At 42.8% G+C, this 288,358-nt stretch overlaps 1 protein-coding gene and 2 long non-coding RNA genes across 8 annotated transcripts; all 3 read right to left on the bottom strand.

The window, feature by feature from the left end:
- Positions 1-58,791: 58,791 nt before the first annotated feature.
- On the bottom strand, positions 58,792-60,521 carry LOC115148598 (uncharacterized). The gene is made up of 3 exons (XR_003866700.1): positions 59,698-60,521; positions 59,428-59,581; positions 58,792-59,186 (listed from the first exon to the last, which is right to left on the bottom strand). It is a non-coding gene; the product is annotated as an uncharacterized LOC115148598 (long non-coding RNA).
- A 110,256-nt stretch (positions 60,522-170,777) lies between these two features.
- Positions 170,778-285,851, bottom strand: LOC115162870 (fibroblast growth factor receptor 2). Of its 6 annotated transcripts, none has more exons than XM_029714369.1 (18): positions 285,114-285,851; positions 279,606-279,882; positions 255,381-255,650; positions 247,367-247,441; positions 243,782-243,951; positions 234,238-234,361; positions 220,931-221,121; positions 220,352-220,490; positions 214,689-214,888; positions 213,510-213,652; positions 208,583-208,704; positions 202,725-202,835; positions 200,593-200,783; positions 197,427-197,549; positions 185,417-185,487; positions 175,512-175,649; positions 174,777-174,882; positions 170,778-172,442 (listed from the first exon to the last, which is right to left on the bottom strand). In XM_029714369.1, the coding sequence occupies exons 2-18, from the start codon at positions 279,793-279,795 to the stop codon at positions 172,278-172,280; spliced, it is 2,529 nt and encodes an 842-aa protein (XP_029570229.1). In that variant the 5' UTR covers positions 279,796-279,882; positions 285,114-285,851; the 3' UTR covers positions 170,778-172,277. The 6 variants fall into 6 exon arrangements, with proteins under 6 accessions (XP_029570229.1, XP_029570210.1, XP_029570219.1 ...); XM_029714350.1 differs by having other exon boundaries at positions 214,683-214,888; positions 285,114-285,850; XM_029714359.1 differs by lacking the exon at positions 220,352-220,490 and adding an exon at positions 219,216-219,360 and having other exon boundaries at positions 285,114-285,850.
- Positions 237,764-238,912, bottom strand: LOC115162892 (uncharacterized). Its single transcript, XR_003869662.1, has 2 exons — positions 238,223-238,912; positions 237,764-237,936 (listed from the first exon to the last, which is right to left on the bottom strand). It is a non-coding gene; the product is annotated as an uncharacterized LOC115162892 (long non-coding RNA).
- Positions 285,852-288,358: the final 2,507 nt, after the last annotated feature.

The following is a 288,358-nucleotide window of genomic DNA, read 5'->3' as shown; positions in this document are numbered from 1 at the left end:
ACTCAACTACTTTTCTCCTTCCCCCATTCTGGTGGTGAAATGCATCTCTGCATGCCTGGTAGATATCTCATTTTGTATGTCGGTCCACCGCCTCAACCTCAACCTCAACAATGAGCTGCTCTTCCTCCCGGGAAAGGCCTGGCTGCTCAAAGACCTCTTCATCACGGTTGACAACTCCACATTGTCAACCTCCCAAAGTGCAAAGAACCTTGGAGGGACCCTGGACAACACCCTGTCGTTCTCTGCAAACATCAAAGCAGTGACTCGTTCATGCTCTACAACATCCGTAGAGTACGACCCTACCTCACACAGGAAGCGGTGCAGGTCCTAATCCAGGCACTTGTCCTCTCCCGTCTGGACTACTGCAACTCTCTATTGGCTGGGTTCCCCGCTTGTGTCATCAAACCCCTTCAACTTATCCAGAACGCTGCAGCCAGCCTGGTTTTCAACCTTCCCAAGTTCTCCCATGTCACCCCGCTCCTCTGCACACTCCACTGGTTTCCAGTCGAAGCTCTCATCCACGTCAATACCATGATGCTTGCATACGGAGCAGCAAGAAGAACTGCCCCTCCCTCCCTTCCTTCAGGCTATGCTCAAACCCTACATCCCAACCTCAGCACTCTGTTCTGCCACCTCTGGTCTCGTGGCCCCCCCACTCAGCCCAGTCCAAGGTCTTCTCTGTCCTGGCACCCCAATGGTGGAACCAGCTTCCCCCTGAAGCTAGGAAAGCAGAGTCCCTGCCCAAATTCCAAAAGCATCTTAAATAATCCCCCTCCTCACCTCGAACTGAACCAAAACTTGCACTTGACTCTCTCCCCCTAACCCCCCCCTCCACCAGCTTGGATTTTGCTGATAGCAGACACTTTATTGAAAAGTGTACGTACTGTGCTAGTGATATGTGGTTGACCTCCCACCTAGCTATCTTAAGTGTCTGCTAAATGAGAAAAATTGTAATATTGGGATGAGCGAGATGCAAGACTACACTCTCACACAGTCACACAGATTATCTGTGCATGTGCACGGGTTCGCTTCATGCTCTTACAGCATGGGATTCACAAGACCAAAACAGTGGAGTAGTTGAGCCTCGCGCTTCAACGCTCTTGGTTATTGCGTAAATTGACCTACTATGCTGTTTACTTTCTGCCTTGAGTCTGTGTCTCTTTCTGAACACATGAGGGCACTGTTGCACTATAAGAGAGACAAACTGAGTGGAAAAGCATTGTATCAAACTGCCATGGACAGACTGGATAGCATACTTTTTGGAAGCTCTTTAAATCTTAATTATAGACCAGGTACATCAAAACAAATGTTAATTCATTTATTAAATGATCTTGCTGTAGTTGAGTTGATTGACCCCCCCCCACATACACATTTAGAAATAATTAGTGTTCCTCTCTCCTGACAAGAGCAGAGCTGAACACAATGTCAAGTTTGTACTGTTTCCTTCTCTATCTCTCTCTCTCCCTTTTTCTATTTCCCTCTCCTTACCTAAATGTATTCAGTCACGCGCATTCTGTTGCCTCTTTCTTGTGAAATGTAACGAAGAAGAAAAACAATCCAAAACAAAAGGTCTTTGGCCAACACAAACAGCCTAATTGTGTGCTATTGTTTAATGCTTTAATGAATGAGTGTCTGGGTATGGTCCCATCCGTTACACCTGGGCTTAGTCCCAAATGGTACCTTATTCCCTATATAGTGCACTATATAAATGGCACCCTATTCCCTTCAAAGTAGTACAATTCGTAGGGAATAGGGTGCCATTTGGGATACACTCCTGGAACATCAGTATGCTGTAGGGCCAAACAGGTAGGTGCCTGAGCCACAGCTAATCTATTCTCTCCTCTGTTCCTCTGTACCCCCAGACAACCAGACAGGTACTGTATTTACCTCGACATCCACGGTACACCATCCCACCGCCATTATTCAGTACTGCTTAGATCCATCTCGCATCCCTCTACCACCCTGGATGTGGTCCTTCTTTCACTTTCTTTCTTTCTTTCTCTCTCTTTCCTTCTTTCTCACTTTCTCTCCCTTTATGCTGTCCCCCTCTGCCTGAGGACAACTGTAAGTCACAGAGCCCGCTCCTGCACCAAACAACACCTTGAATTGGTTTTGTGTTTTTCTAAGAATATCACACCCTTCCTCTCTCTCCTCTTCTTTTCCTCCTCTCCCATTTCACCTGTCCATGCCTCTATCTTTCTACAAAGGCTAGCAGATCCAATAATTCAAGTATAATTTGCTCAGCTTTATACAGTCATTGTGCCAGACATCATGTATTTACAGTATTTTTTCAATACTTTCTCAGACAAATCAAAGCAATTGTAACGCCCTGGCCATAGAGAGGGGTTTTTGTTCTTTATTTTGGTTAGGCCAGGGTGTTACATTGGGTGGGCGTTCTATGTTCCTTTTTCTATGTTTTTGTATTTCTTTGTTTTGGGCCGTGTGTGTGTGGCTCCCAATCAGGCACAGCTGAAGCTCGTTGCTGCTGATTGGGAGTCACACATAAGGAGCATGTTTTTCCTTTGGGTTTGTGGGTAATTGTTTCTGTCAGTGTTTTGTACCAGACAGGACTGTTTGCTGTCGGTTTACTCGTTTCTTGTTTTGTATAGTGTTCATGTGGTTTATATTAAATTCTGATAATGAACACTAACTCCGCTGCACCTTGGTCCACTTCTTCAGACGACAGCCGTTACAGAATTACCCACCACCAAGGGACCAAGCAGCGGAAGAGGGAGGTCCGGTTAATGGAGGAGACGCCGGCCAGCAGACGGGGTCGCTGGCGTCGGTCGAGGAAGCCCGGAAGACACCCCCAAGAAAATTTTGGGGGGGGGCTAATGGGGTGGTCCGGAAGGGCAGAGGAGGAGCCCAGACCACTGCTCTCGTGGGGGATGACGGCAGAGGAGGAGACGCAGATGAGGTGGTTTATTGAGGACCTGCTGAAGGAAGATCTGGAGGAGGAGCCATGGGAGGCGGAGTTGCGCGCTGTGTCGCCAGTGCGTCCGCACAGCCCGGTGCGTCCGGTGGACATGCCCAGCACATGCCGTGCTAGGAAGGGCATCCAGCCAGGACGAGTGGCAAAACCGGCTCCACGCTTCAGTTCACCAGTGCGTGTTCACAGTCCTGTCTGGCCCGTCCCTGCTCCCCGCACCAAGTCCACAGTGCATGTCCCCAGTCCTGTCCGGCCCGTCCCTGCTCCCCGCACCAAGCCCAAGGTGCGTGTCCCCAGCCCTGCCAGTCAGCAGTCGTCAGAGCTGCCCGCCAGTCAACAGTCGTCGGAGCTGCCCGCCAGTCAACAGTCGTCGGAGCTGCCCGCCAGTCAACAGTCGTCGGAGCTGCCCGCCAGTCAACAGTCGTCAGAGCTGCCAGCCAGTCAACCATCACCAGAGCTGCCCGCCAGTCAACCATCACCAGAGCTGCCCGCCAGTCAACAGTCGTCAGAGCTGCCCGCCAGTCAACAGTCGTCAGAGCTGCCCGCCAGTCAACAGTCGTCAGAGCTGCCCGCCAGTCAACAGTCGTCAGAGCTGCCCGCCAGTCAACAGTCGTCAGAGCTGCCCGCCAGTCAACAGTCGTCAGAGCTGCCCGCCAGTCAACAGTCGTCAGAGCTGCCCGCCAGTCAACAGTCGTCAGAGCTGCCCGCCAGTCAACAGTCGTCAGAGCTGCCCGCCAGTCAACAGTCGCCAGAGAGGTCAGACTGCGCTGAACTGCCGGAGTGGCCAGACTGCGCTGAACTGCCGGAGTGGCCAGACTGCGCTGAACTGCCGGAGTGGCCAGACTGCGCTGAACTGCCGGAGTGGCCAGACTGCGCTGAACTGCCGGAGTGGCCAGACTGCGCTGAACTGCCGGAGTGGCCAGACTGCGCTGAACTGCCGGAGTGGCCAGACTGCGCTGAACTGCCGGAGTGGCCAGACTGCGCTGAACTGCCGGAGTGGCCAGACTGCGCTGACCTGCCGGAGTGGCCAGACTGCGCTGACCTGCCGGAGTGGCCAGACTGCGCTGACCTGCCGGAGTGGCCAGACTGCGCTGACCTGCCGGAGTGGCCAGACTGCGCTGACCTGCCGGAGTGGCCAGACTGCCCTGACCTGCCGGAGTGGCCAGACTGCCCTGACCTGCCGGAGTGGCCAGACTGCGCCGAACTGCCAGAGTGGCCAGACTGCCCCGAACTGCCAGAGTGGCCAGGGACGCCCGCCAGCCCGGTGAGTCCTGTGCCTACGCCTAGGGCCAGGCCTCTGTCATGTCTCCCCAGCCTGGTGAATCCTGGGTCAGTGCCGTCAGAGCAGCCAGGGTCGCCCGCCATCCAGGCGCAACCATCGCCGCCCGCCAGCCGGGCGCAGCCAGGGTCGCCCGCCAGCCGGGCGCAACCATCGCCGCCCGCCAGCCGGGCGCAACCATCGCCGGCCGCCAGCCGGGCGCAGTCAGTGTCGCCCACCAGACCTTCGGCGCGGCCAGGTGCGCCACCGAAGAGGGCGACGTCAAGGGTGGAGCAGAGGCCACGTCCCGCACCTGAGCCGCCGCCGTAAGAAGGCCCACCCGGACCCTCCCCTTCAGAGTCAGGTTTTGCGGCCGGAGTCCGCACCTTTGGGGGGGGGTACTGTAACGCCCTGGCCATAGAGAGGGGTTTTTGTTCTTTATTTTGGTTAGGCCAGGGTGTTACATTGGGTGGGCGTTCTATGTTCCTTTTTCTATGTTTTTGTATTTCTTTGTTTTGGGCCGTGTGTGTGGCTCCCAATCAGGCACAGCTGAAGCTCGTTGCTGCTGATTGGGAGTCACACATAAGGAGCATGTTTTTCCTTTGGGTTTGTGGGTAATTGTTTCTGTCAGTGTTTTGTACCAGACAGGACTGTTTGCTGTCGGTTTACTCGTTTCTTGTTTTGTATAGTGTTCATGTGGTTTATATTAAATTCTGATAATGAACACTAACTCCGCTGCACCTTGGTCCACTTCTTCAGACGACAGCCGTTACAGCAATTGAATGTCTGCCATGACCATTACCATGGTGAATGCAGTGTTACAAAGATGATTAATCAACAACCATAATTGATACCCTAGCGTTAAAGCATGTTCAATCATCTATACAAGTGGTGATTGATCCAATAGTCCCTCAGGCGGTGACTTGCTGATGTATATAAAAGTAGCTCTATGCAACTGAGGTGTACTCTGTACTGCAGTAAAAATATAGTTTGACCCTCTCTTAAGGGGAGATTATCTCACTACTGGTGGTGACAGACAGTTTTATTCAGGTAACACAGGTCTAAGACTGCTCCCCCTGTAAAAAAATGGATTATTCCAGAGTTTTTTTTATATTTCTTGTATTTTTCATTTTCTTTCCTTCTGCAGCTCGGGGTGTCATTTTGGCATCCTCACCCCTTCTACAATATATATATATATAGAAATGTATGTGGACACCCCTTTCAAATTAGTGGATTAGGCTACTTCAGTCACACCCGTTGCTGACAGGTGTATAACATTGAGCACAGAGCCATGCATTCTCCATACAAAAAACATTGGCAGTAGAATGGCCTTACTGAAGAGCTCAGTGACTTTAAACGTGGCACTGTCATAAAATGCCACCTTTCCAACAAGTCAGTTCGTCAAATTTCTGCCTTGCTAGAGCTGCCCTGGTCAACTGTAAGTGCTGTTATTGTGAAGCACATCAGCACAAGAACTGTTAGTCGGGAGCTTCATGAAATGGGTTTCCATGGCCGAGCATCCACACACAAGCCTAAGATCACCATGTGCAATGCCAAGCGTCGGTTGGAATGGTGTAAAGCTCGTCGCCTTTGGACTCCGGAGCAGTGGAAACGTGTTCTCTGGAGTAATAAATCACACTTCATCATCTGGCAGTCCCACAGACAAATCTGGGTTTAGCAGATGCCAGGAGGACGCTACCTACCCCACTGCATAGTGCACACTGTAAAGTTTGGTCGAGGAGGAATAATAGTCTGGGACTGTTTTTCATGGTTCAGGCTAGGCCCCTTAGTTCTAGTGAAGGAAAATCTTAACACTACAGCATACAATGAATTTCTAGACGACTCTGTGCTTCCAACTTTGTGGCAACAGTTGGGGAAGGCCCTTTTCTGTTTCAGCATGACAATGCCCTCGAGCACAAAGCGAGGTCCATACAGAAATGGTTTGTCGAGATTGGTGAGGAAGAACTTGACTGGCCTGCACAGAGCCCTGACTTCAACCCCATCGAACACCTCTGGGATGAATTGGAATGTTGACTGCGAGCCGTCGCCCAACATTAGTGCCCAACCTCACTAATGCTCTTGTGGCTGAATGTAAGTAAGTCCCTGCAGCAATGTTCCAACATCTAGTAGAAACCATCCCAGAAGAGTGGTGGATGTAATAGCAGCAAAGGGGGACCATCTCCATATTATTATATTTTTTATTTAACTAGGCAAGTCAGTTAAGAACAAATTCTGATTTACAATGACGGCTTACCCCGGCCAAACCCTGATGACGCTGGGCCAATTGTGTGCCGCCCTATGGTACTCCCAATCACGGCCGGATGTGATTCAGCCTGGATTCGAATCAGGGACTGTAGTGACAGCTCTTGCACTAAGATGCAGTGCCTTTGACCGCTGCGCCACTCGGGAGCTCATATTAATGCCCATCATTTTGTATTTCATTTTCAATAAATTGGCAAAAATATATTTTTTTGCTTTGTCATTATGGGGTATTGTGTGTAGATGGGTGAGAATTTATATTTATTTAATCCATTTTTATTTCAGGCTGGGGTGGGGGGGCACTGCAGACGGCTGTACTGGTCCGCTAATACAGTGTGGGCCCAGTGCCCAATTTTTTGTTGTTGACATTCTTATTTTTTAGGTTGTGCACCCTCAGCACCCCTACTTTCCATGGCTATGGATGCCCCTGACTTTTCTCCTCTGAATGACTGTTCCACAGCTGCTTCTTCTATTCATCTACTCTGGTAGGCTGCGGCCGGTGGTTGGCAGTGCTGGTGGCTGCAGGTAATGTTTATGTTGGAGCTGTTCAGGCCCCAGTCTTATCTTATCTAGATTCGGAATGTCACAGTGCTCGGCGGACCATAGCCTCCCCTTACCACCACACTATCCTCCTTCCTGACTTGCTGTAAAAAAAAAGGAAAATAGAGTGGGATGAGGAGAAAAGAGAGAGAGCGAGGCAAAGCATAGGGGAGCAAGCTACAGGATTTCTGGAACAATACCATGTGACGACATACTGTTATCGACAACCCGTAATGACTTGCGAACAAGATAATCTTTTAAAAAGCTTGAGCCGTCTTTAAAACAACTCCTTTGTGTCTTCCACGCTTGTATACTGCGGTGGAGACCGTTATTTACAAAAGCATCGGGAATCAATGGGGACATTGTAGTGGGAGTGTGGTACTGCCTGTGTCGATTACTGTAGCGTATAGTCTCTTGCCCCAGTATAAGGCTCTTGTTTCTACCGTGTTAATCCCCTGAGAATGGTCTGTGTGTGGCGTTGACACAGGGTTAGTAGCTAACAAGGATATACAAACAGACAAGAGCAGACCATAGGCTCTTTGACTAGAAACACTAGAGGAAAGTAAACCAGACAGAGGAGATGCTATACTTTTATTGTCTTGTCCTTACTGTTACTGAATGGTAGATTTGTCATGTAATAGCTTGTTTTGAGTGTTTCGCACTCTTCATGTGATTATGCGGTCTGTGCTGTGCCATGGCAGAGGACGCCCCCAAGAGCTAATTGTCACTATCCTTGAGTAGAGGAGGGGAGAACATGGATGATTATGAAGGAAATAGCCTCTTATGGACTCTGCGGTAAGCTGTGCTGGGCACACGACCGAAGAGATGGGGGTATTGGATATTCCCTTTTAGGGTAGAATGGAGGGAAAAGGGGGATGGAGGCCATTCTGCAGTAGACATATTTCCTGTGCGTCTGTGTACTTGTTTTCCTGCCTTTTCAGGTCCCCAATGTCCTAACAATTCATTTGGTGTTAGGGTTTGGTTGAGGGTTTTTGGGGTTAAAGTTAGGTTAAGGGGTAGGGTTAACATTTCATAAAAATAAATAAAGGTGTGTGTACGTGCAACCAAGCACTTGTGGATGTGTGTGCGTATCTGAGCCCCACTCTCATTACATTGGCCTCTTTCTGGTGTTGGTGCCGAGTAGATCTCCTACAATGAGGGGGGACTCTAGCAGAGTAGTGTGTTTGTTTCTAGTCAAACGGAGTGTTTCCTCTCTGTACAGCAGGGCAGACACATCATCGCTGTGTGGAGAGAGGAGGCTGGAGGCACATGAATGGTGGGCTGGTCTATGTACACACCACTGGAGGTTGGTGGCATCTTAATTGCGGAGGAAGGGCATGTGGTAATGGCTGGAGCAGAATAAATGGAAAGTTATCAACAACAAACACATGGCTTCCTGTTTTCATGTGCATGTGTGTCTACGTGTGTGAATGCGAGTGTGTGTGTACGTGCCGGTACGTGTGTGTGGATTTAAGTCCCTAGTCAAAATCCTGCATGATTAATGAACGGGGAACCAAAAAAAAATGTCCCTCTTGTTTAGCTGCAAGGGCAGGCCTACAAAGAGAGGAAAGAGGGATGGGTCTTCTCTGCACTTCTCTGCACTTCTCTGCACTTCTCTGCACTTCTCTGCAATTGGCCAGTCAACCTCTTGACGCACCTTAAGGCCAGGGGGCCCTATTGAGAATTTTGAAAAAAATACATGCCCATATTAAACTGCCTCCTACACAAACTCAGAAGCTAGGATATGCATATTATTAGATTTGGATAGAAAACACTCTAAAGTTTCTAAAACTGTTTGAATGGTGTCTGTAAGTATAACAGAACTCATATGGCAGGCAGTAACCTGAGAGAAATCTAAACAGGAAGTGGAGATCTGAAGTGTGGAATCACTTTCAAGCCTTTGCCTATGAAACACACAGTGAGTTAGGATTCATGTAGCACTTCCGACGGCTTCCACTAGATGTCAACAGTCTTTACAAAGTGGTTTGAGTCTTCTCCTGTAAAAACTGACCGAACGAGAGGCCTGGAAAGTTTGTCATAGGGGGAGGGCCATTACTACTATGATGCGCATGCCCGTGGGTACTCTCTCGTTCCGAAACGTTTTGTAAGACAATGCAATCGTCCGCCTTGAATATTATTGAAGTTCTGATTGAAAAAGGCCCTAAAGATTTATGCTATACAACGTTTGACATGTTTGAACGAACGTAAATTTAAAAAATGCACTTTCGTGACGAAAAGTCCCGCGCGCTTTGTACATATTGAGTAGCCTTCGGAACACGCTAACAAGAAGGAGCTATGGGACGTAAATTATTAACCTGTTATGGATAGGGGGCAGTATTTTCACGGCCGGATAAAAAACTTACCCGATTTAATCTGTTTATTACTCCTGCCCACAAACTAGAATATGCATATAATTGTTTGATTTGGATAGAAAATACCCTAAAGTTTCTAAAACTGTTTGAATGGTGTCTGTGAGTATAACAGAACTCATATGGCAGGCCAAAACCTGAGAAGATTCCGAACAGGAAGTGCCCTCTCTGACCATTTCTTGGCCTTCTTTAGCCTCTATTGAAAACAGAGGATCTCTGCTGTAACGTGACACTTTCTAAGGTTCCCATAGGCTCTCAGAAGGCGCCAGAACGTTGAATGATGACTCTGCCGTCCCTGGCTGAAAAACAGTAGTGCATTTGGATAGTGGTCGATCTGAGAACAATGAGACGGGCGTGTGCATGCACGTGTGAAGAGTCCATTTTACATTTTCAGTCTTTGAACGAAAACGATGTCTCCCGGTCGGAATATTATCGCTATTTTACGAGAAAAATCGCATAAAAATCACCAAATCGTCCCACCTACGTAACAGCCAGTTGAATCCTGTGGCGCGATTTTCAAATACCTTAGAAATGCTATTACTTCAATTTCTCAAACATATGACTATTTTACAGCTTTTTAAAGACAAGACTCTCATTATTCTAACCACACTGTCCGATTTCAAAAAGGATTTACAACTAAAGCAAAACATTAGATTATGTCAGCAGAGTACCCAGCCAGAAATAATCAGACACCCATTTTTCAAGCTAGCATATAATGTCGCAAAAACCCAGAAGACAGCTAAATGCAGCACTAACCTTTGATGATCTTCATCAGATGACACACCTAGGACATTATGTTATACAATACATGCATGTTTTGTTCAATCAAGTTCATATTTATATCAAAAACCAGCTTTTTACATTAGCATGTGACGTTCAGAACTAGCATACCCCCCGCAAACTTCCGATGAATTTACTAACAATTTACTAAATTACTCACGATAAACGTTCACAAAAGCATAACAATTATTTTAAGAATTATAGATACAGAACTCCTCTATGCACTCGATATGTCCGATTTTAAAATAGCTTTTCGGATGAAGCACATTTTGCAATATTCTAAGTAGATAGCCCGGCATCACAGGGCTAGCCATTTAGACACCCACCAAGTTTAGCCTTCACCAAACTCCGATTTACTATTAGAAAAGTTTGATTACCTTTCCTGTTCTTCGTCAGAATGCACTCCCAGAAATTCTACTTCAATAACAAATGTAGGTTTGGTCCAAAATAATCCATAGTTATGTTCCAACAGCAACGTTTTGTTCGTGCGTTCAAGACACTATCCCAATGGTAAATAAGGGTCACGCGCACGGCGCATTTCGTGACAAAAGATTTCTAAATATTTCATTACCGTACTTCGAAGCATGTCAACCGCTGTTTAAAATCAATTTTAATGCCATTTTTCTCGTAAAAAAGTGATAATATTCCGACCGGGAATCTGCAATTAGGTAAACAGCCGAAAGAAAATACAGCACGGGATCGACTCGGGCAAGCGCCTAATTCCTTTGTCCTCTTATCGGCCACTTGGCAAAGGCGATAATGTGTTTCAGCCTGGGGCTGCCTCGTCATCGTTCAGCTTTTTCCCAGGCTGATCCAACTTTGATGTACTGAAGCCACTTCCAGGAATCCCAGGTCCAGAACAAATGTAGTTTCTTTTGACAAAGTTCATAATTTATGTCCAAATAACACCAAGTAGTTAGCGTTCAGTAGGGTCCCACAAAACGTAGGGCGGGGGTGTAAAGTCACGCCGAAAAGCTAAAAAAAACCTAGTAAATAATCTATTTACGTTCGTTCAAACATGTGAAACGTTGTTTAGCATCAATCTTTTGGTCGTGAAACATCAGCAAAATTTCACACGACCTCTCCTGTGTCTAGAAAAACGTTTATGAAAAAATTCTCTCTTCTCACATTTATGCGCAGGCGCGAAAAATGAAGTGACGACATGTCAACTTCCCTGCATTCTAATTCGATCTCTGTTCATCATAGACGCTTCAAACAACTTTATAAAGATCGTTGACATCTAGTGGAAGCCGTAGGAGTTGCGAAATTAATCCTTTCTCACTGTGGTATATATTAAACAATGACTCTAAATAGTACAGCCACAAAATTCTCATTTTTTTAAATCTATTTTTCTCAGGTTTTTGCCTGCAATATGAGTTTTGTTATACTTACAGACACCATTCAAACTGTTTTAGAAAATTCAGAGTGTTTTCTATCCGAATGTGTTAATAATATGCATATCCTAGCTTCTGAGTTGGTGTAGGAGGCAGTTAAAAATGGGCACATATTTTTTTTAAAATTTCTCAATACTGCCCCCTAGCCCCAACAGGTTAAAACAAGTCAAAATGAGGCTCAGTAGTGTGTGTGGCCTCCACGTGCCTGTATGACCTCCCTACAACGCCTGGGCATGCTCCTGATGAGGTGGCGGATGGTCTCCTGAGGGACCTCCTCCCAGACCTGGACTAAAGCATCCGCCAACTCCTGGACAGTCTGTGGTGCAACGTGGCATTGGTGGATGGAGCAAGACATGATGTCCCAGATGTGCTCAATTGGATTCAGGTCTGGGGAACGGGCGGGCAAGTCCATAGCATCAATGCCTTCCTCTTGCAGGAACTGCTGACACACTCCAGCCACATGAGGTCTAGCATTGTCTTGCATTAGGAGGAACCCAGGGCCAACCGCACCAGCATATGGTCTCAAGGGGTCTGAGGATCTCATCTCGGTACCTAATGGCAGTCAGGCTACCTCTGGCGAGCACATGGAGGGCTGTGCGGCCCCCCAAAGAAATGCCACCCCACACCATGACTGACCCACCGCCAAACCGGTCATGCTGGAGGATGTTGCAGGCAGCAGAACGTTCTCATCGGCGTCTCCAGACTCTGTCACGTCTGTCACGTGCTCAGTGTGAACCTGCTTTCATCTGTGAAGAGCACAGGGCGCCAGTGGTGAATTTGCCAATCTTGGTGTTCTCTGGCAAATGCCAAACGTCCTGCACGGTGTTGGGCTGTAAGCACAACCCCCACCTGTGGACGTCGGGCCCTCATACCACCCTCATGGAGTCTGTTTCTGACCGTTTGAGCAGACACATGCACATTTGTGGCCTGCTGGAGGTAATTTTGCAGGGCTCTGGCAGTGCTTCTCCTGCTCCTCCTTGCACAAAGGCGGAGGTAGCGGTCCTGCTGCTGGGTTGTTGCCCTACTACGGCCTCCTCCACGTCTCCTGATGTACTGGCCTGTCTCCTGGTAGCGCCTCCATGCTCTGGACACTACGCTGACAGACACAGCAAACCTTCTTGTCACAGCTCGCATTGATGTGCCATCCTGGATGAGCTGCACTACCTGAGCCACTTGTGTGGGTTGTAGACTCCGTCTCATGCTACCACTAGAGTGAAAGCACCGCCAGCATTCAAAAGTGACCAAAACATCAGCCAGGAAGCATAGGAACTGAGAAGTGGTCTGTGGTCCCCACCTGCAGAACCACTCCTTTATTGGGGGTGTCTTGCTAATTGCCTATAGATTCCACCTGTTGTCTATTCCATTTGCACAACAGCATGTGACATTTATTGTCAATCAGTGTTGCTTCCTAAGTGGACAGTTTGATTTCACAGAAGTGTGATTGACTTGGAGTTACATTGTGTTGTTTAAGTGTTCCCTTTATTTTTTTGAGCAATATATTTCACCAATGTTTTCGAATAGTAATTTTGTAAATTGTAGCGCTGATTGACCGGAAGCATTTGAGGGAAAATATTTTCTGAACATCACGCGCCAATGTAAAATGCTGTTTTTATATATAAATATGAACTTTATCGAACAAAAGAATGCATGTATTGTGTAACATGATGTCCTAGGAGTGTCATCTGATGAAGATTGTCAAAGGTTAGTGCTTCATTTAGCTGTGTTTTGGTTATTTGTGATGCATGTTGTTGGTCGGAAAATGGCGGTGTGGCTATTGTGTCGATGTACTCTCCTAACATAATGTAATGTTTTGCTTTTGCTGTAAAGCCTTTTTGAAATCGGACAACGTGGTTCGATTCAGGAGATGTGTATCTATAAAACGGTGTAAGATAGTCCTATGTTTGAGAAGTAGAAATTATTAGATTTGTGGTTATGAATACGGCGCTCTGATTTCTAACAAAAATGATCCCGCTAACGGGATTGTAGCGTCAAGAGGTTTTAACTAGTTTCGATTTTTCATTGTAAAATGCATAGTATTTATTCAGCAGTTAAAATAACTCTGTAAAGAGTTAAATTAACCTCTTGCGAGTACCCTACCCATGGGGGCGCCACAGCGCATTTTGGAAAAAATTCGTTCCCATTTTCAACGGCCTACTAATCAAACTCAGAAGCTAGGACATGCATATACTTATTTTATATGGATAGAAAACACCCTAAAGTTTCTGAAACTGTTTGAATGGTGTCTGTGAGTATAACAGAACTCGTATGGCAGTCAAAACCCCGAGACCGATTGAACCAGGAAGTGGGATTCTGAATTGTGGACTCGACTTCACAGCCTTCCCTATAATTTACAAGGTGAAAAAATGATATTTGAGCACTTTCCAGTGCTTCCACTAGATGTCCCCAGTCTTTACAAAGTGTTTTGAGGCTTCTGCGGTCGAAACTCAGTGAAGGAGACGATGTGGCAATTGGTCACAGTAGTAGGGCCATCAGCATTGTGACGTCAGCGACCGTGTCCGCCCCCACCTTTGGAAACCTTTTGAAACACAATGAAATCGTCCCACTCGAATCTGATTGGCTCTCTTGTTGAAACAGGCCCTGAAGATTAATGTTATACAACGTTTGACATGTTTGAACGAACCTACAGCAGTCAAAAAAGTCATTTTTCGTTAGGCAGGTCCCGCGCCCGTATCAACATTTGATTACAGCCTTAGGACGCGCTAACAACAGCAAGCTAATGGAACATAAAGGATGGACTTTTTCGACCGAAAATACATTTGTCGTGGACCTGGAACCCGGGAAGTGCTTTCTGATGAAGACAACTAAAGGTGAGGGATTATTGGCAATATTATACAAGATCAGATGTGATGTGCGATTTTTCCAAGATGGCGACGAGCTAGGCTTTCTAGCTCATTTTCTGGGTATCGCATCCCCTTTTATCTCAAAGTGTGATTACCCTGTAAAGTTAATTTAAAATCTGTTATGACGGGTGTTTTCAAGAGATATTCTTCTATAAATCTTAGATTTACAATATAAAAAAAAAAAATCGTTTTCGAATAGTAATTTATAAAATTGTAGCACTGTTTCCCGGGACGCATTTTATGGGAAAATAGTTAGTCAACGTCAGGTGCCGATGTAAAATGCTGTTTTTATATAGAAATATGACCTTTATTGAACAAAAGATTGCATGCTGTGTGTAACATGATGTCCTAGGTGTGTCATCTGATGAAGTTTGTAAAAGGTTAGTGCTGCATTTAGCTGTTTTTTGGTTATATGTGATGCGTGTGCTTGGTCGGAAAATTCATATGATGCTACTTTTACCATGTACTCCTCTAACATAATCTAATATTGTGCTTTTCCTGTAAAACCTTTTTGAAATCGGACAACGAGGGTCGAGGGAGACAGTCCTATATTTGAAAAAATAAAATATTGAATTTCGTTATGCTAATGTCGCTAGGAGTTTTCGCTGGAAAATGATCCAGCTAACGGGATGATATGCGCAAGAAGTTAACACTCCGTGGTGGAAAAGAACCACAGTGTTGGTGTTAATAACCAGAGTTGAGTCAAAACCATGGCCATCATTATCATATTCCTTTTTAGACTGATTTGTTTCAATATCTCTGTATTTGCATGTACCTTGATTGAATCATTAATCGTATGCTATTCAAATAGAAATAACATATATTTTTCAAAACTACTCCAATCTCTTACTTGGACTTATTGAACATGTTACTATTTCCCCTCAGGAGACTGAAAAGATTTGTCTTGGGTCCTCAGATCCTCCAAAAATTAAACAGCTGCACCATCAATGACTGGTTGAATCACTGCCTGGTATGGCAACTGCTCGGCCTTCGACAGTAAGGCACTACAGAGGGTAGTGCGTATGGCCCAGTACATCACTGGGGCCAAGTTTCATGCCATCCAGGACCTCTATACCAGGCGGTGTCAGAGGAAGGCCCTATAAATTGTCAAAGACTCCAACCACCCTAGTCATAGACTGTTCTCTCTGCTACCGCATGGAAATCTAAGTCTAGGTCCAAAAGGCTTCTTAACAGATTCTACCCCCAAGCCATAAGACTGCTGAACAGCTAATCAAATGGCTACCTGGGCTATTTGCATTGACCCCCTTTATTCTTTTTTACTAAGATATATATATATATATATATATATATATATATACACTAACGTTCAAAAGTTTGGGGTCACTTGGTATTTTCTTTCAAAAACAAGAACATTTCAATTTTTTGTACATTAAAATAATATTAAATTGATTAGAAATACAGTGTTAATGTTGTACATGATTATTATAGCTGGAACAGCAGATTTTTTTATGGAATATCTACATAGGCGTATAGAGCCCCGTTATCAGCAACCATCACTCCTGTGTACCAATGGCACATTGTGTTAGCTTATCCAAGTGTATCATTATAAAAGGCTAATTGATCATTAGAAAACCCTTTTGCAATTATGTTAGCACAACTGAAAACTATTGTCCTGATTAAAAAAGAAAAAACAGACGCCTCACAAGTCCTCAACTGGCAGCTTCATTTAAAGAGTACCCCAGTCTTGACGTCAACAGTGAAGAGGCGACTCCGGGATCCTGGCCTTCCAGGCAGAGTTGCAAAGAAAAAGCCATCTCTCAGACAGGCCAACAAAAAAAACAGATTAAAGATGGGCAAAAGAACACAGTCACTGGACAGAGGAACTCTGCCTAGAAGGCCAGCATCCCGGAGTCGCCTCTTCACTGTTGACTGATGTTTTGCAGGTACTATTTAACCTCTATAGGACCGGCGGGACGAATTCGTCCCACCTACGTAACAGCCAGTTGAATCCTGTGGCACGATTTTCAAAACCTTTGAAATGCTATTACTTCAATTTCTCAAACATATGACTATTTTACAGCTATTTAAAGACAAGACTCTCGTTAATCTAACCACACTGTCCGATTTCAAAAAGGCTTTACAACGAAAGCAAAACATTAGATTATGTCAGCAGAGTACACAGCCAGAAATAATAAGACACCCATTTTTCAAGCTAGCATATAATGTCACAAAAACCCAGAAGACAAGTAAATGCAGCACTAACCTTTGATGATCTTCATCAGATGACACACCTAGGACATTATGATATACAATACATGCATGTTTTGTTCAATCAAGTTCATATTTATATCAAAAACAGCTTTTTACATTAGCATGTGACGTTCAGAAAAAGCATACCCCCCGCAAACTTCCGGGGAATTTACTAACAATTTACTAAATTACTCACGATAAACGTTCACAAAAAGCATAACAATTATTTTAAGAATTATAGATACATTACTCCTCTATGCACTCGATATGTCCGATTTTAAAATAGCTTTTCGGATGAAGCACATTTTGCAATATTCTGAGTAGATAGCCCGGCATCACAGGGCTAGCTATTTAGACACCCGGCAAGTTTAGCCTTCACCAAAATCACATTTACTATAACAAAAATGGTCTTACCTTTCCTGTTCTTCATCAGAATGCACTCCCAGGACTCCTACTTCAATAACAAATGTAGGTTTGGTCCCAAATAATCCATCGTTATGTTCCATCAGCGACGTTTTGTTTATGCGTTCTAGACACTAGCCCAATGGTAAATAACGGTCACGCGCACGGCGCATTTCGTGACAAAAGATTTCTAAATATTTCATTACCGTACTTTGAAGCATGTCAACCGCTGTTTAAAATCTATTTTTATGCCATTATTCTCATAAAAAAGCGATAATATTCCGACCGGGAATCTGCAATTAGCTAAACAGCCGAAGGAAAATACTGCACAGGGTCGAATCAGGCACGTGCCTAATTACATTGTCCTCTGATGGGCCCCTTGGAAAAGGCGATAATGTGTTTCAGCCTGAGGCTGCCTCGTCATTGTTCAGGTTTTCCCGAGCTCTGAGAGCCTATTGGAGCCGTAGGAAGTGTCACGTTACAGCTAAGATCCTGACTCTTCAATAAACAGAAGCAAGAACAACAACACCTTGTCAGACAGGCCACTTCCTGCATGAAATCTTCTCAGGTTTTTGCCTGCCATAGGAGTTCTGTTATACTCACAGACACCATTCAAACAGTTTTAGAAACTTTAGGGTGTTTTCTATCCAAAGCCAATAATTATATGCATATTCTAGTTACTGGGCAGGAGTCGTAACCAGATTAAATCGGGTACGTTTTTTATCCGGATGTGAAAATACTGCCCCCTAGCCCAAAGAAGTTAATGAAGCTGCCAGTTGATGACTTGTGAAGCGTCTGTTTCTCAAACTAGACACTCTAATGTACTTGTTCTCTTGCTCAGTTGTGCACCGGGGCCTCCTACTCCTCTTTCTATTCTGGTTAGAGACAGTTTGCGCTGTTCTGTGAATGAAGTAGTACACAGTGTTGTACGAGATTTTCAGTTTCTTGGCAATTTCTTGCACGAAATAGCCTTCATTTCTCAGAACAAGAATAGACTGACGAGTTTCAGAAGAAAGGTCTTTGTTTCTGATCATTTTGAGCCTGTAATCAAACCACAAATGCTGATGCTCCAGATACTCAACGAGTCTAAAGAAGGCCAGTTTTATTGCTTCTATAAACTTGGATTAGCTAACACATTGTGCCATTGGAACATAGAAGTGATGGTTGCTGATAATGGGCCTCGGTACGCCTATGTAGATACTCCATTAAAAAGCAGCCGTTTCCAGCTCCAATAGTCATTGACAGCATTAACAATGGCTACACTGTATTTCTGATCAAGTTGTTATTTTAACTTTTTAGGGTGTAGGGGGCAGTATTTTCAATTTTGGATGAAAAGCGTGCCCAAAGTAAACTGCCTAATACTCGGGCCCAGAGTCATATATTTGTGGATTTGGATAGGAAACACTCTGATGTTTCTAAAACTGTTTGAATGATGTCTGTGAGTATAACACAACTCATATGGAGGGCAAAAACCTGAGAAAAATCCAACCAGGAAGTGGGAAGTCTGAGAATTGTAGTCTTTCAGACCATTTTCTATTGAAGTGTCTGTCTGTCTGTCAACTTGCACTTCCTAAGGCTTCCACTAGATGTCAACAGTCTTTACACTGTTGTTTGAGTGTTCTATGGTGAATTTCGACCGAATAACAGCCGGTTCAAGCAGTGTACTGTCTGAGGTCATGTAGTTACTTCATGTGCATTCACGCATGGATAGCATTTATTTTTTTTCTTCTGTAATGAATACGCTATTGTCCGGTTGGAATATTATCGATTTTTTATGTTAAAAATACCCTAAGGTTTGATTGGAAACAGCGTTTGACATGTTTCTACAAACGGTAATGGAACTTTTGAGCTTTTTGTCTACTGATTTGCGCCCCCATCTCGTGCCTTTTGGAATAGTGTTCTGGACGCGCCAACAAAACGAAGGTATTTGGACAGAAATTATGGACTTTATCAAACAAATGAACACTTCTTGTGGAAGTGGGAGTCCTTCCGAGTGCATTCCGCCGAAGATCAGCAAAGGTAAGAAAATATTTATAACAGTATTTTAGAGTTTTGACGACGCCATGGCTTGACGGCTAACTGTATAGCTTGCATTGATGGTTGAGCTATGTACTCAGAATATTGAACAATGTGCTTTCTCCGTAAAGTTATTTAGAAATCTGACACAGCGGTTGCATTAAGAGGAAGGAAATCTATAATTCTTTAAATAATTGTTATATATTTTGTCAACGTTTATGATGAGTATTTCTGTAAATTAATGTGCACATTGTGGTCATTCACCGGAGGTTTTGGAGGCTAATCATTTTCTGACCATCATGCGCCAATGTAAAATGCTGTTTTTGGATATAAATATGAACTTGATCGAACAAAACATACATCTATTGTGTAACATGATGTCCTAAGAGTGTCATCTGATGAAGATCGTCAAAGGTTAGTGCTACATTGTAGCTGGATTTTGGGTTTTTGTGCCACATCTCCTTGATAGGAAAATGGCTGTGTGGCTTTTCTTGTTTAGGTGGTGTCCTAACATAATCTAATGTTTTGCTTTCGCTGTAAAGCCTTTTGAAATCGGACAACATGGTTGGATTCAGGAGAAGTGTATCTTTAAAATGGTGTAAAATAGTCATATGTTTGAGAAATTGAAATTATTAGATTTTTGATGTTTTGAATTTCGCGCCCTGCTGTTCCATTGGCTGTTGGCTAGACGTTCCGCTGGTGGAACGGGGTTCCGCTAGCGGAACGCCTAGATGCAAGAAGTTAATCCTAGTAAAAATTCATTTTCTTAGGTCAGTTAGGATGAACACTTTATTTTAAGAATGTGACATCTCAGAATAATAGTAGAGAGAATGATTTATTTCAGATTTTATATCTTTCATCACATTCCCAGTGGGTCAAAAGTTTACAAACACTCAATGAGTATTTGGTAGCATTGCCTTTAAATTGTTTAATTTGGGACAAATATTTTGGGTAGCCTTCCACAAGCTTCCCACAATACGTTGGGTGAATTTTGGCCCATTTCTCCTGACAGAGCTGGTGTAACAGTCAGGTTTGTAGGCCTCCTTGCTTGCACACGCATTTTCAATTCTGCCCACACATTTTCTATAGGATTGAAGTCAGGGCTTTGTGATGGCCACTCCAATACATTGACTTTGTTGTCCGTAAGCCATTTGGCCACAACTTTGGAAGTATGCTTGGGGTCATTGTCCATTTGGAAGACCCATTTGCGACCAAGCTTTAACTTCCTGACTGATGTCCTGAGATTTTGCTTCAAAATATCCACCTCATTTTCCACACTCATGGAGCCATCTATTTTGTGAAGTGCACCAGTCCCTCCTGCAGCAAAGCACCCCCACAACATGATGCTGCCACCCCCGTGCTTCACGGTTGGGATGGTGGTCTTCAGCTTGCAAGCCTCCCCCTTTTTCCTCCAAACATAACCATGGTCATTATGGCCAAACAGTTCTATTTTTGTTTCATCAGACCAGAGGACATTTCCCCAAAAAGTACGATCTTTGTCTTCATGTGCAGTTGCAAACCGTAGTCTGGCTTTTTTATGGCGGTTTTGGAGCAGTGGCTTCTTCCTTGCTGAGCGGCCTTTCAGGTTATGTTGATATAGGACTCCTTATACTGTGGATATAGATACTTCTGTACCTGTTTCCTACTGGCATCTTCATAAGTCCTTTGCGGTTGTTCTGGGATTGATTTGCACTTTTCGCACCAAAGTACGTTCATCTCTAGGACACAGAACACGTCTCCTTCCTGAGCGGTATGAAGGCTGCATGGTCCCATGGTGTTTATACCTGCGTACTATTGTTTGTACAGATGAACGTGGTACCTTCAGGCGTTTGGAAATTGCTCCCAAGGATGAACCAGACTTGTGGAGGTCTACAATGTTTTTTCTGATGTCTTGGCTGATTTCTTTTGATTTTTCCCATGGTGTCAATCGAAGAGGCACTGAGTTTGAAGGCAGACTTTAAAATACATCCACAGGTACGCCTCCAATTGACTCAAATTATCAATTAGCCTATCAGAAGCTTCTAAAGCCGTGACATCATTTTCTGGAATTTTCCAAGCTGTTTGAAGCACAGTCAACTTAGTGTATGTAAACTTCTGACCAACTGGAATTGTGATACAGTGAATTAATCTGTCTGGAAACAATTGTTGTAAAAATGACTTGTGTCATGCACAAAGTAGATGTCCTAACCAACTTGCCAAAACTATAGTTTGTTAACAAGAAATTTGTGGAGTGGTTGAAAAATGAGTTTTAATGACTCCAACATAAATGTATGTAAACTTCTGACTTCAACTGTATATATAGGGAAGGTAAAAAGACAGGTGATTGAGTCCAGCAGAGTCTGATGAGGCGCTGATACGTGTAAAAATGGTGACAGGTGTGTGTAATAATGAGCAGCCTGATGACTTTGAGTGCCTGAGAAGGAGTATACGTATCCCATGGGGATTTAATCAGACGCTCAGAAAAAGACAACGTTTCGATCCGAGTTGGATCTTCATCAGGTCAACATGTCTGTACAGCCAGTGAGGCTTCAGCCCTGTACTCTGTAGTGTAATTATGGGAGCTTAGCTAACAATTTCTCAATATTTGCTTTTTGCTCCTTGGCATCTTTTACAGTGCCAATGTGTCTGTGGATCCTTGGCTTTGAAGGAGGCATGCATCAACGAAGGAAAGTGTTCTAACCCTGATTCTATCGCCATTTTCCTGGTTCCCACAAACTGGAAGCAATCACTTGGCAGTGGGTTACACGGTCAACAGTTGCAGTGTACATTGAATCTACTGTAACATACCATATAGATGATATATGCGAAAATTAGAAATACAGAATGTGATTCAGCCGTGTAGGGTATATTTTCTACATTGCTGTTTGTGTCTTTGTATGGGCATGCATGTACATTCCAGTACATAATGTACTTGTCTGATAATCATGTCACCCCAGTCTCACTCCTAGCAAGTCAGATAAACCCCATTTGTAAAGAAAAAACAGATGCACTGGAGAATACTGCTTCTAACTTACTAGCAACCTTGGTTTGGTCACACCAATTTAACAGCCCACTCCTCCAGAATGTGTCTTTGTATGGGCATGTGCAGTATGGAATGTACATGCAGTACAGATTTGATTTGACTCCCAGGCTGGACTCCAGTAGGTGTCTGGCCTGATAACCCCTCTCCATCATTCCAGACTGGGGCAAAAGGAGAACACACTGCAGGACCATCTTGAAATAACCTCAGCACAGCGGTCACCTCTCTCCGACTGGGGGGGAGAAGGAGGGGGAGGCTAGGGAAGAGGGTGTGCATGCGTATGGGAGAGAGAGATGTAGTGAGAGTCCGGATGAATGATAGAGGTTGAGGAGGAGGGAGGTGGAGTAATCTGTTTAGTTGAGGATGTTTGACAGTCACTCTCTCCCGCCCGCTCCGCCACATAATGTCAGTGGTCCTGTGGCGCCAAGATGATATCAGGTCTGCAGGGGCCAGTCCTTCTGGGTCTGTGTGTGTCTGTGTAAATTGGGTTGTCAGAGAAGAGCAGTACTGCATTCTTTTAGGCTGGGCTGTGGTCAGAGAAGAGTGCAAGAGTATTATACCTCATACTGTATGGTAATTTTTCAGTTAGGTTTGCAAGTACAATTACTAGGGGTCAAATGTCATTGTTTTTCATTACCTTGTGGTTGTTTAACATAATTGTTTTTATTCAAGTTGGGAAGGGTCTTTACGTAGTTCTTATTTTATGCACAAAAATCAATATAATGATTTTTACTGAATAGCCCTTCCCTCCCCAACACCCCCATCCCTCTAATGACACAGCACCCTGACCTGGCATGGGACTATAGTCATGTAGCTAGTTACTTAAGCCTTCATAACAACATTCGCCTGCCCAAACAACCATCCACAGATCCAACCCCACAGCACCCCCACATGGGACTTGCCGGCGAGGAATGACAGCCTCATGCTGGTCCCAGCCCTGCACAAATAAACAGAGGCCAAGGGCTGAGCATGGAGAAACACTATCTATCATTCCCCCAGATCCGCCCTGTCAGGGAGAAGGAGGGATGGAGGAGGAGGTGTGAGCTCTGATGGAACCCAGGCTAGTCACATGATAGATTTCACTGTAGGGAATGAGGAAATACCGTAATGAGTAGCAGCCATGCCGGGGCCTCTGTGCTTGCACAGCTGCACTGACCGCCTCAGCCTCAGCTTTACAAAGGCTCCCACCGTGGCCAGAGGCAGGGCTACTTCTTCCATATGCTGAGAGTTGGGGTGCGCTAGAGGGCCAGTAGATGAGCACAGTGCCTTGGATTCTGCTCTTATGTAGTGTTTGATATTTAGAACCTGAGTAAGAACTCGATGGACACTATGAAAGCTTAAACCAAGTTTATTCATCCCAAAGGATCGAACAGCTGAACCGACAAAGACATATTCACACAAGCACTAATATTTAACCCTTTCTCCTATGCTGTCTCCTCCTAAACATCTGAACAGCCAATGCATCTCTGTTGCTAGACAGAACCTTAGTGATATCTGTTATTCCTCACTTCATCTGACCTCTGCCCCAAAGTGCTCACTCAAACTCACGGCTGTCATGGTGACTGGTACCAGACTGTCTCTTCTCCTCCCAGAGGATCCCTCCCATAGGATCCCTGATGGCTAACAATAACATATACTGACATAATGTTAACGTTATACATTACCCTCTCTCCCTCAGTGACATGAATAAGTATATTTCATATTCTCCGAACCCAACAGTAGCGAAATGATTGCGTGATGGATGTCACACTGCTTGTTTAATAGTATGTCTTTCTTGCTCACGAGCCGACTACTGGGATTGATCTCGCATCCTCTGCCTTGGAAAAACACGTGACCACAACAAAGCCAGCTCCACCACCTAGAAACTAGCAATTCGATGGCATGGGTGGAGGCATTTTAAGCTTAGGAGTGGGGTCTCCAATTGAACTCACCAACTAGACACACGCTGGTTGAATCAACATTGTTTCCACATAATTTCAATTCAATTTTGTTTGACCAATGTGGAATAGAAGTTGAATTGACATCTGTGCCCAGTGGTCAGTTACACTTGGAGTTGTACCATGTTGTAACATAAATAATTCATACGTATGATGTGGCATTATCTATCTATCTATAAAGCATCTTCACATATGAATCTTTATTATTGAGTGCTTATTGGTGTACTGTAAACCTTTGGTACCACAATGTGCTGCTGTCTTATTTATTGCAACCCAAGCGACAAGTAGAGTGCCACATCCTCATAATCAAATCCCAAGAGCAGCTCTTCAAGCTGAGACTAGTAAACCCATCCATCATAGTGAAATGTACTTGTCTTCTGTAGTACAACGTTTACACAAGGAGTTGAGCAAGGTTCCTGAAAATGAAAGGTCTTGAAATTATCTGGCTGCTTTAAGAGCTAACTGATTTCACACTTTGTTTCATGATGTGTCTGTAATCCTTCCCCTATAGAGCTTGGACCTATAAGGAGGAAATCCCATTCTCCCATTCTGTGCATATTTTGTACAACCTCCATTGCGCAAGAGGAATGAACAATATACTTTTGACAATTGTGCGTACAGTAGAGAGTGTGTGTGTGCGATGTGTTTGTGTGCACTTGCATGTGAGTGTCTATTGTGTGAGTGTGTATGCACACAAAGACGTGTGAATATGAAAAGACAGGTCTGTCGATTGACAAGCTGGTTGCGTTTGTTTGCAGATGTATACTGCATCGCATGCACTGCCATATCTCTCCCTGTCCATGTGGCTGACAACGGAAAAGTCTCAAGTCATGACGAACGGGAACTGATTCAATGCAATTTTAGATTAAACAATTATTATTTTTTTCTCAGACTGAATGTGCTTCTCCTTGCAAATACACAGCCTATTAATCACAAATGAAGTAAATAGGACATGACGGGCACTGTAATGGTCTCCTAGCATCGGGCTCAGTCACTGAGCGAGATAAAGATAAACACACACACACACAGAGATGCTTTAAGATTGTTTGGATCACGTTGACTGGGATATGTTCCGGGTCGCATCTGAGAATAGTATTGACGTATACATTGACTCGGTGACTGAGATAATCAGGAAGTGCATAGAGGATGTTGTTCCCACTGACTATTAGAACTTATCCAATCCAAAAACCGTAGATAGATGGCAGCATTTGTGCAAAACTGAAAGCGCAAACCATTGCATTTAACCAATGTAAGGTGACTGGGAACATGGATGTGTACAAACAGACCAGCTGTGTAAACAGGCAAAACGACAGAACAGGGACAAAGTGGAGTCGCAATTGAACGGCTCAGACACGAGACGTATGTGGCATGGACTCCAACATTGGTCAATAACATGAGGAAATTACAACCATCATAGTACAGGACTGATAGGATATATGATTTGGAGAATTTCAACCATGAGAGATCTTTTTAAATAATAGGAGACAAGAATTTGTCTCTTTTTTAACAGCCAACAATTTTTTTAAATCGTTTTCAACTGACATGGTCTAAAATCTTGGTGAGGCATTTTCCACCATTTGGCACATTCCAGACAGTCACGGAAGGGATTCAGAAAGCCAGCCACCGATATCTCAAATCAAATCCAATCAATCCAATCAAATGTTATTGGTCACATACACGTATTTAGCAGATGTTATTGCTCAGATGTTGCTCAGATTTTATTGATCTTGCTCCCAGGCAAGCTAAAATTCTTCTTTGCCACAGGAGTTTGGTGGCACCTTAAAGTCAGAAATAGCAATATAATATATGCCTTACCTTTGAAGATCTTCTGTTGGCACTCCAAAATGTCCCAATTACATTACAAATGGTCCTTTTGTTCGATAAAATCCTTCTTTATATCCATATTTCCCTAAATAGCACCAAAAGTGTTTTTGTCCTTTTTTTATATTACCACTGTTCTTAGGACGAAACTGAAAAATAACAACTTGTGTAGAAAGTAAACATTCTCACCTAAATGGTGCCAAGTGTGCTTACAGTATGTCTGCATAGCGAGGAAGTAGGAAGAAAATGGCAAATTCGGACTATTTCTGCTTCCCAACCTTTTCTCATTAGAAAGAGAAGATTATCCTGTTAATTGGTGAAATATACCGGCATGCCTCTCCATAGGAACACAATGGAACAATGGGGGGAGCTCAGAGTACCAAGGGCAAAAAGTGTTTCGGTGCTAACGTATTCAGACCCCTTGACTTTTTCTACATTTTCTTAAGCTACAGACTTATTCTGAAATTGTTTTTTTGCCCTCATCAATCTCCACAGAGGAACTCTGGAGCTCTGTCAGAGTGACCATCAGGTTCTTAGGTTCTTAGACCTCCCCGACCAAGGCTCTTCTCCCCCGATTGCTCAGTTTGACCGGGCGGCCAGCTCTAGGAAGAGTCTTGGTGGTTCCAAACTTCTTCCATTTGAGAATATTGGAGACCACTGTGTTCTTGGAGACCTTCAATGCTGCAGAAATTGTTGGTACCCTTCCCCAGATCTGTGCCTCGACACAGTCCTGTCTTGGTGCTCTACGGACAATTCCTTCGACTGGCTTGGTTTTCGCTCTGACATGCACTGTCAACTGTGGGTCCTTATCATCTTATGGCTTGGGGGCAGTATTTCGACGTCTGGATGAGAAGCGTGACCAAAGTAAACTGCCTGTTACAAAGGTCCAGAAGCTAGGATATGCATATAATTGGTAGATTTGGTTAGAAAACACTCTAACGTTTCTAAAACTGATAGAAGAATGTCTGTGAGTATAACAGAACTGATATGGCAGGTGAAAACCTGAGGAAAATCCATCCAGGAAGTGGGACATTTTTAGATGTGGGTTGTTTTCAATTGAATGCCTATAGAAATCTAATGGGTTAGGACATAGATTGCATTCCTATGCCTTCCACTAGATGTCAACAGTCTTTAGACATTGTTCCAGACTTGTTTTCTGAAAAATGAAGAAGAATGAGACCTTTCTGTCAGTGGACTGTAGAATTATGCAGTGCTGGTTTGCGCTCGTGCAGTGCGCGCCCTTCGTTGTTTTTCCATTCTACTGAATACGCTATTGTCCGGTTGAAATATTATCAATTGTTTAGAGAATTGACAACCTGAGGATTAATTATAAACATTGTTTGACATGTTTCAACGAACTTTACCGGTACTGTTAGGATGTATTCGTCTGCATGTTTTGACCGCCTTTGAGCCAGTGGATTACTGAACAAAACGCGCCAACAAAACTGAGTGTTTGGGATATAAAGAGGGACTTTATTGAACAAAACAAACATATATTGTGTAGCTGGGACTCTTGTGACTGCAACCAGATGAAGATCTTCAAAGGTAAGTGATTCATTTTATCGCTATTTCTGACTTTCGTGACTCCTCTACTTGGTTGTAAAATGTTTGTATGCTTTTGTAAGCGGGGCGCTGTCCTCAGATAATTGCATGGTATGCTTTCGCCATAAAGCCTTTTTGAAATCTGACAAAGCGGCTGGATTAACATAAAGTTAATCTTAAACCGATGTATAACACTTGTATTTTTATGAATGTTTATTATGACATTCTGTATTTTGAATTTGGCGCTCTGCAATTTCACCGGATGTTATCGAGGTGGGTCGCTAGCGCAATGCTTGCGCCAGAGAGGTTAAATAGATGTGTGTGTGCCTTTCCAAATCATGTCCAATCAATTTAATTTACCACGGGTGGACTCCAAGTTTTAGAAACATCTCAAGGATGATCAATTGAAACAAGATGCACCTGATACCAGAACTCAGGATTAGACCCATATGCAGGCAGTTCGAATCACAGAAGTTTATTAACAAAACAGGGGCAAACAGAGGTCGGTAATCCAGGGCAGAGTCAGTAAGGTACAGAACGGCAGGCAGTCAGGCTTCAGGGCATGCAGAGTGGTCAAAACCATAAAAACTAGAAAGATGGGCAAGAGAGAAACAGGTGTACGTGAAAACATGCTGGTAGGCTTGACGATACAAGACGAACTGGCAACAGACAAACAGAATACACAGGAATAAATGCACAGGGGATAATAGGGAAAATGGGTGACACCTGGATGGGGGTGGAGAAAAGCACAAGAAAGGTGAAACAGATTAGGGTGGACACCTGAGCTCAATTTCGAGTCTCATAGCAAAGGGTCTGAATAATTATGTAAATAAGGTATTTGTGTTTTAATTTTTTTATAAATGAGCAAATGTATCTCAAAAACATGTTTTTTCGCTTTGTCATCATGGGGTATTGTTTGTAGATTGATGAGGATTTTTCTTTATTTAATCCATTTTAGAATAAGGCGGTAATACAAGAAAATGTGAAAAATTCCTTCCCGAATGCACTGTATAAGAAACAATGGGACAACCTTAGAGTTCCATGAGTACATTTTTATTTTTGACATTTTAATCACAAGCAATTGGTCACAGCATTGTACGCTGCCCAAACGTACATAATTAGAAATAATAAATAGAACTGTTTGGCCATAATGACTATCGTTATGTTTGGAGGAAAAAGGGAGACGCTTGTAAGCTGAAGAATACCATCCCAACTGTGAAGCACGGGGGTGGCAGCATCATGTTGTGGGGTGCTTTGCTGCAGGAGGGACTGGGGGACTTCATAAAATAGATGGCATCATGATAGAGGAAAATTATTTGAATATATTGAAGCAACATCTCAAGACATTGTTCAGGAAGTAAAAGCTTGGTCGCAAATGGGTCTTCCAAATGGACAATGACTCCAAGCATACTTCCAAAGATGTGGCAAAATGGCTTAAGGACAACAAGGTCAAGGTATTGGATTGGCCATCACAAAGCCCTGACCTCAATCCCAAAGAAAATTTGTGGGCAGAACTGAAAAAGCGTGTGCGAGCAAGGAAGCCTACCAACCTGACTCAGTTACATCAGCTCTGTCAGGAGGAATAGGCCAAAATTCACCCAGCTTATTGTGGGAAGCTTGTGGAAGGCTACCCGAAACGTTTGACCTAATACCCTGACTATATCGCTCGCATGCACGAGCATGGCAAATTACATTTTAGAAATCTATGTTATTCCTTTATTGCACCCACACGCGCGTGTCAACAAACGTCTGCGTTGCCAAGGGCTAAAATAGAAGTCCTTTCTATTTCTGACGCAGATCGCGCGGCAAGTCCTGCCTCTTCCATCTCCTCATTGGTTTATAGAAGCAGGTACCCATGTGCCATCTCCTCATTGGTTATACCCACATGGGTGACTGAAAGACGAACTGTGTTACTGGTTGTCGTGGTAATACTATGAACATTTAGATGCCAATCACCATATAACTTCAAAGATGAAAAAGCCTGGAAGGAGGAGAGATGACTAGAAACGATTCGGTTGACCGTTTTATGTGTGGATTAATTGTCGGAGTAGAGGACCTTGTACATTTCAGGTAAAATAACAACTCAATGTTTATATCCCAGGACAAATTAGCTAGCAACAGCAAGCTAGCTAAATAGGACAAATTAGCTAGCAAGTGCAAGCTATCTAGCTAAATTGCCATAAATGTTTAATGCTTTTCGACCTGTCCCCAAATTAATGTAATGGGTTCAGAGTTTGTTTTGATATTTTAACCTGCGTGTTGTGATCGCGTTTGGTGTATGGGGACAAAATAAATGTATGCACGATGGCGCACGTGCGCAGCCGGTTTGGGTTCTGTGTAAGTTAACAATTTAAAGGCAATGCTACCAAATACTAATTGAGTGTATGTAAACGTCTGACCCACAGGGAATGTAATGAAAGAAATACAAGCTGAAATAAATAATTCTCTCTACTATTATTCTGAAATTTCATATTCTTAAAATAAAGTGGTGATCCTAACTGACCTAAGACAGGGAACTTTTACAAGGATTAAATGTCAGGAATTGTGAAACTGAGTTTAAATGTATTTGGCTAATGTAAATATAAATATATTTTTCTTATATTTAACAAAATGGACAACTATTTGGTGTTTTGGGTTTATGTCAGTTTCATTGTTTATTGTTATGCTAATAATGGTTATTTTAGGGTTGTGATGAACAAGAACATTTAATATTTTGCAATTCTGAGTAATTACTACTTTAGTAAGGATATACACTTCATTCAGTACTACTGCAATTGCTAAATAATTCCAATAGATTGCAGCATTAAACCGCTAATTACATTTCAGAGTATTAGTTTAGTTTTCTCCCTGGATACACCACTCCTCCTCACATGAATACCCCTGTGTGAGCTTTTTTCTGTCCCTGTCCACACTGCTAACACAAGAGGAAGGACTGAAAAGCATTTAACTGATTACTGTGAAGTAACATAATGATTCATGTTATTTATTACCTTTTTTATGCTCATGATTTGAAATTATACTTGACTACTATAATGATTATCAATAATCCTGAACATTAATTCAGTCACTTCTGGTCGACCAAAAATGTATTTTAATGGGTACATTCATTGTCAAATTCATCAACCAGCATCAAGTCGCTCTGCTTTCTCGTACAAGTAGCCAACTCAACAAGCTTGTTCTCTCAGTGGCAGCGAGCACTTTACCTTCTTGCACACGCGATGGGCATGTTGGGGTAAATTGACATGATGAAATCTCTTGCCGGGCTATGGAAGATGCACTCTTTGTCTTTTCTATTCTAAGGCTGTTCACTCATATAAGATATTAAGATGGTTTTGTAAGGCGTGTATGCTAGGGTTGAGGTCAGTGCATCTGACTAGTAATAATTTGGCCAGGGTTCAATACCTGCTACAGTAAATGTTTTGCTCTCCCAAAAGCAACACAGCCCTAATACGAGATAGAGATTATCTATCTATCTATAGCTAACTAAAGTAATGAGTGACCATTTTAGAAAATCATGGGACATATAGTCTTTGGTTGCTATCAATCATATTGCTACTTGTAGCCTATAACTGATGCTTCGTGGTCTTATGCTGCCAACTATTGGAAATATTTAGCAATTGAAAGATATTAATACACATAAAGACATTGGTGAGGCAGCTGAGAAAGTGTATTTTTCATATAAATTCCTGAGATCAGTCTCAAACCTGCCCCACGTATCCCACACCAATTGCTGTACTTTCACAGAGGTTACTAGGTCACAACCAGTTCAAACCACATAAAAAAATAAATAAAATATGTGGCTTGTTTATCAAGTGTTCTGTCTTGCAGAAATGAACATCATAAAATAACTAATAACAATAAAAGCTAAATGCTTACATGGGTTTTGATTTAATACAATGAAAATGCTATTTAGTAATATAATAGTATTTACTAATATAACACTATTACTAAAATCGTTTCTAAAAGTGTTCCAGGCTACCCTACTCTAGAAGTAGGGTTAAAATAGGTTATACCTAGGGTTAGGGGTTAAGGCTAAAATAGGTTATTCCTAGGGTTAGGGCTAAAATAAGTTACACCTAGGGTTAGCTCTCTTGCTCCTCCCTGTGGCCTTCTGCGGGTACTACATACCTCATTCTGAGGTAGCAACTGCGTCAGATCTACAAATCAATGAGCTCGACCTATCCATTTGGTTTGCAACTCAGTGAACCTGTGCAGCATTCGCTCAATTCAATGCCTAACAACGAATAGATTTCGACGCATATCAAATTACCCAGCAGCCATTTAGAAACAAATCGTCAAAAAAAGATTTTCTTAATTAAAAAATCTATTCTGGCTGTTTTAAATCGGCCACATCTTGAAAAAGAGGACAGGGACATGGGTTTTGTTTAGGTTTTACACATTTTTCTGAAAAAAAATATGGTTATCCAAGACCAGAAAATGTTTACCGTTTTATGGCTAGGCACCAGCCATCTCTAGCACTGTGGATCACCACAATGTGTACACAGGAGATTGGTCACCAAGTAGCTGTAACCTTGTTAATAGTAAGTTACCTGAGGTAAGCCTACAGGGTTAATATGGGCAGGTCTCATTGCCAGCAACAGCAAAGCTGGCATTATGATGCAGAACAATGATTTGGGAATAGAACGTGCCATTGGACTCTGGAGCAGTGAAAACGTGTTCTCGAGTGATGAATCACGTTTCACCATCTGGCAGTCCGATAAACGAATCTGGGTTTGGTGGATGCCAGGAGAACGCTACCTGCCCCAATGCATAGTGTCAACTGTAAAGTTTGGGGGTGGAGGAATAATGGTCTGGGGCTGTTCTTCATGGTTCGGGCTAGGCCCCATAGTTCCCGTGAAGGGAAATCTTAACGCTACACAGCATACAATGACATTGTGGGAATAATGCAAATGCAACGTTCCATTGGAAATGAATGTACTTCTGGTACACCAAAATGCAATGACTCTGTCGGTGTGATCGAGGCATGAAGCAGGCTGGAATGCGTGCAGGAGGGAGCAAAGGAGGCCGAGAGAGTAAGCAAGCAGAGAGAGAGGTTAGTACAGTGGTTGCCAAACTTAGGGTCAGGGTCCCATGTGGGGTCCCCTGAGAAAATCTGTACTAATCAAAACAAAAGTTTCAATATGTTGGGTTGTTGAGATTTCCCAAACATGGGTTAATTTACCTATCAGTTTAACTATCAGTTTAATTTAACTATCAGGTATTTTTTAATTTCATACTGGTTTGACCTAGCAGCTGGGTCTTTTTTAATATAATCCTTAGGTTATTTACAATTGGAGGTGCTGCTTTCAGATATATTTTATTGGCCAACCGTGAGAGTAAATGACATTCCTGTTCATCATGTCAAATGTACATAGTGCAAATTACAATTTTCCAAAACAAACAAAATTCTTAATTTAATAATACGATTATATTTTGCATATTATATTAAGGTGGTATCTATCCCAACACTGGGATCTGCATAGGCTTTTAAGGAACTCATGCACTTCTGTAAACCTAATTGAAGCTACAAAAATGTCAACCTTAGCAGAACAGATAAACAGGGATGACATTTAATCCCGGTGGGTGGTTACAAAGAACTATCTGAAAGCCACGCCCCTCATATCTCAAAAACCCAGCACCAATAACCCACAATCAACAACCCAACCCTGCTCTTTTAAAGAAAACAACCTGACTAAGTTACCCGACGCCTGCAACCCAGCAGTTGGGTCATCCAAACAACACAGCATTTTTTTATGTAGGAAAATAAATATAGTGGCGATATTGATGGTGCTCTCAATGGGTCTGAATGGGGGTCAGAAGAAAACGTGTAAAAGGAGCAGTCATCATATTTAGCTAGCCATAATAACTATGACTACACTGTCATGTCCTGACCAGTATAAGGGTTATTTGTTATTGTAGTTTGGTCAGGACGTGGCAGAGGGTATTTTGTTTATGTGGTTCGGGGTGGTGTTTTATGTAGTAGGGTGTTTGATTTATTATTTCTGGGTTTTTGGGGTTATGTTCTAGGTTTGTATTTCTATGTGGTCTCTAGTCTTTTGTATTTCTTTGTCTAGATTATTGGGGTTGGACTCTCAATTGAAGGCAGGTGTTTTCTAGTTGCCTCTGATTGAGAGTCCTATATATGGGTATTTGTTTGGTTAAGTGTTTGTTTCTTGTTTTGCGTGTGTGAGCATGACAAGACTGTTTTGTTGTTTGTGAGTTATTCATTTTTGTTATTTTGGTGTTCACTTTATTTTAAAATAAATACAAGATGAGCATCCACATTCCTGCTGCATTTTAGTCCTCCATTCCCGACGACAACCGTTACACACACTACATTCTGTTGGACTAAAAGCCTTCAAGAAACATTTACATTTTACTTTTCTCAGTGACAAAAACAGAGAAAAAGACAATGGAGTGCCCTATTTTCCTCTGATAGGTGTTAACACATAGCACCATGAACTGTGAGTACTGTAATCTCTGTGCACCAGATGTTGACCTAGAAGTGGTGGTGCTATTGTCCGCTGCTAATAGAGATGCACTGCATGTCTCTTTTAGAGAACAGTGGTGAAAGAGAGAGAGGGAAAAGGAGGAGGCAGAGAAAAGAGGTATACTGGATGGAGGGAGTAGTGGACATGGAAGATACCAGGGAAGGCTCCTCAAGGGAGAAAGAAGAGGATGGTCTACCTCATGAATTTCAGGAAACAACAAAAACAATGACAAATATTCAAACATCCTCTTTGTTAATAAATATGTCATCCCATTGGCATAATTAAAAAGTCCATATAACTTTTAATTCACCAGCCACTACTAGAGATTAAAGTGTGTTTCACTGCCAGGGACTGAGTAAGTTAACTACAGCGCAATAAAGAAAAGAAAAATGAAAGCTATGGTGGTAGCACAGTATAAGGATTATAATGGTTTTGACTTATTGACTTATTCTTCCAAACATCTGGTCCTACATATAGCCGCCCTACATACCACAGGAAAATACACTATTGTGGACGCCCAGAACAAAGCTATTGAATTTGTGTCTGTACTTTGTACTGTACGTTGCCTTTCCCTGCAGTGAAAGCTCAGGATTTAGAGCACAGAGGGAGAGAAAAGTACACGACATGCTTCCCTCTGTGGAAAGATTTAGTGATCCCTGCCTACAATAAAAACCAAGCAGCAGTTTGCTGTCTGTGCATGAAAGTGTTTCTGGGCTGGTGTGGTGGAATAGCGAGGGAGTAGTGGTGAGGAGAAAGGGGATACTGTAAAAGGAGCACGGCAGAGGAGAGTGGAGGTGTTATAAGCCAGGGCCCAACACAAAGGGCCCACTGTGCAGGGTTGGTCAGCAGGTCACACACTCGCTCACACAGTTCAGAAATCCTCCTGGGCCCCGCCATTCTGAAATAGTCCGGCATGAATATGCATTCATATAAGACAAATAAGGAAAAAGTGAGTGCAGAAAAAGGGGTGAATGAGAGAGAAGGAGAAGATTAATGAAATGAGAGGAAGAAAAAAAGAAGGCAGTAACACATTCAACAAGGCTTTTCTTTTCTCTGGTGACAATGTCCCATTGTTTTTGAGTCTGAGAGCAAGCAGGGGAAAAAACACTGGATTTGTGGAATGTATGAGTATTATTCATTACTCTCTCTCCCCCCTAATTTAAACGCAGGTTGACGTTTATTGTCATGAGTGTTGCCCTGGAGGCAGAACTGAGTGATTTCCCCTTAGATAGGCCAGCTGCAAAGTCAAAATTTGATTAAAAAAATAGCTTTTTAATAATAGCTATGCTAACATTACATAAATACAGCAGTTGTTTCCCTAATCATGGGGAGTGTCTTGGCAGACAGCCGCACTCACGACATCATACCCCCAACAGATGGGGGTGGGAGACAGAGAAAGAGAGGAGTCAGAGAGAGTGAAGAGAGAGGTATGAGCTTATAAGACACATTACCCCCAGAATGTAGAACCTGTGCCTGCTCACCTCTACCATGCCCCCACAGTGCAGCCTGCAAATAAAAAGCACAAGGTGCTGAACAAACACTGTGAAATTAAATAATCAAATAAAAGAAACAAGGCATTCAATAGAAATTCTTCCCACTGTTCATTCGTCCCTCAATGACAACATTAAATCAAAGTTTATTGGTCACGTACACAGATTTTCAGATGTTATTGCAGGTGCAGCGAAACGCTTGTGTTTCTAGTGCAGTAATACCTAGCAATAACAAAAAACACCATTTGCCTCATGTGCATATAGTTGATCAGGTTGTTGATTGTGGCCTGTGGTATTTTGTCCCACTCCGCTTCAATGGCGTGCGAAGTTGCTGGATATTGGCAGGAACTGGAATACGCTGTTGTACATGTCGACCCAGAGCATCCCCAACATGCTCAATCGGTGACATGTTTGGTGAATATGCAGGCCATGGAAGAACTGGGACATTTTCAGCTTTCAGGAATTGTGTACAGATCCTTGTGACACGGGGCTGTGCATTATCATGCTGAAACATGAGGTGATGGCGTTAGGATCTCGTCATGGTATCTCTGTGCATTCAAATTGCCATCGATAAAATGCAATTGTGTTTGTTTTCCATAGCTTATGCCTGCTCATACTAAAACCTCAACGCCACCATGGGGCACTCTGTTCACAACATTGACATAAGCAAATCGCTCACCCAGACAATGATATACATGCGGTATAGTTGAAACCGGGATTCATCCACAAAGAGCACACTTCTCCAGCTAGCCAGTGGCCATCGAAGGTGAGCATTTGCCCACTGAAGACGGTTACGACGCCGAACTGCAGTCTGGTCAAGAACCCTGGTATGGACAACAAGCATGCAGATTAGCTTCCCTGAGATGGTTTCTGACAGTTTGTGTCGAAATTCTTTGCTTGTGCAAACCCACAGTTTCATCAGCTGTCTGGGTGGCTGGTCTCAGACAATCCCGCAAGTGAAGAAGCCGAATGTGGAGGACTTGGGTGCAATGGAGGCTCCTCAGAGGAGGAAGGGGGTGACGATTCTCTTCAGTGAATTTCATAAAAATAAAAATGGTAAAACATTGAAAAAGTAATCAGTTTTAGATAAAACTATACTAAATATATTCAAGTCACCACATAATTGATTAAAACACACGGTCTACAGTAGCCTCAACAGCACTCTGTAGGGTAGCACCATGGTTTAGCCAGAGGACAGCTAGCTTCCATCCTCCTCTTGGTATATTGAATTCAACACAAAACCTAGGAGGCTCTTGGTTCTCACCCCCTTCCATAGACTTACACAGTAATTATGACAACTTCCAGAGGACATCCTCCATACTATCAGAGCTCTTGCAGTATGAACTGATATGTTGTCCACCCATTCAAAGGATCAAATAATTAATCTAGTACTGAAAGCCTAAGCTACAGCTAGCTAGCACTGCAGTGCATAAAATGTGGTGAGTAGCTGACTCAAAGTGAAAGAAATACCATAGTTGAACAGTTTTCAACAAATTCATTTCTTTAAAAATGAAGGAGAAGCAAGAGAGAGATTCTTTTTTTCACTTTCAGTTTCACTTAGCTAGCAAATGCAGCTGGCTAGTTTAGTTGCTCAAACAGAGGGATGCTATGTTAGCTAGCTGGCTATGATTATCCAACACAACACTGGAACTCTTCCAAGTCAAGGTATGCTTTTGGTTTTATTAATGTATTGCCACTGGGGCCCGCCAGTGTAACTGCTTACTGACTATACACTGTAATGTTACTGCATGACTGTAGCAGGTTTACTAATGCATTAGTTATATTAGCTATGTTGACTAGGACGTTACTTTAGCTAATCTGGGGACAACGACATAGGCTGTGTGTTAGCGGTTATGACCTGCCTTGGAAAGTTTTTTTTGCCTGTTCACGTACAGCTAATGTGTTATTCATTGAAGTTCACAAACGAAGGGAAAAGGTGAGAGGAGGAGAGTGCATAGAGGCTAGAATGAAAACAACATGGCTGCTATGAAAGTGAACTGTGGTCAGGGGTGTATTCATTCCGCCAATTCTTTTGAAAAACTTTTCTTAAACGGAAGCAAATGAAACAGGGATACAAATGCCTGAATTTGTCCAATAGAAACTCTCGTTTGCAACTGTTGGACTAACGATTACACCCTAGATAAGCTAGATGCAGGCAAGAATGTGCAAGGCGGCATTGAATTTGTCACTGTCTGTCCGTATGTCATCTCAAATGTTTCTCTCAACCTGTGTGCACCTACGTTGTAAACTTTCATTCATAGGCTAGGTTGTAGCACCCTCATGATGGGTATAGAGAATCATGTAGTGGCCTAAACCTATTGATGTTACATTGAACTCTGTGAATGGAATCCAACTTGCTGTAATAGAAATAAGGCCATGCTCATAAAATAAAAATCGGCCTTCCTCCTCATAAACGGCAATGACCGCCACTGCTGGGCTGGCGTGGTTACACATGGTCTGTAGTTGTGAGGCTGGTTGGAGGCGGCTTATAGTAGAGAAATGAACATTAAATTCTCTGGCAACAGCTCTGGTGGACAATCCTGTAGTCATCATGCCAGGGATCATACACTGTTTACCAGGGGGCAGGGCTACTGACGTTAAGGCTAATCTAAAGACGGTGCTGGCTAAAGCTAAAACTGGCGAGTGTAGAGAGTATGGAGATATTGTTATCCACGTCGGCACCAACTATGTTATGATGAAACAGTCAGAGGTCACCAAGCGCAACATAGCTTCAGTGTGTAAATCAGCTAGAAAGATGTTTCGGCATCGAGGAATTGTCTCTGGCCCCCTCCCAGTTAGGGGGAGTGATGAGCTCTACAGCAGTCTCACAACTCAATCGCTGGTTGAAAACAGTTTTCTGCCCCTCCCAAAAGATAGAATTTGTAGATAATTGGCCCTCTTTCTGGGACTCACCCACAAACAGGACCAAGCCTGGCCTGTTGAGGAGTGACGGACTCCATCCTAGCTGGAGGGGTGCTCTCATCTTATCTACGAACATAGACAGGGCTCTAACTCCTCCAGCTCCACAATGAAACAGGGTGTAGGTCAGGCAGCAGGCTGTTAGCCAGCCTGCCAGCTTAGTGGAGTCTGCCACTTGCACAGCCAGTGTAGTCAGCTCAGCTATCCCCATTGAGACCGTGTCTGTGCCTCGACCTAGGTTGGGCAAAATTAAAGATGGCGGTGTTCGCCTTAGCAATCTCACTAGAATCCTCCATTCCTGTCATTATTGAAAGAGATCGTGATACCTCACATCTCAAAATAGGGCTACTTAATGTTAGATCCCTCACTCAAAAGGCAGTTATAGTCAATGAACTAATCACTGATCATAATTTTGATGTGAATGGCCTGACTGAAACATGGCTTAAGCCTGATTAATTTACTGTGTTAAATGAGGCCTCACCCCCTGGTTACACAAGTGACCATATCCCCCGCTCATCCCGCAAAGGCGGAGGTGTTGCTAACATTTACGATAGCAAATTTCAATTTACCCCCAAAAACCAACGATGTTTTCGTCTTTTGAGCTTCTAGTCATGAAATCTATGCAGCCTACTCAATCACTTTATATAGCTACTGTTTACAGGCCTCCTGGGCCATATGCCGTGTTCCTCACTGAGTGCCCTGAATTCCTATCGGACCTTGTAGTCATCACAGATAATATTCAAATTTTTGGTGACTTTAATATTCACATGGAAAAGTCCACAGACCCACTCCAAAAGGCTTTCGGAGCCATCATTGACTCAGTGGGTTATGTCCAACATGTCTCTGGACCTACTCACTGCCACAGTCATACTCTGGACCTAGTTTTGTCCCATGGAATAAATGTTGTGGATCTTAAGTCTTTACTGAAGACACATCTCTTCAGTTGGTCCTATGATTAAGTGTAGTCTGGCCCAGGGGTGTGAAGGTGAACGGAAAGGCTGGAGCAACGAACCGCCCTTGCTGTCTCTGTCTGGCCGGTTTCCCCTCTTTCCACTGGGATTCTCTGCCTCTACCCCTATTACAGGGGCTGAGTCACTGGCTTACTGGTGTTCTTCCATGCCGTCCCTGGGAGGGGTGCGTCACTTGAGTGGGTTGAGTCACTGACGTGGTCTTCCTGTCTGGGTTGGCGCCCCCCCTTGGGTTGTGCCGTGGCGGAGATCTTTGTGGGCTATACTCTGCCTTGTCCCGGGATGGTATGTTGGTGGTTGGAGATTTCCCTCCAGTGGTGTGGGGGCTGTGCTTTGGCAAAGTGGGTGGGGTTATATCCTACCTGTTTGGCCCTGTCCGGGGGTTTCATCGGATGGGGCCACAGTGTCTCCTGACCCCTCCTGTCTCAGCCTCCAGTATTTATGCTGCAGTAGTTTATGTGTCGGGGGCCTTGGGTCAGTCTGTCACATCTGGGGTATTTCTCTTGTCTTTTCCGGTGTCCTGTGTGAAATTAAATATGCTCTCTCTAATTCTCTCTTTCTTTCTTTCTCTCTCTCGGAGGACCTGAGCCCTAGGACCATGCCTCAGGACTACCTAGCTTGATGGCTCCTTGCTGTCCCCAGTTCACCTGGCCGTGCTGCTGCTCCAGTTCCAACTGTTCTGCCTGTAGCTATGGAACCCTGACCTGTTCACCAGACGTGCACCTGTCCCAGATCTGCTGTCCCAGACCTGCTGGAACCCTGACCTGTTCACCGGACGTACTACCTGTCCCAGACCTGCTGTTTTCAACTCTCTAGAGACAGCAGGAGTGGTAGAGATACTCTCAAAGATCGACTATGAAAAAGCCAAGTGACACTTACTCTTGTGTTACTGACTTGTTGCACCCTCGACAACTACTATGATTATTATTATTTGACCATGCTGGTCATTTATGAACATTTGAACATCTTGGCCATGTGCTGTTATAATCTCCACCCGGCACAGCCAGAAGAAGACTGGCCACCCCTCATAGCCTGGTTCCATTCTAGGTTTCTTCCTAGGTTTTGGCCTTTCTAGGGAGTTTTTCCTAGCCACCGTGCTTCTACACCTGCATTGCTTGCTGTTTGGGGTTTTAGGCTGGGTTTCTGTACAGCACTTTGAGATATCAGCTGATGTAAGAAGGGCTAGATAAATACATTTGATTTGATTTGAACACTCCCTCAAAACTTGAGACATTTGTGGCATTATGTTGTGTGACAAAACTGCACATTTTAAAGTGGCCTTTTATTGTCCCCAACACAAGGTGCACCTGTATAATGATCATGCTGTTTAATAACTCTACAGTCTACACCCCATCTAGATCATTTAGCTTTTTGATGTAGAATTTTAAGACAGCCTGAATTTTTAAATATATATACTAAATGTACTGTATATTTGATTACAAGCCCATACAAGCGCATTGAATAACTGTACCCCCCAAAAAGGAAGGAAGTTTGTTCTATAGTGTCTGTCCTCTATCTGAGCGATATAAGAAAGATCAGGAAACATTTATATATGTTTTTACATGTACAGTACCAGTCAAAGGTTTAGACACACCTAGTCATTCAAGGGTTTTTCGTCATTAATTGTGACGACATCAAAACTATGAAATAACACATATGGAATCATGTAGCAACCAAAAGAGTGTTAAACAAATCAATATAAACTCAGCAAAAAAGAAACGTCCTCTCACTGTCAACTGCGTTTATTTTCAGCAAACTTAACGTTTAAATATTTGTATGAACAACAAGATGTAACAGACATAAACTGAACAAGTTCCACAGACATGTGACTAACAGAAATTAAATAATGTGTCCCTGAACAAAGGGGGGTCAAAATCAAAAGTAACAGTCAGTATCTGGTCTGGCCACAAGCTGCATTAATTACTGCAGTGCATCTCCTCCTCATGGACTGCAACAGATTTGCCAGATGTTACCCCACTCTTCCACCAAGGCACCTTCAAGTTCCCGGACATTCCTGGGGGGAATGGCCCTAGCCCTCACCTTCCGATCCAACAGGTCCCAGACGTGCTCAATGGGATTGAGATCCGGGCTCTTCGCTGGCCATGGAAGAACACTAAAATTCCTGTCTTGCAGGAAATCACGCACAGAATGAGCAGTATGGCTGGTGGCATTGTCATGCTGGAGTGTCATGTCAGGCAGGATGAGCCTGCAGGAAGGGTACCACATGAGGGAGGAAGATTTCTTCCCTGAAACGCACAGCGTTGAGATTTCCTGCAATGACACCAAGTTCAGTACGATGATGCTGTGACACACCACCCCAGACTATGTCAGACCCTCCACCTCCAAATCGATGCCGCTCCAGAGTACAGGCCTCGATGTATTGCTCATTCCTTCGACAATAAACGTGAATCTGACCATCACCCCTGGTGAGACAAAACCACGACTGGTCACTGAAGAGCAATTTTTGCCAGTCCTGTCTGGTCCAGCGACGGTGGGTTTGTGCTCATAGGCGACGTTGTTGCTGGTGGTGTCTGGTGAGGACCTGCCTTACAACAGGCTTACAAGCCCTCAGTCCAGCCTCTCTCAGGCTATTGCGGACAGTCTGAGCAGTAATGGAGGGATTGTGCATTCCTGGTGTAACTCAGGCAGTTGTTGTTGCCATCCTGTACCTGTCCCGCAGGTGTGATTTTCGTGTACCGATCCTGTGCAGGTGTTGTTACACGTGGTCTGCCACTGCGAGGACAATCAGCTGTCCGTCCTGTCTCCCTGTAGCACTGTCTTAGGCATCTCACAGCCCCTGACATTGCAATGTATTGCCCTGGCCACATCTGCAGTCCTCATACCTCCTTACAGCATGCCTAAGGCATGGTGTTTTTCAGAGTCCGTAGAAAGGCCTCTTTAGTGTCCTAAGTTTTCATAACTGTGACCTTAATTCCCTACCGTCTGTAAGCTGTTAGTGTCTTAACAACCATTCCACAGGTGCATGTTCATTAATTGTTTATGGTTCATTGAACATGCATGGGAAACAGTGTTTAAACCCTTTACAATGAAGATATGTGAAGTTATTTGGATTTTTACGAATTATCTTTGAAAGACAGGGTCCTGAAAAAGGGATGTATCTTTTTTTGCGGAGTTAATATTTTATATTCTAAGTAAACAACCTTTGCCAAGATGACAGCTTTGCATTAGCATTCTCTCAACCAGCTTCACCTGGAATAGTTTTCCAACAGTCTTGAAGAAGTTCTCACATATGCTGAGCACTTGTTGGCTGCTTTTCCTTACTCTGCGGTCCAACTCATCCCAAACCATCTCAATTGGGTTGAGGAAGGGTGATTGTGGAGGCCAAGTCATCTGATGCAGCACTCCATCACTCTCCTTCTTGGTCAAATATCCCTTACACAGCCTGGAGGTGTGTTGGGTCATTGTTGTTTAGTCAGCCAGGCTCTTTTACGCCTCTACCAAATGGTAGCTATAAATTAAGTGTCAATATTTCTGCCACCCCCACACAGGAAAACAGTTCCAAATAAATGATATCATTACGTGTACCACCACCCATATTATTTACATTATTAAATGTCCATGTGGGTTCTGCTATGTCGGTAAGACCTCCAGCTTTCTCAAACAGAGAATTAGTGAACATAAAAGTTCAATCAGGCGAAACGACAGGGATTATCCAGTCGCAGTACATTTTAATGACCTAAAACATGACATAGCTACCTTTTAGATTTTGTGGCATAGAGAAAGTCAAGATATCAGACAGGGGAGGTGATATTAATAATACTCTGAGCAAAAGAGAATGTTTTGGGATTTTCACCCCCCAGACACCATTTCCGAAAGAACTTAATGATGAAATGCCTATGTATGTTATGTTGTGAATTTGAACATGAATTATGTGCCTATTTAAGATCACTCTGATGTTTTTCGTACGATGTACCCAATGATTTATGAAAACTTGCTATGTCCTTATTGTGGTTTTATGGACGTGTTTAATGCGTCTTATTTATACACTTTTGTAGTGTTTGTGAAATGCATATTGTTATGTTTGGTAGCACTTAATTTTTTTCCTTTGCCTCCAACCCCTTTCTGTGCGTAGAACGGATGTGGGTGGGGCTAGGTCTACATAGGGGTGCTGATTTTTTTAAAAATCACGAAAGCTCTGACGAAGGCCGTGAGGCCGATACGTAAGGTTATTAAATATCAGTGATACTATCAAGAGCAGTGTGCGGTTTCCTTTTTCCTTCATCCTGTTTCAACTGTTGCCATGCACCTGCAAAAAGATTGCTCAGATGTGCGAGTGCCTTTTGAATTTTGGGTCATTGTTGTTTGAAAAACAAATGATAGTCCCACTAAGCGCAAACCAGATGGGATGGTGTATTGCTGCAGAATGTTGTGGTAGCCATGCTGGTTAAGTGTGCCTTGAATTCTATTTAAATCACTGACAGTCTCATCAGCAACGCACCCCCACACCATCACACCTCTTCCTCCATGCTTCACGGTGGGAATCACACATGCAGAGATCACCCGTTCACCTACTCTGTCTCACAAAGACACGCTGTTTGTAACCAAAAATTTAAAATGTGTACTCATCAGACCAAGGGACAGATTTCCACAGGTCTAATGTCCATTGCTCGTGTTTCTTGGCCCAAGCAAGTCTCTTCTTCTTATTGGTGTCCTTTACTAGTGGTTTCTTTGCAGCAATTCGACCATGAAGGCCTGATTCACGCAGTCTCCTCTGAACAGTTGATGTTGAGATGTGTCTGAACGCTGCAAAGCATTTTTTGGGGCTGCAATCTGAGGTGCAGTTAACTCTGATGCAGAATATAAGTTCATTAGAGGTAACTCTGGGTCTTCCTTTCCCTTGGCGGTCCTCATGAGAGCCAGTTTCATCATAACGCTTGATGGTTTTTGCGACTGCACTTGAAGAAACTTTCAAAGTTTTTGAAAATGTTCGTATTGACTGACCTTCATGTCTTAAAGTAACACCTGTTAATTGAAATGCATTCCAGGTGACCACCTCATGAAACTGGTTGAGAGAATGCCAAGAGTGTGCAAAGCTGTCATCACGGCAAAGGGTGCCTACTGAAGAATCTGAAATATAAAATATATTTTGATATGTTTAACACTTTTTTGGTTACTACATGATTCAATATGTTTTATTCCATAGTGTTGATGTCTTCACTATTATTCTACTATGTAGAAAATAGCATAAATAAGTCCCACATGTAAGAGTCCCACATGCAAAATGGAGAACACTATCGTGTTCGTGAGAGTCTCATCTTTCCATGTAGGCTAAACCGTTCTGACGCTGCAGACGATTTTGTGAGAAGACCGATTTTTGGGATGTCTTATGGTCTGACAAACATAGCTTTAGCTCTGTCTCCTTTCACCACAGATGCGCAAGTGCGACCTCTGTGGATGCGGTGAATTGAAATCTCTAGCTTAAACTGACAGATTTTTATGGGGATATGTTAATTATACTAATTTGATTTCAGAGGGGCCACAGAAATCAACTCTAGGGTTTTCTTTATCAGCTTCTTGATATGCCACACCTTTCAGGTGGATGGATTATCTTGGCAGAAAGGTGAAATGCTCAATAACAGGGATGTAAACAAATTTGTGCCCCACATTTGAGAGAAATTGGACATATATATATATATATATATATATACACACACACACACACAGTTGAAGTCAGAAGTTTACATACACTTACGTTGGAGTCATTAACTCGTTTTTCAACCACTCCACAAATTTCTTGTTAACAAACTATAGTTTTGGCAAGTCTGTTTGGACACCTACTTTGTGCATGACACAAGTCATTTTTTCAACAATTGTTTACAGACACATTATTTCACTTATAATACACTAAATCACAATTCCAGTGGGTCAGAAGTTTACATACACTAAGTTGACTGTGCCTTTAAACAGCTTGGAAAATTCCCGAAAATGTCATGGCTTTAGAAGCTCCTGATAGGCTAACTGACATCCTTTGAGTCAATTGGAGGTGTACCTGTGGATGTATTTCAAGACCTACCTTCAAACTCAGTGCCTCTTTGCTTGACATCATAGGAAAATCAAAAGAAATCAGCCAAGACCTCAGAAAACAATATTATAGACCTCCACAAGTCTGGTTCATCCTTGGGAGCAATTTCCAAATGCCTGAAGGTACCACGTTCATCTGTACAAACAATAGTACACAAGTATAAACATGGGCCCACGCATGGGTCATCCCACTCAGGAAGGAGACACGTTCTGTCTCTTAGAGATGAACGCACTTTGGTGAGAAAAGTGCAAATCAATCCCAGAACAGCAAAGGACCTTGTGAAGATGCTGGAGGAAACAGGTACAGAAGTATCTATATCCACAGTATAACGAGTCCTATATCGACATAACCTGAAAGGCCGCTCAGCAAGGAAGAAGCCACTGCTCCAAACCATCATAATAAAGCCAGACTAAGGTTTGCAACTGCACATGGGGACAAAGATTGTACTTTTTGCAGAAATGTCCTCTGGTCTTTTGAAACAAAATAGAACTGTTTGGCCATAATGACCATCGTTATGTTTGGAGGAAAAAGGGGGAGGCTTGCAAGCCGAAGAACACTATCCCAACCGTGAAGCACAGGGGTGGCAGCATGATGTTGTGGGGTGCTTTGCTAAAGGAGGGACTGGTGCACTTCACAAAATAGATGGCATCATGAGACAGGAAAATTATGTGGAAATTAAAGCTTGGTCGCAAATGGGTCTTACAAATTGACATTGACCCCAAGCATACTTCCAAAGTTGTGGCAAAATGGCTAAAGGACAACAAAGTGAAGGTATTGGAGTGGCCATCAGAATGCCTTGACCTCAAACCTATAGGAAATGTGTGGGCAAAACTGAAAAAGCACGTGGGAGCAAGGAGGCCTTCAAACCTGACTCAGTTACACCAGCTCTGTCAGGAGGAATGGGCCAAAATTCACCCAACCTATTGTGGGAAGCTTGTGGAAGGCTACCCGTAACGTTTGACCCAAGTTAAACAATTTAAAGGCAATGCTACCAAATACTAATTGAGTGTATGTAAACTTCTGACCCATTGGGAATGTGATGAAAGAAATAAAAGCTGAAATAAATAATTCTCTATACTTTTATTCTGACATTTCACAATCTTAAAATAAAGTGGTGATCCTAACTGACCTAAAGCAGGGAATTTTTACTGGGATTAAATGTCAGGAATTGTGACAAACTGAGTTTAAATGTATTTGACTAAAGTGGATATAGACACTTTTGTACATGTTTTCTCCAGGCCTTGAAATACATCCACAGGTACACCTCCAATTGACTCAAAGGATGTCAGTTAGCCTATCAGAAGCTTCTAAAGCCATGACATCATTTTCTGGAATTTTCCAAGCTGTATAAAGGCACAGTCAACTTAGTGTATGTAAACTTCTGACCAACTGGAATTGTGATACAGTGAAATAATCTGTCTGTAAACAATTGTTGGAGAAATGACTTGTGTCATGCAAAGTAGATGCCCTAACCGACTTGCCAAAACTATAGTTTATTATCAAGTTTTAATGACTCCATCCTAAGTGTATGTAAACTTCCGACTTCAACTGTGTAAATATATATATATATATATATACACAGTGCCTTCAGAAAGTATTCATAACCTGTGACTTATTCCACATTTTGTTGTGTTAGAGTGAAAACATGTTTTTAGAATTGTTTGTATACTTATTTAAAATTAAATACAGATCTCATTTAAAATAAGTATTTACACCCCTGATTCAATACTTTGTAGAATAACCTTTGGCATCGATTACAGCTGTGAGTCTTTATGGGTAAGTTTCTAAGAGCTTTCCACACCTGAATTGTGCAACATTTGCCCATCATAATTTTTTAGAATTCTTCAAGCACTGTCAAATGTGTTTTTTATCATTGCTAAGCAACCACTTTCAGGTCTAGCGATAGTTTTTCAAGTAGATTGATGTTAAAACTGTAACTCTGCCACTCAAACATTCACTGTCTTTTTGGTAAACAACTCCAGTGTAGATTTGGCCCTGTATTTTAGATTATTGTCCTGCTGAAAGGTGAATTAATCTCCCAGTGTCTGGTGGAAAGCAGACTGAACCAGGTTTCCTCTAGAATTTCCTTTTCTTTTGTCCTGAAAAACTCCGCAGTCCATAACGATTGCAAGCATACCCGTAACATGAGGCAGCCACCACTATGCTTGAAAATATGGAGAATGGTACTCAGTCATGAGTTGTATTGGATTTGACCCCAACATAAGACTTTGTATTCAGGACAAGAAGTGAATTGTTTTGACACATTATTTATTAGAAACACGGGGCAGGCAAAGGGCAGGTCGAGGGCAAGCAGAGGTTCGTAATCAGGTCAGAGTCAGACAGGTACAGGACGGCAGGCAGGCTCGTGGTCAGGGCAGGCAAAATGGTCAAAACCGGCAAAAACTAGGAAACACAACTAGAGAAACAGGAAGGCGGTAAGACCTGACATGACAAGACAAACTGGTGACAGACAAACAGAGAACCCAGGTATGTATTCAGGACAGGGGATAATGGGGAAGATGGGTGACACCTGGAGGGGGGTGGAGACAAGCACAAAGACAGGTGAAACAGATCAGGGTGTGACTTATGTAACTTGTTGAGCAATTTTTTACTCCTGAACGTATTTAGGCTTGTCATAACAAAGGGGTTGAATACTTTTTGACTCAAAACATGAATAAAAAATCTCTTAAAACACAATTCCACGTAGACATTATGGGGTATTGTGCATAGGCCAGAGACAGTAAATCTAAATTTAATCAATTTAAAATTCAGGCTGTGACATAACAAAATATGGGAAAAATTCTGTGTGAATACTCTCTGAAGGCACTGTATATGATGTTTATAGACAGTATGGACAGTATATGAATAGAAAAGCTGTGTTATATAGGATGAGCCATGACTAGAATTCAGTATATACATATAAAGTGGGTAAAAGTATGCACACATTATTAAAGTGAACAGTGTTCAACGACTATGTATATAGAGCATTAGTCTTTAAGGTGCAGTTGGTAGCCGGCTAGTAACATTGTTGCACTGTTGGCGGTAGGTGCACTTGAATCAGGAGCCCTGCACACAGGCATTGCAAAATAAATGTTGAAATCTATATTGTTCAATTATTGCACCCACACTGCTCACACGCGCCAACGAGTGTCTGCGTTGCCAAGGGCAAAAATAGAAGTCAGTTCTATTTCTGACGCAGATCGCGCTGCAAGTCCTGCCTCTCCCATCTGCTCATTGGTTTATAGAAGCAGGTACCCACGTGCCATCTCCTCATTGGTTATACCCACGTGGGTGACTGAAAGACGAACGAGGCCAGTGGCAGTAATGCACCTAATTTATGAAAGTTGCCAATCGCAATATAAAGTCAAGAGATGAAAAAGTCTGGAAGGAGGAGAGATGACTAGAAACAATTCAGTTGACCGTTTTATATGTGGATTAATTGGTGGAGTAGAGGACCTTGTGCATTTCAAGTAAAATAACAACTCAATGTTTATATCCCTAGCTAAATAGGACAAATTAGCTAGCAAGTGAAAGCTAGCTAGCTAAATTGCCATAAATGTTTAATGCTTTTCGACCTGTCCCCAAATTAATATAATTCGTTCAGAGTTTGTTTTGATATTTTAACCTGCCTTGAACAACCGTAGCTTCGGGGCCCAACAACCCTATTTCTCTGCATTTTGGAAGAGAGGATTTTCCTGGACTAATCATATTCAGTTAACTTGACTTGACAGACTGCTCCTAAATCCAGAGAAAGCAGGTACATGATATACCATGGGGTGTTCTCCATTAATTTGAGCACCAGATAAATCCACTTGTCTTTCCACACAGTTATGGAGAACCTCTCAATCACCCCATAAAAGTTATACAGCTGCACCATCGAGAGTATCCTGACCGGTTGCATCACCGCTTGGTATGGCAACAGCTCGGCATCTGACCATAAGGCACTACAGAGGGTAGTGCGTACGACCCAGTACATCACTGGGACCAAGATTCCTGCCATCCAGGACCTATATACTAGGTGGTGTCAGAGGAAGGCCCAAAATATTGTCAAGGACTCGAGTCACCCTCAGACTGTTTTCTCTGCTACCGCATGGCAAGCAGTACCGGAGCACCAAGTCTAGGACCAAAACGCTCCTTAAAACAGCTTCTACCCCCAAGCCATAAGACTGCTGAACAATTAATAAAATGGCCACCCGGACTATTTACACTGCTACGCGCAATTTATCATCTATGCATAGTCACTTCACCCCTACCTACGTGTACAAATGACCTTGACTAACCTGTACCCTCGCACATTGACTCGGTACCGGTATCCCCTGTATATAGCCTTGTTATTGTTACTTTATTATGCTACTTTTTATTTTATTTTGTACTTTGTACTTTTCTTAACTCTTTCTTGAACTGCATTGTCAGTTAAGGGCTTGTGACAAATAAAATGTGATTAGATTTGGCTGGGCTGTCTCCGTCCTCTCCCTCCCCCAGACATTGGCTCCTAATCTGGGCCTCATCGTGTGGGAGCTTTGCCTCTGTCACACACACCTGGTCCAGCTCCAGGGCCTATGGCTTAAAAAGCTGTCAGTCAAACTCCGCCCAGCTTAAGCTTCTATGTGCTGGTGCCTGGGGCGGCACTTCACCCCCCTCCACACCCCTCCTCCTCCAGCCCTCCGCTAGAGCCTGTGCAGGGATATCACCCCCCTCAGGCACAAAAACACTGGGTACTGTGCACTGATTCACCTTAAGCAGCAGGGCAGGTATGTACCAGCCAAATTCTCTGTCAGGGCAACACCTTGGAGAGAGGGAGGGAGAGTAGGGGAGAGGTGTGGACTAGAGAGTAGAGGTGAGGAGGTAGGTAGAAGGAGAGAGAGACGGAATAATTACATTTGCATACTAAGTAGTAACATTTATTATTATTATTTTTGTCGTTATTATTATTCCGAGTAGTAGTTATAAGGGTAGTAGGTGTGACAGTAACGGCAGTAGTTTAATTATGATAGAGGTGGTGGTAGTAGTAGTAGTAGTAATGATGACGGTAGTTGTAGTGATATAATGGTGATGATAACAATGGCTGTGTCCGAATACTCACACTTGCGTGCTAAATAGTAGGCCGTTTGAGTATGCAAAAAAATGTAGTTTAATCATAAGTGACATACTCCGAAAATAGTATGTACTTTAAATGCCCGGATGTCATATTCATTTCGGCTTTTCATCTAGTAGAATTCACTGTACACACACATTTCACAGCCACAATGTATTGGAAGAGGGGACAGTGAGTTTTGATCAGTGGTGTAAAGTACTTCAAAGTAAAAATACTTTGAAGTACTACTTATCTGTACTTTACTATTTATATTTTTGACAACTTACTTTTATTCCACTACATTCCAAAAGAAAATAATGTACTTTCTACTCCTTACATTTTCCATGACACCCAAAAGTACTTGTTACATTTTCAATGCTTAGTAGGACAGGAAAATTGTCTAATTCACGCACTTATCAAGAGAACATCCCTGGTTATCCCTACTGCCTCTGATCTGGCAGACTCATTAAACACAAATGCTTCATTGTGAATTTTGTGTGTTGAACTGTGCCCTATATCCATAAATTTAAAAAACAAGAACATTGTGTTGTCTGGTTTGCTTAATATAATACATTTTAAATGATTTATACTTCTACTTTTGATACTAAACTACATCTAAAATCCAATACTTTTAGACTTACTCAAGTAGTATTTATTGGGTGACTTTTACTTGAGTCATTTTCTTTTAAATTGTCTTTACTTTTACTCAAGTATGAAAATTTGATACTTTTTCCACCACTGGTTTTGATAGCTAGATCTCTAAACAACAAAACAACTTGAAAGATGGCAAATAGCAAAGCTTTTGCGGTGGTGTTCAAATGTAAGTGTCACGCCTGCTCCCACTCTCTCTCTCTCTCTGGCGCTCAAGGGCGCCAGGCTACCCTTCATTACGCACACCTGTCACCATCATTACTCGCAGTTGCGCAATATTGGACTCACCTGGACTCCATTACTTTGTTGATTACCCCTCTATATTTGTCTGCTCCTCAGTTTGTTCCCTGTGTCAGCATTGATGTCATTATTTTCCCTGTCCAGATGCTGTTCCCTCCCTGTACCTGCTTCTTGTCTCCAACGGCGATCCACACAGTAAGTCGTTTTTGTTCTCCTTAAAATGATCACGACTATTCAGACTAAGTGCAGTCGCAAAAAACATCAAGTGCTATGATGAAACTGGCTCTCATGAGGACCGCCACAGGAAAGGGAGACTCAGAGTACATCTGCTGCAGAGGATAAGTTCATTCGAGTTAACTGCACCTCAGATTGCAGCCCAAATAAATGCTTCACAGAGTTCAAATAACAGACATCTCAACATAAACTGTTCAGAGGAGACTGCGTGAATCAGACCTTCATGGTCAAATTGCTTCAAAGAAATTACTACTAAAGGACACCAATAAGAAGAGACTTGCTTGGGCCAAGAAACACAAACAATGGACATTAAACCTGTGGAAATCTGTCCCTTGGTCTGAGTCTAAATTTTAGATTTTCGGTTCCAACCGCTGTGTCTTTGTGAGACGCAGAGTAGGTGAACGGATGATCTCCGCATGTGTGGTTCCCACCGTGAAGCATGCAGGAGGAGGTGTGATGGAGTGGGCGTGCTTTTCTGGTGACACTGTCTGTGATTTATTTCGAATTCGAGAAACATTTAACCAGTATGTCTACCACAGCATTCTGCAGGGATATGCCATCCCACCTGGTTTAGAGTTAGTCCCACTATTTGTTTTTCAACTGGACAATGACCCAACACACCTCCAGGCTGTGTAAGGGATATTTGACCAAGAAGGAAAGTGATGGAGTGCTGCATCAGATGACTTGGCCTCCACAATCACCCTACCTCAACCCAATTTAGATGGTTTGGGATAAGTTGGACCGCAGTGTGAAGGAAAAGCAGCAAACAAATGCTCAGCAAATATTTTTTTTTTCAATGAAGAAGTATTCGTATTCTTTTAATGAAGAAGTATTTGTATTCTTTCTAAGTGTCACTCAGAAGGACTCTAGTCTATTGGTGCAAAGTCAATGAGTGCGCGCTCCTCGTTGTTTTTCTCCGGTATTGAAAGCAGTTTATTCTGTCTTAAATTTTATCGATTATTTACATATTGGGGTACCTGAGGTTGGATTAGAAACATTGTTTGAAATGTTTGGACCAAGTTTACAGGTAACTTTTTAGATCCTTTGTTGGCATGTTGGGCGAGTTGGAACAGGTGTATTTCTGAATCAAACGCGCCAAATAAACAGACATTTTTGGGATATAAATAAGGACTTTATCAAACAAAACCACCGTTCATTGTGTAACTGGGACCCTTGGGATTGCAAAAAGATGAAGATCTTCAAAGGTAAGCGATTTATTTTATCGCTATTTCTGACTTTCGTGATGCATCTGCTTGGTTGGAAAATGTTTGACGCGCTCCAGTGAGGGTGCTTATTTAGTGAGGGTGGTTATTTATCTCTGGTATTGAATATACTATTTTCCGTCTTAAATTGTATTGTTTATTTACATATTAGGGTACCTGAGGATTGATTAGGAAAGTTGTTTGACATGTTTGGACCAAGTTTATTGGTAACGTTTGGCATTCATTTTGTATGCATTTTGAACGAGGGGAAACAGGTGGATTATTGAATGAAGCGCGCCAAATAAACATACTTTTTGGGGATATAAAGAAGGAGGGTTAGAGAGGAAGTTAGCAGAAAGAAACGCCTAGTAGATATCTGTATGCCATCCCTCCGCCCTCGTAGATCTTGGCACCAGGCTGTGGTGAGATTGAGAGGAGATACAGTATGTAAATAACTCATAGCTCGATTGCACTGGGCCTCAGCGCCACACACACACATGCATACACAGTCACTGCTTGAGGCTGCCAGAGCAAACAGGGCGGCAGATATTGTAGAGGACAATTACATACTGTTAAAAATAATACACTAGGTCTGCGGAGGGCCTGTTTCTGAACCCCATGGGGAATAGGAGAACAAACATTAGTGAGATCACACACACAATACACACCTAGTCAAAACATGCCACTGCAAATGTGTGTGTGCACATTTAAAGTCAGCCATCCGTGACCTCCCAGGCATCCATTTTCACCCCATCCTGGCTGCCTGTCTGCTGATTTCACTGTCCCAACAACCCAACGTCCAAATGGAACAATTATCCCCAATTTAGCACTCCGACAAAATGGATCACTCCCATCAAATGACATCTAGCATTAAGAAAAGCAACAAGATGGAGGAGATAAGAGTGGTGAATAGTCTGCACCTTAGCTGAAAACAATTAATTATACAGTATTATTTTTATATTATCAACAGTAAAATACTGTGAAATGTTTTACTGAGGCATACTGTAAATTATGATGCATTGTGGAAAAAAGTGGGTGGGTACAGAATTGCTGTATTTCGAATGGTATTGTAATTCCACCCCAGAGAATACAGCACCGCAACTTCGGAGTGCCAAAAACCTTTTTCCCACTAGTGGGTGCATGGTATTATTGTTTCTGGTGCATTAATATATTTTGAGGCGTGCCTTGTAAGAGGCCATATTTGTTGCACCCGTAAGTGAGAATGATGTACAAATGTAACTCTTATGTGGTTATAGTGACTCCTCAGTTAAGTATGTATTGAAGACAGTATTGAGTGGCAGCAATTCCTAAACCTTTTATGGTTGAGCATTTTGCCATGTCCTTTTGGCCTGTTTTGCCCTGTAATCTCAGCCAGTGTTGAAGCCTTTATTAAGTTCTCTAGAGACGGAAGTGATATAAAATACCAAATGTGAATTAATATGTTGTATCACTTTACCTAACAGCCAACCTGCCTGATCTTATCCCGATCTTATCCCGGTATTGGGATTCATTGTCATGTGACCATGGCGGGGAATTCAAAACTGCAAGAGTAATCATTTCAAAAAATCAAATAATCAACTATTTTCCTCCATTTGAAAGATATATCTCCTAAATCTAACCACGCTGTCCGATTTTCAGAGGCATTACGGAGAATGCATAAAGTTAGGTTATGTGAGGAGAGTACATTGACAATAGCTGCGTGTAATGTTTAGCCAATTCAAAGAAGGGCATCAACAGACAGAAAACTAGCTAGAATTATGCACTTACCTTTGACAATCTGCATCAGATGACACTCATAGGACATTATGTTATACAATACATGCATTTTTAGTTCCATCAAGTTCATATTTATATCCAAAAACAGCATTTACAGTCGCGGTGAAATTCAGAATTTTTTTCGGCTCGAATGCACCCAGTGAATCCAGCATTACAAATCACGGAATTACTATTCGAAAACATTGGTAAATTATAATATTGTCATTCAAAGAATAATATATTATCATCTCGTAATTGCTACCGAATGGCCAGATCTCAAAATAACTTTACTGGGAAATCACATTTTGCATAAACTGGGTACTATGCTAACAACAATAAGCTATATGCTAAGCTAAGCTAAGCTATACCGTTAGCATTAGCATCATCTAATATCGATAATAACATTCTAAATATCCCCTTACCTTTGATTATCTCCATCAGAAGGCGCTGCCAGAGATCCCAGGTCCAGAACAAATGTGGTTTCTTTTGACAAAGTTCATAATTTATGTCCAAATAGTTAGCGTTCAGTAGGCTCCCACAAAATGAGGTGGGCAGTGTAAAGTCACGTCGAAAAGCTAAAGAAAACCTAGTAAATAATCTATTTACGTTTGTTTAAACATGTCAAACGTTGTTTAGCACTAATCTTTTGTTCCATTTTTAACGTGAAACATCAGTAAACATCAGTAATATTTTCACACAACCTATCAAGTGTCTAGAATAAACGATAATGACAAAGGCACTCTTCTCAGATTCATGCGCAGGCGCAAAAAATGAAGTGATGACGTGTCAACTTGTAAGCTTTCTAATTCGGTCTGTATTCATGACAGATGCTTCCAACAACTTTCTAAAGATCGTTGACATCTAGTGGAAGCAGTAGGAGTTGCGAACTGAATCCTTTCTCACTGTGGTATCTTTAAAACAATGACACTAAATAGTACAGTCACAAAATTCTCATTTTTTTTAATCTATTTTTCACAGGTTTTTGCCTGCAATATGAGTTTTGTTATACTTACAGACACCATTCAAACTGTTTTAGAAAATTCAGAGTGTTTTCTATCCGAATGTGTTAATAATATGCATATCCTAGCTTCTGAGTTGGTGTAGGAGGCAGTTAAAAATGGGCACATATTTCTTTCAAAATTCTCAATACTGCCCCCGTGGCCCGTAGAGGTTAATCAAAACACGAGAAAAGCATCCACAGGGAAAAAAACCATAAACATTACTCATGACGGCAACAGTGTAGCAGGCTAACAAACGCAGTGCTCACAAACAATTACCCACAAACACACAGACAAACACACCCTACTAATATAGGACTCCAAATCAAAGGCAACTCAACACACCTGCCTTCAATTGGGAGTCCCACCCCAATTAACTATACATAGAAAACCAAAGCTAGACAGAACGTAGACACACATACCAAAACACAAAAACCTCTGCCACGCCCTGACCAAAACTAATACAATTACTCCCTCTGCTGGTCAGGACGTGACAATTTCGGTAAAATAACTATTAAACCATATGTTGCTGTTAATAGGCATACTATGTTATTGTCCTTCATCAGCCAGTAAGCTTTAACAGGACACATGTCCTACCATTTGAAATGATGTTGTAGGGTACAATGCACTGCTGAAATATATGGGTTGGGCACCAGTACATTCCACTCAATATCTGATTAGAAAGATGATGTTGTACTTACAATGTTGCAAGGTGCAGCAATGGCTTACAGCATCAAATCAAATGTTATTTGTCACATACAGGTGTTTATCAGATGTTATTGCGGGTGTAGTGAAATGCTTGTGTTTCTAGCTATAACAGTGCAGTAATATCTAACAATTTCACAACAATACACACAAATCTAAGGTAAAGGAATTAAGAATATATAAATATTGGCCGAGCAATGTCAGGGATGAGTAATGCAAAATATGTAAACATTATTAAAGTGACTAGTGTTCCATTATTAAAGTGGTCAGTGATTCCAAGTCTAGGGCAGCAGCCTCTAATGTGCTAGTTATGGTTATTTAACAGAAATGAACATTCTGAGGGCCTTGAGATAGAAGCTGCTTGTCAGTCTCTCGGTCCCAGCTTTGATGCACATGTACTGACCTCGCCTTCTGGATGATAGTGGGGTGAACAGGCAGTGGCTCGGGTGGTTGTTGTCCTTGATGATCTGTTTGCCCTTCCTGTGACATCGGGTGCTGTAGGTGCCCTGAAAGGCAGGTAGTTTGCCCCTGGTGATGCGCTGGCAGACTGCACCACCCTCTGGAGAGCCCTGCGGTTAAGGGTGGTGCAGTTGCTGTACCAGGCGGTGATACAGCCCGACAGGATGCTTTCAATTGTGCATCTGTAAAAGTTTGTGAGGGTTTTAGGTGCCAAGACAAATTTCTTCAGCCTCCTGATGTTGAAGAGGCAGTGTTGCGCCTTCTTCACCACACTGTCTGTGAGGGTGGACCATTTCAGATCGTCAGTGATGTGTATGCCGAGGAACTTGAAGCTTTCCACCTGCTCCACTGTGGTCCCGTCGATGTAGATAGGGGGTGTCCCTCTGCTGTTTCTTAAAGTCCAAGATCAACTCCTTTGTTTTGTTGACATTGGGTTTTGGTCTTTTTTTCTATTTTATTAGGATCCCCATTAGCTGTTGCAGAAGCAGCAGCTACTCTTCCTGGGATCCAGACAAAACATGAAACATAATACAGAATGACATAATACAGAACATCAATAGACAAGAACAGCTTAAAGACAGAACTACATACATTTTTTTAAATGCACACATAGCCTACATGTCAGTGCATACACACAAACTCTCTAGGTCAAATAGGGGAGAGGCGTTGTGCTGCGAGGTGTTGCTTTATGTTTTTTGAAACCAGGTTTGCTGTTTATTTGATCAATATGAGATGGAAGTTCCATGCAATTAGGGCTCTATATAATACTGTACTCTTTCTTGAATTTGTTCTGGATTTGGGGACTGTGAAAAGACCCCTGGTGAGAGGCTATTTTCCTGGCACCACACTCCCAGGGCCCTCACCTTCTCCCCATCATTGTTGGTATTCAGGCCTACTACTATTGTGTCATCTGCAAACTTGATTGAGTTGGAGGTGTGCAAGGCCACACAGTCATGGGTGAACAGGGAGTACAGGAGGGGGCTGAGCACGCATCCTTGTGGGGCCCCAGTGTTGAGTATCAGCGAAGTGGTGTTTTTTTCTACCTTCACCGCCTGGGGGCAGTCCGTCAGTCCGTTGCGCAGGGCGGTTTTCAGACCCAGGGCCTCAAGCTTAATGATAAGCTTGGAGGTTACTATGGTGTTGAAGTGGTGTTTTTTTCTACCTTCACTGCCTGGGGGCAGTCCGTCAGTCCGTTGCGCAGGGCGGGGTTCAGACCCAGGGCCTCAAGCTTAATGATAAGCTTGGAGGTTACTATGGTGTTGAATGCTGAGCTATAGTCAATGAACAGCATTCTTACGTAAGTATTCCTCTTGTCCAGATGGGATAGGGCAGTGTGCAGTGCAATGGCGATTACATCGTCTGTGGATCTGTTGGGGCGGTAAGAAAATTGAAGTGGGTCTAAGGTGTCAGGTAAGGTGATATAATGCTTGACTAGTCTCAAAGCACTTCATGACAGAAGTGAGTGCTACGGGGCGATAGCCATTTAGTTCAGTTACCTTTGCTTTCTTGGGTACAGGAACAATAGTGGACATCTTGAAGCATGTGGGGACAGTAGACTGAGATAGGGAGAGACTGAATATGTCCGTAAACACCCCAGCCAGCTGGTCTGCGCATGCTCTGCAGCTAGGGATGTCGTCTGAGCCGGCAGCCTTGTGAGGGTTAACATGTTTAAATGTCTTAGGTCAGCCACGGAGAAGGAGAACCCACAGTCCTTGATAGCGGGCCACGTCAACGGCGCTGTATTATCCTCAGAGTGGGCAAAGATGTTTAACTTTCCGGAAAGAAAGATGTCTGTGTCCGTGACTTGGCTGGTTTTCCCTTTGTAGTCCGTGATTGTCTGTAGACCCTGCCACATACGTTTTGTGTCTGAGCCGTTGAATTGAAACTCCACTTTGTCTCTGACGTTTTGGCTGTTTCATTGCCTTACGGCGGGAACTACACTTTTTGTATTCGGCCATATATATTTGTGCGAATGCTGCCATTTTAATAGTCACAGCGGGTACAACATCTCCTATACACTTCCTGATAAACTCAGTCACCGTATATACGTCGATATTATTCTCGGAGGCTACCCGGAACATATTCCAGTCTGCGTGATCAAAACAATCTTGAAGCGTGGATTCCGATAGCTCAGATCAACGTTGAATAATCCTTAGCACGGGTACTTCCTGAAGTGGGTCTGCACCAACACTTTATTACATCAAAATAACTTCATACTATGTAATTGAAACACACACACGGTGCTTAATGCATTTATTTATTTAGACCTTATTTTAGCAGGCCCATTTAGACCAAGGACTCTTTTGCAACTCACAATTACAAAAAACCCAATCATGGCAGCATAGAAAATACTTGAAGAAAATACAAATAAACAATAATGAAGAACCACATTCCTTAGTAAAGAGGTCCTCAACTAACAGTATGAGTTGCCATAGTCTAGGACCGGAAGAGAGATGGTGAGTAGAAGAAACATGGCAACAAATACGCTGAAATGACACATTCCTTCTCCACTAGATCATCAGGCAAATTACATTTCCCTGGATGAGTTCATTAGGTGAGGGGTCAATGTCAGGAGACCAGGCTGCTCCCAAGGGAGGTGGTGGCGGCCTTCTCCCTCTCCTGCAGAAGAAAGAGGCAGGGGTGGTGTATGATTTCAGAAAGTATAGCAGTTGTCATCTGAGCTCTCAGCAATGATGTGATGCTATCACCTCTTAGCATCCGACTGCTGTTATGCCTCATTTAGCTCGATTAGATGTCACCACCTCTTCGCTTGAAGTCAATGGGTGCAATAATATTAACAACCAGGGTTTTTATATTCTTTTGTTTTCTATAGGACTTCTATCTTCATCGGAATTCTCACCTACATTAGTCATAAAAAATATCCCCTTTTCCCAGAATCAGCTTGTGGTAGGTATTCCTGGTGTTGACTTGGTCTTGTGTCAGTTCACTCAATCTTCTCTTCAGGTGGCAGAGAAGGCCATTCTTCCCTCCCTCTGAAAACTCCACTGCATTGCCTAAAAGTCACATGTAAAGCAGTACATTTACAATTCCATTACATTAAATAGTGTGGAGGGTATTTGTAAAGCAAGACAAAAAGTTCAGTCCAAAAATAGTATAAACCTCAACTTACTCTGATCTTGCAGCTGCTGGGACAGTTCCCGCTGCTCTTTGTAGGCTCCCCAGTGCCTCTTCATCTCCTGCACCAGGATCCTCTCTTCCTCCTGCAGTCTGTTCACTAACATCAGTCTGTTGAAGATTGCCTTTTGATGGCAAGATGGCTGTTGCCTGTGAGCAGTAAACAACAGTATATAACAGAACAGCAATGATTGCAGCCTACACTGAAGGTAAACATTCAATCAGAATAGATATCTTTTGCAATATATATTTACTGGTGCCAAGTCTCTCCCATGGCCACACAAAGTTATCAGTATTGAGCAGCTCATCCACTGTGGGGAGCTTAAACTTTGCCTGCTGCTCGTGAAGTTGAACAACGGAAGCTATCAGGGCTGCTTTGTCCTCAATTTCTCAGAATCTGATGCCGCCTCTTGTTGCCGTTTAAATAAAAAGGGTGATTAGATGGACTGTATATTCAGATATATTACATGACTATAAGTTAGAGCTACTATAGAGGCACAAACAAAGAGTACAAAGCAAGCAAACTCATTTCGAAAGCATTTGTCGTCATGTAGTTAACATTATACAAGCCATGCAGAGTTGTGGCTCACAAGATACTCTGTTGTTTATGGTCACGTAATTTCTCAGTTTAATGAAATGTCTTGCGTTAGATCAATTAATAACATAAGTCATGCCTACATTTGATCATAAACATGGTCTGATGTGTAAGACTAATGCATTTTTTTTCACAAATCACTTTTACTGCTTGATTAATAATGTGTTTGAGGTCATATTGTTGTTGGGACTTACCTGTAAAATGGTAGAAGTAGTTTTCTCTTTCACACTGAGGTAAAGCCCTTCAAGCTTCTTCTGGAGATGCCCTGTCTGACTATCCTGAAGTGTGTGTCAAACATGACTCCACTGACATCAAATCAATTATGAAGTTGAGAGACAGAAACATTCATTTTTCTACCTGTTGGATTCTGTCTTGAAACATACATTACATTTACATTTTAGTCATTTAGCAGTCACTCTTATCCAGAGCGACTTACAGTAGTAAAGGCATACATTTCATACATATTTTTCTCCGGTCTGGTCCCCCGTGGGAATCGAACCCACAACCCTGGCATTGCAAACACCATGCTCTACCAACTGAGCCACACGGGACCATACTTATTCCTCTCATCATATTAGAATGTATTGATTACTTTACATGTTAGGTGTCAATGAAGGGTGAATAGGAACTTTGGGTACGGAAAGTTACTGAGTGAGACGAGGGGAAGTGCAGAAAGTTCATATTCTGTTCAAACATGTTATTGCTGAATATTTATATTTCTAAGTAAGGAGGCAAAGGGTAGCAGTTTGGTTTCAGTTCCTGATAAGGCAGGCCAGTTGCTGTGGAATTAGGACAATGAGGGATGTGGAACTCAACTCGAGATAAGGTCAGCAGTTGGAGAGAAGACACTGCTGGGAGGGGGGCCATAGGGGCCCACCCCGAAAACCATCTGACTACAGTCCTATCCCATACACACACCTATCCCATACACACACACACTTCCACGTCCATGTGGGTCCTAGACTTAGGCAGGCCATGACAATACCAGTGAGAGGAACCTATTGTGTTTCTGCCTAACAGAGAAGGAGTGTTTCATAGAAATGTAAGGTGGCAACTCCCGCCTAGTCGGTGGTATAAATATATGCTTGTGGGTAGAATAAACTTGGTTTGAGATTTTTCTGGTTGTCCGTTTCAGTTTTTGCACTATTTGTTCAGAACCTAACATACCTTCAGGCCATTGCTGGACCTCAGCAACCCACTCATGAAGCACAGCATTGTCTAGCTCTGCCCACTTTTCTTCAAGGCTGGTCTCCTCCAGTCTTTTGACATTCTGAAAAAAATACAATTCAATTAATGAACAAGATAGGTGAAGGTTCTAATTTTTCAAGTGAATGACACTAAAAGATTTGACTTGTATACAGTCATCTTGATGTTTTCCTACATCAAGTTGACTAATAAAATAAAAAACTGAGCCAGGATTGCAGACATGTAATAGATAAAGAATGAGAAAGCAAAAAAGTGTGATCATACAGTGGTTCCTCCTTTAAAAGTTGTGTGATGCTGCTGCATTCTGTGGCACGTCATTTAATTCTCAGACATTCTTTCTGTTACTGCAAGTTATTGCTAGTTTGACCACCAGAGGGCATCTTTGAGAAGCATTTGACAGTATTCCGTATTGGCAATACCAGAGAATTTAAAACATTTTTTGTAATAACATAGTATATGGGATTGATTTTAAGAAATTTGGCTTAACCTGTTAGGGCTGGGGGCAGTATTTACACGGCCGGATAAAAAACGTACCCGATTTAATCTGGTTACTACTCCTACCCAGTAACTAGAATATGCATATAATTATTGGCTTTGTATAGAAACCACCCTAAAGTTTCTAAAACTGTTTGAATGGTGTCTGTGAGTATAACAGAACTCATATGGCAGGCAAAAACCTGAGAAGATTCCTTAAAGGAAGTGCCCTCTCTGACAAGATCTTGTTCTTCTTGTCTCTGTTTATTGAAGACTGAGGATCTTTGCTGTAACGTGACACTTCCTACGGCTCCCATAGGCTCTCAGAGCCCGGGAAAAAGCTGAATGATGTCACATTTGCGCTTTTGGCAAGTGGCCGATAAGAGGATAATGGGCTTAGGCGCGTGCACGAGTCGATCCCGTGCTTTATTTTCTTTCGTCTATTTACCTAAACGCAGATTCCCGGTCGGAATATTATCGCTTTTTTACGAGAAAAATGGCATAAAAATTGATTTTAAACAGCGGTTGACATGCTTCGAAGTACGGTAATGGAATATTTAGAATTTTTTTGTCACGAAATGCGCCGTGCTCGTAACCCTTATTTACCATTCGGATAGTGTCTTGAACGCACGAACAAAACGCTGCTGTTTGAACATAACTATGGATTATTTGGGACCAAGCCAACATTTGTTATTGAAGTAGAAGTCCTGGGAGTGCATTCTGATGAAGAACACCAAAGGTAATCAAACTTTTCTAATAGTAAATCGGAGTTTGGTGAAGGCTAAACTTGCTGGGTGTCTAAATAGCTAGCCCTGTGATGCCGGGCTATCTACTTAGAATATTGCAAAATGTGCTTTCACCGAAAAGCTATTTTAAAATCGGACATATCGAGTGCATAGAGGAGTTCTGTATCTATAATTCTTAAAATAATTGTTATGTTTTTTGTGAACGTTTATCGTGAGTAATTTAGTAAATTGTTAGTAAATTTGCCGGAAGTTTGCGGGGGGTATGCTAGTTCTGAACGTCACATGCTAATGTAAAAAGCTGGTTTTTGATATAAATATGAACTTGATTGAACAAAACATGCATGTATTGTATAACATAATGTCCTAGGTGTGTCATCTGATGAAGATCATCAAAGGTTAGTGCTGCATTTAGCTGTCTTCTGGGTTTTTGTGACATTAGCTAGCTTAGCTAGCTTGAAAAATTAGCTAGCTTGAAAAATGGGTGTCTGATTATTTCTGGCTGGGACGATTTGGTGCCACCTTTTTTCCAGTTTCATCCGATGAACAGATTGTAGTGGTAAAATAAAAAGGGATACATTTTTTAAATGGAATTCTAAGCATCACTCCAGTCAAAACAGGCTCTGCGAATGTTTGATTCCATTAATTTGCTATGGGCTCGCGCTAGTGTTCCAGTTTAGCCAATGTTCTTAAGACGTTTTCCAGCCTTGGGTGAATTTTGACTCTTTCTATTGTCCAGCCTATAGATAGCCAGAGTGAATTTACGAAAGCACCCGAATGTCCATTGAGAAAGCACAACGACTATACCATTTAGCTAAGCTAAGAATGACGGGAATTATCAAGTCAATAAACATTGGGTAGTTAGATAGCCTATAGTTAATATACTGGCAAGTTTGATATATAACTACTAACGTTAGGTAGCTAGCTAACATACCGGCACATACTGTTGTTGTCACACCCTGACCCTAGTAAGATGTCATTTTCTATAGTAGAGTAGGTCAGGGCGTGACAGGGGGTGTTTTGTGTTTTTCTATGTTTTCTATTTGTATGTTTGTGTTCTAGGTTTTCTATTTCTATATTTTTTGGGGGGGGTTGCTCTCCAATTGGAGGCAGCTGGTCCTCGTTGCCTCTGATTGGAGATCACATTTAAGTAGGGGTTTTTCTTCCTGGGTTTTGTGGGTAGTTGTTTTCCGTTTTGTATGTGTTACCTGACGGAACTGTTGGTGGTCGTTTTTTTGTTTAGTGTTTCATTAAAAGTAAATATGAGCACTCAACACGCTGCGTCTTGGTCCCCTTTAGACGACCCACGTTACAGTTGTAATGATATGCTATGTGGTTCGTAAGGACAGCGTAGCTAACAAATTGTCAGCCAACATGACGTAAGGTAACTTATTTGAAAAGTCATTTGTTTATTACATTGAGTAGCAAGCTACCCCTTGGTCGTTAGGGCAAATCTGGTCTGTGATAGGAGGGGGATTTTTCACACCTAGCTCGGCTCTTAGACAATTTTTTAGTAAAGGTTGAATAGTCTATTGTTCAGCTATTAGCCCCCATTCCCAACTTGCAACAAATTATTGTTCCCATCTTATTCCTTTCCCTCTTCCACGTGTCATCATTCTGCTCCTGAGTGGCTCGCTTGTGGGCGTGCTGACAGGATATGGCAGCATCTTCGGCTGTGCATCAAGAATTCTGCATACAGTAGCACGTTTGTATGAAGGTGTGGTTATTCACAGGCAAATTGTTTTGCTATGGAGGTACATTTCTGTATTTTTGTCAAGAGCAAAACCTTTTTTTTATTTTCAATCAAAAAGAATTGTTCTGAAAGCAACTTTTTTCCGACGCAAAGGAATTCAAAGCGCACACCTACGAAGATGGGGCACTGGGCTGTATTGACGTATCCTGACAATGAGATCTGCTGCTTTAGATTGAACGGTCACATCTCACGTATTTGTTTTCATATCTATAAAAAAATAAGCTTTTTTCTTTACTTTCAGAGAGCGAGCTGATCAAGGGGTCGAAAATGTAGATATTGCCAGATGTTCACTGTCCGAGGAACAGGCCGTGGAAGCTTTATTGCTGGCAAGTGTCCATAACCAGAGTTAATTAAACTGTTCTGTGTACTTTTTCTCCATCTCTGCCTATTGTTGTATATGGAACCTGTCTCACATGCATTAATTAAAAAACCCTTAAGATGTTAGCTGCTAATTTTCAGATTAACACCACATAAACACAGCCATTTTCACTGGACTATCTGTTGCTGCCAAGTCATGATTTCCCTGGGGGTTAGCCTTGCAATAATCAAGTGGTGAGGCACATAGCCCTCTATATTTAAATGTTTCAGGTACACTCCGATGGGTGTCTGCTTCACATATAGTATCTTCTATTGTTTGTCATCATGTGTCTGTTTTTCAGCATAAAGTACTTTATAGCCTTAGTGTGGACACCAGGTGAGACCTCACACACACACAATAACGGTCTCTCTTCTTCAATTCATCCCTCTCCCCCTTCTCCCTAAATCCTCTAGGTTATATCAGCTGTTTTGGTGAACCACTCCCGCATCTGAACTGGCTGACAGAGGGCACAGCATGATCATAGGTGAGATGTCACTTGGTCAGGTCAACAGGAAGTATTATTAAAGAGATGCATTGAAATACAGACAGAGATGTAGTAGTTCCAGAGTTAATGATCCAAGGTCAGTTTTGCATTTGACCTCCTGATTATGATGACTGACCGTGTTAGAATGAAAACAATGAGGCTTAATTATGCTCTCTCTCTATCCATCTGTCTCTCAGCTGCAGGTATGTTTGGATGTGAGAGAGGAAGCCAGTCCCGTAATTAAGGTCACAGTTATGAAAACTTAGGACACTAAAGAGGCCTTTCTACTGACTCTGAAAATACCAAAAGAAAGATGCCCAGGGTCCCTGCTCATCTGCGTGAACGTGCCTTAGGCATGCTGCAAGGAGGCATGAGGACTGCAGATGTGTCCAGGGCAATACATTGCAATGTCTATACTGTGAGACGCCTAAGACAGCGCTACAGGGAGACAGGATGGACGTGGTCAGCCTAGCTGTGGCAGACCACGTGTAACAACACCTGCACAGGATCGGTACATCCAAACATCACACCTGCGGGACAGGTACAGGGTGGCAACAACAACTGCCCAAGTTACACCAGGAACACAATCCCTCCATCAGTGCTCAGACTGTCCATGAGAGGCTGGACTGAGGGCTTGTAGACCTGTTGTAAGGCAGCTCCTCACCGGCAACAACGTCGCCTATGGGCACAAACCCACCGTCGCTGGACCAGACAGGACTGGCAAAAAGTGCTCTTCACTGACAAGTCGCGGTTTTGTCTCACCAGGGGTGATGGTCGGATTTGTGTTTATTTGTCGAAGGAATGAGCATTACTCCGAGGCCTGTTCCCTGGAGCAGGATCGATTTGGAGGTGGAGGGTCCGCCATGGTCTGGGGCGGTGTGTCACAGGATCATTGGACTGAGCTTGTTGTCATTGCAGGCAATCTCAATGCTGTTCGTTACTGGGAAAACATCCTCCTCCCTGGTACCCTTCCTGCAGGCTCATCTTGACATGACCCTCCAGCATGACAATGCCACCAGCCATACTGCTCGTTCTGTGCGTGATTTCCTGCAAGACAGGAATGTCAGTGTTCTGCCATGGCCAGCGAAGAGCCTGGATCTCAATCCCATTGAGCACGTCTGGGACCTGTTGGATCGGAGGGTGAGGGCTAGGGCCATTCCCCCCAGAAATGTCTGGGAACTTGCAGGTGCCTTGGTGGAAGAGTGGGGTAACATCTCACATCAAGAACTGGTAAATCTGGTGCAGTCCATGAGGAGGAGATGCACTGCAGTACTTAATAATGCAACTTAGATCATACAAATAGGATATGTTTTTTCAACATTCTGTGATGATTTCAGAGGTGGCACAACAGGTCCCAGAGTGGAGGGGGGGAAATGTTTTCCTGGGGCCCAGTCTTTCCTGATCTGGTAGTAGTCTAACATAACCTACTCCAGAATCTAGTTGTAGCATATGACATAGTAATAAATCAGCTGTAAAAATGTTTTATATGGGCTATGATGGGACAAGATACATTTCTAATCAGTTCATATGGTTTAAAAAAACTATTGGAATAGCTCCTGGTCTAGGGAGGATGAATACTCTTTACACAGACAAAGAGACAACTGCAATTGGACAAAAATGAACTCGCTCTATACAGAGTTGCATCGTGTAGGCCTTTGCATCCACAATAAAAAATATACTCATACAGTATGTCATCACTATTGTCGTGATTATTTCCAGTCAATAATTTTTTATTAAAAAGTTCTAGGTAGCCTAGACACCCAAGTGTGAATATAAACCAAATTTGATCACATTCACATTTTCTCTGTACACAAATAAATGGGTGCATTTCAGCCTATAACTACATAGTGTAGGTTTTAAAAACCTGATGTTAAATTTCCCCTGGCTCAGAGCGAAATGGCTTCCTGCAGCTGTGGTTGTTATTAGTAGGCTACAGTTGATCAGACTGTTTGTGCATGTTAACAAATATTGAAACATTTTATAAAAAACGGCTATGGGCTTCCATATAAAACAGCGTGTTGCGATGAATTCCCTTATACCCATGATTTCAGTCAAACATTTTTTTTAACCACATGTAATGATTTGCATGGTATTCATTTGAAATGAATCCTGGTTTGTTGTAAAGTTGTAAGGTGGACCTACTGTACTTTTATATTCGTATGAGAGGGTTAATTGTTCATTTTTGATAGACTAACATTACTTGATGAAGACATGATGTTCTAGCAACCTATGTGTAACCTATGCATACAGGGCTCCTGAGTGGCGCAGCAGTGTAATGACACTGCATCTCAGTGCTAAAGGCGTCACTATAGACCCTGGTTCGATTCCAGGCTGTATCACCATCGGCCGTGATTGGGAGTCTCATAGGGCGGCACACAATTGGTCCAGCGTCGTTAGGGTTTGGCTGGGTTTAGGCCATCATTGTAAATAAGAATTTGTCCTTAACTGACTTGCCTGGTTAAATAAAGGTTAAATAAAATAAAAATGTATACAGATGACTAAATAAACCCTTAAATTGTCTGCACATACATGCTTATGAATTGTTCCATTATTGAGGAGTGTAATATGTTTTGGTTGCATTATTCAATAGCATAATATGTTTTAGAAGAAACGTTTCTGTCATTGTTGAATAGTTTGTGCTTACTGGCTGATGGCTCCTGTCAATTTGAGCTGCGGACCAAGAATGTAGCATTGCCAGCCACCATGAAAGGTAAGGTAAAGATGTAATGTCAATTGAAAAGTAGAATTCTCTTTTGCCACCCTGCTCCTCAGACTCTCCTTCATATCTAGAATGGGAATAGGGCCTAAGTTAAAACTGATCTTCTCGATCTTGATAAGGGATATGGCTGGATTGGGTTAAATTAAACTAACAATAGCCTGATCGGAGTGAAGCTTAGTTCACTTCACTTCCCTGCCTCCTCAGTCTCTTGAAAATACCCTCTATTCATAAAACCTTTGTTCAATGAATGGCCTTTTACTTACCAAGCCATGTTTTTGTTGTGACTTTTTCATAATTCAGCTTTCTGTGTCTTCCACTAACCAGCACACAAACTGTTTTTTTGTTAGCTCTGAGTGGAAGTCTCTCATTTGATAACAAGCGTTGCCACAGGAACTTTAGAGAATGAAAGGGGAGGCCTATAGTGAAAGCAGGACCTAGGTTCAAATAATATTTGAAATCATTTAAAATTATGTATCTGGGCTTAATTGAGCTTGCCTGATGTAATATAACTAATGGAAGAGTTGCAAAGTGCAAACCCTGCACATCTGGCACTCCATGCAGACTAAAGCAACTGCTAAAAGTATTTGAAAAACATTTGAATTTTATTTAAACCCAGGTCTGCTCAAAGCCAAGAAACTTTTATTGATCCCACAAAACACATGCATCCTTTCTCACATATTCAAGCTGTGATTTATGCCTAAGGGGTCTGTCAGTATGACTCCACCAACTAAATGAATTGACAACAGCATTATTTATAAGCATGGATGATCTTCAGGCTTTCTGCAAATGTTGCCGTTCAGTGTGTTGTCATTTCATCCTGTTTAACACATAGCTTTGAATGTTTAGAATTTTGGGGGGGTTTGTTTGTTGTGCATTGTTTTATGTGGAGACATTGTGCAATATAACTGCAATTTAGTGTGGCCCTGGGTGGTCAGGATCAAAATTCCCCAATGCTTTCTCTCTCTGGGTCAAATCCAAAATTTGGGAAATGTGTGTGAACCTCACATGCATAGATGTCGATGCGAGAATGTTTCTAAACTTTGTTAGAGTTACACATAATGCATCTCAAGGATTTTAAGTTTTATCCCTGTGTGACCCTCCAAAAAGAGACAGTACACTTTTGAGAGAGAGAGAGAGAATGATCAGAGCCTGCGTACCATTAGCACATATAGCTGCAGGCAGGGCTCAGACACATACAGTGCCTTGCAAAAGTATTCATCCCCCTTGGTGTTTTTCCTATTTTGTTGCATTTCAACCTTTAATTTAAATAGATTTTTATTTGGATTTCATGTAATGGACATAAACAAAATCTTCCAAATTGGTGAAGTGAAATTTAAAAATAACTTGTTTCAAAAAATGTAAAACGGAAAAGTGGTGCGTGCATACAGTTGAAGTCGGAAGTTTACATACACATGTCAGTTTTTCACCATTCCTGACATTTAACCCTAGTACAAAATCCCTGTCTTAGGTCAGTTAGGATCACCACTTTATTTTAAGAATGTGAACTGTCAGAATAATAGAAGAGGCACAGAGTTTGAAGGTAGGCCTTGAAATGCATCCACAGGTACACCTCCAATTGACTCAAATTCTGTCCATTAGCCTATCAGAAGATTCTAAAGCCATGACATCATTTTCTGGAATTTTCCAAGCTGTTTATGTCAGAAGTTTACATACATTTAGGTTGGAGTAATTAAAACTTGTTTTTCAATGAACTCCACAAATTTGTTGTTAACAAACTATAGATTTGGCAAGTCGGTTACGACATCTACTTTCTGCATGACACAAGTAATTTTTCCAACAATTGTTTAAAGACAGATTATTTCGCTTATAATTCACTGTATCACAATTCCAGTGGGTCAGAAGTTTACATACACTAAGTTGACTGTGCCTTTAAACAGCTTGGAAAATTCCAGAAAATTATGTTTAGAAGCTTCTGATAGGCTAATTGACATCATTTGAGTCAATTGGAGGTGTACCTGTGGATGTATTTCTTTGCTTGACATCATGGGAAAATCTCAGAAACAAAATTGTAGACCTCCACAAGTCTGGTTCATCATTTGGAGCAATTTCCAAACGCCACGTTCATGTACAAACACCATGGGACTGCGCAGCCGTCATACCCCTCAGGAAGGAGACTCATTCTGTCTCCTAGAGATGAACGTACTTTGGTGCGAAAAGTGCAAATCAATCCCAGAACAAAAGCAAAGGACCTTGTGAATATTCTGGAGGAAACAGGTACAAAGGTATCTATATCCACAGTAAAACGAGTCCTATATTGACATAACCTGAAAGGCCACTCAGCAAGGAAGAAACCACCGCTCCAAAAACGCCATAAAAAAAGCCAGACTACGGTTTGCAACTGCACATGGGGACAAAGATCGTACTTTTTGGAGAAATGTCCTCTGGTCTGATGAAACAAACATGGAACTGTTTGGACATAATGACCATCGTTATGTTGGGAGGAAAAAGGGGGAGGCTTGCAAGCCGAAGAACACCATCCCAACCGTGAAGCATCATGGTGGTGGCAGCATCATGTTGTGGGGGCAAGACGCAGGAGAGCAGAACTAGGAAGTAGCTGGAGCAGTTTAATCCAAAAACCAACAGCATAAAAATACAACAGAATATGGGTACAACAACCTGACATGCACCAGTAAACAATTGCACAAGCACTTACAACAAACAATCCCACACAAAGACATAGGGGGAACAGAGGGTTAAATACACAACAAATAATGAGGGAAATAGAAACCAGGTGTGAAGGAAAAAAAAAACTGGAAAATGAAAAGTGGATCGACGATGGCTTGAAGACCAGTGATGCCAACCACCGGGCGCCGCCCGAACAAGGAGAGGAAACAACTTTGGTGGAAGTTGTGACAGTACCCCCCCCCGACGCACGGCTTCAGCAGTGCGCCGACACCGGCCTCGGGGACGACCCGGAGGGAGAGGTGCAGGGCGATCCGGATGGAGACGGTGGAACTCCTGCAGCATTGAAGGGTCCAACATGTCCTCCACCGGAACCCAGCATCTCTCCTCCGGCCCGTACCCCTCCCACTCCACGAGGTACTGAAGGCCCCTCGCCCGACGTCTCGAATCCAGTATGGATCAAACGGAGTACGCCTGGGCCCCCTCGATGTCCAGAGGGGGCAGAGGAACCTCCCGCACCTCAGACTCCTGGAGCGGGCCAGCCACCACCGGCCTGAGGAGAGACACATGGAACAAAGGGTTAATACGGTAATCGGGGGGAAGCTATAACCTGTAATTCACCTCGTTTACTCTCCTCAGGACTTTAACCTGTTTAGGATAGGGGGCAGTATTTTCACGGCCGGATAAAAAACGTACCCGATTTAATCTGGTTATTACTCCTGCCCAGAAACTAGAATATGCATATAATTGTTTGATTTGGATAGAAAACACAAAAGTTTCTAAAACTGTTTGAATGGTGTCTGTGAGTATAACAGAACTCATATGGCAGGCCAAAACCTGAGAAGATTCCATACAGGAAGTGCCCTCTCTGACCATTTCTTGGCCTTCTATAGCCTCTTTATCAAAAACAGAGGATCTCTGCAGTAACGTGACATTTTCTAAGGCTCCCATAGGCTCTCAGAAGGCGCCAGAACGGGGAATGATGACTCTGCAGTCCCTGGGTGAAAAACAGTAGGGTTTTTGGAAAGTGGTCGTTCTGAGAACAATGACACGGGTGCGCGCGTGCATGTGAAGACTCCATTTTCTTTTTTCAGTGTTTGAACGAAAACAAGGTCTCCCGGTCGGAATATTATCGCTATTTAACGAGAAAAATCGCATAAAAATTTATTTTAAACAGTGTTTGACATGCTTCGAAGTACGGTAATGGAATATTTTGAATTTTTTTGTCACGATAAGCGCCGGCGCGTCACCCTTCAGATAGTGTCTTGAACGCAAGAACAAAACTGAGCTATTTGGATATAACTATGGATTATTTGGAACCAAAACAACATTGGGTGTTGAAGTAGAAGTCCCGGGAGTGCATTCTGATGAAGAACAGCAAAGGTAATCCAATTTTTCTTATAGTAAATCTGAGTTTGGTGAGTGCCAAACTTGGTGGGTGTCAAAATAGCTAGCCATGATGGCCGGGCTATCTACTCAGAATATTGCAAAATGTGCTTTCACCGAAAAGCTATTTTAAAATCGGACACCGCGATTTCATAAAGGAGTTCTGTATCTATAATTCTTAAAATAATTGTTATGTTTTTTTGTCAACATTTATCGTGAGTAATTTAGTAAATTCACCGGAAGTTTTCGGTGGGTATGCTAGTTCTGAACAAAACATGCTAATGTAAAAAGCTGGTTTTTGATATAGATATGAACTTGATTGAACAAAACATGCATGTATTGTATAACATAATGTCCTAGGAGTGTCATCTGATGAAGATCATCAAAGGTTAGTGCTGCATTTATCTGTGGTTTTGGTTTTTGTGACATTATATGCTAGCTTGAAAAATGTGTGTGTGATTATTTCTGGCTGGGCACTCTCCTGACATAATCTAATGTTTTGCTTTCGTTGTAAAGCTTTTTAGAAATCGGATAATGTGTTTAGAAAAACGAGAGTCTTGTCTTTAAAATAGTGTAAAATAGTGATATGTTTGAAAAATTGAAGTTTTGGGATTTTTGAGGAGTTTGTAATTCGCGCCACACTCTATCATTGGATATTGGCGAACACCGGGGCCTCACTGCGGTGACGGTCTGCGCTGGCTTTCTGGCGCAGCACAGCGCGCTGAAGGTGAACATGAGCAGCGTCCCATGTCTCCTCCGCGCACCGAAACCAGTCATCCACCGCAGGAGTCTCAGTCTGACTCTGCTGCCTCGGCTGATACCTCAGTATGCACTGGAAGGGGGAGAGGTTAGTGGAGGAGTGGCGGAGAAAGTTCTGGGTCATTTCTGCCCAGGGCACGAACGCCGCCCACTCCCCCGGCCGGTCCTGGCAATAAGACCTCAGAAACCTACCCACATCCTGGTTTACTCTCGGGTGAAAACCTGAGGTAAGGCTGATCGAGACCCCCAGACATTCCATGAACACCCTCCAGACCCTCGAAGGGAACTGGGGACCCCGATCAGACACTATGTCCTCAGGCACCCCATAGTGCCGGAAGACGTGTGTAAACAAGGCCTCCGTAGTCTGTAGGGCCGTAGGGAGACCGGGCAGAGGGAGGAGATGACAGGACTTAGAAAAACTGTCCACAATGACCAGGATCGTGGTGTTACCCTGTGAGGGAGGAAGATCAGTAAGGAAATCCACCGACAGGTGCGAGCCCGGCCGTTGTGGAATGGGTAAGGGGTGTAACTTACCTCTGGGCAGGTGCCTAGGAGCCTTACACTGGGCGCACACCGAGCAGGAGGAAACATAAACCCTCACGTCCTTAGCCAAAGTGGGCAACCAGTACTTCCAACTCAGACAGCGCACCGTCCGACTGATGCCTGGATGACCAGAGGAGGGTGACGTGTGGGCCCAATAGATTAACCTGTCACGGACAGCAGACGGAACATACAGACGCCCAGCAGGACACTGGAGGGGAATGGGCTCTGCACGCAATGCCTGCTCAATGTCCGCGTCCAGCTCCCACATGACCAGCGCCACCAGGCAGGAGGCCGGGAGTATGGGGGCGGGATCCACGGGCCGCTCCTCTGTGTCATACAGCCGGGACAGTGCGTCTGCCTTGTCGTTCTGGGAACCTGGTCTGTAAGAGAGGGTGAAAACAAAACGGGTGAAAAACATGGCCCACCTTGTCTGGTGAGGGTTCAGTCTCCTCGCCGCCCGGGTGTACTCCAGATTGCGGTGGTCAGTCCAGATGAGAAAAAGGTGTTTAGCCCCCTCAAGCCAATGTCTCCACGCCTTCAGAGCCTTGATGACAGCCAACAGCTCCCGGTCCCCCACGTCATAGTTTCGCTCCGCCATGCTGAGCTTCCTCGAGAAGAAGGCACAGGGGCGGAGCTTTGGTGGCGTAGCCGAGCGCTGAGAGAGCACGGCTCCTATCCCAGCCTCGGACGCATCCACCTCCACTATGAACGCCAAAGAGGGATCAGGATGAGCCAGCACGGGAGCCGAGGTAAACAGAGCCCTCAGGTGACCAAAAGCCCTGTCCGCCTCAGCCGACCACTGCAAATGCACCGGTCCCCCCTTCAGCAGTGAGGTAATGGGAGCCGCCAACTGACCAAAACCCCGGATAAACCCCCGGTAGTAATTGGCAAACCCAAGAAACCGCTGCACCTCCTTTACCGTGGTGGGAGTCGGCCAATTACGCACGGCTGAAATGCGGTCACTCTCTACCCCTGAGGTGGAAATGCGGTAACCTAGGAAGGAGACGGACTGTTGGAAGAACAGGCATTTCTCAGCCTTGACGTACAGGTTGTGTACCAACAGACGACCAAGCACCCTGCGCACCAGGGACACATGCTCAGCGAGTGCAGCGGAGTGTATCAGAATGTCATCAATATACACCACTACACCCTGCCCGTGCAGGTCCATGAAAATCTCGTCTACAAAGGCTTGGAAGACTGATGGAGCATTCATCAACCCGTACGGCATGATGAGGTACTCATAATGCCCTGAGGAAGTACTGAAAGCCATCTTCCACTCGTCTCCGTCCCGGATACGCACCAGGTTGTAAGTGCTCCTGAGATCTAGTTTGGGGAAGAGGTGTGCCCCGTGCATTGACTCAATTGCTGTGGCTATGAGAGGTAGCAGATAACTGTACCTCACAGTGATCTGGTTTAGACCTCGATAGTCAATACACGGCCGCAGACCTCCCTCCTTCTTCTTCACAAAAAATAAACTTGAGGAGGCGGGTGAAGTGGAGTACCGAATATACCCCTGACGCAGGGATTCGGAGACATATGTTTCCATAGCCTCCGTCTCCGCCTGTGACAGGGGATACACATGACTCCTGGGAAGTGTGGCGTCTGCCAGGAGATTTATTGCACAATCCCCCATCCATGAGCCAAATCGGCATATTCAGGGGGGATGCGCACAGTGGAAACCTGGTCTGGACTCTCCAACGTAGATGCACCAACGGAAACCCCTAAACATCTACCCGAGCACTCTCGCGACCACCCCGTGAGAGCCATTTGTTGCCACGAGACAGTGGGTGCTGGGGGATGTGGTGCTGGGGGATGGAACCGACAGACCCCAGTCTGGACTTCTGCGGGTAGCCAGCAGGTTATCCAACCGAATAGACAGGTCCACCAGCTGGTTGAAGGTGAGGGTGGTGTCCCTGCAGGCCAACTCCCGACGGACGTCCTCGCGCAAACTGCAGCGATAGTGGTCGATCAGGGCCCTGTCGCTCCATCCCGCGCCGGCGACCAGGGTCCGAAAGTCCATAGCGAACTCCTGAACGCTCCTCATCCCCTGCCTCAGGTGGTAGAAACATTCACCCGCCGTTCTACCCTCGGGCAGCTGGTCAAAGACTGCCCGGAAACGTTGGGTGAAATCCTTGGAATGGTCCAGCTCCGTGTCTCCTTCTCCCCACACGGCATTGGCCCACTCCAGGGCTTTCCCTGAGAGGCACAAGACGAGGGCGGACACCCTCTCACGGCCCGAACGAGCCGGGTGGACGGTTGCCAGGTAGAGCTCTAGCTGCAATAGGAAACACTGGCAGCTTGCAGCCGTCCCATCGTACTCCCGGGGAAGGGCGAGACGAATCCCACTTGGACCGGGTGAAGGGGAGGCGAGTAGTGGAGGCCCTGGTTGTGCTGGAGGAACTCCCGGTCTATCCCAGCGGTCCATGGTTTGGACAACACGGTCCATGGCGGTGCCGAGATGGTGGATCATCGCCGCTTGCTCCTGGATGCTCTCCTCGACCTGCTCCTGCTGACTCCATATGGTGGTGTGGGATTCTGTAAAGGGGTGCGTAACTGGTGGCAGTGAGGTCAGATGCAGGAGAGCAGAACTAGGTAGTAGCCAGAGCAGTTTAACCTGTTAGGGACAGACGTTCCGCTAGCGGAATGCCTCACCAATATCCAATGGTATAGAGTGGCGCGAATTACAAATACCTAAAAAATGCAAAAACTTCAATTTTTCAAACATATGACTATTTTACACCATTTTAAAGACAAGACTCTCCTTTATCTAACCACATTGTCAGATTTCAAAAAGGCTTTACAACTAAAGCAAAACATTAGATTATGTCAGGGGAGTACCCAGCCAGAAATAATCACACACCCATTTTTCAAGCTAGCATATATGTCACAAAAACCAAAACCACAGCTAAATGCAGCACTAACCTTTGATGATCTTCATCAGATGACACTCCTAGGACATTATGTTATACAATACATGCATGTTTTGTTCAATCACGTTCATATTTATATCCCTCACTGTAAGCGTGGGGTTCTTGAAATGAATGGAAGAAAACCTGTGGAGATGTCCCACCCTGATCTGTATCACCAGTCTTTGTGATTGTCTCCACCCCCTCCAGGTGTCACCAATCTTTCCCATTATCCCCTGTGTATTTAGACCTGTGTTCTCTGTTTGTCTGTTGCCAGTTCGTCTTGTTTGTTCAAGCCTACCTGCGTTTTGTGTCTCAGCTCCTGCTTTTTCCAGTTTCTCTTTTCTCACCCTCCTGGTTTTGACCCTTGCCTGTCCTGACTCCGAGCCCGCCTGACTGACCACTCTGCCTGCCCCTGAGCCTGCCTGCCAACCTGTTCCTTTGCCCCCCTCTGGATTACCAACCTCTACCTTACCCTGACTCTGCCTGCCACCCGGTACTGTTGCCCCAGCTCTGGTTTACTGACCCCTGACTGCCTTGACCTGTCTATTGCCTACCCCTGTTGGGATATTAAGCTATTGTTTATTCGACGTGGTCTGCATCTGGGTCTGTCCTTCATACCTTATAGGAGATGTCTCTTTCATAACACGCAGCAAATTGGTCAGTGTTAACTAGTGTTGATTTTATTGTTAAACATTTCTAGTGTTGATTCAAGAGGTAAAGTAACACTCAGTGGCATAAAAGAACCGATGTTGGTGTTAATACCAGAGTTGAACCAAAACCACGGCCGTCACGATCATATTTCCCAGCATGCTCTATTGCAGGTTGGTTTTTAGAATTGTTTGTTTCAATATCTATGTTTTTGCATGTACATTGATTGATTAATTAATATTATGTTACACAAATATAAATTATATACATTTTTATAAACCGTTCCAATCTGTTACTTGGACTTGTTCCACCCGTTACTGAAATGGTTGTTAGATGGTGAAGGTAGTCTCATAACTTACTCTTTCCATCACTTTGCAAGCCTATGAGTTTCAGGGTATAAGTAAAAAAAGAAAGCCTTAAGAAATATGTTACATTTTAGTAATTTAGTAGACCCTTTTATCCAGAATGACTTAGTGTAATGAGTAGAAACATTATCTCGTACTGGTCCCCATGGGAATCAAACCCTCAACCCTGGCACCATGCTCTACCAATTGAGCCACACAGGAACATTTTGTATTGTCATGGCTTAAATAATTACATTTGAATGACATCATATCCACTCAATTACTGAAGGTCACAGTACTAACAACGAATGAATGCAACAACAATGTCACTAGCAAACACAGTCATGGGTGGTACTGTTAACTCTAAAATTCACTCGAAAGGCACCCTGGGAAATATGCAAATAACACCCGACAACAGAACTCTTATTTTTAAGTGTATAGTAAATAGGCTGCCATTTGGCATGCACTTTAAAGTTGTTTTCATCCTGTTCCCATCTATTCTCAGTCTCTATTTAGCAACTATTTAATTGCTTTCTCACTCTCTGCCTTGCAAACCTGATGACCTGTAGCAGTACTTGGCTGGCCTAGTTCACTCAGCGATGGCACCGATTCAACCACTGTTTACTGTTTACTATCACGAAAAATAAGAGATCAGGAGAGAAAGGGAACAACAGACAGAGAGAGAGAGAATGATTGCCTAAAGGTGGGAGGGAGGGCTTCTATAAAGAACTGTCACTTTTCTTGGTGTCAGTCTGTGGAAATAAGAGGGAGAGAGGGGGGTAGTTAGGGAGGGAGAGAGAGGGGAAAGAGGGAGGGGAGAGAGAGAGAGGTATGGCGAGAGATAGATTGAGAGAGAATACATGCAGGCTAAAACATTCACTCAGATCAAATTTCTTATGTTCATATTCATATGCATTTTTGTTACTCTGAAAACGCCACAGTTGTAATTTCTGGCCTTTTTTCCTGGCTTTTGTTGACATTTCATATTTGAGAAGGAATTTATAATCGCCTCGTAAACAACAGTCCAAGGCTGCGTGGACCCAGGGAGGAAAAGGAGGGCAGAGAAGAAACAGAAATAAAAATAGTCTAAGGAGGAAAAGGGGGATTTGGAGTACGGTGCTAAAAGAAGATATTTGTTCCGTCAGCGCTTCACCCCCTCCCGGCACACCTCCACCTCAAGATGTTCCTCTTGAGATATGTTCTGTCCCATCCTGCCTCTGCTTCTCCCTCCCAGGGGGGCACGCCCTCTACACACAGAGTGGGTATTGTTCTCTCCCTCTTCCCACTCTACCTGTGCAGAGTGCCTATCACTCATATCCAACATACCATGATGGAGGGGGAGAGAGAGAGAGCATTCAAACTGAGAAGAGAGAGAGGTAGAGTCCCCACCACTTTTAATAACTGCTGTCAATCTCCCCACTCTCACATTCCTCCCCTCTTTGCTTATTAGCAATTTGTTAGCTTTTTCATTTCTCTCTGTTCAGCCCTGACTGGCTGGCTGTGGCTGCATGTCGAGCTGTGTGTTGTGGTACATGCTACAGGCAACACTGAGGTCCGGACTATAATATAAAAATATATACATATTTTGTACACAATAAAGAAAATCAATTACGGGTCAACATCTAAATATTTCTCCCAGCGTAGATCAAAGTTCAGAATGCTTATATTCTTGATCTGACTGAGTTCTAATCATGCTTGCCTCTTTGTGAACGAGTGGAATCATGAGCAGTGATTTTATATTTATGCTCACCTGTGTCCCCCGATTTGCCTTTTTAGCAGCACATTCACCTCTCTCTCAAACGGCTAACTCCGCCCTCTTGCGGCACGGAGTCGGCTCAAGTAGGTAGCTAAAGGGAAAGGAAAGGGGGATACCAGTTGTACAACTGAATGCCTTCAACTGAAATGTGTCTTCCGCATTTAACCCAACCCCTCTGAATCAGAGACGCTACTTACAGTGTGTGTGTGAGGTGCCGGACAAAAGGCAATTTTAAAACGTCCCGCGACTCCTGCCATGTCTACAGACATCCCCCAAACAAACAAAAACTGACTGTCGGAGAATGACTGAACAACTGGTAAATAGTTAAGTGATAATCCCGAGAAGCCGGTGTTTGGAGGAGATATTGGTACGGGTGTTAGGCATTGTTGGACTATTAGTTTATTCAAATAATGATTGACATATTTTCATATTTTTTTTTATTTTGATACATTTATTCAGAATATTTCATCCATCCACAAGATATAGTCCCGACACAAATCTAGAGTTGCTACCCAAGCCGGCTGGTCATTCATACTTTTTGATCTGTATCTATGGACGCGACCCAGTCGTTCGTTCTAAATGTTGGCTGGCAACGTTCTTATACCTTGCTTGCTAGCTAGCCAACTATGGCTAACTTACTGCCAAAATAAAAGGAAAGTAGCTGCATTTGTTTAAGCTATTTTCTAGTGACATTTATTTGGATAGATACTTAACAATGACCTAATGAGGTGCAATTTTGAATATTGAAACAATGCTGGAAATGTCAGAGACACAGACAGCAAGGTTTATGCAAATCTCTGCTGTTGAAAAGTAAATCTTAGTCTAAAATAAATGTGAGATAATGTCTAGATGCTTTTATAGTGGAGATCAAGTTTATAAAGTGCCTGGCTGAGCAGATGAGAAAGTGGATTGCGCAGTCAGATGGAACGGAGTTAATAGGTATTTTAATGTCTTAGATTTAGCCGGTGGTAAGTTGTGGAATAGACACCGGCTGGAATGTGGTTTTAATCAATCATCATTCAGGATTAGACCCACCCGTTGTATAATAAGCTGATAGATTCTGTATTTCAGTTAGCCAGGTGGCTAGGTGCCGGCAGAGACTTCTATTGCAGTAACGTTGAAGGGTTCTGGCTAGTATTATCCAGTTAGAAGGATGAAGTAAGAAGCTAACGTTAAATGGAGTCTATCTCAGCAATTAATAAGTTCTCATGACAACTTTGCTTTACAGAGAGTAGGCTGCTGAGATAGACAGTGATGTGGTGGTTAGTGGTGAGGCTGACGCCTTGATCATACCCACAGCGTCTTTGCGCAAAATGTTACGCAGTCTCATCTGAATATGTGTTCAACAAAAGTTCAACTACCATTTCTGTCAAGCCGTCTATGCATACAGTTTGACACATATGTTCGATAAATCCAACGTAATCACCGCACAGAACGCACTGCCTCTGCAATGCGGGGGAAAGCCCTTTCCTGTTTCAGCATCACAATGTCCTCGTGCACAAAGCAATGTCCATTCAGAAATGGTTTGTCGAGACCGGTGTGGAAAAACTTGACTGGCCTTTGGGATGAATTGGAACGCGACTGCGAGCCAGGCCTAATCACCCAACATCAGCACCCGACCTCACTAAAATGCTCTTTTGGCTGAATGGAAGCAAGTCCCCGTAGCAATGTTCCATCTAGTCAAAAGCCTTCCCAGAAGAGTGGAGGCTGTTATAACAGTCTCTACATATTATATTTTTACATAGATTAAACCCCTTATTTTTGTCACTAAACAGTCTCCATATTTACAGTACTAGTAAAAAGCTTGGACACACCTACCCATTTCAGTCCATCATTACTTTAAGATATGAAGGTCAGTCAATACGGAAAATTTGTGTTCCAACCACTGTGTCTTTTTGAGACGCAGAGCAGGTGAAAGGATCTCCGCATTTCTGGTTCCCACCGTGAAGCATGGAGGAGGAGGTGTGATGATGTGGGGGTGCTTTGCAGGTGACACTGTCTGTGATTAATTTACAATTCAAGGCACACTTAACCAGCATGGCTACCACACCATTCTGCAGCGATACTCCATCCCATCTGGTTTGCGTTTAGTGGAACAGACTATATGGGATGGATTTTTAGAAATGTAGCTTAAACCTGTTAGGGACAGACGTGCCGCTAGCGGAACGCCTCACCAATATCCAATGGTATAACGTGGCGCGAATTACATATACCTAAAAAAGGCAAAAACTTCAATTTTTCAAACATATGACTATTTTACACCATTTTAAAGACAAGACTCTCCTTTACCTAACCACATTGTCCGATTTCAAAAAGGCTTTACAACGAAAGCAAAACATTAGATTATATCAGGAGAGTACCCAGCCAGAAATAATCACACACCCATTTTTCAAGCTAGCATATAATGTCACAAAAACCAAAACCACAGCTAAATGCAGCACTAACCTTTGACAATCTTCATCAGATGACACTCCTAGGACATCATGTTACGCAATACATGCATTTTTTGTTCGCTAAAGTTCATATTTATATATAAAAACAGCATTTTACATCGGCGCGTGACGTTCAGAAAATATTAAGCATCCCACCTTGCCCAGTGAGGTTAAATCAACCATGAAGGCCTGATGCACGCAGTCTTCTCTGAACAATTCATGTTGATATGTGTCTGTTCCTTGAACTCTGTGAAGTATTTATTTGAGCTGCAACATCCAGTGAAATTGCAGAGTGCCAAATTCAAAAACAGAAATATTCATTATAAAAATTCATAAAACATACAAGTGTTATACATTGGTTTAAAGATGAACTTCTTATTAATCCAACCACGGTGTCAGATTTCAAAAAGGCTTTACGGCAAAAGCATACCATGCGATTATCTGAGAACAGCACCAAGCAGACAAATCATTACAAACAGTTACCAGGCAAGTAGAGGAGTTACACAAGTCAGAAATAGTGATAGAATTAATCACTTACCTTTGATCTTCATATGGTTACACTCACAAGACTCCCATTTACTCAATAAATGTTCGTTTTGTTTGATAAAGTCCCTCTTAATATCCTAAAACCTCCATTTTGTTTGCGCATTTTGTTCAGTAATCCACAACAGACAGACGAAAAATCCGAAAGGTATCAGTAAAGTTCGTAGAAACATGTCAAACGATGTTAATAATCAATCCGCCGGTTGTTTTTAGTCATAAAAATCGATAATATTTCAACCGGACAAAAGCTTCGTCAATATAAAAGGAAAACAAGAAAGGCGTGCTCTTGGTCGTGCGCATGAAAAACCTCTGGGACACTGAATGGTCCACTCATTCAAAGGGGTCTTACTCCCTCATTTTTCAGAATACAAGCCTGAAACAATTTCTAAAGACTGTTGACATCTAGTGGAAGACATAGGAAGTGCAATTTGAGTCCTAAGTCAATGGATACTGTAATGGCATCCACTTCCTGGATGGATCTTTCTCAGGTTTTCGCCTGCCATATCAGTTCTGTTATACTCACAGACATTATTTTAACAGTTTTGGAAACTTTTTTGAGTGTTTTTTTTGTATCCAAATCTACCAATTATATGCATATCCTAGCTTCTGGGCCTGAGTAGCAGACAGTTTATTTTGGGCACGCTTTTCATCCGGAGGTGAAAATAGTGCCCCTACCATAGTGAAGTTAACTTCTCTGGGCTAGGTGGGACCGTCCCACACTATTCAACAGCCAGTGAAATAGCATGGCGCGAAATACAAAACATAAATAACCACACAGCCATTTTCCAAGCAAGGAGATGTGTCAATAAAACCCAAAACACAGCTAAATGAAGCACTAGCCTTTGACGATCTTCATCAGATGACACTTCTAGGACATTATGTTACACAATACATGTATGTTTTGTTCGATGAAGTTCATATTTATATCCAAAAACAGCATTTTACATTGGCGCGTGATGTTCAGAAAATGTATTCCCACCAAAAACTTCCGGTGAATGAGCACATCAATTTACAAAAATACTCATCATAAACGTTGACAAAATACATAACAATTATTTTAAGAATTATAGATACAGTACTCCTTGATGCAACCGCTGTGTCAGATTTTAAAATAGCTTTTCGGCGAAAGCACATTTTCCAATATTCTGAGTACATAGCTCGCCATCAAAGCAAGCTATACAGACACCCGCCAAGTTCTGGGGTCACCTAAACTCAGAATTAGTATTATTAATATTCTCTTACCTTTGCTGATCTTCGTCAGAATGCACTCCCAGGACTGTTACTTCCACAAGAAATGTTGTTTTTGTTCAAAATAATCCATATTTATGTCCAAATACCTCCGTTTTGTTCCTGCGTTCAGGTCACTATCCAAAGCATAATGCGCAAGCGTAATTCGAGACACGAAAAGTCAAAATGTTCTATTACCGTTCATAGAAGCATGTCAAACGTTGTGTACAATCAATCTTAATGGTATTTTTAATGTAAAAATGTGATAATATTCCAACCGGACAATAGCGTATTCATTCCAGAAGAAAAAGAAGGAGGGGCGCGCTATCGGGTTCGCCCATCTCCAAGTCCTTTGTCCATAGGCAGTCCACTCATTGACTGAGCTCCTATTCTCTGCCCAGTTACAGGAGAATGATGAAAAAACTTTCTGAAGGCTTTTGACAGCCAATGGAAGCCTTAGGACGTGACCCCACAGACACTGTTGTTTCAATGGAAGCCTTACTATGTGACCCCACAGACACTGTAGTTTCGATAGGGATTCAAAAGAAGAACTACAATTCTCAGTTCTTCCACTTCCTGGTTGGATTCTTCTCAGGTTTTTGCCTTGACAGTTCATGCGGTTTACTATTCTGATCATGGATTTCCAAATGCCAAGTGTCAAAAACACCTACATTTAAATGTGTCTACCGTGTCCACAGTGTGTCAGGATTGCCTTTTCCCACGCTATTTTCAAATGCCAGTATGCATTCTACAAATGGTGGAATAGGCAAAATATGATAATAACACAACAACTGATGACAGTAGTTAACTAGCCAGCTAACCTCTGTAGCTAGCCAGAAAGCAATGCTAAAAGAATTGCAAACGGGTTTGCATAACTCTAGCCAAACAAAAAACTTTTTCTAAATATTAGCTAACTGGCTAGTATTTATGGGGCCAGCAAACACGTTCCTCACACGCTAGGAACGTATTTCCTCCAACGTTATCATGAAAAGGTGCCTCTCTGTCCCAAAACACACGTTTTCTGGAGAGTGCTGATGATGTCGCCCACTGTATGTGCTTTCGGTCGCCTGATTGAGTCCAGACACAATGCATCTCTGACAACCTCCTGTAGTGGTCAGCCAGATCTGAACACAATCAGACCACAAAGCAACTTTTGTGCCTCTAGACTCGTCTTTTCAATGCGATCTTCGTATTCTGATAGCAGAAGTATCAAGTGTAGACACAACCCAAGACCCAATACCAGACGCTAACACACATCCACATCATACCACAAAACTACTGCTGCAGGAAAAAAATAACTTCTATCTTCACCAGGTCTCTCACAAAATAGATTTTATTACTGAGGCCTCTGTGGCCAGTCATCCCTCTGGCTAGTGTCACTGGTTAGTGTCCTGGTTTTCCAGGATTCTTCTGCAACGCTCCTTGTTCCCGGGCCTGTCAGGGAATGATGCTCCACAGTGCTGGGGGAGATGAGGTGGAGTGTGACACACACACACACAAGTGAGATGAATTCGCTTCCTCTTCATTAACACCTCTCTGATTTATATGGCACCTACAGTAATCTCCATCCCTCGGACACACCCTTTCCTCTCTCACTCACATGTTACATCAAGGGAAGACTGTTATTTCTCAATTCCTTTGTTAAAAACCCTTATGAGATCGAATATTGTCTTGGATGAATGAAGTCCGTAACTCTGTAATGCTCCCTAGTGATTAATTCAAGATGCACAAAACAGACAACATTTTGATCCCACTGCATAGGATCTTTGTTAGGTAAACTTGAGACACACCTGTTTAAATACTGAAAATAACTTTTTCCACCAAAAAAAAGCAAGTCTGCACCATTCAAGTGACTTTTTAAAACAAAAAATGTCTCACTTTTCTTTCTTTCTCTCGCTTCCTCTCAGGTGGGAATGGAATAAGGAAAAGGTCATACAAAGTTGAGTAGGGTACAGTGCTCTCAAACTGGCATTGAGCGAAATTTTAGCAATTAATAGATCAATGCAACTGTTTGAGAAATTGAAAATAAGTGGTTTCAGATGGAATGTGTGTTTAGGTAACCCTGGACAGGGCCATGTCTTGGTTTATCAAGGTTTCAAGTGGCGACGGTAATGCCTGGACTGTGCTTCGTCACGATGGTGAAGCCCTGGTGCGCAGTGAACCCATCCAAGGGAAACACATTGGTGTGTGTGTGTGTGTGTGTGTGTGCATGCGCAGGTGTACGCACACACAGGGCCTTCTCTCACCCACAATAGTAAGCCTCAGTGGGGCTAGAGTTGATCCATGGCAGGGCCCACTGTGGCAAACAGGGCCAGGCTGCCTCTCCTCTGAAAAATGTGCTTACACAGGATGGGTATTGGTGATGTAGGCAGTGTGCAGGTCTCTTATAAAACTATAACAATATACTGTATGAAAATAACTGTTTTGTAATTGGCACTGCAGTCATAGTGTGAGGATCGATGCTGGAGACAGGAATAACAGACATGAAACAGGACAGGAACAACGTCTGGATGGGAAATATAACGGCATCAATGCAGACACAGGGAACAACCGGGGGAGCAGACAATTATAGATGGGGCAATCAACAATGGGAAGGAGTCCAGGTGCGTCCAATGAGCGCTGCTGTGCGTAATGAAGGGCAGGCTGGCGAACTCGAGCGACAGAGAGCAGGAGCAGGCGTGACACAGTGAGAATTTACATATTCACTATCATCATATCACAGTTATGTATTGTAATACAGTCTGTATCAACATTGCATTTTTTTAGGTCACATTATGACATGTCCAACAATACCACCCCCCCCCTCCCCAACACACACACACCATCCAACCAGCCATGTGTGGGAATGAGACCACAGCACAACATGCCTCGTGATATTTGCTGAACTCTTAACTCACCTGCTGGCCTCCCTGCCTGAACATCACAGAAACCGGAGCAGCTGTTCAGTGGCCTGCTGCTGCCGAGCAGGAACCGCACACTCCGAGATGGAAAGAATTCGTAATTGGCCCAAATGGGTGCAGTCAGAGCCAATAACAGATAAGGACTGGGAATTTTTGCCAGGGTAGCGATAGCATTGTGCCTGTAAAGGAGAAACATGGCACTATTGACCAAACAGAGAGCAGGTGTGCAAGCACTCTGAATTATTCTCCTTTACCCAGATGTATGTACTTCTCATGACATGAACCTACGGTCCTCTCCACTTCAGGGCTGGCCTAGCCTCACCCTGAGCAAACACACGCCTGGATGGCTGTACTCTTTGTGCTTCCTTAAGCTTTTATATACCTGAGGAAACAATCTGTCTATCTGTGGTTGGTTAAAGTGTATATATAGGGGAATACATTAAAGCTACAGTCTGGGATATGGGAATCTAACCCATCTAACCCATCCCAAAATTGTACACAAAATAAGTGGCAGGGCAGTCATTTTGCTTTAATGAATGTTTTAAATGTATACATTTAAAAACATAAATTGTAAATTGATGATGTATACATAAATTGTACACATCAATGATGTCACTCTCGCTGCAGGTGATTCTTTGATCCACCTCTACGCAGACGACACCATTCTGTATACTTCTGGCCCTTCTTTGGACACTGTGTTAACTAACCTCCAGATGAGCTTCAATGCCAAACAACTCTCCTTCCGTGGCCTCCAACTGCTAAATACAAGTAAAACTAAATGCACGCTCTTCAACCGTTCGCTGCCCGCACCTGCCCGCCCGTCCAGCATCACTACTCTGGACGGTTCTGACTTAGAATATGTGGATAACTACAAATACCTAGGTGTCTGGTTAGAATGTAAACTCTCCTTCAAGACTCACATTAAACATCTCCAATCCAAAATTAAATCTATAATCGGCTTCCTATTTTGTCACAAAGCATCCTTCACTCATGCTGCCAAACATACCCTCGTAAAACTGACCATCCTATCGATCCTCGACTTCGGCGATGTCATTTACAAAATAGCCTCCAACACTCTACTCAAAAAATTGGATGCAGTCTATCACAGTGCCATCCGTTATGTCACCAAAGCCCCATATACTACCCACCACTGGATGCTCTCGTTGGCTGGCCCTCGCTTCATACTCGTCGCCAAACCCACCGGCTCCAGGTCATCTACAAGTCTCTGCTAGGTAAAGCCCGCCTTATCTCAGCTCACTGGTCACCATAGCAGCACCCACCCGTAGCACGTGCTCCAGCAGGTATATCTCACTGGTCACCCCCAAAGCCAATTCCTCCTTTGGCCACCTCTCCTTCCAGTTCTCTGCTGCCAATGACTGGAACAAACTACAAAAATCTCTGAAGCTCCCTCACTAGCTTTAAGCACCAGCTGTCAGAGCAGCTCACAGATCACTGCACCTGTACATAGCTCATCTGTAAATAGCCCATCCAATCTACCTCATCCCCATACTGTATTTATTTATTTATCTTGCTCCTTTGCACCCCAGTATCTCTACCTGCACATTCATCTTCTGCACACCCCACCATTCCAGTGTTGAATTGCTATATTGTAATTACTTCGCCACCATAGCCTATTTATTGCCTTACCTCTCTTATCCTACCTCATTTGCACATGCTGTTTATAGATTTTTCTACTGTATTATTGATTGTATGTTTGTTTATTCCATGTGTAACTCTGTTGTTGTATGTGTCGAATTGCTTTGCTTTATCTTGGCCAGGTCGCAGTTGCAAATGAGAACTTGTTCTCAACTAGCCTACCTGGTTAAGTAAAGGTAAAAAAAAAAGTGGCACGTCAGAACACTTAACGTACACTACCATTCAAAAGTTTGGGATCACTTAGAAATGTCCTTGTTTTTGAAAGAAAAGCCAATTTTTTGGTCCATTAGACTAACATCAAATTGATCACAAATACAGTGTAGACCTTGTTAATGTTGTAAATTACTATTGTAGCTGGAAACGGCTGATTTTTTTATGGAATATATATATAGGCGTACAGAGACCCATTATCAGCAACCATCACTCCTGTGTTAGCAAATCCAAGTTTATCCTTTTAAAAGGCTAATTTATCATTGGAAAACCCTTTTGCACAGCTGAAAACTGTTGTGCTGATTAACCTTACCAATAAATGGGTGTGATCCTTCTATAGTGTTCCCTGTTGCGTACGATCAAACCGGTGTGATTAGAACGCTTATTTAGAACGTACATTTTGATTGATGCAACAATCAGCCTTTGAGCTGGCCACATTTTTTTTTTTTGCACAAACATTTTGCACAAACACAGTCCTTACAAAGTTATGTCCAGAATGTGACCAGTTTATTTTTGGATGCAATGTTCAGACATTCACAGAAGTAGCTACAGCATAACACAATCATCCAAACCGGAAAATGTAGGCTACATTTGTCCTAGCGCTAAGTGAAGAAAGATTGATGTAACACAAGCGGTCATATTTTTATAAGTCTCAGCTGACAGAACCTACAATATGAATTAGCTAATAGCAATTATTTTTTATAATTAATCACATCACGGGTGAGCTCACCATTGATCGAAATAATTAAGTAAAACACTTTCTAGAAATCGAAAGTAATCCGACGATGGGTAGTTTGTGCATGCTGGAATGTTTATTGTTTCGCATCAACCAAAGATAATAAGAGGAGACAAGATGAGTTTGGTCTGTTTATTGTATGCATGTTGTAGAGGGTGTGTAGTCTACGATTATCCACTTTCCTTCATTCACTCCTGGAAGTTCACCCAAATGGTGAGTGAACCATTCCTTCACCTCATTATAACATATTTGGTCTGACAGTACCTGCAAAACACCAGTCTCAACGTCAACAGTGAAGAGGCGACTTCGGGATGCTGGCCTTCTAGGCAGCGTTGCAAAGAAAAAGCCATATCTCAGACTGGCCAATAAAAGATTAAGATTGATGAAAGAACACAGCCAGGACAGAGGAACTCTGCCTAGAAGGCCAACATCCCGGAGTTGCCTCTTCACTGTTGATGTTGAGACTGGTGTTTTGCGGGTACTATTTAATGAAGCTGCCTGTTGAGGACTTGTGAGGCGTCTGTTTCTCAAACTAGACACTCTAATGTACTTGTCTTCTTGCTCAGTTGTGTACCGGGGCCTCCCACTCTTCTTTCTATTCTGGTTAGAGCCAGTTTGCGCTGTTCTGTGAAGGGAGTAGTACACAGCGTTCTACAAGGTCTTCACTTTCTTGGCAATTTCTAGTCTTAATATCTCAGAACAAGAATAGACTGACAAGTTTCAGAAGAAAGTGCTTTGTTTCTGGCCATTGTGAGCCTGTAATCAAACCCACAAATGCTGATGCTCCAGATACTCAACTAGTCTAAAGAAGGCCAGTTTTGTTGCTTCTTTAATCAGGACAACAGCTTTCAGCTGTGCTAACATAATTGCGAAAGGGTTTTCTAATGATCAATTAGCCTTTTAAAATGATAAACCTGGATTAGCTAACACATTGTGCCATTGGAACACAGGAGTGATGGTTGCTGATAATGGGCCTCTGAACGCTTATATAGATATTCCATTAAAAAATCTGTCGTATCCAGCTACAATAGTAATTTACAACATTAACTATGTCTACACTGTATTTCTGATCAATTTGATGTTATTTTAATGGACAAAAAAAGGTGCTATTCTTTCAAAAACAAGAAAATGTCTAAGTGACCCCAAACTTTTGAACGGTAGTGTACATAGGAATGCAAGCAAGGCATGGATTTTAGTGATATGAGGCTTGTGGTGGATAGAGGTAGTTTGTTGTTGGTAAGATAATCGGTTATACTGTACTGTACTCTACTAATTGGGTAAATCGCAATACGGTGGGTGGCTTACTGCCTTGCCTACCCCCTGAGACTGTGCTGGACACTAATTGCACTCCCTTTGCAGCCTGCCCCGTATCTGAGACAAATATTTTTATTTCACAAACAACATACTGTTAATGTTTGGCTCCGGACGGCCTACTTTGTTTTGATAAAGAGCCATACGTGTTTATGCCTATAACCCTCTTGGCAAATAGCGGCTCACATTAATACTTTCCAGAAGGCAGAGAACCAATAAAATTATGTTCACAAATTCACATCTAGCATTGTACACAAAGAAAATTAAATACAAAATTAAATAAAAAGCACGAAAGTATTGGTACATTCATTATATTCTCTCTTTGTATAATTATTTAAACTTTTTGTTGCACCACATAATGTCTTTGCCATGAATCTACAGCTTGTGTACCTAACCATGTAAATGCTGAATGAATGATTGATTTTGAGATTGTGGTTCTACAGAGACAGAATGACTATTGCTCATAAAAGTGTGGGAAAAGCATACATGGAGTAAAACTGAAGAGGACATAGACTGTGAAACAGAATGTGTGTGTGTGGGGTGGGGGGGTGCATTTACGCATGCGCATGTACAATACCCTTACACCCTGTACACCCCTGTATGTGTCTCCATGCATGCCTGCACCTTGTATTTATGTCCACAATTCACAGTAGAGGTGAGTGATTGTTACATTTTTAAAGCTTTTCAAACACCACAATAAATAGACAGTCAATCTCAACAAACAGAAAATACATCCCTCCCTACCTTCTACGCTTACCCAGTATAGAAGGTTTAGCTTGACAATCTCTGAATTTCATTAAACTTGTTGGTGTTTTGAAACATGTCTCTTTCCATTCATCAATTGGCCGTGCACAGTTTGGATTGATTGATTTTAATTTGTCAGTAAAAAAAACTAACATATACACAAATATTTTTTGAAGTGACCGGGATTGCACAATAAATTCAGGGACTTATTTCCATTGTGGTCCCTATTTTCTTACATAAATACACTTACAATTACATAGATACAGATGCATTACAGAGATAGAGATGAAAAAAAGTACCATTCTTACAAGCTTACTTACTGACTTTATTGTCCCCATGGGGAAATTTTGTTGCAGTGTCATGAACATGTTTAAAGTGGTGTTTAACCTCTACGGGCCACGGGGGCAGTATTGAGAATTTTGAAAAAAATATGTGCCCATTTTTAACTGCCTCCTACACCAACTCAGAAGCTAGGATATGCATATTATTAACACATTCGGATAGAAAACACTCTGAATTTTCTAAAACAGTTTGAATGGTGTCTGTAAGTATAACAAAACTCATATTGCAGGCAAAAACCTGTGAAAAATAGATTTAAAAAAATGAGAATTTTGTGACTGTACTATTTAGTGTCATTGTTTTAAAGATACCACAGTGAGAAAGGATTCAGTTCGCAACTCCTAAGGCTTCCACTAGATGTCAACGATCTTTAGAAAGTTGTTGGAAGCATCTGTCATGAATACAGACCGAATTAGAATGCTTACAAGTTGACACGTCATCACTTCATTTTTTGCGCCTGCGCATGAATCTGAGAAGAGTGTCTTTGTCATAATCGTTTATTCTAGACACTTGATAGGTTGTGTGAAAATATTACTGATGTTTACTGATGTTTCACATTAAAAATGGACCAAAAGATTAATGCTAAACAACGTTTGACATGTTTGAACAAACATAAATAGATTATTTACTAGGTTTTTTTTAGCTTTTCGGCGTGACTTTACACTGCCCACCTCATTTTGTGGGAGCCTACTGAACGCTAACTATTTGGACATAAATTATGAACTTTATCAAAAGAAACCACATTTGTTCTGGACCTGGGATCGCTGGCAGCGCCTTCTGATGGAGATAATCAAAGGTAAGGGGATATTTAGAATGTTATTATCGATATTAGATGATGCTAATGCTAACGGTATAGCTTAGCTTAGCTTATAGCTTAGCTTATGTTGTTAGCATAGTACCCAGTTTATAGCAAAATGTGATTTCCCAGTAAAGTTATTTTGAGATCTGGCCATTCGGTAGCAATTACGAGATGATAATATATTATTCTTTGAATGACAATATTATAATTTACCAATGTTTTCGAATAGTAATTCCGTGATTTGTAATGCTGGATTCACTGGGAGCATTCGAGCCGAAAAAAATTCTGAATTTCACCGTGACTGTAAATGCTGTTTTTGGATATAAATATGAACTTGATGGAACTAAAAATGCATGTATTGTCTAACATAATGTCCTATGAGTGTCATCTGATGCAGATTGTCAAAGGTAAGTGCATAATTCTAGCTAGTTTTCTGTCTGTTGATGCCCTTCTTTGAATTGGCTAAACATTACACGCAGCTATTGTCAATGTACTCTCCTAACATAACCTAACTATGCATTCTCCGTAAAGCCTCTGAAAATCGGACAGCGTGGTTAGATTTAGGAGATATATCTTTCAAATGGAGGAAAATAGTTGATTATTTGATTATTTGAAATGATTACTCTTGCAGTTTTGAATTCCCCGCCATGGTCACATGACAATGAATCCCAATACCGGGATAAGATCCTGCCCCCTGGCCTCAACAGGTTTTAAATACTAAACAAAATTGACAATACAACTTTCATAAGTTACATACCAATAAAAAAAATGTTTTAAAGACTAGCATGCTGGCCTTACTGAGTCAGTAGGAACATTAGCCCAAGCTATTTAGGAGGGATATCACACCTGGCACAAATTATTGTCTAGTTCTGTTTTTCCTGCTGAGGGGTGCCCTATACCTGCGCCCAGAGGGTAGTAGTTCAAAGTTAGGGTACAGGGGGTGGCTTGGGTCTAAAATTATTTTGTGAGCCTTGCGGAGGGCCCTGACCTTAAAGATCTCATCCAGGCCTGTCTGTTTGACTCCAAGTACCTTGCTTGCTGTGGTGATAATCATTCTCAGCATATTTCTCTGGCTGACAGTGACATTGCCAAACCAACAAACAATACAAAAAGTTAAAATACTCTCAATGAAAGATTTGTAAAACAGTCAGCATAGTACAGTCTACATTAAAAGATCCCAGCTTTTTGAGAAAGTACAGTCTCTGTTGGCTCTTTTTGTAGATCAGGTCTATACATTTACTCCACTGAAGCTTAATGTCCAAGAGGACACCCAGCAATTTGTATTCCTCTACAATCTCTATATTCTGACCTCTGATAGATGTTGCAGAGGTAGGTGTTGTACACTTCCTGAAGTCTATGCACATCTCTTTGGTCTTGTTGGTATTGAGGACCAAGTGTGATTCCTCACACCACTCTACAAAGTCATCTAGGACCGGGCCATGATGTTCCTTGTCTTCATGCAACAGGCTGATCAAGGCTTGTTTGGCTGGTAGCTTATTCTTTAGATGTTTGGGGCTGCTGTTGAACCATGATGTGCAGGCATAATCAAAGTGACACTGGACTACTGCACTAGCGAAGTTTCCATCCAATTGGCGACAGATTTTCATGAATATATTTCATGAATATATTCCTCATGAAATCCTCATGAAAACAATTTACCAATTCAGAGTTTCCTTTAGGAAAGTTTGGCACAGGACCAGATGACAAGGAAGATTTTAATTTACCAGACATTTGAGAAATTTACCAAACATCCGTATGCATTCAGATATGACCTGGCACAGCCAGCCATCAATAAACAGCCTATAAAAATTAAACAGCCTATAACAAATTACAAAAACACTATTCCTTGTGTTTTGATGTGTAGCATAGCCTATTTTATTTAGAGTTTACAGTCTAACCAGACACCTATGTATTTGTAGTTATCCACAGATTCTAAGTCAGAGCTGTCCAGAGTAGTAATGCTGGACGGGCGGGCAGGTGCGGGCAGTGATCAGTTGAAGAGCATGCATTTAGTTTTACTTGCATTTAAGAGCAGTTGGAGGCCACGGAAGGAGAGTTGTATGGCATTGAAGCTAATCTGGAGGTTAGTTAACACAGTGTCCAACGAAGGGCCAGAAGTATTCAGAATGGTGTCGTCTGTGTAGAGGTGGATCAGAGAATCACCAGCAGCAAGAGCGACATCATTGATGTATACAGAGAAGAGAGTCGGCCCGAGAATTGAACCCTGTGGCACCCCCATAGAGACTGCCAGAGGTCCGGACAACAGGCCCTCCGATTTGACACACTGAACTCTATCAGAGAAGTAGTTGGTGAACCAGGCAAGGCAATCATTTGAGAAACCAAGGCTGTTGAGTCTGCCAATAAGAATGTGGTGATTGACAGAGTCGAAAGCCTTGGCCAGGTCGATGAATACGGCTGCACAGTAATGTCTCTTATCGATGACGGTTATGATATCATTTAGGACCTTGAGCGTGGCTGAGGTGCACCCATGACCAGCTCTGAAACCAGATTGCATTGCGAAGAAAGGTACGGTGGGATTGGAAATGGTCGGTAATCTGTTTGTTAACTTGGCTTTGGAAGACTTTAGAAAGGCAGGGTAGGATAGATATAGGTCTGTAGCAGTTTGGATCTAGAGGGTCTCCCCCTTTGAAGAGGGGGATGACCGCGGCAGCTTTCCAATCTTTGGGAATCTCAGACGATACGAAAGAGAGTTTGAACAGGCTAGTGATAGGGGTTGCAACAATTTCGGCAGATAATTTTAGAAAGAGAGGGTCCAGATTGTCTAGCCCGGCTAATTTGTTGGGGTCCAGATTTTGCAGCTCTTTCAGAACATCAGCTCTCTGGATTTGGGTGAAAGAGAAATGGGGGAAGCTTGGGCGAGTTGCTGTGGGGAGTGCAGGGCAGTTGACCGGTGTAGAGATTGCCAGGTGGAAAGCATGGCCAGCCGTAGAGAAATGCTTATTGAAATTCTCAATTATAGTGGATTTATCGGTGGTGACAGTGTTTCCTAGCCTCAGTGCAGTGGGCAGCTGGGAGGAGGTGCTCTTATTCTCCATGGACTTTAATGTCCCAGAACTTTTTGGAGTTTGTGCTACAGGATGCAAATTTCTGCTTGAAAAAGCTAGCCTTAGCTTTCCTAACTGCCTGTGTATATTGGTTCCTAACTTCCCTGAAAAGTTGCATATCACGGGGGCTATTCGATGCTAATGCAGAATGCCACAGGATGTTTTTGTGCTGGTCAAGGGCAGTCAGGTCTGGAGAGAACCAAGGGCTATATCTGTTCCTGGTTCAAATTATTTTGAACGGGGCATGCTTATTTAAGATGGTGAGGAAGGCACTTTTAAAGAATGACCAGGCATCCTCTACTGACGGAATGAGGTCAATATCCTTCCAGGATACCCGGGCCAGGTCGATTAGAAAGGCCTGCTCACTGAAGTGTTTTAGGCAGCGTTTGACTGTGATGAGGGGTGGTCATTTGATCGTGGACCCATTACGGATGCAGGCAATGAGGCAGTGATCGTTGAGATCTTGGTTGAAAACAGCAGAGGTGTATTTGGAGGGCAAGTTGGTTAGGATGATATCTATGAAGGTGCCCGTGTTTATAGATTTGGCGTTGTACCTGGTAGGTTCATTGATAATTTGTGTGAGATTGAGGGCATCAAGCTTAGATTGTAGGATGGCCAGGGTGTTAAGCATGTCCCAGTTTAGGTCACCTAGCAGCACGAGCTCTGAAGATAGATGGGGGGCAATCAGTTCACATATGGTGTCCAGGGCACAGCTGGGGGTAGAGGGTGGTCTATAGCAAGCGGCAACGGTGAGAGACTTGTTTCTGGAATGGTGGGTTTTTAAAAGTAGAAGCTCGAATTGTTTGGGTACAGACCTGGATAGTAAAACAGAACTCTGCAGGCTATCACTGCGGTAGATTACAACTCTGCCCCCTTTCGCAGTTCTATCTTCTTGGGAAAATGTTATCGTCAGGGATGGAAATTTCAGGGTTTTTGGTAGTCTTCCTGAGCCAGGATTCAGACACGGCTAGGACATCCGGGTTGGGAGAGTGTGCTAGGGCAGTGAATAAAACAAACTTGGGAGGAGGCTTCTAATGTTAACATGCATGAAACCATGGCTTTTACTGTTACAGAAGTCAACAAATGATAGCGCCTGGGAAATGGGGTTGAAGCTAGGCACTGCAGGGCCTGGGTTACCCTCCACATCACCAGAAGAGGAGTAGGATTAGGGTACGGCTAAAGGCTAAAAGAACTGGACCTCTAGTATGTTCAGAACAGAGAGTAAAAGGAACAGATTCCTGGGCGCGGTAGAAAAGATTCAAGGCATAATGTACAGACAATGGTAAGGTAGGATGTGCATACAGTGGGGGTAAACCTGTGCATAGAGTGACGATGAAAGAGATATTGTCTCTAGGAATATCATTTAAGCCAGGTGATGTCACCGAATGTGTTGGAGGTGGAATTAACGTGTTCACTAAGGCATATTGAGCAGGGCTAGAGGCTCTACAGTGAAATAATGCAATAAATACTAACCAAAACAGCAATGGACAAGGCATATTGACGTTAGGGAGAGGCATGCATAGCTGAGTAATCATGGGAGTCCAGTGAGTGGCTTCAGGCAGCTAGAGGCCAGGGGCTAGCAGCTAGCAGAAGGGCCTTAGAAGGACGAATGGAAGAAAGTCTGTTGTGGCCCCCTTGTGATGAATATGTCGGCAGACAGATCAGCAGGGCTCCGTGTGGTAAACCAGGCCAAATTGGCAAAATAGGTATAGTGGCCGAAGAATTTGTCCGATGGGCCTCTTAACCTGTTAGGGTATAGGGGGCAGTATTTTCACGGCTGGATAAAAAAATGTACCCAATTTAATCTGGTTACTAATCCTACCCAGTAACTACAATATGCATATACTTATTATATATGGATAGAAAACACCCTAAAGTTTCAAAAACTGTTTGAATGGTGTCTGTGAGTATAACAGAACTCATTTGGCAGGCAAAACCCTGAGACAGATTCTGACAGGAAGTGGATACCTGATGTGTTGAATTGACAAAAAATTCTCAATACTGCCCCCTAGCCCCAACAGGTTAAGCTAACAGTCCAGTGTGCTCTAGAGAGCTAACATTAGCGGGCCAGTTTGAGTACCCCCTCGAGCAGACTTCGTCGGTAGTCCTGGAGATGGAGAAAGCTGATCCGAGAGTAGCACTCCCTTTATTTTGATCTGCACATTGTCCAACGATGCAATTAAAGCCGCTTTATGGTCATTCTGGCATCTGCATTGGCCATATAGCATTTCTTGTGATGCCGCCTCTGCAGAAGTTAAGGCATTCATTCTTCTTGCACTTCATGGAAGTGAGTTTGTGTTTATACAGGATGTACAGCCCCCACCTACCATCAACAAATAATGTCAATGCGGAGCTATATGGAGCCCTCTGCATTAAAACATTTGGGAGACGCACAGCGATGCCGTACGGAGCTTGATTTGGCTTCCGCAAGCCTCCAGACCTCATTTTCGTATCAAGCATAAATTGGCTTTTAGCGAATGTTCTCTCTGCGTGGTGTTTTGGGAAACACATGTTACATCTTCGGATGTAGGAAAGATGCATCGTTAAAACACTCCTAAGCAGACGCTCTTATCCAGAGCGACTTACAAATTGGTGAATTCACCTTATGATATCCAGTGGAACAAACACTTTACAATAGTACATCTATATCTTTTGGGGGGGGGAGGGTTAGAAGGATTACTTTATCCTATCCCAGGTATTCCTTAAAGAGGTGGGGTTTCAGGTGTCTCCGGAAGGTGGTGATTGACTCCGCTGTCCTGGCGTCGTGAAAGCGCTTGTTCCACCATTGGGGTGCCAGAGCAGCGAACAGTTTTGACTGGGCTGAGCGGGAACTGTGCTTCCGCAGAGGTAGGGAGGTGAGCAGGCCACGAAAGGCCCGTTCTTGGAATTGGGAGCATATTAGCTCAAGCTTTGTTATTTCTTGTCTTTTGTTATTTTTTTCCCCTCAGGTTAACGCTGAGCTATTTTGATGGGTGTCGCTCATATGAAACACTTAAGGTTATACTCACTTAAGACAGATGATATCAGGGAATATATTTTTTGCTTCGCTATAAACAAGATAATTTATTTTGAATGTTTGCTCAAGGCATTAATGTTTAAGTAGCCCTTTCCTGTAGTCAATGACCAAATGTGTCCTCTTTGACCTCATGGGTGGAATGTTACCAATATTTATCATAATTTTGTAATTGATAAAACATTTTTTGGGGAAAATATAGTGTTTCTATGCCAAACAGTTAGTTCAGTCATCTGTGATGTATATTAAGTGCAATATTGGGATGCAAATTCAAAATTGAATACATTTCAGCTCCATATCAGACAGGTGTTTTCTTTTTTTAAGCCCATGACCATGTGTGTGAGGTGTAAACTTTTGTTTCAAAGTAGAATTGTTTAACACCACCTAGAAGCACTCCGTGTGACTTGATTTAGCCCACTGCGGTATTAATATCGCTGTTCAGAACTGATAGAAATGCCCTTATACCCGTTTCATATTTTCTTTATGTAGGCCGAACAGAAATATGAACGCAACATGTAAAGTATTGGTCCCATGTTTCATGAGCTGAAAGAAAATATCCCAGAAATGATCCATATGCACAAAAAGCAAATTTCTCTCATTTTCTTAGTGAGAATTTCTCCTTTCTCCTTTTACTGCTAACCTACAAAGCATTACATGAGGTTGCTCCTACCTATCTTGGTCCGATAGGTCCAGGATTATGAGGAAAAACATTAAGATCCACAACATTTATTCCATGGGACAAACCTAGGTCCAGAGTATGACTGTGGCAGTGAGTAGGTCCGGAGACATGTTGGACAAAACCCACTGAGTCGGTGATGGCTCCGAAAGCCTTTTGGAGTGGGTCTGTGGACTTTTCCATGTGAATATTAAAGTCACCAAAAATTTGAATATTATCTGCTATGACTACAAGGTCCGATGGGAACTCAGTGAGGAACACTGTATATGGCCCAGGAGGCCTGTAAACAGTAGCTATAAAAAGTGATTGAGTAGTCTGCATAGATTTCATGACTAGAAGCTCAAAAGACAAAAACTTCATTTTTTTATTTGTAAATTGAAATTTGCTATCGTAAATGTTAGCAACACCTCCGCCTTTGCGGGATGCGCGGGGGATATGGTCACTAGTGTAATCAGGAGGTGAGGCCTCATTTAACACAATAAATTCATCAGGCTTAAGCCATGTTTCAGTCAGGCCAATCACATCAAGATTATGATCAGTGATTAGTTCATTGACTATAACTGCCTTGGAATTGAGGGATCTAACATTAAGTAGCCCTATTTTGAGATGTGAGGTATCACGATCTCTTTCAATAATGGCAGGAATGGAGGTCTTTATTCTAGTGAGATTGCTAAGGCGAACACCGCCATGTTTAGTTTTGCCCAACCTAGGTCGAGGCACAGACACGGTCTCAATGGGGATAGCTGAGCTGATTACACTAACTGTGCTAGTGGCAGACTCCACTAAGCTGGCAGGCTGGCTAACAGCCTGCTGCCTGGCCTGCACCCTATTTCATTGTGGAGCTAGGGGAGTTAGAGCCTTGTCTATGTTCGTAGATAAGATTAGAGCACCCCTCCAGCTAGGATGGAGTCCGTCACTCCTCAACAGGCCAGGCTTGGTCCTCCATAATCTTCCTGAATATTCCTATATCTGTCACTCTCCTGGGTTCTTTCCTCAGGCGTTGACGCTGTTTCTGTTTTGTGTCTGTACGCTTTTCGTGTTTCTTGTTTTGGTCCATGTTCTTTTATTTATTAAATTATTCACTCCGTGTACTTGCTTCCCAACTCCCAGTGTACACGTTACAGCCTTGCAAACTCTTGCCTACATCTAGCTGATCTAGGGTGTAATGACTTGTTTTATTATATTATTTTACATTTTTAGACATATGTTTTATGACTGGCGCAAGATGAATTGCCTCTGAGGACATTAATGACGTAAATGTAAAATTAAAGTTTTCTGAATCATTAGTCCAAACAGTTGTTTTGCAACTAAAACTAAAGTTTATATTGGACAAATTCAGGTAGGTCCATCCCCATTTCATTCCATTTGCTTCTGTTTAAGGAACATTTCGCAACAGAATTGGCAGAATGAATAAAACCCTGATCACACACAATTAATTTTAATGGCAGACATACAAACCGCATCATAACATCTACGCACTCTCCTCCTTTCACATGTTCCCTGCACAACACAACAGCTGTCTGTGATCAGGTGAAAAAACCTCTCCTAGCAAAACCTTCATGCCACAACCACTACACACAGCCTACATCATTGTTACCATATTAGCTAACTTCATAGTCGTAGCTACTAGAACTAACGCGTTAGTAAACCCACAATCCAATCCATGTGTACAATCATACAGCAACCAGTTACACCGGCGGGTCCCAGTGGCAAAATGAAACAAAACTGAAAATGTACCTTCACTTGGACGAGTTGAAGTGTTGGATTGCCTTAGCAGCTAGCTAACATAGAAGTCGCAAGTTTACATACATCTTAGACAAATATATTTCACCTCAGTTTTTCACAATTCCTGACATTTAATCCTAGTAAAAATTCCCTGTCTTAGGTCAGTTAGGATCACCACTTTATTTTAAGAATGTGAAATGTCAGAATAATGATAGAGAAAAATATTTATTTCAGCTTTTATTTATTTCATCACATTCCCAGTGGGTCAGAAGTTTACATACACTCATTTAGTATTTGGTAGCATTGCATTCAATTTGTTTAACTTGGGTAAAACGTTTCGGGTAGCCTTCCACAAGCTTCCCACAATAAGTTGGGTGAATTTTGGCCTATTCCTCCTGACAGAGCTGGTGTAACTGAGTCAGGTTTGTAGGCCTCCTTGCTCGCACACTCTTTTTCAGTTCTGCCCACACATTTTCTATAGTATTGAGGTCAGGGCTTTGTGATGGCCACTCCAATATCTTGCCTTTGTTGTCCTTAAGCCATTTTGCCACAACTTTGGAAGTATGCTTGGGGTCAATGTCCATTTGGAAGACCCATTTGCGACCGAGCTTTAACTTCCTGACTGATGTCTTGAGATGTTGCTTAAATATATCCACATAATTTTCCTCCCTCATGATGCCATCTATTTTGTGAAGTGCACCAGTCCCTCCTGCAGCAAAGCACCCCCACAACATGATGCTGCCACCCCCGTGCTTCACGGTTGGGATGGTGTTCTTCGGCTTGCAAGCCTCCCCCTTTTTCCTCCAAACATAACGATGGTCATTATGGCCAAACAGTTATATTTGTTTCATCAGACCAGAGGACATTCCTCCAAAAAGTACGATCTTTGTCCCCGTGTGCAGTTGCAAACCGTATTCTGGCTTTTTTATGGAGGTTTTGGAGCAGAAATTGCACAAAGGATTTGGTGCAGAAACTGCACAGATTTTGTGGATATATTTAAGCAACATCTCAAGACATCAGTCAGGTACATTTTCCTTGCTGAGCGGTCTTTCAGGTTATGTCAATATAGGACTTGTTTTACTGTGGATATAGATACTTTGGTACCTGTTTCCTCCAGCATCTTCACAAGGTCCTTTGCTGTTGTTCTGGGATTGATTTGCACTTTTCGCACCAAAGTACGTTCATCTCTAGGAAACAGACCACGTATTCCTCCTGAGCGGTATGACGGCTGTGTGGTCCCATGGTGTTTATACTTGCGTACTATTGTTTGTACAGATGAACGTGGTACCTTCAGGCGCTTGGAAATTGCTCCCAAGGATGAACCAGACTTGTGGAGGTCTACAACGTTTTTTCTGATATCTTGGCTGATTTCATTGGCGGCACTGAGTTTGAAGGTAGGCCTTGAAATACATCCACAGGTACACCTCCAATTGACTCAAATGATATAAATTAGCCTATCAGAACCTTCTAAGCCATTACATAATTTTCTGGAATTTTTCAAGCTGTTTAAAGGCACAGTCAACTTAGTGTATGTAAACTTCTGACCCACTGGAATTGTGATGTGAATGTGAAGTGAATTATAAGTGAAATAATCTGTCTGTAAACAATTGTTGGAAAAACTACTTGTCATGTACAAAGTAGATGTCATAACCGACTTGTCAAATCTCTAGTTTGTGAACAAGGAATTTGTGGAGTGGTTGAAAAATGAGTTTTAATGACTCCAACCTAAATGTATATAAACTTCCAACTTCAACTGTAATTCCTCTGTTGAAATCAGGTTGTTGAGTAGTCTAAAATAGCTGAATTAGCTACTGAAACTGGAAAAAAAACACTGCTTCTCCTTAATTAAAGAAATACATTTGTTCATAACTGATAACTGTTCAACTATTGTCTTTCTCTCCCTTTGAGTCAATTACCTGCTCCATGTTATGCACTGCATTGCTAGCTAGCTGTAGGTTATGCTTTCAGTGCTAGATTCATTCTCTGATCCTTTGATTGGATGGACAACATGTCAGTTCATTCTGCAAGAGCTGTGATAGGCTGGAGGACGTCCTCTGGAAGTCATAATTACTGTGTAAGTCCATTGAAGGGGGTGAGAACCCTGAGCCTCTTAGGTTTTGTAGTGACGTCAATGTACTGAGTGAAACCATACAGAGTGCTGTTGAGGTTACTATAGACAGTGTGTTTTAAATTTGTTATTTGGTGATGTGAATACATTTAGTATAGATTTATCTAAAAAGGATAACTTTCACTATTTTTATGAAATTCACTGAGTAGGATGGTCCTCCCCTTCCTCCTCTGAGGAGCCTCCACTGGCACACACACTCATGGGGGTGGTGGAGGTGAAGAATTATTAGAGGAAGGGGATGGACGGAAAAAGCATGGTGAGTTATAGACGGGAAATGAAGAAGTCTAAACTAAACACTTTCAGCATCTGTGTTCCTGGGGTTTTCCTGAGCAGAATCCGTCTGTCACTGTGTCATGGAGCCTGTCTCCGAGGTGACATTAGAGGATCTGGCTCTTGTCTTTGGCTGTGTCCAATGGGCCCTGGTCAGAAGTAGTGCACTATATAGGGAGTAGGGTGCCATGTGGGATGCAGCCTTGGGTTCTCTGGTCCTGGCTTTGGCTCAGTCGGGGGGGGGGGGGGGGGGGGGGGGGGGTTGGCGTGCACACTAACAAGCATGCACAGACGCATGCAAACGAACACACAGAAAGTAAGATGTCCCATGATCCAGAATCAACCCAGTGAATGGGCCCTTATCTCAACACAGTTTAATTAAAGGTTTTGAGATGACACCTGTGACCTGAGTAAAGACTCTTCCCTTACCTGGTCTTGTGGGACACCTGTTAAGTTACAGGGGCTGTGTGTGTGTGCACGCATGAATAGTGTGTACATAGCGTGGAGGCCATGCACAGTCTCCCCTTTCAGAAAACCACATGATGTCACTTGTGGAAAATTACATGGTTTTTCTGTAAGGGTCTCCAGACCAGACAGAACGAGAGCAGAGAGTGCTGCTTCCCTTTGGCAGACCCAGGCAACTTAATGGACAGTGATGACAGATAAACTATGAGAACTGGACATGCTATTAATTTATTAAACCTCTTAATTCTGTCTTTGAGAGAAAGGTGACCTTCAGAGTGTGTGGACAGTGACACGTGCACAGAGCGTGTGAAAAAGAGAGGACAAATGTAAATCAACATGATTAAAGCTGCACTATGCAGAAATCGTGCCGCCATTTCCTGGTTGCTAAAATTCTAACAGTAATCCTAATTTCTGTTTATATGAAAAAACAAGCCGTATAGTGTAGAGAATCATTGTACCATCCAAACCGCTGCATGCTACAACCTCTGACGAGACATCAAACATGCAATAGGAGGAAGGTGGAATCCTATTACATCGGCACCAAAGCTCGTCGTATGTGGCAGGGCTTGCAGACGATAACGGATTACAAAGGGAAACTCAAGATGGCCGCCTCGCTTCTAGTCCCTAGGAAACTAAGCAGTTTTTAGATTTTTTTATGTGTTATTTCTTACATTTTTAGCCCAGAAACTCTCAAGTGTTATTACATTCAGCCGGGAAGTACTATTGGATATCAGAGCGACCAGGAATACGACTTTCCCGAAGTGGATGCTTTGTTCGCACCACCATCCAGGACATTGGATCTAATTCCATAGGCCGACCCAAAACAACGTCGCCACAGAAGAGACGGAGCGGCCTCCTGGTCAGACTTCGAAGGCGTGCACACCACCCACCGCTTCAGAGTATATTACCCGTCAATGTCCAGTCTCTAGACAATAAGGTAGACACAATTAGGACAAGGGTTGCTTTCCAGAGAGGCATCAGAGATTGAAACATTCTCTGTTTCATGGTAACATAGCTCTCTCGGGATATGTTGTCGGAGTCGATACAGCCACCTGGAATTCTTCATGCGACAGAAATAAGCATCTCATCTCTCTGGGAAGAAGAAGGGCGGGGGTGTATGCGTCATGATTAACGACTCATGGTGTAATCAAAAACATACAGGAACTCAAGTCCTTTTGTTGACCTAGCATTCCTTACAATCAAATGCCAACCATATTAGTTCCCAAGAGAATGCTTGTCAGACATCGTCACAGCCGTGTACAGTTGTACAAGTCGGAAGTTTACATACATTTAAACTCAGTTTCACATTTCCTGACATTTAATCCTAGTAAAAATCCCTGTCTTAGTTCAGTTAGAATCCCCACTTTATTTTAAGAATGTGAAATGTTAGAATGATTTATTTCAGCTTTTATTTCTTACATCACAGTCCCAGTGGGTCAGAAGTTTACATACACTCAATTAGTATTTGGTAGCATTGCCTTTAACTTGTTTAACTTGGGTCAAACGTTTCGGGTAGCCTTCCACAAGCTTCCACAGTAAGTTGAGAGAATTTTGGCCAATTACTCCTGACAGAGATGATGTAACTGAGTCATGTTTGTAGGCCTCCTAGCTCGCACAAGCTTTTTCAGTTCTGCCAACAAATTTTCTATAGGTTTGAGGTCAGGGCTTTGTGATGGCCACTCCAATACCTTGACTTTGTCCTTAAGCCATTTTGCCACAACTTTGGAAGAACGCTTGGGGTCATTGTCCATTTGGAAGACCCATTGCGACCGAGCTTTACCTTCCTGACTGATGTCTTGAGATGTTGCTTCAGTATATCCACATTATTTTCCTTCATGATGCCATCTACTTTGTGAAGTGCACCAGTCCCTCCTGCAGCAAAGCACCCCCACAACATGATGCTGACACTTCCGTTCTTCACGGTTGGGATGGTGTTCTTCGGCTTGCAAGCCTCCCACTTTTTCCTCCAAACTGTTCTATTTTTGTTTCAGACCAGAGGATATTTCTCCAAAAAGTGTGATCTTTGTCCCCATGTGCAAACTATAGTCTGGCTTTTTTATGGCGGTTTTGGAGCAGTGGCTTCTTCCTTGCTGTGCGGCCATTCAAGTTGTGTCGATATAGGACTCGTTTGACTGTGGATATAGATACTTTTGTACCCGTTTCCTCCAGAATCTTCACAAGGTCCTTTACTGTTGATCTGGGATTGATTTTCACTTTTCGAACAAAAGTATGTTCATCTCTAGGAGACAGAACACGTCTCCTTCCTGAGCGGTATGACGGCTGCGTGGTCCCATGGTGTTTATACTTGCGTACTTTTGTTTGTACAGATGAACGTGGTATGTTCAGGCATTTTGAAATTGCTCCCAAGGATGAACCAGAATTGGGGGAGGTCCACAATATTTTTCTGAGGTCTTAGCTGATTTCCCCATGATGTCAATCGAAGAGGCGCTGAGTTTGAAGGTAGGCCTTGAAATACATCCACAGGTACACCTCCAATTGACTCAAATTATGTCCAGAAGCTTCAAAAGTCATGACATCATTTTCTGCAATTTTCCAAGCTGTTTAAAGGCACAGTTAGCTGAGTGTATGTAAACTTCTGACCTACTGGAATTGTGATACAGTGAACTATAAGTGAAATAATCTGTCTGTAAACAATCGTTGGAAAAATTACTTGTGTTATGGACAAAGAAGGTGTCCTAACCAACTCACCAAAACTACAGTTTGTTAACAAGACATTTGTGGAGTGGTTGAAAACGAGTTTTAATGAATCCAAACTAATTGAATGTAAAATTCCGACTTCAACTGTATATCCCCCCACAAGCCAATACCACGACGGTCCTCAAGGAACTTCACTGGACTCTAAGCAAACTGGAAACCATTTATCCTGAGGCTGCATTTATTTTAGCTGGGGATTTTATCAAAGCAAATTTGAGAACAAAGCGTCCTAAATTCTATCAGCATATTGATTGTAGCACTCGTGTGGGCAATGCACTGGATCACTGCTACTCTAACTTCCGCAATGCATACAAGGCCCTCCTTTCGGCAAATCCGACCACGATGCTTACCACCCCAATAGGTTCACTGACGATGCAATCGCCATCACACTGCCCTATCCCATCTGGACAAGAGGAATACCTATGTAAGAATGCTGTTCATTCACTACAGCTCAGCATTCAACACCATAGTTCCCTCCAAGCTCATCATTAAGCTTGAGGCCCTGTGTTTCAACCACGCCCTGTGCAGTTGGGTCCTGGACTTTCATGGTCCGCCCCCAGGTGGTGAAGGTAGGAAACAACCCCTCCACTTCGCTGATCCTCAACACTGTGGCCCCACAAGGGTGCGTGCTGAGCCTCCTTCCTGAGTGGTATGACGGCTGCATGGTCCCATGGTGTTTAAACTTACGTACCATTGTTTGTACAGATGAACTTGGTACCTTCAGGCATTTGAAAATTGCTCGCAAGGATGAACTAGATGTGTGGAGGTCTACAATTTTTTTCTGAGGTCTTGGCTGATTTCTTTTGATTTTCCCATGATGTCAAGCAAAGAGGCACTGAGTTTGAAGGTAGGCCTTGAAATACATTCACAGGTACACCTCCAATGATTCAAATGATGTCAAGTAGTCTATCAGAAGCTTCTAAAGCCATGACATCATTTCCTGGAACTTTCCAAGCTGTTTAAAGGCACAGTCAACTTATTTTATGTAGTCGTTTGACTCTGGAATTGTGATACAGTGAAATAATCTGTCTGGAAACAACTGTTGGAAAAATGACTTGTCATGCACAAAGTAGATGTCCTACCCGACTTGCCAAACTAGTTTTAATGACTCCAACCTAAGTGTATGTAAACTTCCGACTTCAACTGTATATGCATACCAAGTGCAGCTGTAGAATTTGATGATCCGAGGGTCCCATGACAAATCTTTTCAGCCTTCTGAGTGGGAAGACACGCTGTCTGCCCTCTTTACGACTATGCGGGTGTGTATGGACCATGTTAAGTCCTTAGTGATGTGGATGCCAATGAACCTGAAGCTCTCAACCCCTCCACTACAGCCCTGTCGATGTGAATGGGGGCGCGCTCTCCTCTCTTCTGTAGACCATGATCAGCTCCTTAGTCTTACTGACGTTGAGGGAGAGGTTGTTGTCCTGGCACCACACTGCTAAGTCTCTGACCTCCTTGTAGGCTGTCTCATCACCATCGGTGATCAGGCCTTCCACCATCACATCTTCAGCAAACTTGATGGTGTTGGAGTTGTACGTGGGCATGCAGTCATGGGTGAACTAAGAGTACAATGAGGGTACTAAGCACACACCCCTGAGGGGCCCCATGATGAGGGTCAGCTTGGTGCAGGTGTTGTTGCTTACCTTCATCACCCAGGGCCAGTCCCAGGGTCCCAAGCTTGGTGATGAGATTGGAGTGGACTGTGGTGTTGAACACTATGCTGTAGTCTATGAACAGCATTCTCACATAGTTATTTCCCCTCTTGTCCAGGTGGGAAAGGGCAGTGTGAAGTGCAACTGAGATTGCGTCGTCTGTTGGGGCGATGTGCGAATTGCAGTGGGTCCAGGATGATGGTTTGATGTGTATAATGGCCAGCCGTTCAAAGCACTTCATAATTACAGATGTGAGTGCTACAGGGCCGATAGTCATTTAGGCAGGTTACATTTTAGTTCTTGGAAACATGTTGGGCTTACAGACTGGGACAAGGAGAGATTGAATATGTCTTTGAAGACATTTGCCAGCTGGTCTGTACATGCTTTGAGAACGCGCTCTGGTATTCCTTCTGGCCTGGGAGCCTTGCGAGTATTAACCTATTTCAAAGTTTTACTCACATCGGCCATGGAGCGCGAGATCACAGACACCTGGAACAACAGGGGCTTTCATGCAAGACTCAGTATTGTTTTCCTCGAAGATAGCATAAACGGCATTTAGCTCGTTTAGGATTTCTGCATCACTGGCCATCCCATGGTTGGGATCAAATCAAATAAAATGTTATTGGTCACATACACATGATTAGCAGATGATAATGTGAATGTAGAGAAATGCTTGTGCTTCTAGTTCTGTCAGTGCAGTACTATCTAACAACTGATCTAACAATTCCATAACTACCTAATACACACAAATCTAAAGGGATGGAATAAGAATAGGTACATAGAAATATATGGATGAGCAATGACCGAGCGGCATAGGCAAGATGCAATAGATGGTCTAAAATACAGTGTATATACATATCTTACATTACTCATCTCATATGTAAACACTATTAAAGTGGCATTATTAGAGTGACTAGTGATCCATTTATTCAAGTTGCCAATGATTTTGAGTCTGTAGGCACTCCATATATGGACATAGTCGTGACCATGCCAATTTGCTCACCTGCATCCAATCTTCATTAGCCACAAGCCTGCCTCACTCCCCTGAATCCAATTGCTTCATCAACCACCCTCCTATTATTTAAATGGTATCTTTCGTCATGCCTTTGTACTACTAGCTACTATAACAGTCTGATGGCCTTGAGATAGAAAAACAGCTTCTGTCTCTCGTTCCCAGCTTTGACACATCTGTACTAACTTCACCTTCTGGATGGTAGCGAGGTGAACAGGAAGTGGCTCGGGTAGTTGTTGTCCTTGATGATCTTTTTGGCCATCCAGTGACATCGGATGCTGTAGGTGTCCTGGAGGGCAGGTAGTTTACCCCCGGTGATGCGTTGTGCATTTCTTCAGCCTCCTGAGGTTGAAGAGGCACTGTTGCGCCTTCTTCACCACACTGTCTGTGTGGGTGGACCATTTTAGTTTGTCCGTGATGTATATGCCAAGGAACTTAACTTTCCACCTTCTCCACTGCTGTCCCCGTCGATGTGCTCCCTCTGCTGTTTCCTGAAGTCCATGATCATCTCTTGTTTTTTTGAGTAAGAGGTTTTTTTCATGACACCACACTCTTGAGTGCCCTCACATCCTCCCTGTAGGCTGTCTCATTGTTGGTAATCAAGCCCACTACTGTTGTGTCGTCTGCAAACTTGATTGACTTGGAGGCGTGCATGGCCACGCAGTCATGGGTGAACAGGGAGTACAGGAGGGAAAGTGCAAATCAATCTTTTGAGGAAAAAGGGGGAGGCTTACAAGCTGAAGAACACCATCCTAACCATGAAGTACGGGGGTAGCAGCATCATGTTGTGGGGGTTCTTTGCTGCAGGAGGGACCGGTGCACTTCACAAAATAGATGGCATCATGAATTAGGAAAATTATGTGGATATATTGAAGCAACATCTCAATCACAAAGTTAAAGCTTGGTCACAGATGGGTCTTCCAAATGGACAATGATCCCAAGCATTCTTCCAAAGTTGTGGAAAAATGGCTTAAGGACAACACAGACAAGGTATTGGAGTGGCCATCACTAAGCCCTGACCTCAATCCCAGAGCTGGACCCAAGGAAATAACTAATAAATATCAACAAAAAAACTAAGCTAGTCTAACCTGCTTCAAGAACAGCTAGCTAACTAACCAATAAAATACAGTGGGTGGCCCGCCCAGTTCTAACTAGGGTACTTAGACAAGGTTTTCCTACGGGTAATGTATGCCCATGTGCAACTTGGTATTCCCTTTTCCCACCAACAAACAAACAGCCATCCACCACAGCAATACATACTCACATGATAACGGACAATGTGAGATGTAGTTGCAAAAACAAAAGAGCGATAGCTCCAGAGACAACTGATTGAGTTTCTTTTAAACCAAGGGAAAGGGGATGTGATTGGGTAAGGGAAAAAGAGCAGCTGTGTCTTCAGATTGGCGACTGATTGGCGACTGATGACTGCCACCTGTGACTAGGGCAGAAGGAGAGAAAACAAATACACACAGGATACCTGTATCCGTAACACTGACATTTCACATTCTTAAAATAAAGTGGTGATCCTAACTGACCTAAGACAGGGAGTTTGTACTATTATTAAACGTCTGGAATTGTGAAACTGAGTTTAAATGTATTTGGCTAAGGTGTATGTAAACTTCTGACTTCAACTGTTGCTCCATTCTTGTGTAGGTTATTCCTCGTGTTACTATTTTTGGGGGTTTTAATAATAATTGTTTAACTCTGCATCATTGGAAAGAGCTCGTAAGCAATCAATTCACAGTAAAGTCTACACCTGTTGTATTCAGCACGTGACAAAATATTATTTGATTATTCAAAATATTATTTGGTCATATGGCCAACTCTACCTCTCTTCACAGCTCACCCTCCAATTCCTCCGTGGAAGTGGAGAAATTTGAAAAATCCTAGCCACCTGATCCCTGTGAATGGATTCTAATAAAGAAGGAGATAGTGACAGTAATTTGCAGTGACAGTAATTTGCAGCAAAAAGTTTTCCCAAGCGATCATAACAATGCCGCATCAATGCATTGGTATGGTGGACATGTCTGGGATCAAGAAACTGACTAACTGACTCCCACTCCAGGCATGCACTGTGCCCTCCAATACAGACCTGGGTTCAAATACTATTACAAATCATTTCAAATGCTTAATCTGTGCTTTATTGAGCTTGTCTGGCTTAATGGACCAATAGGATAGTCCCAAAACTACAACCCCCACCCATCTGTCACTCCAGGCAGGTTACACCAAACTAAGTATTTGAAAGATTTCGAATAGTATTTGAACCCAGGGCTGCTCTACTGCCACACTGTAAAGGTGTTTCTGGGGCAAGTAAAATTCTGTATTACATATTACAGTTTACCTACTGTAATATTTTTTTTATTTTTATTTATTTTATTTATTTCACCTTTATTTAACCAGGTAGGCAAGTTGAGAACAAGTTCTCATTTACAATTGCGACCTGGCCAAGATAAAGCAAAGCAGTTCGACAACATACAGCAACACAGAGTTACACATGGAGTAAACAACATACAGTCAATAATACAGTAGAAAAAAATAAGACTATATACAATGTGAGCAAATGATGTGAGATAAGGGAGGTAAAGGCAAAAAAATGCCATGGTGGCAAAGTAAATAAAGTATAGCAAGAAAAACACTGGAAAGGTAGATTTGTAGTTTGAAGAAAGTTCAAAGTTCAAATATAAATAATATGGTGCAAAGGAGCAAAATAAATAAAATAAATAAATACAGTAGGGGAAGAGGTAGTAGTTTGGGCTAAATTATGGATGGGCTATGTACAGGTGCAGTGATCTCTGAGCTGCTCTGACAGCTGGTGCTTAAAGCTAGTGAGGGAGATAAGTGTTTCCAGTTTCAGAGATTTTTGTAGTTCGTTCCAGTCGTTGGCAGCAGAGAACTGGAAGGAGAGACGACCAAAGGAGGAGTTGGCTTTAGGGGTGACCAGAGAGATATACCTGCTGGAGCGCGTGCTACAGGTGGGTGCTGCTATGGTGACCAGTGAGCGGAGATAAGGGGGGACTTTACCTAGCAGGGTCTTGTAGATGACCTGGAGCCAATGTGTTTGGCGACGATTATGAAGTGAAGGCCAGCCAACGAGAGCATACAGGTCGCAGTGGTGGGTTGTATATGGGGCTTTGGTGACAAAACGGATGGCACTGTGATAGACTGCATCCAGCTTGTTGAGTAGGGTATTGGAGGCTATTTTGTAAATGACATCGCCGAAGTCGAGGATTGGTAGGATGGTCAGTTTTACGAGGGTATGTTTGGCAGCATGAGTGAAGGATGCTTTGTTGCGAAATAGGAAGCCAATTCTAGATTTCACTTTGGATTGGAGATGATTGATGTGAGTCTGGAAGGAGAGTTTACAGTCTAACCAGACACCTAGGTATTTGTAGTTGTCCACAAATTCTAAGTTAGAACCGTCCAGAGAAGTTATGCTGGATGGGCGGGCAGGTGCAGGCAGCGATCGGTTGAAGAGCATGCATTTAGTTTTACTTGTGTTTAGGAGCAGTTGGAGACCACGGAAGGAGAGTTGAATGGCATTGAAGCTCGTCTGGAGGGTTGTTAACACAGTGTCCAAAGAAGGGCCAGAAGTATACAGAATGGTGTCGTCTGCGTAGAGGTGGATCAGAGATTCACCAGCAGCAAGAGCGACATAATTTATGTATACAGAGAAAAGAGTTGGCCCAAGAATTGAACCCTGTGGTACCCCCATAGAGACTGCCAGAGGTCCAGACAGTAGGCCCTCCGATTTGACACACTGAACTCTGTCAGAGAAGTAGTTGGTGAACCAGGCGAGGCAATCGTTTGAGAAACCAAGGCTACTAAGTCTGCCGATGAGGATGTGGTGATTAACAGAGTCAAAAGCTTTGGCCAGGTCAATGAATACGGCAGCACAGTATTGTTTCTTATCGATGGCGGTTACGATGTCGTTTAGGACCTTGAGCGTGGCTGAGGTGCACCCATGACCAGCTCTGAAACCAGATTGCATAGCGGAGAGGGTGCGGTGGGATTCGAAATAGTCGGTAATCTGTTTGTTGACTTGGCTTTCGAAGACCTTAGAAAGGCAGGGTAGTATGGAAATAGGTCTGTAGCAATTTGGGTCAAGAGTGTCACCTCCTTTGAAGAGGGGGATGACAGCAGCTGCTTTCCAATCTATGGGAATCTCAGACGACACGAAAGAGAGGTTGAACAGGCTAGTAATAGGTGTTGCAATAATTTCGGCAGATAATTTTAGAAAGAAAGGGTCCAGATTGTCAAGCCCAGCTGATTTGTAGGGGTCCAGATTTTGCAGCTCTTTCAGAACATCAGCTGAATGGATTTGAGAGAAGGAGAAATGGGGGAGGCTTGGGCGAGTAGATGTGGGGGGTGCAGTGCTGTTGAGTGCAGTAGGGGTAGTTAGGTGGAAAGCATGGCCAGCCGTAGAAAAATGCTTATTGAAATTCTCAATTATAGTGGGCTTATCGGTGGTGACAGAGTTTCCTATCCTCAGTGCAGTGGGCAGTTGGGAGGAGGTGTTCTTATTCTCCATGGACTTTACAATGTCCCAGAACTTTTTAGAGTTGGAGTTGCACGAAGCAAATTTTTGTTTGAAAAAGCTAGCCTTGGCGTTTCTAACTGCCTGTGTGTATTGGTTTCTAACTTCCCTAAAAAGTTGCATATCGCGGGGGCAGTTCGATGCTAATGCAGAACGCCACAGGATATTTTTGTGTTGGTTAAGGGCAGTCAGGTCTGGGGAGAACCAAGGGCTATATCTGTTCCTGGTTCTACATTTCTTGAAAGGGGCATGCTTATTTAAGATGGAGAGGAAGGCATTTAAAAAAAATAACCAGGCATCCTCTACTGACGGGATGAGGTCAATATCCTTCCAGGATACCAGGGCCAGGTCGATTAGAAAGGCTTGCTCGTTGAAATGTTTCAGGGAGCGCTTGACAGTGATGAGTGGAGGTCGTTTGACCGCTGACCCACTACGGGTGCAGGCAATGAGGCAGTGATCGCTGAGATCTTGGTTGAAAACAGCAGAGGTTTAATTAGAGGGCACATTGGTTAGGATGATATCTATGAGGGTGCCAGTGTTTGCGGCTTTGGGGTTGTACCTGGTGGGTTCATTAATAATTTGTGTGAGATTGAGGGCATCAAGCTTGGATTGTAGAATGGCTGGGGTGTTAAGCATGTCCCAGTTTAGGTCGCCTAGTAGCACGAGCTCTGAAGATAGATGGGGGGCAATCAGTTCACATATGGTGTCCAGAGCACAGCTAGGGGCCGAGGGGGGTCTATAGCAGGCGGCAACGGTGAGAGACTTGTTTTTGGAGAGGTGGATTTTTAAAAGTAGAAGTTCAAATTGTTTGGGTACAGACCTGGATGGCAGGACAGAACTCTGCAGGCTATCTCTGCAGTAGATTGCAACACCGCCCCCTTTGGTCGTTCTATCTTGTCTGAAAACGTTGTAGTTAGGGATGAAGATTTCACAGTTTTTGGTGGACTTCCTAAGCCAAGATTCAGACACAGCTAGGACATCCGGGTTGGCAGAGTGTGCTAAAGCAGTGAATAAAACAAACTTAGGGAGGAGGCTTCTAATGTTAACATGCATGAAACCAAGGCTATTACGGTTACAGAAGTCATCAAAAGAGAGCGCCTGGGGAGTAGGAGTGGAGCCAGGCACTGCAGGGCCTGGATTCACCTCTACATCCCCAGAGGAGCAGAGAAGAATAAGTATGAGGGTACGGCTAAAAGCTATAAGAATTGGTCGTCTGTGACGTCCAGAATAGAGAGAAAAGGAGCAGGTTTCTGGGGGCGATAAAATAGCTTCAAGGTATAATGTGCAGACAAAGGTATGGTGGGATGTGAGTACAGAGGAGGTAAACCTAGGCATTTAGTGATTATGAGAGAGAGATATTGTCTCTAGAAACATCATTGAAACCAGAAGATGTCATAGCATGTGTGGGTGGAGGAACTGAGAGGTTGGATAAGGTATAATGAGCAGGGCTAGAGGCTCTACAGTGAAATAAGCCAATAAACACTAACCAGAACAGCAATGGACAAGGCATATTGACATTAAGGAGAGGCATGCTCAGCCGAGTGATCAGAGGGTCCAGTGAGATTCAGACAGCTAGCCGGGCCATAGGTAGCAAGCTGGTGGAAGATGGGAGGGAGGTCTGTTTTTAGCCACCTCGTGCGTTTCCGTCTGTGGGTTAGTGGGGTTCCGTGTGGAAGGGGGGACCTGTCCAAGTTGGCAAAATAGTTAGTTATAGTGGCCCAAGAAAAGTGTCTGATAGACCTATTCAGATCGCAGCCGAAAAGACAGCTAACGATTAGCCGGCCGCAGATGGGCGATCAGGTTACGTCGCGACGGAGGGGCCAGTTGGATAACTCCCTCGGGCAGATAACGTCGGTGGTCCAGTCGTGAAGACCCGATGGGGCTTGTAGCCCAGGAGACACTTCAGCTGGCTAGCTCAGGAACAGCCCACGAGTGGCTGATGGAACTCCTCAGCTGGCTAGCTGGCCAGCTCCGCAATAATGTGTGTTAATTCCGTGACCGACGTTGCCAATAGTCACTCAGGTAGCAGCTAGTTAGCTGCAAGATCCAGGTGTAAATGTCCAGAGCCTGCGGTAGAAATCGGGGAAAGGAGAGAGAATAGGTCCGATATGCTCTGGTCTGAGTCGCGCTGTACAAAAATTGACGATAGCTTTTCGAGCTAATGGACAGCTGAGGACGGCTAACCGTGGCTAGCTGAACTTCAACGTTAGCCAGTGAAAATGGCTAACCTCTGGCTAGCTTCTGTTGTGGAATTCAGATGAGGTAAATAATACTTTCTTTTTTTTTTTTTTTAATTGGTGAGGCGGGTTGCAGGAGAGTGCTTTGAGGTTGAGTATTTGAAGAAAAAAAATGTAAAAAGATAAGTGAAGAAAAAAAATATGTAAATATATATATACACGAGACACGACAGGACGTCTGAACTGCTACGCCATCTTGGATGAATAATATATAGTACCAGTCAAAGGTTTGGACACCCCTACTCATTCAAGGGTTTTTATTTTATTTTAATTTGTTTCTATATTGTAAACTAATACAAATAAAATAAAACGTCCTCTTACTGTCAACTGCGTTTATTTGAGATTCTTCAAAGTAGCCACCCTTTACCTTGATGACAGTTTTGCACACTCTTGGCATTCTCTCAACCAGCTTAATGAGGAATGCTCTTCCAAACAGTCTTGAATGAGATCCCACATATGCTGAGCACTTGTTGGCTGCTTTTCCTTCACTCTGCGGTCCAACTCATCCCAAACCATCTCAATTTGTTTGAGGTCGGGTGATTGTGTAGGCCAGGTCATCTGATGCAGCACTCCATCACTCTCCTCAGGTCAAATAGCCCTTACACAGCCTGGAGGTGTGTTTTGGGTCACTGTCCTGTTGAAAAACAAATGATAGTGGAACTAAGCGCAAACCAGATGCGATGGCGTATCTCTGCAGAATGCTGTGGAAGCCATGCTGGTTAAGTGTTCCTTGAATTCTAAATAAATCACAGTGTCACCAGCAAAGCACCCCCCACACCATCACACCTCCATGCTTCACGGTGGGAACCGCACATGCAGAGATCATCCGTTCACCTACTCTGCGTCTCACAAAGACACGACGGTTGGAACCAAAAATCTCAAATTTGTACTCATCAGACCAAAGGAGAGATTTATACCAGTCTAATGTCCATTGCTTGTGTTTTTTGTCCCAAGCAAGTCTCTTCTTATTGGTGTCCTTTAGTAATGGTTTATTTGCAGCAATTTGACCATGAAGGCCTGAGTCACGCAGTCTCCTCTGAGCAGTTGATGTTGAGATGTGTCTGTTACTTGAACTCTGTGAATTTGAGTTGCAATCTGAGGTGAAGTTAACTCTAATGAATTTAGCCTCTGCAGCAGAGGTAACTCTGGGTCTTCCTGTGGCGGTCCTCATGATTGCCAGTTTCATCATAGTGCTTGATGGTTTTTGCAACTGCAATTTTCCAGATCAACTGACCTTCATGTCTTAAAGTAATGGACTGTCGTTTCTCTTTGCTTATTTGAGCGGTTCTTGTCATAATATGGACTTGGTCTTTTACCAAATAGGGCTATCTTCTGTATACCACCCCTACCTTGTCACAACACAACGGATTGTCTCAAACACATTAAAAAGATGAGTATCCACATTCCCGCTGCGCCTTGGTCTTCTCTCCACTACGACACATGTGACAGAAATGAATTGATGTTAATTGATATATAAATCGTATAAAAAATATAGAATTTTACATTATGAAGTTCAAACTATAGCCAACTAAGATAGGCATCTGGCACAATTCTGATTGATATAGGATAATAGCAGTGGATTGGTCTGAACAACTTTAGTAGGCCTAATGATTTTATTGTGAGTAATGAGAAAGCAGGATGCGTAGGCAAATTCCGACATCAGTGGACCTGCGTGAGGGGTGTCATGAAGAATTAGGGCGTTTGAAGGGGCTGATACAGCGTAAACTATTTAGGCCGCGCAGGGCTCCTGTTACCATTTGTAATAGGGAAGAACTTATTATAGCTATTTATATTGCCGACTGACCTTCAAATAGGCTACGCAATATAGGGCTATTTGCGATAACAAGCTTATCTTCATATAGGCCTATAATAGGCTAGGTGTAGCTATAGATTCAAATACATATAGGCCTACGTGTATGTCATCATAGTTTATATGTCTATTGCCTTACCTGCGTTCTTTCTGTAGGCTACCACTGCAAAATATTAACACGCGGCATGTTTTGCAACAGGTGCGTTTATTTGTTGGGTTCTGTGGGCTACTTAACAGAGGGATGTATTTTCTGAAGGTGAAAGCCAAATCATGGCCCAGCTGCTCGATTTAGATAGGTAGTGAGAAGTCAGTGCATAATTGTCTTGCTCATCAGAAATATGCTGTGCCGAAGACCATGGTAGTAGAGGTGCGGTTATGTCCATTATACAAATAATGGGTATAGGGGTTGAATGGTCATATAAAGGGTGTAGAATGTTTAAATAGTATATTTATGAGGTTCTCCAATATCAATATAAAACAGTTTTTTTTTAACATTTACATACATACACTTGTTTTCTGCCATGAAGCTCTATACACCCCTAGAAAACCTTCTATTTTAATAAGCCATGTCTGGTCATGGAATGTTTTTGGTAGCTCAGACTTGTGGCTTGGTCGAAAATATATTTGGCGTGTATGGTGAAGAAATTACAAGATTATGTTATAATGCTGTTATTGCATCAAATGGTTGTTTTATGCAACAGAATAAGGGGTTATTAGAATGCTCGTCTGTGTGTGTTCTACTGAGGATGGGCCTCTGGAAGATTTATGATGTCTTTGGGTGATACTGCATTCTAGAGTATGAGTTAATGTTTCTGCTCTATAAGGTATCAGGGAGAGATAACTCCAGGGCCAGACCTTGGTCTCTCATACAAATCTTAACCTTGTGACCCATTCCATACATCTGTTGTTTGTCATGTAGCCTGAAGGGGTTGTATCTTGGCTATAAAAGGCCTTTGTACTTTTGTCTCGGGGCTCTCAACGAATCATCTGAGGGTGATTTGTTGACCAGCCATCATTATCGTAGAGCACTCAATCGATTCACTTTATATATGTGTGTTGTATATATTTATACCTGCTATATGTGTATATATGTATATATACCTGCTCCCTAATTAATAAGTGAATAAATATTTAGTTTAAGTATAACTCTGACTTGTGTGATACATTTGTCTCTCCTCATCTGACAGTAAAGAAATTAATCACTACATGTGAATCAGACATATTTGTGCAATCCCATACCCTGGTGGCCATGCTCAGTAGCGCCCCCAAAGGTGCAATTTTTCCAAACTTTAATGATTCGTAAGTCAAAAACAGATGAACATATCCAAACATTATTTGACATAGTTTACTAAAGGACCCTAATTAAATCATGAGGCACCCACATTTCAAGCTTAAATATGAAGGACTGAAAAACACATTTTAAACATTGAGTTGGAATGTACTGATGCAGCACAGCGTTATGTAGGTTTTAATTAAGGTACATATCAATTTACAGGCATAATTTGGTATTTTATTAGGATCCCCATTAGCTGTTGCAAAAGCAGCAGCGACTCTTCCTGGGGTCCACACAAAACATGAAACATAATATAGAATGACATAATACAGAACATCATCAGACAAGAACAGCTCAAGGACAGAACTACATACATTTTTAGGAAGGCACACATAGCCTACATATCAATGCATACATACAAACTATCTAGGTCAAATAGGGGAGAGGCGTTGTGGCACGAGGTGTTGCTTTATCTGTTTTTTGAAACCAGGTTTGCTGTTTATTTGAGCAATATGAGATGGAAAGAAGTTCCATGCAATTAGGGCTTTATATAATACTGACATTTTCTTGAATTTGTTCTGGATTTGGGAACTATGAAAAGGCCCCTGGTGGCATGTCTGGTGGGATAAGTGTGTGTGACAGAGCTGTGTGTAAGTTGATTATGCAAACAATTTGGGATTTTAAAAACATGAATGTTTCTTATAAAAAGAAGAACTGATGCAGTCAGTCTCTCTTCAACTCTTAGCCAAGAGAGACTGCATGCATAGTATTTATATCAGCCCTCTGATTACAATTAAGAGTAAAACGTGCCGCTCTGTTCTGGGCCAGCTGCAGCTTAACTAGGTCTTTCCTTGCAGCACTGGACCACCGACTGGACAATAATCAAGATGAGACAAAACTAGAGCCTGCAGAACTTGCTTTTTGGAGTGTGGTGTCAAAAAAGCAGAGCATCTCTTTTTTTGCGGCTAGACCTCTCCCCATCTTTGCAACCATTGAATCTATATGTTTTGTCCATGACAGTTTACAATGTAAGGTAACACCAAGTAATTCATTACCTGATTCAGCTGAGGTCTAGCACTTAAGAATGATTTGTACCAAATACAATGCTCTTAGTTTTAGAGATGTTCAGGACCAGTTTATTACTGGCCACCCATTCCAAAACAGATTGCAACTGTTAAGGGTTTCAGTGACTTCATTAGCTGCGGTTGCTGATGCGTATATGGTTGAATCATCAGCATACATAGCACACATGCTTTGTTTAATGCCAGTGGCAGGTCATTGGTAAAAATAGAAAAGAATAGAGGGCTTAAAGAGCCACCCTACGGTACACCTCACTTTACATGTTTGACATTAGAGATGCTTCCATTAAAGAAAACCCTTTGAGTTCTATTTTATAGATAGCTCTGAATCCACGATATGGCAGAGGTTGAAAAGCCATAGCACTTAAGTTTTATCAACAACAGGTCAAGAATATCAAAGGCTGTACTGAAATCTAACAGTACAGCTCCCACAATCTTATTATTATTTTTAAGTTCTTTCAACCAATCATCAGTCATTTGTGTCAGTGCAGTACATGTTGAGTGTCCTTCTCTATAAACATGCTGAAAGTCTGTTAATTTGTTTACAGAGAAATAGCATTGTATTTGGTCAAAGACAATTTTTTCCAACAGTTTGCTAAGAGCTGGCAACAAGCTTCTAGGTCTGCTGAAAAAAACAGTAAAGGCTGCTTTACCACTCTTGGGTAGCGGAATTACTTTGGCTTCCCTCCAGGCCGGAGGACAGAGACTTTCCTCTAGGCTTTCCTCTAGGCTCAGGAAACAGGAGACAAAGGGCTGTGAGACATGTGTTTGATTTTAGATACATGAAAAGTGGGATGTATATGGCGAGTACGGGGCAACAGAAGGCGAACAGCAGAGGGGCTAATGACCTTGGAGATGGGGAAAGGGACGATAAACCGGGGGGAAAGTTTGTGGGACTCCACCCGGAGGGGCAGATCCCGGGTGGACAGCCATACCTTCTGCCCGAGACGATACCGGGGAACCGGGGTCTTGAGAAGGGCCGACCGGGCTCTCTTCCAGGTACGACGACAGTGGCGGACAAACATCTGGGCCGAAATTATGCCGACCTCTTCATTTTTCTCAGGGAAGAGGGGGGCTGAGAGCCCAGGGAACACTCAAAGGGCAAGAGACCAAGCAGCAAAGTTGTTTCAAAGGCTTGGTTGGCTCACTAAGACTCACTAAGCCGTTGGACTGGGGGTGGAACCAGGAGGACATGCTGGCCGATGACCCAATAAGCGTGCAGAATGCCTTCCAGAACCGGGACAAGAACTGAGGACCCCGGTCGGAGACCATGTCTTCTGGGAGTCCATGGATCCCCCCACTCCGACACCCGAAGCATCAGCCTCAACCATGAACTGGCGGGACAAGTCAGGATGAACCAAGATAGGAGCTGTGGTGAAATGATGTTTGAGATTCCGGAACGCCCGGTCAGCAGCTGGGGACCTTGTGAACGGAACCGTAGGAGAGGTGAGTGCAGACAGGGGGGAAGCCAGGGTGCTGTAACCCCGGATAAAGCGACGATAAAAGTTGGCGAATCCCAGAAAACATTGCAGCTGCACCCTGGACTTAGACTGGAGCCAATCCACCACCGCTCTCATCTTCCCGAGATTCATCTGTACACTCCTGCAGCGATGATGTAACCCAGGAAGGGGATGGTGGAGTGATGGAGCATGTCTTCTTGGGCGGAGCTGGAGAAGGTGAGGATGTCATCGAGGTAGACGAACCGATTCAACATGTCATGGAAAACATCATTAACCAGAGCCTGGAACACAGTAGGGGCATTGGTAAGGCCTAATGGCATGACCAGATACTCGTAGTGGCCGCTGGCTGTGTTGAAGGCAGTCTTCCACTAATCCCCTTCCTGTATCCGCACCAGGTGGTAGGTGTTCCGTAGGTCCAGTTTGGAGAACACAGTGGCCCCCTGAAGCGGCAGTGTTAGTGGTTCTTCACCGTGATGTCATTGAGACCCCGGAAGTCGATGCACAGGCGCCGGCGGGGGAGGCAGACGGATGGATGAACCCTGTAGCTAGGGAGTGTAGGTCTCCGGACCTGACAGAGAGTACAGTCTAACCCGAGGCGGAGTTGTGCCTGTGAGAAGGTCAATCCCACAGTCACACCGTAGGGTCGGTGCGGCAGAAGCAAAGTGGCCTTACTGAACACCTCCCAGAGGTCCTGGTACTCCACGGGAATGGCGCAGAGGTCTGGGGCAAATTCCGAGCCCCCAGGAAGATGTCCCAGGGCAGGCTGCGCTGACTTCCGGCACTGAGCATGGCAGAACGGGCTCCAACTCATGATGGCACCAGCAGACCAGTCAATAAGGGGATTGTGTCGCTGGAGCCAAGAGATTCAAAATACCCACGGGAACCTGAGGAGACGTAATGAGCAGGAATTGGATCGTCTTGCTGTGGTTCACTGACACACATAGGTTTATGGTATTGTCCTGCGCTCTATAGTCCATGGGAATAGAGAGGGGCTGAGTGGGGATGCTTAGCTTGGATGCCAGGGTAGCATCCATAAGGTGCTCATCGGCATCAGAGTCGATGAGTACCCGGAGAGACTTCGACTGCTTTCCCCACAGTAAAATGGCATGAAAAAGGGGGCAAGTAAGGGGAGAGGAAAGGTTCTCCATATGGATGACCAGAGAACTTGCTCCTACCGGTGAGCCTGGTCTTTTAGTGGGCAGGTGGAGACGAAATTACCAGTAGTCCCGCAAAAAAAAGGCAACTCTTAGTGTGAATCCTGTATAGCCGTTCGGCTGGAGACAGCCTAGCTCTGCCTAGTTGCATTGGCTTGGGAAGAGGTGAATCATTAGCCTTCTGGGACTCTCGGGGGAACTCAGGTAGCCTTAAGTTCTCTCGGTAACGGAGCCATCAGAGACTTCCGGGATGCCCCGGAGGCGAGCTGGAATCCTTGGGGGAGCGAGTGAAATCAAAATGATCTCTCCTTCCTTCATTCCCGTAGTCGTCCATCGATCCGAATGGTCAAAGCGATGAGCGAGTCGAGATCCATTGGTAGTTCCTTGGCTGCAAGCTCGTCCTTTACTTCCTCCTATACTCCATGCAGGAACATGACGAACAATGCTTCTGGGTTCCAGGCACTCTCAGCTGCCAATGTGCGGAAATCCACCGCATAGTCTGCCACACTGCGTTAGTCTTGTCAAACCTGGCGTAACTTCCGGGCAGCCTCTCTCCCGGACAATGGAGCATCGAAAACTTTATTTTCCTCCACCGCGAACTCCTCCAGATTGAAGCATATGGCCGACTGCTGTTCCCATACTGCTGTAGCCCAGGCGAGAGCCCTCCCGGACATCAGCGTGATGAGGTACGCTATCTTAGAGTGGTCCGAGGGGAAGGAGGAGGGCTGCAGCTCGATGATGAGGGAACATTGCGCGAGAAACGCCCGACAGGTGCCTGACTCTCCATCGAAGCTTTCCGGGAGAGATAACCAGGGTGGCCGGAGAGGCGGCGCTGCTAAAAGCCAGGTTACTGAGGGGCTGGGAGGTTACCTTCGTGGCAGGCTGCCTAACAGAAAACCCACAGAAATGCTCAACGCTCGGTCAAGGCATTCTGCCAAGGTCTGGAACCCTTCCATAAGACCATGAAGCAACTCCGTGTGCCTTCCGATGGTGGCTCCTTGGGAGGATATGGCGTTGCGGTGCTGGTCCAAGTCTGCTTGGTCAGTAATGGCCAGTTCGTACTATCACATTTTAGGGAAGACCCAGATGCAGACAGTGTCGAAGTAACAAAAGTTTATTACTAGAGCAGGGGGCAGGCAAAACGACAGGTGACAGGTAGAGGCCAGTAATCAAGGGCGGTGTGACAAGGTACAGAACGGCAGGCAGGCTCAGGGTTAGGGCAGGCAGAATGGTCAAAACCGGGATAACTAGAAAACAGGAACTATAGAAAAAGACAGGAACAAGGGGGAAAACGCTAGTCGACTTGACGGACAAAACGAACGGGCAACAGAAAAACAACACAGGTATATAGTTGAAGTCGGAAGTTTACACACACTTAGGTTGGAGTAATTAAAACTCGTTTTTCAACCACTCCCCAAATTTCTTGTTAACAAACTATAGTTTTGGCAAGTCGGTTAGGACATCTACTTTGTGCATGGCATAAGTAATTTTTCCAACAACTGTTTAAAGACAGATTACTTCACTTATAATTCACTGTATCACAATTCCAGTGGGTCAGAAATGTACATTCACTAAGTTGACTGTGCCTTTAAACAGCTTGGAAAGTTCCCCAAAATTATGTTATGGCTTTAGAAGCTTCTGATAGTCTAATTGACATAATTTGAGTCAATTGGAGGTCTACCTGTGGATATATTTCAAAGCCTACCTTCAAACTCAGTGCTTCTTTGCTTGACATCATGGGGAAATTAGCCAAGACCTCAGAAAGAAAATTGTACAGCTGCACAAGTCTGGTTCATCCTTGGGAGCAATTCCCAAATGCCTGACGGTACCACGTTTATCTGTACAAACAATAGTACGCAAGTATAAACACCATGGGACCACGCAGCCGTCATACCGCTCAGGAAGGAGACTCATTCTGTCTCCTAGAGATGAACGTACTTTGGTGTTGAAAGTGCAAATCAATCCCAGAACAACAGCAATGGACCTTGTGAAGATGCTGGAGGAAACAGGTACAGAAGTATCTATATCCACAGTAAAACTAGTCCTATATAGATATAACCTGAAAGGCCGCTCAGCAAGGAAGCAGCCACTGCTACAAAATCGCCATAAAAAAGCCAGACTACGGTTTGCAACTGCACATGGGGACAATTACTTTTTGGAGAAATGTCCTCTGGTCTGACGAAACAAAAATAGAACTGCTTGGCCATAATGACCATCGTTATGTTTGGAGGAAAAAGGGGGACGCTTGCAAGCCGAAGAACACCATCCCAACCGTGAAGCACGGGGTGGCAGCATCTTGTTGTGGAAAAGTACAGATCGGGGTTGGGTTATAAAAAATTATCAGAAACTTTGAACATCCCACGAAGCATTGTTAAATCCATTAATAAAAAATGTAAATATGGCACCACAACAAACCTGCCAAGAGAGGGCCGCCAACCAAAACTCACAGACCAGGCAAGGAGGGCATTAATCAGAGGCAACAAAGATAAACCTGAAGGAGCTGCAAAGCCCTTGAAAGAGAAGAGATTGGAGTATCTGTCCATAGAACCACTTTAAACCATACACTCCACAGAACTGGGTTTTACCGTAGAGTGGCCAGAAAAAGCCATTGCTTAAAGGAAGAAAATAAGCCAACACATTTGGTGTTTGCCAAAAGGCATGTGGGAGACTCCCCAAACATATGGAAGATGGTGCTCTGGTCAGATGAGACTAAAATTGAGCTTTTCGGCCATCAAGGAAAATGCTATGTCTGGCGCAAACCCAACACCTCTGTGAAGCATGGTGGTGGCAGCATAATGCTGTGGGGAAGTTTTTCATCGGCAGGGACTGGGAAACTGGTCAGAATTGAAGGATGGCGCTAAATGCAGGGAAATTCTTGAGTGGGGATGCCTAGCTTGGACGCCAGGGTTCAACTGGAACTGTTCCACCGGTTGGCCAACCTAAAAGGTTCTTCCAGGCACCTTTACATCTAAGAGTGTATTGATGCCAAATACATTTTTAAATGTTGACGATAATATTCAGACCAGGTGTTATGGTTCATACCAATCAGTAAGGTCATTCTGAGAGGTAGACATTACATCACAGAGGTGAGAGAGATGAGAAAACCTCTCTACTACACTTCTCCTCTTCATCCCTTACTTTTCCTCCCAGGGACCTAAGACCCATCCTCTCATTTATCACACCATCCATTAACAATAACTACAGACCTTTCCCTTTTTCTTTAGTGATGGAAAGTCTTCTCTCTAACCTCAAACAGACCCTCCTTTCTCATTACATACTGCATTTTCACCCCCCATGAGTACACACGCGCACACTCTCACTTTCTGTCACTCTTACAATGCCTCAAAGTCCTTCTCATCCACATTCCTGACTTAGTGGTTATTGCGATGATTAGAGAGCCCATATTAATTTTCCCCAACTCCTCACCCCTGACAATCGTTCCCACTCACAACACCGGTTGTTTTAGACATCAGTCTAAAATGGGCTTATTGTTCCTGGCCCTTGGAGATGACTATTCATGGGTTGCACCTCCGTCACTTGTTCATGTTGTTGCCATTGTTATCAACATTCTACAGATGCCGCAGCATATTAATGCTTAGTCTTTCTTAACGGGGGCTAATGACTGTTTCGTCAAAATTACACTATAGTGGCCTGGAAATGATGACATTGCAAGTAGGCAAATAATTAGTCAAAAAATAACTTTGCCATCATCATGATGTCGTCAAGTTTACTTTAGAGAGATGGCAATGTTGCCATGAGCTTGCAAAGTTAGACAGAAATAGCTAGCAACACTAACATTAGCTAGCTAAAAATTGATTGGTCTCCCCTCTAATTAGCTAGCTATCTTAAGTTATACTGCATCTAAAGTCAATCTTGCTACATCACAATGATGAAAAGCTTGTCATGTTAGTTATTTGCTTCAAGTAATGCATTTTAGACAATCTTCAACAGCACCTATTGAGACTGTAGAATGCTCAACTGGGCATCAGTCCTAAAACAAACATTCAAAAGACTATTGTGACAAAACGTGAATAGGAGATCATTGATGTCCTCTGTGGTTCTAACCCACTGGGCACACACTGGTTGAATCAACGTTGTTTCCACGTCATTTCAATTAAATGTGCCCAGTGGGAAGTGTATGGCTGCATCCCAAATGGCATCCTATTCCATTTTTAGCACAATACATTTGACCAGGGCCCATTGGGCTCTGGTCATAAGTAGTGCACCATATAGTAAATAAGGATCCCAGTTCGGATGACCCTATAGCTATAGAACCCCCCAATCAGGTGCTCCTTGTCAGATGCTAGGAATCATTGATAATATTTTAGCCAACGCTGAATCAATGCTCTGTTACTACAGCAAATAATCATTTGGAAATAGGAGCCAGGTAACCTAATAATATAGTGCTCCTCTAAGATCACTGGACCTTGTTGTCATTGTCTCATATTCAGCCACAGTGGATGAGGAAAGCTCTTTTTTTGGTAATTCCAGCTGGAGTAACTTTTTAAATGCATCTAAAATAGGATGGTGATGTCTTTTGTCTGACTTGTTCAACTTTAATTTCAGTGGAGAATTTCCATTGAGTATGCTTTTTAGTGCAGGACTGGGCTTAATCAGTTTATGGGAAACCAACCGTAAACATTTTACGTATTCATAAATGGATGCAGATCTGAGAACAATGATAAATAAAATAAATCCCATAAAATGATTACGCTCAAACGAAACAAAGACACACACAATGACATCACCTGAGAAACTAAAATGAGACTAAACAACTAATATGCACTAAATGAACTCCTTCACTCAATGTATACTGTTTAGAGAATCCTTTTGCGATTTGTTTTGAGTTGAGAAATCATCATAAAAGTGATTTATTTATTTTATTTTCTGGTTGTAAACATTTATCTATTCAACAAATCCAAATTCCATTAGAGGAATAAACAAATATATTCCCCTCTGTAGCAGGCGCATGTGAAATTAAACAATGCAGTGCTGAAAAAGGAGTTCAAGTAAGTGCCACCATATGGTTGATGCTGAGAGGTTGAGCTCGACTGGTGGTGTGTTCCACAACTGCTGTCTTTATCTGACAACAGTTTATTTCTCATCCTTTTCATACTTCAGGCTCAAACTCCAATAAGGGGTTCTCATCAAAACATCTGCCGGAGGCTTGAATGCTGTTTGTAATTTGTCTTCTGGTGTCAGATTTTAATGGCTGTGTAGGGTCGAGGGTGGGAGTTGCGGATGGGACCGGGAGGGTTGTTGGGGATAAGGACCTAGGGTCTCTGTTTAGAGCATTCAGTATGTTGAAGGGGGCACACACTCCAATATGACCTCTCAGATGGTGGGAGAATTACAGCAGGTGGAGCAGTGCTAGGTACCGTCATGCCTCACACGCAAGGCTATACACTCATAGAAATAGACTGGTCCCATTACCTGTTCCGGAGCGTGTGTATGGCACTGTACTGTCTGCAACCAAGAGGCTGGGGAATGGGGAGGCCCTTCTCTCCTCCACTGTGTGTGTAACTCCTGAGGTCTGAGCGGCTGATTATATTGTTCAATGGTTTCGATGTTTGTCTGGCTGGGGACACAGACAAACTACAGACTACTACACCCCCCAAATCCCTCACATACAATTTGCCTATAATTTTACAGGAACAGTATAGTGGAGACATGGGGGTATGGGTAGGTACAATGGGTTGAGGGAGTGTAGTAGTTGTTTCTACTGTACCATACTGTATCATTTAAGGGGCGGCAGGTAGCTTAGTGGATAGAGCATTTGGCCAGTAACTGAAAGATTGCTGGATCGAATCCCCGAGCTGACAAGTTAATAATCTGTTGTTCTGCCCCTGAACAAGGCAGTTAACCCATTGTTCCCCGGTAGGCCATCATTGTAAACAATAATTTATTCTTAACTGACTTGCGTAGTTAAATAAAGGTAAAATAAAAAAGGGGATTTGTGCAGCTTCCCAAGGGCTCAAGTTGTCACTCCTCCAACCACAGACAAACGTCAAAACAGTGGAAAACATAAGTCAATATAATCAATTACTGTACAATTATATTTTCTCTGTGATTGATTATCTACCAATGGAATTCTGTTTTTTTTCAGGGGAAACTGAGCTGCAATGGGTGAAGAGATTACCACCTTGACCTTCATTCCATTTTGTCTGAAGTCCTTCCAATTTGGTTATTAGTTTAAGCAACAATGTGACCGACGCCCTGTTGACCTGAGCATGAAACAAGGTTCTAAAGACTGTTGACATCTAGTGGAAGCCTTAGGAAGTGCAAAATGACCCCACAGACACTGTAGTTTGGATAGGCAATCACTTGGAAAAACTACAAACCACTTCCTGGTTGGATTTTTTCTCTGGGTTTTGCCTGCCATATGGGTTCTGTTATACTCACAGACATCATTCAAACAGTTTTAGAAACTTCAGAGTGTTTTCTATCCAAATCTACTAATAATATGCATATCCTACCTTCTAGGCCTGAGAAGCAGGCAGTTTAATTTGGGCACGTTATTCATCTGAATTTCTGAATACTGCCTCCTGTCACCAAGAACTTAAATAAAAATAAATAAAAGATCTACGACACCAACGGTAGGCCTACAGTATATCTAAAAAAAAATATTAATCTCAACATTTAGGTTTCCTGATTTAAACCCAATCCAACTTGTTTAGCATCAACTGAAAACATTAATCCGTAAACTCTGCCAAGCCATTCTTGAACATGGTGTGGGACAATAGGCCCTTTTACATTTTGTCTGGCTTGCCATTCCAAGTAAAATGTAATATTTCTTGCTCATATAATTTAACCTCTCTGGGACATGTGGGATGCTAGTCAACAGCCAGTGAAATAGCAGGGCGGCAAATTCAGGCACGTCATTCATCTGAATTTCTGAATACTGCCCCCTGTCACTAAAAAGTTAAAAACAGTTCGCTCTCTGCTCATTTTAGTTAAATGCACTTCACAGACAGTGCTTATGTCACGAATGTGTGTAGGAACGGACCAAAGCGCAGCGTGGGCATCGTTCCACATATTTAAATTTTTATGCGAAACTATGCAAGACATACAATAAACCATAAACAAAACAACAAACCGTGACGAAGAGGTGCAACATACACTAACTCAAAATAACAACTTAAATATGATCCCCAATTAGAGACAATGATGACCGGCCGCCTCTAATTGGGAATCATACAAAAACCCCAACCTAGAAAAAAGAACCTAGAACACAACATAGAAATAAACAAACTAGACACAACCCCCAACATAGAAAAAAGAAACTAGAACCAAACATAGAAATAAAAAAACTAGACAAAACCCTCCAGTCACGCCCTGACCTACTCTACCATAGAAAAATACAAGCTTTCTATGGTCAGGACGTGACAGCTTATTTGAGACCAAAACTAGCGATCAATTGTACAGTCGTGACTTTTTATAATCACTTCTATTTTCCACTTCCAGACTATCAGAAATCATGTTTGTACTTATTTATTTTGATCCAAAGTCATGAATGAGTGAGTCACTCAGCTTTATGTAGGTGCTGAGGCTATATGACTTCACCATCAACTTGATTATTTAGCAAACATCACTTACTGCTTATATTCAGTCAACACATATATTTTAAGAATATTATGGAATATAATTGAACATTTTTGTTTCTCTTAGAATAAAAACCTTAATGTAACAACAGTTTTAGCTTCTTCTGACCAAGTAGAAACAAAAAAAGTATTTTTTTGAGTGTGCGTGCAGCACAGAGGAATAGCAATTCTTACTGTTGTTCTAAATTCAGTCACCTTCTTCATCCTCATCCTCATTCAGTTCATTGAAATTCAATTTTGAAGTTGTGCACAATTATCTGTTTCTATTTGGTAGAGACACATTTAGTGCCTTGGGACCCAAAAGCATAATCAGTGCTCTAACTCCCCCTTGCGGTGGTCTTGATGGACAGCTCCCACTGTCCATCATTGTCCCTACACAATATGCAAGCCAGTCCCATTCGGTTGACACCTTTACACAAAAAGTGAAAAATGCTAACACCAGTGTTGTGTTTGAGACCACCAAAAGCGAGACCGGAGCAAATCGAGTCTGAGTCAAGACCGGAGGGGGTCCGAGACCGAGTCAACACCGAGACCAGAAAATGTGAGTCCATGATTGCAATTTTGTAAAATCGTCACCATAATAAGAGTTCAAAAATATCTAGTGTTTCTATGTTCATATTTCAGAAGAACATATGGATTTTCTAGACATTCAGAATGGTGAAGAAAATGCATGGGAGGAAAAAAAAGCCTCTCTACAAATTATTGCTAACCCAAACACAGTAACAATGAAGGCCTTCTACGCCTTCAGAGAAGGGCTAAGGATTTATAAAATAATAACTGTATTTTCAATGTAAAAAAATGTTTACCACTTTTTTCTTCAATGGGCTCAGGAGGTGAAGGTCGAGTCATGCATCCTCCAAAACATGTCCCGCCAAACCACTCTTCTTAACGCCCGCCCGCCGTACCAATGTGTCGGAGAAAACACCATTCACTTGACGACTGAGGTCAGCCTGCAGGCACCCAGCCCAGCACAAGAAGTCACTTAAGCATGATGAGCCAAGTAAAGCCCCCCTGACCAAACCCTCCCCTAACCCAGACGACGCTGGGCAAATTGTGCGCCGCGTTATGGGACTCCCGATCACAGCCAGTTGTGATACAGCCCGGGAACAAACCCAGGTCTGTAGTTACACCTCTAGCACTGTGATGCAGTGCCTTAGACCGCTGCACCACTTAGGAGGCCCAATGATGTTCTGATTTAACCTGTTGGGGCTAGGGGGCAGTATTTGCACAGCCGGATCAAATCAAATCAATTTTATTTATATAGCCCTTCGTATATCAGCTGAAATCTCAAAGTGCTGTACAGAAACCCAGCCTAAAACCCCAAACAGCAATTAATGCATGTGAAAGGGCACGGTGGCTAGGAAAAACTCCCTAGGAAAAACTCCCTAGAAAGGCCAAAAACCTAGGAAGAAACCTAGAGAGGAACCAGGCTATGAGGGGTGCCCAGTCCTCTTCTGGCTGTGCCGGGTGGATATTATAACAGAACATGGTCAAGATGTTAAAATGTTCATAAATGACCAGCATGGTCAAATAATAATAATCATTGTAGTTGTCGAGGGTGCAACAAGCACGTCCGGTGAACAGGTCAGGGTTCCGTAGCCGCAGGCAGAACAGTGGAAACTGGAGCAGCAGCATGGCCAGGTGGACTGGGGACAGCAAGGAGTCATCATGCCAGGTAGTCCCGAGGCATGGTCCTAGGGCTCAGGTCCTCCGAGAGAAAGAAAGAAAGAGAGAAAGAGAGAATTAGAGAGAGCATATTTAAATTCACACAGGACACCGGATAAGACAAGAGAATACTCCAGATGAAACAGACTGACCCTAGCCCCCCGGCACATAAACTACTGCAGCATAAATACTGGAGGCTGAGACAGGAGGGATGAGAAAACACTGTGGCCCCATCCGATGATACCCCCGGACAGGGCCAAACAGGCAGGATATAACCCCACCCACTTTACCAAAGCACAGCCCCCACACCACTAGAGGGATGTCTACAACCACCAACTTACCGTCCGAAGACAAGGCCGAGTATAGCCCACAAAAATCTCCGCCATGGCACAACCCAAGGGGGGGCGCCAACCCAGACAGGAAGACCATGTCAGTGACTCAACCCACTCAAGTGACGCACCCCTCCCATGGACGGCATGGAAGAACACCAGTAAGTCAGTGACTCAGCCCCTGTAATAGGGTTAGAGGCAGAGAATCCCAGTGGAAAGAGGGGAACCGGCAAGGCAGAGACAGCAAGGGCGGTTCGTTGCTCCAGCCTTTCCGTTCACCTTCACACTCCTGGGCCAGACTACACTTAATCATAGGACCTACTGAAGAGATAAGTCTTCAGTAAAGACTTAAAGGTTGAGACTGAGTCTGCGTCTCTCACATGGGTAGGCAGACCATTCCATAAAAATGGAGCTCTATAGGAGAAAGCCCTACCTCCAGCCGTTTGCTTAGAAATTCTAGGGACAATTAGGAGGCCTGCGTCTTGTGACCGTAGCGTACGTGTAGGTATGTACGGCAGGACCAAATCGGAAAGATAGGTAGGAGCAAGCCCATGTAATGCTTTGTAGGTTAGCAGTAAAACCTTGAAATCAGCCCTTGACTTAACAGGAAGCCAGTGTAGGGAGGCTAGCACTGGAGTAATATGATCAATTTTTTTGGTTCTAGTCAGGATTCTAGCAGCCGTATTTAGCACTAACTGAAGTTTGTTTAGTGCTTTATCCGGGTAGCCGGAAAGTAGAGCATTGCAGTAGTCCAGCCTAGAAGTAACAAAAGCATGGATTAATTTTTCTGCGTCATTTTTGGACAGAAAGTTTCTGCTTTTTGCAACGTTACGTAGATGGAAAAAAGCTGTCCTTGAAACAGTCTTGATATGTTCTTCAAAAGAGAGATCAGGGTCCAGAGTAACACCGAGGTGCTTCACAGTTTTATTTGAGACGACTGTACAACCATCCAGATTAATTGTCAGATTGAACAGAAGATCTCTTTGTTTCTTGGGACCTAGAACAAGCATCTCTGTTTTGTCCGAGTTTAAAAGTAGAACGTTTGCAGCCATCCACTTCCTTATGTCTGAAACACAGGCTTCTAGCGAGGGCAATTTTGGAGCTTCACCATGTTTCATTGAAATGTACAGCTGTGTGTCGTCCGCATAGCAGTGAAATTTATTACATCTACACGTTCCGCTAGCGGAACGTCTGCTCCAATATCCAATGATGGGCGGGGCGCGAAATACAAACTCCTCTAAAATCCGAAAACTTCAATTTTTCAAACATATGACTATTTTACAGCTATTTAAAGACAAGACTCTCCTTTATCTAACCACACTGTCCGATTTCAAAAAGGCTTTACAGCGAAAGCAAAACATTAGATTATGTCAGCAGAGTACCCAGCCAGAAATTATCAGACACCCATTTTTCAAGCTAGCATATCATGTCACATAAACCCAAACCATAGCTAAATGCAGCACTAACCTTTTATGATCTTCATCAGATGACACATCTAGGACATTATGTTATACAATACATGCATGTCTGTTCAATCAAGTTCATATTTATATCAAAAACCAGCTTTTTACATTAGCATGTGACGTTCAGAACTAGCATTCCCACCGAACACTTCCGGTGATTTTACTAAATTACTCACGATAAACGTTCACAAAAAGCATAACAATTATTTTAAGAATTATAGATACAGAACTCCTCTATGCACTCGATATGTCCGATTTTAAAATAGCTTTTTGGATGAAGCACATTTTGCAATAATCTAAGTACATAGCCCGGCATCACAGGGCTAGCTATTTAGACACCCAAACAGTTTAGCCTTCACCAAAATCACATTTCCTATAAGAAAAATGTTCTTACCTTGCTTGTTCTTCGTCAGAATACACTGCCAGGACTTCTACTTCAATAACAAATGTAGGTTTGGTCCCAAATAATCCATCGTTATGTTCCATCAAGACGTTTTGTTCGTGCGTTCTAGACACTATCCCAACGCTAAATCTCGGCCACGAGCATGACGCAGAATTTGACAAAAAAATGTCTAAATGTTCCATTACCGTACTTCGAAGCATGTCAACCGCTGTTTAAAACCAATTTTTATGCAATTTATCTCGTAGAAAAGCGATAATATTCCGACCGGGAATCTGCCTGTCTGTATACTGAGGGAAAAACCGAAAGCCGGGGGCGGGGCGGGTCGCGAGCGTAAGGCTTAGTCCACTGAGTGACCACTTAGCTTTTGCTCTCGTGTGCTTCAGCCAGGGCTTTGAATTACGTCATTCCTGTTTTTCCCGGGCTCTGAGACTTCATTGGAGACGTGGGAAGTGTCACGTAACAGCAGAGATCCCTTGTAATAGATAGAGAGAATCAACAAGGGCAAGAAATGTTCAAACAGGGTACTTCCTGAACAGAAGCATCTCAGGTTTTTGCCTGCCATAGGAGTTCTGTTATACTCACAGACACCATTCAAACAGTTTCAGAAACTGTGGAGTGTTTTCTCTCCAAAGCTAATAATTATATGCATATTCTAGTTTCTGGGCAGGACTAATAATCAGATTAAATAGGGTACGTTTTTTATCCAGCCGTGAAAATACTGCCCCCTAGCCATAAGATGTGTTTTCGAATGACATCCCCAAGAGGTAAAATATATAGTGAAAACAATAGTGGTCCTAAAACGGAACCTTGAGGAACACCGAAATTTACAATTGATTTGTCAGAGGACAAACCATTCACAGAGACAAACTGATATCTTTCCGACAGATAAGATCTAAACCAGGCCAGAATTTGTCCATGTAGACCAATTTGGGTTTCCAATCTCTCCAAAAGAATGTGGTGATCGATGGTATCAAAAGCGGCACTAAGATCTAGGAGCACGAGTACAGATGCAGAGCCTCGGTCTGACGTCATTAAAAGGTCATTTACCACCTTCACAAGTGCAGTCTCAGTGCTATGATGGGGTCTAAAACCAGACTGAAGCGTTTCGTATACATTGTTTGTCTTCAGGAAGGCAGTGAGTTGCTGTGCAACAGCTTTTTCTAAAAATTTTGAGAGGAATGGAAGATTCGATATAGGCCGATAGTTTTTTATAATTTCTGGGTCAAGATTCGGCTTTTTCAAGAGAGGCTTTATTACTGCCACTTTTAGTGAGCTTGGTACACATCCGGTGGATAGAGAGCCGTTTATTATGTTCAACATAGGAGGGCCAAGCACAGGAAGCAGCTCTTTCAGTAGTTTAGTTGGAATAGGGTCCAGTATGCAGCTTGAGGGTTTGGAGGCCATGATTATTTTCATCATTGTGTCAAGAGATATAGTACTAAAACACTTTAGTATCTCCCTTGAGCCAAGGTCCTGGCAGAGTTGTGCAGACTCAGGATAATGGAGCTTTGGAGGAATACCCAGATTTAAAGAGGAGTCCGTAATTTGCTTTCTAATGATCATGATCTTTTCCTCAAAGAAGTTTATAAATGTATTACTGCTGAAGTGAAAGCAATCCTCCATTTGCGAATGCTGCTTTTTAGTTAGCTTTGCGACAGTATCAAAAAGAAATTTCGGATTGTTCTTATTTTCCTCAATTAAGTTGGAAAAATAGGATGATCGAGCAGCAGTGAGGGCTCTTCGATACTGCACGGTACTGTCTTTCCAAGCTAGTCGGAAGACTTCCAGTTTGGTGTGGCGCCATTTCCGTTCCAATTTTCTGGAAGCTTGCTTCAGAGCTCGTGTATTTTCTGTATACCAGGGAGCTAGTTTCTTATGACAGATGTTTTGAATTTTTAGGGGTGCAACTGCATCTAGGGTATTGCGCAAGGTTAAATTGAGTTCCTCGGTTAGGTGGTTAACTGATTTTTGTCCTCTGATGTCCTTGGGTAGGCAGAGGGAGTCTGGAAGGGCATCAAGGAATCTTTGGGTTGTCTGAGAATTTATACCACGACTTTTAATGCTCCTTGGTTGGGGTCTGAGCAGATTATTTGTTGCAATTGTAAATGCAATAAAATGGTGGTCCGATAATCCAGGATTATGAGGAGAAACATTAAGATCCACAACATTTATTCCATGGGACAAAACTAGGTCCAGAGTATGACTGTGGCAGTGAGTAGGTCCAGAGACATGTTGGACAAAACCCACTGAGTCGATGATGGCTCCGAAAGCCTTTTGGAGTGGGTCTGTGGACTTTTCCATGTGAATGTTAAAGTCACCAAAAATTAGAATATTATCTGCTATGACTACAAGATCCGATAGGAATTCAGGGAACTTAGTGAGGAACACTGCATATGGCCCAGGAGGCCTGTAAACAGTAGCTATAAAAAGTGAGTGAGTAGCCTGCATAGATTTCATGACTAGAAGCTCAAAAGACGAAAACGTCATTGTTTTTTTTTTTGTAAATTGAAATTTGCTATCGTAGATGTTAGCAACACCTCCGCCTTTGCCGGATGCACGGGGGGTATGGTCACTAGTGTAACCAGGGGGTGAGGCCTCATTTAACACAGTAAATTCATCAGGCTTAAGCCATGTTTCAGTCAGGCCAGTCACATCAAGATTATGATCAGTGATTAGTTCATTGACTATAACTGCCTTGGAAGTGAGGGATCTAACATTAAGTAACCCAATTTTGAGATGTGAAGTATCACAATCTCTTTCAATAATGGCAGGAATGGAGGAGGTCTTTATAATAGTGAGATTACTAAAGCGAACACCGCCATTTTTAATTTTGCCCAACTTAGATCGAGGCACAGACACGGTCTCAATGGGGAAAGCTGAGCTGACTACGCTGACTGTGCTAATGGCAGACTCCACTAAACTGGCAGGCTGGCTAACAGCCTGCTGCCTGGCCTGCACCCTATTTCATTCTGGAGCTAGAGGAGTTAGAGCCCTGTCTATGTTCGTAGATAAGATGAGAGCACCCCTCCAGCTAGGATGGAGTCCGTCACTCCTCAACAGGCCAGGCTTGGTCCTGTTTGTGGGTGAGTCCCAGAAAGAGGGCCAGTTATCTACAAATTCTATCTTTTGGGAGGGGCAGAACACAGTCTTCATCCAGCGATTGAGTTGTGAGACTCTGCTGTAGAGCTCATCACTCCCCCTAACTGGGAGGGGGCCAGAGACAATTACTCGATGCCGACACATCTTTCTAGCTGATTTACACGCTGAAGCTATGTTGCGCTTGGTGACCTCTGACTGTTTCATCCTAACATCGTTGGTACCGACGTGGATAACAATATCTCTATACTCTCTACACTCGCCAGTTTTAGCTTTAGCCAGCACCGTCTTCAGATTAGCCTTAACGTCGGTAGCCCTGCCCCCTGGTAAACAGTGTATGATCGCTGGATGATTCGTTTTAAGTCTAATACTGCAGGTAATGGAGTCGCCAATGACTAGGGTTTTCAATTTGTCAGAGCTAATGGTGGGAGCCGTCGGCGTCTCAGACCCCACAGCGGGAGGAGTAGAGACCAGAGAAGTCTCGGCCTCCGACTCCGACTCACTTAATGGGGAGAACCGGTTGAAAGTTTCTGTCGGCTGAATAAGCGACACCGGTTGAGCATTCCTACAGCGTTTCCCTCCAGAAGCCATGAGAAAGTTGTCCGGCTGCGGGGACCGTGCGAGGGGGTTTATACTAACGTTACTATCTGTACTTGCTGGTGGCACAGACGCTGTTTCATCCTTTCCTACACTGAAATTACCCTTGCCTAACGATTGCGTCTGAAGCTGGGCTTGCAGCACAGCTATCCTTGCCGTAAGGCGATCGTTCTCCTGTATATTATAAGTACAACGACTGCAATTAGAAGGCATCATGTTAATGTTACTTAGCTTCGGCTGTTTGAAGTCCTGACGAACCATGTCCAGATAAAACCTCCGGGGTAAGAAAGTTGAATGAAAAAAGTTGAGTGAGGGTAAAAAGTAAAAATATACGGTAATGAAAAAGTAAAAACCGTTAGGTAGCAAAGTAAGATCGGCAACAAAAACGCACAGCAGCGTAAACAAGTTGTGACCGGAAACAGGAAACTGTCATCCATGATAAAAAACGTACCCGATTTAAACTGGTTACTACTCTTGCCCAGAAACGAGAATATGCATATAATTAGTAGATTTGGATAGAAAACACTCTAAAGTTTCTAAAACGGTTTGAATGGTGTCTGTGAGTATAACATAACTCATATGGTAGGAAAAACCAGAGAAGATTCCATACAGGAAGTGCCCTGTCTGACAATTTGTTCTCCTTCTGTGGCATCTCTATCAAAAATACAGCATCTCTGCTGTAACGTGACATTTTCTAAGGCTTCCATTGGCTCTCAGAAGGCGCCAGAAAGTGGAATGACGTCTCTCCTGTCTCTGGGCGAAAAACAGCAGGAGATTTTGTGAGTGGTCAGGCTGGGAACAGTGACACTGGAGATGCGCGTTCATGTGAATTCTCAATTTTTTTCTTTCAACCTTTGAATGAATACAACGTCGCCCGGTTGGGAAATTATCGCTATTTTACGAGAAAAATCGCATAAAAATTGACTTTAAACAGATTTTGACATGCTTCGAAGTACGGTATTGGAATATTTTGACATTTTTTGTCACGAAATGCTCTCGCGCGTCACCCTTCGGATACTGACCTGAACGCACGAACAAAACGGAGGTATTTGAATATAACTATGGATTATTTCGAACCAAAACAATATTTATTGTTGAAGTAGAAGTCCTGGGAGTGCATTCTGACGAAGAACAGTAAAAGGTAATCCAATTTTTCTTATAGTAAATCTGAGTTTGGTGAGGGCCAAACTTGGTGGGTGTCAAATTAGCTAGCCGTGATGGCCGGGCTATGTACTCAGAATATTGCAAAATGTGCTGTCGCCGAAAAGCTATTTTAAAATCTGACACCGCGATTGCATAAAGGAGTTCTGTATCTATAATTCTTAAAAGAATTGTTATGTATTTTGGCAACATTAATCGTGAGTAATTTAGTAAATTTACCAGAAGTTTGCGGTGGGTATGCTAGTTCTGAACATCACATGCTAATGTAAAAAGCTGTTTTTTGATATAAATATGAACTTGATTGAACAAAACATGCATGTATTGTATAACATAATATCCTAGGAGTGTCATCTGATGAAGATCATCAAAGGTTAGTGCTGCATTTAGCTGTGGTTTTGGTTTTTGTGACATATATGCGTGCTTTGAAAATGGCTGTGTGATTATTTTTGGCAGGGTACTCTCCTGACATAATCTAATGTTTTGCTTTCACTGTGTCGTGTCTTTGGGGTACCATTAAACTGAAGACATGTTTATCAATTAACTCCCTGTAATTATTATCACGCGATTAAACTGATTAATCGTTTAATTGTAATTAACTAGGAGATCGGGGCACCAAGGAAAATATTCAGATTACAAAGTTATAATTTTCCTAATATAACTTTCCTATATTATAATATTATAGTATAGGCCAATTATCTTCTGGTTTAAATGGTGTATTTTACCTCGCGTCCAGTCTCATTCCAAACGTCGTAAATTGTTGTATCTGCACGAACCCAGTCTTTACTAAAATCATCCATACATCAATTGTCTTAAAATCATTTATTTACTACACTAAGTAATTAACAGAAAACATACAAACAGTAATTATCGTCACAAAGAATTGGTAGAGGAATGTGCCCTTGTGGGCTAAACAGGCAGGTCGGCCTGTTGAACAATGGATCATATAAGGTCAGCTGAGGAGGCACACAGAGTTCATTAATATTAACAATTGATATGCTAATCCTTTGCACATGAACGCTCACTCATTCGGGAACAATTGCAATCAATATATATTTACGCTCAGTGTGTCGCCGGGATCCTTGTCGGAGCGTCGTTCTGTTGGAGAGTTTTGTCCGCATTCTCTCTCTCTCTCGGTTAGAATGGATCTTTCAGAGCGACATTCATTAATGTCGTCATAGAATGGATGTTTCGTTGGTCTTCGCGTTCGATGATATAATTTACTTAGCTGCAGACTAATAATTAATATCAAAGACTTGTTCTTGTTCTGTCGGTCTCGATAGTCTAAAAGTTAACCACGTGGCACTTTCAGTAGAGGAATTGGATGATAAAACTTATGGGCCAACTCGAAATGGAGTGGAGGCGTGGTCTGGAGAAATGTAAATCAGGGTGGGTTTTATAGGTGACCCTAGAACAGGCTTGTCAAATGATGCCTGGTCCTGTCTGTGTCCCTGGGGGGTGTGCCGATGACTGAGTTAAGCTTGGTATAGAAATCCAATTTTATCACATTAACATCAGTACATAGCATCTCAATGTATTACAAATAGCTTTATCCTTATTAATACATTTTATACAACCATTATGATGCAAGTCTCATCGCTGAGGCTATTATATAAACAGTTTTATGGTAATATGGCTATATTGTCTCTTCTGAGTATCACAAAATTGTACCAAGCGGACCAGTTCGTAGCTGGATTCTTCACCAATCTTCCATACCTTCTCCAGAACACAAATGTCGCTTGGCTCCCCAATTCTATGAGTTGGAAGAATTTCCTTTGTCTCTCTATGAAACATGTGGTGGGAGATTCTCCTCTTAGAGTTTTTACAACCCTTTCACACAGGGCCTGGGTGGCTGGGGAAGGTAGGTTGGGGGATGGTACAAAGGGGAGGGGGTCAACTGTCCTCCCTGTACCCAAAGAGGCCAACGTCATGACAACTGTAAAGCCTTTTTGAAATCGGACAATGTGGTTAGATTAACGAGAGTCTTGTCTTTAAAATGGTGTAAAATAGTCATATGTTTGAGAAATTGAAGTTATTGCATTTTTGAGGTATTTGTATTTCGCGCCACGCGATTCCACTGGCTGTTGACTTGGTGGGACGCAAACGTCCCACCTTGCCCAGGGAGGTTAATCTCTACAGTTTTTGGTGGAAAGAATAGGATTAACACTGAAGAGAATAAAATATCCAATCAGGATTTTCCTTTTGTAGTCTCTGGGGATATAAATCTAGTTAGCTAAATCAGCCATTGGCTAGGCCATCAAAAGCTAGATAGAAAGCAACTGTCATTCAACTGTATTAGGGCAACATTTTTGAGTAACAGTGGATTCAACCAATCAAAATTTGACTTGTAATGGGTGAGAAAGTTTTTACAAAAACTGTATGGAAACTTCTGCCTTCTCAAAGGCCAACAGGTCACTGTACAATAGCAAGCAGTAGTTTTTCCACGGTTTAGCTAGCAATCTTTTGTTGTAGGCTAGTTTGCAGTGGCTGCAGCAGGTGTTATCAAAAAGGATGTTGTTGCTAATTTGTTACCTTCTCCCTTTTCAAGAACCACTTTCAACAAGAACTTAACCTTTTACTGCATTGGGCTAAATCAGGGGTCACACAGAGTGATTCTTGCTATTCTTAATCAAATCTACTTTGAAACAAAAGTATACACCTCACACACATGGTTGAGGGCTTGACATGGTGGACACCTGTACCATGTCAGATATAGAGTTGAAATATATATATATATTAAAAAATGGTTTACATCCCAATATTACACTTTATATACATTAAAGAAGACTGAAATATAACAATGTTTGACATAGAAACACCAGATTTGTCAGTTTTTTGGAATCTTGATTAACTATGAGATCATTAATAACATTCCACCCATGAGGGCAAAGAGGGCAGTTTTGGTTACTGACTGCAGGAAAGGGGTGTTTCAAATGATCATCATGGAACTGTTTTTTGAAATAATAATGTATTATATTTTGGGTTTTGCTCAATCTGATTGGGTTGGGCCTGTGTCCACCCAGACCCACTCATCCCTACGCCCCTGACGCAAACAGTGCATGGTGATGGAATTGCACATCACAAATAGCCTACTAACCAAGACTTCGGACTAAACTTTTTAATACCTAGTTTGCATACCCACTGTTGCCTTAGTTAGCATTTACTGGTAGATATCATAAATTGAAATGTCTTTCCTACCTACCGGCTACGGATTACATTTTTCTGTGAGCTGCTCCATGACAAAACCAGTTGAGAGCTGTGTGCTTTTGCTACCTGCAGATGATATTCTGCTGAAACTAGGCTATGTGTGCGGCGCACATGTGAATATATTTCACGTGCTTTGCTACTTTGTGCATGATTTCTCTATTGTTGTACATCATTGATAAATCATATACTTCCACTACACTACTTTGATATGCATCTGTGGGGATTTAAGAAGTGAGTATACGCAATGCCCACTGAAAAAAGTGGGTATACGGCACCTGGCACCTGCGTATAGCCTCCACTACACCACGTAGCCCAGATTCACAAAACACTTCATGCGAAAACAAAGTTCATTAGATAGTTCGTAAGTGCAATTCCTCAACAATATCTCAAGATTTAATGATTTTCTTATGAACTTCGCAAATATCTTCTTACAGATTTCCATAAGATGTTTGTTGCTAGGCAACAGTTTTAGCTAGCTATCTAGCTAGCAATCATTCAAAGTAAACTATGTCGGACTTTGTGGGTGCTGAAGGCATTCTGACACAATTTAGCAGGATCCAGGCAGTCCGCAACATCAAAACACCTAACCTTCATGAGGTGCGCAGCTTCTTGGAAGTATACAATTACTCCCGTCAGTTCATCGAACATTATGCCGATTTGTCGAAGCATAATGTCAAAGCCAGTTACGTTGGTGAACAAAAAGTGATCATACAAGCGTCACCAGCCTGTGGCTTTTCTGACGAGCTAACAACTCCGGGAGGGAGCTGTACACAGCAGCATAGCGACTTGTCTAATGACACTGCAGAGCCATGATGTAGTAGTAAACTACGCAAAAGCGACATAAGATGTGCCTTTGGTGGTGTGTCAAAGCAGTGGTGACGATGACACCAACTTCAAACCTCCCCTGTGTGACGTAGCTCCGCTGTTGCCTTCTAACCCATCACTACTTCGAAGAGAACGTATGTCTTGGCATGCTGGTGGCATTCATTGATGGCTGTTCTTACCGTAATCTAGACCACTTGCAAGCTGGTGTGGGATTGGTATGGCACAACGCCAATCCTTGCAAACCACTTCAATTTCAGCTAAGCAACAAGACCAGCCAGTATGCAGAAGTGGCTGGTGTACTTATCACCCTGCAAACTGCGGTGAAACATGACTTGTCAGATCATCTGCACCGACTCAAACTATTCCAGACTCAACTTTATGCCACTTGCCGTTTTGGAAACAAAATCACATGACTACTTTAAGTGGCAAGGAAGTGAAGAACAAAGAGCTCATCACAGCTTGTTACAAGATAATAACCAAACACGACAAACAGGTGTATTGGAAGTAGAAAGTCAAGGGACACTCCAAATCACCTGGTTGTGACAAACTTGGCAACAACCATGCCGATAGCACGGCAAAATCTGGTGCAATTCACAGTACTCCTTGATGCTCGGGATACACTGATCACCGGTGCCCCCATGGTGTCTGCGGTCACGCATAGCCATGTAGCACCGCAGGAAACATCTTTGCACAAACATAACGTGTTGCAAACCCATTCATTCCAGAATGGTGACCTGGTAGCAATGCAGCACCAAATTGAGACCCTCACCACTTTGATGGCTTTCTTGTCTGATCCTGTCAACCACCCAGCGACCGAATTGGCTTTGGCAGGCTCACACGACGTGAGTTCGCTGTACGCAACTAAACAGCATCTCACACTTGTAGATGACGTACTGGTAACTTTTGGAAACCGACGCCACACAAAAGGTGGGTGGTTCCCAAAACACAGAGGGATAATAATAGCTCATGCCCACGATGAGCCATGCGGAGGCCTTAGGAGGGGGTCAAGGCAACATGCAAAGTATTGCGACAGGTGGCCCACTGGCCTCACATGGAACAAGACGTGGTACAATACATGAGGGGGGGGTCTAGTTTGCTGCCAGTTTCGACCCTCCAAGCCACTTCACAGAGCAACCTTGCAGCGCAAGGGTGTGTATTACCATGGGAGCTCGATCCAGACTGACTGGCTCGGCCCAATTGCCAGGTCAGCAAGAGGCAACAAGTATCTCCTCACAGTGACTTGCGCATTCACAAAGTGGGTGGAGTGACACAGCAGAAACCACATCCGTTTGCGTGCTGAACTACGTTTTCAGTCGTTTCGGCCTGCCAAGAGAAACCATGGACAGCGACCGAGGAACTAATTTATTGACTGCTGCAATGACTGAACTGTGGCAGTTTCTGGGATTCAAAGCCAAATTCCACATTTTGTACCACCCTAGGAGCTCCGGGAAGAGTAGAAAGGAACAATCAGACAATAGTCAGAATACTGAGGAAATATGTGGCAGCCAACCATAAAGATTGGCACTTCAAACTCCCACTGGTACTGATGGCAATCAGAGCCACACGCAATAGGTCTATGGGAATAAAACCATTCGAGATGATGACGGGCAGGCAAATGATTCTTCCACTGCATCTCCTGTACCAATCGGGAGATGTCGCCCCAGCCACCGCATACACGGCTCATCAATACATGGCTGGCTGGTGAATCCACCTCCAAACTACCTTCGCGTACGCTCACGGAAAGCTGGAAAGAAGTGCAAAAGGTGACAAGACCCATTTTCAACAAAAAGGCCTCACACCAGAAGTTTGAGGTCGGAGATAAGGTCTGGTACTACAGTACATATACACGAAACCCGTGGGAGTAGCGAAAAAGTTCCTGCCCCACTGGTCAAGACCACACAAGATTGTGTTCAAGCTGTCACCTGTGGCTTATCAAATCAGAATCATCAAAGTTTGACAAAAGAAACACGTTCTCATGGGTCCACAGGAACCAAATCAAATCAAGTTGTACAAGGTACTAAAAAAAGAAAAATGTAAGTACCCTCAGCTGATCCCTTCCAGGAGATCAGCATGTTGCACCTAACATATTTTCTTCTCTTCCCAGTTACAAGATATTTATTTACTGTCACTTATTGTCCTGCTTTGTGCTGTTCAAAATAGGGAAAATCAGCAAAATTAGTTGTCAACACGTTTTTGTTTTACAAAAGAAAACTGATTATACAGTTTTGTAGGATGGAGTTCCTTTGGCTGATCTTGACACTCTGCGCCCTGGTCAAAACCAACCCAGCAGATGTACTAGCGAGCGGACCCACTACGGGAATCGTTCTCCGCGATGATCCAGGACTCCTTATAACCTACTGCAGAGTACACACACAAACGGTGTACGTCCACCTAGATGCAGAGAACGGGTTCCCGCTAACACATTCCACCTGCGGCACATTTGAGTTGGGCCATGGCTGATTGGACCACGCAGGCAGATAAGCACGCCCAGCTAGACACTGCCCACAACTCCAAAAGTTCACAGTAACCCAGTCAGAACTAGCAGAGCCCAGGTGAGAAAAACGATTAGTCGGGGTGCTACTCTCAATAGGTGCAGCCGTAGGGTCGCTATTTGTGCTAGGTACCACTGCCGTCAACGCAGTCAGCCTAGCCACAGTCAAAAGAATCGTTCGGGAGAAGAGATGCCTCTTATCCAGCAACAGATGAAATCACAGGCACTCGGGTTGCAGCATGTAGGAAGGTCTCTCCAGGACACTATTCTGGTGGTAAACACATGCTACTCTCCTGACCAAAACCCTACTGTCGGTAGGAAAGCTAGTAGATGTAATGAACCATAACTATGCCCATGTCCAATTGGTTTGATTGTGGATTCAGTCTTATGTAGCAAAATTTGAAATTGTGTTTTTTACATTATATAAAAGTAAAGACTCAGAGCTACAAAATGGTATATCATACACTGCATCTGAGGAACATTGGGAAAGTAATTCTGCTTTGAAAGTTGATCAACTTGCAAACTGACTTTTGAGAAAATTCCCTGTTTTGCTATCTCGTGAATAACTCCTTTGTCTACACCCATTCAGCATTGACCCCAAGCATACTTCCAAAGTTGTGGCAAAATGGCTTAAGGACAACAAAGTCAAAGTATTGCTGTGACCATCACAAAGCTCTGACCTCAATCCTATAGAAAATGTGTGGGCAGAACTGAAAAAGCATGTGCGAGCAAGGAGGCCTACAAACCTGACTCAGTTACACCAGCTCTGTCAGGAGGAATGGGCAAAAATTCACCCAACTTATTGTGGGAAGCTTGTGGAAGGCTACCCGAAACGTTTTACCCAAGTTAAACAATTTAAAGGCAATGCTACCAAATACTAATTGAGTGTATGTAAACATCTGACCCACTGGGAATGTGATGAAATAAATAAAACCTTAATTAAATCCTTCTCTACTATTATTCTGACATTTCACTTTCTTAAAATAAAGTGGTGATCCTAACTGACCTAAGACATGGAATTTTTACTAGGATTAAATGTCAGGAATTGTGAAAAACTGAGTTTAAATGTATTTGGCTAAGGTGTATGTTAACTTCCGACTTCAACTGTAGATGTTACCATTTTTGGGGGGCCTGTCCATGTATTTGCAATTGTGAACATTTTGAAGAGTGTGTGGGTGTTGGTGTGTGTGTTATATTGATAGAGGAGAAGCGAAGGTAGAATCAAGTGAAGGAATGAGAGAGAGCGATTAAGACAGAGAAAGGAGACGGAGAGAGAGAAAGACGACCACAGAGAGACCAGAGAGAGAGCAAGTGCAAGCGAGAGAGGAAGGAGTTGGATTAAAGAGTTTCACATTTACCGGGGTAGCGCTCTCTGGAGATGCTTTCTTGTCACTTGGACTAAGCACCAGCCCTAAAGGACTTCTAAAGCCCACTGAAAACTCCCAGAACCCTCCACTCCACTCTGACAGTCATAAACCCTTTTTACAAGGTGTCATGAAATAAAACTGAGGGAGAAAAGAGAAAGACGGGGCTAATATCTAGGTATCCATCTTTTCTCTCTTGTTTAAGTGTCCCCCCTTCCTCACTCTCTCTGTCTCTCTCAACACACACGCACGCAGGCACGCACACACTCCCCCTCCTCCCCCTGGGTTAGGTCTCTACAGTTGGTTGAGAGGGGGGCAGGTGGGGATGTTGACGTGGACTGTCTGGACTGTCTGCCATCAGTTGACTGGGGAAGCTCTAGCAGGTCAGAAATTTGATGAACTGACTTGTTGATAAGGTGGCATACTATGACGGTGCCACGTTGAAAGTCACTGAGCTCTTCAGTAAGGCCATTCTACTGCCATTGTTTGTCTATGGAGAATGCATGGCTGTGAGCTTGATGTTATACACCTGTCAGCAATGGGTGTGGCTGAAATGGCCATATCCACTAATTTGAAGGGGTGTCCACATACTTTTGTATTTATAGTGTATATTTGTCTCAAGGTAATCTGATTGTTATTTATTTAACAAGCTTTGTATTTTGGTGGGATGTACTATCGACAAAAAATGTAAGACAACATTATGTAGTATAATAATACAATGTTCAACTGTATTATTTACAACTAGGGTTTAGGAAAACAATGCTGGTTAAACATCTGAACACAATTAGTAATGGGTTAGTTTTGTAAAAAGTAATACAATGAAGTAAGGTGTTCATTATGGCAAATCCAACATTGAAGTTCTCATTTATTTATATTTGTTTGAATTATATCTCCAGAGAAACCTAGAGTGAATATAGGTCCTATTTATCAAATTACCATAGGCGCAATTAGGTGTATTTTCGCTGGAGTCAAAATGACCCCAAAGGACTTGATATAGAAACACTAAACAATGATTTATATTTGTTAAAACAAATAAAATCAAATTTTGGTCACATACACATGGTTAGCAGATGTTAATGCGAGTTTAGCGAAATGCTTGTGCTTCTAGTTCCGACCATGCAGTAATATCTAACAATTGCACAACAACTACCTTATACACACAAGTGTAAAGGAATGAATAGGAATATGTACATATAAATATATGGATAAGCGATGGCCGAACGGCATAGGCAAGATGCAGTAGATGGTATAGAGTACAGTATATACATATGAGATGAGTAATGTAGGGTGTGTAAGCATTATATAAAGTGGCATTGTTTAAAGTGACTAGTGATACATTTATTACATCCAATTTTTAATTGTTAAAGTGGCTAGATATTTGATTGGCAACGTCATGTAAAATGTGAAGAATTTAATAAACCACCTTTGGACTATGATAAAAAAATTATGCCTCTGGGGTCAAAATGAACCCAGTTGGTAGTATAAGGGTTAAACAGAATAACCTAATTTCATATGTTCGGAAAAAATGTATCACATCAGCAACAACAGTATGTGAGAAGATTTAAATTGACTAGTAATTGGGATGATATGGAAAATCTACATCGATATATATAGACATCTTTTGATACAATGGGGATATCATATCGGTTATATAAATAAGTTTCACAAATAGCCTTGAATCTGTGTTCCTTTTCTGTTAACTTCCAAGGCTCTGTGAAATTTAGATAACTGCTTGTTGATTGCCCATTTGGGTAGGTGTGAATGTTCTGGGGCCTGAACATACCCAACCATTTTCAATACAATGAGGAGCCCATCAACCATCAGCAGGGAATTAAGTATGATAAGTTGAGAGCCTTTGAGAAGGTCTGTGGGAGAGTCATGTAATATAGTTTACCAAATTACCAATTACTTCACGCTGGAAGAAGTTAAGGTTAGCTTTAGTGTAGCTTAAGAAAAATATTTTTGACTAAACTAAAGTTACTTTGGAAAAGTAGCACTACATCCTAAGTACTTTGTGATACATTATCATATCAGATATGTCATAGACTACAAATTGCAAGAACAGTTCATTCTGCAGTCAAGTGTGAAAATTGGGGCAGCTCTGTTGCCGAAAGATTCTTTACTACTTCACACATTTTATTGTTGCAATAAAAAAGTAGTGTGTAGTTTCAGTAGTTATCTACACCGCTACATGGGGGAAAAAATAATTAACTACTGAAAACACTACCAAGATTATAATTGAGTTCAACTACCACCAAGTTACTACAACCTGTATTTAAATTACTAGTATTAGTGCAATGAATAAAAATAGAATCCTTAATTCTAGAAAACTGGACAGAATGATGTTCAATTGCCCTGGGGGATACAAATAAAGGATCCGGTTCGGGTTCGGGAAAGTCGTATTCCTGGTAATGTTGGTGAGTTACCGCCGCTCTGATATCCAAAAGTTCTTCCCGGCTGTGTGCAATAACACAAAAAAACTCCTGGGCTAATAACATAAGAAATAACATATCAAAATACTGCAAGGTTTCCTAAGAGCTCGAAGAACAGCAGCCATATTTGTCAGCGCCATTACTATACTATATTACTACATCACTCCCTGTGAACAAGCAAGTGAATAGACAATTTACCACAACAGAGGTGGGGGGGAATATTAAGAATAATTGGTATAGGGGAATTTGGTGTACTTTTTTAACAGTCTTTTCACTCACTGGGCACAGTAGATCACCCCAGAAGCCTTTGCAAAGGTCTAATCTGCATAAACATTGTTGACTCACTGTGTTTTTAAGACAAGACAGGCCCTCTCTACCCTTTGTAAATAGGGAGTGGTGTGTCTGGACTAGTAGTTGTAGACTGGTTGAGAGTCTGGGTGGTAGATGTAAATGGGGAAAAAGGGGGGAACATGTTAACTTCTCTAGGGTAGGGGGCAGTATTTTGACGTCTGGATGAAAGGCGTGCCCGTAGTAAACTGCCTGCTACTCAGGCTCAGAAGGTAGGATTTGTTGTGGACCTGGAATCCCAGGTCCACAACAAATGTTTTTTCGTTCGAAAAAGTCCATCCTTTATGTTCCATTAGCTTGCTGTTGTTAGCGCGTCTGAAGGCTGTATCCAAAACCTTCGTCGGCCGCGGGACATTTTTCCCCCATTTAGGTTCGTTCAAACATGTCAAACGTTGTATAACATAAATCTTCAGGGCCTGTTTCAACAAGAGAGCCAATAAGATTCGAGGGGGACGATTGCATTGTGTTTCAAAACGTTTTGAAAGGAGGGGGTAGACAGGGCCGCCGGCGTCATAATGGTGATGGCCCTCCTCCTGTGACCAATTTCAACAGCGTGTCAATCTGTCAGTTTCCACAGTAGAAGGCTCAAACCACTTTGTAAAGACTGGGGACATCTAGTGGAAGCAATAGAAAGTGCTCAATGAACCATAGCTCATGGTGTGATTAATAGGCAAAGATGTGAAGTTGAGTCCACAATTCAGAATTCCACTTCCTGTTTCGATCGGTCTCGGGGTTTTGACTGCCATATGAGTTCTGTTATACTCACAGACACCATTCAAACAGTTTTAGAAACTTTAGGGTGTTTTCTATCCACAAGTATTAATTACATGCATATCCTAGCTTCTGAGTTTGAGTAGTAGGCCGTTTAAAATGGGCACAATTTTTTTTCAAAATGCGCTGTGGCGCCCCCTATCCTAGGGTAACGTCAAGAGGTTAAATGTTCTTACCGCCTGTCACGTCCTGGCCAGTAAAAGGAGTTATTTGTCATTGTAGTTGGTTAGGGCATGGCAGGGGGTGTTTGTTTTGTATGGTTGGGTATTGTGGGTTTAGGTTCTAGTTTTCTAATTTCTATGTTTATCTAGCTTTTCTAGTTCTATGTGAGTTTTGTCAATGACCTCCAATTAGAGGCAGCTGGTTGTTGTTGTTTCTAATTGGAGGCTATATTTAGTTCTGTTTGTTTTCACTGGGTTTTGTAGGTGGTTGTTTCTAGTATAGTCTATGCACCTTACTGGACTGTTTTCGTCGTTTGTTTTGTATTGATTAAGTGTTTTCTTTAATAAAGAGGATGAGCACTTTACCCGCTGCGTTTTGGTCCCCCTTCAATGACGAGTGTTACACCGACCCAACAGATCCACAGACGATGTAATTGTCATCGCACTGCACACTGCCCTATCCCATCTGGACAAGAGGAATACCTATCTAAGAATGCTGTTCATTGACTGTAGCGCATCATTCAACAACATTGTACCCTCCAAGCTCATCATTAAGCTCGAGGCCCTGGGTCTGAACCCCGCCCTGTGCAACTGGGTCCTGGACTTCCTGATGGGCTGCCCCCAGGTGGTGAAGGTAGGAAACAATACCTCCACTTCACTGATCTTCAACACTGGGGCCCCACAAGGATGCGTGCTCAGCCCCCTCTTGTACTTCCTGTTCACCCATGACTGCATGGCCACGCAAGCCTCCAACTCAATCATCAAGTTTGCAGGTGACACAACAGTAGGCCTGAATACCAACAATGACAAGACAGTCTACAGTGAGGTGGTGAGGGCCCTGGGAGTGTGGTGCCAGGAAAATAACCTCTCACCCAACGTCAACAAAACAAAGGAGCTGATCGTGGACTTCCTATCCACATTGACGAGACCGCAGTGTAGAAGGTGGACAGCTTCAAGTTCCTTGGCGTACATATCACAGACAAACCGAAATGGTCCACCCAAAGAGAGTGTGGTGAAGGCGCAACAGCGCAACAGCGTGCCTTTTGCAAGGCACTGTAAGTTTCGCATGGAGCGGAACCCTCCCATGGAAATGCAGGGTTGAAGGACTGGAGGATTGTATTCAGTGTGGAGGGCCCAGCCTGGGCCAGACCAGCTCAGGGAGGGCCAACCCATCACCCCCTTGGCCCAGATGGTGGCTCCGCTGGTGCCAGCAGAGGGGGTCTGAGCGTCTGGCCTCTGGTCTAGAACCACAACCTCTGATAGAGTTAAGCTGGCCAGAGTCTAGCCCAGCACAAAGTACCTTTTCAGGGGCCCGTTCACCCTCTCTCCCCTCAGCCAGAGTCCAGTCACCTCATAAAGCCTGGGAGGGAATGCTTTCAGTGCAGAAAAATGGGCTGAGGTTCAGGATTTCATATTTTCCCCCCTAACTCTCTGACTGAAGGATTGTGAGGGCCACAGAGACTTAAATGAAAATATGGATATGCATGTTTGAATACTATACAACAATGTTTAGAAAAGAGAACCTCTGTTCCTAATGGTTTGTGTAGATAACCATACTGTTTCATTACTACAGCAGCTTTGCTTCACTTTGCATACACACACCTTTGAGACATATGTAGTAGTCATATTTAACCTTTATTTAACTAGGCAAGTCAGTTAAGAACAAATTCTTATTTACAATGACGGCCTACCCCGGCCAAACCCTAACCCGGACGACGCTGGGCCAATTGTGCGCCGCCCAATCACGGCTGGTTGTGGTACAGCCTGGAATCGAACCAGGGTCTGTAGTGAGAACTCTAACACTGAGATGCAGTGCCTTATACCGCTGCACCACTCAGGAGCCCTATAGATGGATCTTGTTAATAACCTTAAAATAAATGTAAAGGTTATCTCTAAGCATAGCTTCCAGCGCTGCTTGCACTGTTTGCTTTTTTACATGTCAGAACTACTGTATTGATCTCTCCCAACCCTTTATTGTCTGATTTTAAAAAGTAACAATCCACAAAGTTACACATCTTGACTCTTGGCAAGAAAGGGAGAGATGGAGGGAGAGAGAATGAAGTGAAGAGCTTGAAGGTGAGCATTTAAGTCAAACTGTAATTACCTCTCTTGCCTGGGCAAGACAGAGCGGGTTTCTGTTGGAGCAGGGCGGGCGGGTAGGTACTGAAAGAACGCTTTTCTTTAATTACCTCCTCCCTACTGTATAGAGTAAGGTGTGTCCCAAATTGCACCCTATTCCCTTTGTAGTGCACTACTTTTGACCAAGGCCCATAGGCCAAGCCATAGGGCTCTGATCAAAAGCTGTGCACCATATAGGGAAATGGGTGGCATTTGGAACGCAGGACAAGACATTCAAAGAGGCATTCTCTTTACCTGCCCTCAAAAGAATCAGCAACACACAATTACCCTGGGAAAGAAGTAACAGTACCTAGGAATTCAGAGGAGAGAGAGCGAGAACTTTGAAACATATTTGAAATTGACTGGGAGAAAGAGACCTGTTTTTGTATGTATGCCTACGTTAAATGAGCAGCCATAGTATGAGAGAAACACTGGGCTTCTTGTTAGCTTGGAAAAGGGGATGTATGTAGGAGGAGGGTTATCCACCGTGATTTATATCCCACATCTATCACCATGGCATTGTTATGGCAATCAATCATTTGGATTATAAAAACAGTCAGCCTGACAAAGCAAACCCACACACACAATGAAGCATTTGAGCATGTGCAAACGCCTCACTAACTGCTGATCCACTCTTCCTTGTTTCTATAGTCCCTTTTTCATTTTCTTCTATTTTAAACTTGCCTTACGTTATTCCTTTGTCTTTCTATAGTCATGTGTTTATATAATTTCACTGTTCATTTAATTTCAAATAATTTGTCATAGGCTACGTCTACACTTAGTTGAACAATGTATGTACAAAAGTTACCAGTCAAAAGTTTGGACACACCTACTCATTCAAGGGTTTTTCCTTTATTTTCCTTTTATTTTATTTCACCTTTATTTAACCAGGAAAGCCAGTTGAGAACAAGTTCTCATTTACAACTGCGACCTGGCGAAGATAAAGCAAAGCAGTGCGACAAACAACACAGAGTTACACATGGAATAAACAAACGTACAGTCAATAACACAATAGGAAAAGAAATCTATATACAGTGTGTGCAAATGTGGTAAGAATAGGGAGGTAAGGCAATAAATAGGCCGTAATTAAAATTTAGCAATTAAATACTGGAGTGATAGATATGCAGAGGTAGTTGGATGGGCTATTTACAGATGGGCTGTGTACAGGTGCAGTGATCTGTGAGCTGCTCTGACAGCTGATGCTTAAAGTTAGTGAGGGAGATATGAGTCTCCAGCTTCAGTGATTTTTGCAATTCGTTCCAGTCATTGGCAGCAGAGAACTGGAAGGAAGGGCGGCCAAAGGAGGAATAGGTTTTGGGGGTGACCAGTGAAATATACCTGCTGGAGCACGTGCTATGGGTGGGTGCTGCTATGGTGACCAGTGAGATAAGGCAGGGCTTTACCTAGCAGAGACTTATAGATGGCCTGGAGCCGGTGGGTTTGGTGATGAATTTCAAGCAAGGGGCAGCCAACGAGAGCATACAGGTCGCAGTGGTGGGTAGTAAATGGGACTTTGGTGACAAAACGGATGGCACTGTGATAGACTGCATCCAATTTGCTGAGTAGAGTGTTGGAGGCTATTTTATAAATGACATCGCCGAAGTCAAGGATCGGTAGGATAGTCAGTTTTACGAGGGTATGTTTGGCAGCATGAGTGAAGGATGCTTTGTTGTGAAATAGGAAGCCGATTCCAGATGTAATTTTGGATCGGAGATGCTTAATGTGATTCTGGAAGGAGAGTTTCCTGTCAAACCAGACACCTAGGTATTTGTAATTTTCCAGAGTAGTGATGCTGGACGGGCGGGCAGCGATCGGTTGAAGAGCATGCATTTAGTTACTTGCATTTAAGAGCAGTTGGAGGCCAATGAGAGTTGTATGGCTTTGAAGCTCATCCTGAGGTTAGTTAACACAGTGTCCAAAGAAGGGCCAGAAGTATACAGAATGGTGTCGTCTGCGTAGAGGTGGATCAGAGAATCACCAGCAGCAAAAGCGACATCATTGATGTATACAGAGAAAAGAGTTGGCCCAAGAATTGAACCCTGTGGCACACCCATAGAGACTACCAGAGGTCCGGACAACAGGCCTGCCAATTTGACACACTGAACTCTGTCTGAGAAGTAGTTGCTGAGCCAGGCGATGCAGTCATTTGAGAAACCAAGGCTGTTGACTATACTATTTTCTACATTATAGAATAATAGTAAAGACATCAAAACTATGAAATAACACATATGGAATCATGTAGTAACTAAAAAAAGTGTTCAACAAGACAAAATATATTTTATAATTTATTTGAGATTCTTCAAAGTAGCCACCCTTTGCCTTGACAACTTTGCACAATAAAGGAAAGGTAACTGAACTAAACTATCACCCTGTAGCACTGACTTCTGTCATCATGAAGTGCTTTGAGAGACTAGTCAAGGATCTTATCACCTCCACCTTACCTGTCACCCTAGACCCACTTCAATTTGCTAACCGCCCCAATTGGTACACAGACAATGCAACCGCCATAGCATTGCACACTGCCCTATCCCATCTGGACAAGAGGAATACCTGTGTAAGAATGCTGTTCATTGACTTTAGCTTGGCATTCAACACCATAGTTCCCTCAAAGCTCATAATTTAAGCTCGAGGCCCTGGGTCTGAACCCTGCCCTGTGCAACTGGGTCCGGATTCATGAAACATTACTTATGAAAAAATGTAACGATCTGCTTAACAACAAAAAATAAGTAGTTCATTAGATAGTTTGTAAATGCAATTCCTCAATGTTCTTAGGAATTCATTATTATCTTTCTTAACCTGTTTAAGATAAGGGGGCAGTATTTTCACGGCCGGATAAAAAACGTACCCGATTTAATCTGGTTATTACTCCTGCCCAGAAACTAGAATATGCATATAATTGTTTGATTTGGATAGAAAACACCCTAAAGTTTCTAAAACTGTTTGAATGGTGTCTGTGAGTATAACAGCACTCATATGGCAGGCCAAAACCTGAGAAGATTCTATACAGGAAGTGCCCTCTCTGACCATTTCTTGGCCTTCTATAGCCTCTTTATGGAAAACAGAGGATCTCTGCTGTAACGTGACATTTTCTAAGGCTCCCATAGGCTCTCAGAAGGCGCCAGAATGGGGAATGATGACTCTGCAGTCCCTGGGCGGAAAACAGTAGGGGATTTGGAAAGTGGTCGATCTGAGAACAATGACACAGGTGTGCGCAGGCACGTGAAGACACCATTTTCTTCTTTCAGTCTTTGAACGAAAACAACATCTCCCGGTCGGAATATTATCGCTATTTTACGAGAAAAATCGCATAAAAATGTATTTTAAACAGCGTTTGACATGCTTCGAAGTACGGTAATGGAATATTTTGAAAATTTTTGTCACGATACGCGCCGGTGCGTCACCCTTCGGATAGTGTCTTGAACGCAAGAACAAACGCAGCTATTTTGGATATAACTATGGATTGTTTGGAACCAAAACAACCTTGGGTGCTGAAGTAGAAGTCCTGGGAGTGCATTCTGACAAAGAACAGCAAAGGTAATCCAATTTTTGTTATAGTAAATCTGAGTTTGGTGAGTGCCAAACTTGGTGGGTGTCAAAATAGCTAGCCATGATGGCCGGGCTATCTACTCAGAATATTGGTTAGAGATAATCCATAGTTATATCCAAATAGCGGCGTTTTGTTCTTGCGTTCAAGACACTATCCGAAGGGTGACGCGCCGGTGTATATCATGACAAAAAAATTCAAAATATTCCATTACCGTACTTCGAAGCATGTCAAACGCTGTTTAAAATACATTTTTATGCGATTTTTCTCGTAAAATAGCGATAATATTCCGACCGGGAGACGTTGTTTTCGTTCAAAGACTGAAAGAAGAAAATGGTGTCTTCACGTGCACGCGCGCACCTGTGTCATTGTTCTCAGATCGACCACTTTCCAAATCCCCTACTGTTTTCCGCCCAGGGACTGCAGAGTCATCATTCCCCATTCTGGCGCCTTCTGAGAGCCTATGGGAGCCTTAGAAAATGTCACGTTACAGCAGAGATCCTCTGTTTTCCATTAAGAGGCTATAGAAGGCCAAGAAATGGTCAGAGAGGGCACTTCCTGTATGGAATCTTCTCAGGTTTTGGCCTGCCATATGTGTTCTGTTATACTCACAGACACCATTCAAACAGTTTTAGAAACTTTAGGGTGTTTTCTATCCAAATAAAATAATTATATGCATATTCTAGTTTCTGGGCAGGAGTAATAACCAGATTAAATCGGGTACGTTTTTTTATCCGGCCGTGAAAATACTGCCCCCTATCCTAAACAGGTTAACCTGTTGAGGCCAGGGGGCAGGATCTTATCCCGGTATTGGGATTCATTGTCATGTGACCATGGCGGGGAATTCAAAACTGCAAGAGTAATCATTTCAAATAATCAAATAATCAACTATTTTCCTCCATTTGAAAGATATATCTCCTAAATCTAACCACGCTGTCCGATTTTCAGAGGCTTTACGGAGAATGCATAGTTAGGTTATGTTAGGAGAGTACATTGACAATAGCTGCGTGTAATGTTTAGCCAATTCAAAGAAGGGCATCAACAGACAGAAAACTAGCTAGAATTATGCACTTACCTTTGACAATCTGCATCAGATGACACTCATAGGACATTATGTTATACAATACATGCATTTTTAGTTCCATCAAGTTCATATTTATATCCAAAAACAGCATTTACAGTCGCGGTGAAATTCAGAATTTTTTTCGGCTCGAATGCTCCCAGTGAATCCAGCATTACAAATCACGGAATTACTATTCGAAAACATTGGTAAATTATAATATTGTCATTCAAAGAATAATATATTATCATCTCGTAATTGCTACCGAATGGCCAGATCTCAAAATAACTTTACTGGGAAATCACATTTTGCAATAAACTGGGTACTATGCTAACAACAACAAGCTAAGCTATAAGCTAAGCTAAGCTAAGCTATACAGTTAGCATTAGCATCATCTAATATCGATAATAACATTCTAAATATCCCCTTACCTTTGATTATCTCCATCAGAAGGCGCTGCCAGGGATCCCAGGTCCAGAACAAATGTGGTTTCTTTTGACAAAGTTCATAATTTATGTCCAAATAGTTAGCGTTCAGTAGGCTCCCACAAAATGAGGTGGGCAGTGTAAAGTCACGCCGAAAAGCTAAAAAAAACCTAGTAAATAATCTATTTACGTTTGTTCAAACATGTCAAACGTTGTTTAGCATTAATCTTTTGGTCCATTTTTAACGTGAAACATCAGTAAACATCAGTAATATTTTCACACAACCTATCAAGTGTCTAGAATAAACGATTATGACAAAGACACTCTTCTCAGATTTATGCGCAGGCGCAAAAAATGAAGTGATGACGTGTCAACTTACAAGCATTCTAATTCGGTCTGTATTCATCACAGATGCTTCAAACAACTTTATAAAGATCGTTGACATCTAGTGGAAGCCGAAGGAGTTGCGAACTGAATCCTTTCTCACTATGGTATCTATAAAACAATGACACTAAATAGTACAGTCACAAAATTCACTTTTTTTTTATCTATTTTTCACAGGTTTTTGCCTGCAATATGAGTTTTGTTATACTTACAGACACCATTCAAACTGTTTTAGAAAATTCAGAGTGTTTTCTATCCAAACCTGAACAATAATATGCATATTCTAGCTTCTGAGTTGGTGTAGGAGGCAGTTAAAAATGGGCACATATTTTTTTCCAAAATTCTCAATACTGCCCCCTAGATCAAACAGGTTAACTTCTGGGCCAAATCCTGACTGATGGCAGCCCATTCTTGCATTATCAATACATGGAGTTTGTCAGATTTTGTGGGTTTTTGTTTGTCCACCCGCCACTTGAGGATTGACCACAAGTTCTCAATGGGATTAAGGTCTGGGGAGTTTCCTGGCCAGGGACCCAAAATATCGATGTTTTGTTCCCCGAGCCACTTAGTTATCACTTTTGCCTTATGGCAAGGTGCTCCAACATGCTGGAAAAGGCATTGTTCGTCACCAAACTGTTCCTGGATGGTTGGGAGAAGTTGCTCTCGGAGGATGTGTTGGTACCATTCTTTATTCATGGCTGTGTTCTTAGGCAAAATTGTGAGCCCACTCCCTTGGTAGAGAAGCAACCCCACACATGAATGGTCTCAGGATGCTTTACTGTTGGCATGACACAGGACTGATGGTAACGCTCACCTTGTTTTCTCCGGACAAGCTTTTTCCAGATGCCCCAAACAATTGGAAAGGGGATTCCTCAGAGAAAATGACTTTAGCCCAGTCCTCAGCAGTCCAATCCCTGTACCTTTTGCAGAATATCAGTCTGTCCCTGATGTTTTTCCTGGAGAGAAGTGGCTTCTTTGCTGCCCTTCTTGACACCAGGCCATCCTCAATGTATTTGCCTCACTGTGCATGCAGATGCACTCACACCTGCATTCTGCCATTCCTGAGCAAGCTCTGTACAGGTGGTGCCCCGATCCCGCAGCTGAACCAACTTTAGGAGACAGTCCTGGCGCTCGCTGGACTTTCTTGGGCGCCCTGAAGCCTTCTTCACAACAATTGAACCGCTCTCCTTGAAGTTCTTGATGATCCGATAAATGGTTGATTTAGGCGCAATCTTACTGGCCTGTGAAGCCCTTTTTGTGCAAAGCAATGATGACAGCACGTGTTTCCTTGCAGGTAACCATGTTTGACAGAGGAAGAACAATGATTCCAAACACTGACTCCTTTTGAAGCTTCCAGTTTGTTATTCGAACTCAATCAGCATGACAGAGTGATCTCCAGCCTTGTCCTCGTCAACACTCACACCTGTGTTAACGAGAGAATCACTGACATAATGTCAGCTGGTCCTTTTGTGGCAAGGCTGAAATGCAGTGGAAATGTTTTTTGGGGATTCAGTTCATTTGCATGGCAAAGAGGGACTTTGCAATTAATTGCAATTCATCTGATCACTCTTCATAACATTCTGGTGTATATGCAATTTGCCATCATACAAACTGAGGCAGCAGAAGTTGTGAATATTTATATTTTTGTCATTCAAAACTTTTGGCCACGACTGTACCAATACCACAGGAAGTTGGTGGCACCTTAATTAAGGAGAACAGGATGGTGGTAATGACTGGAATGGTATCAATACATGGTTTCCTGGTGTTTGATGCCATTCCATTTGCGCCGTTCTGGCCATTATTTTGTGCCATTCTCCCCTCAGCAGCCTCCTGTGACAGATACACCATATTATGACCTTAACCTAATTCCATCTTCACGTGCAAGGAAACCATGAATAACGTAGAGCAAACCTGATGATTCCAAGCTGAAAAAGCATCTACTTCATTTTTTTCTGATAGAAAAAACTGAATTCTCCATGCACTAATTTATACATTGATAAGAGCTAGGTAAATTAGCAATTTAGAGAAGATATTGTAAATACACATAGCAATTGTTTTTAGATTTTCCCTTATGATCTCTGGAGACAAATGGGAAACCAGTCATATTTATTTATTTTATTTATTTCACCTTTATTTAACCAGGTAGGCAAGTTGAGAACAAGTTCTCATTTACAATTGCGACCTGGAACAAGATAAAGCAAAGCAGTTCGACACATACAACAACACAGAGTTACACATGGAGTAAAACAAACATACAGTCAATAATACAGTAGAAAAATAAGTCTATATACAATGTGAGGAAATGAGGTGAGATAAGGGAGGTAAAGGCAAAGAAGGCATGGTGGCAAAGTAAATACAATATAGCAAGTAAAACACTGGAATGGTAGATTTGCAGTGGAAGAAAGTGCAAAGTAGAAATAGAAATAATGGTGGTGCAAAGGAGCAAATGGAGGTGCAAAGGAGCAAAATAAATAAATACAGTAGGAGAAGAGGTCGTTGTTTGGGCTAAGTACAGGTGCAGTGATCTGTGAGCTGCTCTGACAGCTGGTGCTTAAAGCTAGTGAGGGAGATAAGTGTTTCCAGTTTCAGAGAATTTTGTAGTTCGTTCCAGTCATTGGCAGCAGAGAACTGGAAGGAGAGACGGCCAAAGGAGGAATTGGCTTTGGGGGTGACCAGAGAGAAATACCTGCTGGAGCGCGTGCTACAGGTGGGTGCTGCTATGGTGACCAGTGAGATGAGATAAGGGGGGACTTTACCTAGCAGGGTCTTGTAGATGACATGGAGCCAGTGGGTTTGGCGACGAGTGGATGGATTGAATGGATTACAAATGGATTGAAACATCGCAGTAGGTGATGACTTCTCTGGATTACTTTTTGCGTAGGGTGCTTTGTTTTGTGAAGGTAGTTAAACCTCAACACGAATCTATCTACAAGAACTGCAGCTTTTTCAAGAGTGAGATCCTTGTGCTCATAAATGTAGGTCGCAACCCTTCCATGAAGGCAATTCTTGAACTGCTCGAGAAGCATGAGAGAGTCTTTAAATCCTCAAGGTTATTGACCTCTTGAGAACCACACCATTGAACTCAATCGATCAAATTTATCTATGAAGCCCTTTTTACATCAGCCGATGTCAAAGTGCTATACAGAAACCCAGCCTAAAACCCCAAACAGCAATGCAGATGTAGAAGCACGGTGGCTAGGAAAAACTCCCTAGAAAGGCCAGAACCTAGGAAGAAACCTAGAGAGGAACCAGGCTATGAGGGGTGGCCAGTCCTCTTCTGGCTGTGCTGGGTGGAGATTATAACAGAACATGGCCAAGATGTTCAAACGTTCATAGATGACCAGCAGGGCCAAATAATAGTCACAGTGGTTGTTGAGGGTACAACAGGTCAGCATCTCAGAAGTAAATGTCAGTTGGCTTTTCATAGCCAAGCATTCAGACTTAGACAGCAGGTGCGGTAGACAGAGCAAGAGAGTCAAAAACAGCAGGTCCGGGACAAGGTAGCACGTCCGGTGAACAGGTCAGGGTTCCATAGCTGCAGGCAGAACAGTTGAAACTGGAGCAGCATTACGACCAGGTGGACTGGGGACAGCAAGGAGTCATCAGGCCAGGAAGACCTGAGGCATGGTCCCAGGGCTCGGGTCCTCCAGGAGGGGAGGGAGAGAGAAATAATTAGAGGGAGCGTACTTAAATTCACACAGGAAACAGGATAAATACTCCAGATATACAGTGGCTTGCGAAAGTATACACCCCTTGGAAATTTTCCTATTTTCTTGCCTTACAACCTGTAATTAACCTCTCTGGGCCAGTGTAAAATAGTCTAGCTAGCTACATTTTCAGATATTACACGTTTCGAATTTTGTCAGAAAGTTGTTTTTATTTCAAGTTAAGTCATACCACAGATTTTCAATTGGATTGAGGTCTGGGCTTTGACGAGGCCATTCCAAGACATTTATATGTTAATCTTAAACCACTCGAGTGTTGCTTTAGCAGTATGCTTAGGGTCATTGTCCTGCTGGAAGGTGAACCGCCGTCCCAGTCTCAAATCTCTGGAAGACTGAAACAGGTTTCCCTCAAGAAGTTCCCTATATTTAGCGCCATCCATCAATCCTTCAATTCTGACCAGTTTCCCAGTCCCTGCCGATGAAAAACATCTCCTAAGCATGATGCTGCCACCACCATGCTTCACTGTGGGGATGTTGTTCTCGGGGTGATGAGACGTGTTGGGTTTGCGCCAGACATAGCGTTATCCTTGAGACTAAAATGTTGCTTTTTGGCTATCATCTGACCAGAGTACCTTCTTCCATATGTTTGGGGAGTCTCCCACATACCTTTTGGCTAACACCAAACTTGTTGCCTATTTTTGTCTTTCAGCAATGGCTTTTATCTGGCCACTCTTTGGTAAAGCCCAGCTTTGTGGAGTGTACGGCTTAAAGTGGTCCTATGGACAGATACTCCAATCTCTGCTGTGGAGCTTTGCAGCTCTTTCAGGGTTATCTTTGGTCTCTTTGTTGCCTCAGATTAATGCCCTCCTTCCCTGGTCCGTGAGTTTTGGTGGGTGGCCTCTCTTAGCAGGTTTGTTGTGGTGCCATATTATTTCCATTTTTTTATAATGGATTTAATGGTGCTTCCGTGGGATGTTCAAAGTTTCTGATATTTTTTTATAACCCAACCCTGATCTGTACTTCTCCACAACCTGTTTGGAGAGCTCCTTGGACTTCATGGTGCCCCTTGCTTAGTGGTGTTGCAGACTCTGGGGCCTTTCAGAACAGGTGTAGATATACTGAGATCATGTGAAACATCATGTGACACTTAAAGTCCACCTGTATGTAATCAAATTAATTATGTGACTTCTGAAGGTAATTGGTTGTACCAGATCTTATTTAGGGGCTTCATAGCAAAGGGGGTGAATGCATACAGTGAGGGAAAAAAGTATTTGATCCCCTGCTGATTTTCTATGATTGCCCACTGACAAAGAAATGATCAGTCTATACTTTTAATGGTAGGTTTATTTGAACAGTGAGAGACAGAATAGCAACAAAAAATCCAGAAAAACGCATGGCAAAAATGTTATCAATTGATTTGCATTTTAATGAGGGAAATAAGTATTTGACCCCCTCTCAATCAGAAAGATTTCTGGCTCCCAGGTGTCTTTTATACAGGTAACAAACTGAGATTAGGAGCACACTCTTAAAGGGAGTGCTCCTAATCTCAGCTTGTTATCTGTATAAAAGACACCTGTCCACAGAAGCAATCAATCAATCAGATTCCAAACTCTCCACCATGGCCAAGACCAAAGAGTTCTCCAAGGATGTCAGGGACAAGATTGTAGACCTACACAAGGCTGGAATGGGCTACAAGACCATTGCCAAGCAGCTTGGTGAGAAGGTCACAACAGTTGGTGCGATTATTCGCAAATGGAAGAAACACAAAATAACTTTCAATCTCCCTCGGCCTGGGTCTCCATGCAAGATCTCACCTCGTGGAGTTGCAATGATCATGAGAATGGTGAGGAATCAGCCCAGAACTACACGGGAGGATCTTGTCAATGATCTCAAGGCAGCTGGGGCCATAGTCACCAAGAAAACAATTAGTAACACACTACGCCGTGAAGGACTGAAATCCTGCAGTGCCCGCAAGGTCCCCCTGCTCAAGAAAGCACATATACATGCCCGTCTGAAGTTTGCCAATGAACATCTGAATGATTCAGAGGACAACTGGGTGAAAGTGTTGTGGTCAGATGAGACCAAAATGGAGCTCTTTGGCATCAACTCAACTCACCATGTTCGGAGGAGGAGGATTGCTGCCTATGACCCCAAGAACACCGTCAAACATGGAGGTGGAAACATTATGCTTTGGGGGTGTTTTTCTGCTAAGGGGACAGGAGAACTTCACCACATCAAAGGGACGATGGACGGGGCCATGTACCGTCAAATCAAGGGTGAGAACCTCCTTCCCTCAGCCAGGGCATTGAAAATGGGTTGTGGATGGGTATTCCAGCATGACAATGACCCAAAACACACGGCCAAGGCAACAAAGGAGTGGCTCAAGAAGAAGCACATTAAGGTCCTGGAGTGGCCTAGCCAGTCTCCAGACCTTAATCCCATAGAAGATCTGTGGAGGGAGCTGAAGGTTCGAGTTGCCAAACGTCAGCCTCGAAACCTTAATGACTTGGAGAAGATCTGCAAAGAGGAGTTGGACAAAATCCCTCCTGAGATGTGTGCAAACCTGATGGCCAACTACAACAAACGTCTGACCTCTGTGATTGCCAACAAGGGTTTTGCCACGAAGTACTAAGTCATATTTTACTTATTTCCCTCATTAAAATGCAAATCATTTTATAACATTTTTGACATGCTTTTTTCTGGATTTTTTTGTTGTTATTCTATCTCTCACTGTTCAAATAAACCTACCATTAAAATTATAGACTCATCATTTCTTTGTCAGTGGGCAAACGTACAAAATCAGCAGGGGATCAAATACCTTTTTCCCTCACTGTATGCACGCCCACTGTTCAGTTTTAAATTATATTTATTTTATTTTTATTTCACTTCACCAATTTGGACTTGTGTATGTTCATTACATGAAATCCAAATAAAAATCTATTTAAACTACAGGTTGTAGTGAAACAAAATAGGAAAAATGTCAAGGCCGTGAATACTTTTGCAAGGCACTGTAACAGATAGCCGGAAAGTAGAGGTAGCCGGAAAGTAGAGCATTGCAGTCGTCTGATCTATAAGTGACAAAAACATGGATTAACTTTTCTGCATCATTTTTGGACAGAGTTTCTGATTTTTGCGGTGTTACGTAGATGGAAAAAAAGCTGTCCATGGAATAGTATTGATATGTTCGTCAAAAGAGATCAGGGTACAGAGTAACGCTGAGGTCCTTCAGTTTTATTTGAGACTGTACAACTATCAAGATTAATTGTCAGATCCAACATTAGATCTTTGTTTCTTGGAACCTAGAACTAGCATCTCTGTTTTGTCCGAGTTTAAAAGTAATAAACATGCTGCCATCCACTTCCTTATGTCTGAAACATAGCCTTCCAGGGAGGGCATTTTTGGACTACACCATGTTAACATTTACATTTTAGTCATTTAGCAGACGCTCTTATCCAGAGCGACTTACAGTAGTGAATGCATACATTTCATACATTCTTTCCCATCGAAATGTACAGCTGTGTATCGTCTTCATAGCAGTGAAAGGTAACATTATGTTTCCAAATGACATCACCAAGAGGTAAAATATATAGTGAAAACAACCGTGGTCCTAAAACAGAACCTTGAGGAACACAAACTTACAATTGATGTGTCAGAGGACAAACTGATATCTTTGACAGATAAGATCTAAACCAGGCCAGAACTTGTATGTGTCGACCAATTTAGGTTTCCAAAAAGAATGTGGGGATCAATGGTGTCAAAAGCAGCACTAAGGTCTAGTAGCACGAGGACAGATGCAGAGCCTTGGTCTGGTGCCATTAAAAATGGTAATTTACCACCTTCACGAGTGCAGTCTCAGTGCTATGATGGGGTCTAAAACCAGACTGAAGCGTTTCGTATACACTGGAAGGGTATCTAGGAACCTTTGGGTTGTCCGAGAATTTATAGCACGGCTTTTGATGATCCTTGGTTGGGGTCTAAGCAGATTATTTGTTGTGACTGCAAACGTAACAAAATGGTGGTCAGATAGTCCAGAATTATGAGGAAAAACATTAAGATCCACAATATTTATTCCATGAGACAAAACTAGGTCCAGAGTATGACTGTGGCAGTGAGTTGGTCCGGAGACATGTTTGACAAAACCCACAGAGTCTGATGGCTCCGAATGCCTTTTGGAGTGGGTCTGTGGACTTTTCCATTTGAATATTAAAGTCAAAGTAAAATTAGAATATTAGGAATTCAGGGAACTCAGGGAATTCAGGGAGCGCCAAATTCAATACAGAAATAGTCATAATAAACATTCATAAAAAATACAAGTGTTATACATCGGTTTAAAGATTAACTTCTTGTTAATCCAGCCGCTTTGTCAGATTTCAAAAAGCTTTACGGCGAAAGCATGCCATGCGATTATCTGAGAACAGCGCCCCGCTTACAAATGCATACAAACATTTTACAACCTAGTAAAGGAATGACAAAAGTCAGAAATAGCGATAAAATTAATCACTTAAATTTGAAGATCTTCATATGGTTGCAGTCACGAGAGTCCTAGCTTCAAAATAAATGTTTGTTTTGTTCGATAAAGTCCCTCTTTATATCCCAAAAACTCAGTTTTGTTGGCGCATTTTGTTCAGTAATCCACTGGCTCCAAGGCGGTCAAAACATGCAGACGAATACATCCTAATAGTACTGGTAAGGTTTGTCGAAACATGTCAAACGATGTTTAGAATTAATCCTCAGGTTGTCAATTGTCTAAATTATCAATAATATTTCAACCGGACAATAGCGTATTCAATAGAAAGGAAAAACAACGAAGGGCGCAAAATCGGTCACGCGCAAACCAGCTCTGCATTCTTCCTCAGTCCACTGACAAAAAGGTCTCATTCTTCTTCATTTTTCAGAAAATAAGCCTGAAACAATGTCTAAAGACTTGACATCTAGTTGAAGCCATAAGAACTGCAATCTGGGTCCTAACCCATTAGACACTGTATAGGCATTCAATTGAAAATACCCACATCAAAAGAATTCTACTTCCTGGATGGATTTTCCTCAGGTTTTCACCTGCCATATCAGTTCTGTTATACTCAGACATTATTTTAACAGTTTTGGAAACTTGAGTGTTTTCTATCCAAATCTACCAATTATATGCATATCCTAGCTTCTGGGCCTAAGTAACAGGCAGTTTACTTTGCTCACACTTCTCATCCAGACATTGAAATACTGCCCCAAGCCATAAAATATAAAAAATTAAGTTGGCAGTAAGCAACGTAACGTTAGCAACAACCTGCACAGCAGCACGGAAACTGCTGCTGTGCGCACAACAGCACAGATTCTGTCTTTCCTAATTTACGGAACTGTTGTCTGTATGCCTCTGGGACCAACTCGTAAGCCTGATTTGAGAGCAGCTTCAACAGTGTCATAATCTGGACTCTGGTCAAGAAATGAAGCGGCATATACTTTGAGCCTTTCCCACAAGAACACTTTGGAGGAGCAGTGACCAAATGTCTCACGGCCATTTTAGGGATGTGACAATCCACTCAGTAAAATATACGTCCACCTCCTTTTCATTGAAAGGCGGTACAAGTTGGCTGTTCCGACCAAGATCAAACTCTGTTGAGGGTGCAGGATGGCCTGACTGGATTCGTAGTGCTTTCAGTTCTACATCATCTCTTAATCGAATGGCATACTCATGTTCCTGTTCCCTTTCTTTGTACTCAAGTTCAAATTTCTGTTGCTCCAATCTTTGCCTTTAGTACTAACTCTCGCAGTTTCACGTCTACCGGATTCACTCAACCACCCGTAGGACCCTTTTCAAGTTGGTTAGGATGATATCTATGAGGGTGCCCGTGTTTACGGCTTTGGGGTGGTACCTGGTAGGTACATTGATAATTTGTGTGAGATTGAGGGCATCAAGCTTAGATTGTAGGATGGCTGGGGTGTTAAGCATGTCCCAGTTTAGGTCACCTAGCAGCACAAGCTCTGAAGATAGATAGGGGGCAATCAGTTCACATATGGTGTCCAGAGTACAGCTGGGGGCAGAGGGTAGTCTATAGCAGGCGGCAACGGTGAGAGACTTGTTTTTAGAGAGGTGGATTTTTAAAAGAAGTTCAAATTGTTTGGGTACAGACCTGGATAGTAGGACAGAACTCTGCAGGGTATCTCTGCAGTAGATTGCAACACGGCTCCCTTTGGCCGTTCTATCTTGTCTGAAAATGTTGTAGTTAGGGATGGAGATTTCAGAGTTTTTGGTGGTCTTCCTAAGCCAGGATTCAGACACGGCTAGGACATCCGGGTTGGCAGAGTGTGCTAAAGCAGTGAATAAAACAAACTTAGGGAGGAGGCTTCTAATGTTAACATGCATGAAACCAAGGCTATTACGGTTACAGAAGTCATCAAAAGAGAGCGCCTGGGGAATAGGAGTGGAGCTAGGCACTGCAGGGCCTGGATTCACCTCTACATCGCCAGAGGAACAGAGGAGGAGTAGGATAAGGTTACGACTAAAAGCTATGAGAATTGGTCGTCTAGGACGTCTGGAACAGAGAGTAAAAGGAGCAGGTTTCTGGGGGCGATAAAATAGCTTCAAGGTATAATGTACAGACAAAGGTATGGTAGGATGTGAATCCAGTGGAGGTAAACCTAGGCATTGAGTGATGATGAGAGAGATATTGTCTCTAGAAACATCATTGAAACCAGGTGATGTCATCACATGTGTGGGTGGTGGAACTGAGAGGTTGGATAAAGTATAATGAGCAGGGCTAGAGGTCCTACAGTGAAATAAGCCAATAAACACTAACCAGAACAGCAATGGACAAGGCATATTGACATTAAGGAGAGGCATGCTTAGCCAAGTGATCAAAGGGGTCCAGTGAGTAGTGAGGTTGGTTGCGGTCACGGCGATTCAGACAGCTAGCCGGGCCATGGGTAGCAAGTTGGCAGAAGATGATCTGTTATTAGCCACCTCATGCGTTTCCGTCGATAGATTAGTGGGGTTCCGTGTGGTAGAGGGGACCAATCCAATTTGCAAAATAGTTATAGTTATTGTTATAGTGGCCCAAGAAAATTGGCCGATAGACCTATTAAGATAGCAGCCGATAAGACAGCTAACGATTAGCTGGCTGCAAATGGGCGTTCAGGTTACGTCGCGACGGAGTGGCCAGTTGGATAACTCCCTCGGGCAGATAACGTCGGTAGTCCAGTCGTGAAGGGCCGATGGGGCTCCGCATCGGCAGTAAAACGGGTTCGGATAGGTGATTGTAGCCCAGGAGTGGCTGATGAAACTCTTCAGCTGGCTAGCTCCGGAATAATTGATGTTAGCTCCGGGACCGACATTAGCCAATAGTCACTCGGATAGCAGCTAGCTAGCTGCAAGATCCAGGTGTAAATGTCCAGAGCTTGCGGTAGAAATCCGGGGATATGGAGAGAAAATAGGTCCGGTATGCTCTGGTCTGAGTCGCGTTGTACAAAACTGGCAATAGCTTTTCGAGCTAAGGGATAGCTGATGACCGCCAACCGTGGTTAGCTGAATTCTAACATTAACTAGTGAACTGGCTAACTTCTGGCTAGCTTCTGTTGTGGATTTCCGATTTGAGGTAAATAATATATTTATTTATTTTAATTGGTGAGGCGGGTTGCAGGAGAGTGTTTTGAAATTGAGTTTTTTGAAAAAAATATATATAAAAAGATATGCGAAGAAAATATGTAAATATATATATATACACGGGACACGACAAGACGAGGACAAAGGACATCTGATTGCTATGCCATAATATTGTAGCCCCCTCTATGGGATAGCCAACACTTTGTCTGGGTGTGGTGGTCAGGGTTTAAGATAATCTCTAAACCAGAAAGTCCTATTTTGCAATCATCCCTGGGGTGCAGTTTTATAAAACAATATATGGATACCTCACCAAAATAATAAATGTGATATCAATAAATTCACAGAATGTCCAGAATAATATAATAAAATAATGTACAGTTCTAGAATTGTGTTTTTCGAAAGGTACATTGGTCTCGTTTGCCACTCATGGAGCTCCATGCAGAGGCTGTGGGAAGAGACTAAAGGTACAGTAACTGCGTAGTATATAGGTTGCAAGGAAATGTCTGTATACTTTATCCGTGTGTGGTCTTAAAATAACAACTTCTTTCAATCTGTCAGTAATTTCGGGAAAAAATGTTTCATTGCATTAGGGATAGCTTTGAACTTCTGTGTATAAGGAGCACTCTAAACTCTCTCCAGTCTCAATATGCAACCTCCTCCTTGGAGTGTGTTCACCCCACCCCCTGGCCTCTCCAGGACTGTGTATAGCCAGCCCACAGGACAATGGAGAGCGGCTGAGCCTTGGTGCTGATAATAGTGAGCTAAAGCCAGTATGGATATCCGGCCAACACCACCGCCTTTCTCTCTTTCTCTACACCCCATAATGAAGGGTGTATGGCTCTGTGGTTAAACTCTGCCACTTTTTCTTTCCTCCAATCCTGTAGGGCTCTTCTTGGCCTTTCAGTGTTTCCCTCTATTCGGTGGAAAAAGCTAAATGTTTTTCCCCACTTTTCCCTCCAAGCCCTCTCAGGTTACAGGGGCATGAGAGAACACATTGAGTGGAAGAAGGAGCCATCGAGTCACAGGGGTGAGGGTGCAGTGCACTCTGAGATTCTCAGAGCAAGACAAGTCAACACGTGGTTACTGAGGGTGAGGGAATTAAGATTTACTCTAAAGAATGTAATTGCTAATGTCTACTCTTAACAATCGTTGGCCTTCCAACTTGACTTGACTTAGGGCTTGATTCAATCCGTATCGCGGAAGATCCGCGGTATAGTTAGGGGAGGATTTGGCCGGGGTAGGTTGTCATTGTAATATAAGAATTTGTTCTTAACTGACTTGCCTAGTTAAATAAAAATATGAATAAAATAGTGCGATTGAAATTTAAAGGTAATTTCCAATTGAGGCGACATATGCAGCATGTACCGTGAATGTAGTCTCTGTGAACGCAGGAACATTGCATTTATACATTTCAATCGTGCCAAACCACAGATCTTCCGCGATACAGTTTGAATCGAGCCCTTATTCTTTTTAGCTTCTAAAGGAGCAAAGGGCCTCAACAGTGCAGCTCCAGCGAACCCTGTTCTGGGCAATTTTCCTAACTTCCTTCCAGGCCCTACAACTAGACACATCATTCCCCCACCCCTCCTATAGACTGGCAGGCAAAATTATCATACATTTTAATTAAAGTTGAATTAATTTGGTGATACTTTAACCAACTCAGTTTTTTTATGCCATTGTCTTGCTGTATGTTGCTATTAATGTTATTTCTTTGCTTATATGAATACAGTGCCATTAACTATATGAACACAACCATTATCAATTAAGTTGATAATAAATATAGCCATTCTCAGACCTCTTTTCTCTCTCAAGGACATGACAAGATCGCAGAAACTAGTAACTTTTGACTGAATAGTGTGATTACACAAAATAGAAATCAACACAAACACTTATTTTTCCATCTTTAATTTTGCAAATGTGTCAAGAACACTAGCAAAGAACATCTTAAACTTGGTCCAGTAGAAAAAAAAATACTTGAATGATTTAATACTTTTGTTTTTCAGCTTTGAACCCTCTGGTGTTAATTTGGAGTCTCACAGATTGCTAGTGGGTAGTTCCAAAATCATTTTTTTTCCAATCATATATAAATATCCAGAAATCATATAATTTCAAATGCAAACCTAAGATAGAGTAAAATGACTGGATAGAAACTGCATTATCTACATAAGAAAGGGATTAGCAGACAATAAAATGTACAGTACTTTCAAACACCCACTACTAAAAATAGCTTTTGTTTCTGTTATCTCTGAATGAGAATTTTAAATTACGATAATAAACATAATGGATTATTTAATATCAGCATCATTAATAGCATTATATCTTTCTTACTATTTCTATTTAATTTTTTTTAAATCTTTTTGTTTTCATTTTTAAAAAAAATCAATAAATTAACAAGCTACCTCTTTCCCTGAAAGCCAATACTCCACTGTGTCATTGAATGAGAGTGAGAGTGTGTGTGTTTTTGTGTGTGTGCGTATATGTGTATGTGTGTGCATGCCTATATTTGTGTGTGTTGTGTTTAAAAGAACACAAGTGAACAGAAACATAACCTGGGTGATGACACACCAGTCTCAAACCCAATGAGGGAGGAGGGGAGGGGAGAGGGGGAATAATTCTGGAGTCCATACAAAAAATAATTCACTGTAAATATATAATATATATTTATACATATTTGAATATATTTACAAATATACCCAGCCCTATATACTGCGTATTATTTTTCTCCATAACAATAATAAGTGTGTGGGCTTATCAAGAGAAGGTATGAAGAAATAAGACAATATTACAAAATATAAAGAAGAGGCAGTGTCTGTATGCGCTTTTCTCCTATTCATCTGTTTTTGTTAGTTGATTCTTTCTTTCAGTCCTTTCAGTTTCCTATTTTGTCGTCCTCTTTATGAGTCCCTTGTTTTTTCCGTTCATTACGGTCCATATTTTCCCTCTGGGAACAAGCAAAAGTCTTGGAATGCAGCCAACGGAATGGAATCATGAAACGCAAAAATAGTAAATTCCAAACTCTTGTGGAAAACAACCGGAACAAATAAAACGGCAAGAAAAAAGAGGAGGTGGACCCTTGGGAACAGATATTCATTCAGTCAGTCAAGAGGAACACTGATGAAGGGTCCCGGTCCTCTCCTTAAGACCTTGAACATGTGTATGAGTGTGTGTGCAAACGTGTGTGTGTTCAGTTCTAAAAGCAGCACTGCCACCAGCCCAGTCCCATCTGGGTCCGTTAGTCCATTTGGAGCCAGAAGGGGGTTGGGAGCCAGGAGGTTTGTGGGGTTGGTGGTGGGGGTATATCTAATTTTCTCTCTATGGAAGTGTCGCTTTGTGGGGGGGAGGGGTAGGTCAGGCTGGAGCTGGATGGGGGGGATTGAGGAGGGCAGGGCTCATGTTTTGACGCCTCCATTGATGTGCTGGTACTTGGGGAGGCAGGGCTGGTCTGGCAGGGGGTCATGGGAGAACACGGAGTCATCACCGGAGGAACAGGAGCTGTGTGTGTCCTGGAAGCTGGGAGAATACTGCTCCGCTGGGGCACACAGGTCCAGATACTCCTATACACAGACAGGGTGAGAAGGTAGAACTATTACACTCACATGTTTAGAGGAGAGTGAGAGAGGAGAGAGAGACAAATGGAAAATACTGAAATAGAGACTGGCATGAAGACAGTTTCAGGAGGACAGTGACGGACATGTGGAGAGGATCTTGTGGAGTGTATCATTTTCATTATTTTATTTATGCAAAATATAAACTATTCCCAAATCACACTGGACGGATTTATGAAAAATGTTGCCGCCAGGAGAGCAAACGATTTGATACCGGATCCGTATGAAAATATGTGGATGAATAATACCTCATAAATGGGGCGTGGGCTAAAGAGAGGGGAACTTTCCAGCACAGTTCACATAGAGCAATGCTGACCTGGTTGCTGTTAGTCTCAGTATAAAATGGTTCAATGTGTCTGGGCGGGCGAGGGAGAACACCCAGAGAGCGCGAGAGAACGTGAATGAGAGAACAAGAAAGAAAGAGAGGGGGAAGACCAGAGAGAGAAAAGAGAGACCAGTGAAAAAGGGGGGAGAGAGAGGTAGAGAGAGGGTGTGGAGCCCAGAGATAAAGAGAAACCAGAGAGGAAAAAAGACCAGAGACAGCGAGAGAGAGAGAAAAAGATAAGAGACCAGAGAGCGTTCAAACTGAGAAGGGGGGGGGCAGAGAGAGGAGAGAGAAAGAAAGAAAGAAAGAGAGAGAGACTGTTCAAACTGAAACAGAGGGATACCCAACCCTGGGCTTCATCCATACTGCTCTGCTTCACGTCACTACCCAGCACAATCAGAACAAACCTGACATCTGAAATTGGAACGTGGATTTGAGCGCAGTAGGAAAATGACTGAAAAAAAATATCCCAAAAACCAAGGAAAAGATACAAAACGTAAATTATGTTATTAAAGACATGCTCCGGAACTTTGGCAACTACTAAGTATTTTTTAAACCTCCTGCTTTGAGCTGGATGTGCCAATCTGTAGTTCATACATCCATAATCTATGATCAGAATTACTGTTTTACCTCAATTAGCCACAACATTTGAAAGCAAGGGTTTTTCCTGGAAGCTGTTCTGTGCCATTTTCCCTACATTTTCCCCCATGTGTGCCAACCCCCTTGCAATTCGAGTTCTAGCCAATGAGCTTCAGCCCCTCGCCATTTGAGTGACAGCTAGCAAGATGAACACACAGCAGAGTGAGAAGAGAGAGCAATGACATGGTGCATATATCTGCACATATGTGACATAGTAACCATTTATGGGGATCATTTTTGGCCCTTAAGTTTACTTTCAAAACAATTGGCTAAAAAGTACACAAAAATACTGGAGAATCTCTAATGTTAGGGCTTTTTTTTTTTTTTACTTGAACCAGCATTTTGCAGTTGTTTTTGCTCTTTTCATCTTCATCCCTGCACCCTCCTCCCTCCTTTTTTTCTCTTGTCTTTTGTGGCAGCTTTTGGAATAGTTGTGAGGTTAAGAAATAGTTGAGAGTGAGTTGGGAGGAAGAAGAGAAGCGTTGTTGGGGTTTGAGCGTTCTTATAAAAACGAGTGCTGGCTTCCATTTCTCAGCTCAACACAAGGCGTCTCACATTACTAAAGAGCGGTTTAAAAATAAGGGAAAAAAAGAAAGGCGCTTTATTACATTTCAAAAGTTCAAACTCTGAAACACTGAAGTTGGAGATTTTGGCATAATCTATGGAGGCCCAGTCTGAAGCCAAACGAGCCCTGGCATATTTCCATCCACAGCCCCTCTTCAGGCCCGCGCATGGATATCACACACAACAGGAGGGGAACGGAAAGAAACACAAGCCATTATTCTGAGGCGAGGAATAGCTCAGAGTATCTTTTGATGATTGGGCAACATCAGTGGGCCATGGCCACAGCTCTGGGGCCTGGTTTGAATCAAGCAGCCATTTTCTGGTCATTGTAAAGGTCATGTGTCAGCCAACGCAGGATCCTTCTAATGCTTTTCAACATTCTTGGTTAAAAAAAGTGTTGATCAACTTTGCTTGCCCTGGCAATTGGAGTGTCCGTGAGCTGTATCGTGTTCACCTTTTTCCAAGCTTTTAGGAGAGAAGCCTGACATGCTTTTACGTCATACTTCTCATTGACCAAGTACTTCCACGAATACAAGGTCAGCAGGGTTGGGGTCAACTCCATTTCAATTCAGTCAATTCAGGAAGTAAACTGAAATTCCAATTCCATGTTTACTCAATGCCTTTCAACAGAAAAAATAGTTTACTTCCTGAATTGAAAGGGAATTGACCCCAACCCTGGAAGTAAGTGAACTGCTCTGGCTCCAGATTCTAGATACGAAAAGGTGAAGTGGAATGACTCTGGTTTGTGCCCTCACCTCATTCGTGGCCAGGGTGAGGATGCGGTCTAGATCCTCCACCAGCTGCTTGAAGGTGGGCCGGTGGGAGGAGATGGCATGCCAACAGTCTTTCATCATCATGTACCTGAGAGAGAGAGAGAGAGAGAGAGAGAGAGCAGAGAGAGAGAAACAAGGAGTATGAATGGTTAGTAAAAGTACTTCATTGTTTTTCTTTCCAAAACACATGCCATGCCACCCATTCAACAGACTGATGCACATTTCTAAAATCATTGTCCAATTGCCTGTCAAAAGTGGGTGAGATGATAAAGACTTATTTCTCTGAGCCTAGGTGTCAAGGTATGAACCAGCCAATCCAAACACAGAGCTATGCTGGTTCTATTTCTCTGCACTCTATTCTATTTCTCTGCACTCTAACGTTTAAGACAAATGCATGCCAATACCAATCCTATCCTAGGTCTGTCTGTCTCCACTGTGGATTTCTAGTACAGTGTGAGAACATTAGGTCCGACAGGCAGTCGAACAGTGCAGGCAGTGACATTATGTGCTGTGTAACTGGAAAGGGCCCATTGTGAATGACAACATTGATACAGGCCCAGGCCTGCTGTGTAGGATCATGGGTCTGATAGAGATGGGGTGAGGGTGGGGACCCCAGTAGGGTTTGTGTGTGTGTGTGTGTGCACATTTGTGCATGTGTGTTTCTGCCTGCCTGCATATGTGTGTGTATGAGATAAAGTGATAAAAATTGTATTATACAGCTCATTGGTGCAGTTGCCAGGCTTGTCCATACGATGGCCCTCTTTCAACAGCTTGAAGAGCTCCTCTACGGGGATACCAGGGTACGGAGAACCCCCGAGGGTGAAGATCTCCCACATCAGCACCCCAAATGACCAGCTGGGAAGAAAAACACAAAACACACATATTCAACATTAATGCTTTCATTACTATTATCATGTTATGCATCCATTGATACATACATACATACATACATACATACATACATACATACATACATACATACAAGTGATAACAATTGATGGCAATGAAGTACTAGACTTATTTTTTCTTATTTTTTACACGATTTCAACTGCTACTGCTCAGAGAAACAAAGGGTTGAAGGGTAATTGTTTACAGCTACATCATTCCATTGATTCCATTAATTATGGAATCAATGGAATTAATTGATTCCGCTAACCATTCTCTATAAATGTTCGATTCCAGGCTGTATCACAACCGGCCGCAATTGGGAGTCCCATAGGGCGGTGCACAATTGGCCCAGCGTTGTCCGGGTTTGGCCGTGGTAGGCCGTCATTGTAAATAAGAATATGTTTTTAAGTGACTTGCCTAGTTAAATAAAGGTTAAATAAAAGATTACTCTTCATGGCAGTGTGTGAGTTGGAAGCTACAAAGAGTGTATTATAGCACCCGCAGGGAAAGGCGGCACACACACACACACACACACACACACACACACACACACACACACAGAGCAACACGCCTACCTTAGTGACCCAGAGGCCACAACACGACACAAAGACACCGTGATCTTTTATTTGCTCCTGTGGTTCTCTCTCCATCGATCTGTTGACATAACTGGCCCTGCGTTTGTTCTCTCTTTCTATCTCTCCCTCTGCATCTCTCTGTTTGTTAACACATCCCTTTGCTCCATTCAATGACACTTTGAATCCATCGCTCACCTATTGTCATTCCACTGGCCCATGTAAATACAGTTGAAGTCGGAAATTTACATACACCTTAACCAAATACATTTAAACTCAGTTTTTCACAATTCCTGACATTTAATCCTCGTAAAAATTCCCTGTTTTAGGTAAGTTAGGATCACCACTTTATTTTAAGAATGTGAAATGTCAGATTAATAGCAGAGAGTATTATTTATTTCAGCTTTTATTTCTTTCATCACATTCCCAGTGGGTCAGAAGTTTACATACACTCAATTGGTATTTGGTAGCATTGCCTTTAAATTGTTTAACTTGGGTCAAACGTTTTGGGTAGCCTTCCACAAGCTTCCCACAATAAGTTGGGTGAAATTTGGCCCATTCCTCCTGACAGAGCTGGTGTAACTGAGTCAGGTTTGTACCTGGTTTGCGAGCAAGCTTTAACTTCCTGACTGATGTCTTGAGATGTTACTTCAATATATCCACAAAATGTTGCTTCCTCATGATGCCATCTACTTTGTGAAGTGCACCAGTCCCTCCTGCAGCAAAGCACCCCCACAACATGATGCTGCCACCTTCGTGCGTCACGGTTGGGATGGTGTTCTTCGGCTTGCAATCCTCCCCTTTTATCCTCCAAACATAACGATGTTCATTATGACCAAACAGTTCTATTTTTGTTTCATCAGACCAGAGGACATTTCTCCAAAAAGTACAATCTTTGTCCCCATGTGCAGTTGCAAAACGTAGTCTAGCTTTTTTATGGCGGTTTTGGAGCAGTGGCTTCTTCCTTGCTTGCGGCCTTTCAGATTATGTCTTTAGGATTAGTTTTACTGTGGATATAGATACTTTTGTACCCGTTTCCTCCAGCATCTTCACAAGGTCCTTTGCTGTTTTTCTGGGATTGATTTGCACTTTTCGCAACAAAGTACATTCATATCTAGGAGACAGAATGCGTCTCCTTCCTAAGCGGTATGATGGCTGTGTGGTCGCATGGTGTTTATACTTATGTACTATTGTTTGTGCAGATGAATGTGGTACCTTCAGGCATTTGGAAATTGCTCCCAAGGATGAACCAGACTTGTGGAGGTCTCCAATTATTTTTCTGAGGTCTTGGCTGATTTCTTTAGATTTTCCTATGTCAAGCAAAGAGGCACTGAGTTTGAAGGTAGACCTTGAAATACATTCACAGGTACACCTCCAATTGACTCAAATTATGTCAATTAATTCTACCAGGAGCTTCTAAAGCCATGACATAATTTTGTTGAATTTTGAAGGCTGTTTAAAGGCACTTTTTAACTGATCATTTTATTTATTAAGGGAAAAAAGCTATCCGAACCTTCATGGCCCTATGTGACAAAGTAATTGCCCCCCTTGTTAAATCATGAATTTACTAGGGTTAATCACATTTTTTGGAAAGCTGAGTTCAATTTCACTAGCCACACCCAGGCCTGACTACTGCCAGACCTGTTGAATCAAGAAATCATTTAAATAGAACCTGTCTGACAAAGTGAAGTAGGCCAAAAGATCTCAAAAAGCAAGACATCATGCCGCGATTCAAAGAAATTCAAGAACAGATGAGAAACAAAGTAATTGACATCTATCAGTCTGGAAAGGGTTACAAAGCCATTTCTAAAGCTTTGGGACTCCAGCGAACCAGGGTGAGAGCCATTATCCACAAATGGAGAACATTTGGAACAGTGGTGAACCTTCCCAGGAGTGGCCGGCCTACCAAAATTACCCCAAGAGCGCAGCGACGACTCATCCAAGAGGTCACAAAAGAACCCACAAAAACATCTAAAGAACTGCAAGCCTCACTTGCCTCAGTTAAGGTCAGTGTTCATGACTCAACCATAAGAAAGAGACTGGGTAAAAATGGCATCCATGGCAGAGTTCCAAGGTGAATACCACTGCTGACCAAAAAGAACAAAGGCTTGTCTCACTTTTGGCAAAAAAAACATCTTGATGATCCACAAGACTTTTGAGAAAATATTCTGTGGACTGACGGGACAAAAGTTGAACTTTTTGGAAGGTGTGCATCCCGTTACATCTGGCGTAAAAGTAACACAGCATTTCAGAAAAAGAACATCATACCAACAGTCAAATATGGTGGTTGTAGTGTGATGGTCTGGGGCTGCTTTGCTGCTTCAGGACCTGGATGACTTGCTGTGATTGATGGAACCATGAATTCTGCTCTCTACCAAAAAATCCTGAAGGAGAATGTCCGGCCATCAGTTTGTGACCTCAAGCTGAAGTCCACCTCTGAATGGCTTAAAAAAAAGAAATGAAGGTTTTGGAGTGGCCTAGTCAAAGTCCGGACTAGAATTTGATTGAGATGCTGTGGCGTGACCTTAAAAAGGCGGTTCATGCACGAAAACCCTCCAATGTGGCTGAATTAAAACAATTCTGCAAAGAAGAGTGGGCCAAAATTCCTCCACAGCAATGTGAAAGACTCATTGCCAGTTATCGCAAACACTTGATTGCAGTTATTAGTTTTAGGGGGCAATTACTTTTTTACATAGGGCCATGAAGGTTCAGATAGCTTTTTTCCCTTAATAAATAAAATTGTCACTTAAACTGTATTTTGTGTTTACTTGGGTTATCTTTGTGTATTATTCAAATTTGTTTGACGATCTGAAACATTTAAGTTTGACAAATGTGCAAAAAAAAAGAAATCAGGAAAGGGGACAGTACTTTTTCACAGCACTGTAAATATATGGATGAGCGATGGCCGAACAGCATAGGCAAGATGCAGTAGATGGTATAGAGTACAGTAGAGATTTGAGTCAGAATGTTGGCTGCAGCCACTCAATGTTATTGATGGCTGTTTAACAATCTGATGGTCTTGAGATAGAAGCTGTTTTTCAGTCTCTCGGTTCCAGCTTTGATGCACCTGTACTGACCTCGCCTTCTGGATGATAGCGGGGTGAACAGGCAGTGGCTCGGGTGGTTGTTGTCCTTGATGATCTTTTTGGCTTTCCTGTGACATCGGGTAGTGTAGGTGTCCTGGAGGGCGGGTAGTTTGCCCCCGGTGATGCGTTGTGCAGACCTCACTACCCTCTGGAGAGCCTTACGGTTGTGGGCAGAGCAGTTGCCGTACCAGGCGGTGATACAGCCCGACAGGATGCTCTTGATTGTGCATTTGTAAAAGTTTGAGTGTTTTTTGTTGCACCTTCTTCACCATGCTTTCTGTGTGGGTGGACCATTTCAGTTTGTCCGCGATGTGTACGCCGAGGAACTTAAAACGTTCCACCTTCTCCACTATTGTCCCATTGATGTGGATAGGGGTGTGCTCCCTCTGCTGTCCACGATCATCTCCTTTGTTTTGTTAACGTTGAGTGTGAGGTTGTTTTCCTGACACCATACTCTGAGGGCCCTCACCTCCTCCCTGTAGGCCGTCTCGTCGTTGTTGGTAATCAAGCCTACCCCTGTAGTGTCATCTGCAAACTTGATGATTGAGTTGGAGGTGTGCATGGCCACGCAGTCATGGGTGAACAGGGAAAACAGAAGAGGGCTGAGAACGCACCCTTGTGGGGCCCCGGTGTTGAGGATCAGCGGGGTGGAGATGTTGTTACCTACCCTCACTACCTGGGGGCGTCCCGTCAGAAAGTCCAGGACCAGTTGCACAGGGAGGGGTCGAGCTTAATGACGAGTTTGGAGGGTACTATGGTGTTAAATGCTGAGCTGTAGTCAATGAACAGCATTCTTACATAGGTATTCCTCTTGTCCAGATGGGTTAGGGCAGTGTGCAGTGTGATTGCGATTGCGTCGTCTGTGGACCTATTGGGACGGTAAGCAAATTGGAGTGGGTCTAGTGTGTCAGGTAGGGTGGAGGTGATATGATCCTTGACTAATTTCTCAAAGCACTTCATGATGACGGAAGTGAGTGCTACAGGACGATAGTAGTTTAGCTCAGTTACCTCAGCTTTCTTGGGAACAGGAACAATGGTGGCCCTCTTGAAGCATGTGGGAACAACAGACTGGGATAGGGATTGATTGAATATGTCCGTAAGCACGCCAGCCAGCTGGTCTGCGCATGCTCTGAGGACGTTGCTAGGGATGCCGTCTGGGCCGGCAGCCTTGCGAGGGTTAACACGTTTAAATGTTGTTCTCACGTTGGTTGCAGTGAAGGAGAGCCCGCAGGTTTTGGTAGCGGGCTGTGTCGGTGGCACTGTATTGTCCTCAAAGCGAGCAAAGAAATGTAGTTTGTCTGGGAGCAAGACATCGGGGTCCGCAACGAGGCTGGTTTTCTTTTTGTAGTCCGTGATTGACTGTAGACCCTGCCACATACCTCTCGTGTCTGAGCCATTGAATTGCGACTCTACTTTGTCTCTATACTGACGCTTAGCTTGTTTGATTGCCTTGCGGAGGGAATAGCTACACTGTTTGTATTCGGTCATGTTTCTGGTCGCCTTGCCCTGATTAAAAGCAGTGGTTCGTGCTTTCAGTTCTGCGCGAATGCTGCCATCAATCCACGGTTTCTGGTTGGGGAAGGCTTTAATAGTCGCCGTGGGTACAACATCACCGATGCATTTGCTAATAAACTCGCTCACCGAATCAGCGTATACATCAATGTTGTTGTTCGACGCTATCCGGAACATATCCTAGTCCACGTGATCGAAGCAATCTTGAAGTGTGGAATCAGATTGGTCGGATCAGCGTTGAACAGACCTGAGCACGGGCGTTTCCTGTTTTAGTTTCTGCCTATAGGCTGGGAGCAACAAAATGTAGTTGTGGTCAGATTTGCCGAAAGGAGGGCGAGGGTGGGCTTTGTATGCGTCGCAGAAGTTAGAGTAACAATGATCCAGAATTTTGCCAGCCCGGGTCACGCAATTGATATGCTGATAACATTTAGGGAGCCTTGTTTTCAGATTAGCCTTGTTAAAATCCTCAGCTACAATAAATGCAGCCTCAGGATATGTGGTTTCCAGTTTACATAGAGTCCAATGAAGTTCTTTCAGGGCCGTCGAGGTGTCTGCTTGGGGGGGGGGGGGGGGATATACACGACTGTGATTATAATCAAAGAGAATTCTCTTGGTAGATAATGCGTTCGGCATTGGATTGTAAGGAATTCTAGGTCAGGTGAACAAAAGGACTTGAGTTCCTGGATGTTGTTATGATCACACCACGACTCGTTAATCATTATGCATACACCCCCGCCCTTCTTCTTACCAGAGAGATGTTAGTTTCTGTCGGCGCGATGCGTGAAGAAACCAGGTGGCTGTACCGACTCTAACGTATTCCGAGTGAGCCATGTTTCCGTGAAACAGAGAATGTTACAATCTCTGATGTCTCTCTGGAAGGCAACCCTTGCTCGGATTTCATCTACCTTGTTGTCAAGAGATTGGACATTGGGGAGTAGTATACTCAGGAGCCCCCGGCGATGTGCCCGTCTACGGAGCCTGACCAGAAGACCGCTCCGTCTGCCCCTTCTGTGGCGCCGTTGTTTTGGGTCACTTGCTGGGATCCAATCCATTGTCCTGGGTGGTGGACCAAACAGAGGATCCGCTACGGTAAAGTCGTATTCCTGGTCATAATGTTGGTAAGTTGACGTTGCTCTTATATCCAATAGTTCCTCCCGGCTGTATGTAATAAGACTTAAGATTTCCTGGGGTAACATTGTAAGAAATATTACATAAAAAAGCGAAATACTGCGTAGTTTCCTAAGAACGCGAAGCGAGGCGGCCATCTCTGTCAGCACCGGAAGAAATTTGTGGAGTGGTTGAAAAACAAGTTTTAATGACTCCAACCTAAGTGTTTGTAAACTTCCGACTTCAACTGTATATACACACTAACAGATCCAACTGCAAGCATACACACGCGCATGTGTGCATGAGTGCACGCATGTACACCTGGCCATGGCTAGTGTTTATACAAAGGCTGCATCGTAGTGAAATGCAAAAACAAACCAAAACACACTATGGTGGGTGCTTATATTTGTCCTATTTCACACGTTTATTTATTTATTTGTATTTTATTTAACTAGGCAAGTCAGTTAAGAACAAATTTGTATTTACAATGACAGCCTACCAAAACGCAAAAGTCTTCCTGCTGGGACGGGGGCTGGGATTTAAAAAAACAATATAAAGGACAAAACACACATCACGACAAGAGAAACACCACAACACTACCGTAAATTCCGGACTATAAGCCGCAACTTTTTTCCCATGCTTTGAACCTCGCGGTTTAAACAATGACGCGGCTAATATATGGATTTTTCCCGCTTTCAATTTTTTCCCCCAAAAAAAACATTCTGTGACGTGCTCAGTTTTTTGGCGGCATGAAGCTTTCATTAGACCAATGAAATTGCCGAACGGGTTAAGGTCAAACAACTTTTTTGTTTACTGTTTAAATTAAATCGAGCGCTCTCAAACTTCCCATCATTCTGATTACGGTAGTCATTTTGTCACCCTCATCATGGCAAAGACACGGAGAAATGCATATGATGCAGCTTTCAAGTTGAAGGCGATTGATCTGGCTGTTGGAAAAGGAAATAGAGCTGCTGCATGGGAGCTTGGTCTTAATGAGTCGATGATAAGACGTTGGAAACAGCAGCGTGAGGAATTGACTCAGTGCAAAAAGACAACTAAAGCTTACTGGTAATTTTTTATTTTTTGTTACAAGCCGTGTTTCGTTAAAGCCTATTTATTTTTGTTACAAGCCGTGTTTCGTTAAAGCCTATTTATTTTTGTTACAAGCCATGTTGTGTTGTCGTTAAAGCCTGTGTAAAGTTCATTTGTTTCAATGTACCGGTAGGCACCTGCGGCTTATAGACATGTGCGGCTTATTTATGTTCAAAATAATATATATTTTTAAATTCAGTGGGTGCGGCTTATATTCAGGTGCGCTTAATAGTCCGGAAATTACGGTACATAAAGAGAGACCTAAGACAACAACATAGCATGGCAGCAACACATGACAACACAGCATGATAGCAACACAACATAACAACAACATGGTAGCAACACAAAACATGGTACAAATATTATTGGGCACAGACAACAGCCCAAAGGGCAATGTGGTAGAGACAACAATACATCACGCAAAGCAACCACAACTGTCAGTAAGAGTGTCCATGATTGAGTCTTTAATAAATAAAGAAATGGAGATAAAACTGTCCAGTTTGAATGTTTTTTGCATCTCGTTCCAGTTGCTAGCTGCAGCGAACTGAAAAGAGGAGCGACCCAGGGATGTGTGTGCTTTGGGGACCTTTAACAGAATGTGACTGGCAGAACGGGTGTTGTATGTGGAGGATGAGGGCTGCAGTAGGTATCTCAGATAGCAGGGCTTGATATTCAGGGCTGCCCGCTAGCCCCAGGGAGGTTTGGGAAACTTTCCGGGCCAGTTGATCATCCCCGTCAGTGGCCCGCTTGGGCCAGTGAACTTTTTGTGTATGCAAACCAGGTATAACAAGTTCAGTCTTGGTTGAATATTTGCTATGCGCAATACAGTCTACTTTGATAATCAGACATTTACTCTAGGCTATTTAGTCCTTAAAAAGTCCTTGAAGTTATAGAAGCCGATTTAGAAGTTCTACTGCTCCAATTAGTTTTTTGTAACCGCTTTCATTTGTTTTCCGCTGTTTCAATTAACGGGTGCTGCGCTAGTCTGTTGCTCTCGTTTTGGAAAAAAATGTTTGGTTATTATGAGCAAGACAACACTGAATGTAGGCTTCAACTTGGTTTTCCATATAAAGCGTTCCATTACAAAGGGAACACAGTTTTTGCTCACTTTCTCATTTTTAAAACATGATACAATAACTCTTTCATTTCAAATGGAGAAACTGACTAGCTACCACAGACTTCATTCAAAAATCTACTGTTGCATGCGGTCTTATTTAGTCAGGCAATACCCACTCTATTCTGACATGTTTTAGAATAAAACATTTTTTTTTGTAATGTCAATGCATAATGCCATTGGGAAGGCTTAATAAAACATGCATTATTCTCTAAGTGGTAATGCATACTTTTTTGCATACATTTTGGGGGGAGATTTCTTTCTAAAGGCTATTACAACAATTCAATATAAAATATAGGTCCATGAAAATTACAATTAAGTACTTGAAAAAGTCCTTAAAAGTCCTTGAATTTGACTTTTCAATGTCTGTATGAATGCTGTAGGCTACTTGCTCAGCCCAAATTAAAGATAAAATCACCTGCTATTGAAATTACGTGTGCATCATCCGCTTTTCTGCCAGATCTTGACCCAAGACAGATTTTTTTTTCATTCGGGACCGTAACTTTCAGTTGGCAATGGCTCGGTGTGCCATTGCCAATTGTTGCAGTTAGAAACATAAGCATTTTGCTGCACCTGTGATAACATCTGCAAAATAAGTGTACGCGACCAATAACATTTATTTGATTTGAATTCTAAATGTGATTTTTGCATATCCCCCTGATATCCTCATTACTTGCTCTTTGGGTTTTATTCTGGGTTTCAGTATGAGCACTTTGTGACATCTGCTGATGTCAAAAGGGCTTTATAAATACATTTGAATTTAGAATTGAATTGAAGGAGGCCTAGGGGAGACTTAAGTACAGGGCAGGGGGAGGTGGGCTCTGGCTCCTTCCAGAGGCTTTGAAGACAGGCAGATTAGTAACAGCATCAGGCCGTGTGAAACTTTCCCTTTCACCAACGGGCCGGCCAGTACACACACACCCCACCCACCAAACAAATCCCCCTGCACCCCCTAATTCCGCCACCACCAAATCACCTCACTAACCTCCTGTACCCATTCCTCCACCACCAGCCCAACCTCTTACCCCCTGGGTCTCACTGCAAAACAATTTGCATCAGAAAGCTACAGCCAGTGTATATGCCAGGGTCGTGTTCATTAGGGCACACAATGGAAAACTTTTTAAAACGCCTGGTTTTAACAGGTTTTCTTACGTTGGGTGCCTAATGAACACAGTTTAGGCTGCGTTCCTCTTTCTAAAACAGTAAGCGAATTGTGTGTGTGAGAGAGTAAAACCAAGGTACAGTACTTACACATCACTCTGGTGAGTGTACACACGGTCAAACAGCGCCTCTGGAGCCATCCACTTCACCGGGAGACGACCCTGAGGAGGACACATACACACACACAGGTCAAAGGTCAATAGGTCAAAAAGGTAACATTTAAATATCTATACACAGACAGGGTATTTCATGACCAATATTTCTTGGCCAATCAGAATTTTTTAATTCATGCACTCTTCCAGGTTCCTGGTATTCCCAAGAATCTCATTAGATCTGGGAATATCAATACGGATTTCCCAGAGGTACTGTCACACGTTTATAGCAGTTAGCAGATAAACTGGGTTGCCGATAAAGACAGAGTTTATAGCTACATGCCATTAAACACTGCAGCATGGATAGCTAAGTGACAAGCAGGGTCAAATACATTCACGCATACTGAAGTTACAGTGTAGGAGAAATTATTTTAGAATGGGTAATAGAAAGGTAGGGGAAGATGATAAGCATGATGATGATTAACATTAGTTCTGCGCCTACCTTTTTAATTTCTCCAAGACTAGAACATACTATTGTAAAGACTGATGGATTGGTGATTATCATCATCATCACAATCACCCATTGTCTATGGCTCATGCTGTGCTGTGGTTTGTTGTTTTTGTGGTTCTTGTTGTTTTCAACTAGGCTAGGTTCTCAGCGTGTAATGAAAAGGCAGCCATGCATACTAAAGGAGGATGGGCAGGCTGTGCTGTGCTCTACAGTGGGAATCAGATGAATGCTATTGGGGGTCTGCTATGGAGATGTCAAGCACTCTGTTGCTCTCCCTCTATTTCAGTATCTCTCTTGGTCTGTTTGGACAAGTGGCTATGGAAGTGAAGGTACAAGAGAGGAGACACAAACTAGTGCAAAGCCTCTATAGAAGCACTGCATTCACTGATGGCCTGGGAACCTCCAGTTAGAGAGCTGCGGGCCCGACAGAGAGCATTGCGGTGCAGTCTGCATTTTTCATGCTGTGGGTGGGAGCGGGTGGTCAGACAGATAACTTTGGGATGAAAATATTTTTGGGTCCACAGATTATTTAGAAGAGTTGTCTTTCTTATCTATTGTATTAAAAGCAGCTCTGTCGCAATATTTACAAACTCTCAAATGATAATTTTGCTTCAAGTTCAGTAACCTAGCTCTTCTCTATTGTGTTGGGCGTGGGAGATCAAATGTGCCTATGTTTGGTCTCAATGAAACCTGTATGTTGTATGAATGGATGAGCACGTGCAATGGTCTTTCCGTGGAAATTAACTTCCTAAATATGATAGGCTATAGTTTAGGTTCCAACATTGACTGTAAATAAATATTGATAAGACATTTATTTGTGTCTGCCTGCAGATTGTCCCGCTCCTATCAAAGTTATGCAAGATTATTTCAAAACCATTTTGTCTTTGTTTTGTAGGCTATTCATTATCTACAGTGCCATCAGAAAGTATAAACACATTCCACATTTTGTTGTGTTACAGCCTGAATTTAAAATAGATTAAATTGAGGTGTTGTGTAACTGATCTACACACAATACCCCATAATGTCAAAGTGGAATTATGTTTTTAGAAATTAAAAATTTTTAACAAATGAGAAGCTGAAATATCATGAGTCAATAATGATTCAACTCTTTTGTTATGGCAAGCCTGAATCAGTTCAAGAGTAAAAATGTGCTTAACAAGTCACATAATAAGTTGCATAGTGTCACACCCTGATCTGGATCACCTGTCTTTGTGCTTGTCCCCACCCCCCTCAAGGTGTCGCCCATCTTCCCCATTATCCCCAGTGTATTTCTACCTGTGTTCTCTGTTTGTCTGTTGCTAGTACGTTTTGTTTGTCAAGCCTACCAGCGGTTTTCCCCTTGCTCCTGCCTGTTTCTAGTTTCTTTTTTCTAGTTTTCCCGGTTTTGACCATTCTGCCTGCCCTGACCCTGAGCCTGCCTGCCGTTCTGTACCCTTTGGAGTATGATCTGGATTACCAACCTCTGCCTGCCCTTGACCTGTCGCTTTGACGGCCCCCTGTTCTAGCAAATAAACTTTTGTTACTTTGACACTGTCTGCATCTGGGTCTTCCCTGGAACGTGAGAGTACGAACTGACCTTGACTGACCCAGCAGACTCGGACCAGCCCTGCAACTCCCCCTCCCCCCAAGGAGCCACCATCGGAAGGCACGAGGAGTTGCTTTGTGATCTGATGGAAAGGTTCCAGACCTTGGCTGAATGCCATGACGGAGCGTTGAACACATTGCTGGAGCAATTCTGCGGGTTGTCTGTTAGGCAGACTATCACGACGGTAACCTCCCAGCCCCTCAGTAACCCGGCTGTTAGCAGCTCCACTTCCCCGGCCACCCCGGAACACTTCGATGGAGAGTCGGGCACCTGTTGGCCGTTTCTTGCTCAGTGTTCCCTCATCATCGAGCTGCAGCCCTCCTCCTTCCCCTGCTCTAAGATAGCATACCTCATCACGCTAATGTCCGCAAGTGCTCTCGCCTGGCCTTCGGCAGTATGGGAACAACAGTCAGTCGTATGCTTATGTCTGGAGGAGTTTGTGGCGGTGGTAAAGAAAGTTTTTGATGCTCCGGCAAGACTCCTGCAGTGTGGCATACAATGCGGGGGATTTCCACACATTGGCAGCTGAGAGTGCCTGGAACCCGGAAGCACTGTTCGACATGCTCCAGCACGGAGTTTCAGTGGAAGTAAAGAACGAGCTTGCAGCCCGGAAACTACAGACGGATCTCGACTTGCTCACTGCCTTGACCATTCAGATTGATGGGCGACTACGGGAATGAAGGAAGGAGAGGAGATTTGATTTTGCCCGCACAAGGATTACACCTCGCCTCCGAGGCATCCCGGAAGTCCTCGCCGTTGCCGAGAGAACCCGAGGCTACCCGAGTTCCCCCGAGAGTCTCAGAAGTCTGCCGATTCACCTCTTCCTGAGCCAATGCAACTAGGCAGAGCTAGGCTGCCTGTATTGCGGGACTACTGGCAATTTCGTCTCTACCTGTCCACTAAAAGACCAGGCTCACCGGTAGGAGCGAGTACTCTGGTGGGCCATAGGGAGAACTTTTCCTCTTCCCTTACTCGCACCCCTTTTCATGCCATTTTGCTGTGGGGGAACCAATCAAAATCTCTCCGGGTACTCATCGACTCTGGGGCCGATGAGAGCTTTATGGACGCGACCCTGGCGTCCAAGCTGGGCATCCCCACTCAGCCTCTCTCCATTCCCATGGACGTTAGAGCGCTGGACGGGCGCTCTATAGACCGGGTCACCCACAATACCACCCCAATCAACCTACAGGTGTCAGGGAACCACAGAGAGACAATACAATTCAATTCCTGCTCATTAAGTCTCCTCAGGTTCCCGTGGTATTGGGATTCTCTTGGCTCCAGCAACACAATCCCCTTATTGACTGGTCTGCTGGTGCCATCATGGGCTGGAGCCCGTTCAGCCCATGATGGCACCAGGAGTACCAGGACCTCCGGGAGGTGTTCAGTAAGGCCTGGGCAACTTCACTTCCACAGCACCGACACTATGACTGTGGGATTGACCTTCTCCCAACTGTACTCTCTGTCAGGTCCGGAGACCAAGGCTATGGAGACCTAAATTGAGGACTCCCTAGCTGCAGGTCTAATCTGTCCTTCTGCCTCCGTCCTTCTGCCTCCCCCGTGCATCGACTACAGAGCCCTCAACGACATTACGGTGAAGAACCGCCACCCGCTACCACTCATCTCTTTGGCCTTCAAGTCGCTCCAGGGGGCCACCGTGTTCTCCAAGCTGGACCTACGAAACGCCTACCACCTGGTGAGGATATGGGAAGGGGACGAGTGGAAGACTGCTTTCAAAATGAGTGGAAGACTGCCTCATCTCTTCGGCCTTCAAGCCGCTCCAGGGGGCCAGCTGGTACTCCTGGTACTCCTGATGCCATCATGCCATTTGGCCTTACCAATGCACCAGCTGTGTTCCAGGCTCGGGTTAATGATGTTATCCGCAACATGTTGAACGGGTTCGTCTTCGTCTACCTCGACAACATCCTCGTCTTCTCCCGCTCCGCCCAAGAAGACATGCTCCACATCTGACAGGTTCTCCTAGAGAACCAGCTTTTTGTGAAAGCAGAGAAGTGTGAATTGCATTGCCCCACCATCCCCTTCCTGGGTTACACCATCGCTGCAGGGAGAGTACAGATGGATCCCGGGAGGGTGAGAGCGGTGGTGGATTGGTGCCAGCCTATGTCCAGGGGGCAGCTGCAACGTTTCCTGGGATTCACCAACTTTTATCGCCGCTTTATCCGGAGTTACAGCACCCTGGCTTCCCCCCTGTCTGAACTCACCTCTCCCAGCTGCTGATCGGGCGTTCCGGGATCTCAAACACCATTTCACCACAGCTCCCATCTTGGTTCATCATGACCTGTCCCGCCAGTTTGTTTTGGAGGCCGATGCTACAGATGTCAGAGTGGGGGCTGTCCTGTTCCAGCGTTCTGCCCTGGACCTCAAGTTACATCCTTGCGCCGCCTTCTCCCATCGCCTCAACGCCACGGAGAGGAACTACGATGTGGGGAATCGTGAGGTTCTTGTGGTGAAGATGGCATTGGAGGAGTGGAGGCACTGGCTGGAGGGGGCGGAACATCCATTCATTGTGTGGATCGACAACAATAACCTGGAATAGGGAAGAACCTGTAATAGGGAAGCAGGTTCGTGAGGCGCAACATTCCCAGCCGAACCTCGGGGGGGGGGGGGGTGCCCACATAACCGGATGTTTGTTCCTGACGCGGTCCGCTCCTTGGTCCAAGCCTCCAGGCTTGCCTGCCACCCGGGCTCCCGTCGGACCCTGGCCTTTGTGCAACAGAGCTTTTGGTGGACTACCATGGTTACTGACATCTCTGCGTTCGTCGCCGCATGCACAATCTGTGCGCAGAACAAGACTCTGCCTTACCCTCACCGTCCCTGGTCTCACATATCCCTGGACTTTGTCATGGGTCTTCCCCGGTCTGATGGCAACACAGCCATCCCGACAGTAGCGGACCAGTTTTCCAAAGTCGCCCTCTTAATTCCTCTCCCTAAGCTACCCTCTGCCAAAGAGACAGCCCAGCTCATGGTGTAGCACGGATTCATGGACCCACAGTGGACATGGTCTCTGACCGGGGTCCTCAGTTCTCGTACCAGTTCTGGAAGTCTTCTGCACACTCATTGGGTCATCGGCCAGCCTGTCCTCCGGGTTCCACCCCCAGTCCAACGGCCAGTCGGAGCGAGCCAACCAAGACCTGGAGACGACTTCGCTGCCTGGTCTCCGCCAACCCCACCACCTGGAGCCAGCAACTAGTGTGGGTCGAATACGCCCGCAACACCCTTCCTTGTTCAACCACGGGTCTCTCACCCTTTGAGTGTTCCCTGGGTTATCAGCCCCCGCTCTTCCCTGAGCAAGATGTCGGCCTACCTTAGGCCCAGTTGTTTGTCTGCCGCTGTCATCGTACCTGGAAGATCAAATCAAATCAAATCAAATGTATTTATATAGCCCTTCGTACATCAGCTGAAATCTCAAAGTGCTGTACAGAAACCCAGCCTAAAACCCCAAACAGCAAGCAATGCATGTGAAAGAAGCACGGTGGCTGGGAAGAGAGCCCGGTCGGCCCTTCTCAAGACCACCTCCAGGTATCGACGACAAGCGGACTGCCACCGGAACCCGGCTCCCCTGTATTGTCTCAGGCAGAAGGTATGGCTGTCCACCCAGGATCTACCCCGTCGGGTGGAGTCCTGCAAACTTTCCCCCCAATTTATTGGCCCTTTCCCCATCTCCAAGGTCATTTGCCCCTCTGCTGTTCATCTTATGCTGCCCCATACCCACCTGTATACATTCCACATTTCATGTGTCTAGAATCAAAACCATGCCTCACAGCCGCCCTTTGTCTCCTGTTTCTCTGATCTGGATTACCGACCTCTGCATGCCCTATACCTGTTGTTTTGCCTACCCCCTGTTCTAGTAAAATACATTTGTTACTTCAACACTGTCTGCACCTGGGTGAATTTCAAGCACAGATTCAACCACAAAGACCAGGGAGGTTTTCTAATGGTTCGCATGGTAGATGAAAAAAAAATGACATTGAATGTCCCTTTTGAGCATGGTGAAGTTATTAAATACACTTTGGATGCTATACACCAGTCACTACAAAGATACAGGCGTCCTTCCTAACTCAGTTGCCAGAGAGGGAGGAACACTGCTCAGGGATTTCACCATGAGGCAAATGGTGACTTTAAAATGTTTACAGAGTTTAATGGCTTTGACAGGAGGACAATTGAGGATGGATCAACAACATTGTAGTTACTCCACAATACTAAACTAAATGACAGAGTGAAAAGGAGGAAGGCTGTACAGAAAACAAATATTCCAAAACATGCATCCTGTTTGCAATAAGGCACTAAAGTAAAACTTTGGCAAAGAAATTAACTTTATGTCCTGAATTCAAAGCGTTATCTTTGGGGCAAATCCAACACCACACATAAGTATGTATGTATGGCAAGACTTGAAAATAGCAACAACCAACTAGACAGAGCTTGAAGATTATTTTTAAGAAGAATGTGCAAATGTTGTACAATCCAGGTGTGCAAAACTCTAAGAGCCTTACCCAGAAAGACTCACAGCTGTAATCCCTGCCAAAGGTGATTCTAAAAGGTTTATTGACTCAGGGATGTGAATACTTATGTAAATTATATATTTCATTTTCATTTTCAATCAATTAGCAAAAATTGTATTATGGGGTATTGTGTGTGATAAAAAAAATATATTTAATTAATATTGAATTCAGGCTGTAACAATGGGTATGAATACTTTCTGAAGGCACTGGTCACACTGTATGTGTGGTCTCAATGAAACAGCCTGTAGACTAGGCTATATGGGTGGAGAAGCACGGTACAGTTATCTTCCTAAATATGATACACTATAGTTTAGACTCCGACATTGACTGGAAATAATTATTGATAACATGTATTTTACTCTCCTCGAAAATCATCCCGCTCCTAAAAGTTTTGCAAAATGTATCTCAAGTCAAGTAAGGGTCCACTCTCCTATATTTTGCCCCAATTAAAGGTCTACTCTCTTTCAAACTATGTCTACCCTATTGGTGATATAGGCCAATAATACTGATAGCCTAATATAAATGGGCCAAGTGAGAATCTATGGTATTTTATCCCTGGTATTTTTTTATTTTAGCGCATTTTGATCTTGACTAGGGTGGCATAATTGATGGGACTGGGGCTGCAAAGCGAGCTGTGTCACATAAACCTAAAACAGGGTTCTCCAATAGGTGGGTCCAAATTTGGCGATCAAGCATCCACATAATTCTGGTCATGTGGTGTACATAATATATATATATATATATATATATATATATATATATATATATATATATATATATATATATATATATATATATATATACACACACACACACAGTACCAGTCAAAAGTTTGGACACACCCACTCATTCAAGGGTTTTTCTTTATTTTTATATTTTCTACATTGAAGAATAATAGTGAAGACATCAAAACTATGAAATAACATATGGAATCATGTAGTAAGCAAAAAAGTTTTAACAAATCAAAACATATTTTATATTTGAGATTCTTCAAAGTAGCCACCCTTTGCCTTGATGACAGCTTGGAAACACTTGACATTCTCTCAACCAGCTTCATGAGGTAGTCACCTGGAATGCATTTCAATTAACAGGTGCGCCTTGTTAAAAGTTAATTTGTGTAATTTCTTTCTTAATGTGTTTGAGACAATCAGTTGTGTTGTGACAAGGTAAGGGTGGTATACAGAAGATAGCTCTATTTGGTAAAATACCAAGTCCATATTATGGCAAGAACAGCTCAGATAAGCAAAGAGAAATGACAGTTCATCATTACTTTAAGACTTGAAAAATGTCAAGAATTTTGAAAGTTTCTTCAAGTGCAGTCGCAAAAAACATGAAGTGAATTATATGTGAAATAATCTGTCAGTAAACAATTGTTGGAAAAATGACTTGTGTCATGCACAAAGTAGATGTCCTAACCAACTTGCCAAAACTATACTTTGTTAACAAGAAATTTGTGGAGTGGTTGAAAAACGAGTTTTAATGACTCTAACCTAAGTGTATGTAAACTTCCGACTTCAACTGTATATCTTATATACACTTTGATGTTGCACATAAAACATGATAAAATCACCAGGAAATTAGCTTAGAGTGATTTTAATTTACACTGAACAAAAATATAAACGCAACATACAACGATTTCAAAGATTTACAGTTCATATAAGGAAATCAACAAAAACAAAATCCTAGATGGTTTGTCCTCGGGGTTTCGCCTGCCAAATAAGTTTTATTATACTCACAGACATCATTCAAACAATTTTAGAAACTTTAGAGTGTTTTTTTATCCAAATCTACTAACAATATGCATATCCTAGCTTCTGGGCCTGAGTAGCAGGCAGTTTACTTTGGGCACGCTTTTCATCTGGACGTGAAAATACCACCCCCTAGCCTAGAGAAGTTAAAATGACGTTGGAGGCAGCTTATGGTAGAGAAATTAACATTACATTATCTGGCACCAGCTCTGGTGGACATTCCTGCAGTCAGCATGCCAATTGCACGCTCTCTCAAAACTTGAGACATCTGTGGCATTGTGTTGTGACAAAACGGCACATTTTAGAGTGGCCTTTTATCGTCCCCAGCACAAGGTGCACCTGTGTAATGATCATGTTGTTTAATCAGCCACACCTGTCAGGAGAAATCCTCACTAACAGGGATGTAAACAAATTTGTGAGTATGAAACATTTGTGATATTTTATTTCAGCTCATGAAACACGAGACCAACACTTTACATGTTGTGTTTATATTTTTGTTCAGTGTAGAAAATCTGTTCCCAAGTAAGTCCCACGCATAAATAAAGGTATATGTGATATTGCTGAGCGATTAACCATTTCATTTTTTTTTAAAACAACTAATGGTTTAATTCTTTTGAATTCCATTTAAATAGTTTTTTGATCTAGAGATAAATCAGATCCAGCCTGAACTGTGAAATGTAGTAGGGATTTGTAGTTTCTACATAGTTTAGTGCATAAAATGTGATAATTAACTACAATGACCATAATCCATTGCACATCTACTTGTCTGGTCTGTGTCTCTTTTATGACGGCTTCTATGGAAGAGTGAAGAGTGCACGATTGCTGACATAGAGAGCAGCTGTTGCTTCGCAAGGTATTTCTACTTGAACATACATGATCTAAGTGATTGATAGTTGGTATTCAACAGTCATAAAAGTATGCCTTATTTACTTTGAATAACTACAAAATAGTACTTTTGTCAGACAGCACAGGCAGCAGCTGTATAGAGATGAGATAATGACATGGAACGAAATTAAGTCATCAAATAAAATATACATAAAAACTGAAATATTTTTTAAAAGTCAAGTAATGTGAATAAATGATGGCTAATAAGTAATAACCAGTCATGTGCAGTCACTACTATCATGGGACATGTATTAATTGTTTTAATCTGCGTTGTTACAGCATTCAACCCACATAATGCATAGTGCATTTAATGTTTAAAAACATTATTGAAACCGAAATTGAAAACCGTTGTCATGTCCCGACCAGTAATAGGGGTTATTTGTATTGTAGTTTGGTCAGGACGTGGCAGAGAGTATTTGTTTTATGTGGTTCGGGGTGGTGGTTTGCTTAGAAGGGTGTTTGATTTATTATTTCCGGGTTTTGGGTTATGTTTTTTGTATTTCTATGTTCTCTCTAGTTTAGTATTTCTATGTATAGGTAATTTGGTGTTGGACTCTCAATTGGAGGCAGGTGTTTTTAGTTGTCTCTGATTGAGAGTCCTATATATAGGTATGTGTTTTGTTTGTGTTTTGTGGGAGATTGTTCTGTGTATAGCCTTTTGCCTTACCTTGTGGTTTGTGTGCGTGTTTATTTTGGTTTCCCTTTTCCTTAATAAAGAAGATGAGTACATACGATCTCACTGCGTATTGGTCCGACAATGATTTCTCTTTATCTTCTGACGAAGAAGATTGTGACAACCGTGATAATTTTTTCATAATCAAACCGACATCAAAAAGCACTAATCCAGACCTGCCAACCCTGTCCAACTTTTTTAAAGTACCAGACGCGTGCAGCAAATTGGAGATACAACTCGCCGAATTGGGGTTTTCTTTCCCCCCCTGCATGCTCGTGCATGCGCTGTTTGTGAGTCTGATCGCAATTATAGAATTGTACCAAATCAAGTCAATAAAAGGTTGGAATACTTTCTTGACAGCATTCCATTTACACATATGGTAAAAGTCACTAACAATATTAAATAAGAAAGAACACACAAAGGACCTTTATTCTTGGAGATTACATGTACAGTGTAGAATGGAGATAATTATCTATAAAGCTTTTCTTAGCACATGCCCCCAAGTTTAGTCTCTGTAGTAGAGGAACGCTTGTCACCTCTCAAACAGGGCCAATCACAAGGGCCAGCTCACAAGTATTGGCTTTTTAGACACGGTTCCTAATCAACACTAAAAGCAATATCATTTTGAAAACATAAAAAACAAATGATTGTATCGACACAGACCGCAAACTAGCTACACAATGCTTAAGTAGGCTACCGCAAAGGGAATCTGACCGCTGTTCGCTAGAAGAGTATGGTGTTTCAGCCTATGTAAAGGTGCCTATTGTATTTCTATGCAGGGCATACATTTCAGATTTTCTTAATTGATAAAATCTCAAATCTAATGCAAAGGCATTTTAGAAGCATTGCCGCTAATACCGGACACTCATTCATTCTTCATCGAGGAGTCTTCTAAACTCCCGACTCCTCCATTTAATGCCAAGATTTTTCTATTTATTTTTGATTATACTTTTGTAATGCTTTTTGTGGCGTGGATCATAATTACAGTTACAGTCTATCAGGTTGCGTGATCCTCCTAATGTTACATGGAAAATACAACTAATGGATACACAGAATTAAATTTATATCACACTCGCACAAATGCAACCAGTTATTTTTTGCATTTGCATATCATTTAATTCACTAGCAAATGTGAGTGAACTGCTGGCACTTTAGAGCCCACTGAATGTCCATCTTATGTTTGCTAACGTTAGCTTGAAACAATTAGTGTTTACCTTTCCACAACACACGGAGTCAAAAATGGATTTGTCTATGTGGATTACGTACAGCTGACAGTCGGCATCACAACAAACAGGAGGAGGGGCTGACACGGGGTAGCTACGTCCAATAATGATGTACTGATCTCCATGTCCGTTGACACAAACTCCGTACATGTCTGTGTGTTGCAGCTCGAGAATCGGGATGTTAGATTTATTCAGTGGATTTATTTTTATTTAAATGTAATATATTATATATATATATCAGGCCCTTTTAATTTCTGCATACTTTTAACTCGGATCTCGTACCTACGTACATGGACAGAGAATTGCATAGTTGGTACGCAAAATGCGTGCATGTTGGCAGGTCTGCTAATCGCTCAGCAGTAATATTTGCTCATATTCCAATGTAATCAAGGATTGAAATGATTACGTTTTTGTCAAATTACTAAATCTGTTTGGGATTCGTGCGGTCAATTTGCAGTGTACAAATTATTTATAACTATGTTCCGGCCCCCGACCATCCGCTCAAGGAAAAATTGGCCCACGGCAGAATGTAATTGGCAACCCCTGACTTACAATAACATTGCAGTATGGCGGCCGCGTTCGGGACCAGTTCTTTCTGGAGCGGGTGGGAATCGGACAAGAAGTCAGTGGGAGCAGGAGGGTGTGGTTTGAAAAGCAGTGGGAGCGGGATGAAGGAATCAGTCCCGCGCAGACTACTACCTCCTGTCTCTGCCAAGACTAAGAAGGACGGAGGGAGGCTCAACTTACACAATACAGAAAGTAAACTGAAATTCAAATTTTCCTTAAGGATTTACAACATTACAGAACACACTAACAAACACAACACAGCATTCACTCCTCAAGTGCACCTCCCCCCAAGTACTCACGTTAGTTGTCTTTTTATAGTAATCGATGTTGTGGACGTCCCTGGCAAGGCCAAAGTCAGCAATCTTCATGAAGTTGCTCTCTGTGACCAGGACGTTCCTCGCTGCTAGATCTCTATGTATACACTGGATGGAGAGAAGTAGAGAAAAGGGGACAGGGTGGACGGAGATATAGATGAAATTGAGAACGAGAAAAAACGATGCTAAAAATGTTACTCACACAGTATATGGTAAGTGTAATGAACCAGAAACATATTTAATTAACCCTTTGACAAGTACCAACAAACGGGTGTGATCATTCTACAGTGGTCCCTGCAGCGTACGCTCAAGCCGGTGTGAACATCCAGTTTCGATTGACGCAACAGTAAGCGTTTCAGCTGGCAACACTGTTTTTTTGCAGAAACATTTTGCACAAACACAGTCCTTAGAAAGTTATGTCCTGAATTTGACCAGTTTATTTTTGGATGCAATGTTTAAACATTCACAGAAGTAGCGACAGCATTACACAATCATCCAAACTGGAAAATGTAGGCTACACTAGTCCTAGCGCTAATCGAGGAAAGATTGAGGTAACACATGCGGTCATATTTAGCTAACTCTCGGCTGACAGAAACCACAACATGCTAATAGAAATTACTACTTACAATTCATCACATCACGGGTGAGTTCACCATTGATTGAAATAACTGAGTAAAACACCATTCCTTCACCTCATTTTGTTATAACACCTTTGGTCTGACAAACGTTTAAGTGACACCCAGAATGCATTGTATAATGTCAACAAACATGGCCTCACACAGAGCTGGCAAATAGCTTAGCATTAGCTCATCATAATCAGTACAAACTTCAAAAAAGTATTTTACACACATCATAGATGTGGTGAAGGTAGGAACCAACATCTCAACTTCGCTGACTCTCAACACTGGGGCCCCACAAGGGTGCGTGCTCAGCCCCCTACTGTACTCCCTGTTCACCCAGGACTGCGTGGCCATGCACACCTCCAACTCAATCATCAAGTTTGCAGACAACACAACAGTAGTGGGCTTGATTAGCAACAACGACGAGACAGCCTACAGGTAGGAGGTGAGGGCACTCGGAGTGTGGTGTCAGGAAAACAACCTCTTACTCAACGTCAACAAAACAAAGGAGATGATCTTGGACTTCAGAAAACAGCAGATGGAGCACCCCCCTATCCACATCGAAGGGACAGCAGTGGAGAAGGTGGAAAGTTCACATCACAGACAAACTGAAATGGTCCACCCACACAGACAGCGTGGTGAAGAAGGCGCAACAGCGCCTCTTCAACCTCAGGAGGCTGAAGAAATTTGGCTTGTCACCCAAAACCCTGAAAAACTTTTACAGATGCACAATCGAGAGCATCCCGTCGGGCTGTATCACAGCCTGGAACGGCAACTGCCCTCAACCGCAAGGCACTCCAGAGGGTGGTGCGGTCTACACAACGCATCACAGGGGAAAACTACCTGCCCTCCATGACACCTACAGCACCCGATGTCACAGGAAGGCCAAAAAGATCATCAAGGACAACAACCACAGAGCCACTACCTGTTCACATCGCTACCATCCAGAAGGAGAGGTCAGTACAGGTGCATCAAAGCTGGGACTGAGAGACCGAAAAACAGCATCTGTCTCAAGGCCATCAGACTGCTAAACAGCAATCACTAACTCAAAGACGCTGCTGCCTAAATAGAGACTCAAATCACTGCCCACTTTAATAAATGGATCACTAGTCACTTTAAACAATGCCACTTTAAATGCCACTTTAATAATGTTTACATAACTTACATCACTCATAGCATATGTATTTACTGTGTTTTATGCCATCTACTGCACCTTGCCTATGCCGATTGGCTGTCGCTCATCCATATATTTATATATTTACATATTCTCATTCACCCCTTTAGATTTGTGTGTATTAGGTAGTTGTTGGGAAATTGATAGATTACTTGTTAGATATTACTGCACTGTCGGAACTAGAAGCACAAGCATTTCGCTACACTCGCATTAACATCTGCTAACCATGTGTATGTGACCAATAAAATTTGATGTCCATTACAATCTATGCAATAATCGGAATGCATGATTTGTGACCAGTACTTGAAAACGTGAATAAAAGTGTAAATATATGCTACAGTATAAATTATAACACAATATACAGAAAATAAAGGCACCTAGTTTGATAGGAGTAAAGTTATTATGTAAGGAAAACAACAATGCGAGCGCCAGCCAGAAAATGTGCCTGGGGGATAAAGTTTGTGCAAGACTGCTTGGGCTCTCCTCAAAGAGAGAAGTTTGTCCAGGTCAGTAAAGGCTCAAACATAAATTGTCCAGAACAGTGAAATGGGCTACTTCTATGTGAATTAATGAGCAGGTAGAACACACCACAATTCAAACTGTTAGAAAATAAAACTTAAGAAAATAACTTGAAATTGACAAGTTATTTTTTTTTGAAGGCAGCGTGGGTTAATTGTCCTGTTCCGTAATAACCACATTTTGGAACAGTGAGTGCATTCTGACATCACATGCATAAAAAACTCACGCTGGGGCGACTGTTAGAGATATTTGGGACTCATGAGTGAAAAGGTTAAAGTAACACACGCTACCTAATATAACATGACGACAAAATACACGCACGACAAACGTGCCTGAATTGGAGGAAGATTCATGACAGATACATGGTAGAAGTTGTTTGTGCACCTAGGTGTGTATGTCTGCCTGTGCATGTGTGTTTAGGTGCATGTCTGCATGCCAGAGTGTGTATGCATGTGTGTGTGTGTATGCGTGTGAGTGTGTGTGTGTGTGTGTGTTAGCATACTGTGTGATTGTATGCTCTAGGCTCTGTCACATTCCTCTAGTGAGCAGGAGCGTTATGGAGTGTTTGGCTAAAGTGCCCATTGCCAATTGTGAATGCGTTATGAAAATGCTATTCTTCAGTTGTCTACACAGAGAGGCTTTGTGTGATAGAGAGAGACAATGCTGAGATTTGGACAGGTGGCTAGAGTTGTGTGTTTAGGAGACAATATTGATAAACACACACTATTTACACAACCACCATGGCTAAAGCCCTAGTCACAAGGACCCAGTGCAATGCCAAGGAAGTGTGCCTACCTAGCAGAATGAACATGTTGTATGTGTGTTTGTGTGTGTGTACCTTCTGTGAGGCCAGATATTCCATGCCCCGTGCCACCTGGTAGGTACAGGAGACCAAGTCCTTGAAGGTGAGCTGTTCATCTGAGCAGCGGGTAATATCGTAGGAATACTCCATGCCAGGGGGCCTGCGGGCACGTAGGTACTCCCTCAGGTTCCCTTTAGAGGCATACTCCACTATCACATATAGAGGGCCTGTCACAGAGAGATAAAGAGACAGACAGAGAAAGAGAGAGAGAGGACACATACACACATTTAGGACTCCACACTGACTGATCACTGCTTTCCAAAAATTTGGGGAGAGGGATGAATCTTGAGTATTGAAGGAACCGAGTCAATCTGGGATTATGGGCATCACGATTTTATCTTGAAAACTTGAATGCTGACAATTTGTGAATGACAGAGTCAAACGTGACAAAAATGACAAATATTTGGTGGGAGAGGTATTGTCGTGTGTGTGGATAAAATACTGATGTAGATTCAGTTCTGATATTCAACACCATATTCATAGTACAGTTGTGGCCAAAAGTTTTGAGAATGACACAAATATTAATTTTCACAAAGTCTGCTGCCTCAGTTTGTATGATGGCAATTTGCATGTACTCCAGAATGTTATGACGAGTGATCAGATGAATTGCAATTAATTGCAAAGTCCCTCTTTGCCATGCAAATGAACTGAATCCCCCAAAAACATTTCCACTGCATTTCAGCCCTGCCACAAAAGGACCAGCTGACATCATGTCAGTGATTCTCTCGTTAACACAGGTGTGAGTGTTGACGAGGACAAGGCTGGAGATCACTCTGTATTGCTGATTGAGTTCGAATAACAGACTGGAAGCTTCAAAAAAGGAGGGTGGTGCTTGGAATCATTGTTCTTCCTCTGTCAAACATGGTTACCTGCAAGGAAACACGTGCTGTCATCATTGCTTTCCACAAAAAGGGCTTCACAGGCAAGGATATTGCTGTAAGATTGTACCTAAATCATACATTTTTCGGATCATCAAGAACTTCAAGGAGAGCGGTTCAATTCTTGTGAAGAAGGCTTCAGGGCGCCCAAGAAAGTCCAGCAAGCGCCAGGACCGTCTCCTAAAGTTGATTCAGCTGCGGGATCGGGGCACCTCCTGTACAGAGCTTGCTCGGGAATGGCAGCACACAGGTGTGAGTGCATCTGCACGCACAGTGAGGTGAAGACTTTTGGAGGATGGCCTGGTGTCAAGAAGGGCAGCAAAGAAGCCACTTCTCTCCAGGAAAAACATCAGGGACAGACTGATATTCTGCAAAAGGTACAGGGATTGGACTACTGAGGACTGGGGTACAGTCATTTTCTCTGATGAATCCCCTTTCCGATTGTTTGGGGTATACAGAAAAAAGCTTGTCCGGAGAAGACAAGGTGAGCGCTACCATCAGTCCTGTGTCATGCCAACAGTAAAGCATCCTGAGACCATTCATGTGTGGGGTTGCTTCTCAGCCAAGGGAGTGGGATCACTCACAATTTTGCCTAAGAACACAGCCATGAATAAAGAATGGTACCAACACATCCTCCGAGAGGAACTTCTCCCAACCATCCCGGAACAGTTTGGTGATGAACAATGCCTTTTCCAGCATGATGGAGCACCTTGATGGAGCACCTTGCCAAAAGTGATAACTAAGTGGCTTTGGGAACAAAACATCGATATTTTGGGTCCATGGCCAGGAAACTCCCCAGACCTTAATCCCATTGAGAACTTGTGGTCAATCCTCAAGAGGTGGGTGGACAAACAAAAACCCACACATTCTGACAAACTCCAAGCATTGATTATGCAAGAATGGGCTGCCATCAGCCAGGATTTGGCCCAGAAGTTAATTGACAGCATGCCAGGGCGGATTACAGAGGTCTTGAAAAAGAAGGGTCAACAATGCAAATATTGACTCTTTGCACCAACTTCATGTAATTGTCAATAAAAGCCTTTAACACTTATGAAATGCTTGTAATTATACTTCAGTATTCCATAGTGACATCTAACAAAAATATCTAAAGACACTGAAGCAGCAAACTTTGTGGAAATTAATATTTGTGTCATTCTCAAAACTTTTGGCCACGCTGTAGATGTATGGGAGAGGTACAGAGTAAGTTATGGTAGAGCCCCTTGTACTCACCATCTTGTGTACAGGCCCCTAGCAGGTTGATGATGTTCTTGTGTTTACCGATCATCTTCATCATCTCCATCTCTGACACCAGATCAGACAGGTCCTTCTCTGTAGCATCGTCTGGAGGGGGGCAGGAGGAGGGAAAATACGTATTCATGAATAACAGACACATGCGCAATGCTATAGGCTGCATTCATTTGTCAGCATCATTACCTGTTAACTAGCCCTCCCTCTTGGTTGGTCCTGTCTCGCTCAGTTAAACCTCTTAAATGTAAAGTCCCCATATTTTATTTATTCAATTCAGTCTGAAAAAGCAGGATGTCTGCGGAAAGCTGAGTATCTTGGCTATTGATCGGTGACTTCAAATCTTTGGTGTGACTTAATACCAAATATGGGCATATGAATTTACAAGTCCAGGCCGAGCCGATTATTTCATTTCAAGATGGCTGCTACCTACATGAGGATAACTTATTTTTCTGCCTGTGACCTACTGTTATTGATCATCAGCCCCGAGATTCATAATGTTTATATAATGTTTTCACCAAACATGTTAAAATGTAAGTTTTTGATTTGGTCTGTGTGTGAGCTATAGCTACATGGGGGCTATCAAATTAATTCTTAGGTAGGTAGGAACAAATCTAGCCAATTTACAATGTTATCTGATTATGTATGACTTAATGGCAACATTGAATGTCCACCGAGTGACTATCTTTGCACATCAAATATATGATGTTGCCTGCTTACGTGCTGTAGGCATCCATTACACAGGGGATTGGCTACTTGGGTGGGACAAAGCAAGACCTAAAACCTTTTATGCGTAATGCAACCTATTGCTACCTGGCTCAGAGACGAGACACACTGAGCACGCTACATAACATTGTAAAGAGATTTAATTGATTTCATTTCATTGCTTTAGCATAAAAGATGTCTTCTTAAGAAAAAAAGGGAAAAACTAAGAATATTGAACAGGAACCTAAAAAGAAGGCAGCTATGAATGTAATGTAGCGTGCTCAGTGCGTCTCGTCTCTGAGCCAGGTAGGAATAGATTGCATTACTCATAAAAGGTTTTAGGCCTTGCTAGAACTGTTTGGCCATAATGACCACCATTTGGAGGAAAAAGGGGGAGGCTTGCAAGCCGAAGAACACCATCCCAACCGTGAAGCACGGGGGTGGCAGCATCATGTTCTGGGGGTGTTTTGCTGCAGGAGGGACTGGTGCACTTCACAAAATAGATGGCATCATGAGGTAGGAAAATTATGTGGATATATTGAAGCAACATCTCAAGACATCAGTCAGGAAGTTAAAGCTTGGTTGCAAATGGGTCTTAGAAATGGACAATAACCCCAAGCGTACTTCCAAAGTGGCCATCACAAAGCCCTGACCTCAATCCTATAGAAAATTTGTGGGCAGACTTAAAAAGCGTGTGCGAGCAAGGAGGCCTACAACCTTGACTCAGTTACACCAGCTCTGTCAGGAGGAATCGGCCAAAATTCACCCAACTTATTGTGGGAATTTTTACTACGATTACATGTCAGGAATTGTGAAAAACTGAGTTCCCTGTAGCTCAGTTGGTAGAGCATGGTGTTTGCAATGCCAGGGTTGTGGGTTCGATTCCCACGGGGGGCCATGTATGAAATGTATGCATTCACTACTGTAAGTCGCTCTGGATAAGAGCGTCTGCTAAATGACTAAAATGTAAATGTAAATGTGAAGAGTACGGTTGATGGCCAAGAATCAGTTCATTTATGATGGAGGTGGGGAACTCGAACCGATAGAGTGGGGATTCGATGCTCTCAGACCAACTGTCAAGTCTGATCATTTACTCATAATATCCCACATTGTCTTCTTTCCAAATACACCAAGTTTTTGCATGTCAGAATCATGAAATTACACATTAATAGCAGTTACTTTTGGGTATGTCTATTTAGGTGGAAATCTACATTTTGCCATTACATTTAAGAGGTTAAAGGGCACATTCCCTTGCTCAGCCATGGTTGAAGTCCCGATGTGTGTGTATGTGTGTCCATGTGTGCATCTGTGTCCACCCCCACCCATCAAATACTCTACCTGACCTAGCCCCCCCCACGCCTCACCCCCCCTCCCATCTCCCTCCCTTCTTAGGGCTATTCCCTCCATCCCCTCCTCGTTTCTTAATACAGTTGTCCTTCCAGCCTTCAATTCCTGTGACTGAGCGGTCTTTGTGTCAGTGCAGACTAATGCCTGGGCAGCTGGTGCTGTGGGGGTCAGGTATGTGACCCTGCACCCGTGATTCCGCCCCTACAGCCGTCAATCACCAACAAGGAATAATGACAGACCCCAAGCCCCGCCTTCCCCACACCGCCAACCCCAGTAGGACAGATCCTGAGATGGATAGCAGCTCTCACACACACATACTGGTAAAAACACACACCTAGATTTTGGGTTCAGGTACACACGCACATACGGTGACACATATAGGCAGGTTTGTATGTACACTATATATACAAAAGTATGTGGACTCCCCTTCAAATTAGTGGATTCGGCTATTTCAGCCACGGTGTATAAAATCGAGCACACCGCCATGCAATCTCCATAGACAAACATTGTCAGTAGAATGGCCTTACTGAAAAGCTCAGTGACTTTCAATGTGGCACTGTCATAGGATGCCACCTTGCCAACAAGTCAGTTCGTCAGATATCTGCCCTGCTAAATTTGGCCCTGTCAACTGTAAGTGCTGTTATTCTGAAGTGGAAATGTCTAGGAGCAACAACGGCTCAGCCGCAAAGTGGTAGGCCAGACAAGCTCACACAACAGAACCACCGAGTGCTGAAGCGCATAATGCATAAAAATCCTCTGTCATCGATTGCAACACTCATTACCGAGTTCCAAACCCACTCTGGAAGCAACGTCAGCACAAGAACTGTTCGTCGGGAGCTTCATGAAATGAGTTTCCATGGCCGAGCAGCCACACACAAGCCTAAAATCACCATGCGCAATGCCAAGGGTTGGTTGGAGTGGTGTAAAGCTTGCCGCTATTGGACTATGGAGCAGGGAAAACATGTTCTCTGGAGTGATGAATCACGCTTCACCATCTGGCAGTCCAACGGACAAATCTGGGTTTGGCGGATGCCTGGGGAACGCTACCTGACCGAATGCATAGTGCCAACTGTAAAGTTTGGTGAAGGAGGAATAATGATCTGGGTCTGTTTTTCATGGTTTGGGCTAGGCCCCTTCGTTCCAGTGGAGATAAATCTAAACGCTACAGCATACAATGACATTCTAGATGATTCTGTGGTTCCAACTTTGTGGCAACAGTTTGGGGAAGGCCCTTTCCTGTTTTCGTATGAGAATGCCCTTGTACACAAAGTGAGGTCCACACAGAAATGGTTTGTCGAGATCGGTGTGGAAGAACTTTGACTGGCCTGCACAGAGCCCTGACCTCAACCCCATCGAACACCTTTTGGATGAATTGGAACGCCGACGGCAAGCCAGGCCTAATCACCCAACATCAGTGCCCGACCCCACTAATGCTCTTTTGGCTGAATGGAAGCAAGTCCCCACAGCAATGTTCCAACATCTAGTGGAAAGCCTTACAGAAGAGTGGAGGCTGTTATAGCAGCAAAGCGGGGACCAACTCCATATTAATACCCAAGATTTTGGAATGAGATGTTCGGCGAGCAGGTGTTCACATACTTTTGGTCATGTAGTGTATGTAGTGAACACGGTTGGGTAGGTTACTTTTTAAATGTAATTATCGTAATCAGTAACATAACTTTTGGATTACCCAAACTCAGGAACATAATCTGATTACTCTCAGTAACTTTTACATTACTTTCCCTTAAGAGGCATTAAAAACCAAAGTCTGTCAGATTTTTGCAATCAGTCACTTGTAATGGATTTCATGTAATCCATTATTCCCCAAGCCTGATGGTGTACTTGCACACACAGTGACACATAGCCAGGTGTGCAGTGGTATGTAGTGTAAATAAGAAATAATACATACTGTAAGTAAACACACCCTCATACACAAACACACACGCCCAGCCACAACATACACCCCAAACTAGAGCCGGTGGCTTACAGCTAGCAGGGCAGTGTGTCACACGGCTAGAGATACACTGTGTCGATACTGAGATACTAAGATCCTGTAGGCTTTACTGAGGGACACACACACACACACACACACACACACACACACACACATACACATACACATACACACACACACACACACACACACACACACACACACACACACACACACACACACACACACACACACACACACACACACAGTGGTAAACACACACACAGGTACAAACTGAGGGACAAACTCACATGTGCAGTGCATCCGGAAAGTATTTAGACCCCTTTAATTTTTCCACATTTTGTAACGTTAAAGCCTTATTCTAAAATTGATTACATCATTTTCCCCCCTCATTAATCTACACACAATACCCCATAATGATAAAACGAAAACTTTTTTTAGACAAGTTTTGCAATAAATACCTTATTTACGTAAGAATTTAGACCCTTTGCTATGAGACTCGAAATTGAGCTCAGGTGTATCCTGAGATGTTTCTACAACTAGGAGTCCACCTGTGGTATATTTAATTGATTAGACATGATTTGGAAAGGCACACACCTGTCTAAATAAGGTCCCACAGTTGACAATGCATGTCAGAGCAAATGCCAAGCCATGAAGTCGTAGGAATTGTCCGTAGAGCTCAGAGACAGGATTGTGTCGAGGCACAGATCTTGGGGATGGGTACCAAAACATTTCTACAACACAGAAGGTCCCCAAGAACACAGTGGCCTCCATCATTCTTAAATGGAAGAAGTTTGGAACCACCAAGCTGGCCAAACTGAGCAATCAGGGGAGAAGGGCCTTGGTCAGGGAGGTGACCAAGAACCCGATGGTCATTCTGACAGAGCTCCAGAGTTCCTCTGTGGAGATGAGATAACCTTCCAGAAGGACAACCATCTCTACAGCACTCTACCAATCAGGCCTTTATGGTAGAGTGGCCAGACAGAAGGCACTCCTCAGTAAAAGGCACATGACAGCCCACTTGGGATTTGCCAAAAGGCACCTAAAGGACTCTGACCATGAGAAACAAGATTCTCTGGTCTGATGAAACCAAGACTGAACTCTTTGGCCTGATAGCCAAGTGTCACTCTCATCACCTGGCCAATACTATCCCTACGGAGAACCATGGTGGTGGCAGCAACATGCTGTGGGGATGTTTTTCAGCGGCAAGGACTGGGAGACTAGTCAGGATCGAGGGAAGGATGAACAGAGCACAGAGAGTACAGAGAGATCCTTGATGAAAACCTGCTCCAGAGCGCTCAGGACCTCAGACAGGGGCGAAGGTTCACCTTCCAACAGGACAACGATCCTAAGGACACAGCCAACACAACCCAGGAGTGGCTTCTGGACAAGTCTCTGAATGTCCTTGAGTGGCCCAGCCAGAGCACGGACTTGAACCTGATCTAACATCTCTGGAGAGACCTGAAAATAGCTGTGCAGCGACGCTCCCCATGCAATCTGACAGAGCTTGAGACGTTCTGCAGAGGAGAATGGGAGAAACTCCCCAAATACAGGTGTGCCAAGGTTGTAGCGTCATACCAAAGAAGACTCTAGGCTGTAATCACTGCCAAAGGTGCTTCAACAAAGTACTAAGTAAAGGCTCTGAATACTTATGTAATTGTGATATTTCAGGTATTTATTTTAATAAATTAGCAGAAATTTCTAAACCTGTTTGCTTTGTCATTATGGGGTATTGTGTGTAGGTTGAAGAGTAAAAAAAAACCAATTTAATCCATTGCAGAATAAGGCTGTAAAGTAACAAAATGTCAAGGGGTCTGAATACTTTCTGAATGCACTTTACCTTTCAGCATCTTCACAGCCACTGTGACGGCCTCCTTGGGCTTGTCCTTATCAATGCCCAATGCTTCGGCCATCACCACCTGGCCAAAGCAACCCTCGCCCAGCGGCTTGCCCAGAGTCAACCTGTAGAGGAGGAGAGGGAGAGGTTAGAAGAATAGTTCAAACAGCTGTGTAGCTACACACAGAATTTGTAATAGATCACCTTTATACACACTCACATGGGCATGTGCACGCACGCACACACACAGACCCAGTCCCACACTTCCCACACCACTATCACTCATGGTCACAACACCTCTCTGACCACTGATCCTTTGGTAATAGATTGACCCTCTGGTCCTAGTTTGATTGACAGGCGGTGGCCTGCCCCTGTGGCCCAGTCTTGAGGTTGTGTAAACATTCACACTGGCTCCGGGGCCTAAGGCCAGCACGCCGTCAGAGTAACACAATCCCTAGTCTGTCCACACAGATGCCGCGCCCCGCCCCTAGCTCAATGGCACCCTTTCTGCCCTGGCCCACCACACATAATCAATGTTATTTTTCCTTCCACGCCAGCACAAACGTTAGCATTCCTGAGTGTTCCGCATCTCCACCACGGCCCCGAGGCACTTGGGAATGACAGACGAGGAGCGTCGGAGAGGAGACGGGGACAGAGATGAACGAGAGACACACAAGATTTAACAGTAGGGGCTTAATTGAGCATGCCAATGAGACATGTAGAATGCTTTTGATCCCCTACTGTTAAATCTTCACAAAAACATGGCATGGCGAAACACCACAGGCGGAATGTCCTTGAGCATGTTAATAACCCAAGAGCCGGATTGTGTTTTACTGTCTGGGTTTTCCCCATTGCTTAACAACAAGAGACCTCACCGAAGCAAAATCACTATGTATAAGTCCGTTGTGGCCTTCAGCCTGACACTTTCCACTGAAGCTGACTGAGGCCACTAGTTGAACTCGTAGTAGGAACTAACTCCTCTGGTATGAGGCAAAGCAAACAGTCACAGCACAAAAACACAGATTACAGCCATAACACACACACAAAGTCACACACTGGGTCCTGTTCATTAGGCAAAAAAGAAAAAAGAAAAGTGCAACATTAATCGGAAATACGCTTTTCTCATTGGACACTTCCAGGTAGTTCCTCCCTGTTTCAGTCTGTTTCCTTCTGTTTGGTGCCTAATGAACAGGACCCTGGTACAGTGTAGCACTGAGAAATTACTCATTGGTCTGTGTAAGTGATACGGAAAGGGCTGGGTGCCAATGGCCTCCCTGGGTCATGTTCAGTAGAGCACAAAGTTTTTAAACATGGAAAAGAAAAATGAGTGTTTCTTATTGGACAAGTCCAGGCTGTCCCTCCCTGCTTCAGTCCATTTTCTTCTGTTTGCTGCCTAATGGACACTACTCTGGTACAGTGACATTTTTTATCACAGCCACAGCCATTACTCACTGGTTAATCATTACAGATCACAGACCATGTTCAATGGTGCTTAATGGTATATTATACCAGACAACACTAGTACCTCATGTAATAGCCTGCATACACAATCAGTTAGCCAAATGTTAGCTAACATTGTCATTCATGAGGGGGTTACATGCTACTATAATGCATCTAGTTAGGAGACAAGAATTTCGCTACACTTGCATTAACAGCTGCTAACCATGTGTATGTGACAAATACATTTGATTTGAAGTAATTAGCAACATTCACACTTTCACTTGAAAGAGCTAGTGTGAAATCACTGCCACAATCTCTGACAACTGGGACACTGCACTGGATTCATTTCTGGGTTTGTTTGAAGTTAGGTTACCTAACGTAGCAGGCGTAAAATAAATGCCTGAGTGGGGTCGAAGGAAACCGTAAGCATACGGTTTTCAGGCTTCGCCTCTTCTCTGCTTTTCCCCTGAAAACCGGATGATTCCGGATTTTACAGACCCGCTGACAGTGTGTTAGGTAGAAATACATTCCAACTGAGCAAAAACCTCACTGACTCCAGCTTACAACAGTATGCAGCTAGTCTTGGGCCTCACCCATTGCCTCACCGATTCTCAGAGAAATAGCTGAGAAAGCCATAGGCCGCGTTCCAGGGGGTCTGTGAAACAGTTGTGTAACAAAAATGTACCAGTGATTGAAAGCCACTTACTCTATATTGCAGTCCAGTAGCCTGTGTTGTGAAAATTGGGTTGTTTGGTCTATAACCTGTTAGTTCATATTATATATACTGTAGGCCTAAAGCCGAAACAATAAGAAGACAGTTGCAGAATAAATTCAACCACACCTTTGTTTCATCACAAACCAAGCGAGCAAGTCTTCAAAGCATTTTGCATGTAACAAACAGTTACATAACCTACAGCATGGTCAAGCAAATTGTTTCTGATATTTTCGGACTACAAAACAACCATTGATTTAGAACCACGGAGAGTTACCTCAAGTCGAAAAGAGCTGCCTTCACTATTCCAGCACCATTTCAACTTCAACATCATCAAATCACCTACAGTTGAAGTCGGAAGTTTACATACACCTTAGCCAAATACATTTAAACTCACCTTTTCACAACTCCTGACATTTAGTCCTAGTAAAAATTCCCTGTCTTAAGTCAGTTAGGATCACCACTTCATTTTAAGAATGTAAAATGTCAGAATAATAGTAGAGAGAATGATTTATTTCAGCTTTTAATTCTTTCATCACATTCCCAGTGGGTCAAAAGTTTACATACACTCAATTTGTATTTGGTAGCATTGCCTTTAAATTGATTAACTTCGGTCAAATGTTTTGGGTAGCCTTCCACAAGCTTCCCACAATAATTTTGGTGAATTTTGGCCTATTCCTCCTGACAGAGCTGGTGTAACTGAGTCAGGTTTGTAGGTCTCCTTGCTCGCACACGCTTTTTCAGTTCTGCCCACAAATTTTCTATAGGATTGAGGTCAGGGCTTTGTGATGGCCACTAAAATACCTTGACTGTGTTGTCCTTAAGCCATTTTGCCCCAACTTTGGAAGTACGCTTGGGGTCATTGTCCATTTGGAAGACCCATTTGCGACCAAGCTTTAACTTCCTGACTGATGTCTTGAGATGTTGCTTCAATATATCCACATAATTTTCCTTTCCCACGAAGTGCACCAGTCCCTCCTGCAGCAAAGCACCCCCACAACATGATGCTGCCAACCCCGTGCTTCACGGTTGGGATGGTGTTCTTCGGCTTGCAAGCCTCCCACTTTTTCCTCCAAACATAACGATGGTCATTATGGCCAAACAGTTCTATTTTTGTTTCATCAGACCAGAGGACATTTCTCCAAAAAATATGATATTTGTCCCCATGTGCAGTTGCAAACCGTAGTCTGGCTTTTTTATGGCGGTTTTGGAGCAGTGGCTTCTTCCTTGCTGAGCGGCCTTTCAGGTTATGTCGATATAGGACTCGTTTCACTGTGGATATTGATACTTTTGTACCTGTTTCCTTTGCTGCTGTTCTGGGATTGATTTGCACTTTTCGCATCAAAGCACGGTCATCTTTAGGAGACAGAACGCGTCTCCTTCCTGAGCGGTATGACGGCTGCGTGGGCCCATGGTGTTTATACTTGCGTACTATTGTTTGTACCTTTAGGCGTTTGGAAATTGCTACCAAGGATGAACCAGACTTGTGAAGGTCTACAATTTTTTTTCTGAGGTCTTGGCTGATTTCTTTGATTTTCCCATGATGTCAAGCAAAGAGGCACTGAGTTTGACGGTAGGCCTTGAAATACATCCACAGGTACACCTCCAATTGACTCAAATGATGTCAATTAGCCTATCAGAAGCTTCTAAAGCCATTACATTTGTGGAGTGGTTGAAAAACTACTTTTAATGACTCCAACCTAAGTGTATGTAAACTTCCGACTTCAACTGTATGCTTAGTTTAATATAGTGAAAAGACACCAAAAACTACTTAGTCCAATCAACGTAAACTAAATATGATGTGGCTGTCCATGGTAGTGATTTGTGTGTTTGTGTGTGCAAGTAGAAAAAACATGTTGACCTACCCTACTTGTAGAGAAACGCCAATAACTGATCATCTCTTGATAGCTAAGTACACGCTTGAAGTTTTTGTATACGCTTTAAGTTTTTCTTGTCCAAAGCTACCTGGCTAAAATGCTTGCTCGCTAGCCTATCTGCCTTTCATGGCCATCTATGTGCCAGGTCAGCTAGTCAACATTAGCCTATTACATCTAGCTACTTCCATCCTCTCAGGCCAGGGGCACAATGTATGAATTTATGGTCGGATCAGAATCGCCGTTTTAATCATTGGCCAGTACGGAGAATTAAGTAAAACCACAAGTCCAAATCCCTATCTCCATTCATGGCTAATTTAGGAAAAGGAATGATTTTAGCTAGCTAGCCACCGGAGGACAATGACACAATGAGATGCAACAATTCTAATTTTTTTCTGTAAATGCCGTTCTGCTTTTGATGTGATTGTTCTGAAGTCAAATCCAAACTGGCTTCCCTTGACACTTTCTTTAGTGCGCCAGGAACATTCACAGTTGAGCTCACTCAGTTTAGCTCAACGCTGACTGGCTATTATAATAATAATTTTTTATCAAAGGAGGCCAAATGCTCGCTGGCTTCTCTTGCATTCAATGCTACGGGCGGCAACAATGTCATACTCTTTTTGACCAGACAGCATCAGATAGATGGGCTACACATACTGAGAAATAGAGGTGCTGTTTCGCTCACTTGGATGCTTCTCCAGTGAGACACATTCAGCCTCTTACGAATTGAAAGAAAATTATGAAAGAGATGTTCTGAGGTTTGGTGAGTGACTACTATGTAGGCAGCCTGAAATGTGGCCATACTGTTGAGGTCAATGACATCCTTGTACACTGTCCCCTCCCCGCTACATCCTTTACCTCCCCCTTCCCTATTCCTACCCCCGTTCCCATCCATGCCCATCACCTGTCTCTGGAAAACTCCCAGCGTGGGTCCTCTGGGAGGTCGTACTCTGGGATGGGGTCGTCATGGCCGGCCGAGCTGCGTCGTGTGGTGATGCGGACCAATGGGGTGCTGGAGTTCATCGAGGAGCTGGAGTCATTTGACACCTGTAGGAGATGACAGATTGGCTGATCACTTGAGCCTAGATACACTGGTCAACTAAGAAAGGGCGGGGATAGGCATGTGTGTGTGTTTGTATTACTATAATTGTGAGGACCAAGGAGTGTAGGTGGGTAGGTGTGTGTGTGCGCACACGTGTCTGTGTGATGAAAAAAAATCTAAAGATCAAATGCCTCATTTACATGGGCTTTAAATTATATTGATACTGTGCTAATCAACATATTCTTCATGGTTTTTAAAAAGCGAGTTAATGCATGTTAGGGATCATTAGTGATCACAACTCAGTGCTATAGAGTAACGTTCTATCTGATGAATGTGTCTGTTTATCATTGTCCTCAGGGCTCTTCTCTCCTTTTTGCTCCAACCTTACCTTGACACTGGAACCACCCATCTCTCGAAGGAATGTAATCCATCACTTTTTGTACCTCTTGGAGTTTGTTTTCCCCTTGAGGGAAAAGCATCACTCACAGAGAGGTAGAGGAGCTAGAACAGGAGCTAGAGGTGCTGGAGAGCAGTGCTAACATGCTCAGACGCCATGCACTGTAGCTAGCTGTCTTTCAGTGGAGTTAACTGATGCTTAGCACCTCAAGCAGTGCGATGTATTAGTTACAGTAGTGTTATTAAAATCCACTTCTCCTGAACAGCTAAATTAACTGGGCTCTCAAATCAGAGTACCAGTAACCCAATTGTCGGGAATACAAATGCGGTGGAACTTTTTGTGTGTTTTCTGCTCTTGGTAGGTAAACCTTGGACTATTTTCCTGTTTGTTTTTATTTAAGTCTAAGTATATGGGGCTTTTCACACTGCTGAACCTGAACCAAGCCAAGCCAAGCTGTACTGAGCTGGCCTGGTTATACATCCACCATAGTAGCTGAAACCATGAAAAAATTAAATCCCAGTAAGTACAGTTTGGTTTGGCACAATAGTGTGAAAAGATAATTATGTATGAATCCATGTGTGCGTGGAGTTTGTCTTTTTATGGGTGTTAAATGCCTTGGAAACCCCTTATCTACTTTCTGTTACCTGGCGACGCAGAGGTATCTGCTTGCTGAGTTTGTGGACTGCTGGCTGGTTCCCGAAGTCAGGCTTCTTAGCTGTATTCCTCATCCGACACACCACCACGATGACCACCATACAGGCGATCAGGAACACCCCGATGCAGTAGATGGCTATCTCCACGTAATCAGGTGATGTCAGACCCGTCACTCTCTCTTCCTTATTGGCTGTTTTGGGGAGCAGAGGGAGGGGCAAGGGGAGAGTGTCAGAGAGGGATAGAAAGTGGAACGTAGAGGCACATACTGACTCATGACATAATGTACACATACAAACACACGGACGTGGGCACACAGACACACAGACACTTAAACAAAAAGACATGGACACATCTGATAGACGCACATGTATGAACAGAACACATGCCATGGAAACGACACACACACACGTCATTGCTAGATAGACAAACAAAACATAAATAATGAGAACGACGCACACATGTTTTTCCCTCTCCGTCCCCCTCGCTCTACTCTCCCTCTTCTTCACACAACCATCTACTGCCCATCTAGGACAGACAGAAAATTGAATTGATCTAAGAAGAGGGGGTAAACCATAGAAATACAATCATTCTGATTCTATTTTTACGAGGTAAATACACTGAGCTCAAGCAGGGGGCTGTACTAAGTGCCTACATTCAGGGTTACTTGACACACCACACACGCAGGGTGCAGACACACTCTCTCAAAAACACACACATGCACGCACGCACAAGTTCTCCCTCCCTCTCTCACCTGCTTCCTGTCTGTAGGAAATGGGTCTGGGTCTGTCTCTGAGTGGCTATAGGACCACAGCCTGTTCCATAATGCATGTCATCCACCCATGGCTACAAACAATGCCCTTGTACTGTGCAGCCAGGGGGAAATAATAACATGTAGGAACCTTTCTCCAGTCGGCTTCGTATCACCTGGTCCAAAACCCACAGTGCAACACAGAAGGCAGAAGAGCCATGCAGGCGCCACCAGAGCAGATACATGGGGACTAGGGCAATAAATTAAAGATACTATTCAACAATAAATTAAATCCAATCAAAGAAAAATGTTCATGCTCCGAATACAACAGGTGTAGACCTTATCGTGAAATGCTTTGACAAGCCCATTGCTTGACAAGCCCTTAAACAATGCAGTTTTAAGGAAAATAAGAGTTGAGAAAATATTTACTAAATAAACTAAAGTTTAAAAAACGTAACGCAATAAAATAACAATAACAAGGCTATATATACAGGGGGTACCGGTACCGAGTCAATGTGCGGGGGTACAAGTTAGTTGAGGTAATTGAAGTAATATGTACATGTAAATAGGGGTAAAGCAACTATGCGTAATAATATTATTTTGTTCAGAGACAAAACAAGGCTATTATCTGGGAGGACATTGAGGGGATTTTTGTACCTGTTGTCTGTTCATGTGGTGGATTACAGGAGATTAAGTGCTATGGTCCATCTCATTTAATGTCCGGAGTCCAGACATCTCACCCACCCTACATACATGTAGATGTATTCATGTTGGCTGACTCTGTTGTCTGATCTGAACCTCTATCTAAGGAATGAGCATAAGTGTTCTATTTATATGAACTTTAACTGTGTTTGGTATATACAGTGGGGTTCGAAATTATTGATATCCTTGATAAAGATGGGCAAAAATTCTTGTATGCTCCAAACATTTTGGAAATTCTATTATTTTATATGGATATAAATGCTCAGAGTAAGAGATTTTGTTTAACAGTAATACTTTTTTTTTCTCAAAAAGGTAGGAGTCTGTTTTTAATACCTTTCAATAGCTCACCTTGCGAGGATAATGGCACTGAGACATTTTCTAAAATGTTTTATGAGTTGAAGAACACATTGGGAGGGATCTTAGACCATTACCCCATACAGAATCCTTCCAGATGCTTGATATCCTTCGTCTAAGTTTATGGACTTGAAAATGGGTTTCAGATGGCCATTGCAAAATGTTGATTTTGTGGCAAATAACCAGGTTTCCAGCCAACCTTTTTATGTTGGATAAAAACATGTCACGACAGGCCTGGTCAAAATTTGTTGGTAAACCTTCCAAATGTCAACAAAACAAAATATGCTAGACAAGGTGGGATCTTTTTGTGTCGGTAAAATGTATTATGCAAGAAATGGCAGTGGAAATGGTGGTGTGTATGGTCCTCTCACTCGGGAAAGCATACCGTTTATTATGCTACAGATTAAATAAGTTATGATGAACTTCACAGGGTGGTGAAAGTGCACAGTGATGAGCTTGATCATTGCTTTTTTTTTGGTCCATAATAATCTCATCATGTAGGCTATACATGCGAGCTGTTCTATATCGAGTGCACGTGCCAAGACCAGAGTGGGCACATATGCTATATAAGAAATGTTTTTTTGTGACAAAACCATCAGTAGAGTTGAACATGCTATGGAAATCCATTTAACTTGTATGTTTTATTCGGTACATGGGAATTTAACCTCATAAGTTATTTTTATGTGCACTACGTCATCAAGCACAGCCTCTTACCGTCAACAAGTCAGAAAATCTGTCGCTATTTAGATGGAAACCTAGCTATAGAACAGTGGAGGCTGCTGAGGGGAGGACGGCTCATAATAATGGCTGGAATGGAATCAATGGATGGTATCATACGTGGTTTCCATGTGGTTGGAAACCACGTATGACCCCTCCTCCCCAAAGCAGCCTCCACTGCTATAGAACAATTTCTTTGTTGACTTAAGTGTTATTGGGGTTATTGTCTTGCTGAAAGATCCATTTGCGGCCAAATTTCAGCCTCCTGGGGGAGGACACCAGGTATTTGGCTAAAATGTCCTGGTACTGGGTAAAGTTCATGATGCCGTTGACCATAATAAAGACCAGTGGAAGCAAAATAGTGCCAGAACCACCACCATATTTTACAGTAGGTATGGCGTTCTTTTCTGTTCATGCATTCTCATTTCGATGCCAAACACACCACTGGTGTGTGTGGCCAAACAGCTATATTTTCATGTCATCCAACAAATGTAAATGCCTGGAGTTTGCTAAACGGCATTGGCACTTGGATTGGAACCGGTGCTTTGGTCAGATGGCATGAAAATAGAGCTCTTTGGCCATGAACACAAGTGGTGGGTTTGCCGTCAAAATGAGAATACATAAGCAAAAAAGAAAATCTCTTTCTCTGAGCAATTGTATTAGTATAAAATAATATAGCTTAGTATTCGAATTAGTTATTTTATACAGTTATTTTTGCAAATCTTTATCAAGGGTGTCAATGACCCCACGGTAAATCTATGGATGTTTGTCAGTGCAGACATGAGGGACACAGACACACTCGCACAGACACAGAGATACACACATTTAAAGACACACACACACAATCGTGCAGACACAGGGACACACATACATTTAAACTAGGTCTGCCAAACGATAAAATGTTCTAATCGAGTTAATCGTATGATTTGCTATGATTAATCACAAATTCAGAATTCGCTCAAATTAATCAAGTTTATACAAAAAGCATTACAAGAATAATGATGTCTTGATTTATCCCAAAATAATGGTTAAAAAAATTAAGTAAATTGATAAAGCACACCTTCTTTAACCGAAATGTCAACTTGTTTTGGAGACAACATTGTTTTCCATCGATTTTGAACACTTTCATACAATCTGATTAATCACAATAAAACAAATGTGTGCACTAAAATCAAGTTAACTGATTAACTCTGACAGACCTAATTTAAACACACACATGCAAACACACACACACACACACTATATAAAACATATTGAATACATTTTAAACAATTGGCCCTGATAATTGAGAAAGTCAAGCCGTGAGTATTCCAGCTGTAACATTCTTTTTTTTTTATCTCAAGGAGAAAAAATAAAAAGGCAATAAATTATCAGAGCCAGGAAAGAGGTGGAGCCTTGAGGGAGTTTTTATCAATTCTCAGGGAATGACAGAAAAGTCACTGACACCGACAGACAGACAGAATCACCAAGACAGACAGACACCCTTCTTCTGTAAAAACTTGCAGTCCGAGCCAAAATGTACGTAGCACCAACAGACTTTCCCCGAGAACCAGGAGAGAGAGAGAGAGAGAGAGAGAGATGAGGGAGGGGGAGAGAGAGGCAAACCTCCTCTTGAGTAACGAGACACTCGAGCCATTCGGAGAAGTCGGGTTATAAGCTTAGAGCAAATGTCTCTTTATCTGGCCCCTTGCTTTCAACACATCAAGATAACAAAATATTTGTAATACATATTCCTGCTCTAGTATTACACCGAATTAAATGTTGAGTTGTTGACTGTGTAAGTTCATCATTGTATTCTGATATTTTGTTATTTCGTTGAGTTTGTGTGTCTTTCACTCCAAAGGAACTTTTCACTTCTCCCTTCCTTCCTCCCATAGAAATCATCAAAATAACTTTATTGACCGAACGTTTTAAAACCGTTAGTGAATGACATTGAGAGAGAGTGAGAAAGAGAGAGAGTGAAGGGAAAGGGAGGGCAGTATATGAGTGTATATACCTGGAAGCACCGTCAACCAAGCAGTGTGATAGGAGATCCCAATAGAATTACCCGCCAAGCAGGTGTACTCCCCAGCATCCTCGTAAGTTACATTGGGGAGGTAGAGGACTTCAATCTCCTTGTCCGTGGTGTTTACACCTGCGGTCTGGGAGAGGGTTAGGAGTAGTTGTGGAGGAGGATGAAGAGGAGGAGAATGGAGTATGAGAGAGGAAGGGTGGAAGAAGTAAGGGAAGAAGAGGAAGAGGAGAAAGAGAAGGGGCAGGTCGATGGGAGAGGGAGGGGTGGAGGAGAAAGAAGAGGAAGAGACAGGGATGGAGGAGAAAGAAGAGGACGAGACAGGGATGGAGGATGAGAAAGGGAGGGTGGACGTTAGGAGGATAAAATATATTTAAGGAGTGAGTAGGAAGAAAGTAAGATAAAGGGAAGGAAAAATAGCAGAGAGGAGAGAAGAGGAGGAAAAGCAGAGGTAACAATTAGACCCACAACACCATGAGAGAGGAGTAGCTGGATGGTGTCCATAGCTGGGAGGAGAACGGTCATCCCATCTATAGAGAGATAGAGTAGATGGGAGGAGCTTCCAGGGAAGGGGAGGAGCGTCCAGCGAGGGAGAGTCTTCAAAACAAACAGGAAGAGCACCTTGTACCACAAGAAATAATAGCAAACACAATACACCAAAACACGTGATAAAAATACCCTTCACCCACAACACCAGAGCCCAATCGTATCCACACCAGGCCTGGGCATGCACAGTACACACAAACACAGAAGAAGAAGGCATGGAGATCACCCCACTGCAGCCCCCAACACTAACCTGTGCCCTTACACATCACACCATTGAAATGGGGGGGTCGGGGGGAAAAGAAGGAGAGAGAGAGAGAGAGAGAGAGAGAGAGACAGACACAGTTGAAAGGTCTGAGATGGACATAGCAGGATAGTGTGAGTGTGCAGGTACAGTAGGCATTTCCATGGCTGTACAGTCACAGTCAGTAGTTACAGTAGAGCAGCTGGGAAAGGATCAGTCAGTTCACAACCCAGCAGGAACTAAGACCACCACACCGAACCGGGTCAGTGACAGGCCCAAAGAGACCACACGGGAGGTGGTCAACAGAGGTCAAGGATCAGGGGTCAGCGGTTACCTGGGATGACCGTCAGCCAGCCCGACTGGTTGACCTCCCCTATATAATTGGAGACTTTACAGGTATACTCTCCGGCGTCCTCCTCAGTCACGTTGGTGAGTGTGAGCACCTCCACGTCCGAGCTATTGATGCCTGAGCGCTGAGGTGTGTGAGCCACACGCACACACACATGCACGCACACATTTGCACGCATACACAAACAACCAAACACACACACACACGTACACACATACATGGCAGCAGAGGGACAAAACAAAACACAGGCCTGTTACTATCACATCTGCACCTCAGTGCAGGGAAAGGAGGTTACAGGAGCTGCCACCCAGACCGGAATACAGCCAGTGTTCCAGTAGTATAGAGGGAAAAGGGGTATTCATTATTCTTCGTAAAGGAGAGAGATTAGATACTATAGGAAGACAGATGGGATAGTAACAAAAATGCTGCTTTTACAAATGGCAAAAAAGTTACCTGAAAACAAAAAAATTATTAGCCTACACTTTGAAGAAAAAAACTGTGTCAATCAAGTCAAAACAGCCAATGAGGGGCCGGGGGGGGGGGGGGGGGGGGGCTGGAACGTACCTTTAGTACACGGACGTAGGGGTGTCCGTCTGGGCCGGTGCGACTTCCATTCTTCTGGATGTGCTGCAGCCACTGGATGTGGGGCTGAGCATCACTGTACACCTTACACACAAAGCGTGCGTCCTCCCCTACATGCACACTGGTGTTGGCTGGCAGCCCTGCCTGGAGAATGGGCCTATGAGGGGACCGTTCTAAGATGGAGAGAGAAAAGAGGAGATGTTTTATGGTGAGTTAGTTTGTGCTTGAGACATCGCCATTGGCCATTTCAAACCCCAACCTTGCACCATACACCCCTTGGTAAAAGACAGATTTGTATTTCTAATATCAATGACGGCCAATTGATCAACTAAGCTAGATCACCACTGGGTACCTTGGGAATAAGCATTAGGACACAGACTTCACTTTGTCTAAGGAACTGAAAACGAGCACAGAATACTTGGGGGTGAGGGTTCGGAGAGTCATGGGGGGTGGTATGAGGCTTGCGGGGCACTGGATGGGTTAAAGAAGGAGGGCTTATAAGTGGGTGGCAGAGAAATGAGAGGGGTGGGAAAATAATAGAGCTAATAAAGGGAGCTCAACAGACAGAGTGAAAATAGAAAGAAAGAGGGGTGAAGAAAAAGGTATAGAGACAACTTTCATGCACTGTGTGTGTCAGTCTGTCAGAGTTTTGCAACTAGTAATCTTCCTCTGTGCCGTTCCTCTGTCCATCAGAAGGCCAAATGGCTACTCTCTCTCCGTCAGATCAGATGATTCCCACCCCTCCCTCGTCTCTCTCTCTTTCTCCCTCCTCCCTACGCATTCCTTGGGCTCGCCATGTTTATTGTCTCTCTCCCTTCCTTCCATCCCTCGTTTGTGCATGTATGTGTGCATATGTATATATATGTGTGCGTGCGTGCGTGCATGCATGTGTGTGCATGTGTGTTAGTGGTTTAGCGGACTGGTGGAACCTGCCTGAAGTCATCATGTAGTCTTGATGGCTGCTTGGCGTTGCTACTGATGACTTATTCACCAGTCTGCTCTCTGACCACACTGACTCGAGTGTTTCTGTGAAATGTGTTTGTGACTCGAGTGTTTCTGTGAAATATATGGTTGTTTGCATGTATAGCATGTGTCAGGTGTGGATCTATCCATAACTGCATGGATAGCATGGCGACTATGACGTACTATCCATATATACTGCTCAAAAAAATAAAGGGAACACTTAAACAACACCATGTAACTCCAAGTCAATCACACTTCTGTGAAATCAAACTGTCCACTTAGGAAGCAACACTGATTGACAATACATTTCACATGCTGTTGTGCAAATGGAATAGACAACAGGTGGAAATTATAGGCAATTAGCAAGACACCCCCAATAAAGGAGTGGTTCTGCAGGTGGTAACCACAGACCACTTCTCAGTTCCTATGCTTCCTGGCTGATGTTTTGGTCACTTTTGAATGCTGGCGGTGCTTTCACTCTAGTGATAGCATGAGACGGAGTCTACAACCCACACAAGTGGCTCAGGTAGTGCAGCTCATCCAGGATGGCACATCAATGTGAGCTGTGGCAAGAAGGATTGCTGTGTCTGTCAGCATAGTGTCCAGAGCATGGAGGCGCTACCAGGAGACAGGCCAGTACATCAGAAGACGTGGAGGAGAAGGTAGGAGGGCAACAACCCAGCAGCAGGACCGCTACCTCCGCCTTTGTGCAAGGAGGAGCAGGAGGAGCACTGCCAGAGCCCTGCAAAATGACCTCCAGCAGGTCACAAATGTGCATGTGTCTGCTCAAACGGTCAGAAACAGACTCCATGAGGGTGGTATGAGGGCCCGACGTCCACAGATGGGGGTTGTGCTTACAGCCCAACACCGTGCAGGACGTTTTGGCATTTGCCAGAGAACACCAAGATTGGCAAATTCGCCACTGGCGCCCTGTGCTCTTCACAGATGAAAGCAGGTTCACACTGAGCACATGTGACAGACGTGACAGAGTCTGGAGACGCCGTGGAGAACGTTCTGCTGCCTGCAACATCCTCCAGCATGACCGGTTTGGCGGTGGGTCAGTCATGGTGTGGGGTGGCATTTCTTTGGGGGGCCGCACAGCCCTCCATGTGCTCGCCAGAGGTAGCCTGACTGCCATTAGGTACCGAGATGAGATCCTCAGACCCCTTGTGAGACCATATGCTGGTGCGGTTGGCCCTGGGTTCCTCCTAATGCAAGACAATGCTAGACCTCATGTGGCTGGAGTGTGTCAGCAGTTCCTGCAAGAGGAAGGCATTGATGCTATGGACTGGCCCGCCCGTTCCCCAGACCTGAATCCAATTGAACACATCTGGGACATCATGTCTCTCTCCATCCACCAACGCCACGTTGCACCACAGACTGTCCAGGAGTTGGCGGATGCTTTAGTCCAGGTCTGGGAGGAGATCCCTCAGGAGACCATCCGCCACCTCATCAGGAGCATGCCCAGGCATTGTAGGGAGGTCATACAGGCACATGGAGGCCACACACACTACTGAGCCTCATTTTGACTTGTTTTAAGGACATTACATCAAAGTTGGATCAGCCTGTATTGTGGTTTTCCACTTTAATTTTGAGTGTGACTCCAAATCCAGACCTCCATGGGTTGATAAATTGGATTTCCATTGATTATTTTTGTTTGATTTTGTTGTCAGCACATTCAACTATGTAAAGAAAAAGGTATTTAATAAGAATATTTCATTCATTCAGATCTAGGATGTGTTATTTTAGTGTTCCCTTTATTTTTTTGAGCAGTGTATGTTATAGACACCATGCTACCCATGCATTTATGGAGAGACCAACACCTGACACATACTGTACACACACACACACACCCACTCTGCCCTTTTCTTATCCCGATCCACTCACCCGAATCAAATACAAACATCTATTTATCAATTAACTTCTCTAGGGTAGGGGGCAGTATTTTGACGTCCGGATGAAAGACGTACCCAAATTAAACTGCCTGCTACTCAGACTCAGAAGGTAGGATATGCATAGTATTATTAGATTTGGATAGAAAACACTCTGAAGTTTCTAAAACTGTTTGAATGATGTCTGTGAGTTTATCTGGATATCATAAGGTGAATGCACCAATTTGTAAGTCGCTCTGGATAAGAGCGTCTGCTAAATGACTTAAATGTAAATGTAAATGTAAATAACAGAACTCATATGGCAGGCAAAAACCTGAGAAAAATCCAACCAGGAAGTGGGAAATCTGAGGCTGTAGTTTTTTCAAGTGATTGCCTCTCTAACACAGTGACTTAGGGTTCATTTTGCACTTCCTAAGGCTTCCACTAGATGTCAACAGTCTTTAGAAAGTTGTTTGAGGCTTCTATGGTGAACAGAGAGCGAACAAAGGAAGTTGGAAGTTGTTGACTCAGGAAAGGACATGAGTTTATTGGTGCCCATTCACGTGAGAGGTAGTTGTGTTCCATTACATTTTTCAAGACATTGGAAAATCCGGTTGGAATATTATTGAAGTTGTATGTTAAAAAGGCCCTAAAGATTGATGCTATACATCGTTTGACATGTTTCTACGAATGTAAATAGAACTTTTTTTGACTTTTCGTCGTGAGATTTTCGGCGCGCTTCCTACATTTGGAGTAGCTTACTGAACGCGCAAACAACAAGGAGGTATTTGGACATAAATTATGGACTTTATCAAACAAAACAACATTTATTGTGGACCTAGGATTCCTGGGAGTGCATTCTGAAGAAGGATGGGGGATAGGGCCAGGAGGGGGATAGGGCCAGGCCCGGACCAGGGGAAGAAAGTGAAGAAGGAGTGAAAGAAAAGTGGAGGGGTGACTGGGTACCCCTGTGGGTGAGCAGGCTGGTGAAGGCCAACGGGTACCACTTGTTGACCTCTCGGAGACGCTCAGTCAGGGCACAGATCTGTGTGTGTGTGGGTGTATGTGTGCATGTGAGTGTGCACTGCATGTTTGTGTGTTTGTCTGGGGGGCCCTCCCCCTGCGCCCGTAGACAGTTTCAGCCAGAAAAGACTGGTCTAGCTTTGTTTTTAATGGCTGATCCTGTTGGTCATTTGGGCCCAAAAGCCCGATAAGAACAGCCTTCCAGACACTCTCTCCCCCTCCATCTCTCTTTCTGTCTCCACCCCTTCTCACACTCTCTTAAACAGTAAAAATCAGTCAAATTAAGCAAGAGGTTGGGGGGGGGGTTAGTCTGGAGCCGGACATAAAAAGGGTTTACTACTGAGCAATAAAACAGAACAAAAAACAGAAACAGAGAGAGTCTGAAGGAGAGCTTTAGTTAATCCCATAGCAAGCGGGCCTGGAAGGGGGAGAATATGTGTGTGTGTGTGTGTGCATCTGGAGGCTACAACCGTGAGGTATTTGAGGGTATTTACACTCAGGATTCCATCTCTTGTCTGAGTGTTGTGAACATTTCCCTTTATTACCATGGAGACCCTGACAGAAGGCTAGGGCAAATGAACAAAGGGGGTCAACTCTCCTGAGAGCTGAGCTTTACAACCACATGGACAAATAACATCCAAGAACTCTGGGAATTAAACCACAATGTATTGTGTATTGACCTACTGGTTATCAGTAAGGCATTGATGAACCGTGTGGGGTAGTTGCCCCTAGATGCTGATCTGTGGTCAGTTTTTAATTTTCTCCACTAATGGTTAAAGTTAGGATTGGGGGAGGGAAAGCTGATCCTAGATCTGTACCTAGGGTAAAGGTCTCACCGGAGCTTGATGAACCCTAGAGGACAGAAGTGCTTTGATGCCCACTGGCTGTTTTTCATGTGGTACAGTAAGGACAACAGGGAAACAAATAGATACAGATTAAAACAATGGCCAAAGACCCCCCACACACACACTGGGGCTGGTACAATTACCGTATAACTGTTTAACCGACGGTTATGGATGAAGACTGTAATGAAAATAAAATAACTGTCATAAAAAAAATATATACTATATATAATATTTTGACTGGTACTGTATATACAGTACCCTGTCAAAAATTTGGACACACCTACTCATTCAAGGCTTTTTTACATTGTAGAATAATAATAATCACAACTATGAAATGACACATAGAATCATGTAGTAACCAAAAAAAACTGAAAGAGTAGGTGTGTCCAAACGTTTGACTGTTACTGTTACTGTATATATATATATATATATATATATATATATATATATTATTATTTTTTTTTGGTACTGTATATACAGTACCAGTCAAAATATTAGGAACACATGCTCTTTCCATGACATAGACTAACCAGGTTAATCCAGGTGAAAGCAATGATCCCTTATTGATGTCACCTGTTAAATCCACTTCAATCAGCGTAGATGAAGGGGAGGAGACATGTTAAAAATCCTCCTTTAAGCCTTGAAACAATTGACACATGGATTGTGTATGTGTGCCATTCAGAAGGTGAATGGGCAAGACAGCATATTTAAGTCAGGTATGGTAGTAGGTGCCAGGCGCACTGGTTTGAGTGTGTCAAGAACTGCAACCCTGCTGTGTTTCACGCTCAACAGTTTCCCATGTGTATCAAGAATGGTCCACCACCCAAAGAAGATCCAGCCAACTAGAGTCCATGCCCTGATGAATTGAGGCTGTTCTGAGGGCAAAAGGGGGTGCAACCCAATATTAGGAAGGTGTTCCTAATGTCTTGTACACTCAGTGTATATATGCATTTATTTATTGTGTGGAATGAACAGCTGACTGAAGGCGTAACGGCCGGACATTCATGCAGTTGAGTCTGTTTCGGTTGTAACATGGACACTTAACAACGTGATGAAACTTTGTTGCTCCTTGCGGAAACAAGTAAGGTATTATAGCAAACGTGAAACAAGCAAATTGTTGTAGCAAACGGGTCTTTGGTTGCCTAGGCAATGCCCCCTCCCTCCAGCAGCACATATACTCTTAGAAAAAGGGGTTCCAAAAGGGTTCTTTGGCTGTCCCCATAGTATAACCCTTTTTGGTTCCAGGTAGAACAAGATTCAAAAGGCACTCGCACATCTGAGCAGTCTTGTTGCAGGTGCATGGCAACAATTGAAACAGGATGAAGGAAAAAAGGAAACCGCACACTGTTCTTGATAGTATCACTGGTATTTAATAAGCTTACGTATCGGCCTAACAGCCTTCGTCAGAGCTTTTGTGAATTTTCCGAAAACAGCACCTCTATGTAGACCTAGCCCCACCCACATCCGTTCCACGTATGCCTCCAACTCCTTTCCAAAGGAAAAATAAAAAAGTGCTACCAAACATAACAATATGCATTTCACAAATATTACAAAAGTGTATAGACAAGACGCACCGAACACGTCCATAAAATCACAACGAGGACATAGCAAGTTTTCATTAATCATTGGGTACATCATACGAAAAAACAAAGTAATCTTAAATAGGAACATATTTTAAATTCACAACATAACATACATAGGCATTTCATCATTAAGTCCTTTAGGAAATAATGTCTGGAGGGTGAAAATCCAAAAACATTGTCTTTTGCTCAGAGTATTATTAATATCACCTCCCCTGTCTGATATCTTGACTTTCTCTATACCACAAAATCTAAAGGTAGAAATGTCATGCTTTAGGTCCTTAAAATGTACTGCGACTGGATAATCCCTGTCGTTTCTCCTGATTGAACTTTTATGTTCACTAATTCTCTGTTTGAGAGAGCGGGAGGTTTTACCGACATAGCAGAGCCCACATGGACATTTAATAATGTAAATAACATGGGTGGTGGTACACGTGATGATATCGTTAATTTGAAACCGTTTACCTGTGTGGGGGTGGCAGAAATATTCACACTTCATCATATTGTTGCACTGTGCGCATCCTCTACATTTATAGCTACCATTTGGTAGAGGGCGTAAAAGAGCCTGGCTGATTTTCTTTCGTGGCTGGCAGTTGGCATGAACCAATTTATCGCGTAAATTGCGACCTCTCCTATACACAATGAGTGGTGGATTCTTAAATTCAGCCGGCAAAGCTGGGTCCGATAATAAAATATGCCAGTGTTTCTTAACCACACCTCCCACTTTTCGCGAATTCAAAGTATATGTGGTTGTGAACATAACGGAGTGTTCTTTTGCTTTAGCGGGTCTTTTTTGTAACAATTAATCTCGTGTTTTTCCCAATGCCAAATGAAGAGCTTCATCCACACATTGTTGCGAATAGCCTCTTCTTAGAAACCTAGTGCGCATCTCCGCTGCTTTTTCTAGATAATCATCATTGGAGTAGCATATACGGCGCAGTCTGAAAAACTGGCTTCTAGGAAGTCCTCTTTTTAATGGCTCAGGATGGAAGCTGTCCCCCTGTAATAGAGTATTTATGTCTGTTTCTTTTCGATACAGAGTTGTAAACAGGGTTCCATTTGATTTCTCAATCCACATATCGAGGTAATGAACGCGTTGAGTGTCACTTTCAATAGTAAATTTGAGATTGGGATCCATGTCATTGAGTTGTGCCATAAAATCTGACAGCTCTTGTTCAGTTCCTTCCCATATGCAAAAAATGTCGTCAATATATCGATACCACTTCAGGATTTTATTCAAAAATTGATTTTCGTTTTTGTTATTGACAAAACGTTCTTCAAATAGACCCACATAAAGGTTAGCATAGCTCGGAGCGAATGTGGAACCCATCGCCGTTCCATTCGTTTGGAGGTAGTATTCATCATCAAACCTAAAATAGTTATACTTCAAAACATATTCTGCCAGCTCTAAAATAAAGTTTGTTGGTGGATATTCATTAGTATCTCTGTCTCCCAAATAGTGAGCTAGTGCTGCCAGCCCCCCCGCATGGGGAATGCTGGTATATAGACTCTCGACATCTAATGTGACCAGAATACAGTCTTTTTCAAACCCGTTATTGGTGAGATCTTGTTTATGAAGTCTATAGAGTATTTTACATATGATGGCAATGCTTGCACATGAGTTTTAATAAAAGCGTCTACAAAGTTCGACAATGGCTCTAGCATTGAGCCTATTCCTGCAACCACTGGCCTGCCTGGATAATTGCCTTGTTGTGTTTTAGGTTTGTGTAATTTCGGTAAAATGTAAAGGCATGGAAGTATGGCACATTTGCAGCAAAGATACTCATATTCAGGTTTTGAGATAAGGTGGTTTAATAGGCCTTGCTCCAAACTAGAGCATATATCCCTTTGGAACACCTGTGTGGGATCAACACTTAGTTTTCTATAGAAACGTTCATTACTGAGTTGTCTCTGAATTTCTTCTTTATATTTTTCATAGTCTAGAACAACCACAGCACCCCCCTTGTCTGCAGGTTTAATAACCAACGATGAATCTTTCATTAATTCATTAAGTGCCTGTTCTTCTGTTCTAGTGAGATTTTTCTGAATGTGGTTTGTTTGTCTCGTATACACTGACATGGCTTCTTGTTCGACTAACCTACAATAGGTATTAATCGAAGAGTTGTTAACTATGGGACAGAATTTGCTTTTGGGCTTAAAATGTGTGCCAGTTCGTTGATGTGTTTCTTGGCCCGAAACAGTGTTTTGTGAAAACACATGCTTAAGTTTAATCTTACGGAATAATTTGAACAGATCTACTTTCGTATCAAATGGTTTATCTGTACATGTAGGTACAAAAGAGAGACCCTTAGATAAGACTGAGACTTGAGCGTCAGTAAGGTCTTTTTTGGAGAGGTTAATTACCGCGTCCTGCTGTAGCTCCGTGTCCACGGCCTGTGATCCTGGTCTCCTCTTCGACCGCTTGCCTCTCCTACATCGTTTCTTTTCTTTCGTAGAGCCTTGTGTTGCTTCCGGGCTAGAAAAACCGGCTGTATGCCATGGTAGCTGGAGTCACTGTCTGTAGGGAATTCGCTCTCGGTGGATGCCTCTGTGTCCAAATTTCCATGTCCTCCTGCTGCTGCGTATCTGCGTCCCTCAATCAGTGGTGCGTCCCTACGTCGGCCTCTCCGTGCTCCTGTCCTTGGGCCTTCCCATGCATACACCTGGTTAAGCTGGTAATCCTCTGTGTCACGCTGATATTTCTTGATCTTTGTTGCTTGTAGAGAGTCTCTGTATTTCCCAATGGACTGGTTGATCGCGTCGTCTATGGCTGTAAAATTAAGGCCTAGAATCTCCTTCATAACAACCTCATGTTCGCTAATCTTAGCTTCAACTTCTTTAGCTTCCTTCGACACATGCTCAACGATTAATAACATTAAATCTAGTGAACATTTATTGAGTATATCACCCCATTGATGAACGGAAGTTTTGTCGTTTTTCCCTATTGTAGGCTCCTTCTGTATTCTCAGTCCTCTTGGAATGCGCTTGTTGCGCCAATACTCGCTAAGAGTGGTGCCATGCAGGAACAAACGAGTTTCTTTCTCTCGAAGTCTCTGGAGTTGGATTTTGCGTTCGACAGTCGAGTGCTGAACTAGGTTGTCCATGTTGGAGGTAGGAAAAAGAATCCTATTGGCGTCTTCTTGTGTGAATGAAAGGGTATTCGCACAATGCTCAGTAAGTGAGTTGATCTCTCGTAGTGAATCCATTGTATATTTGGTACGTCTTTTTCTTTTTGTGTATACTACAAGATTTCAGAGTGCAGAGTGAAAAACAGTATTACAAGATTCAAAAGGCACTCGCACATCTGAGCAGTCTTGTTGCAGGTGCATGGCAACAATTGAAACAGGATGAAGGAAAAAAGGAAACCGCACACTGTTCTTGATAGTATCACTGGTATTTAATAAGCTTACGTATCGGCCTAACGGCCTTCGTCAGAGCTTTTGTGAATTTTCCGAAAACAGCACCTCTATGTAGACCTAGCCCCACCCACATCCGTTCCACGTATGCCTCCAACTCCTTTCCAAAGGAAAAATAAAAAAGTGCTACCAAACATAACAATATGCATTTCACAAATATTACAAAAGTGTATAGACAAGACGCACCGAACACGTCCATAAAATCACGAGGACATAGCAAGTTTTCATTAATCATTGGGTACATCATACGAAAAAACTAAGTAATCTTAAATAGGAACATATTTTAAATTCACAACATAACATACATAGGCATTTCATCATTAAGTCCTTTAGGAAATAATGTCTGGAGGGTGAAAATCCCAAAACATTCTCTTTTGCTCAGAGTATTATTAATATCACCTCCCCTGTCTGATATCTTGACTTTCTCTATACCACAAAATCTAAAGGTAGAAATGTCATGCTTTAGGTCATTAAAATGTACTGCGACTGGATAATCCCTGTCGTTTAATGATGAAATGATGAAATGCCTATGTATGTTATGTTGTGAATTTAAAATATGTTCCTATTTAAGATTACTTTGTTTTTTCGTATGATGTACCCAATGATTAATGAAAACTTGCTATGTCCTCGTTGTGATTTTATGGACGTGTTCGGTGCGTCTTGTCTATACACTTTTGTAATATTTGTGAAATGCATATTATTATGTTTGGTAGCACTTTTTTATTTTTCCTTTGCCTCCAACTCCTTTCCATACGTGGAACGGATATGGGTGGGGCTGGGTTCCATGTAGAACCCTTTGTAAGGGTTTTACATGGAACCCAAAAGTGTTCTACATGGAACAAAAATGGTTCTACCTGGAACTAAAAAGTGCTCTTCTAAGGGTTCTCCTATGGGGACAGCCAAAGAACCCTTTTAGCTTCTAGATAACACCTTATTTTTCTAAGAGTGTAGAAACGTAATGAATATCATATCATTCTATTTCTATGGCAGCACATGCAGTCAGGAGCGGAGGAGAGGAAAAAATGTACTTCTATATATATATATATATATCTACATACACATTTGTACGGTTATATCAGTGACCAAAGTCATTTGGCTGAGCAATAACCATCATCCAAAATTCCATGACCGTCACAGCCATAACACACACACACACACACTGAGATGGGTCTCAGTCTGGGACACAGACCCATATTCATAATCATAAGAGTAGATTGTTGAATAACTCAGCAGGGAAAAACACACACACGGGCACGCAATATATACAGTGTACACACATTTATCTGACATTTGACTAACCCAAACCCACTGATTTAACCCCCTCTTCTCCCCCACCCTCCTGCTAGTTTATTTTGCAAGATGACCAGTGCTCTACATAATACATTGACCACACACACACACACACACACACACACACACACACACACACACACACACACACACACACACACACACACACACACACACACACACACACACACACACACACACACACTCTAGTCTTGTTTGCTCCAAATGTCAGAGTAAAGGGGTTGAGTGAGTTAGGTTTGAACTTGCTGTGTCCCCTTGTAATACTGCTGACCAACATTCCCTCTAAGCTGCGCACATGCGAGAATGAACTTCACTCAACGAGAATGAACTTCACTCAACTTTGTAGAATTTTCCCTGTTATTTAACACTATCAACGTGTCCCTTTACTGTGACAATATTAGCCACTTTCAATGCAACATACCACAACAAAACAAACTATGAAAGACTTAGTATGCAAAACTAACTATGCAAGAGATTTGGTTGTAGGCAGAACGCATTGGAGTAAGATTTTATTGCATTGACATGCGTGCGGCATAACCAATCAGAGCTGCAGTAGGACTATATCACATAGACCATTGCCATATATGGATATGTGTTGTTCACTTTGAACTGGACTGTTCTACAGCATGAGCAGTCGTGAGTAGATGCGCTTGTTTTGAGATCAAAGCAAGTGCTTTATGTAGCCACGTGTGCACATTTCGTTAATATCCTTTGCTAGTTAGTGAGCCCAGTTATAGATAATTTGCAGTCAGCAATAGGGAAGTGATTGCTTCCTACAAGAGCACAAAGCGTGTACATTTCTAGACATCTTTAAAAAGCAACTCAGGTAAAGAGCATTTTGTTTGTCTTAAAGGGGCAGTGTTGTATTTTGAGACTGTCTTGAATAAGCTAAGTAGCCAATAGGCAGAGGGTAGCATTAATTCTCTGTAATAATGGAAGGCGAACAATAATGCAATTTATTTTGTTAAGTGGTTTCTTATATCAAACAACACAACATTTTCAGTCACCTTGTCTGAAGGACAAGTGGATTAACAGTTTAATGTCAAGCTCTGACTGTTTTTTTCAAAAGTCTCATGGAATATAGGTCTACATTGAACATCACACATTGGCTGCTACTGAAGGCTGAATGATAGAACAACTATTTCCATGTCAAAATGTTATGGGATGCATTTTATCCATTGTTTTTGATGGAGCCACAGTAACCTACTTGCCCACTGTTAAAACTGAAAGTTAAAGCGGGTACAGCCTCAGTGTTCACAGTAAACGTGAGCTGAAGGTTGCACAGAATTTTAACAATGTTCAAGAAGACCAGAAATTTGCTCAGTGCCCCAAAACATTTGAGGTAACATTGCTGCTGACCACATTGGTTCTGTTTGTACCCCGAGAGAGCCTCAGCAGCATGTACTCCCACCGTCCCTCTCCAACTCCTCTAACAGTCACATCCCTGGCCCCTTATGTCCAGCCGACGTTTGCCGGATTCACAGTGTTGGGCCAACCCGAATAGTACTGGGCTGGCCTGGATATTTTCTTTTCACAATGTCTTTTCCCGCGAGTTTCCAAAAAATGTGGCTGATGCGTAACCAGGCAAGCACAGTACAGTTTGGCTTGTCTTGGTGTGAATCAAACTATTGTGACTAAGGAGCAAAAAATGTCAAAGACTGCAGTCACCCAAGTCATAGACTGTTCTCTCTGCTACTGCACGGCAAGTGGTACAGGAGCATTGTTGGTTAAGGGCTTGTAAGTAAGCATTTCACGGTAAGGTCTACACCTGTTGTATTCGGCGCATTTGACAAATCAAATTTGATTTTTTATTTGGCCAGGGCCCTGCCTACATACTGTACATGCATCAATCCTGCCCATAGAAACAGACCTGGCACACCTAGGCAGCATTCCCTCTCTGTACCTACATACAGTGTAGTAGCATGCACCTGGGGATCAAACAGACAGCAATAATCCTCAACCCCACCCTGTCCCCAACACCCTCTGAGAATCCCCTAATGCTGGCCCAAACAAGTAACGTTTAGTTGGAGGCGGCAGGTAGCCTCAAGGTTAGACCATTAGGCCAGTAACCGAAAAGTTGCTGGTTCAAATCCCGGAGCCAACAAGTTGTCAAATCTGCCGCTGTGCCCTTGAGCAAGGCACGTCACCCCAAATGCTCCAGGGACACCGGCAAATGGCCTAACCTGGTTCTGACCCCTACTTTTCGCAGGTGTCTCGCAGATGTTATTATTAACCCCCCATCCCTCCCTCACTCCCAGGCAGGCCCAGTGCAGTACTCACCCACTACATCCAGGGTGTAGGTGTGGTTGATGGTGCCATATGCGTTCTCCACCAGGCAGGTGTAGTTGCCCTTGTCGGATGGCACCACACTCTCCATGATCAGGGTCCAGTGCTGGTGACGCACCTGAAAGGGAAAACAACCCATTAATGTGAATCTCACACAGGAACATCCAAACCAATGCAAACTGCAGATTGATGGAAGGCCAGACAGCGTAAGTGAGGGGGCTCAGTGAGTGACGGGCGGTCAGGTCTATTCTCACGAGCGCATCATGGTGAAAAACAATATTACGGGGAGTGACAGACTGGTCCTAAGGTGAGCTGCTACCCCCACCCAAGGAATTTCACTGTTTTGCTGAGACTGTGGGGTGGAGTGCTCTCCCTAAGCTACTACTTACCACCTCTACTCCTTAGAACACTAGTGAAAACCCTGTAGATTCTAAATATTCTACTTTTTACTACTTAGAGAGAAAACACTAGATATTCTCTTTTATTTTAGGTCACTTGTTTTGCATGGGCAAGTCAAGTGGAGTGTGTGTGTGTGTGTGTGTGTGTGTGTGTGTTTACAGAACTGTCACTAAAGACAGTGAGGAGAGAGAGTTCTACTGAATACCGTGTTTATTAGAATGAGACTTTGTACAGAATTAAAGCCAAGGGGAAACATTCTCCAGAACTTCCCATGAAGAGATGGCTGTGTTTCCTCGTAAACTATCACCCATTAAATACGTGTCACTTTTTCCTTCCCTATTACATCCAAACACACTAGATAACTTGCAAATGAATCCATCACTGTAAAGTGTAATGTGACTTTTAATTGCACTTTAAAAAACGTTTGATTTGATTTTGATAGATTGGATAATTCCCCAATCGTATTATCTTATTCAGCTGAAGTATTTTTATATACAGTGCTTTCGGAAAGCAATCAGACCCCTTGACTTTTTCCACATTTTGTTACGTTACAACCTTATTCTAAAATGTATTAAATTGTTTTCTTTCTTCATCAATCTACAAACAATACCCCATAAAAACAAAACAAAAACAGGTTTATAGAAATTTGTGCAAATGTGTACATATATATATATATATATATATATATATATATATATAAGAAATATCACATTTACATAAGTATTCAGACCCTTTACTCAGTACTTTGTTGTAGCACCTTTGGCAGCAATTACATCCTCGAGTCTTATTGGGTATGACGCTACAAGCTTGGCACACCTGTATTTGGTGAGTTTCTCCCATTCTTCTCTGCAGATCATCTCAAGCTCTGTCAGGTTGGATGGGGAGAGTCGCTGCACAGCTATTTTCAGGTCTCTCCAGAGATGTTTGATCGGGTTCAAGTCCAGGCTCTGGCTGGACCACTCAAGGACATTCAGAGACTTGTCCCGAAGCCACCCCTGCGTTGTCTTGGCAGTGTGCTAAGGGTCGTTATCCTGTTGGAAGGTGAACCGACTCTCTTCCCTGTAAATATCAATGATGTCGTTCTTGCTGCAGGTGATTATTTGATCTACCTCTACGCAGACGATACCATTCTGTATACATCTGGCCCTTCTTGGACACTGTGTTAACAAACCTCCAAACGAGCTTCAACGCCATACAACACTCCTTCCGTGGCCTCCAACTGCTCTTAAATGCTAGTAAAACGAAATGCATGCTCTTCAACCGATTGCTGCCCGTCCCCGCCCGCCAGACTAGCATCACTATTCTAGACGGTTCTGACTTAGAATGTGTGAACAATTATAAATACCTACAGTGAGGGAAAACAGTATTTGATCCCCTGCTGAATTTGTACGTTTGCCCACTGACAAAGAAATGATCAGTCTATAATTTTAATGGTGGGTTTATTTGAGCAGTGAGAGACAGAATAACAACAACAAAAATCCAGAAAAACGCATGTCAAAAATGTTATAAAATGATTTGCATTTTAACGAGGGTAATAAGTATTTGACCCCTCTGCAAAACATGACTTAGTACTTGGTGGCAAAACCCTTGTTGGCAATCACAGAGGTCAGACGTTTCTTGAAGTTGGCCACCAGGTTTGCACACATCTCAGGAGGGATTTTGTCCCACTCCTCTTTCCAGATCTTCTCCAAGTCATTAAGGATTTGAGGCTGACGTTTGGCAACTCGAACCTTCAGCTCCCTCCACAGATTTTCTATGGGATTAAGGTCTGGAGACTGGCTAGGCCACTCCAGGACCTTAATGTGCTTCTTCTTGAGCCACTCCTTTGTTGCCTTGGCCGTGTGTTTTGGGTCATTGTCATGCTGGAATACCCATCCACGACCCATTTTCAATGCCCTGGCTGAGGGAAGGAGGTTCAGCTTGCACTGCTATGCAGTGTCTTAGACCATTGCACCACTCAGGCGCTGTATAACATGACCGGTTGGGAGTGGCCTTAAGTACTACTTAAGTAAAGGGGTTATTTGTTATTGTAGTTTGGTCAGGACGTGGCAGGGGATGTTTGTTTTATGTGGTTCGGGCTATGTTTTTAGGTAGAGGGGTGTTTGGTTTATGTGTTCCGGGGTTTGTTGGTTTATGTTCTATGTTAGTTATTTCTATGTTCTAGTCTAGTCCTTTTAGTTCTATGTTTAGGGTTTTCATGGACCTTCAATTGGAGGCAGCTGTTCCTTGTTGCCTCTGATTGAAGGTCCTATGTATAGGGGTGTTTTTGGATTGGGATTTGTGGGTAGTTGTCGCCTGTTTAGTGTATGTTCGCCTGACAGGTCTGTTAGTGTCGTTCGTTGCGTTTGTATACGTGTTTGGTTTTCCTTCTTTTTATTTAATAAAGAAGATGTGCATACACGTTCCCGCTGCACCTTGGTCCAATTCTTACGACATCTATGACAACTACAGAAAGAGCAAAATAATCATAATAAAATAATAAAAACCTTAGCGTAACAGTTTTAGTAAATAATACTGAAGTTGTGCACAATTATCCATGTCTATGTCGCCCACTCACTGTCAGTTAGAGACACAGTAGGACCCAAAAGCATAATCCGTGCTCTAATTCCCCCTTGCGCTGGTCTGGAGCAATGAAGTGGTGACGCAGGGTACCGTACTAAACCACAAATTACCTATAAATCCCGCAGCATAATCGCACAACCACTGTACCCATTGTTCGTCTTTAGTGCATTTAAATATATGTCGCAAGTAAAAGCCTTGGGTAGCGAATTGATATAATTCAAAGTCTGGAAGGTTAAAAACACCCTCAGATTTAAGATGTAAAACGTTATTTTTAAAGTCTGTTATGACTGAGTATACCTTTTTTTAAAGAATGTCTTCGGTGGGGTAAAAAAATGAATACAAAAACATTGGGAGCCATGCCATTCTAAATAGGTGTATTCTACCTGTAAAATGTATGGGAATATTATTTCATTTAATTAGATCTGCCTTTATATTGTTGAGTAATGGAATAAAGTTATTTGTTGTCACTTACTAGGCATCATAAGTATTTCATATTTGTTGTGGTCCATTTAAAGAATTGCTGTAAATCGTGAGTTATTCTTTTTTTTTTTTTTCTTTCTTTTTTTTTCTATTGCCATTATTATTACTTTTTTCACATAAATGTTATATGCTGAGATTTTAGAGTTTTCTGAAAATGATTTTAGCAAAGGGGGCATATTGGTCTGGTACAGTATATCAGGAGATCATCTGCAAATAAGTTTAGTTCATATTGATGTTTACCAATACTGATACCTGCTACGTTTGGATCCTGTCACTTACTAGGCATCATAAGTATTTCATATTTGTTGTGGTCCATTTAAAGAATTGCTGTAAATCGTGAGTTATTCTTTTTTTTTTATTTTTTTTTTTTTTTTCTATTGCCATTATTATTACTTTTTTCACATAAATGTTATATGCTGAGATTTTAGAGTTTTCTGAAAATGATTTTAGCAAAGGGGGCATATTGGTCTGGTACAGTATATCAGGAGATCATCTGCAAATAAGTTTAGTTCATATTGATGTTTACCAATACTGATACCTGCTACGTTTGGATCCTGTCTAATTATTTCTGCAAGCGGTTCAATTGCCAGTGCAAACAGGAGGGAACATCTCTGTCTTGTGCCGCTTTCAAAAGCAATTTCATCAGATAATGTATTATTTGTGTATATTTTTGCTTTAGGACATTTATACAATACTTTTAAATGTATTATAAATGTACTATAATCAGCAGGGGACTGACGCTGGGCCAAATGTGCGCCGCCTCATGGGTCTCCCGGTTGCAGACGGCCGGGATGTCCTTGTCCCATCGCGCTCTAGCGACTCGTGTGGCGGGGCCGGGCACATGCACGCTGACACGGTCGCCAGTTGTACAGTGTTTCCTCAGACACATTGGTGCAGTGTGTCAAGAAGCAGTGCGGCTTGGCAGGGTCACGTTTCGAAGAACACATGGCTCTCGACCTGGCGGGCGCGTCACCAACAAACTATCATGGTCCAAACACACCAAGAAAGTTATGAAGAGAGCACGACAACACATTTTTCCTCGTCTTTTGGTAGGGACAATAATTTCATATTTTATCTCATTCTGTTTTCTTGCTGGTGCAGTTCATCTTGTAAAGTTTGCACCTTTGTTTCCAGAAGCCCAATTGTGTTGTCTTGTTCATGCACGCTCCCGCCACGTACAGTTGAAGACGGAAGTTTACATACACTTATGTTGGAGTCATTAACTTCATCGGGGTAGGGGGCAGTATTTTGACGTCCGGATGAAAAGCATGCCTGTAGTAAACTGCCTGCTACTCAGGCCCAGAAGGTAGGATATGCATATTATTAGTAGATTTGGATAGACAACACTCTGAAGTTTCAAAAACAGTTTGAATGATGTCTGTGAGTATAACAGTACTCATATGGCAGGCAAAAGAGGTTTGTAGTTTTTCAAGTGATTCCCTATCCAGTATACCGTGTCTATGGGGTCATATTGCACTTCCTAAGGCTTCCACTAGATGTCAACAGTCTTTAGAACGTTGTTTCATGCTTCTACTGTGACTGGGGAGAGAATAAGAGCCATTGGAATCAGATGACTGAGAAAATGACATGAGCTCAATCGTGCACGATCACGTGACAGTTAGCTGTGTTCCTTTTCATTTCTGAAGACAAAGGAATCGTCCGGTTGGAATATTATGGAAGATTTATGATAACATCTTAAAGATTGATTCTATACATCATTTGACATGTTTCTACGAACTCTAATATAACTTTGTCTGAACTCACTGCGCGCACACAGTGGATTTGGATTACTCGACTGAACGCGCCAACAAAATGGAGGTATTTGGACATAAAGATGAACTTTATCGAACAAAATGAACATGTATTCTAGAACTGGGATCCCTGGGAGTGCATTCCGATGAAGATCATCAAAGGAAAGTCAATATTTATAATGTCATTTTTGTCATTTCTGTTGACTCCAAAATGGCGGGTATCTGTATGGCTTGTTTTGATATCTGAGCGCTGTACTCAGATTATTGCAAAGTTTGCTTTCGCCGAAAAGCTTTTTTGAAATCTGACACAGCGGTTGCATTAAGGAGAAATGTATCTATAATTCTTTGAATAACAGTTGAATATTTTATCAACGTTTATGATGAGTATTTCTGTAAATTGATGTGTTCATTCACTGGAGGTTTTGGGAGGCAAAACATTTCTGAACATTACATGCAAATGTAAAATGGGGTTTTTGGATATAAATATGAACTTTATCGAGCAAAACATACATGTATTGTGTAACATGAAGTCCTATGAGTGCCATCTGACGAAGATCAAAGGTTAGTGATTCATTTTAGCTATATTTCTGGGTTTTGTGACGCCTCTCCTTGCTTGGAAAATGGCTGTGTGGTTTTTCTTGTCTAGGGGCTGTCCTAACATAATCTAATGTTATGCTTTCGCCGTTAAGCCTTTTTGAAATCAAACAATGTGGTTGGATTAACGAGAAGTGTATCTTTAAAATGGGATATAATAGTTGTATGTTTGAGAAATTTGAATTATGAGATTTTTGTTGTTTTGAATTTGGTGCCCTGCTATTTCACTGGCTGTTGAATAGGGACGCTAGCGTCCCACATACCCCAGAGAGGTTAACTCGTTTTTCAACCACTCCACAAATTTCTTGTTAACAAACTATAGTTTTGGCAAGTCGGTTAGGACATCTGTGTGCATGACACAAGTAATTTTTCCAACAATTGTTTACAGACAGATTATTTCACTTATAATTTACTGTATCACAAATCCAGTGGGTCAGAAGTTTAAACACCTTGGAAAATTCCAGAAAATTATGTCATGGCTTTAGACGCTTCTGATAGGCTAATTGACATCATTTGAGTCAATTGGATGTGGATGTATTTCAAGGCCAACCTTCAAACTCAGTGACTCTTTGCTTGACATCATGGGAAAATAAAAAGAAATCAGCCAAGACCCCAGAAAAAAAATTCTAGACCTCCACAAGTCTGGTTCATCCTTAGGATACATTTCCAAATGCCTAAAGGTACCACGTTCATCTGTACAAACAATAGTACGCAAGTATAAACACCATGGGACCACGCAGCCGTCATACCGCTCAGGAAGGAGAAGCGTTCTGTCTCCTAGAGATGACTTTGGTGTTGAAAAGTGCAAATCAATCCCAGAACAACAGCAAAGGACCTTGTGAAGATGCTGGAGGAAACGGGTACAAAAGTATCGATATCCACAGTAAAACGAGTCCTATATCAACATAACCTGAAAGGCCGCTCAACAAGGAAGAAGCCACTGCTCCAAAACCGCCATAAAAAAGCCAGACTACGGTTTGCAACTGCACATGGGGACAAATATCATATTTTTTGGAGAAATGTCCTCTGGTCTGATGAAACAAAAATAGAACTGTTTGGCCATAATGACCATCGTTATGTTTGGAGGAAAAAGTGGGAGGCTTGCAAGCCGAAGAACATCATCCCAACCGTGAAACACGGGGGTGGCAGCATCATGTTGTGGGGGTGCTTTGCTGCAGGAGGGACTGGTGCACTTCACAAAATAGATGGCATCATGAGGAAGCAAAATTATGTGGATATATTGAAGCAACATCTCAAGACATAAGTCAGGAAGTTAAAGCTTGATCGCAAATGGGGCTTCAAAATGAACAATGACCCCAAGCATACTTCCAAAGTTGTGGGAAAATTACTTAAGGACAACAAAGTGAAGGTTTTGGAGTGGCCATCACAAAGCCCTGACCTCAATCCCATAGAACATTTGTGGGCAGAACTGAAAAAGCGTGTGAGAGCAAGGAGGCCTATAAACCTGACTCAGTTACATCAGCTCTGTTAGGAGGAATGGGCCAAAATTCTCCCAATTTATTGTGGGAAGCTTGTGGAAGGCTACCCAAAACATTTGACCCAAGTTAAACAATTTAAAGGCAATGCTACCAAATACTAATTGAGTGTATGTAAACTTCTGACCCACTGGGAATGTGATGAAAGAAATAAAAGCTGAAATAAATAATTCTCTCTACTATTATTCTGACGTTTCACATTCTTAAAATAAAGTGGGGATCCTAACTGACATAAGACAGAGAATTTGTACTAGGATTAAATATCAGGAATTGTGAAAAACTGAGTTTAAATGTATTTGGCTAACGTGTATGTAAACCTCCGACTTCAACTGTATATGCATATTGACATGATAGACTGTACTTTCCTTTTGAGCAAATCTACTTTTTTAACAACAGCTTGTAACAGTTTATTTGTTTTGGTGAGCATTTTAGTTATGTTTTCCTGGATATCCTTCAACTGTTGCTCTCATTTACATCTCCAAGTTGTTTATCTTTTCCTCTAAAGGAAGCCATGGCTTGTTGGGATTGAGTCGCAGCGACACTTTACCCACAGATTAGTTCGTAGTTTTACAGTATATAACTGATTGCTCACTCTCTCCCAGGTACTTGGGGATATATTGATCTATCGATTTTAAGTGCTTAATTTAAACTATGTTGTCTGGCTTCTACATATAATCACAGTTTGAAGGTACAAAACGGAGCTACTCCCTCCCCATGGGTCCCATCGGTACACGCATGAGCCTCCACTCTATGCACATGGACTTTTCAAACATCTATAAAAAATGAAATGCCATGAAAATATTCAAATCAAATTTATTGAGAAAAAAAAAACCTTAGGACTACATTTGCATGGAAAGTGTGCGTGTTTGTATGGTCGAAAGTTGAGTCTTAGGTCATCTCTTGGTGTGTTTACATTGTTTGAGTTTGCAGAATGTGCAAACAGCAGTTGGGCGAAGTGCATGGGTTCTTAGAACATAGGCTGGTCCCTTCTGTTCAACTTTAGGCCGAGGCCGAGGCTGCGGATCCATAGGTAACTGCCCCGTCTTGCCGGATCCCTTTTCCCCAGAGCTGATGATCCAAATCACTGGCTTTACCTCTACTTTACACACCAATTTTTGTGGTCACCTTCCCTTCACATTTCTCACTGCCAATCGTGAATGATAAAGTTTTACCGGTGAAAATTCCATGCAGCACCTGCATTTCAACTATTTGATCTGAACCAGTTTCATGGGGATATTCATCTAGATCTTCTTGAGTTATCGATTGTGATGGGGGGGGAAAATATGGTTACATATCAGGATATTATTTTTTATGACGTATCATTTTGACAATATCTCAATATTATTTTTGACTTTAGTTGGCTGTACCTGCACCAAAACTATTTTTCTTCATAGATTATTTTCAATCTTTTTTTTAAATAGGGAGCCAATTAGTTTTCAGCACTTATTTCCGTGACTGATCGTTTTTTCATGGCTCTGTCTTATACCTCTGCAGCAGACATATGGTGGGCAATATGTTTGGAACATCGAATCGCAATATATATAGAATCATGAGAATTACAACACATACCATATCGGCACCTAAGTATCGTGATAATATCATATTGTTAGGTCCCTGGCAATTCCAAGCCCTAGTTATCGACATGGTTTCGAAGTACCCTACAGTGTTGTTTTGCATTATGCACATGGAGCAAATTTTAGTCTCCTACCTGTGTTTTTTTGTTGTTGTTGATCAAAGCACATATTTTGTTCAGTGGCGCACGCTGAGTTGAAACATGCAACTATTCGAAAGAAAGACGCAAACATTCGCACAATCATCCTAAAATCTCTTAATAAAAGAGGTAGTGTGCAATTATATTTGGTAATGTTATATACTTTCATTATGTGTTCTTGCAGACTTTGATCAACTTTACTAAAGAAGCAACATTCGTCAGAGACCGTGCGTAATGTAGAGAATCCTGCACATGTGAAGAAGCTTCAGGACCTTTAGATGTTGGCAAAACGGGTCGAGAAAGTCGGATCCACAGTAAACTTTAACTAGGCTGCGCAGCTCAACAGTAGTAGCAATAGAGACAAAATGGAAGGGCAACAGTCTGCATCAAAATCAAGACACAGAAAAATACATTGAAAGTCCTTTCTAAACAACAGTCACAAAAGTAAACTTGAATGAAACATTTGATTACAGACTCATTTCAATGCGCTAGTCATGAGAAACTCCATGTCCCAGCATGCTGCAGTTCAGGGTTCTCTCTCGTACCTTGTACCCGCCCATGCGGTCCTCCTGCCGGAATGGTCGGCTGTTCTTCAGCCAGCGCATCTTAGGACGTGGGTTGCCCCCGGCAGCACAGCGAAACTTGACTGTGTTGGCAGCAGGTACAGCATGTAGCCTCTTCTCCATCTTCTCCAGCATCGTCCAATAGGGCGCCCCTAAAGAAAAGAGATGACCAATCAGGGTTTTTGTTTAGTCAAAATCTCAAATTAGATTTTGTCCATCTATAGCAAAACAGTAACATATATTATATTAGGGAAGTACCAGACAGTACCAGAAAGTTTTCATTGTTACCACATCGTTTATTAGTTAAAACCATATCAGCTTAAACCGTGCTGTAAAATAAGTCTTACTAATATTTGTGAGAGTAACTTTGCTCACTTTATCTCTGTCAACAGAAACACTGTATGGGAAACATGGCTGAGCAGCAGAGCTCCGTTGATTAACAGTTTCAGTCCAAAGCCTGAACAACATGGATTACTACAGCCAGCAGGTAGTGAGAAAGAGTGAGGGAGGTGGTCACAGGTATTGTCCCAAATGGCACCCTATTCCCTATATAAAGGCACTATTTTTGCCCAAAGCCATATGGTCTGAGGGGGCAAGCCCTAAACTGTTATTTCCACTCCCTAGCCCCCTTCACAACACTGGGCTGTATGGACTTACAACCCAGCAATGGCTTCACAGGCTACGTCCCAAATGGCACCCTATTCCCTATGGGCCCTAGTCAAAAGGATTGCACTAAATAGGGAATATGGTGCCATTTGGGAAGAAACTAGTTCACACTGGCAACACTTAAAACTCAAACATAATTGTTCTCTTTTGAAGGTTGCAGGACATGTTGCCAAGTGGGTAACTAGACCATCACATCCATTTAATCTAGTTGCAGTTAGCGTTTTTTTTTAACTACTTCTTCCAATTATAATATTTAGCCTCCTGTCATCGGGAAGATATGGCTGTTGGGAAGAAGGGATTTTTATCACCCATGAATAATCATTTGTTGTGAGTGAGAAATGTTTGGTTTGTAAAGAGTAAGTTACTCACACAATGATCGATCATGCTATACACCCCCACAGGGACGTATAGGAAGTTAGGAACACCCCTTTTCTGTCTTGCCTACATACTGTAACTGCAGCTCGTTCACCCCATATCTCATTTTCTGTAGTTCCCTGAAGCCCCCCCTCTCTCTCTACCTCTTCCTCTCACACACTTTATCTTCTCTCTACCCCCCTCCCCCATTTCTCTCTCTCGGCACCTGGGAGAGTGATTGCATAAGCAGATGAACTCAGAAAGAAGAGAAACTTCACAACCGATGTCCTCCCCACCATCACTTTGTATATCTCTATTACAGGAGCAGGGAGAAGAGGGGGAACACTCCAGGGTTACTGCAGCCGTTAGACACTCCTTTAGCCTTCTTGGGCCTCTGTACTTCTCTTTCCACCCCTCCCTCCCTGTTTTAGCCCCTCTCCCTCTTCCCACTCCTCTCTCCCGCCCACCAGAGTGCAATCAGAATACTATCAGAGTCGGTCACCTCCCATAATTTTCTCTGGCATGCAAACCGGACAGTACACACATACTTTGATACAGAAGAAGTAAACCATGCTCTTCCTTCCAGGATGAACCAACACACTATAATTAGACTAGTTAAGTTATTTTAAACCCATTTCCTTCTCACTCTGTCCCCCTACTTCTCGCCATCTTATTTTCTTTTTCAACACTCCTCCCTACAGACACACAGTCAGACAGGTTAAGGTAGCGACTGCCCCCGCTCGGGAGCTCGTCTCTCTCAGGTAAACTCTGACCCCGGAGAGGCAGCAGCTGTATCTGATGAGCACGGTACATGATGGTGAAAGGTGACCAGGTCTGTTTCCCATGCTCCCGTCGTCCGGAGGTAGCGAGACTTCAAAGACCCCCCAACCTCTGTCCAGATGAGCATAACTCTCACTGGCCAACTGCTGTGGCCCCTAAGACCCCTCTGTGGCCCCTAGCACCCTGTGTGGCCCCCCTATGGCCCCTTAAGCTCTCTGGTTTACTCTGTGGCAGTCTGGGGTTAGCTCAGGTTATCTATGTAACTCCAAAACAAGAATGTGCTGTACGTTCAGCATGAGGAATGAGGCACAAACATAAGTGTCAAATGATAGTATTAATTGCTTTAAAGTTGTACATTTGCCCCATACTGTAGAGCTGGTACTAGAGCTACATATACTATATATCTAGGACAAACATAACAAAGCAGCTAATGATAACAGACTATTAAAAGCTTGTAAATTGTACCCTACAGATGTTTCAAACGAAGACAAACTGGAGCAATTAAGGATGATCTCCTTAACAGGCCAGAGAATGAGTTAGAACAACAAAACCAACGAGAGTGGAACCCCACATCCACTCTGACCTCCCCCTGACGTCAAGGCTGCCCCGAAAAACAAAGCCTTCTCTATGATCCTTCCGTATGCCTTGCTCGTCTCCTCCAATCACAGCCAACCTCCGCTGACGCTGGGTAGGGGTACATCTTCGCTCATAACTTTTTCTCCCAGTGTTTTAGGGGGGGGGGGCAGGTTGTGACTGTTGTTGTTCAATCTCTTTTTAACAAAGTGGAATCAAAATGTGCAGAGTACGAGCTGAGACAGACACTGAAACCTAACCCATTGGGCATTGGAACGGCCCCAAGCACAATGCTCAGACCCCCCCCTTCTCCTTCCCTCCTTCCTTCTTTCCCTAAAAAGCCTCCACAACACCCCTCCAAAAGTGGGCCGGGGGCCAGCGCTCTACAGCGTACACAGAGAAGTGCTGGTGCTGATCCAAACCAGAACGCTGTAGTTAAAAGGCCTCAACCGTCCCTATTTTTTCTCTTCCCCCACTCTTCCGCCTCTCTTTTTTAATATTCCGGTTTTGAATTCTTAGAAAAAACACCAGGAGAAAATTCAACCGAGCTGCCAGAACAGTTTTTACTTTGCTTTCAAACAGCTTATTACCACCAGAAACAGTTTTTTTCCCCCCCTTCTCTCCATTTTCCTCTCCTTACAGAGTTCCTAGAGGACATATTTAATGGATTTCAGGCAATTATAGTCGGTGCAAAGTGGGGGAGTTGAACCCACTGTGAGGCACGGTGCGTGTTTAAAATTTTAACAAGATATGGAAGCCTTCAGCCTGTGACACACACACAGAGCCCATCTCCCATCAGGTCCCTAACCCAGTCCAGATGGGAGCATTCCATAATGGATGAGTCCAGCTGACTCGCTTCTTGGGGCCTGACTACCTGAGAGATGCCGGTTACAGGAGGAATGTTAGGAATTCCTCTTCCCTGGAGCGCCTAAAGGCCTGGGAGAGATAGGCTTACAAACATCACACACACATATACACATTCCCAGCACACACACTCCCAGACTTACTACATATACAGGAATGCTACAGTACAGCTGAGATCTCGTTGCAAATTTGAACTAATGAAACTAACAGATTTAGTAACACTGTGCACACAACACACAAAAATATAGGAGTATAGTAACTTTGGTCATGACGACATTTGACCTGATGGTCGAAAGTCCAAGCCATTTCCAATACTATGCCCATACTCACTTATCTGCTCTCCGTCTACCCCCACGTCCTCCGATCGCTCTGTGTCGTCCTCATCATCCCCAGACGAGATGGCATCTGTAGAGATGACCACGGTTAATTCCTACTATCTCTGCCACCTCTCAACACAGCTCCAGCCATACACATACACTGCTACACACGCATGCACACCCACATGTACACACACACACTGCAGCACATACATGCACTAATGTGTTTAGGTGAGGTGGCAGAATCAGGTGATGTAATATTGACGTTTACACTGTTCACAAAATCACTAATCATATGCAATCAAGAACAGCATGAGAGTCACTGACGTTTGTAAGAAAAGTTGAATAACTACAACTACATGACCATTCCACAACCCTTCCATGGCCATTCCCCAAATACCACACTATTAAAAAAGCATCACAACCGCAAAAGATCAGGGATGTAGTAGGCTGGACACATTACATTTGTAACAATGCTTTTTTCTGATAAAAACTAGTTCATTGCATCAGCCGTGGAGCCCAGTTTCATAATATTACCATATGTCCCAGCTGCTTGCCATAGGTTTGAAGTAATCATGAAAAAACAGGCCTTATTTTGGGGCATTTTTCACCCTGCCAGCTTCTATATTAGTTATATTGAGCCCCGTGGCACCAACTCGTCTTCCGAACGAACGTTCTATTCCCAGCCTACTGTTACAATGCCTGCTTTGCTATTGTTGGCAATGAGACCTGCCCACGTTGCTGGAAGTTAAAATGTAAACAACAACTAAAAATTACTCTGAGGTCGTCCCATTGTTTCAAATCGGGAAATATAGATATGTCTGTCCATTTCGCCAAATATCTCATAATGTGTATATTTAGATTTTTTTAAATTGGACAGCATTTTAATCAGGATAATCTCCTCTTTCTAATTATGTAAGGCTGGGCAGTGTATTCCGTTGTCATCAAACGCTAGACCAGAAAGTCAGAAGTTGCAATTTATTCCCGACATCCTCATTATGCAGACATAAGTACACTTGACACTTTTGAGGTGCGGATGTTTACTTTCTACACAACTTGGTATTTTTCAGTTTCGTCATAAGAACAGATTGTAGTAGTAAAAATAAAAAGGTGGCGCAGTGGTCTAAGGCACTGCATTGCAATTCTAGCTGTGCCACTAGAGATTCTGGGTTTGAGTCCAGGCTCTGTCGCAGCCAGCTGTGACCGGGAGACCCACTGGGCGGAGCACAATTGGCCCAGCGTCCTCCGGGTTAGGGGAGGGTTTGGCCGGCAGTGATGTCCTTATCCCATCATGCACTAGTGACTCCTGTGGCGGGCCGGGCGCAGTGCACGCTGACACGGTCGCCAGGTGTACGGTGTTTCCTCCGACACATTGGTGCGGCCGGATTCCGGGTTAAGTGGGCATTGTGTCAAGAAGCAGTGCGGCTTGGTTGGTTTGTGATTCGGAGGACGCACGGCTCTTGACCTTCGCCTTTCCCGAGTCCATACGGGAGTTGCAGCAATGAGACAACACAGCAACTACCTACTGGATAAAACGAAATTGGGGAGAAAAAGGGGTCATTTTTTAAAAGAAATATAAAAAGATATGTGTGAGAATGTTTTAAACTGTACCTATCTCAGAATATGTTTGTTTGTAATCATTTTACATGTACAGTACTGACATATTTAATATCTTTTCCATGATTTATTTATTTCTGTCACACCCTGATCAGTTTCACCTGTCCTTGTGGTTGTCTCCACCCCCTCCAGGTGTCGCTTGTTTTCCCCAGTGTATTTCTCTGTGTGTTTCCTGTCTCTCTGTGCCAGTTCGTCTTGCATGTTTAGTCAAGTCAACCAGCGTGGTTTTCCCATACTCCTTTTTCTAGTCTCTTTTTGATAGTCCTCCCGGTTTTGACCCCTGCCTGACTCTGGACTTCTTTCCCGCCTGCCTGATCATCCTGCCTGGCCTGACCTTGATTCTGCCTGCCCTTCAGTACCTTTTGGACTCTGTACTGGTTTTGACCCTTTTGACTGTCCACAACCATTCTCTTGCCTTCCCCTATTGGATTAATAAATATTGTACGACTCCAACCATCTGCCTACTGTGTCTGCATCTGGGTCTCGCCTTGTCATGATAATTTCAAAATAGTATTTTCTGTATAAAAAAACACGCCCATCATTATCATATTTCCCAACATGCTCTATTACAGGTTGATTTTAAGAATTGTTTGCTTCAATATCTGTGTTTTTGCATGTATATTGATTGGTTGATAAATAACATACAGTACCAGTCCAAAGTTTAGACAAACCTACTCATTCAAGGGTTTTTCTTTATTTTCACTATTTTCTACATTGTAGAATAATAGTGAAGACATCAAAACTATGAAATAACACATATAGAATCATGTAGTAACCAAAAAAGTGTAAAAGAGTGTTAAACAAATCAAAATGTATTTTATATTTCAGATTCTTCAAAGTAGCCACCCTTTGCCTTGATGACAGCTTTGCACAATCTTGGCATTCTCTTAACCAGCTTCATGAGGTCGTCACCTGGAATGCATTTCAATTAACAGATGTGCCTTGTTAAAAGTTAATTTGTGGAATTTATTTCCTTTTTAATGCGTTTGAGCCAATCAGTTGCATTGTGACAAGGTAGGGGTGGTATACAGAAGATAGCCCTATGTGGTAAAAGACCAAGTCCATATTATGGCAAGAACAGCTCAAATAAGCAAAGAGAAACGACAGTCCATCATTACTTTAAGACATGAATGTCAGTCAATACGGAAAATGTCAAGAACTTTGAAAGTTTCTTCAAGTGCAGTCGCAAAAACCATCAAACTCTATGATGAAACTGGCTCTCATGAGAACCGCCACAGGAAAGGAAGACCCAGAGTCACCTCTGCTGCAGAGGATAAGTTCATTAGAGTTACCAGCCTCAGAAATTGCAGCCCTAATTAATGCTTCACATAGTTCAAGTAACAGACACATCTCAACATCAACTGTTCAGAGGAGACTGCATGAATCAGGCATTCACGGTCGAATTACTGCAAAGAAACCACTACTAAAGGACACCAATAAGAAGAAGAGACTTGCTTGGGCCAAGAAACATGAGCAATGGACATGAGACCGGTGGAAGTCCAAATTTGAGATTTTTGGTTCCAACCGCCATGTCTTTGTAAGACGCAGAGTAGGTGAACGAATGATCTCCGCATGTGTGGTTCCCACCGTGAAGCCTGGAGAAAGAGGTGTGATGGTGTGGGGGTGCTTTGCTGGTGACACTGTCTGTGATTTATTTAGAATTCAAGGCACACTTAACCAGCATGGTTACCACAGCATTCTGTACCGATGAGCCATCCCATCTGGTTTGCGCTTAGTGGGACTATCATTTGTTTTTCAACAGGACAGTGACCCAAAACACACCTCCAGGCTGTGTAAGGGTTATTTGACATAGAAGGAGAGTGATAGAGTGCTGCATCAGATGAACTTTCCTACACAATCACCCGACCTGAACCCAATTGAGATGGTTTGGGATGAGTTGGACCGCAGAGTGAAGGAAAAGCAGCCAACAAGTGCTCAGCATATGTGGGAACTCCTTCAAGATTTTTTGAAAAGCATTCCTCATAAAGCTGGTTGATAGAATGCCAAGAGTGTGCAAAGCTGTCATCAAGTCAACTTTGAAGAATCTCAAATATGAAATATATTTTGATTTGTTTAACACTTTTTTGGTTACGACATGATTCCATATGTGTTATTTCATAGTTTATTTTTCTACAATGTAGAAAATAGTAAAAATAAAGAAAAACCATTGAATGAGTAGGTGTGTCCAAACTTATGACTGGCATTGTATATTTTGAAAAACTAATCCAATTTGTTAGTAGTTGGACTTAATATACCAGCGAAATGGTTCCAGTTTTAATGATTTAGGTAGCATCAATAATCAATTTGGAGGGTTGAATACCGGGAAACAGGTTAGCAAGATTTACCGCCCAAACCCACTCCCTTTTCCCAGGATAAATAACTGCGAGAAACTGGTAAATTATTATAAATTATTTCTATCAACTGCATGACTTGAAATGGAACTGCTAAATTATGTGATGTCTAAATCTGGCTTCTCTATGGCCTTCTCTCTGCTATCTGCATGATCAATCATCAACGATCAGGGTGGGGACAGACAGCGTATCTCAGTAGGAGCATAGCTCACAATGCATGTAACTTTTTTTCTTGTGACAGGGGGCTGTACTGGAGCAGGTTGAGAGCTTCAAGTTCCTTGGTGTCCACATCACCAACAAACTAGAATTGTCCAAACACACCAAGACAGTCGTGAAGAGGGCACAACAAAGCCTATTCCCGCTCAGGAAAATAAAACGATTTGGCATGGGTCCTCAGATCCTCAAGAGGTTCTACAGCTGCAACATCGAGAGCATCCTGACTGGTTGCATCACTGCCTGGTACGGCAATTGCTCGGCCTCCGACCGCAAGGCAGAGAGAGGGTAGTGTGTAAGGCCCAGTACATCTCTGAGGCTAAGCTGCCTGCCATCCAGGACCTCTACACCAGGCGGTGTCAGAGGAAGGCCCTAAAAATGGTCAAAGACCCCAGCCACCTCAGTAATAGACTGTTCTCTCTACTGCATGGCAAGCGGTACCAGAGTGCGAAGTCTTGGACAAAAAGGCTTCTCAACAGTTTTTACCCCCAAGCCATAAGACTCCTGAACAGGTAATCAAATGGCTACCTGGACTATTTGCACTGTGTGCCCCCCCCAACCCCTCTTTTATGCTGCTGCTACTCTCTGTTTATCATATATGCATAGTCACTTTAAATATACATTCATGTACATACTACTTCAGTTGGGCCACTGCCCCCACACATTGGCTAACCGGGCTATCTGCATTGTGTCCCACCACCCACCAACCCCTCTTTTACGCTACTGCTACTCTCTGTTTATCATACATGCATAGTCACTTTAACCATATCTACATGTACATACTACCTCAAATCAGCCCGACTAACCAGTGCCTGTATATAGCCTTGCTACTGTTATTTTTCACTGTCTTTTTTACTGTCGTTTTTATTTCTTACTTACCTATTGTTCACCTAATACCTTTTTTGCACTGTTGTAAGTAAGCATTTCACTGTAATATCGGCGCAAGTGACAAATAAACGTTGATTTGATTTGCTGCAGCATAGCCTATGCTACAGCCATATAAGTACTGAATGCATGTCTAATTTACACATATTCATCTGGCTTTCGGGGTCACCTTATTTTTTTTTATTGTAAAGAAAAAATTCTAAATTGCAGCTGCAGAGTTTTAAAACAGCTTATCACTCAAATATCGTTGCTTTAAATCAGTGCATACGTCAGCACTACATATCCTAGCCTACCTCTTTTAGGTAATTAATTCAATGCAGTATTAGTTGTAGCCTACATTTAGCTTATGAATGATGGGCTATGCATAAGCTTCTAACTTATAGCCTTTGTCTGTTGCGCAATAGTCACCTGCGCTCCGCTGGGCTCCTTAAAAAATGCTCCTTAGCTCTTGCTGTAAACATTTTTATATTTTTTGCATTTCTTATAATATTCTTTTCAAAGAGGGATACAAGCTCTTGTTTGCTGAATGTTAAATATAGCAGCCAATTGAACTCAAGAGAGTTTGAATAAAGAGAGAACGCGCACGATTGCGGTAGGCTATAACAGTATAACATTGGAAAGCTGCCGCGGTCATCCCCTTTGATACTCTAGACACATTGTTACAGACCTATATCTATCCTACCCTGCCTTTCTAAGGTCTTCGGAAGCCAAGTTAACAAACAGATCACCGACCATTTCGAATTCCACCGTACCTTCTCCGCTATGCAATCTGGTTTCCGAGCTGGTCATGGGTGCACCTCAACCACGCTCAAGGTCCTAAATGAAATCATAACCGCCATCGATAAGAGACAATACTGTGCAGCTGTATTCATCAACCTGGCCAAGGCTTTCGACTCTGTCAATCACCACATTCTTATCGGCAGACTCAACAGCCTTGGTTTCTCAAATGACTGCCTCGCCTGGTTCACCAACTACTTCTCAGACAGAGCTCAGTGTGTCAAATCGGAGGGCCTGTTGTCCAGACCTCTGGGCAGTCTCTATGGGGGTGCCACAGGGTTCAATTCTCGGGTCGACTCTTTTCTCTGCACACATCAATGATGTCGCTCTTGCTGCTGGTGATTCTCTGATCCACCTCTACGCAGACGACACCATTCTGTATACTTCTGGCCCTTCTTTGGACACTGTGTTAACTAACCTCCAGACGAGCTTCAATGCCATACAACTCTCCTTCCGTGGCCTCCAACTGCTCTTAAATGCAAGTAAAACTAAATGCATGCTCTTCAACCGATCGCTGCCCGCACCTGCCAGCCCGTCCAGCATCACTGCTCTGGACAACTACAAATACCTAGGTGTCTGGTTTGACTGTAAACTCTCCTTCCAGACTCACATTAAGCATCTCCAATCCAAAATCAAATCTAGAATTGGCTTCCTATTTCGCAACAAAGCATCCTTCACTCATGCTGCCAAACATACCCTCGTAAAACTGACTATGCTACCGATCCTTGACTTCGGCAATGTCATTTACAAAATAGCCTCCAACACTCTACTCAACAAATTGGATGCAGTCTATCACAGTGCCATCCGTTATGTCACCAAAGCCCCATATACTACCCACCACTGCGACCTGTATGCTCTCGTTGGCTGGCCCTCGCTACATATTCGTCACCAAACCCACTGGTTGCAGGTCATCTATAAGTCTTTGCTAGGTAAAGCCCCGCCTTATCTCAGCTCACTGGTCACCATAGCAGCACCCACCCGTAGCACGTGCTCCAGAAGGTATATTTCATTGATCACCCCCAAAGTCAATTCCTACTTTGGCTGCCTCTCCTTCCAGTTCTCTGCTGCCAATTACTGGAACAAATTGCAAAAATCACTGAAGCTGGAGACTCATATCTCCCTCTTTAACTTTAAGCACCAGCTGTCAGAACAGCTCACAGATCACTGCACCTGTACATAGCCCATCTGCTCCTTTGCACCCCAGTATCTCAACTTGCACATTCATCTTCTGCACATGATCACTCCAGTGTTTAACTGCTAAATTGTAATTATTTCGCCACTATGGCCTATTTATTGCCTTACCTCCCTACCTCCCTTATTTGCACACACTAAATATAGACTTTGTATTGTGTTGTTGATTGTATGTTTGTTTATTCCATGTGTAACTCTGTGTTGTTGTTTGTGTCGCACTGCTTTGCTTAATCTTCGCCAGGTTGCAGTTGTAAATGAGAACTTGTTCTCAACTAGCCTACCTGGTTAAATAAAGGTGAAATAAAAAATAAATACAAATAAAATGGCTTTAATGTAGGGCTCATAAAATGTCTAATGTAGGGCTCATAAAATGTCTTTAATGTAGGGCTCAGGTAGTATCAGGCTTGAAATGTCATGCTGATCAAAGCTCATAATGTGACTAACATAATGTGACTGTAAACCAGGAGTTTCCATCCGCTGTGTTAGGACATAACTAGGCCCTGAAAGAAAGGCCTTATGATATACTGTATCTAATGTATCGTCATGAAAAAAATATGCAAATAATGCTAGAACCGTTCATGGAGGGTTCTAGGAAGAACCTATAGAGGATAAAAGGGTTCTTGGTAGAATTCTTTGTAGAGGGTTCTACGAAGAACCCTTTATAGAGAATCCTAGCTATTACACTTTACAGAGAGTTCTATGAAGAACCCTTCATATAGGATTTTAGGTAGAACCTTCGGCAAAGGGTTCTACCTAGCACCAAAAAGGTTCCCCCATGGAGACAAACTGAAGAACCCTATATGGTTCTACTTAGCATCTTTTTTTCTAAGAGTGTAGGACCTACACTATGACCAACCCTACCTTTGTCTGTCCCTGTCCTGCCCTTGCAGGCTGGTTGGCTGGCTCGTTTCTCCCAGCCCTGGCTTATTGGTTGCTCCCTGCCCTGACTGGCTGGTTACTCTGTCCTGCTTCCTGCCTGGCTCCCTGACTCACCTGTGACGTTCACTATGAAGCAGAGTGTGTCGCTGCCCTGAGGGCCCACGGTGCTGCAAGCGTACAGGCCCGAGTCCTTGGGCGAGGCGTCGCGGATCTGCAGCACCTCCCGCTCTATCAGGGTGCGGTTGTTGACCCCCAGAGAGGAACCATCCTTAGTCCAGGTGATGGTCCCCATCTCCCCGGGCAGAGGGCAGTTGAGCTTCAGCAATTCCCCCGGGTGCACCGAGCACACGGTGGGCTTAGATATTTGGTATTTGGTCGGAGGCTCTGCAGAGCAAAGAAAAGGGGGGGAGGCCAAGGAGGGGTGTGCACAGAAAGGAGGGAAGAAAGACAGGGAGAAAGGCGGAAGAGGAAGAAACAAGCAATAGTGTAAGAAATATTTTTTTTAAACACCACATAACCCCATGGATGCACTTAAATCAACGTAAAGCCAAGAGGAGTGATACAGAGAGAGAGGAGGCCCAAATTGTTTTATCTTAAAACCATATATTAACATGACAACCCTCATTCAGGACATACCCTAAACATTATCTTTAGTGTTGGGTTGTGTTTTCATGTGTAAAGCATGCAGTTATGGCCCAAAGCAGAGGGTAGAGAGTGGACAGTGGCATGGAGGTGGAGGCAGAGCCTGTGAGAATAACAACCAATCATTGTGGCCAGACAGATAAACAGACCCCCTCACTTTCAGCACAAATACCAGCCAGTGTGAGTACAGCAGAGAGAGGACAGGTACCTCAAAAACAACAAGATATACACTGAATAAAAATATAAACGCAACATGTAAAGTGTTGGTCCCATGTTTAATGAGCTGAAATAAAAGATCCCAGAAATTATCCATACGAACAAAAAGCTAATTTCTCTAAAATGTTGTGCACAAATTTGTTTACATCCCTGTTAGTGAGTATTTCTCCTTTGCCAAGATAATCCATCCACCTGACAGGTGTGGCATATCAAGAAGCTGATTAAACAGCATGCTCATTACACAGGTGCACCTTGTGCTCTGGAAAATAAAATGCCACTCTAAAATGTGCTTTGTCACAACACAATGCCACAGATGTCTCAAGTTTTGAGGGAACAAGAAATTGCCATGCTGACTGCAGGAATGTCCACCAGAGCTGTTGCCAGATAATTGAGTGTTCATTTCTCTACCATAAGCCACCTCCAATGTCGATTTAGAGAATTTGGCAGTACGTCCAACCGGCCTCGCAACCGCAGATCACGTGTAACCACTCCAGCCCAGGACATCCACATCTGGCTTCTTCCTGCAGAATTGTCTGAGACCAGCCACTCAAACAGCTGAGGAAACTGTAGGTTTAAAACCAATGAATTTCTGCACAAACTGTCAGAAACAGTCTCAGGGAAGACTGCGTGCTAATCGTCTTCACCAGGGTCGTGACCTGACTGCAGTTTGGCATCGTAACCGACTTCAGTGAGCAAATGCTCACCTTTGATGGCCACTGGCATGCTGGAGAAGTGTGCTCTTCACAGATGAATCCCGGTTTCAACTGTACCAGGCAGATGGCAGACAGCGTGTACTGTATGATGTTGTGCGGTTTGCTGATGTCAATGTTGTGAACAGAGTGCCCCATGGTGGCGATGGGGTTATGGTATTGACAGCAATTTGAATGCACAGAGAAACCGTGGCGAGATCCTCAGGCCCATTTTTCATGCCATTTATCTGCCGCCATCACCTCATGTTTCAGCAAGATAATGCACGGCCCCATGTCACAAGGATCTGTACACAATTTCTGGAATCTAAAAATATCCCAGTTCTTTCATGGCCTGCCTACTCAACAACGTGTACGACAGCATGTTCCAGTTCCCGACAATATCCAGCACCTTCGCACAGCCACTGAAGAGGAGTGGGACAAAATTCCACAGGCCACAATCAACAGCCTGATCAACTCTATGCGAAGGAGATGTGTCGAGCTGCTTGAGGCAAATGGTGGTCACACCAGATACTGACTGGTTTTCTGATCCACGCCCCTACCTTTTTTTAAAGGTATCTGTGGCCAACAGATGCATATCTGTATTCCCAGTCATGTGAAATCCATAGATTAGGGCCTAATGATTTCTTTTTTAAATTGACTGATTTCCTTATATGAACTGTAACTGAGTAAAATCTTTGAAATTGTTGCATGTTGCGTTTATATTTTTGTTCAGTGTATTTTTTCAATCCCCTACACCCATCAGATAGAAAATCCAGACAGGAAAGGGTGAAAGCTGTTTTAGAGGGAGCACTCATTTTTCTTTTCTTCCTGTCTTGTTTTTGGACAGCGAGACAGAAGACATTTACATTTACATTTAAGTCATTTAGCAGACGCTCTTATCCAGAGCGACTTACAAACAAAACCTTGACCTAACCAAAGGTCTAACTACTCTGTTTTCCAGCCCTCTCTCTCTCTCTACAAACATGGTAAATCTAGTCTCTAACCTCTGCCTTGATTTGACACACTCAGTCTACAGATTTCAACACTCAGTAAAATCCTTCATTACAAAAATAAACCTTGGCAGAGGTGCAAGATTTTTGGATTGTTTATTGCAATATTGTGTGTGCGCTTGTTTTCCATAAAATAAATATTGTACGTGGCTAACCTGTCTTAGACAGTCCACATTTGGCTGACTGTACAGTAATAATTAGAGGCATAGTACAGAGGCACTCCCAACCGTTCCTGTATCTCAGCACACCTCCCTAAGTACATTCCACCTTCATTGTGTGTGTTACATTAACTCCCACCCCTGAGCAGGAAGAGAAAGTTAATTCCACTTGCAGGCAGCCGGCCATGCCAGAACGTGTGTGCTCTAAGCGCTCCCCCCGGGCACATTGCCCCACACAGGTATAGTTCCAGTACTGTGATATTTTTTTAATCTTTCCTTCACTCCGGAAATAATTAAGCCATCCCTCTCCACCCACCACCCACTGTGCATGGTCTGAGGAGGAGTGTGTGTGTTGATTGATGGGGGCTATATTCACCACCTTTGTTTTTTTTCCCTACATAGTTTTCCATACTACTTTAATTGCATTTTTATTGACTCTGCGTTTCCCTCCATTGTGTGATCAAAGCCTGTGGAAAGAGCTGTTCCTGTTGCCTTCCACTAGGCCTGATACAGGCGCTCAGTTCGGGAGCTAGGCCTCTCTATCAACACAGGTGAGAGAGAAGGGGTGTACAGAAAGCTAATATACACAGAACTGAGAGGGGATGGCCATATACTATGACAGGCACCACCCATCACACACATAGAATGGGGGGTGGGGCAGGACATTGTTAAATAACTCCAAATGGTGAACACTTGGAAAGATATGCTTAAGTGTTACTTTGAGGTGTTGTATCTCTCTTCTAAGCTGTGTGTACATCTGTCCATCTTCATCAATGTCTCTCCTCTCTCATTCTTCTCTTTCACCTCCTTTTCCTCCTCCCATGACTGTTGACCTGACCCATCCCTAAACCTGTTGACACCTTCAGGATTCCCAAATATTCATGGGAACCATGGGGCCAATCACACTTACACCTCGAAACACACGCACTCCAAATTCACTAACCATAACCCACACAGCAGATTATGGCCATGGACTTTGTTACAATGCAGCATCTCAGTGGAGGTTGAGGGTTTGAAAACCACCACTGCAGACTTTTCAGCTCATCCTCCTCCTTCTACACCACAGGAGGATGTGTTCTGATATGAACTCATCCTACTCCTAGACACCTCTCTCCATTCCTACCACAGTCAGCTCTCCCTCCCATTCTCCCCATCAAAAAATATAAAACACATTACAAATATTTTGCTGCGTTTTGTAAATGCAGATCAAAAATGCTTCTTATTGTAATTTCTGCACAGCATCAAACAAATGTTTTGCTTCAGTTGCACTTCTCCACTCGGATGAGAATTCACAAATGGGCATTCTATCAAAACACAGCTACTTCTCTTGTACTTTTCTTGGTGTAGCCAGCCTACTTTTCTCTGGTAAAATGCAAGATTAACTTTAAGCAAAACATTAGGAAATGTAGCTGGTTACATTCTTTCTATGATAAACATTAGAAATATGATGGCCATGCATCGTTTTTTCATTGTCTCATTTACTTGTGTGGCTGTCAGCCAAATAGGGTTGCACTTCTGTTGTCATCTGATGACAATTAAGCTATTTTCTGCCGAATGTGTTGCACTAATGTATTTTCTGTGAAGGAAAACTATAGTTGCACATCCCTGATAACTCTATTGAAGCAAAAAAAACACTTGACTTTCAATATAAAACGCTTTCTGCTGTTGTGCTATTTACAAACATATGACTAGCTCAACTGCTCTGGGGAACTACAGTAAGCTTCATAATGCAAAATAATGTGATAGGTGAAATGAAGAACACAATCTGCTTTATCTCCTAACGTATTGCACAAGTTGACTGCAGGTATTTAGCTACAAATATAAACATGTATTGAAAAACATTTCAAAGGTATTGACGGTACTGAAAAACCATCCCATGGCTATTTCCAAATACCCCGGTATACGGTATACCGCCCAAGCTTACTACCAGCCTACCTGTCAAGAGATGAGTCTCAACTAAACCCTGCCTACACAACCTGTTGACATGTTGAGGTTTGCCATTTTTCTGACTCTTGCCGTTTGATAACTCCAGTGAAACTGTGTCGGATTCCAGACGTCATTCATATTTGGATATGCACACGAACATGATCAAATAGCTATATCCTATGTTCTCTCTGTTATCATTTCAGCAAGATAGCTAGCTTTCAATTAATTATCTAAATTGCACATCTATATATCAATGCATTATCTAAAGTACGGGCGCATATCCGCCATAGAAATAGAAAGAATATAAACTCTGGTAATATGGATAGCCTAACTATTGAACGGTTTGGAGCATGTATACCAATTTGCCTAAAACTTTAGTGGTCAAAACCTTTCATCTTGGGGCGACGGGGGGAACGGGGTTCTAAAATGCAATACTAACACACAATTTTACCATTTACATGACAAAGCGGTGCAGGTTTCTCAAAGCAACATTTGAGGATTTTACATTTTGTGGTCATCTTCAAAGTTGTTTCCGCGGGTCACAAAAAGCTAAATTAACATGACACAAGCTGAATTAAATGTAAAAGGATTTGAATATAGAAAGATTGGTTAATAGTGCCTGCTAACATGAATTTCTTTTAACTAGGGAAAATTTGTCACTTCTCTTGCAAACAGAGTCAGGGTATATGCAGCAGTTTGGGCCGCCTGGCTCGTTGCGAACTGTGAAGACTATTTCTTCCTAACAAAGACAGCCGACTTTGTGTAATCCATGTGAAATGGCTAGCTAGTTAGCGGTGCGCGCTAATAGCGTTTCAAACGTCACTCGCTCTGAGACTTGGAGTAGTTGTTCCCCTTCCTCTACATGGGTAACGCTGCATCGAGGGTGGCTGTTGTCAATGTTTATTTTATTTTTTATTTTATTTATTTCACCTTTATTTAACCAGGTAGGCAAGTTGAGAACAAGTTCTCATTTACAATTGCGACCTGGCCAAGATAAAGCAAAGCAGTTCGACAACATACATCAACACAGAGTTACACATGGAGTAAACAACATACAGTCAATAATACAGTAAAAAAAAAATAAGACTATATACAATGTGAGCAAATGATGTGAGATAAGGGAGGTAAAAGCAAAAAAATGCCATGGTGGCAAAGTAAATAAAGTATAGCAAGAAAAACACTGGAATGGTAGATTTGTAGTTTGATCCTGGTTCGAGCCCAGGTAGGAGCGAGGAGAGGGACGGAAGCTATACTGTTACACTGGCAATACTAAAGTGCCAATAAGAACATCCAATAGTCAAAGGTATATGAAAAACAAATCATATAGAGAGAAATAGTCCTATAATTCCTATAATAACCTCAACCTAAAACTTCTTATCTGGGAATATTGAAGACTCATGTTAAAAGGAACCACCAGCTTTCATATGTTCTCATGTTCTGAGCAAGGAACTTAAACGTTAGCTTTCTTACATGGCACATATTGCACTTTTACTTTCTTCTCCAACACTTTGTTTTTGCATTATTTAAACCAAATTGAACATGTTTCATTATTTATTTGAGGCTAAATAGATTTTATTGATGTATTATATTAAGTTAAAATAATCGGTATCGGCTGTTTTTGGGTCCTCCAACAATCGGTATCGGTATCGGCGTTGAAAAATCATAATCGGTCGACCTCTAGAGCACACCTTTCATTTACTATGCTGAGTATTGCTTTACGAAAGACTAAAGGTGGCAACTATAAAGCCGATATTCTACCAGATCTGGATGTCTTGTTCTTTTATTATTTCACAGTATGACCAATTTCCCTAAAACAAATATGTAGTTCTGTGATTTGTAACATTGTTGTTTCAATGATGAGTCAGTGTAAGGACCGATGCTGGAGACGAGAAGCAAGTACATGGAGTGAGCATTTAATGGAAAACGGACAAGAAACAAACGTAACGACATCAATACTGACACGGGGAACAAACTGAGGAGCAGACAGATATAGAGGGGCAATCAACAAAGTAAAGGAGTCCAGGTGAGTCCAATGAGTGCCGATGCACGTAATGGGCGCCCTCCAGCGCCCCAGCGCCAGAGAGGAGAAGCGGGAGCAGGCGTGACAGTCAGTCTAGGTAAATCATTAGTTCTGATGGCAAAAATGTGCCAAATCCCATGGTTTATAAGATGAGATCTACCAAACAGAATGTTTCATCATTGTTCCACAGTCAATTTCAATGAGCATGTGAACATTCCAACATGTCTCAACTTTTCTTTATCAGCCTGCAAAGATGCTATTGAATAGACTCCCATACAACACGATTTATAACATTTTGGGAGAAGATATCATATATCAATTTGATCAGGGGCTTGCGGGGAACAATATAATACCATCAAACCTTCGCCACCCCAAAGTGGCCAAACTTTTGGTCTGGCCCATGGACTGACTACAAGGATAAGTTTGATGTCGGACAACAACAATAGAATGTTCATGATTTAATGCATGCCAAAGACGGTAAGATGAAAGGCGACATTCATACTGGGAATTTGGCGGAATTTGGCGAAATCATGACTAGGTCAGTTGACGGAAATAGAAGTACAGGCTTTGTCACCGGCAATACCTTTCAGATATAAAAAAAAGTAAGCAAAAAGTTGGAATGCTAAAGTTGGCTGGTTTTGTCTCTGTTAAAAATGGATCTCTCTCTCTCTCCCTCTCAATTCAATTAAATTCAACTCTCCCTCTCTCTCTCAGTGACAGTTATTATCAGCGTGGCTATCACTCCTCTCCTCTATTCATTCACACCATCCTGGCAAGAGGGAATTATGCTCTGTGAGGGACTGTGGCAAGAGGCTGCAACCAATTCTCACACCAGAACACACTTGTCTATCTAGCTGCCTATCTTTCTCACTCCATCTGTCTAACTGTCTGTCATGTCTGTGAGCAGACTAAGCACCAACAGTAACAGTATCGAAGGAGCATGAGTTGCGTACATAAAGAGCAGTGTGATTTTTCTAAGATGTGTGTGATCATAAAAACAGGCACTGCTGTAAACTAGCTAGCTCTTCCCTGCATTTTCTCTCTCCTGTAGTTTAGTGAGAGGAGAGAAGTGAATAAAAAGGTTTGAGACAGTGACAGTCTGTCACACCTTATAGCCATGCTGATAATAACTGTCACCGGGAGAAAGAGGGAGAGAGAGAAAGAAATATAAATGTCAAACAGATGAAAACCAGATAACTTTAGCATGAAAACTTTTTGCCAACTATTTTTGTTGCGTACATAAAGAGCAGTGTGATTTTCTAAGATGTGTGTGATCATAAAAACAGACACTGCAGTAACTATTTTTTATTTTAAGAACAAATTCTTATTTACAATGATGGCCTACCAAAAGGCAAAAGGCCTTCTGCGGGGGCTGGGTTCCAAATTAAAAATACATAAAATGTAAATATAGGACAATACACACATCATGACAAGAGAGACAACACTACATAAAGAGAGACCTAAGACAACAACATAGCAAGGCAGCAACACATGACAACACATCATGGTAGCAACACAACATAACAACAACATGGTAGCAGCACAAAACATGGTACAAACATTATTGGGCACAGACAACAGCACAAAGGGCAAGAAGGTAGAGACAACAATACATCACACAAAGCAGCCACAACTGTCAGTAAGAGTGTCCATGATTGAGTCTTTGAATGAAGAGATTGAGATAAAACTGTCCAGTTTGAGTGTTTGTTGCAGCTCGTTCCAGTCACTAGCTGCAGCGAACTGAAAAGAGACCCAGGGATGTGTGAGCTTTGGGGACCTTTAACAGAATGTGACTGGCAGAACGGGTGTTGTATGTGGAGGATGAGGGCTGCAGTAGATACCTCAGATAGGGGAGTGAGGCCTAAGAGGGTTTTATAAATAAGCATCAACCAGTGGGTCTTGCGACAGAGATGACCAGTGATGTGTCCTTTAAGGAGCATTGGCGGCCGAATGGTAAAGAACATCTAGCCGCTCGAGAGCACCCTTACCTGCCGATCTATAAATGATGTCTCCATAATCAAGCATGGTCATCTGAATCAGGGTTAGTTTGGCAGCTCGGGAGATAGAGGAGCAATTACTTTAGCCTGCAGCTGTGCTGAACTAGCTAACTCTTCTCTGCCATTTCTCTCACTTGTAGTTTTTATTTTAATTTAACCTTTCTTTAACTAGGGAAGTCAGTTAAGAACAAATTCTTATTTACAATGACAACCTAGGAACAGTGGGCTAAACTGCCTTGTTCAGGGGCAGAACAACAGATTTCTACCTTGGGATTTGATCAAGCAACCTTTCGGTTACTTGCCCAAAGCTCTAACCACTAGGCTACCTGCCGCCCCAAATTAGTGAGAGGAGAGGAGTGAAGAGAGAGGTGTGAGTGGGAGGACTACAAGTCATAATAAACAAGTGTATACAAACACATGCATAAGCATGCACACACACCTCACAAACTATACTATAGAAACCATACACTCCCCTCTTTCTGTGTCCACTCTCTGGACCATTCTTATTTCCCTCTCTCTGTTCTAATTCTCCATTATTTCCTTTCAAATTAAAATTCCATCAGGCTTTATTGTCATGACAATGCTGTGCTCTGCCAACTGCCTTCCGGTGGCGTCCATGGCAACGACCCTCCAGCCGAACATTCGGTACCCGCCAGGCACACACACACACATACCACCACCAACCCTCATCAGACAGGTAGTGGAGGAGTGACAAGGCATTTTTTGCTGCATCGGCCAAGGGAAACAACAGTCCATATAACGTTAATACACTTCAACAGCAGGTAGCCTAGTGGTTAGAGTGTGGGCCAGTAACCGAAAGGTTGCTGGACCGAATCACTGAGCTGACAAAATGTAGAAAATCTGTCATTCTGCCCCTGAACAAGGCAGTTAACCTGTTAGGGCTAGGGGGCAGTATTTACACGGCCGGATAAAAAACGTACCCGATTTAATCTGGTTACTACTCCTGCCCAGTAATTAGAATATGCATATAATTATTGGCTTTGGATAGAAAACACCCTAAAGTTTCTAAAACTGTTTGAATGGTGTCTGTGAGTATAACAGAACTCATATGGCAGGAAAAAACCTGAGAAGATTTCATGCAGGAAGTGGCCTGTCTGACAAGGTGTTGTTGTTCTTGCCTCTGTTTATTGAAGACTGTGGATCTTAGCTGTAACGTGACACTTCCTACGGCTCCCATAGGCTCTCAGAGCCAGGGAAAAAGCTGAACGATATCGAGGCAGCCCCAGGCTGAAACACATTAGCGCCTTTGCCAAGTGGCCGATCAGAGGACAAAGGGCTTAGGCGCGTGCCCGAGTCGACCCCATGCTGTATTTTCTTTCGTCTGTTTACCTAATTGCAGATTCCCGGTCGGAATATTATCGCTTTTTTACGAGAAAAATGGCATAAAAATCGATTATAAACAGCAGTTGACATGCTTCGAAGTACGGTAACGAAATATTTAGAAATCTTTTGTCACGAAATGCGCCGTGCGCATGACCCTTATTTACCATTCGGATAGTGTCTTGAACGCACGAACAAAACGCCGCTGTTGGAACATAACATAACCAAACCAACATTTATTATTGAAGTAGAAGTCCTGGGAGTGCATTCTGACGAAGAACAGGAAAGGTAATCAAACTTTTCTAATAGTAAATCGGAGTTTGGTGAAGGCTAAACTTGCTGGGTGTCTAAATAGCTAGCCCTGTGATGCCGGGCTATCTACTTAGAATATTGCAAAATGTGCTTTCACCGAAAAGCTATTTTAAAATCGGACATATCGAGTGCATAGAGGAGTTCTGTATCTATAATTCTTAAAATAATTGTTATGCTTTTGTGAACGTTTATCGTGAGTAATTTAGTAAACTGTTAGTAAATTCGCCGGAAGTTTGCAGGGGGTATGCTAGTTCTGAACGTCACATGCTAATGTAAAAAGCTGGTTTTTGATATAAATATGAACTTGATTGAACAAAACATGCATGTATTGTATAACATAATGTCCTAGGTGTGTCATCTGATGAAGATCATCAAAGGTTAGTGCTGCATTTAGCTGTCTTCTGGGTTTTTGTGACATTATATGCTAGCTTGAAAAATGGGTGTCTGATTATTTCTGGCTGGGTACTCTGCTGACATAATCTAATGTTTTGCTTTCGTTGTAAAGCCTTTTTGAAATCGGACAGTGTGGTTAGATTAACGAGAGTCTTGTCTTTAAAATGCTGTAAAATAGTCATATGTTTGAGAAATTGAAGTAATAGCATTTCTAAGGTATTTGAATATCGCGCCACAGGATTCAACTGGCTGTTACGTAGGTGGGACGATTTGGTGCCACCTGCCCTAGAGAGGTTAACCCACTGTTTCCTGGTAGTCTGTCATTGTAAATAAGAATTTGTTCTTAACTGACTTGCCTAGTTAAATAAAGGTAAAAAAAAAAAAAACTGTAACTAGGCCTAATGGCAGGCAAGCAGGGGCCTATAAAAGTCCATTGTATAGAAGAGGCTATCAGTCTAACTGCCTGCCACACTGACAGCAGGACTCAGGACAGTTTGTTTAGTGGGAGAGTTTAGCTTCATAGCCACTGACATACACACACACAAACACAGAGACATGCACACACACACAGACATGCGGGCACATGCACGCTCACACGTACACGTGCATGTAGAGATTCACACAAACACACAACATGTCATTAACAGACCAGAGGCAGGCAGGCTGATACTTCTACAACCTGGATCATTCTGTTGTTAAGATGTCACTAAGTTTGAGTCCTATGACCACTATCTCTTCTCATGTAACCACCCACTTTCATGCAATAAAATCTGGTTCTACTTATTCAAATTGAACGGGCCATCACTATGCAACTGAATACCTGAACATTGATTTTAGAGAGCAGTAGCAATCTTCTACTACTCCAAATTACTGTAGCACAGTGTATCAGAATGTTCCTCCCTGCTATACTAGCCTTACAGGTTGGAGTCCTACAGTATATCACTAGCTGAAAGGTCATTTTGCTATCATAATGAGTAGCAATCAATCAAAACGAATCACAATGCCGTGCTTTTCATGACAATAGGTTGACGTGTCCATGCAGATTTACATAGATTTAACGTGACTAACCCTCAGTCCAGAGTGAGGACCATAAAAATATAATGAATAGATTGTCTTTTTTTAAGGTAATGGTTCCGTACTCCGCACACAATTTATTCTTGTATAAAGCTTTTTTTCTCTCACTGCATCAGAGATAGCATGTAGGACCTTCAGAGTGAGATGGAGAACATTCATCAACAGCCCATGCTCCCTATAAGAGCAAAGGGCTTAAATAAAAGTAAGTCAAGGGATAGCATACACAGACGTTTCATTTAAAAGCCTTCTTCGGTGGGTAGGTAAACAAACTAGCAGCAGAGCTATCATGGGTTCATTCCTCGTTCAAAGCAAGCGGTAACACTGATATGCAATCTATGACAATTACCCCTCCCCTTCCAGAGAGGCAGAGAAAGACAGTGGTTTATGCACTTGTGGCCCCAGGGAGCTCTGACGTTCAGAGGGGTTGGGGCCAGGGAAGACTACTGACAAGACAACCTCTGGGGGGTAACTAAGAGAGGAAAAGAGACACCTCTTTTCATGTTCCTCTGTTTCTGTCTGTACAGGTGATGGGCAGGATACCGCCGCAACCACAACCAATCAGAGCAAGAGAGACGAAAGATTCACTCTCATATGACCCCAATAGAAATAAGTTGTGCAATCTTTTGTGGTTTAAAATGTAGTGTATTGTATTTTGTGTGGCTGGAATGTGTTTCAAATGGCCAAATAAATCCAATGAAAAATACACAAATAGATTCTAAATGTACTGGTGCACACAATACACACACACACGAACATCACCACCGTGGAATATTACCCCTGTGGTTGACCAGGGTCAGCTGACAAAAACTGACCTGGAATCAGATATTGGGGCTGCTTTCTAAACAAGCCTCCGACCCCTGCCCTGTTGATCCCTCATCATGTGAACCCCAGGTTCAGCCCACTTAATCCCCCATCACACTTCCCAAATTCTCCGTAATCTCCCCTATCTGAAGGAAAAGTCAGGAAAAGTCCACTATGCACAAATACTCTTAAAAAATATTCCTGGGTCTCCCGAGTGTCGCAGTGGTCTAAGGCACTGCATCGCAGTGCTAACTGTGCCACTAGAGATTCTGGGTTCGAGTCCAGGCTCTGTCACAGCTGGACGCCACCGGGAAACCCATGGGTCGGCGCACAATTGGCCCAGCATTGTCCGGGTTAGGGGAGGGTTTGGCCAGCAGGGATGTCCTTGTGCCATTGCGCATTAGCGACTCCTGTGGCGGGCCAGGCGCAGTGCACGCTGACAAGCTCGCCAGGTGCACTGTGTTTCTTCCGACATATTGGTGCGGCAGGCTTCTGGGTTAAGTGGGCATTGTGTCAAGAAGCAGTGCGGCTTGGTAGGGTTGTGTTTCGGAGGATGCGCGGCTCTCAACCTTCGCCTCTCCCAAGTCCGTAAGTGAGTTGCAGCAATGAAACAAGACTGTAACTACCAATTGGACACCACGACATTGGGGTGAAAACAGGGTATCTGCACATATTGGATTACAAGGGGGAAAATCCTGTCTCTTACAGCATTGGCATGTAGCATGTCAAAGAAATCTGTGTTTCTCAAACAGAGGCAATCGGAGCAAAATTAAGGCAGTTATGCAAATTTTAAAAACATCACAATACATTCATAACAGATTTCACAACACACTAAGTGCGTGCCCTCAGGCCCCTACTCCACTACTACATATCTAAAACACAAAATCCATGTTTTGTGTGTATGTTATCATGTCTGTATGCATGTGTCTGTACCTACATTTGTGTTGCTTCACAGTCCCCGCTGTTCCATAAGGTGTATCTGTTTTTAAAATCTGATTCTACTGTCTGTATCAGTTACTTGATGTGGAATAAAGTTCCATGTAGTCATGGCTCTATGTAGTACTCTGTGCCCCCCATAGTCTGTTCTGGACTTGGGGACTGTGAAGTGACCTCTGGTGGCATGTCTTGTGGGCTATGCATGGGTGTCTGAGCTGTGTGCTGGTCATTTAACTTCTTTGGGATAGGGGGCAGTATTTTCACGGCCGGATAAAAAACGTACCCGATATAATCTGGTTACTACTCCTGCCCAGAAACTAGAATATGCATATAATTAGTAGATTTGGATAGAAAACACGCTAACGTTTCTAAAACTGTTTGAATGGTGTCTGTGAGTATAACAGAACTCATATGGCAGGCCAAAACCTGAGAAGATTCCATGCAGGAAGTGGCCTGTCTGACAATTTGTTGTCCTTCTGTTGCATCTCTATCGAAATTACAGCATCTGTGCTGTAATGTGACACTTTCTAAGGCTTCCATTGGCTCTCTAAAGCCGCCAGAAAGTGAAATGGGGTGTCTGCTGTCTCTAGGCAAAGTATAGGAGCAGAGTTTGTAAGTGGCCTGCCTGGGGACAGTGAGACTGGAGATGCGCATTCAAGAGACTTCTCAATTTTTTTCTTTCAGTCTTTGAATGAACACAACGTTGCCCGGTTGGAATATTATCGCTATTTTACGAGAAAAATAGCATAAAAATTGATTTTAAACAGCGTTTGACATGCTTCTAAGTATGGTAATGGAATATTTTGATTTTTTTTGTCACGAAATGCGCTCGCACGTTACTCTTCGGATAGTGACCTGAACGCACGAACAAAACGGAGGTATTTGGATATAACTATGGATTATTTGGAACCAAAACAACATTTGTTGTTGAAGTAGAAGTCCTGGGAGTGCATTCTGACAAAGAACAGCAAAGGTAATCTAATTTTTCTAATAGTAATTCTGAGTTTAGGTGATCCCGAAGTTGGCGGATGTCAAAATAGCTAGCCGTGATGGCCGAGCTATGTACTCAGAATATTGCAAAATGTGCTTTTGCCGAAAAGCTATTTTAAAATCGGACATAGCGATTAAATAAAGGAGTTCTGTATCTATAATTCTTAAAATAATTGTTATGTTTTTTGTGAACGTTTATCGTGAGTAATTTAGTAAATTCACCGGAAGTGTTCGGTGGGAATGCTAGTTCTGAACGTCACATGCTATTGTAAAAAGCTGTTTTTTGATATAAATATGAACTTGATTGAACAAAACATGCATGCATTGTATAACATAATGTCCTAGGTGTGTCATCTGATGAAGATCATCAAAGGTTAGTGCTGCATTTAGCTGTGGTTTTGTTTTTTGTGACATTATATGCTAGCTTGAAAAATGGGTGTCTGATTATTTCTGACTGGGTACTCTCCTGACATAATCTAATGTTTTGCTTTCGTTGTAAAGCCTTTTTGAAATCGGACAGTGTGGTTAGATAAAGGAGAGTCTTGTCTTTAAAATGGTGTAAAATAGTCATATGTTTGAAAAATGGAAGTTTTCGGATTTTCGAGGAGTTTGTATTTCGCGCCACGCCCTATCATTGGATATTGGAGCGGTGTTCCGCTAGCGGAACGTCTAGATGTAAGGTGTTGCAGTCATTACAGTCATTGTAGTAGCTGACGTGTATAGTTTTGAGTTATCCGCATACATAGACACACTGGCTTTACTAAAAGCATGTTGTTAGTAAAGATTTTAAAAAGCAAGGGGCCTAAACAGCTACCCTGGGGAATTCCTGCTTCTACCTGGATTATGTTTGAGAGGCTTCCATTAAAGAACACCCTTTGTGCTTTGTTAGACAGGTAACTCTTTATCGACAATATAGCAGGGGGTGTAAAGCCATAACACTAGAGGTCGACCGATTAATCGGAATGGCCGATTAATTAGGGCCGATTTCAAGTTTTCATAACAATCGGAAATCGGTATTTTTGGCCACCAATTTGGAGATTATTATTATTATTTTAAAAAAAAAATATTACACCTTTATTTAACTAGGCAAGTCAGATTAAGAACACATTCTTATTTTCAATGACGGCCTAGGAACGGGGGTTAACTGCCTTGTTCAGGGGCAATTTGCGAATTCGTTTTTGCAACCTTCCGGTTACTAGTCCAACGCTCTAACCACCTGCCTTACATTGCACTCCACGAGGCTGACTACCAATTACGCGAGGGCAGCAAGAAGCCAAGGTAAGTTGCTAGCTAGCATTAACTTCTTGCCGTTCCCCTAGGATAGGGGGCGCCACAGCGCATTTTGGAAAAAAATCGTTCCCATTTTCAACGGCCTACTAATCAAAGTCAGAAGCTAAGACATGCATATACTTATTTTATATGGATAGAAAACACCCTAAATTTTCTAAAACTGTTTGAATGGTGTCTGTGAGTATAGCAGAACTCGTATGGCAGTCAAAACCCCGAGACCGATTGAACCAGGAAGTGGAAATCTGAATTGTGGACTCGACTTCACAGCCTTCCCTATAAATCACAACGTAAAAAAATGAAAATTGAGCACTTTCCAGTGCTTCCACTAGATGTCCCCAGTCTTTACAAAGTGTTTTGAGGGTTCTACGGTAGAAACTCAGTGAAAGAGACGATGTGGCAATTGGTCACAGTCGGAGGGCCATGAGCATTGTGACGTTGGCGGCCGTGTCTGCCCCCACCTTTGGAAGTTTTTTGAAACACAATGAAATCGTCCCACTCGAATCTGATTGGCTCTCTTGTTGAAACAAGCCCTGACGATTACTTGATACAACGTTTGACATGTTTGAACTACCCTAATTTACCGTAAACAGTCATTTTGCGTTAGACAGCTGCCGCCCACGGATCGACATTTGATTACAGTCTTAGGACGCGCTAACAAGAGGAAGCTAATGGAACATAAAGCATGGACTTTTTCGACCGAAAATACATTTGTCATGGACCTCGGACATCGGGAAGTGATTTCTGATGAAGACAACTAAAGGTGAGGGATTATTGGCGATATTATACAATATCAGATGTTACGTGCTATTTTTCACAGGTGGCGCCGAGCTTGGTTTTCGAGCTCAATTTCTGGGTATCGCATCCCATTTGATCTCAAAGTGTGATTACCCTGTAAAGTTAATTTAAAATCTGTTTTGACAGGTGTTTTCAAGAGATATTCATCTATAAATCTTAGATTGACAATATATATTAAAAAAATCGTTTTCGAATAGTAATTTATAAAATTGTAGCACTGTTTCCCTGGACGCATTATATGGGAAAATAGTTAGTCAACCTCAGGTGCCGATGTAAAATGCTGTTTTTATATAGAAATATGACCTTTATTGAACAAAAGATTGCATGCTGTGTGTAACATGATGTCCTAGGTGTGTCTTCTGATGAAGTTTGTAAAAGGTTAGTGCTGCATTTAGCTGTTTTTTGTTTATATGTGATGGGTGTGCTTGCTCGGAAAATTCATATGATGCGACTTTTACCATGTACTCCTCTAACATAATCTAATATTGTGCTTTTCCTGTAAAACCTTTTTGAAATCGGACAACGAGGGTCGATTCAAGAGAGGTGTATCTATAAAACGATATGAGACAGCCCTATATTTGAAAAAAAAAAAATATTGAATTTCGTTATGCTAATGTCGCTAGGAGTTTTCGCTGGAAAATGATCCCGCTAACGGGAAGAGACATTCAAGAGGTTAAACTTATCTTATAAAAAACGATAAATCTTAACATAATCACTAGTTAACTACACATGGTTGATGATATTACTAGTTTATCGATTTGGCCGATTTTTATTTTTTTATTTTTTACCGTTATTTAACTAGGCAAGTCAGTTAAGAACACATTCTTATTTTCAATGACGGCCTAGGAACAGTGGGTTAACTGCCTTGTTCAGGGGCAGAACGACAGATTTTTACCTTGTCAGCTCAGGGATTCAATCTTGCAACCTTACGGTTAACTAGTCAAACGCTCTAACCACCTGCTTTACATTGCACTCCACGAGGTTACGCGAATGCAGTAAGAAGCCAAGGTAAGTTGCTAGCTAGCATTAAACTTATCTTATAAAACACAATCAATCATAATCACTAGTTAACTACACATGGTTGATGATATTACTAGTTTATCTAGCCTGTCCTGCGTTGCATATAATCGCTTAGGTACACGTTGGGCCAACCATAAACATCAATGCCTTTCTTAAAATCAATACACAAGTATATATTTTTAAACCTGCATATTTTGTTAATATTGCCTGCTAACATTAAATTCATTTAACTAGGGAAAATGTGTCACTTCTCTTGCAAACAGAGTCAGGGTATATGCAGCAGTTTGGGCCGCCTGGCTCGTTGCGAACTGTGAAGACTATTTCTTCCTAACAAAGACAGCTGACTTTGCCAAACGGGGATGATTTAACAAAAGCACATTTGCGAAAAAAGCACAATCGTTGCACGAATGTACCTAACCATGAACATCAATGCCTTTCTTAAAATCCATACACAGAAGTATATACACTGCTCAAAAAAATAAAGGGAACACTTAAACAACACAATGTAACGCCAAGTCAATCACACTTCTGTGAAATCAAACTGTCCACTTAGGAAGCAACACTGATTGACAATAAATTTCTCATGCTGTTGTGCAAATGGAATAGACAACAGGTGGAAATTATAGGCAATTAGCAAGACACCGCCAATAAAGGAGTGGTTCTGCAGGTGGGTACCACAGACCACTTCTCAGTTCCTATGCTTCCTGGCTGATGTTTTGGTCACTTTTGAATGCTGGCGGTGCTTTCACTCTAGTGGTAGCATGAGACGGAGTCTACAACCCACACAAGTGGCTCAGGTAGTGTAGCTCATCCAGGATGGCACATCAATGCGAGCTGTGGCAAAAAGGTTTGCTGTGTCTGTCAGCGTAGTGTCCAGAGCATGGAGGCGCTACCAGAAGACAGGCCAGTACATCAGGAGACGTGGAGGAGGCCGTAGGAGGGCAACAACCCAGCAGCAGGATCGCTACCTCCGCCTTTGTGCAAGGAGGAGCAGGAGAAGCACTGCCAGAGCCCTGCAAAATGACCTCCAGCAGGCCACAAATGTGCATGTGTCTGCTCAAACGGTCAGAAACAGACTCCATGAGGGTGGTATGAGGGCAAGGTTGTGCTTACAGCCCAACACCGTGCAGGACGTTTGGCATTTGCCAGAGAACACCAAGATTGGCAAATTCGCCACTGGCGCCCTGTGCTCTTCACAGATGAAAGCAGGTTCACACTGAACACGTGACAGACGTGACAGAGTCTGGAGACGCCGTGGAGAACGTTCTGCTGCCTGCAACATCCTCCAGCATGACCGGTTTGGTGGTGGGTCAGTCATGGTGTGGGGTGGCATTTCTTTGGGGGGCCGCACAGCCCTCCATGTGCTCGCCAGAGGTAGCCTGACTGCCATTAGGTACCGAGATGAGATCCTCAGACCCCTTGTGAGACCATATGCTGGTGCGGTTGGCCCTGGGTTCCTCCTAATGCAAGACAATGCTAGACCTCATGTGGCTGGAGTGTGTCAGCAAGGAAGGCATTGATGCTATGGACTGGCCCGCCCGTTCCCCAGACCTGAATCCAATTGAGCACATCTGGGACATCATGTTTCGCTCCATCCACCAACGCCACATTGCACCACAGACTGTCCAGGAGTTGGCGGATGCTTTAGTCCAGGTCTGGGAGGAGATCCCTCAGGAGACCATCTGCCACCTCATCAGGAGCATGCCCAGGCGTTGTAGGGAGGTCATACAGGCACGTGGAGGCCACACACACTAATGAGCCTCATTTTGACTTGTTTTAAGGACATTACATCAAAGTTGGATCAGCCTGTAGTGTTGTTTCCACTTTAATTTTTTGAGTGTGACTCCAAATCCAGACCTCCATGGGTTGATAAATTGGATTTCCATTGATTATTTTTGTGTGATTTTGTTGTCAGCACATTCAACTATGTAAAGAAAAAAGTATTTAATAAGATTATTTCTTTCATTCAGATCTAGGATGTGTTGTTTAAGTGTTCCCTTTATTTTTTTGAGCAGTATATTTTTAAACCTGCATATTTAGCTAAAAGAAATCCAGGTTAGCAGGCAATATTAACCAGGTGAAATTGTGTCATTTTGCGTTCATTGCACGCAGTCAGGGTATATGCAACAGTTTGGGCCGCCTGGCTCGTTGCAAACTAATTTGCCAGAATTTTACGTAATTATGACATAACACTGAAGGTTGTGCAATGTAACAGGAATAACATTTGTTTTCAAGATGATAGTTTCCCGATTCGACCATATTAATGACCAAAGGCTCGTATTTCTTTTAATGACGACACTTAAACAACAAAAACGACAGCCAACAGTTCCGTCAGGTACATGAACAAATTGGAAAACAACTACCCACAAAACCCAAAGGAAAAACAGGCTGCCTGAGTATGGTTCCTAATCAGAGACAACAATAGACAGCTGCCTCTGGTTAGGAACCATACTCGGCCCAACACAAAGAAATACAAAACACAAATACAAAACTGAACATAGAAATACAAAAACAGACAAACACCCCCTGTCACACCCTGACCTACTCTACCATAGAAAATAACAACTTACTATGGTCAGGACGTGACATTTGCAGTATGTATGCCAATCGGTTGTGCAGCCAGACTTATTTGCCATTCCCTTTGCCTCATCAATCCACAGGGTTTTAACTGTTTTTACAGTGATTTTCTTAATGCCCCAATTTCTCAGTTCCACAGGTTTTCTTTCTAATTTATCCATAAGACTGTGGAGATATGGTATTCTGAGGATGAGGGCACGTGTAACCCTTTACAGTCATACCCATATACAGGTTGAAAATGGCATATATTGGGCACTGATAAACGGCTAAATTGTAAAGCAGAGGCTGTACAGTAACACACTATACATGACGTCAGAGGCTTTGCACTTCACAGCGCTGTATGGGTTTTGACTGACAGACGTTCTGAACTTGAGCACCTCGCACGACAAGAAATTGCCCCCATCCTCCCGCTAATTTGGCAACTTTTGCAAATTCTTTGTTGTCTGAGTGAGGCAAATGCTGTAAACTAAGAAGACTATGTGATTTGAAAGATGAGACATTGATGATTATAATAAATATCGCTTTGATATCATTCAAGCAAGCCAAACACCCATGAGTCCAAATGTGCACTTCACTTCAAAGTTTATGATCACTATGTTTGATGTACATTTACAAGATGACATGGTGTCATACCCTTGGTTGTTCTGAACAGAACGAGCCTGTTTGTCTATTGTGAAGAAAATGTGCAGTGGCACACGCACCTGAATGCACTCATGACTCCTTTCTATGCCCACCAAAATTATCTGTTTCCCTGAATTGCATTGTGAAAGCCTAACACTGTAATATCATATTTTATAACTTAGCTGGTCATGTTGGCAATAGAACACGCTTCAAATTATGCCCACCTGACCCAGATTGAGATTTATAATGGACTGTTTTTGGATTGCATAAACAACAAAAGTATTTGTGTGAGGGTGGGGATGCAGGGTTGTGTTCCAAAAAAAACGAATACAAATACTAGTTCCTTAAGGCACAGCTAGGAGAGCTAGACAAAAGCACATTAAGTCATAAAAATGCATTGGAATTACTTGGAAACTGTACATATGTTGGAGAGGTGTGTGGCCACTTGGAGACACCAGTTAGTCCTCTCACTCAAACCCTTGTCCTTTTTTTGTCTTTTGTTGCACCAACCCAACATTTTCCAGGAATATTCTTGTAACTGAATGTATCCAGAGTATTGTCAGATTTCGTAATCAACAAAAGTATTGTAAATGTAAAATTCACATAAAATCAACAGTGTAATGTTTGGATTCAGTCTTGTGTCAGGTGAACTTTTGTGTCCTCAGCTTTGCTCTAATAACTTCCAAAAATCTCGAAACTGTTCCCTTTCAATTGCTACCATGGTTATGTAAATGCTTTTCATATTTATTCTGTAACAAACATTTCAATTTATCCGTATCCATATAGGCCAATTCCCACAAGTATAAAGGGATTAGGTAAAATCAATTGGAGACTACAACTCAAAAGTGCCAGCCTTACTCCTCTCCACCCTAAACCACAACTACCACCCTAACAGTGTACAATAAGTGGTACAAGACAAGAGCTAGAGGGCCAAGGAGAGTCTTACAGCAACAATACCTCCTCTCCATCCCACAGTTATATAACACACTCCAGGTGCACATTGTAAAGTGTTGGTCCCATGTTTCATGAGCTGAAATAAAAGATCCCAGAAATGTTCCATACGCACAAAGAGCTTATTTCCCTCAAATTTTGTGCAGAAATTTGTTACATCCCTGTTAGTGAGCATTTCTCCTTTGCCAAGATAATCCATCCACCTGACAGGTGTGGCATATCAAGAAGCTGATTAAACAGCATGATCCTTACACAGGTGCACCTTGTGCTGGGGGCAATAAAAGGCCACTCTAAAATGTGCAGTTTTGTCATACAACAGAATGCCACAAATATCTCAAGTTTTGAGGGAGCGTGCAATTGGCATGCTTACTGCAGGAATGTCCACCAGAGCTGTTGCCAGAGAATTGAACATTAATTTCTCTACCATAAGCCGCCTCCAATGACGTTTTAGAGAATGTGGTCTCACAAACCGGCCTCACAACCACAGACCACATGTATGGCGTTGTGTGGGCGAGCGGTTTGCTGATGTCAACATTGTGAACAGAATGCCCCCATAGTGGCGGGTATGGTATGGGCAGGCATAAGCTACAATGAACACAATTGCATTTTAGTGATGGCAATTTGAATGCACAGAAATACTGTGACGAGATCCTGAAGCCCATTGTGAGGCCCATTTTTTAAAAGGCATCTATGACCAACAGATGCATATCTGTATTCCCAGTCATGTGAAATCCATAGATTGGTGCCTAATGAATTGGATTGGTGCCTAATGAATTAATTTAAATTGACTGATTTCCTCATTAGAACTGCAACTCAGTAAAATCTTTGAAATTGTTGCATGTTGCGTTTATACACTGCTCAAAAAAATAAAGGGAACACTTAAACAACACATCCTAGATCTGAATGAATGGAATAATCTTATTAAATACTTCTTTCATTATATAGTTGAATGTGCTGACAACAAAATCACACAAAAATAATCAATGGAAATCCAATTTATCAACCCATGGAGGTCTGGATTTGGAGTCACACTCACAATTAAAGTGGAAAACCACACAACAGGCTGATCCAACTTTGATGTGATGTCCTTAAAACAAGTCAAAATGAGGCTCAGTAGTGTGTGTGGCCTCCATGTGCCTGTATGACCTCCCTACAATGCCTGGACATGCTCCTGATGAGGTGGCGGATGGTCTCCTGAGGGATCTCCTCCCAGACCTGGATTAAAGCATCTGCCAACTCCTGGACAGTCTGTGGTGCAACGTGGCGTTGGTGGATGGAGCGAAACATGATGTCCCAGATGTGCTCAATTGGATTCAGGTCTGGGGAACGGGCGGGCCAGTCCATAGCATCAATGCCTTCCTCTTGCAGGAACTGCTGACACACTCCAGCCACATGAGGTCTAGCATTGTCTTGCATTAGGAGGAACCCAGGGCCAACCGCACCAGCATATGGTCTCACAAGGGGTCTGAGGATCTCATCTCGGTACCTAATGGCAGTCAGGCTACCTCTGGCGAGCACATGGAGGGCTGTGCGGCCCCCCAAAGAAATGCCACCCCACACCATGACTGACCCACCGCCAAACCGGTCATGCTGGAGGATGTTGCAGGCAGCAGAACATTCTCCACGGCGTCTCCAGACTCTGTCACGTCTGTCACGTGTTCAGTGTGAACCTGCTTTCATCTGTGAAGAGCACAGGGCGCCAGTGGCGAATTTGCCAATCTTGGTGTTCTCTGGCAAATGCCAAACGTCCTGCACGGTGTTGGGCTGTAAGCACAACCCCCACCTGTGGACGTCGGGGCCCTCATACCACCCTCATGGAGTCTGTTTCTGACCGTTTGAGCAGACACATGCACATTTGTGGCCTGCTGGAGGTCATTTTGCATGGCTCTGGCAGTGCTTCTCTTGCTCCTCCTTGCACAAAGGCTGAGGTAGCGGTCCTGCTGCTGGGTTGTTGCCCTCCTACGGCCTCCTCCACGTCTCCTGATGTACTGGCCTGTCTCCTGGTAGCGCCTCCATGCTCTGGACACTACGCTGACAGACACAGTAAACCTTCTTGCCACAGCTCGCATTGATGTGCCATCCTGGATGAGCTGCACTACCTGAGCCACTTGTGTGGGTTGTAGACTCCGTCTCATGCTACCACTAGAGTGAAAGCACCACCAGCATTCAAAAGTGACCAAAACATCAGCCAGGAAGCATAGGAACTGAGAAGTGGTCTGTGGTCCCCACCTGCAGAACCACTCCTTTATTGGGGGTGTCTTGCTAATTGCCTATAATTTCCACCTGTTGTCTATTCCATTTGCACAACAGCATGTGAAATGTATTGTCAATCAGTGTTGCTTCCTAAGTGGACAGTTTGATTTCACAGAAGTGTGATTGACTTGGAGTTACATTGTGTTGTTTAAGTGTTCCCTTTATTTTTTTGAGCAGTATATGTTTGTTCAGTATAGGATCAGCTTACCTTTCCCAAATCTTAACCGCAACCATTGAAGGGGGATACCTCTATACAGACCTTAGATCAGTATCTAGGCTAGGGGCAACAAAGTCAATAATACAGCCAATGAGGCGCCAATGTCTTACCTTCAGGTTCTAGCGTAGCCTCCTCTTCCTCGGCGACAGTGTACGGTGGCCTCGCCACAGTAGCCATCACTAGGGACAGCAGGACGGCGGTGAGCAGCCAGGCCCACGAGGCCATCCTGTTAGTGGAGGGCAAGTCTCCCCCCCATCCCCTCCTCCTCAGGCTCCGCCTCCCCCTGGACACTGATCCCATCTGAAGGGCTCCACCCAACCATCAATTGCAGGCTGTATGGCCTGTCACTCACTGTGAATTCCCCCAATCACCTGGGCTGAGGAAAGGCTGTGGGAGGGGCAAGAAAGTTGGGAAAAGGGTGGTAGGTAGGTAGGTAGGTAGGTAGGTAGGTAGGTAGGTAGGTAGGTAGGTAGGTAGGTAGGTAGGTAGGTAGGTAGGTAGGTAGGTAGGTAGGTAGGTAGGTAGGTAGGTAGGTAGGTAGGTAGGTAGGTAGGTAGGTAGGGATTACATTATTTTATAATGTGGGGGAAAGAATGAGGGAGAAGAGGGAGAAAACCAAAACAGGAAAATTTGTATTGACGTTGAAAATGAAGCCAATTCTGCATTTACACCACAGATGTAGAATCTTAATTTGAAAATGTAAACGTGTAGTGTATTCAAGGTTTAAAAAGGCTTCTAAAGTTTGTAATTTCCACTTTAAAATGTCAGACTTGATTTGGCCTAACAAAAAATATACCAACCCCTACAAAAAATGGCCATTAATTATAATCCACATTTCCTGTTGCTGCAGGGTTATTTTCCTGCTGTAGCAAATTGGCTCAAATTAAGATCCTACGTCTGTATACTATACTCTGCTAAACTCTCTTGTCTCTATTCTTACCTGTCTCACCTATTCAAATAGCATGTATAGAAAGAGTGGATATGAGAGAGGGAGAGAGAGTGTCACAAAATGCTGTCAAACAAGCCTTGCCACAGACATACCAAAGCTCTGATGCACCTCAGCTCAGCACACAACCACACTACACCTACCTTTACGTCCGACCCATTGTCGCAAATCCTCACGTTCACAATTACAATACACGCCGCATGAGTATGTAGCATTTCTATTGAGTGGATTTGATGCTTGCATTCTAAGGCTGAAATGATTGTGGATTACAGGAAAAGGAGGACCGAGCACGCCCCCATTCTCATCGACGTGGCTGTAGTGGAGCAGGTTAAGAGCTTCAAGTTCCTTGGTGTCTACACCACCAACAAACTAACATGATCCAAGCACACCAAGACAGTCGTGAAGAGGGCACGACAAAAATAATTCCCCCTCAGGAGGGTAGTGCGTACGGCCCAGTATATCACTGTGGCCAAGCTTCCTGCCATCCAGCTACTCTATAACAGGCAGTGTCAGGGGAAGGCCCTGAAAATTGTCAAAGACTCCAGCCACCCTAGTCATAGACTGTTCTCTCTGCTACCGCATGGCAAGCGTTACCGGAGTGCCAAGTCTAGGTCCAAGAGGCTTCTTAACAGCTTCTACCCCCAAGCCATAAGACTCCTGAACATCTAATCTAATGGCTACCCAGACTATTTGCATTGCCCCACCCCCCTCTTTTACGCTGCTGCTACTCTGTTATTATGTACGCATAATCACTTTAATAACTGTACCTACATGTACATATTACCTCAATTACCTCGACTAACTGGTGCCCCCGCACATTGACTCTGTACCGGTACCCCCTGTATATAGTCTCGCTATTGTTATTTTACTGCTGCTCTTTAATTACTTGTTACTTTTAATTCTTATTCTTTCAGGTATTTTTTATTTCTTTTAACCGCATTGTTGGATAAGGGATGGTAAGTAAGCATTTCACTGTAAGGTCTACACCTGTTGTATTCGGCGCATGTGACAAATAGCATTTGATTTGATCACATTGTAGTGAAGTTTTACATACATAAATGGTTTCTCAGAGAATCAGCATTGAATAGACTTTGTTAGTTATTAAGAAAAAACATGTATCACTAGGCTATGTAGGTACTGTAGTTATTACCATTTCAATAACACAATTATTATTATTGTTGTTGTTGTGGTTATTATTATTATTATAACTGAAAATGTCCAGCTGTGGAATATCAAATTCCACCAAACATCACTGTCTTCTGATCAGAGAGAGCAGGCAACAATCAATAACCAAATCATCCAATACTGATAGTATATGTCTTATCCTTGTGCGCAACCTGTTGCTTTCCATTTGAAGTCGATTTATTGAAGAATATGCATACTTAACAGTTGCTAAATAAATTAACTTAATTGTAGCCCTATGATTATGCGTTTTATAATTGAAATGGAATGCACAAGGACACATTAATTTATTGGCCAGAAATCTGTGGTGGTGCATTCCGATTTAACAGTCTCTGGAGGTTTGGAGCCGGCTGCACCGAGACCCCTGTAGTGCCTTCTGCTACAGCTGCGATGAATTGATTGGTTTACAAAAGGAAGAAACATAAATTACCGTTCAAAATTTTGGGTCACTTTAGAAATGTCCTTGTTTTTGAAAGAAAAGCACATTTTTAGTCCATTAAAATAACATAAAATTCATCAAAAATACAGTGTAGACATTGTTAATGTTGTAAATTACTATTGTAGCTGGAAGCAACTGATTTTTTATGGAATATCTACATAGGCGTACAGAGGCCCATTATCAGCAACCATCACTCCTGTGTTCCAATGGCACGTTGTGTTAGCTAATCCAAGTTTATCATTTTAAATGACTAATTGATCATTAGAAAACCCTTTTGCAAGTATGTTAGCACAGCTAAAAACTGTTGTCCTGATTACAGAAGCAATAAAACTGAAGCAATAGCCTTCTTCTGACTAGTTGAGTATCTGGAGCATCAGCATTTGTGGGTTTGATTACAGGCTCAAAATGGCCAGAAACAAATAACTTTCTTCTGAAACTCATCAGTCTATTCTTGTTCTGAGAAATGAAGGCTATTCCATGCGAGAAATTGACAAGAAACTGAAGATCTGGTACAACGCTCTATACTACTCCCTTCACAGAACAGCGCAAACTGGCTTCAACCAGAATAGAATGAGGAGTGGGAGGCCCCGGTGCACAACTGAGCAAGAGGACAAGTACATTACAGTGTCTAGTTTGAGAAACAGACGCCTCACAAGTCCTCAACTGGCAGTTTCATTAAATAGTACCCGCAAAACACCAGCCTCAACATCAACAGTGAAGAGGCGAGTCCGGGATGCTGGCCTTCTAGGCAGAGTTCCTCTGTCCAGAGTCTGTGTTATTTTGCCCATCTTAATCTTTTATTTTTATTGGCCAGTCTGAGATATGGCTTTTTCTTTGCAACTCTGCCTAGAAGGCCATCATCCCAGAGTCGCCTCTTCACTGTTGACGTTGAGACTGGTGTTCTGCGGGTACTATTTATTGAAGCTGCCATTATCAACATTAACAATGTCTACACTGTATTTCTGATCAATTTGATGTTATAAAAATGGGACAAAAAATTGCTTTTCTTTCAAGAGATATAGATTCTGGTTCATCTCTAATGAGGTCGTCACTAGTTACCACAGCCACAAAGTCATGATTATGGCTAATTATGGCTAAACCCCGGCCTATTTCTACAATTTCTCTAATTAAAATCATATTTTTAACCTAAAAGCTAGCCAACTAAACTCAACTACACGATTTACGATCACGATTTACAATGGAGTTGAGTAAAGGGTGGACTGGAGCTCCGACGTCACTAAAATCTACGGATTTATAGCCCGCATTTCTTTGGGTGCTGAAATCCAGCCAGAATAGCCCGCATTTTTGGGGTGCTGAAATCCGTTTTTTTTATAAAGACGTTGGAACTCCAGTTTGCCCACACTAGTCGCCGCTCAACGCCATCGTAAATCATGGAGTTGAGTTTAGTCGGCTAACCTAACCAAGCTGCTAACCTCATGTCTGACCCTAACCTTAAATGAAGACCAAAAAGCTTAATTTTGGTTTTCATTCATCTTTAGGGTTGGGTTTAAAGTCATAATTATGGTTAAACCCTGCCTATTTTTACAATTTATCTTCTTAATATCTGATTTTAAACCTAATCCTAGCCGGCTATACTCAAATCCACGATTTACAATGGATTTGAGCAGCGACTAATGTGGCCGGACTGGAGCTCCAACGTCACATAAAATTAAGTTTTTCACAAAATCTACAGATTTCAGCACCCAAAGAATAGCCCACCTTTCTTTGGATGCTGAAATCCAGAATAGCCCGAATTCTTTTTCTGAAATCTGTAGTTTTTTATAAAAACCTTGGAACTCCAGTTCGCCTACTCTAGTAGCTGCTCAACTCCATCGTAAATCGTGGAGTTGAGTTTAGTCGGCTAACCAAACCCAAACGACACTGCTAACCTTACTCCTTTAAATGAAGACAAAAAATCTAATTTTGTCTTTCATTAATTTTTAAGAAATAGATCATTTTGACTTTGTGGCTGTGGTAACCAGTAACAACCCTCTAATGACCCGCGCATTACATCATGGGATGTTGCCTGTACCCTTAATGCATCCCTCTCGTGCAACGTGATTGGACCAGGCTAGAGTGGGCAGGCTACCTTGTTTTAGGATGATGGTTTACTTACAAATCGATAAGTCGTCTATTTTGTTTCTCAATAGTCTATTGCAAAGCAAAGGGAAATGAACACTGTAGGCCAGCACAGCAAGGTAACTGACAATTCATGGGCAATTTTTTGTATCGATAATTCGTCTAGGTCTAGCCTACTTTTGGTGATTTAGCTGTTGTAAAGTGTATAGCCTATAGCTTTGACAAACGCTTTATGAGTTACTGCTGTCGACTTCAAACAACAAGTTCGGACTTATTAGGGCTTTTCCTTATATGCATATCCCAACGTTTTCCTGGCCCCCATTTAAACCAAGGCTTCTGAATAACATTTCTTGCGCTGATTGAATTCCTATTGATATTCAAATCAGTTGTAAAAACACAACGTGCGGTCACGGGGTAATTGTAATTGGCACCATAAATGCAATGTAGAAAATTAAGCAAAGTAATAAATAACCAAAACAGTGTTGTTAATGAACACTCATGGGTGCTGCAACCATTGCTTGAATTGTATTTTTGTAATTGAGGGGAAAACATGGTAAACGTTGCCATAAAGGCAGCTGTTATTGAATGAAAAATATTATATTTTTCAGAAATGGCAAAAAAACGAGCTCTTGTTTCGTTGTAGAAATGGAGTAGGCCTACATTATATTAGCAATTTATTATGATTCGACTGTCAAATCAAGTTAGCTATTAAAGTAGCCTATGCATAAAATTTGTAATTTCTCAACTCCTTAGAATAACGATTTGGATTAATCTCTCATGTTTAAAAAAAGTTATTAATAATAAATCACGTTGCATGCGCGTGATGATCATTTGTGTAGCAAACTGATTCCCGAAAAATATTTCCAAAACTTAGAAACATTACAAATTAGCTCTATTCTCCATTATTCTAGGACAAATAGAACAATAACTATTTCAGATCTATGCCCACAATAATACTGGCAGAATACTTACCACGAATAACTACGAAGTCTGAAAGACCTCCGAGTCGCATGCACGGAAAAGGCAGGAGGCGTGTACCCTATAGTCCTCACCGAGCAAATTGTCTTCACATTACCAAAAATGCCAAGCGATTTTTTATTACCCCCAAATCCAACGAGCAACAACTCAAATCACTGGAGAGACTCTTAAATCCCGAAATTACTGGTGTTCCATTGCACTTGAAAAAATGTTGAATTGAAATGCATATCCTTGAAAAGAACTTGAAATAGTTAGCTAGCTAACGTTACGTCTCCAAAACTTTTCTGATTCAGCAAGTTCATACAGTTTCAACTCAAAACATGTCAGTGTTCCACCGCGAGCGCACTCTTCATCCAAACGAAGGGTCTATGTAGTTTATGAAGAAGTAATGCGTAAAAAAATATATATAAATTCCAAAAAGGAGAATCCATCAATTTATGATCTCCCGCGGCAGAGAGTCTTCTTCCCCGACAATCATAATAGTACTGTCCTCAGACGCTTTGTCAGGTTTTAGATTTGTTCTGCTCCTTACGTCCTCACACACACACAACCCCCTCCTCCCTCACTTCAGTGGGTATCGCTCCCCCCTGAAATTCGATCCGTTTCCTGGCTCTGATTTCCTCGGCCAATCAAATCTCAGTGTCTCCCTCTCTTTCTACGCTTTTGCCTAGAAAGAAACCACAAGCCTTCCTTGCTCCGTACGCCCAAGGAGGGAGAGAGCTCAACCTACGGAGCTCACTACAAACGTTGTACTGTATAGGTTATAGGGGTTCTCCTCCACCCCTCGTTGGCTTGGCGCAACTTGCAGTAACTACGCCCCCGTGCGGACACAACACCTGATGCGCACAAGTCATATGTAGAATAGCAATAGGGAATGTATGCATTATTACCATGTTGTATATAATGAATGATGTTGACATATGGGAGTAGTAGGCTTGTTGTCTGTTGCCTTTCATTCTCACAGGGTTCGGCTACAGTGTTTTGAATGAGATGAGCCCAGTGGCGGTTCTAGACCATTTCAACTGGGGGGGCCAAGCTGGGGTCAGTTGTACTGTTAGAGGGGCCAGTTACATTAGACGTTATTGTTGTCATATCGTTTTCATCACTGCATTGCAGGCATTAGCAGGAAAAAGACCATGTTCATAATCATTCAACAATTTATTTGCATTTTCTGCCTAATAATGGATGTAAAAAAAGAATGATAGCAAAAATGTAGGGGGGCCACAAGGGGGTCCAAAATTGTTGCCACAGGGGCACTGCCCCCACCCCCCACCCGCCCCAAGAACCGCTAGTGGATGAGCCCCCCCTCCCCCATTTCAAGGGGCCCTGAAAAAGAGTTGGAAACTGAGCTGCACTTCCTAAACTCCTGCCAAATGTATGACCATATTAGAGAGTAGAGACACATATTTCCCTCAGATTACACAGACCCACAATGAATTCTAAAACAAATCCAATTTTGATAAACTCCCATATCTATTGGGTGAAATACCACAGTGTGCCATCACAGCAGTATGATTTGTGACCCGTTGCCACAAGAAAATGGCAACCAGTGAAGAACAAACACCATTGTAAATGCAACCCATATTTATGTTTATTTATTTTCCCTTTTGTACTTTAACTATTTCCACATCGTATATAGCCATAATGACATTTGAAATGTCTCTATTCCTTTAGAACTTTTGTGAGTGTAATGTTTACTGTTGATTTTGATTGTTTATTTCTCTTTTGTTTATTATCTATTTCACTTGTGTTGGCAATGTAAACACATGTTTCCCATAACAATAAAGCCCTGTGAATTGAATTGAGTGGAGTGGAGTAGAGAGATATGGAGGGAGGGAGGAAAGGAGGGAGGCAGAGGACTACTAATCTCTCCCTAAAGTAATTTTTTGTTCTCTTCCAGTAGTGAGTAGAATGTGTGTTTACAGGAACGGAACCCTCCCATATTCAGGATGAATAGAGCAGCTAATAAGGCTGTTAGCAAAAGCGAGGTGGTGTGCTGTGAATGGAGCATTCTCTATCTCTGTTTTTCTCTCGCTTTCACCCTATCTCTCGCTATTGCAGTAAAGCCATCAGAGAGATGAAGGTGACAGCTTGGTTCGAAACAAAGAGGGGGAGAAGTTAGAGGACAAGGGATGAGAAAGAGTTCTGCTGCAGTTTTCTCCCAATACAAGAACGACAAGGAAGTCATGCAAGCAAACTCCCCTGTTCCTTCACCTAACCCTATTTGCAGCTTTCCATTTTCACCACCTTTTGAACAGCATTTATTTTTGAACAGAAATTTCATTATGTTGGGTTTCTTTAGGCTATTGCCTTGGTTGGGCCCATGTGCTACTAGTTCGCTATTGTCTTCCTGTCCCTAATTAGGTGGTGGGCCGAAGCCTTAATAAGGATCGTACCCTTTTCTTTAATTTTATAGCTCAGGACCTGAAGAAAGGGTAATCATATTCTTGATAGCTTTCGAAAGGAAACACTTTGAAGTTGGTGGAAATGTGAAATTAATGTAGGAGAATATAACACATTAGATCTGGTAAGATATAAAAAAAAAAAAAAAAGGGTTTTCAAATGTTTTTTTTCATCATCTTTGAAATGCAAGAGAAAGGCCACACTTTCAGATAGGAATCTAGGTGTAATTTAGATTTTGGCCACCAGATGAAAGCAGTGTGTGTGTGCAAAGTTTCAGACTGATCCAGTGAAGAATTACAGTACTGTAATACATGTACTGCATTACAGTATATGTTGTATCAAATCTGCCAGGAATTTGCCCAAATGTGCCGAATTGGTCAATTGATACATTTTCAAGTACATAACTATAGAGAAGTTTAAAAAATGTTATGGTAATAAAAAATGTAAGTTTATACACTCCAAGGAATGTCATACATGATGGATCATTAGCTTGTACACTAACTTTCACACATCTAGACGGCCGGGCTGGGTGGGTGTGGAGCCAAAGACAGTGGTGGGGTCTAACTGTCGACCTCAGTTCCTACATTTGAACATAAAAAATGATTTTATCAAACATAACTATGCTACATTTTATCTCTGGGACCCTCAGGATGACAAATCAGAGCAAGCTTACTGAATGTAAGTACATTATTTACCTTCAGAGGTGAATGTATCAAACCAGTTGCCGTGATAAAAGTGTTTTTGTTGTTGTGCACTCTCCTCAAACAATAGCATGATATTTTTTAACTGTAATAGCTACTGTTAATTGGACACTGCGATTAGATTAACAAGATTTT

Source organism: Salmo trutta, chromosome 2 (assembly GCF_901001165.1).
Source record: "Salmo trutta chromosome 2, fSalTru1.1, whole genome shotgun sequence".
Taxonomy (NCBI): domain Eukaryota; kingdom Metazoa; phylum Chordata; class Actinopteri; order Salmoniformes; family Salmonidae; genus Salmo; species Salmo trutta.
This window is presented reverse-complemented; position numbering and strand designations above follow the sequence as displayed.

Excerpts from the sequence above, each read along its gene's own strand:
- LOC115162870 (XM_029714342.1), bottom strand. The coding sequence starts at position 279,795 with ATGGGATCAGTGTCCAGGGGGAGGCGGAGCCTGAGGAGGAGGGGATGG. Across the intron at positions 208,705-213,509 it reads TGGGAGTTTTCCAGAGACAG|GTTGACTCTGGGCAAGCCGC; the intron begins GTGATGGGCATG and ends CCTCCTCTACAG. Across the intron at positions 202,836-208,582 it reads GGCTGTGAAGATGCTGAAAG|ACGATGCTACAGAGAAGGAC; the intron begins GTAAAGTGCATT and ends GCCCCCCTCCAG.